This window comes from Sus scrofa, chromosome 14 (genome assembly GCF_054392235.1).
Source record: "Sus scrofa isolate SSC_HxYL_T2T_F1_AM1 chromosome 14, Sscrofa_HxYL_maternal_Yorkshire_Landrace_v2.0, whole genome shotgun sequence".
NCBI classification, from domain to species: domain Eukaryota; kingdom Metazoa; phylum Chordata; class Mammalia; order Artiodactyla; family Suidae; genus Sus; species Sus scrofa.
The window spans coordinates 49799441-50044119 of record NC_139396.1 but is presented as its reverse complement, the minus strand read 5'-3'; the positions used below and the strand labels follow the sequence as shown (position 1 = coordinate 50044119).

The 244679-nt window shown below is 55.4% G+C and overlaps 2 protein-coding genes and 2 long non-coding RNA genes across 54 annotated transcripts; 2 read left to right on the top strand and 2 right to left on the bottom strand.

The window, feature by feature from the left end:
• Positions 1–1683: 1683 nt before the first annotated feature.
• NCOR2 (nuclear receptor corepressor 2) lies at positions 1684–178403 on the bottom strand. Of its 50 annotated transcripts, NM_001044576.1 has the most exon segments (48): positions 1687–2855; positions 3382–3561; positions 4794–4880; positions 7942–7995; positions 8741–8889; positions 9738–9887; positions 11012–11205; positions 11662–11807; positions 12037–12186; positions 13434–13861; positions 14999–15206; positions 15296–15439; positions 15547–15696; positions 16113–16364; positions 16920–17141; positions 18572–18917; positions 20673–20971; positions 21667–21753; positions 22143–22283; positions 25413–25563; positions 29216–29319; positions 29619–29723; positions 29924–30026; positions 30900–31039; positions 32260–32424; positions 36981–37152; positions 38134–38254; positions 45663–46293; positions 50680–50827; positions 58135–58277; positions 71066–71128; positions 73630–73802; positions 75492–75640; positions 92153–92251; positions 94848–94902; positions 98587–98765; positions 101695–101788; positions 102636–102808; positions 109045–109111; positions 120808–120860; positions 128963–129019; positions 138584–138697; positions 142496–142675; positions 149631–149808; positions 151458–151585; positions 157560–157777; positions 174119–174124; positions 178392–178403. In NM_001044576.1, coding segments are annotated over 46 exon segments (7419 nt in total). In that variant the 5' UTR covers positions 157665–157777; positions 174119–174124; positions 178392–178403; the 3' UTR covers positions 1687–2673.
• LOC146396537 (uncharacterized) lies at positions 60078–69616 on the top strand. 2 transcript variants are annotated; one of them, XR_014827377.1, is made up of 2 exons: positions 60078–60244; positions 66896–69616. It is a non-coding gene; the product is annotated as an uncharacterized LOC146396537 (long non-coding RNA). The 2 variants fall into 2 exon arrangements; XR_014827376.1 differs by lacking the exon at positions 66896–69616 and adding an exon at positions 63437–64772 and having other exon boundaries at positions 60151–60244.
• On the top strand, positions 76876–80635 carry LOC146396536 (uncharacterized). Its single transcript, XR_014827370.1, has 2 exons — positions 76876–77052; positions 78875–80635. It is a non-coding gene; the product is annotated as an uncharacterized LOC146396536 (long non-coding RNA).
• LOC146396535 (uncharacterized) lies at positions 157639–230348 on the bottom strand. The gene is made up of 3 exons (XM_084996333.1): positions 229709–230348; positions 196481–196526; positions 157639–157777 (listed from the first exon to the last, which is right to left on the bottom strand). Coding segments are annotated over exons 1-3 (651 nt in total). The 5' UTR covers positions 230313–230348; the 3' UTR covers positions 157639–157776.
• Between the last annotated feature and the right edge of the window lie 14331 nt (positions 230349–244679).

Sequence of the window (244679 nt, the reverse complement as noted above, 5' to 3'; positions counted from 1 at the left end):
GGGTTCAAATGACTTGGCCAGGGTCACGTGGCCATTAAGTGGCAGCTGGCTCCACAGTGACCCCTCACTCGCACGTCATAGGGCCCCTCACCTGCCCCATAAGTGGTCTGGCCTCGACCCCATCCCAGGGGCAAGGGGGCTCTGTCTTGGCCTTCTCTACTGTGCCAGCTCCCCATACTGGCCCCGCACTGGTCTCCTAGCCTGTTTCTCCCTCAATCCATCCAGCGATCTTGCAAGCCAACAAGCCCCCAACTTCATAAAACCAGCAAATTACCTTACTGGGCGTTATTTGTTCCCTCTCAGAAATCCTGTCCTCCCGCCCCCCCCCCCCCCCCGCCGGTGTCCTCCTCCAACCTCTGCCCATACAGGTTTCTTCCACTCGGTCCATCCTTTCTTTAAGAACCACCACCTCCAAGAAGCCACCCTGATTACTCCAGTTCAGTTGTCACAGTGTCTGTGTCACCTGGTCCCAGAAGCCAACCCTAGTGTCTTGGGGACCTGCTGGCCAGATGCAAGTGAAGTGGCCAGGGTCTAGCTCCAACCTGGGGCATCACCCCCACCACCATAGTGAGCGCTGCAAGTCACTGGCATCACAAGCACCTGGGCTGCTAGATGAAAACCGATTCCCAGGCCCCGCCCTGGACCTACCAAATCATGCATATCCTCTAGGCAGAGCCCAGGAATCTGCATTTTGACCAACTTCACACCATCCTAAGCCAACAGCTGTTGTGCACTTCACAAATCACGTTCTAATTTCCTACTGAATCTGATTCTCATGGTGTCAGTTCAGCTCAACGTGGTGGCCAGAGGGTTCAGTCAACAACAGGGTTGGGAAGAGGAAGACAAGAGCTTTGCTCTTGAGAAGTTCTGTCCAGTAGTTTGTGGTGTGTCAGTAAATACCCAGAGAAGAGAGGAGCTGAGAAGGGATGAACCCTTTGGGGGCTGAGAGGTCTCCTTACACCCTGCGAACATCCTTGTATGGGGGCTGTGCCGCTAACCCTCAGCAAAGACAGAAGTGCCAAGTGGTACCAATTCTGAGGCCATGGAGACAGGGGGCTGGCAGAAATGACCATGTGGGCCGACACTTGTACCCCACCCCCACATCACTCTGGCCTCACTACAGCTGACCACCCTTGGTGGCTGTTGTGGCCAGCACACCCGACCCATCCTGGATTCTAGGTGGGGGCTGGCCTGCACCCTGGATGGAGGGAGGCCCCACCCAGGATAAAACCCTTTGCTGGCCCAACACTGCCACCTGCCTGCCAGCATCAGTAGTGCAGCCCAGGGGCCAGGCTGAGCCTCCTGGGCCTCCAAAGCCTGCTGATTGTTTTTGCCTCATGGCACAGGCTCACAGGGTAAACTGAGAGCTAGGGAGGCTGGGCAGAGTCCCTGAGGATGCAGACCCCCCACCCTCACCCCTCAGGCTCACAGCCTGGGGTGTGAACATCTGATACTTTCCTCATGGGTGTGAAAATCATTACTCTTACCGTGGGTTGTAATTATTCACTGTTGGCACGGTGACATCCTCACCGTGGGTGTGAACATTTGCCTGCAAAGGGGACCAGCCCGGCAAGTCAGGGGATGTGCCTGTGTCCCCTGCAGGGTTACATTCCCACCGGTCCCCACCGCCCCAGTCCCCTGCCCCCCTGGGTTGTCTGGTCCAAGGTAGAGAAGGAGCCTCTGTAACACGAGTATAATTCGTTTTTTAATGAGAACAACGTGTGTAAATGACAGGACGCCACCGCCGTGCGCAGATGGCGGTCACAGAACACCCATCAAATTCATTCTGCCCAAGGAAGGGAGGGAGGGAGGACGCAGGGGGGCTCGTGAGCTGGCAGCCCCCGCCCCCTCGGTCCTGCAGAAGATGGGGTCACCGGCTGTCGGCCTGCACACACCTCTTGAACGGGAAGCAGAGATCGAAAGCACAGCAGCAATAATACTGGGTAAGTCCTTCCTCGCGTAAAACATCTGAATTAATTCATTGAAGGTATCAAAAATATACCCTGTAAACCAGTACATCATTTACACCTGCCTTTCCTTCCCACCGCTGCGGCAACGATGTGTGAAAAAAAAACAGTCCAGTTCCTCGGAGCATCCGCTCGCCCCAGGCGGCACCCGCCCTTTCGCCCGCCCGTGCCTGCCTTGGTTCCCAGCAGTCTCGTTGGCTGGGGCAGCCCGTGGGGACCGGGACAAGAGCGCTGGGGCCTGGACAGGCCTGTGTCCGTCTGTCCAGAGTGCTAAGCGGGATGGAGGCAGAGGGAGGGTGCGGGGGCTTCTAGCTCGGTTTAGACTTTGGTTCCAAATGCGTTAAGGGGGGAGGCAGTGGCATGGGAGGTGCATGGGTCGTCCTGCTTTGGGTCCCTGGCCGCCCCGGCTGCATGCTTGTGGCCACCACACGCCGCCAGCGCCCCCTCCCCGGCCCCTCCCCTCCCGAGCACCAGGTAAACATCCCCTGAGTAAGGTCACTGCACAGGGCCAGCCAGGGCGGGAGTCGTAGTTAAGGCTTTAGACGGGCAAGGATGCCGGCTGTGGACGGATGGACGGACAGACGGGCGCACAGGCAGACTCAGGGGCTCCTTCCTCGGCGGGGGGAGTCGGCAGCCGCCCTGCTCCTCGGTCCGCTGCTCCGGCCGCTCGCTGGGCCCTGGTGCGGCCCCCACCCCGCTCTGACCATCACTCGCTGTCAGAGAGCGTCTCATACTGCGAGCAGAGCAGCGGCTTGGGCTCCTCATCCCAGGCGTGATGGGGGCCGGCCAGGGGCCCGCTGCCCGTGGGGAGGCCAGGCGGGGGCGGGGAGGCCATGACCCCCGCCTGCAACCGCATGATCAGGGGGTTGTAGGGGAAAGGTGTGGAACCTGCCGGAGAGATGGCGAGAGACGCCCAGGAGGCCCTGTGAGCCAGGCGGCCCCAGGGGCTCACCCACCTACCTTTCCTCGGCCATACCAGGCGCCTTCTGACTCTGCCGCCAGTCCCTGCCTCCACTCCCACTGGTACGCCCCCTGCCGCCTGCTGCCTGGACCAGCAGGTGCTCCTTCGCTGTTCCCGCCCTTGCCCTCTGGGCCTCTTCTGAGCCAAAGGATCTCTCGAACCTGGGGTAGACCCCACACCTAACCCCGCTTAAAACTCTAGGGACCTCCTCGCGCTCACAGAGAAAATGGGGGGCTCCCCAGGGATCCCCTGAGCCTGAGATGCGCTTCTGTTCATGACCCTCTCTTGTCACCTCCCAAGTCCTTCATCCTCCTCTCATCACGCCCTCCCCCTACCTGCCATCTGCGAGCTGCCCAGGGCCCTGGGGTTTTCTCAGGATAAGCCTGATCAGCGCTCTGCACCCAGTAGGTGCCCAGGCAGCTGGCAGGCCCCTTGCCCACCCCGGGTGCCCACCTGCGGATGAGGGCCGGTCCTCCCACACGCGGTTGGTGAGCGGCGTCCGGCGGTTGCAGTCTCCCTCTGAGTGCACGGAGGAGACGGAGGGCGGCCGGTCCCCAGACGCCAGGCCTGGGGCCGGAGACTTGGCTTTTCGGCTGCTGGGTCTGCCAGAGACTTTGGCCTTCCCGCCGCCACCTGCTGGGGGACACAGGGAAGGGGCCACGTTGGACAATGAGGACAGTGCTGGTGCTATTGGGGCAGGGGTGGGTGGGTGGGGGCCCCGGCCACCTGCTTCCCGGGCACCTCACGGAGGGCTCAACCCCATAGAAGCTAAGGAGGTCGACCAAATGGCCAGACCCAGCCATGAGCCTGGATTTGGAAGAGGGTTTCTACTAGGGGAGTGGATAGAACGATTTGCAAAGCCTCCTCAGGCTGCCCTGAGGCCCACCTACCCACCAGGGGCTGAAACCCCAAGCACAAAGCCTCAAAGCCGCTGGCCTGACCTTGACCCTTGCCCTAAGACTGTATCGGGGCTGGGCAGGCTGCAGGCCCTCTGCAGATAAGCCAGGACCCTGCAGGCCAGGCCTGGGTCCCCCTTAAGTCCAGAAACTTCCTGGGGCCACAGTGTCCAGGTCAGAAAAATGGGCTCAAGATCTCTTAGCCTGGCCCTCGCTCTGATGTGCAGAGTACTGATTAAGGAGCCAGGGCGGAGGGCAAGCTGGCCCGCCTGGTTACCCTGTGACTCGTCTGAGTTTGCGTCTGACACACAGACATCGGTCTCCTCCTCATCAGCCCAAGGGCCAGCCGTGGACACGCACGATGGCCCCAGTAGGCTCTGGGCCCACCGGCGTGGCTGCGTGAGCCCAGGGGTCCCTCTGATCCACACGGAGAAGGAGGGGCCTCACTCCGGCCTGATTTCCCCCCAAGGGGACACAAGATGGGCCAGGACGCGGGCGTCCCAGGACCTGTGTCCAGCAGGGGAGGGGGGCGGGCAGGGCTCAGGCAGCAGTGGGTGTGTTTTTAGAAAAGCAGCAGCTCCTTCGGGCCCAGTGGGCGGAGGGCGGACTTGAGGGGGAGACGCGGACACTTGGGGGTGCCCACCCTGCTTGGGATCAGCCAACTCCAGGACCACGTCAAACACGCACAAAAAATAAAGTCACAAGCTCCAAAGCTGGAGGGCAGGGGAGGGGGGTTGGTCAGAGGAACGCGGAGGCGGGAGGATTAATGACACCGGGGTGGGGACAGACGGGGCTGGTGGGGCTGGAGGGCCGAGGCGGAGGAGGCCTGCAGACCTGGCGAGGTGAGAGCGTGTTCACTCCGTCCGTCAGCAGCGGTTATGGGCATAGCAGCGGGCAGGCTGGCACTGGCATTCAGAGGGTTAAAAGCATTGGCGCTGAGCGGGTGCTCCTCCCACTGATCATATTTACCCATGAGCGCCTTTCTAATAATGGCCTCCAGCCCCATGTTGGTGCTGGCATGCTCCTGCACCGCCTGGCTTCGGCAGGTCATGAGGCCTGGGAGAGAGACACACACACAAAGGGGCCAGGAGGGCCAGAGGGCCGAGGGGGGAGGGGAGAAGCAGAGAGGAGAGAGGAGGAGAGAGAATACACAGTGAGCACATTTCGGCAAAGCAACGTTTCTCGATTTCCCTGTCTGCCCCCCTGACGTTTCCTGCGGGGCGATGGGGGCGGGAGGGCGCCCTCTGACCTGGGCCCTGGAAGCTCTTTTGGGAATTCCCAGGGGTCGGGGGAGGGGCTGGGGAGATTAGAGGACCACCATCCCCCCAGCTTCATTCCTACACTGTCCTCCGGGAAATCAGAGGCCCCTTTTGGTCCCCAGATCCCAGGTGGGGCTGCTGCTGCTGCTGCCTTTTTTTTAGCGCTGCACCCACGGCATACGGAAGTTCCTGGGCTGGGGTTGAATCAGAGCTACAGCTGCCAGCCTATACCACAGCCACAGCAAGGCAGGATCTGAGCCGTGTCTGCAACCTACAGCGCAGCTCACGGGCAACTCAGGATCCCCGACCCACTGAGAGAGACAAGGAATCGAACCCTCATCCTCATGGATACTAAGTGGGTTCAAAACCCTCTGAGCCACAACGGGAACTCCCGTTTCTTTTTTAAAATTCCAAGTGGCCTTAAAAAGAGGGAGCAGAAGTGGGGAGGGGAATCAGAGGGTTGCCTTATTGGGAGGAAGGGCTGCTGGGAAACTAAGTCAAGCCAGAGCTCAGTACTGGGCCCGGGGGGGTCTACCCTGGTTCCTGGGGGGTGGGGGGGATGCTGCTGGGAGGATGGGAGGGAAGAAAGGAGACCAGGCAGTCCTCCGGCCACCCCCACCTGCGAGGCCTGGGTCCATCAGGCCCCCTGCCTGCCCCCCAAGCTGGGCCTGACTCTCCTCCCACCCCCTCTCCGTGCCTGGAGCCGTGAGGAGAAAGAGGTGAAGAGACGGACGGTGCGGTGGGGTCGCAGCCATGCAGTTACGGTGCGTGCGGGGGACAGGGCAGAGCTGGAGACAATCGCACGGCCGCCCCTGGCCCAGCCACCCTGGCACAAAGTGGTCCCATCAACAACCGTCCCCGAGATCCTTCTAGACACCCACTGTGAAGTCACACCAGTTCAGTCTCTTTTGCTGCTGACCAGGTTTTCTGTCCCTCTCTCGTTTTCTCGTGAACCATTCTGGGGACTTTTGCAAACTCTGGGGAATATGCCTCTTATGGGCATTTTTTCTTGTCTTTTCAGGGCCGCACCCATGGCATAAGGAAATTCCCAGGCTAGGGGTTGAACTGGAGCTGCATCTGCGACCTACGCCACAGCCAGGGCAACGTGGGATCCTTAACCCACTGAGTTAGGCCAGGGATCCAACCTGCATCCTCATGGATAGAATATGGGGTTCCTAAGCACTTAAATTAGCACTTAAAAAAACAAACAAAAAAGGGATATCCATCAAGAAAAAGCAAAATTTCCAGCTGGGGTTGAGTGCTAGGGGCAAAGAAAAAAAAGAAAAAGAAACAGCACTTGTGATCCTACAAACAAAACCACTGGGAAGTGGCAAAAAAAGATGCGAGAAATGGGAGTTCCTGCTGCAGTGCAACAGGATAGATGGCATCTCTGGAGCGCTGGGGATACAGGTTCGATCCCTGGCCCAGCACAGTGGGCTGGGGATCTGGCTTGTTGGAGCTGCAGCATGGGTCACAACTGTGACTCAGATCTGATGCCTGGCCTGGGAACTCCAAATGCTGTGGAGCAGCCAAAAAAAGGGGAAAAAAAATAGTTGTGAGGGATACAGGTCACGATGGTTCCTTGGTAGGTGAGCATTCCAGTGATCACAGACGTTACTGAGCCTTCCACCCAAGGTCATGGGGTCCACAGCCCGCTGGGGTTAGACAGGAAGCTGACCATCTCCACTCATAAAGCAGAGCTAAAGCAGCAGAGATGGGCATCTGGGGAAATATCTTGTGTGGACTAAACTGCTTTGAAACAAAGAGTCCAATCTAATTTACGTACACGTGTACAAGTTGGCTTGCACACATCTTCACATGTAGGCCCCTGTGTGTCTGCTGCTTTGGTGACGGTTTGGAACATTCTGAAAACATTCATTTCTAAAGATCTTGCTGTTTCCACCAAGTGGTTTCTCCCCCATTGCGGGAGGCTCAGCAAAGCCCCCAGTTTGTCTAGTCTCTGGGTGGAGGGTCACTCTCCAGGTGGGACCGTGCCCTCCCCCGAAGGCCCTGGTGGCCCCCTGATAAAATCCAATGGCTGTCTTCCACTCACCACCTTCCCCGAGCTCAAGGCCTGTGTTGGTCCCCAGGGAAGCTCAGCACTGCCCCCCACCCGCCCACCCGCCCCCGCAGACGGCACTGGCTCCTCCGGCCCAGACTCACCAAGGTACTTCTGACAAGCCCCACCCCAGTGCTTCTAAGGAGGCAACAGAAACACACCACGTGGTCCCTACCAGAGGCTAGGGGTCCAACCCCAAGGGCCTCAAAACATCATGGAAGGCTCAAGTTTTAGCTTAACAATGTATGTGAATGTTATACCCATCTCTGTGACACATCTGCACTGTTCCCTGGCTGGAACTGTCGAGTCAAACTGAAAATTTATGCTCTCTCTATACAAAATGGCCACAGGGACCCTGAGTACAGCCTGGACACTGAAGGCCCCCTCCCCCGTCCACACACCCGAGTCCCCATCGGAGACCCCAACAGACAAGCCGGGTAAGTTTCTAGGCAGTTACGTGTGGTCTTAGTATTGTACTAAACGTACCCGGAGGCCTTGAAATTAACCTCCAAATAAGGGGTTCCTTGTGGAAACTCAGCAGCCTTCACATGGGTCTCTGTTCCTACTACAGGGTTTGTAGAGACCACAGAAGGGGACACACTTGAACTAAGAAAGACCACTTGTCACCACGGCTACGGCTGGTGTGAGGCCCAGGGACCTCTGAGCCCCCCCCACCCCTTGCCCGCCGAAGCTCCTTTCCAGTCCTGAGCCCAGCCTGACCTCCCCAGGGCGCACAGTGACAGGGGAGGGGAGGCTGGGAATGGGGCTGGTGGCCGTGCAGCTCAGGGTGAAGGGTTACCTGCTCCGGTGATGGCAGGCATGTTGAAGATCTCTGTCCCCGGCTGGCCGATATCTGGGTGGGGGAGGGGGAGACGATGAGATGGGGGAGGCCTACGGGCCCACAGGTCCTGGATATCACCCGTCCCGACCTGTCCCCTGGCTGGTCTAAGCAAGGCAGCCCACCCGGGAGCTTGGGCAATGCAGAGGGACTCAGCAGGGCCGGGGGCAGGACCTGAGATTCTGCACTTTGAACCAGCTGACTGCTGGCTCGGGCACGGCACTTAGCAAGGCTCTGGACTGACCAGCCTGGGCCAGTGGCTACCTGCAAGGTTGTGATCCAGCCTCAGAAGGAGAAAAATAACCCCCACCCCAGCTCCCCTGGCTAATGAGCTTTTGGGGGCTGGGGATCTGATGATGCTTCATTCTTTCATTCACTCACTCAGGTATTCTCTGGAGGGTGTGCTAAGGGTGGGGGAGCCAAGCTAGGGTTTATGTCCAGTAACCACATAAACGGGGGAACAGATCACACGTGTGACGAGCACTGTCAATGGGTACACGCGGGGTTTGTGTATGGGCGGGACCTCAGCCCTTGGCCCCCGGTATGGGGCTTAGCACAGGCCTGTTCATGCACATACTCCCTGAGCGCCCCCTGTGTGCCAGGCACCATTCGAGGTGCCACATTTGTGCCAGCAAGCAGCTCCAGCCAAAAGGGAGACCGACTGCCTCCTTGGAGAGCCAGCAGGCCCATCTGGCTGCGGGTTTCCGCTGCTGTGCTGGCCTCCAGCCCCCCAGCTCCCAGGGACAGGCAGGCCCCTTACTGTATTCTGGCTCGTTCCGGTTGTGGGTGTTCAGCTTCTTGTTGATCTCCTGTTTCTTAGATTTGACCATGGCCGAGTTGCTCTCGGTCAGCTTGCTGAAGAAGGCTGGCGGCTGACTGGTGTTGCCTGGAGATTTGGAGCCCATCCTGCTGAGAGGAACAGACACCCGGGTCAGTTCACCTGGTGCTGGGCTTGCACACCCCTGATGATGGGGCACTGACCACCTGAACTGCCTTAGAAATTCTGAATGAAGCTTTTCCCACCCTGTGCCAGCATCCCCCAGCTCTTAGGGACCATGCCTCCGGAAATCTCCTGTGTCATTCACCTATTCTTGGGCTCAGGGCATCTCTGGAGAACCCCAGCTGCCCTGGTGGGTCACACCTGTCCACCTGCAACAGAGGATCCTCTGAAAAAGGCCTAGGGAATCAGAGTGGCTCAGGTGACATCTTTCCCTGAGGCCAGGGCCTGGCTTTTTTCTCGGCCTCCATCCCACCCCTGGGTCCCCATTGGTCCAGCATATTTATTTTATTACTTTTATTTTTTATTTATTTTTTTGTTTTGCTTTTTAGGGCAACACCTGAGGCAGTTCCCAGGCAAAGGGTTGAATTGGAGCTGCAGCTACCAGCCTGCGCCAGAGTCACAGCAACGAAGGATTTGAGCCGCATCTGTGACCTGCACCAGAGCTCATAGCAAGGATGGATCCTTAATCCACTGAGTGAGACCAGGGATTGAACCCGCATCCTCATGGATACAGTGTTGGGTTTGTAATCTGCTGAGCCACAATGGGAACTCCTGGTCCAGCACATTCCGCTCTTTACTTCTCAGATTCCCAAGTGCAGGCCTGAGCTGAGAGACCTCAAGTTTTGACAGACCCCTCAGTTGTACCCGGAAGCCCTTGCCAATCCCCCAACTGCGCAGAGGTGGACCAGGGCCTCGAGGGGACAAAAACCTGAGTCCTGAATATCCCAGGAAGGGGAGGGGACTGCCATGAAGGTACCTGGGCTCTGCCTGCTCCCCGTCCCGGTACAACAGTGGGTACATGGCGCTCCGGGGGTGCCCGGGCTCTGCCATGCCCTCTGGTGGGGACACTGGCTCGATACCATCTTCACCGCTGACCAGGGCCGACGTCTTGCTTGGCTCTGGAGACCTGGGCAGAGAGAGGGTCCCAGCAGGGGTCAGACCTCGGGGTACTTGCTCCCAAAGGGGACGCATCCCTCACTCCACTCCCCTGGCGAGCCCTGCCTCAATCAAACCAGGGCTTAGCTTTTACTCAAGGGCCGGATAGTAACTATTGTAGGCGTTTGTATACTTTGTTGTTGTTTTCGGGGGTGGGGTTACACCTGTGGCATATGGAGGTTCCCAGGCTAGGGGAAGAATTGGAACTACAGCTGCAGCCAACACCACAGCCACAGCAACACCCGATCTGAGCCGCATCTGCGACCTACACCACAGCTCACGGCAACGCTGGTTCCTTAACCCACTGAACGAGGCCAGGGATTGAACCTGTGTCCTCATGGATGCTAGTTGGGTTCGTTACCTCTGAGCCACAACATGAATTCTCTCTTGCTCTTATATACATACATATATATATTTAAAATAACGCATTGAGAATGTAAAAGGATTTCAGCTCCTGGACTGTGTAAGAAGAAGAGGTCGTTTTGCAGGAGGCACTTTGTGGAACCCATGCTGCACCTCCACGCCAGTGACCCCACTGTTCCGCCAAAGACATCCTGCTGTCTCCCACCTCTGTGCCCTGCCCGGAATGGCCCCTTCATCCTAGCGTGGAGCCCTCCCCACCCCTCTCCTCGCTGACCCTGGGGCCCCCAGGGGTAACCAGGAGCACCAGTGCCTGTGTGCCTGTTGGGAAGCTGCTCTCAAATCACACAGCTCTGGTTCAAATCCCAGCTCCGCCACTTACTGGCTGTGTCCCTGTGGGCAAGTGAATTCACTTCTCCATGCCTCAGTTTCTTCATCTGTGAAGTGGGGATAACACTGCCTATACTTCCTGGGGTTGTGGTGAGAATCCTGGTTAACAGGTATGAAGTATTTAGCTCAGAGCCTGGACCCCCCAGAGTGTAGTGTGCGTATCAGCTATTGTGCGGCAGCACCATGACCTTGAGCAAAAATGCTCTGGTCTCCCCGAGCCTCAGTTTCTCATCTGTGCAATGGCTCCAGGCGGCCTCGCACTTTGCTGAGCTCAACCCTCCCGCAGCAGACATCTTAAAGGCCGGTGTCTGGCCGGTGGCGACCCCCGACTCCCTCCCTGCTTACCTCTTGCCCCCTTCGCTGTGGGGTGAGCCACGGGCCGGGGCGCCATGGTCCGGGGGTGGGAGGTAGAGGTCACTGGGTGGGCGGCGAAGGTCCAGGACAGGGCAGCTGGCTCCGGGGAAGGAGTAGAGGGGGGCAGGGAGGGGTGCGCTGAGCTGCTGTGGGTGGTGCCGGGTGTAGTCCTGTGTGATCACCTCCTGCAGGCCGTGGGTCAGGGGACAGGTGTGGGGTGAGGTGCCAGAATCCAGCCAGAACCTCCAAGGTGGGGGTGAAGGCTGGATTGAGCTTTGAGGGCAGAACCCTGGGGCTTAGTTCTTAGCTCCCCTGGGTGCGACTGTCCACAGCAGCCTCAATGCCCCCAAGTGCCTGGGATGGGGGGGTTAGCCTGGGTTCTCAAACTGGGCCCCCCAGATGGGTCAGATCCCACTGGCCATTGTATGTAAGATGCGACCCCTGGGCTTGTGCACCTGAGGCTCCATCAGCTGAGTTCGAGGCCCTGGGACCCCTGGCATGGCTTGTTCACCAACCCCCAGATTCCTGGCCCACCTGACCAGGACTCACGTTACCCACCAGACTGTGTGTGGACCCCTCCCCTCCCTTCCTCGAGGCCTGGTCCCCCCCCAGGTGCAAGGACAATGAGGAGGGGTAGTTACACTGATGTGCTGCGCCAGGGTGACCACCCGCTGGTGACCTTTGACCCCTGGGGTGGTCTGGAGCAGCGGGCTGGACGAGGGCTGGCTCTCGGGCAGCGGCCGCAGGTGTGGGAGGTGTGCAGGCTCGCCGCTGAGCTTTCCCGGGCCTGCAGGCAGAGCAGAGCTGGTCAGGGTGTGGCTGGGGCGGGGGGCAAGGTATGTGCCTGGCGGGGCTGCCGTCCTCAAATCCCAGCTCTGCCCTTTGAACTGTGGGACAGGACCAATTCCTCCACCTCTGGGTGCCTTGATTTCCCCATCTGTGTGATGGGGTAACAACTATCCCTGTCTCACAGGGCAGTGGCGTGTTGGGGCATGGGGGTGGGGCCGGGCCCTAACCTGGCTGCTTGTGCCGCAGGTCCCCCTCCAGGTGGCTCTTGTCGAGCTCCTCCAGGTGCTTGGGGAGCCCCTTGTCGTGGGTCAGGCTGGGTGAGCTCACGGGGCTGACAGGCTCCACCCCATCAGGGCTGTAGCTGCCGCCGTGGTAACCTGCAGCAAGGCGAGGCCCTGAGTCAGCCATCATGGGGACTTAGGGCCAAGGCTGCCCCTCCCAGCCCGCCTCCCATGCTGGCTTGGTCCCCCAGGCCAGGGTGGGGCAGGGGGTGTGATTTGGGAGGATGGAAAGAGGGAGCGAGCCAGAGTTGGGGGGGCGGTTCTGACCAGGCAGGGCTGGGGGCATACCCAGGAAGGCCGGAGGGGGCTGGAGGTAAAGAGGGTCAGATGGAGAAAAACCGAAGAGAATGGGACTCAAGGGCAAACAGACAGGCTGAGGGAGATGGAGAGAGACCCAGGGGGAAAGAGCGGGCCAGCCACACAGGTAGGAAAAGGACAGACAGACCCAGGTGGTGGGGGCAGGGGGGAGAGTAGGATGGGGGAGGGAGTCTCTCGGAAGGGGGCGATGGGGTGGTGAGGGAGTGAGGTCAGTGGGGGGTGTGGCGGGAGTGACGCTCAGGTCCCACTGTCCGTGGGTCTGCAGCCCCCCACAGTCCCCGCTCCAGCACAGAGGAACCCTGGGCTGGGGCCCAGGGCGGGAGGCAGGCACAGAAGAGTCCCCTGTTCCCTGGGGCCGCTGGCTGGCAGGTCAGCAAGGGGGACACGGGGCCAGAGCATCCCCAAGACTCCCTCACCACCTGGACAGAACGCAGAGGTCAGGTCCCCAGCTCCTCCTGGAAAGTGGGGGTGCCCCCTCCCCATCTTCTCCCCACCGTATGCCTCGGGGGAGGGGGAGACGTCCTCCGAATCACGCGCGCACGCGCAGCAGGCAAAGGCACCAGCCTGAGCCCCTCCGCAGCCCCGCTCCCCAAACAAAGGCGCAAAGGGGGAGATGGGAGGCGCGGCTGAAGTCAAAATCACAGATCCATTCATTAAAGGAAAAAAGCGAAAATCCAAAAAAAAAAAAAAAAAAAATCATGATAAAACGATGTGCAAATGATGAGGTGCCCCCCGTCAGAGGGGGTGGGCGCAGCTTGAGGAATCATCAGAGCGTGCAATCGACGAAGACGAGTTTAAACCAAAATACCAAAACCAACAAAAAATGGGGGGAAAAAAATAAAAAGCAGAGATCTGAAAATATCTGTAGGCCACAAGACGGGGTGGGTGGGCGGCGGGGCCGGAAGTCTTACCATCGCGAGGGGAGTCGTTGGCCAGCGAACCTCCTTCTCGCGGCCCTTTATCGTGAGCAATTTGACGCATGATTATCGCGTCTATGAAGGTGGCCGCTGTCAGGGTGGTCTTACCCAGAGAACGGAGTTCCAATTCCTGGATGGAAAAGGGTTTACTTTGAGTCTTTTCCCGGTGTAGGTCCGCGGCTGAGGCGGGCGGTGCCGGCTGGTCCGGGCTGGCGTGGTGGGGCGCGAGGCTCTTCGCTGGGGTGCGGGCGATGGCCGCATGGCCGGAGCCGGGGGGCGCCAGGGGCCGGGGCTCGGAGCCCTTGCCGGGGGAGGAGGCGGGCTCCAGCCCTGCACGGGCCGGGGGCTTGGCGAGGAAGGTGTGGCCGGCGTCTGCTCGGGACCGCTCGGGCCGGGCGACCCGCGAGGCCTCCTTAGGCAGCAACACAGGCTCCACGAGGGTGGGATAGACCCCGTCGAGGGGGCCGCCCAGTGGGCAGTGGGTGGCGGGTGGGAATGTGGCAGCGGGGCGGACAGGCGAGGAGGTGGATGTGGACCTGTGGGAGCAGAGAGGGAGGGTCAGTGGTCACTCCCTCCCTTTGACACCCCGAGGAGTCCCCACTGCCCAGAACAGCTTCTACGATGCCCACTGCTCTCAGAACCAACCCTTCTGACCGTGGTCTGGGGGACCTGGGCAGCATGGCCTTATCTGGGTCATCCATCTGTCCTTCTGTCCATACATCCATCCAGCCACCATCCATCCCATCAGCTCATCAGTTCCAAACTTTTACCGAGCACCCACCCTACATCACGCACTGTTCTAGACACCGCGGATATAGCAGAAGACACAATAGACAAAAGTGCCTCCCGTTCCAGGTGAGGAGACAGACTCCACATGTGCTAACAGATCAATTAAACCAAGAGCCTGGCAACTGCTCGAAGGCAAGGCAAGGGGACTCTCTGGCAGGGGGTCAGGGAGTCCCTCGGATGGGCTGGCACGTGAGTTGGGACCATTCAGGACACAGGAGGATATGAGCAAGCTGTGTGAAGAGCCGGAACACCAGGGCAGAGGCGGCCCCGAGGGTGGGCCAGGGCGGTGGTTAGAGACTGGCCGGAGCCACGTGAACTGGGCGTTAGAGAGGGCAGCTCTTCCGCCTCAGCTACCAGGGGCCACACAGGGCTCCTAACGTCCCCTCTGCCTGGAGTGTTCTGCTCACCCCTGCAGGGCCGGCTCTGGCTACTCCATCCACCCACCCACTGTCACCTATCCATCTACCCACCCACCTAGCCGCTCATCTAGCTCAGCCACCCATCGACCTACCTACGCACCTGTCATCTGTCTGCTTACCCACTGGCAATCTATGCCATCTATTAACTACCCATCCACCCATTCATCTATCCACCTACCCATCCATCTAATCCAGTCACCCATCTGTTTACCTACTCACTCATCCATCCACCCTCTCATCTACCCACCAGCTTCCTATCTGTCTCTCCACCTACCTATCCATCACCTAATCATCATCTGTCCACCTGCCCCCCCATCTTTTACCCACCCATCACCTGGCCTGCCCACCCATCACCCACCCTCCTGTTTACCTCCCAAGCCATCGGTACATTTGTGCACCTGGCACCTGCATGGAGAGACCAGCCCCACGCCCGCCTGTCCCCTCCCCTGTGCCAACCTGGCCCACCTCAGGACCGTGGGCGTGCTGGGCTCCACGGAGGTGACGATGCCCTTCATGCCGGTGTTGTGCAGCACGCTGGGCCTCTGCTGGATGGCGTCCTGGGTCCGGGGTGAGATGGGCGAGTGCTGGTGGGAGTGGGAGTGGGAGGCGGGGCGGCTGCTACTGCCGCCCCCACCCCCGCCGCCGCCGCTTCCGCCGCTGCCCTGCTCCGTACCTGGGGGAGACAGGCTGTGGGATCAGAGGGGCAGGCCTTACGCAGCCGCCCGAACCCCTGGGGCGCGGGAAGGGCCTCTGATGTCCTACCGGGTCTCCAGATGGGCGCATGCTCCACCGTGGTGGTGGAGGTGAGGATGGACTTCTCCCGCTCCCGTTCACGCTCCCGATCGCGCTCCCGCTCCCGCTCGGAAGAGGACGTGGCCGTGGGTTTTGTCAAGTGAGTGGGGCCTCCTGGAAACCCAAAGGCCCAAGGTTCAGTCCCGGGGATAGGAAGGGCCCCAGACTTGTTTTCCAGGGTGGGCTAGAGAAGGCACCCAGAAGAGGGGTGGGGGCATCACCTGGGGAGAGCGGGGAGCTGCTGAGCCGGCTGCTGAAGTGCTGGGGTGCAGTGGGGAGGTAGGTGAGGCGGTCCATGGTGGTGGCCGGCGTGCCGGGTGTCGGGGGCACCAGCACAGGCAGGTGTGGCACTTGGGACAGGTCAATGATGCCTGCAAGAGGAGGCAGGGCCGGGGGCTGAAGCGTCACCAGCAGGAGAGGGGCCAAGCTGCCTGCGGGCTGGATACCCCACCCTCGGAACCCAAGTTCAAAGAGCTTCACGTTTCCATCTTTTTTTTTTTTGAACTCCAAGGACACCACGTGCCAAGAGGACACACAGGCACACGCACACCCCCACACAGCTTTAAACCACCCGCCAGGTCTGGGCGTGCTCTCACCACAGTGACCCCCCCCCCCCCCCCCGCTTCTAACGTGACCACACTCTAGCCGCCTGGGTGAGGACGTGCGTGTGCAAACACCTGTGCATGATCTGCGCTCTCAAGGAGCCCAGGCAGACCCGGAATAAGGCCAATCCTGGATGAAGGAGGTCTGCCTATCTACTTGCCTGGCAACACCCAGCCCCACCCACCTCGAGGGCCGGCGGCGTAGTTGAGAGCCAGCGAGGACTCTCGGGGCGACAGGCCCCTCAGCATGTCGGCTCGCTGGGCCATGGCGGTGGCCGCGTTGTGGTGCATCTGCTGTGAGGTGATGTAGTCGTTGATGATTGTCTGGCGGTTCTCCAGCGCCGCTGTGTCGGGGTAGCCACGGATGAGGTAAGGCGGGTACAGGTGTGGATAGGTGGGGTTGGGGGCCAGGTGCCGGGGAAGGTAATAGGCAGCGGCTGCTAGGAGAAGGGGAGCAAGGTCAGGCCGGCCCACACCTTGGACAGGAATGCCCCTGCCTGTCTTAATTCCTCCACGGCTTATCCCCAACGCCGTCCCCAACAAAGAAATTTAGAGCCTAGAAGTAAAAAAACTCATGCTCCCCAAAATGCATGCAGGTGCCTCTTACTGATAACATCCTTTGGACCGAAGTTCTCCTAAACACAGGGCATCCAAAATGTGGACCACTCAAATACCTAAGAGCTGCATCTTTCAGACAGACTTTAAGATCATGTCCATTTGGGGAACGCTCACTCTTGAGCCCTCTTTTGAATTTTGCAATTTTAAAGGCACTGATAAGTCCCTCAGGAAAAGAAAACCACTGAAAAAATGTTTAACCCAGCATGTCCCCCAGACTCCTAAGAGCAATTCTAACCTAAACTGTTGACATGATTGCACTGTTGGGTCTCCCCACCTCTAGGCCCCACCTTCCCCAACTAGTGGGAGCCTGGATGCTGCAGGAGACCCTGGGCTGACACTGATGCTGCAGGGTTCTATGGGTCCAGGACAAGCACCTGCATCCAGAGGGATTCCGCGGGGTATGGAGGTGGGGTCAAAGGCCAGCGGGATGTGGCTGCGGTACAGGTCCACCCCACTCACGCCCCGGAGCAGGTGTTCGTAGGGTGAGATGGGGTGGGGGTGGTGCTCGGGCACGGTGCTGTGCGGGGACTTGGCAATCTCGCGGGGTGTCGACGTCAGCTTTCGATCCTGGGATGCCTTGCTGGATGAGAGGCTGCCTGTAGGGACAGGCCCAGTGGGGATGGTATCGGACCTCTGTGCCACAGGTGTCCAGCCCCCAACACGAGGGCTGCCAAGGCTAATGCTTATGGGAAGTCATTTCAGGGTAGGGTAGGTCTCTGGGATCCCAGACCTCTTCAGACAATTCATTTGACTCTAGTACATTTTTTCGTTTATTTACTCATTCACTCATTTGCTTCTGTTTTTCAGTTCTCTTAAAAAGTTCATTCATTCATTCTCTCTGTTTCTTTCTTTCTCTCATTTGTTCTCTTTTTTGTTCAGTCATTCAATCAACCAAAAATATCTATCAAGCCTCTATTACATGCCAAGTACTTTCTAAGAGCTAGGGCTCCCCTGATGAACAAAATAGAAAAAATTCTGGCCCCCATGAAGCTGACATTTAATGCAGGAGACAGATGATCAACTAGTCATCAATAAAAATTCCAGAGTAATAAATGCTCTGAAGAAAAATTTAAAATGTGACCAGAATCATGAAGGGGAGGAAGATGGTCATAAAAATCCCTGAAAATGTGACATGTGAACAGAATCCTGAAGGGTGGAAAGAAACCAGTTAGGTCAAGAGCTGAAAGGCAAGGAGGCATTTCAGGCAGAGGGACCAAATGGCACCGTGCAAAGGTCCTGAGCAAAGAATGAGCTGAACCTGGTCAAGGCACAGATTGGAGGAGGAGACCCCAGGCAGGTAAGGGAAGCTGGCAGTGAGATGGAGAGGTGGGCGGGGCCAGATCCTGCAGGCTCATCAAGGCCATTGTTTAAAAAAGGGTGATGTTTTTTCCCTAAGCGCAGGGAAGTCACTAGGAAGATTTAAGTGGAAGAGTGGCATAACTGGATATAAATATTTCAAAAAGGTATTCTGGCTGCTGTTTGGGGAGCAGATTATAGCAGTGTAAGAGAGAAGTTGGGTAAATTAGGTGGGAAATCGTGGTGGTCTGGAGGTGGCAGGGACATGAAGAGACGTCTGAGGACAATTTGGAGGCAGAATCCACAAGTCTGGCAGGTGGAATGGATGTGGTGGCCCCAAGGATGGCCCTGCTTTTTTTTTTTTTTTTTTTTTTTTTGTCTTTTTGCTATTTCTTTGGGCCGCTCCCGTGGCATATGGAGGTTCCCAGGCTAGGGGTCGAATCGGAGCTGTAGCCACTGGCCTACACCAGAGCCACAGCAACGCAGGATCCGATCCGTGTCTGCAACCTACACCACAGCTCACGGCAACGCAGGATCCTTAACCCACTGAGCAAGGGCAGGGACCGAACCCGCAACCTCATGGTTCCTAGTCGGATTCGTTAACCACTGCGCCAGAACGGGAACTCCGGCCCTGCTTTCTGACTTAAGCGTGGATGGTGAGGCAGCGTCAGAGACAGGAACTCGGAGGCCACGCCCACCCGTGACACGCCCCCTTGTCCAACCTACGCACCCTCCTGCAGGCGCGGCGTGGGCTCCCGCGTGGTCACTGGTGAACCTCGGGGTAGGTGGCCGGCAAAGGGCGCCGCATGGTCCTCGTAGGTCAGGGGGCTCTGCCGCGGCTTGCCCAGCTCAGGCACGATGACCGGGGCCCCTCGGGTGATGGAGCCCCCCGAGCTGCTGACTGTGCCCGGCCGGCTCTTCAAGCTCTCTTCGTAGCAGGCGCGCTCCAGCGCCCGGGTGTCGTCCAGCAGGTGCACCGGCGGGAACGTCCGGCCAGGGCTGCCGATGATGGAGCGCACGTCATGCTTTTTGGAGCCGGTGGAGGACGTGCTGGTGTCGTACTTGAGCGGGGTGCCCTGGGAGGAAAGCGGGGCGTGGGCACCAGCTGCACAAACCTGTCTGAGCCTCAGTTTCTCAACTATGAAACGGGAGCAACGTCTTACGCTTCAAGGAGCGAGGAGGAGCGAGGCCGAAGGGCTTTGCTGACCCCAAGATGGGCACAGTTGTCCTTGCCCTGTGCTCCCCTCTTCTGGATCCTGGCCCCCCAGAACTTCCTGGGGGCTGCAGAAGGGGGCACAAAGTTCAGAGGTCAGCCCTTTCTGGAGCAAGTGGGGGGACCCTCTGTTGGCCCTTGGAGTTTGATGGAAAGAGACTTAACACCCCCAGGAGGGCAAAGGCCTTCTTCCCGTCAGTCCTGGGACCCTCTGTGACAAGCCAGAAAATCCAGCCACAAAATCCAGTTCCACTGCCCTGAGGCTCACCTCTCACGGGGTCAGGGCTGAAGTTTATGTTTGCTCTCTGGCCAGAAAGGGCAGCTGAAAAAACAGCACAACGAGGCTGCAACTTGGCCACCTGGGAGAAGACCCCACCCTGTCTAAGGCCTGGAAAACCCAGGATACACTGGGCTCTTTGCAAAAAAGAGAACTCTGCTTTTATTCAGGAATACTTTAATTACTTTCTTAAAAAGGGGAAATGAACAAATTTTATTTGTTTTTATTTATTTTTTTTAGGGCCGTACCTGTGGCATATGGAAGTCCCCGGGCTAGGGGTCAAATCAGAGCTGCAACTGCGGGCCTACACCACAGCCACAGCAAGGTCAGAGATCGAACCCATGTCCTCATGGATACTAGGAGGGTTCGTTTCTGCTGAGCCACAATGGGAACTCCAGGAAATGTCCAAGTTTTAAAAAGAATACTCTGGATCAGACTGGCCTCTCTGTTGGATCCATGGTGGACACTTGCCAGTGGCTAAACAACTGCCCAGAGGCTGAGAGCTGAGCGGGTCCCCTGGCCTTTGATGATCTTCCCACTGCTCCTACCCTCTCCCTGGACACCCTCCCTGATCTGTGCCACCTCACAGCCATGCAGCCCCCGGGATGGATCCCACGATCCTTCCCCATTCACATCAGGCCACCTCTGACCATGCGAAGGCACAGTGGTCCTTAAGTGGTTTCCAGTGACCAGCTCCTTACACGATCAGAGCTGATCTTCCCCTACCAGGCTGGGGCCTCTGTGAAAGCCAGAGCCACAGGGCTGGGGGGTGTGGGGGTGGCGAGACGATGAGGTGCAGCCCGCTGGTGGGAGAAGTGAATGCCGAGAAGCAAAGAGGTTGCAGATTTAGGGCCATCTGGATTTGAGATTCACAACTGCCATTTATTTGCTACGTGACCCTGAACAAGTCGCCTACCCTCCCTGAACCTGTTTACTCACCGGTAAAATGGGGACAGTAAGAGAACGACCTCAGAGCGCTCTTGTGGCCCATAAATAAGTCCTGGCCCACGTTAAGGGATCAATTAAGGGCAGGCATTTATTATTACATCTAAGCTCTGGAGCCTTGGCAAGCGTCTCTGGGCCTCAGTTTCTCCATCTGGAAACTGGGGAGAATGGCTATGACTCTCCTAGGACTGTAAATACAATTGCATGAGATCACAGGTCTAACCTAAAGCCCTCAGCACAGAATCTGGAACACAAAGATGAAAGCTCAGTAATGGGCAGCTGTGTGATCTTGGGTGAGGTGCTCACAAGTCTGGGCCTCAGTTTCCCCATCTGTAGAGGCCACAGCAGTGCCCGGCAGCACCCCTACCCCATCCTGGCCCAGCCGCTCCGGCCTACCTGTGTGATGGAGCCCTCCTTGAGCGGCCTCGGGGCCAGGGGCAGCTCAGGCGTGGGCCGCATCTCCTCCCGCGGAATCTCGTGAATAGAGCGGCCGGCCTCCTTTACCGTTGCCACCAGGCCCTCATGGGCCGGCTTCAGCTTCAGGGTGCCCAGGGCCTCCAAGGGTCGGGACTTGTAGGCCTCAGCCAGGTCCCGTGGGGGCGGGGGTGGTGGTGGCGGCGTGCCTTCACGCTTCAGAAGCTTGGCCTCCCGACGCTGGTAGTCTTCCTGGGCCTCCACGTAGGACCTTGGGATCCCTGCCAGGGAGGAGACAGGGCGCTAACCCTGACACCTGCAGCCCACATCACCCATCCTAACCTGGGGCCTCCACATTGGCCAATGCTGGAGCCAGACTACCAGGGTTTGAATCCTCACTTGCTGTGTGACCTTGAGTGCATCACTTGACCTCTCTGAGCCTCAATTTCTTCCTATATAGAATGGGAGGATTAACTGAAACCCCTCACCAAGTCATGACCATTTGATGAGAGAATACCGATACAGAGCGTAAGACAGGGCTCTCGGTCGCTGTCTAGACACTGACCAGCTGGGATAACCTGGGCAAGTTATCTGACCTCTGTGAGCCTTCCACCAATTCCATCTTCCTCTCAGAGGCTGTTCCATGAGGTAATATACAAGTAGCACTTGAGGTAGCACCAAGCCCAGAGTAGATGTTCAATAAATGTTATCTACAAAGTTGAGGGTGATGGGGAAAGTTTTGCTTTCTTGTTTTCAAACCTACTAGCAACGCCTTGCTCTGCCTTTCAGCCTGCACACAGACCTGCCACTTACACATGCATTACACACCTTTCCACGTACCTGTTCTTAGGGCACCCATGGCACTCTGGTGTGTCCTCCCCATACCCCCACCCATCTTGACTATAATCCCGAGGGCTTGCTGTGGCTGTCACGAGGGCACGGTGGCTAGGCGCATGGGGAACAGCGGGCAGGGTACCTTGCGTGATGGAGCCTCGGATGTGGTGCTGCTCTTTGAGATGGTGGGGACTGTGGCGCTCAGGCGGGATGGCACGACCCATAAGACCTGGGAGGGAGGGGCAAGAGCATCACCACAGGGCTGCCTGGGCCAGCCGTTGGCAGTGACTGGCCAAGGGCTCCAGCCACCCCTCCCAGCAGTGGATCCCTCTAGCCACTTGGTGGCTGTCCCCATGATGATGGTGGCGGCATAGGTCCCAGCAAGCCAGTGGCCCGTTTCCTGGGCCCTGTGCTACCTCCAGATGGAGCCTCAGAATAACCCAGCCTCAGTTTTCTTCATCTGTAAAGTAGGGCTAAACTTCCTACCCCTTCTCTCCAGGGGCTGCTGACAGAGCAGTTCTCCTGGTTCATTGTCGTAACCCAGGACGTGGGGAGGCCCCTGGGGCAGGACCCTTGCTTTTCTGGCCCCTTGGAGTAGGGAGCTAGCAAGGCACCCACCTTCAATGCCGGCTGAGGAGATGGCCCTGCTGACGCGGCCCTCCATCATGTCGTAGGTGCGCTTGGGGGCAGCTGCCTCGTGGGTGGAGCCTGAGCTGCTCCTGCCATCCTCCTTGGAGCACTGGGACACGGACATGCCACCTGGAAACCAGACCGAGCTCACAGTGTGGGGCAGCCCCGGGGTGATTACACAATCACAGGGCCTAAGACCAGCAAACTGGCTGGGGCCAGAAGGCAGGAGTCAGCGGCGGCTCAAACACCCTCTCCACCCGACACAAGGCCCCCACCAATCACGTGGCTTAAGGTGGACCCAGCAGAGCCCTTTCCAGGGAGTCTACAGGCCGTGGTCCAGCCCAGGGCCTGTTATGTTGGTAGGCAGGTGCGTGCTCAGACCACGCATGGGCACGGGAGTCTGGGCACAAACACATCCGCTCATGGGAGCGGATGTGTGACAGAACCACGTGCATGCAATCCAAAAATGCACCAGCCAAGTACAAACATGCAGGGCTGGCACAACCATTCATGTACGTCACTGTGGGTCTGTGTATGTGCGTGCGCCTGGCCACTGAGAACAAAGTGAGGCCATGTGCAAAAACCTTTGTGCTCCTGTGTCCATGTGGAGAGAGTGTGCCTCTGAGGGAACAAGGGAGGGGACGAGAAGTGTTCACAAGACAGAGGTGGCCTTGCCGAGCCAGGCTGAGCCCAGAAGGCAGGCACCTCAGGCTGGGTACATGGGCCACTGGCAGGCCAAGGGTCCGAGCAGCCCGGAGGTGGGCCCTGAGGTGGTCATGGCTGGAGCTCACCCATCAGCTATCAGGCTGGGGGCTCCTCAAGGGCATCTCTCCTTCCAGGTGTGGTCTAGTCCAGGGGTATCAGAAACAAGCTCCTGAGAGCCCCAGGCCTGCCCCTGTGGATCAAGGGTGTGCCTGCTCTCCCAGGATTTCCTGTCATCACTCCCACGGGGGCCTCAAAGCTATGGCAGGGCTTGCAAACTGGTGGCCAGTGGAGCGACTGTGTGGCTGCTCCAAATTTTTTTTCAGAATTAAGTGCTGATGTTTAAACATCGAGAGATGTCAGATAAAAACAGAGAGATGAGAAGTCTGGCCAGAAAGCTTGCATGCATTACAGGGCGACAGTCAGCTCTTGGGGAACAGAGGCAGGTGCCCTTGTAGACACAACAACCACACCGGGGTTGCCCAGCCCACCCCACCGCTGCTGCCATCACTTGTTGCTTGGCCCCAGGAAGCATTTGAGAAATTAAATGCCTTGATTTACAGCTTTTTTTTTTTTTTTTTTTTTTGTCTTTTTGCCTTTTCTAGGGCCGCTTCCCGCGGCATATGGAGGTTCCCAGGCTAGGAGTCCAATCGGAGCTGTAGCCACTGGCCTACGACAGAGCCACAGCAACGCCAGATCCGAGCCATGTCTGCAACCTACACTACAGCTCACGGCAATGCCGGTTCCTTAACCCACTGAGCAAGACCAGGGATCGAACCCGCAACCTCATAGCTCCTAGTCAGATTCGTTAACCACTGAACCATGATGGGAATTCCTTCTTTTTCTTTTTAAGGCTGCACCTGCCGCATATGGAAGTTCCCAGGTTAGAGGTTAATCAGAGCTGCAGCTAATGGTCTACACCACAGTCACAGCAACGCTGGATCCAAGAGGCATCTGTAACCTATATCACAGCTCGAGGCAATGGTGGATCCTTAACCCACTGAGGCCAGGGATCGAACCTGCATCCTCACGGACACTATGTCGGGCTCTTTATCTGCTAAGCCACAATGGGAACGCCTATACTCGTTTTGCAGATGATAAGGCCTGTAGGGGCTCAAGAACTGATTTGGGGGTGTGAGCGGATTCCATCCAGGACTCTGCTCACAACATCTCACCACTGGCTCCTCTGTCAGCCCTTCCCAGGGCCCCCAGCCATTCCCCAGGGCACTCAGCCCAGTACTGAGGTTGGCGCTGAAGATGCAGCTGACAGCCTGTCCTCAAGACTGTCTACCTACCACCTGGCACAGAGAGAGGCACGTGCCTAGGTCCCAGGGTACCACCTCCACTTCCTCGGATCTGGGGGCAGGGATGGGGCGGGGGCGGGGAGAGGCAGTCAGGTCTTGAAGGGAAAAAGCACCCGCCCCATCGCTGGCCAGGAGAGAAGCAATTTACGGCCCTACAGCTGCCAGCTAAGAGGGACGCCCATTAGCAGCTTTTATCTCTGCACCCCTGGGTGCCCAAGGCTGCCAGGAAATTCACACCCCAGCTCTTTACTCCCTTAACTCCTTCTATGCTGGGCTCTCTGGTCGGGGAACCAGAACACAGAGAGAGGAGAGTGAGGAGCAGTGAAGTGGGGGGTCCAGGGGGCAAGGGGGTAGTGCATCACTCTGGTCATCACCCCTCTGTGCCACCCACGTGGTGTCAGTTAGAGGACATGGCGTTTGCCAGAGAAGCACTGGGTTGGAGGCCTGGGTTCAGGAGCCTGTGCTTCTGCTCTGTGGGCTTGTTCCCTTACTACGCTGCTAGCAGGACTAGCCACGTGTATGCTTCCTAAACTGTAAAGATCTGGGCAGGGGTGGCCAAGGCCAATCCTGACCTGCTGACGTGCATACCTGCAGGGACGGGGGTGGGGGTGGGGGGGCACCACCTCTCTGGTGGTGCTTCCTGGTACCATGAGAGCCCTACCTCCCTGTGAACCCAGCTCAATGGGCCAAACACCCCCCCGCCTCCTCTTCCCTCGAGGGGTCAGGAGGATGGGCGCACAGAAGGACCCCTGGACCTCACTGTACCTCATCTGTAAAGTGGGAAAACAATCCTTCATCCTGGCTTTCAAGTCAGCTAAGCTGACAGGAGGGCCATGGACTCCATCAGACTTGTTTTCTGAAGACATCTGGCTGCCCTTTATTTAACCCCAACCATGTCTTCTGGACCCTTCTCTCTTGACCAACTCCAGAAATACCCAAGTCTGGGGTTTGGAGGACAAGCCATGCTGGATGGGGGTGGGTTTCCAGGACTCAAGATTGACAGGGTGACTTCCCACTTGCATCTCAGGTGGGTGTCCTGAGAGCTCTCTGAGGAGACTCCATCCCTCCAGGCATAAGGTTGGCCGCCCCCAGTAAATACCAAGTGACCGGTGTCCAGCCCCTTCTCAGGTGCCCAGTGGTCCTCGCCCCTCCAGAGCCCTTCCTGGGCTTCCAAGACCCCTGAGTCCAGGAGGGCCCGACCAGCCCTGCCCACCCCTGCCTGCCCGCCTGCCAGCTCCTTGCAGGAACTCACCCTCATAGGACAGCACATGGCCTTTCTTGCCCTCGTAGATGACATGGCCCTTGGGCAGGCCGTCCTCCCGGCCGCGGTCCAGGCGGCTCGGGCTGTCCTCGCCGATGATCCTGGTGATGGTGCCCTTGTACAGGACGTCAGCCGGAGTGCCCTGGGGGGAGGGGGGAGTGGCCACAGGCTCTGGCCGGGGACGCATCCCACTCACCAGATTCAACCCAGCACGGTTACGGCAACGCACATGTGCTCATACACGTGCTGCTTCGAAAGGGGAGGCAGAGCCCACCACCGGAACACAAGCACACGGAACAAAACGTGTCTCATCAAGTTCTGAATGCTACATGCATCCGTTCGTTTCGCCCTGGAAATAATCCCAAGTCAGGCATGACCACGCCACTTTCAGATGGGAACAAGAGGCACCCAGAGGCTAGGTGGCTTCGCCCAGCATCACCTGGCTAATGGGGGGCAGAGCTGGGATTGGAACCCAGGCAGTCTGGCCCCGGAGTCTGTGTTCCAACCTGTGCCACATGAGTTCTACTCTCTCAGAGGGTGGTGCCTGGGCTGTCAGCCCTGTGTTGTGCCTATGATCACGTGTCATTCCCCAAACCAGGAAGGGGATGCCAGTCAGGGCAGGACACCAGAAATCTTAGCTCTAGCCCAGGGTTTCTCAACTTTGGCACCAAGACATGTAGGCCCAGATGGTTCTCTGTGGTGGGGGCCATCTTGGGCATTGTAGGGTTTTTAACAGCAGCCTTGGGCTCTACCCACTAGCTGCCAGGAGTACACAGGACCCCCTATCCAGTGCCCCTGCAGATGTGTCAAAAATGTCCGTAGACATTGCCTAGTGGCCCCTGGGACGCAAAACTGCCCCCGATGAAGAACTACTGTCTTAGAGGGAGTAAGCTCCCAATTGGGGGGTATATTCAAGCAGAGAGAAGACAGCCATGTGGAGCGGCATCCTGTCTTGGGTGACTTCTGAGAACATGAGTGTGGGGGTCAGAGTCAGGCTGCTGGATGGAAACAGCAGTTTTACCAACAAGTTGCTGTGTGACCTTTTTCAAGTCACTGCACCTCTCTGAGCCTCAGTCTATATCTACATAATGGAGACTATCTCTGTGTCTACAATTCTCAAAGGCAAGCGGCACAGACAAATCAAGAGGTCTTTCATCTCTTTCTATACTTGTAAGAGCCGATTCAACGATGTGGGTCCGACTGTGTGCCAAGCCCTGGCCTGGTGAACTCTGAGTCTCTCCATGGGATCGTCTCTGCCAAGAAACATCCTTCTGTGGGCTAAGGGCAGCAACTGGCACCCCCAGGCTTTTATCCTAGATCCTGGTCTGCCAGGAGGGGAAAAGCAAGATGCCCTGAATCCAGACGGGTCTCCCCAGACTTCTCAAAGCAGACGCCCTAGATAGGATCTCTCTGCCGCCACACTTTAAAAGGCTTGCGCACAGATAGTGGAGGATAAAAGGGCTTTAGTTTGGGTGATGATTTAGGAGCATGCAGTCACCTCTCTCATCAGGACATCCCATCAAAAAAGGCTCCTCTGGGGCAGCTGACAGAAGCACAGCCCTTATTTGTCTCTCGGTTAAACTGGGTTTCCCCAGGGGCTTTGGGGGCTCACTAAATGGCACAAGAGATGACAAAAAGGAGTGTCCTGGGGGAATGGAAGGCTGCACTATTTTAGTGGCCCCGTCCTCTCTGCCATGCACAGAGGGCAGAAACCCAGCAAGGCTGGCGGCCCCTGCTCTTCAGGATGATACTCTGGACAGACTCCTGGAAACATGGAGATGGCATTTGCCTGAGGCTGGCTTCAAGGAACACAGCCGGCAGCCTCTTGGTGTTGGCTCCAGTGAACTTCACTCTCAAAGCGGGTGAGAACAGGAAGGACAAGAGCTGGCGCTTTGGCAAGCCTCCAGTGGGACACTGTGGTCCCTGCCCACCAGCATCCGCCGGGTTAATGAATGCCCGTGTGAGTCTGTGTGTCTCTGTATCCATCTATGGCTGTGCATCTGTGTATCTGAGTCTCAGTCTCTGGGGGTGTGCATTTGCATGTGTGTGTATGAGCCTATGTGTGTGTTCTGTGCACAGATTTCATCACCACCTGGTAGTCAGGCCACAGGAAAGTCTGACCCTCACATCTTTGGCAGCTGCCATCTTCTGCCAAAACAATCGCCGGGGTGTGGGTGTCCAATACAGCTTGGATCACAGCCACCTGGAAACCGGAGGCAGATGGATGCCCAGGAATTTCAGATGTCCACCTTTAATCCCAAACAACTCTGAGAATGACTCAGCGAGGGACATTTTGACCCAAGGGGAAACTGAGTCAGGGAGAGTTGGTCCCCTGTCCGAGGGAGCATGTGGCGGTGCTGGAACCTGAGTGCTCTTTGCACTCAGCACAGCTGCCTGGAAAAGTTTAGGATTTCAAAACCCACAGATTAAAACACAAAGCATGAGAGGCCCTCCTCTGTGGTGTGAGGTGTCTTTGCCACTGGGGTCAAAGACCCTGCACTATGTGAGCTGCAGCCTGAAGCTCCACTGTTAACACGTGTGAGCATGCAAGTGTGTGTGTCTGTGTGTACATCTGGGATTGTTGAGGCTCCACTTTCTCTGGCAGGGTGGTCTAGAGCCAGACACAGCTGGGCACAGAATGCTGAGTCCACTACTTACTGGCTACAGGACCTTAGGTTTAATTGCTGAGCTTTGGTCTTCTCATCTGTTCAATGGGCTGACATGGACTAATGTTAACTGTTTCATCTGTTGCAGGTGGAAGGGAAGGAAAGGAAAGCCCAGGGAGCTCAGGATGCCAGAAGGTGGTGGGGCCGCCCTCTGTGCTCCACCAGCCAGGGAGGGGGGAGAGGCTTAAACAGGCCTTGGACGCACCAGGGGTCCTGACCTTAGTTCTGAACCCCTGGCCCTGACACGGTAGGGGCAGAGTGGTCCCTCTGCAAACCTTTGGAAGGGCAGGTGTCACCAGCCGGTCCCACACTCCCTCTGCTGTGGAGCTGAATGCGGCCAGAACGCCGACCCCAGCCCTCAGGATGTCAAACCACGAGGTCAAGGTTGGCACAAAAGGAAACCTCTGTTATCTGGGACTAAAGTCACAAAAGGAGGAGGGTTAAGACAGCACATGAGGAGACACGGCGGGGTGGGCAGGCTCAGATGAAATGCAGGAGCATCTGGTCCACTCACCCCTTGAAGGTGGGGGTGTGTGTGTGCAAACTCCCTCACTGGTCCCCACAATTTCACCGACCTGCCTGCCTCCTGCTCCCTGCTCCAGGGACCAAGGACCCCTTGCTGGTCCTGGAATACACCACAGACCCTCCCACCTTTTGGCTTTGCACAGGCTGTTCCCTGGGCCCAGAATGCTGTTCCCTGAGATTCCTGCTGGGCTCACACCCCTGAGAGGCCTCCTGGCTCAGCTGTTTATGCAGCCCCAGGTGTTCTCAGTCACAGTATTTCACTCAACTCAAAATGCTGTCTACTCTGAATCCCCCACTCAGGTTTCACCTGTCTGAGTACTCAGGTCTGCTTCCTTCCGCTATCCTGAAAGCTCCCGGGAGCCATGAGCTTTTCGCTTTGTGCAGCACCTAAAGTGCCTGGCTCCCTGGAGAAGATGAATGCTCACAGGAAGAGTGGGCACCCCCGGGAGGCCACCCCATCCACTGAGGCAGGTGCGGCGCATAAATACCAGAGGGAATGGGTGGGCTGCCCACTGTGCTATCCACATCCAGGGCCATGTCCGAGGTGCCGCCCGCTAGTGCCCCAGCTCCCATCCCTCAGGCCATGCCCCCCAAGACACCTACGTGGGTGATGGAGCCGCGGTATGTGATGGGGCTCTCGGAGGGCACCCGAGTGCTGGGGAGGCCCTTGGTGATGCTTCCTCCTGGCACGGAGCCCAGAGACGTCCCTGGAAGACATGAGACATAGGGCTGAGGGTGTCTGGAGCCCCTCCCCAGAGCCACCCCAACCGTGCTCCTGGTGACCCTCCAGTTCCTCCCACCATTCCTCAAAGCAGAGGGTACCCTGCCCCTAAATGCGAGGTAGGCAATCGGGAAGGGGGGGGCTGCTGGACCCTCTGGGAGCTGATGCTTCTCAGCAGGTTTTGGATGAAGGGCCCTATTCCTGCCTCCCCTCAGACCTAGGGATGGAAGGGCGCCAGGGACAAGGGCAGCCTCCCAGCCTCACACCCAGCTCCCACACCCTCACCTCTCAGCACAGATGTCTCCTGGGCTGTGGGTACCCCCAGGCTCTCTGGTGGCCCAGCCTGGCCCCGTGGGGAGAGCTGCTCCTGCTTCACTCCGCTGAAGGGCGCTGGGGACAGGTGAGCACATTGAGCTGAACCACTGGGCAGTGCCTCCGAAGGGTGGTCCCCTCCCCAGGGGTGGAGGCCCTGCCACCGTGCTCTGGCCAGAGTCCCGCAGGCCAGGCTGCCTTCACTTACACTGCCACCCCCAACGTGAACAGCAGGAGCCAGGCCTGGGCCACTGAGGTTGGGGGCTCCAGATCCTTACCCAGCTTCTTGGGGTCCATGGCGAGAGGCAGCCCCATGGTGATGGGGCCCACAGGGGCCTTGGCGTGCTCTGAGTACGGAACATGGAGCTGCACCGACATTCCCTGTGGGGCAGAGGTCGTGGGGTCACAGAGATTTCCACCAGGGCATTCCGTCACCCGCACTCATGAGGGTCCAAGGAGAGGGACACCTCAGAATCTCACAGGGGCCTGGGCTCAAGTCCCAGCCCTGCTGCCCCGAGCAATTGTGGACAAGTCTCTTCTGAGCCTCGGAGCCCTCACCTATGAGGTGGCTGCAGTGACCTGGTTTAAAGGAAATAGTGCCTGGAAGAGTCTGGCCAAGTGGATGCCTCCCACCCCACCCTGTGCCTGTGCCACAGGGGGCAGGTCAGAGAGGCGAAAGGGCACACTGAGGCTCACCATGAGCCGTGCTGGGTGTCTAGTGCATTCAATCTTCCCTTTTGTTTTTCTTTTTTTTTTTTTTGGCTTTTTAGGGCTGCACTTGTGACATACGGAAGTTCCCAGGCTAGTGGTCCAACTAGCTCACAGCTGCCAGTGTGCACCACAACCACAGCAATACGGGATCCTTAACCCACTGAGGGGAGCTAGGAATCGAACTCGCATCCTAATAGACATCAGTTGGGTTCCTTTCCGCTGAACCACAATGGGAACTCCTCAATCTTGTGTTTCACAGACGGGAAACCAAGGCACAAAGAGGTTCAGTAACTTGCCAAAGGCCACCCAGTCCAGCTGCAGAGCCTAGGTTCTCAACTGCCCCACAGAGTGACCTCGCAGGGTCCTGATGCCTGGGGCAGCCTGTAGCTGGCTTGGACCCAGCCCCTTGGGTGCCCCGCCCCCATCCACACACCAGTGGTTGCAGTGGCTCCCCCACTTTACAGGTGGAACGACCAAACCCCTGAAAGAGAAAGGAGCTGCTCTCTGGGCACTGGGTCTGGGGGGCTGCCCCTCCCGCCTCACCTGGGAGATGGCACCCATTTGCCTCTCGAGGACGCTGGGGTGCTTGGCGGATGAGATGAGGGGTGGTGGGTTGGAGATGGTGGGTGGGCGAGGCAGGACGGGCCGAGCGCTGTCATGGAGGCCCAGGGGCAGTGGGTGACCTGCAGGGCACACGTCTGTCCATCACAGGGCCCCAGCAGCAGTCAGAGACAGAGCCCCTGGCCACTCCCCACCTCCTCTCTGTTCTGCTCAGGCGGTGCCCAGCCACAGGGGCCCACCACAGCTCCTCCCGTCTCTCCCCTCAAGAGCCATCCGCAGTCTTGCTTCAGACACCACTAAACCCGGGAAACCTCCCTGACCCACACCACCTCCCAGGATCACCCCACCTCCCTGGCCCTAGCCCAAGCCCCTAAACTCTCCCCCAGACTCCTCAACTGGTTTTCCCATTCCCCCCTTTCCCTCCCAAAGTCCATTCCACCCACAGGAACCAAAGGGATTTTTTTTCTTGCACCCCTAGCACGTGGAAGTTCCTGGGCCAGGTACTGAACCCTCACCACAGCAACGACCCAAGCTGCTGCAGTGACAATGCCAGATCCTTAATCTGCTGTGCCACCAGGGAACTGCCAAAGAGATCTTTCTGTGAAGTCTAGCTGTTCATGCGCTCCCCTGCCGTGAACTTCATTGGCTCCCCACTGCCTCTAGGATAAAGTCTTGGCCTCTGACACAGCCTTCAGGCTCACTTGACCTGTTGCCAGTGGTCTCCACAGGCTCACTGGGCGCTAAGCTTCCACCATGGCAGCCTGATTTAGTTTAGCCTGCTCTTTCCTGCCTCCGGACCTTTGCACATGCTGTTCCTGCCGCAGGCATGCCTTTCCCTGTTCTTCTCCTGGCTCTTTCAGCCCATTCATCCTTCAGGAGCAGCTCTGCTTAGGATGGCCTTTGCTGACATCACAGACTCTAATCGGCCCCTGGCTCTGACCCCCGGATTGCTAATGGTACCTGGCGGAACTGGAGAACCAGAAAAGATCTCAAATCCAGCTTGACTGTGTTTGTAAATCAAAGCAGCCTCCTTCCTCCTCAAATTTTTCTCCACCTGCCCATTCTCCAGCTCAAGAAGGCAGAGCTCCACTCCAAGGCTGCCCCTCACCTGCTCAAGCACCTCTGATGGCTCCCTAGCACCAGATGCTTAGACCACAATCCCACAGATTTCTCAGATCTCCACGTTCCCCTTTCCCTTCACTGACCGGACCATCCCTCCTGCCAGGTCCCATGAGACCCTAAGATCCTTTGCATGCAGTTCCACCCAGTGCAAACAGTTGGTGCCCAATGATAGCACACTGGCTGACTCAGCGAGGAGGCCAGGCTTGGGTGAACTACTCACCAGGCGGGGCGTAGGAGAAGGCCAAGGGGTCAGGGGCATGCGGGGAGGCCTTGATCACCTCGCGAGGGGGCACGGGGAAGGGCAGGCCTGATGTCCAGCATGAGGGATCCGTGGGCAGCTTCTGGCCCTCCGCCACAAAGGCCGGGAAGAACACGGGCTTCTCTGCTGAGGGGTGAAGGAGGGCAGTCAGCCACACTGGGCCAGCCCTCAGACCCCCGCCCCAGCTATGCTGCTCAAACGAGACCTGCCCTGTGCCTGCAGCGCCAGCCTTGGCTGGGGGAGGGTCCCGGCCAACAGCGACAGGGGGCCTGTGATGGAACCCCCAGGTCTGCAGGCCAGGCACTGTGATGACTCCCATGATGTCCTGCCAAGCACATGTGCCCCGGGGGTTCTCAGCAGCCCGATGCCAGCCCTGGAAATCCCACAGGCACTTCCCAGGTACCGGGGGAGCAGGGGCTTGGACGAGCCTCCAAACCAGGGGGTGGCAGATGGCGGCACAGGGCCCGCCCCCCCCCCCCCGATCTCGTCTGCACACTTGTACTGGAATGCGGTCACGTCCACCCGTTTATTTATTATCTACAGCAGAGCTGAGTCGTTGCGACAGAGACCGTCTGGCCTGCAAAGCCTGAAATATTTACTATCTAGCCCTTTCCGGAAGAGGCTTGCTGACCTCTCCCTTGATGAAGGCGGTCAGAACGGCTTGCCGAGATCCTCGGACGTGTGCTCTGTCAGGCGTGGCTAAGGGCCCAGACGCCCGGGGTGACAGCATGCATACATCAGCCTGTTTGCTGAGCGCGTACCACGTCCAGGCGCTGGGCTGAGCCCTACAAAAGCATGAACTCAAGAAGCCTCCTCACAGGCTCAGAAGGAAGAGGGTGCCCAGGCCCAGCACGTGGAGAGCAAGCTGCATACAGACACATCAATAGACAAATCTACAGTCCCCAGCAGATAGTTGGCCCAGTCAGGATGTGACCCCTTAGCCTCCCCGCCACTGCAGCTGCAGATAACATGACAGCAGCGGAGGCTGACGCTCCCTGGGGGTGTCCTTGGGAGGCTCCAACGAAGTGCTCTGCGTGAACTGACTCGTTCATCCTCGCGACACCCTACAGGGAATGGACGATTATTATCCCCATTTTGCTGACGGGAACACAGAGGCTCAGAGAGGCCAAGTCACCAGGTCAGAGGCCCACAGCCAACAAGAGGGAACTCTGAATGCAGGGAGCTGGGCCACAGGCAGTGACCTTACCCTTCACCACGCACGCTGACCACAGGAAGAGGAGCAACCATAGGCCCTGGATTCTCAGGCCTGGGGACAGCTCCCAGACACGACCAAAGGCCACACCGCCTTCACAGCGTTCTCCCGCTGGCCTCTCTCTGCTGAAATCCATCCTAAGCGCTGAACTTCTAGCTTGAGAACTGGTGTTGGGCTGGAGGACCAACCCCGGGGGACTAACTGGCTGATGATGACTTGGCAACATCAGGCCTGGGATGGGAATGGCAGGCAAGGGTCCTCCCTCGGGCCACCTCCAGATGACAGAAGGAGGCTCTGAAGGCCCGTCAAGGGGAGGCGAGAGTGTCAGCATCGGTGAGTGGAGCCCACTGTGCCGGCAGGTGGGGCAGAGGCACATCCTCTGTTTCTCTCCTGGGCAGAGGGGAGACTGAACTTCCCCCTGAGTCTGTGCCTGGTGAAGGAGGTGGCCCAAGGAAAGGGTCACAGCTGCGGGGAGCAGTGGGGTGGGGATTCTCATGCTCAGCCAGCCCCTAAAGGAGGCACCCGGAAATTCCACAAATGCCCTGGACCTCCCCTGTCCAGCTACCCGACCCTGTGCGAGCCTGGGCCGCTGGCTCCAGCTCGGCTCCGGCTGCAGTGGGCGGGGACAGAAGCCAGGGTGAACCGGGGTGGGGGGGGGCCCTCCGGTGTTGGAAGGGAACCTTGGGGTCGGGCCAGGCTGGGCAGGAGGCCCAGAGCCTGGAGAGACAACCTGTTCCTCCAGCTGGGCCCAGGGAGCCCCAGGGATGGGCTGGGCGGAGCTGCTCCACGTGGGAGCCAGGAGGCGGGGAGGCTCTGGAGAGACCAGAGAGGTAGTGCTGGGTGTCAGGTTCACGCATGTGCCTAAGGTGCTGAACTGTGAGCCAGGCTACGGTGCCCGGTGCCAGGTGTACCGTCTCCTGAGCAGAGGGCAATTCCAGGAAAACAGCGTGGCCCTCCGCTGTGCCAACGGGCCAGGGGCCAGACTCAGAAACCACAGCAGTGGCTCACTTTCTCCCAGGACAGGGCCTGTGACCTGTCCCAGCAGGCCCTGCCTGGCCCCATGTGGTGCCCTGCCACCCAAGTGTGGCCCAGCCCAGCTTGGATCTGGCGCCCGCCAAAGCTGTTTGGGCCCCTGACATTGCTAGGCAGCTACCGCCCTGGGCTGGCGCCCCGGCCCTGGAATGTCCTTCCAGAGCCAGACCCCATGTCTCACACAACAGTCTTGCCCAGAGAACCCGCCCCAACTGTGGGGAGTCCCCATCCCAGCGTGGGTGGCCGGCAGGGTCCCAGGAGAAGGAAGACATCCTGCTTTCAACCCCACACTTGGGTTCATCGGCAGGTCCTTTTGCTCCTGAAACAGAACCTCTGTGCCCTCCTTCCATCCAGTGTGGCTGTGACCAGCGCTGGCCTCCTCCGTCTGCCCCCACTCCCCGTGGCCCCAGTCCTCAACAATGGCCAGAGAGCTTTCTAAATTATAAATCAGACTGCCTGATACTCCCAACACACACACACACACACACAGACACACACAGACACACACACACACACACACACACACACACACACACACACACACACACACACACACACACACACACACACACACACACCCTTAAAATCCCTTTGGCAAAGGCTCATTCTGCACCTGAGACAAAATCCCCACAGTGCCACCACCTCCCACCAGCCCTGCAAACACAACAAACTTATTCCCACCCTAGGGCTTTGCATGTGCTGTTCCTGTGCCTGGAATGCCCTTCCCCCAGACTGTCCCACAACTACCTTCTTTTTACAGAGACACTTCCCTGAGCCCCTCTTCACTCCCTCTGTCTTGTCGCTTTCTTTTCTTTTTTTAGCTTTTTAGGGCCGCACCCACGGCACATGGAGGTTCCCAGGTTAGGGGTTGAATCAGAGTTACAGCTGCCAGCCACAACCACAGCCACAGCAACACCAGATCTGAGCCGCATCTGTGACCTACACCACAGCTCATGGGAATGCTAGATCCTTAACCCACTGAATGAGATCAGGGATCAAACCCACAACCTCATGGTTCCTAGCAGGATTCATTTTTGCTGTGCCATGAGGGGAACTCCCGTCTTGTCTCTTTCGATGCATGAACTACTCTAAAGTCACCTGGCTTCCTGCCATGCTCCCTGGTCTAAGGGCCTCCTCATTCACAAAAACAGCAGCTCCTCCAAATGGGGACTTGATCCTATTCCCTGCTGACCCCCCCCGCTGCCTGGCACAGTGCTGAGCAATCTAGGTGTTCGAAGAACATCCTGCCCTGTGGCCATAAGCTGGTCCATATGGGTGGCATCCGGATTTCCTGCGGCAGGTGAAGGCGGCCATGGGGAGGCAGTTGAGGTGGGCTGATTAGCTGGGGAGTCACTTGCAGGAAGTGTGGAGCTGTCCTGCTTCAGGGACGGCCCTGCTCTTTGTCCTCAGACAGGCACATGGCCTCACCCTCAGGGAGGCCCATGGCCAAGGGCCAGCGTGGCTTTTTAGAGACAGCAGGACGCTGTTATACCCAAGGCTGGTGGGGGGTGGGGGTGGGGGCGCAGGTGGCCTTAGCCGCCCGAACCTGTCCCTGGGCTGCATTGATCACAGAGGGTCACCTGGGGTCCTGCTGCCCTCAGAGCCCTAGAGCAGCCTGCAGGAGCCTGGGCTAGCCCAGAGTGGGGGACCCTCTGTAGGGTCAGCCCCCAATGCCTGGGACAGGACAGGCTGATCTGGGACGAGTGCCCCTTTGGGACAGAGGCTTGAGATTTCTTGGGTCCAGTGGGGAGCGGGGCAAAGACAGAAGATCCAGAGAATAAGAAACCACGCCCCACCTGTCTCCTGACCTTGAGCTTCACGTGGTGACAATAAAGCACGCCCTGGGCAGTTGCTGCAACGCAGCTGCTGCAACACAGCTGCTTGGGGAATCACCCCACTGGCTCCCTAGTGAACCCAGGGACCTTGGCCTGGAATAAGGTCAGAGTGAAGGCTGGAGGGGGCAGCGCTTCCTGCCCAGATCACAGTTATTGCCAGCTGGCACTGAGCTTCATCTGTGGGTCTAGAAGCTCATGTGTGGACTGAATCACATGGAACCAGAGGCGGAGCCACAGACATGTTTTTGTCTATGCACAACACTTTTGAAAATTTTGAGAAGTTGCCAATGTTGAGAAACTAGATTTCACATGGAAAGATTGATTTCTAGCTTCTCTGAAAGGACAACTGCGGGCCTGTATCACTACGTGGTAACACGGCTGAGGCCAATGTGTGCCTGTGTTTGAAAAAACCAGGAGTTCTCTAATTTGCCACAGTCCCCACCGTCCCCTACTGCCTCACTCCCACATGTTTTACTCATTTACTTGGCCTGCCCCAACACTGTAGGTATGGAGTTTGCAACAGCTGCTCTGCACACACAAATGCCGCTATGCCCACCCATTTGCCCTCACTCACACTCTCTCAGCCACCGACACACACTTACCCTCCTTCTCGGCAGGAGGCACAGGACTCCTGCTTTTGCCTCGAGGGCTGTTGCTGGGCTGCTGGGGGGTGTCACCCTCCGGCTGCAGGTGCTGCGGTGCTGGTGGGGCAGGGGGAGCTGGCTTAGGGGGAGCCGTGTCCTCCCGGGGGGGTTCGTGGACTTTGGTGACCTGCTGAGAGAGGCAGGGAGAAGTGAGCGTCTTGACAGGCCGCCCAGAGGTCACAGAGATCAGGGGAAGCCTTCCAGAACCCCTGTGTGTGACCAGCCTGGAAACTGAGGCCTGGAAGAGGGAGTGACACACCCAGGGGGCACACAGCTCGAGGGCCGGAAGGGCAGGGCTCTACACAAAGGGTATAGGATGTCCCCGCTGATATCAGCTGGCTGGCAGTGGATGCGGGAACCAATGCTAACCTCCCCACCAGCCCCTTCCCCCGTCCCCAAATCTTTCTGGGTCCCAGAGAGATGGAGGCTGACAAATGCGGACCGTGCCCAGCCTCAGGAAGCAGGCAGCACAGCCTGGTATGCCTTGTGCCCCTCACCCCTCTGAGCCCTGCTCAGCTCAGACCCTTTCAGCCCTCAGCCCCCAGCTGCACTTGGGAAGCCCGGGCCCACCTCCCCCAAGGGGGATGGCAATGACTGAGCCATCATGAGAAGGGCACCTCAGAGGGTGCTCCTGCTTGGCCGGGTGAGGCTTCTTTGGGGTCCTCAGAAAGGGTCTCACGTTAACTGGTGGGGGCCCCGTCCTTCTCTCTGAGCTGCTATGACAGTGGGGAGACTTCCTGCCCACGCACAACCCAGGGCCTGATCTGGGGAGCTCTGGAAAACCCTCGGCAGGAGCGGGTGGCTTGGTAACAGTGCCCAAGCTTGCTTCAGGGGCCCCTGAGTGAGGCTGGGAGGCCAGAGGGAGGAGACCTGCAGGCCTGGTCCCCGGGGCCCCGCCCGGCACACCTGCCACTCCCTGAGCCCTTCCGCGTGGTCTCCATGGGGATTTCTCCAGGAAACAGGGAAGAGCGAGGCTGCAGGTGCAGCCTCCCCCCGCCTCCACCCCCTCCACCCCCCGCACTCAGCCTGATTTACTGTCTCCCCAGCAGGAAGTGAAGGTCACAGGCTCGGCGGGAGTCCTGGGGCATGGGAGGCAGATCGGCACACTCACAATTGGGGGGATGGCGGCTGCACGCTGCTTCAGCTGCTTCAGGTCCAGTGGCTTCTGGGGCGAGGCGTTGGTCCTGGCATCGCTGGTCGGGGTCAGGAGGCTGGGCCGCGGCGACAGCAGCCTGAGGGCAAGACCAGCGTCAGGCCCGTGAGCTCAGAGTCTCTCCTGGCTCCAGCCTGGATAGGGCTGATGGGGCCGTCAGCGGGAGGCGGATGTCTTGGATCACCGGGCCGAGGAGATCTCACATTGGGGGCTGGGGGGCTCCTCCCTCCACACTCTGGTCCACGCAGGGCCCACAAGGGGCCAGGATACCTCCTACCCCAGCCTGGAGGCCCAGCCAGGCTCAAACACTCCTGAGACAGCTCAAGGCAAGGAAAGCCCCAACGAAGCTCAGGCTCAGGGCCTAGACCACACTCAGCCCTTTGGAAGCTGCTAGAAAGGCTAAGAATCAACCAGACTAAGGCTTCGTGAGTTTAAGAGATTTAGAGAGATTATTTGTCACCAAATGTGAGAGACTCAGGTGTCAGGGTAGGACCTGGGGAGCCCACCTATTCAGCCAGAATGTTCTGGTAAGTAGAATCTCGCCTGCCCACCATCTACTGAGGAGCTAGAGCGGGTGGGTGCAGGCTTTGAATGGAGAGGCTGATCAGTGTGTACACTGCCTGCCCATCAGCCCTGCCATGGTGCTCAGCTGGAGCTGCAGCTGCCTTGTCCCCTAAAGCAAGGTCATGTCTGTCTGTTGCTGACATGCAATACTGGGAGTGCGCCTGAGCAGGGCACGTGGGAGGGTGCCACGGACAGAGTCCTAGCAGGGTAGAGCTGCCATTTCTGGGGCATCCGGGCAGAGTCTGCCCTGGGGTTTGGCTCAGAGCTGCTCATGAGTGTCACCTCCTTCAGGAAGTCTTCAGGGATTGCCAGGACACCCCAGCACTGGGCACAGTGCCCTGCCACAATCCTTGTCTGGCTCCTCAGCTGGCATGAGGTCTCCAGGGCAGGAGCTGGGTCTGCGCCAGCTTTAGAACTCCCTGCCCACCCACTGGGGCTACCTGGTTCCTACCCAGCTCTCGACTCCCCTACTGTGACCTACACTTGCTGACTACACAGCAGGCCTAGTGCTGTGCTTAGGGTGCATGAAGGAGACCCAGAATCCAGTGTCTGCCTGCAGGGCGCAGAGCCAGCTGAATGATCAAACAGTACGCTTAAAGGCAGGGTGCGCTGTGGGCTGGAATTCAGCTGGAGGGCAAAACAGAGGTCAGATCCCCAAAGCCAGAGGTCCTATCGGCATAACCACTACCTTCCAGGTAAGATCCGTGACAACCAGGATGCGGCTGGCACCACCCAGTGCCAGCTGCCAGACGCCCAGGGAAGAGCAGAGCACGGCTCCTTCCTGCAGACAGAGCAGGAGAGACTCAAGACGTGCAGCCTAGGTGCCCTCTGCTCTCTGCTGCGGTGGCGAGAGCACAGCCTGTGACAAGCCTGTCCTGCAGGCGCTCACCTCCCACCTGCATCTGCCACACGCTCAGCTGAGCAGAGACAGCCACGGCGATGCCCGCTGGGGCGGCCCACGGTGTGCAGGTGGGGCCAAGCGCAGAGGTCGTCCTGGCTTCTCCATGCTCAGCTGGCCTCCACGGTCCTCCCGACCCAGCTCATCCTTCCTCCCACCCTCACCCCCCCTCGACCTCTGCAGAACCTGCTCCAGCTCCGAGGACCACCTGAGGCCTCTCCTGCAGCGGCTGCCCCTCCTTGATCCCCTGGACTCTGGCCCAGCCCCGTTTTGCCTGCCACCCTGCGGCCAAGACACCCTCACCAGGTCCAAGAACTGATGTTATCACCTGTCCTGGCGTTCCCCACCTCTGGTTTCAACGGTCACCAAACCCGGCCTCCGCCCCAATTATCAATGTTCGATATACCGGTGTGCATTTGTAAACCTAAACTTAAAATGAATACACTGCAGCCACTTTGGACAACACTCTGGCAGCTCCTCAAGAGGAGAATCAGAGTCACTGTAGGAGTCGGTAATTCCACTGCTGAAGGCATACCTGAGAGAATGCACACACGAGGCCTCACGGTAACTTGTTCACGAAAGATCACAGCAGCCACGATTCACAAGAGCCAAAAGGTAGAAACAACACAAGTGTCCAAAGCCGGATGAATAGATAAACAAAATGTGGTCTGTCCATACAACGGCACATCATTCAGCCGTAAAAGAATGAAGTGCTGAGCCTCGAAAACATGATGCTAAGTGCAAGAAGCCAGTTGCAAAAGGCCAAGAAATTCCCAGAATAAGCAAATCCACAGACACAGGAGACACAACCGCATTGCCAGGGCCTGAGGATGGAGGGTAAGGAGTGACGGCTACAGGTCCGGGGTTTCTTTCTGGGGGTAATGAGAATGTTCTGGAGTTAAGTATTGGTGATGATTACCCAACTCTGTGAATGTGCTAAAAACCACCGAACTGTGCGCTTTAATGGCTGAACTGTATGGTTTGTGAACGATGTCTCAATAAAGCTCCTGCACGGAAAAGATAAAGAATATACTATTTGCTAGCGGTGAAATCAAGGGTTTGATACATTAACTATATTGTTTCTATGGACAATAAAGTGACAATGTTATATTATTTGCTGTATAAAATACTTTTAAATGTCAATTTTAAAGTTAAAATGTAAACTTTTTTGACTGTGTCAATATAACTTTGTAGGGACACAAAATATGTTTTAATAATACATACAAAAAAGTGTCTGTGTCTCACTCTTTTTTGGGGAGGGGGCCATGCCCATGGCACATGTAAATTTCCGGGCCAGGGACTGAACCTGAGCCACGGCAATGATAACACCAAGCCCTTAACCCACTAGGCCACCAGGGAACTCTGTGTGTCTCACTCTTGACTGTCAACAAACCAGAACCCTCCCCTCAGGGCTGTGTCCTGCCTTGCTCCCTGTGGTGCCTTGTCCAGGTGGTGGGCAGTCAGATCGGAGGAGAGGGAAGCCAGGACTGCCAGGGTCAAACGCTCTCAGCAGACACCAGCTGGGGGACGCACACAGAGGTCCAGACCCCTCTGTCCTGAGTCCCCCCCAGCCCCGGCCAGTGAGGCAGGAGCTGAGTGGGGACCGCAGCCATGGGCACAGCATGTCACAGGTTACAAGCTGACAGCCTGGGCTCTCACTATACAGAATGGACAGGCAAGAAAGAGGGTCTGGGTTGAGATCTTCCACAAGCACAAGGGTCCTGAGCCCCCAAGGAGCGGGCAGATGGCGCTCACATGGCTCCCCCATCTCCCCGAGCACCACGGCGGTGGTGGTGAGCACCACCCCCGGAGCCATCCTCACAGCAGTGCCCTCCATTCTCTTCCCTTTGTTTTCTTGGAAGACAGGGCTTTTATTTTCCTCTCCAGAGGCCCCGGGCAGGGCAGGGGCTCTCGGAGCCTGGCACTGTGCACATGATCTGGGACGGGCAGGGACGCCGGCAACCAGGCTGGGAGCAGCCAGCCCCCACCACCCAGCCCTGTGGTTCAAGGCTCCAGGTTCAAATCCTGCCTTGGGCTGCAGGACTTAAACCACGGTGCTCACCCAGTTTCCTCATCTGTAATCTGGGTACGAGAGCAGTCGCTCCCTCCAAGGACTGTCCCAGGGGTGGGACAAGCAAAGGCATGGGAAGTGCTGAGAACAGCCCCTGTGTGAACAGGTCAGGCATCTTCCCATTACTGTGGTTTTTCTTCCTGCCCTGGAAGACCAGGGCTGGGGAGGGGAGGGGGCGCCAGGGGACTCCGGGTCTGAACAACAGGCCTCCTCTCTGCCAGCTTCCCCATTATCACTGGGGCAGGGACGATCCCTGCTGCCAACAGTCAGGCTGCTTCCCATGCCCCCGGGACAAAAGCCCCCTCCCCAACGGGACCCACGGGGGCCACCGTGGGGGCAGGTTGGGCCAGGTCCCTTCCCACCTCTGTGACCTCCTCTCCTGCCCTCCCCTCTCCCCCTCACTGACTCCACTCTCCGTCCGCCTCAGGCCTCTTTGCTGTCTACGGAATATAAGTTCATGTGGCCCCAGGGCCTTCGGCTGTTCCCTCCACCGGCTTTCTCTCCACATCTCACACTATGTACTCTGATCATCCTTCAGTGTCACCTCCTTGGACAGGCCTCCCTGACCGCCCCGCCCATCCCTGCACCTGCTACCCCCTCCTAATCTCTCCGTCATCCCCTTATCACATGAGAATTCCCTTTCTTCCATTACCGTTCCGGTCCCCTACTAGTCACTCTCACTAAAACGTAAGCTCCCTAGAGCCAGGACCTTATCTGTCCTGATCCCAGCACCCCTTGAGCCCAGAATGGTGCCTGGCACATACTGGTGCCCAGTTAATCATTTATGGAATAAATGAATAAAGTAGAAATTGCTGTTACATTCTTTCCAAGTTCCAGGGGCTCAGCGGAAAAGCCACGTTCCATCCTCCTCTTGGAGTGACCTTTGGGGGAGTCCCTGAAGCCTTCCAAAGGAGGACAGCAAATTCTTTACTGAGCATCTACTGTGGGCCTGGTACCAGGTTGGCAACATGGCTAATAAGTCCATTATCCTCACAAGAAGCTCAGAAGTGGGGCTACCCGCACCCATCTAACACATGGGAAAAAACAAAAAAACAAAAAAACTGAGGCCCAGGGGAAGGGACTTTCTGAAGAGCCAGCCCTTCCAGAAAATGCCCAGGCACCTTCTCTGGGAAGCAGAACAGGCGAGGGGCAGGCAAACTCGAGGTTCTGCAATCAGAGCCTCTATCTCTGGCCACGGGCCAGGAAAACTCCCCAGCGGAGCTGCCTGGCGGAAAGTGATGGAGAGTAAAAGCAGGATATGATTTTCTCTCCCAAAGCCGGCCAGGCACGGGCCAGAACGAGATGCATCTTGTGTCTGTCCAGGGACACCCAGTTCACTGCGCTGGGGCTGCCAGGCAGGAAGGAGGGCTGTGGGCAGGCGGCCAGGACCTGGGGTCGCCCAGGGGGCCCACCCGTCCCGCCGGCCCTTCTGAGAGGCGCTGGCTGCCAGGCTGTGCTCTGACGCATCCCGCCTGCGTCCTCCGGCGCCCGCCTGGCCCTGTGCGGCCGCGGCCGGGGAGGGAGGGGTGGCGGACTGCCAGCCAGGAAGAGGTCAGGAGGCTGGCCTGAGTCCAGCCTCACCCTGGGCGGGGGACTGGCCTCGGTCACATAGGGCGTGACAAACCAGGTGTCCTGACTCCCAGCCCAGGGCTCCTGCTCCCGAGGGAGCAAATGCTGGACATTCAGGCAGGAAGAGTGGACAGAAGCCAGACCCAGCTGGGGGAGGGAAGGACACGTCCCAGGGTGGGGCTGTAGGGGAGTGGGGAGAGGCTGAAAGTAGGCTATGGGGCTTCAGGCCTGGCCCGAGAGGTCCAGGGGGCTAATGGGATACAGCCCAACCCTCCGAGCTGTCCAGCTTGGGCAGGCCAAGTGCACCCCAAACACAGACTCCAGGAGGCCACTCCACTGTGGCTGCCCCATGAGCTCAGCACTCTTCCTGCTAAGAGCAGAAACATGTGTTTCCATGACTCTATCCCCCGAGGCCAGCAGGAGCGGGGTAGGGAGCCGCCCACCCTGACCCCGTTACCCAGGCACAAAGAGTGAGCCCAGTGGCCCACCCTGGCCGCCAGCCCTCCCCAGTGGACAGAGATGCAATGAGCACTGTTTTCCAAGATGTGCCCACTGGGCAGGAAGCTCAGGACCCCTGTGCCCTCAGAATCCCGCTGGCCAGGCCTTCGCCTATCAAAGGGCCACACACCAGACCCGCTGTTTCTCAGACAAGCGGGATGAGGTTCCTGCCAGGGACCCCTGAACTCAGGAGGATAACATGGCCCACTAGCTTTTGTGGAGCACGTGGAGACCCAGAGAGCTCTGACCAAGACTGATTTTTTTTTTTTCACGTCCTCACCCCATGGCATATGGAGGTTCCCAGGCTAGGGGTTGTCAAATCGGAACTGTAGCTGCTGGTCTACACCACAGCCATAGCAACGCCAGATCTGAGCTGCGTCTGTGACCTCTACCACAACTCATGGCAGCGCCAGATCCTTAACCCACTGAGTGAGGCCAGGGATTGAATCCATGCCCTCATGGATACTAGTTGGGTCCTTAACCTGCTGAGCCACAACTGGAAACCCAAGTCTGATTTTTTCATATGAAACATTCTAGAACTTGCCATTTTCTCCTGTCCCAAGGTGAATCATGGGGCAGAGGAAACGGCTCCCAGTGAACGCATCAGATTTGAAAGTCAGATTTTCCTCCCTCTCACCCTGCGAGAACTTTTCCGAGACACGTGAGAAGAGAGAAAACAGACTATACTGTTTTTAGTCAAAATAAAAATGACCCGCCTGCCTCCCTAGCAAACAATTCTCCAAGCTGCCCGGATGGGAGCAGGAGCGGGTCTCCACTGCCCCGCCTTCTGCTGCCCACGTTCAGCCCTAACTTGGGGCTGCCAGCTTTGGTTCTGGCCAGGGGCCTCGGGGACCCTCTGTGGGCGAAGGAGGAGCCGCTAGGCATCCCGGGAATCCGCCCTTTTTCCCTGAGTCCATCGCCATCAGCCTCATATGGACCTTCATCACCATCCGCTGGGACGTGGTCACCACTGCCTCTCAACCTGCATCCCTGGGTCCCCGATCAAACCTCCCACACACGGAGCGGGTTTCCCAGCCTGAGACACCCCCCAACTCTCTCAGGCACAGCTCTCCAGGTCTTCCCGTCACCTTGAGAACAAGGTGCAGCCACCTACCCAGCCCGAGAGGCCCAGTGAGGTGGGCCCCGCACCCTCCCACCGGGCCCCCCCCCACTTGCTCTGCCAGCTCAGTGCCTGAATCACGCAAGCTCGGTCCCACCTCCAGGCTTTTGCACTTGCTGTTCCCACTGTGCTGAGGGTAGAATCGCGTCCCCCAAAATACAATCACAAGTCCAAACAGCCAGGTACCTGTGAACTTCTTTGGAAACAGGCTCTTTTGCAGATGTGATCAAGTTAAGTGAGGTCCTTAGGGTGGACCCTAATCCAATGAATGTTTGTCCTTATAGTAAAGGGAAATCTGGGCACACAGACATAATGGAGAGAATGTCACGTGACTGGAAGTGATGTATCTACAAGCCAACAATTGCTGGCACCACCAGAGCTGGGGGTGGGGCGGGGGGCAGGAAGAAACCTTCAGAGGGAGCAGCCCTGCAGACAACACCTTGACTTCAGGGGCGGTCCCTTGTGACAGCAGCTCTGGATGCTAATCCATGCTGCCCGCACACTCTCTCCCCAGCTCTCCCTGTGGCTCCCTCCATTCCCGCCCAGGTTCGGCTCAGAGTTCACCTCTTAGGGGGACCAGCTCCCCCCCGCCCCGACTCTGTCTTCTCCCAACGCAGAACTTCTGTGACTGGACTATTCAGTGCCAGCCTCCCTCCAAGGGGAGGCCTGGAACCGGCCTTGTGCCCTGCTCTCTCAGTATACAGGTGGTGCCTGATAAGTGTTTATAGAATGAGAGATAAAAGCTGCCCCTTGGCTGGCCCACTCACCTGTTCTTGTCTCCACCCTCGGGCTCATCCACCTCATCGGCGCTGCAGGTGGCGCTGGAGTCGCTGTCCTGGGGGGCGCCCGAGCCCTTGGCCGTGGGGCCTTTGCTCCCAGGGCCACTGCCCTCCTTTTTCTCCACCTTGAGTGCCCCCTCGGGTGCAGCCTCAGCAACGGCCTCCGTGCCCGCCTTGACCTTGTCAGGCCCCTCCTCGGCAGCCTCCTCCTTGCACTCGCTCTTGACGGGCTCCGAGGGGGGTGTGTCGCCGGGCTCCTCTGTCTTGCCCACATCTGCAGCCAGCTCTTGGGCCACAGAGGGCTTCTGCTCCTCCCCTTCCTCAGCCGAGGGGGCAGCTTCGGCCTCTTCTTCCTTCTCCTCCTTGGGGACCACGGGAGGGGGCAGGGAGGGCGATGGGGGTGCCGGTGGGGGCGTGGGTGGGCCGGCAGCTTCCGGAGCAGGGTCGGGCTCTGTGGGGGCCGGGGCATCCTCGGGCGGTGGGGTCGGTGGCTCGGGGGGTGGCGCATCAGCGCCTGGGGCGGGTGGGGGCTTGGGCCCGTTGTTCTGCCCCGTGTCCTTGGCGGCCTCGGTGCGGGGTGACGGGATGCTCTCCGTGTCAGAGCTGTTGTTGACAGCGGCTGTGGGGGAGAGCGAAGATGGGGTGAGCAGTGTCAGGGCTCAGGGTCAAGACAGGCACAGCCATCCCCATGGCTCCCACTTGGGGCAGGAGCTCAGAGCACCGTGGTCCCATCGCTTTACACCGAACTGCCCTGAGGCCCCTACACACCTGGACAGCCCACCTGGCCCCCTCTTGGTGCCCTGTCCTTCTCTGGCTGCCCTCTCCACTTGCTGACCCTGGAGCCTGGCAACCTGCTAACTTCCAACCCTGGGGTGCGCCAGCACCCCACCTGCCCAGGGTCAGGTGAGGGTGGCTGGGCTGCGGGTCTTTGTTCTGGGGTCTCCTTGTTCTCAACCAAGTTGCAGCCCTGGCTCTGCCTTGACTATCGGCCTGGCCAAGGTCACATCTGCAGAGTGGGGACAACAGTTCCCACCTCACAGCGGGTATACGGACAGGGTGAAACCTGGTAACTCTGCTATTGAATCACCACTGTCATCGTAACATGACACCAATGGGGCCAGGGAACTTGGAGGAGCCCAGGGGGAAAGGGCTCACACTGACCGCAACCCCCAGCTGTTTCCCACAGGCCTGGTACACAGCAGGTGCATGATAAGTGTTGATCGAATGACTGAATGTGTGTACAGATGAAGGGAAAGGGGACCTTGGTTTTGGGCCTGGCTCTTTAGCCTTAACAACCACTCCTGTCACTTCTTTGGAGTTTCAATTTCCCCCATTTTCTACATAATGGGGACATCTGAAACCACCTCCCCCACCCTTGTTGTTGGGGAAATCAAACTGGGTAAGAGTCACTGGTGGAAATCAACAAAGCAATCGATCCGTGCATACCGATAGGCAGTAGTGAGCCAGGGAACAGGATGGGGAACAGACACTGCGCTGAGAAGAGGGGACAGAGGTGGCAGCAGCACAAATGGTGGTGGTCACAGGCAGAGGCTTGCTCACAAAGTGGGGCCCGTCGCAGAGGGCAAGTGGCCTCGGGATGCCCCCCACCCAGCCTAGCCCTACCCCTACCCCCCAGGCCAGCTGGCCACATTCGTACCTGGGCCACTGCATTCCCCTCTGGGTACCTCGTTCCCAGAGGCGTGTAAGGCTGGAAGGAAGCAAGAGAAGGGTTAGAAGCGAGCTGGCATGAGCAGCGGGGTGGGGAGGGAGGCGGTTTCATGGCCAGGGAGGCAGGCAGCATGGGGGACCTAGAGCCCAGTCCCGAGAGTCCTCATGCTTGAACTCTCCTGGGTGTCCTTAGACAAGTCATTGGCCTTCTCTGGTTCCCAGCTCCAGGGTCCTGGCTGGCCCCAGGGCTGGGAAGAGGCCTTTGGGACTGCCCACCCCTACCTCACGTCTCAGACACAGAACCAGGCCAGCAGGGGCTGCTGGTGCCCTGCTGGTGCGTCCTTCAGCCTTCACTGTCCCCAAGCCCCTGGCTCTCCTGCTTCTCGCCTCCCTTCAAGGCCCAGAGCAGAGGAAACCCCACCCCTTCCAGAAATAATAATCCCAACAATAGCAACACAGGGCTTGCCCTGTAGGTGCTGGGCTCTGGGCAAAGCTCTGCACGCTCATCTAATTCTCAATAACCTCTAAGCTCAGATGCTGCTGCTCTCCTTTGCAGATGAGGAAACAGGCTGAGTTACTTCCCCAAGGCCACACTGCCCAGGGGCAGGAGAGGGCTGACCCCACTATCCTGTGGCCCTAACCACCTGGTTCCTGCCCCCACCTTCTGCTCCAGCAATGCCACTCCTCCTCTCACATAATCAACCCAGAGGACAAAGGGGGCAGCGCTGAGGTTCAGGGACAGGTACCTTAACCCCAGAGCCCATATGCCCATCTACAAAACGGGCAGCTCATGCCTGGCTCTCTCTCTCCCTGCACCAAGAGGCCTGTCTCCATTGGGAGCTCTCAGGCGTGAGCACGCGCTGAAGCACCAGAGGGCCGTGCATTCAGGTGGCTGGGCCCACCCCCAAAACATCACTCGGTAGGTCCAGGTGGGGCCCGAAACACATTTGAATCCTGGTCCCCAAACAAGCCTACTGGGTACCTGGAATAATCTCTCTGTGCCTCAGTGTCCTCATCTGTAAATGGGGTGATGACAGCAGCTACTCCGCTGGGCCGCTGAGACAATTAGAGGGAATAACTTAAGGCTGTTGCTCTCATTACAACCACAATCGTTACTGGAGACACTACTGGGCCAAAAGGATCACGCCTCTCGCTCCTGGATTCATCTCCAGCCTGGATGCAACAAGGACTTGCTGTCCGCCCCCGGAGGGGTCTGCGGTGCTGGCTGGGTATTCTAGAAGGTTCTACTGGGATGACTTCAGGCCCTAACCCAGAATCTGCATCACCACCTCTCCCCCACTCACAAGAGAACATAAACAGTGAATGCCCGTTAGATGGAAGATCCCAAGTCTACCAGCTACATGACACCCCACATGAATGTTTCTCCTCTCCCTGGGCCTCAGTTTCTGCATCTGTAAGATGGGAACATCACTCAGTACCTTTGGGTAGGATCTTCTAAACTGCTTCCCTTGATCTGCTCAGAGCTACCAGGTGGTTGCAGAAGCCTGGGGACCGGCCAGACCAACTCTCCCCCTCCTGACTACCCAGCAAAGAATGACCCTCCCCCAGGCTTGACAGGGTGTGTTGAACCCTACACATGATGGTGAGCTCATTACCACACAGTTTTCTTACTGGGCAGTGCCTGTCCTGGTTTTAATGCTGAGCCCAAGTCTGGCTTCCTTTAACTTTTGCGCCAAGCCTGCATCCTGCCCACATATAGCTGGGAGAATATTTAGAGAGGGGACTGGGTTTCTGCTCCCTAGGTTCCCTTTTATTGGCCATAGATGCAGGACCCAGAATATGAGGACCAGAGGGATCTGCAGCCTTCCATCAGACACTGGTCAGCCTGCTGGCCAGCTTAGGCTGGAGAGACCCAGGGCTGGTGAGGAGGCCAGACTCAGCATCCAGGTTCGTCCCTAACATAAGACAGCAGTAACCCCATGGCCCAATTCTCCATTTCAATGAGGAAGTAGGATTCAGGACGGTGAATACCCTGCGGGCTGGTACAGGCTGAATTTACTTTCAGGCCTTGCTTACAGAGCTAGGGGGTGATTCATGGCTTCCTCGCACGGTGGCAGACGTTCCGGAGTTTAAAACACTGAGACAGGCAGAGAGAAGCAACAGGAAGAAACCTTGAGCAGGGGCAGGAGAGCAGGTTCCATTCACCGAGAACTTGAGGGCCCCACTAGGCAGCCCTGGCCAGGGAGGCAGCAGAAGGAGAGGCAGGGGCGGTCAGTTAAGCAAGGGGTGGGGTCTTCAGGAGGGTCCTGCCACCGGAGCAGGTGCACACCAGGGAAAAGGGAGTGGCATAGCTTAAAGAGCAACCAGGAGCAGGAGCCTGCCAATGGGCAGCCTGGTGTGAGTCCCAAGTCTACAAACACTGGTTCCTCAGCGGAGCCACGTGTTCGGGGGAGTGGGGGGTGGGCTCTGCATCTCCTGCAGGCAAAACCCTCCTTCTGAGAAGCGGGCAGAACGGCTAGTGCAATTTAGATGATCAATGCTCGCTCTCCCTTTAGCAGCCCTCAGCTGGTGGGAGAACTCATCTAAGATCGGGGCAGACAATGCAATGCTGGGATACCTGCGGGTGATGAGACAGGATGCGGAACTGCCTGCCCAAGTCTCAGCGCCCCAGAGAGAAAACCAGGGGCTGTGCAATTTGTCCTCCAAATTGAGACACTTGGGAGTAAAAGGTAGCAAAGTTATGTAACTTTTGAATACATATCGACCAACGGGATTGGTTCAACTTATATTGGTGGACTTACAAAAAAGAACAGTTGTGGTGAAAAAACTGTTTTCAAAAATAACTTTTTTTTCCCCTAAAATGCGACACTAGATGTGCTGGCAAGAAATAGGTGTCACCAAGGCTGGATGTGTCCTGAACGCGTATGGTCACCAAGCACAAGACTGAACTCACAGGGGGTCAGGAGAATTGCATGGACAAGTGTCCGATGGGCAGAGAAGCCAATTACCATCATTGCTGTTGCCACCATCACCACCATCACCCCCACCCCCCCACTGCCATCATCACCACCACTGCCACCATCACTACCATCAGCACCACCACTGCCACCGTCACCACCACTGCCACCATCACTACCATCAGCACCACCACTGCCACCGTCACCACCATCACCAATGACCATCACTGTCATTACCACCATCACCACTAGCACCACCATCATCACCATCACCAATCACCACCACCATCACCATACCACCGCCATTCACCACCATCGCTATCGCCATCACACTCCCCCACGCTGGGGCAGTCCAAGCCCCTTCTCAGTAGCACCCAGATGTTTCTGGGAGAGGTCAGTTCCCACCAGCCCGCTCTCACCTTCTGCCTCCTCCGCCATCTCCTCCTCGTTTCCGCTCACGCCTGATACTTCCATCTCCTCGTCCTCCACCACGGGTGGGAAGGCGGCCTCCTCACTGGCAGCGGCCGGGGTTTTCTTCTTCTTCCTCCGTGCGTTCCTCTCCTTCTCCTAGGGCACAGAGATAGTGGTGGGTCAGGGCCAGGGCCAGGGCCAGGGGCTGGGCTGTCGGCCCAGGGACTCCCCGTGCCTGAGGCTGGCCATAGCTGCGAGGGACAGAGATCCCAGCCACATGACCCTGAGGGTGGCTTCCCCCACTTGCGCCTCACTGCGTAGCCAGACAAGCCAGTGGTTATTTTTACCCACGGCTTCATTCTTCCCTCATGTCCCAGTACACCCGGGGCACAGCCTGGCCTATTGGCTGCCTGGACATCCTTCCGAACAGGTGAGAAAGGACTGCTTCTGCCTGGAGGCCCCCTGTGATTGCTCCCACCCTGCTGACTGTCCTAACCAGGGCAGTGACCACACCACCTGGAGGACACCCTGCCGGGCGCAGTCAGTACATTAGAGAGAATGAAAGAATGAAGCTTTTCCCTGCAGTCTCATCTGCCCCCAGATGAGGCCAGAGGCCAGGCTGGCTTGGGTAGCTCATCCTCTCACTTTATAGGGCACCAGTCTTTGTAGGGCACCTCTCATGTGCCAAGTACCACACAAGGGGCTGAGAATATGCAGGGAATGAGATACATGGGGTCCCTGCCCCACAGGCCAGCTAGTTGGAGGGACGGGCAACCAACACATCAATTAAAAAGAAGACTCAGAGGTGGGGACACAGCTGCAGAGGGGGACTGACAGGGTGTGGCGAGAGGACATGGGTGGAGCTAGAGAAAGGCCTCTCCCAGGAGGTGACATCTGAGCTGAGGTCTGAGTCGTGAGAAGGAGCTGGCCAGGCAAGGCTCCGGACGAGAGCGGTCCAGGTGGAAGGAACCGCAAGTACAGAGGCCTGGAGGCCTGGCTGGGTGGTTCGAGGAACAGAAAGAAGGCTCCCACTGAGCAGTCTTTCACTTCCCTCCACACCTGGTGACCCTGGCCCCCAAAAGCCCGGCTCCCCACGCTTGGAGCCAGGCACTCACCCCCCAGCTCTAGCACAAACATCACTCCTCCTTGACACCTCCCGGGACTCAGAAGGGTGCCTCTTTACTCCCATGCTTAGCCAGGCAGAGGCTCAGAAAGTGTTTGTTGATTGATTTACTGCGTGACTAAATAGGCAGTGTCTGGGGTTTGAACACACACAGTCGGCAGGGTTGGGGTATGTGTGGAAGCAGTGTGCTAGGGTTCCGAGGTGACCAGGGACTCCCAGGGGAACAGACTGGCGCCTAAGAGGGGATCCGCTCCCATACAGCTGATGTGACAGGAGGGGTCGCAGCTGGAGCCCTTTGAGATCTCCAAGGAAGGAGATGGAACCCACAACAGTCCCAGATACATCAATGGCTCTCAGGGAAGTGCCTTACACTGGGCTGACGGGTGTCCTTCTAGAATTCAGGTCTATGCGAACCTTTGAATGTGATCTTATTTGGAAAAGAGCTCTTTGTAGATATAATTAGGTAAGATGAGGTCCCGTTAGATTAGGGTGGACCCTAAATCCAGTACGACTGGTGTCCTGAAAAGAAGAGGGGAATCTGGACACAGAGGCACCTGGGGAAGTGATGCAACCACAAGGCAAGGAAAGCCAAGGACTAGGGGCCACGGCAGAAGCTGGGAGCAAGGCAGGACCCTCCCCTGGATCCTTCAGAAGAAGCACAGCCCTGCTGACACCTTGACTTCAGACTTTCAGCCTCTAGGGTAGCAAGAGGATACGTTTCGGTTGTGCTAAGTCACCCAGTTTGCGGTACCTTGTTTCAGGAAATGGGAAACTGACGACCCTCCCCTCCACCAATCCCCTCGCCCTGGGAGGAAGCCATCACCGGGAAAATGTACCACAGCCCAGGGCAGATGCCTGTCACCTCGAGGCACGGGCCCGGCCCCTCACCACGCAGGGCTGGGAACAGCCTCAGGGGACCCCCCAAGCCCCAGTCCCTGCCAGGGAGTCGGATCACTTCCTGTCCTGCCTTCTTCCTGAGCCAACGGCTGTCCTGGGAGCACAGCCTCGTGGAATTCGAAGAGGAAGAGGGAAACGTCTGTCTGCCGTTATTCACAGTTTCCACCACCCACACTCAGCCAGGGCCACAGCTCCACCAGGCTGAATGTCCACTGGGCCACCGTGGGAACACCCAGGTCTGCGTTGCCCCAAACCTGAGCTTCTCCTGGGAGCCCCCGGCTGGAGCTCGTGGAGGTGCGAGAAAGTTGTGTGGCGTGTGGGTTCTGTGGGCGCGGCTGAGGGCTCCCCCTTCTTCCCCAATTTATTTTTAGCCGACGGGGACTCACTCCAGTACTCTGGCTGGTGAGGCTGGTGAGGCAGGCAGGCGACTGGTTGCCTGGGGAGTGGGGGTGGGGTGGATGCCCAGAGCTTCACAGGCAACGGGGGCTCCCGTGGGCCCGGCTGCGATGCACATCCTCCTGAGAACCTGAGGTCTCTGACCCAGCAGCCCAGGCCACGGCAGGGTAAGTTCAATGTCAATGACGGAATCCTTTCAATACGGGACCTGAGAGGCTTGGTGAGTGTGTCCCAGGAATCATACCAAATCCTTCCACACGTGGCTCTAAACCATAGAATCGGGAGGTGTGTATGGACCAGGAGATGCTGGCGATACTAGTGTTAGTAATTAGAGCTGGCGTTCACTAAGCACCTACTTATTCGTTCCTTGCATCTGTATGTCTGCTCTGCAAATCAGAGCATGCTGCTCCCATTTCAAACTCGCCAGGAGCTCCCAGACCTATTGATAAAAAAATCCCCAAGTCCTCCCCCGCTCCATACAGCCCAGAGTGATCTAGATCTGGACACCACCCAGCTCTTTAACTTGCCCACCCTCCTGGGTCTGTTACGAACACACTGCCCTTCTTGTGTAAACGCGTGTGCCCCAGCCACAGGGCCTTTGCACTGGTCGTTCCTCTGAATGGACATCCTTCTCCCAGAGACTCATGCCCTTACCTCCATCAGGGCTCTGCTCATATATCACCTCCTCAGAGAGGTCCTCCCTGATTAACTTGTCAAAATCAGCTGATCCTTGCTCCCCATCTATTGCTTTCTCATCTCACCAAACCCCTCATCTTATCATCTTCACATCACTCTCTTGAAATTGTTTGCATCAATTTGTCTCTGGAACTAGAACTAACTTCTCAAGGGCCGACATCTTTGTTTTTAGCCGAACTCCCAGCGCACCTGGAACAGTGCCTGGCACAGAACAGGCACTCCGTAACTACTTCTTTCAATGCATGAACCCGACAGACAAAGACCTTGGCTCAGGGAGGCAGACACTTGCCCAAGATCACACAGCTCGAGGGTCAAGAAGTCCAGACGTCAATGCAAGTCAGGTTCAAGTACTTCCCTGCCTAACCACGTCTCTCTGCAGGCCTGTGCTGCCTCAGATGGAAGAGGCAACAGAGGAAAACAAAGCAAGGTGAGGTCTTGGCTGAGACAGACAGAGACAGAGGAACACGGAAGCTGAGCCCCAGGGCCTAGATTCACAGATGGGAGAAAAGGGTAACTTTGGCCATTAGGAGGGGGAGGGAAAACCTTGGAGAAGTGAGTGGTGCCAAATGTTACATAACTCTGGGACGTGCTCCGCCTGCCCACCCGATCCTGCTTCCTGCTGACGTTGCCCGCGGCCATGCTCAGGTCTGGCCTGGCGCGAGGCAGGAGGGGACCCCCGCTGACCCGCTGCTTCCCCCACTCCTTCCTGCACTGGCCGAGGGTGACATGTCTTCCTGAGCTCCAGACTCCAGACGAGGCCTGGCCAACAGCCAGAGGTGGCTGCTGCTGCTTCAGGAATCACAAGGACCAGTGTCTCTCCAGGGGACTGGAAGGTGTGGGGGAGCATCTTGTGAGGCCTGCTTGCATTCCCCAGTGACGGGGAACTCACCCCTCCACCAAGGCTGGCCATGGGCAGGATGGATGGGCCCAGGCTGAGCCCACCTTTCCGTGACAGGTCCCCGGGCCACTCCCTGCATTTTTTCCACAGCCTTCAACATAAGTCCATTCCTTCACCGTCAGTCACCAGGGAACGAGAACCAATCCCACTCCTCCAAACAGCCCTTTCTCATCAAGTGACCAGCAAGGTTCACCTCGGGTCTGTTAGTCACAGAGCATGGCCTGGTGGCCCCCCACCTTCTAGCCACCTTCTGCTGAGTTCTGTGTGAGCCACGTCCAGTAACACACAGGGCATCCACGAAGGGAAGCCAGGTGCTCCTACAGATATGCGCTCAAACTCCCTCTGAGGTCTCACCAGGCCCCCCTCCCTCCTGACCTCAGCATCTTCGTCCGAGGAATGGGGGCAATGGTGGCGACCCCAGGGGCCTGGGGAGGGGCCAAAGGTGGGCCTCAAGGTCCCCTGCTGTTCAAACCTCCTCCTTGGGTTGTCAGCGATGCTGGCTGCCCACCAGAGCATTCGGGGTCTGGGGACAAGGAGGGCAGCCATCTCTTTTAGCTTTGGCTATGTCTCACCCAGACCAGTACAATCCACCTGGAGCCCAGCCCCCGCTGGGATGCCCTTTAGCTCATAAATCTTCGATGCCTCCCACTATCCATTAAACAAAGACTCAGCTCCTCCTCGGAGCTGGAAACACCCTGGGGCACCTGCTGCAGCTTCCCTGGAGTCTGGTAGGTGTTCATCAAAGGTTTGCCGAGCGTATTATGAGGGTCACGCCCAACGCATATCGAGCGCTGATCCAAGGCTGGGCCTGGTCCTTTACAAATAGGGAGCCTCTGCTGCTCACAGCAACCCTATGAGAAGGCAGTGAGGCTGAGGGCTGAGGCCATGAGCCCATGGGCACCAGTCTGAGGCCGCAGAGCTGGGGTGTCACTGCTAAGCCCAGAGCCTTGCTCTCAACCGTCCTGCGAGGCTGCATCTTTAAATGAGCGAGTGAATGAATGAATCAGTCATTCACTCCGGCAATCCAGGAGCAGACACATGCTCTACCCAATTAACAACCAAGGGAGACATGACACCCCAGCCACCAGACATCTGGTGGCTATGTGCATGTCCCCCATGTGCCACCACTGCCACCACCACCCCTGCCCTCGCTTAGGACCACTTGTGATGTGCCAGGCCTGGCCCTAAGCCCTTCACACCCATTCACTCAAATCATTCCCGTAGCGGCCTTTTGAGGTGGGAGCTATCCCCAAGTCCTAAGTGGGGAAACAATAGCACAGAGAGGACAAGCCACTTGCCCAAGGTCACACAGCTGGTAAGTAGCAGAATCTGGATTTGAACACAGTGTCTTGGGCCCAGAAACCCTATTATGGCTGTTCCTGCACATGTTATTCAAGAAAGTACCTCAAACACCCCTGAGAAGAAAAGGGGGGCAGTGGTTTTAAAATAAACTAATGACGATGTTGATACTATTATGACTAAGAGTAGGGAGAGCAGCTAATCCCCTCGGGGCGCTCCCCCGCTGGCAGGCACCAGTCCCTTCGGGGTAGAAACGCATCCAATCTTCACCTGAGTTCTCAGTGTAAGGGTTATCATTCCCCCATTTTACAGATGAGGAAACTGAGGCTCACAGGGTAAAGTTGCTACCTGAGGCCACACAGATGCCAAGTCACGAGGCCATGGTTTGACTTCACTTTGGCCCCTGAGCCCAAACTGCACCGTCCACCTCGCTGGGGTCTCCAGTTCTCCAACCCACCTTCTCAAGTTTTGGGGTCCCCAGGGGTGCAGCAGGGCCATACCCCAAGGAAACCTGGAAAGTGTGGCTGTGGGACCGGCAGACTGTGAGAGGAGACACTTGTAACCCAATAGCTGGGGTGAGGCTGGCGTGTGGGCACACGCTGGGCTGGACTGGGCTGCGCTGGGTTAGCCAGGAAGGGGAGGGCTGGGAGAAGTAGGGAGGACGGGTTGGAGGGAGGAGGGAAGGGAGAAGGAAGATCCATTGTGCCTGGGGTGATGCTCAGGGCCACACCCCCAGCCCTGTTAATCCGGAGTTGCTGTGTGCAGGCTGACATCCCTCCCTGCTTCCTCCCCTACCCGATGAGCTGCATCCTCTTTGCACTACGGGATTTTAGCAGGTGTTAAAGACAGGTGCTCCTCGGCCTCGGCCCTCACTGAGTCTTCCTCCCTGCAGAAACCAGAGTCCTGGAAAATCTAGAACAAAGCAGAGCTCCTTGTGCACAGGGGAGCCCTGCCTGAAGCTGGAGGAGCACCGGGAACCAGCTGACCCGCAAGCGGGGAAGTTGGCCTAAGCCGCCACGACAGGAAACAAGTTCGAGGGTTGGCCTCAGCCCTAACCACAGGGCCATGGGCCATCGTCCCCTCTGGTCTAGAATGCCTGGGAGGCTAGGAAAGGGGTGTCCTTCAATTCTGCACAGAGCTCAAGAGAGAGTTCAAAGAATGTGATTCTGTCCCTGGTCTGCTGGCCATGCTGTGTGACCTCAGCAGCCAGCTCGCCTCCTCTGGACCAAGGCAGGCTGCATGGAGAAGCCATTTGGCCTCCCTCATATTCAGGCTGCACAGGCTTTAAACCCAGGATAGGCAGCCTGATAGGAGGGAACTGGGGGAGCGGTGAGCTGTGTGTCTCCCCCTTCTGTACCTTCACAACTAGAAGGAAATACACGTCCTGAGGTCACGTAGCTGTGGGTTCAAACCCCAAGTCAGCTGTTTATGAGTCTGGCTGAGCCTTGGGTTTCCCCAGATCTGAAATAGCGACAATGCTTCCATGTCATAAGTGTGCCCAAAGTGGGGGGGACGGGGAAAGAAAGAGAAAAAGAGAGAGCTGGGGGAGGAAGGGAGAGAGAGGGACGGGAAGGGAAGATTAAAGAAAATGGCCGCCCCCAAATGGCCCTCGCTTCCCAGTAACAGCTGTGGAGGAAGCGGCCTCTCCGTGGAGACCATTTACATGCTCGGTGAGGCGAGCCTGCCCCTTCTGTGCTCCTGGGGGAGGGAACGGTCTAGGCTTCGTCTCAAGTCCCCTGGAGGCCAGGGCTGGGCTGGCTGCTCCCTGACCTGTCCATTCTTCCCCAGGGGTGGCCCTAAGCTTGTGAGTTCAAACAGGGAGGGGGAGATGCCGACTTAGGGTTCATCTGCCTCTGGGTCTTCATTCCAAAGCGCTGACAGCCCTAAATCCCTGGTGAGTCAGCGCGGTTTCCTCCCTGCCCCAAGCAGGCACTAGAGGCTCAGAGGTGTCTGCCCCAGGAGTGCTGGGGTGGGAGTGGGGAGGCGGGAGGGTGGGCCTGTCCATGGCGGCACCCCCGCAGGGATGCTTCAGGCACAGATCACCCCCTGTAACCGTTAGGGAGACCCCTTCCTGGCTGGGGCTCTGGAGCTTCAGCCTCCTCCTGGGCCCACAGGTCTGGCTGGGGTGAGCAGGGCAGTGCAGGGGGAACTCACCATCTTCAGCTTATGCTGCTGCAGGATCTCATCCAGGTTCTGCCTCTTCTTGTAGTTGAAGTAGAAGTTCTTACATTGGGACACAGTCTTGGAGCCCACCATCCGGGCGATGGCCGACCAGTTCCGGCCGTGTTCCAGGAGACCTGCAGGGGAGAGGGCGGCAGGTGAGGGGCAGCCAAGGGGGCCTGTGCTCACAGCCTGGAGGGTCAACAGACCCTGGGCAGAAAGCAGCCCTGATCCCAGGCCTCAGGCTCCCTGCAGAGGTCCAAGGCTCCAAAAAGACAAACTGGGGGGAGGGGGGTGGCATCAAGAGGCACCGGAAGAGTGCGGCGGCCTGGCCTCCCCAGGCTGCATGGGAAAGGCCTAGGCTCCTGGAACCCGAGGGGCAGGAGGGTGCAGCCTTGGGTGCACCCCTGCCGAGGCCACTGTCAAGGGTCCCGGGGACTGAGGCCTGAGGTCTGGGGCACAGACCCCGCCCGGGGCCCCACTTCTCCTCCTCCCCTGGCTGTCGTGACCCAGCACTGACACTCACTCACAGCTGCAGACGAGGCCTCGGGAGACGGAACTGTTTTCCGGCCGCACCGGGCCAGGGAAAGGAAGGAACGTGTGAGCAGGGGTGGGAGGGTGGAGTCCAGGCCAGGAGCGGGTGAGCTGGGCCAGGAGATGCTGCCCCCAGGTTAACGGGGCACCCTCAGGGCCCAAAGTTCCCTGCCAAAACCTAAAGGCCCACCCTGGCCTCCAGGCAGATTCAGGGGCTGGGAATGGACTTGCCCCCTCCACCAAACCACAGCCCCTGCCCCCCCATCTCCACAAGCTTCTTTCACAGCCTCGAAGAATCCTTATGTGGAAAGACCCCCCCCACACACCCAGAAATTGGCAGACCCCATCCCAAACCCTCCTAAGTCAGAGAAAGTTCCCTCCATTCCCACAAACTCAAGTCAGAGCTGCACCTCCAACCTCTCTCCCATTTTCAATGCCATAAATCCCAGGCTCAGCACAAAGGCACCCCCCACATGCACCGGAAGCAGCCCAGAGTCAGCCCCTCTGCCCACAAAGCTTATACGCAGACACGCCTTGCACAGGCTGGCGCCTCTACATATTTACACCTTGCATCTCCCGCTGCGTGCCTTTGTGCAGCCAGGTCAGCCTGAGCAGGTAGGGCCTGCCCCTTCCTGACGGCCGCTGGAGGGACGGACAGGAGGCTCACGCCTCCCAGGGGCTGTGGGGCAGGCCTGGGCCCCCAGAGGGCAGCAGGCACGAAGCCTGAGTCACATTGCTGGGAACACAGCGGCCTCTGAGCCCCAGAGCTAGACTTGTAAGGACGACAGAAAGATTTCCCATAACGAAGTTTGAAGCTGTTTGCCTTGAATCAAATCAAGCTGCAAGCAGGGAGGGTTACGACTGATGTTTTGCAGGGGTGCGGGAGCCTGAGGGGCTGACAGTCTGTGTGTTGGTATTTTCTGGTTTCCATTCATTCATCCATCCACCCACCTATCCATCCACCCACCTATCCACCCACCCATCCGTCCATTCAAACGTGCCGACGGCTTGCTATGTACAAGGCTCTAATAGTCATAAAACAGCAGCAAAAACAACATCAACAAACCACCACGTCACATGGCTAAGCAACCTGGAGTTTGCAAAGCCTTTTAAAGATCAGGTTCCCTCTCATCCTTGCTGTCCAGGCCATGGCTGTTTTCCCATCCCTAGGACGGGGGAAACCAAGGCTCAAGGGATCACAGCAACTCTCAAGCTTGTAGGATGGGCCAGGGGCCCAAGTGGACATCAGAACCCAAGTTTTCTGCTCTCCCGCCTCTGGACCCAGCGGGGTGGGGGTGGTGCTGGACTGACAGGCCACCTGCTCCCCCGTGAAGGCCATGGGGCCACGTGGCTCCTCGGCAGCTCCTCAGGGTTCCTCAAGGACAGGCACAGAGGGGAGGGCCGGGGCGTGGGATCAAGTGTAACCCAGCCCCCTGACCTTTCCTTCTGCCCGCGCCAGCAGCAGCTGCCACTTCCACAGAACCTGGCGGAGGACGACGGGGACGCGTTTATTTATATTTCCCCAGCCGGGGCCAAGAGAACCCAGGCAAACACGTCGGCCGGAACCCCGGTAGGGAGAGGGCGGGTCTCCCATCTGGGCCTGCTGGGGGGTGTGGGGTGAGGGGAACGAGGGCCCAGGGGGTGGCAGGACCCCCCCCCACAGGTTGACATTTACAACTCAACACATAAATAAAGAAGCGGCTTAGAGTTGGCTTCGGGCGGGGGGGGGGGGGGTTTAGGGTCCTAATTAACCTCACTCCTGGAGCAGGAGCTTGGCAGGGGGGGGTCACCCAGCTCTCCCCCGAAACTACTGGTGAAGGAACACTGGACTGAGTGGTCCAGAAGCCTTGGCCAGAACTGCTGTGGGGTCTCCACCACCCCCTCTGCTCTGGGGCCTCAGTTTCTTTAACTGCTGTGTGAAGGACTAGGGTGAGTGTCCTAATATTACTGGCCAGGGTCCCTGCGATGGGGGTGGAGAGTTTTCCTTCTGGTTCTGGTTCTGGGAACCCCAGACTGAGGATGCCGGGCTCAGGGTGGTGCTCTATAGGTCCCACCAAGCCTTGGAGACCACCGGGACTAGACGCAGCTGAAAGCCCCCCCCACCCTGTCTACCTGGAGAGAGCACCTCTAAGCATGTGCCAGCCAAGACCCCCAAGACCTGCCTGCCCCAAACACAGACCCAAGCACTTCCCTCCTTCCTGAAAAGACCCAGCCCCACAGCCAGAGGCAGGGGAAGGGGCGCCAAGAGAAAGACGGTGAGATCTCACGGGTTAGAACTCCCAAGTCGCCGGCCCTGGGGGGGGTCCCTGTCACCGTGGCACAAAGCACCCCCCTCATCCCCTCCCCGGAGCCACTCACTCACATCCTCTCATCTGCGTCTCCCCCTCGGCCAAGTTTTCCGGAAACATACGGCTTGGAGGATGCTCCAGGGATCGGAGCTGGGAGCAGCGGGCTGGGAGGCGGGAGGCTGGGCGGCCGTGGTGCCGGCTCCGCAAGGCTTCTGGCTGGCGTCTGCTGGCGGCTCAGCTCTGCCTCACATCCTTCTCGTCCAACGCGCGAGGGAGGGGGGAAGAGGGAGGGGCCGGGCGGTGGGAGGGCGGCAGGCGGAGGCTGGCTCCGGGAAGGGCGGGGAAGCAGCTCCGTGCTGCGCGCCGTGGTGGCCCAGGGCTCCTCCGGCGCTGCCACCCCTGAGCCGTGCCCCCCGCAGCTGCAGGCGTGCGAGGTGCCCTTCGCCGATGGGGGCGGGTGGCGAGAAGCTGTCGGCTGTGTGCTCGGTGCCCTGTGCCAGGCGTCACCAGGAAGCACAGCGTCCTCGCCTCCTTAGGGCACCAATGTGCCCAATACCGGTGCTCAGTCCCCAGACCCCTGACACCTCCCTACTCTGAGGACAGAGTCCAAAGACCCCAGCCTGTCAGGTAGCAGTGCCTGGGCAGCCTCACAGAGAGCCTGGGATCGGCTGATCTTCCTGCTGCCTGACCCAGCGAGGCGCGTCAGGGCTGAATGTGACCTCCAGACGGAGGCTCGCAGGAGCAGGCGGGGCGGGGGAGTGTGGCAGAAGCCCAGGTTCAGAAGGGGCGGGCCAAATTGGCACAGGCTCTCCCCCCCTCCCTCTCTCCCCATCCGTGGCGGTGGCGGCGTCAGCAGCGGTAAGAACAGATGAGGGTTCAGAAAAACAGAGCTTCTCCACCCCAGCAGACAGGAGCAAACAGCTTCTTCCGCTGTCATTCCCCAGTGCTGGTTCCACCTGTGGTCTGCCCCCAACCCGGCCTGATGCTGCCAAGGTGACCAGGCCCTCGAGATGGGGGACTCTATTTGAGGAGCCTCTTCTAAGTGCAAATGAGACCTCCAATCACTGAGGGTGGGAGGAGGGTTTGGAGTTGCTAGAGGGCTGGCTCTCTAGGGCGTCCTCTTTCCTTCCTCACTGAGACACCCGTGACAGCCAGGTCAGCCTGCGTCCCATACAAACACCTGCTATGGACGCCCCAGGCAGCTCCCAGGAGGTTGAAAGTTAACTGGGTTGAACTTTGGATCGAGATCCAGGTCACGACCGATTTCTCCAACTCTGGGGTCATTGACCTGCTTGTCCCTTTGGCCCTCAGCCTTTCCATCCTGCTCACAAAACCCAAGGAACAATAGGCCACAGGTCTCTGAAGCACTCCTGTTCCCGCTCGCCCCCTCCCCGTCGCACATCCTACCCCCAGCCCTCATCCTGGGTTCCGGGCATACCACCAGGGGAGGGCCACACATTCCAACCGTGTGGGGGACCTGGGACGTGCTGCCCACGATCCGTTCTCCTCAAGGGAGGCCAGGTGAGCTTTTAAGGATACCCATCCCATCATGTCACTCCTCTGCTCAGATCTTACAATGATGACCCAAAGCTCTGCAAATAACATCCAAAGACCTCCTCACGGTGCATGAGGGCCAGTCCTGCCCGCTTCGAGCCTGCTCCCTCCTTCTCCTCTTGCTCACTCACTCCAGCCACCAGAACCTCTTCTGCCCAGCCATCGACACTTGGCCTGCCTGGCCGCTTTTTCACAGGTCTTTAGTTCTCAGCTTCAAGTGACTCCCCACAGCAGCCTTCCTTGACCAACCATTCTCTCCAAAGCCATCCTCCCAAGACACCCTGCCGTCAGGGGGTCTTACTGGCAGCTGAAATCAGCTTCTTGTCTCCACTGCTCATTGACAGCTGTGTCTCTGCACCCAAAACTGCTAGGTGTGCAGGAGGCACTTGGCAAATGAACAGAGCTCCAGACACCCTGGGCATCCAGGCCTGGGGGTCCACTGGGCATGTCCCCCAGGCATCTCTGCTGCCCCTCTGCAGCTCCCAAAGAGAGGAGGAGGGTGAGCGTTTATGCCTGCAGGGGGTCCTGGGACACCCCCGCCCCCCGAAAGAAGAGACAGGAGGAGGGCGTGCCCCCTGGCACACCAGGGGCACGCCCATGCACATGCTATGCTGGCGCCCCAGACAGCACATTCTGCTTATACTCCCTGTGGTCCGGATTCCCTGACCCCACTTCTAATTTCTAAGGAAGGAGTTTCGTTCTGAAGTGTCAGGAGGCAGGAACTAGGAAGTGAAATTGACCAAGACAGGAAGTCAAGCCAGGAGGTGTGAGTCATGGACTTGGAGTGTGGAATGAGGCGAAAGAGTGTGTGTGTGTTGGGGGAGGTGGGTGGCCACAGAGGTAGCGGTGAGAGGGCTTCTCTGGGTGGTGGTTTTGGGGGCTCAGCCTGGCCACGCTGACTGCTCTGGTCACCTCGGCAGGGAGCTTCCTGTGCACTGTCTGGAGGTCTGGGACAGACCGTTCTCTCGGATGACTCAGCCCCTCTCAGCTCTAATACACTGGCCCCCAGAAAGGCCTCATCCTTGTCACATCCCTCCGTAAGCTGCTACCACCCTCTCAGGGTCCCTCATGCAGGCAGCTCTCGCACTGGGGTCTGAAAACCTGCCCACATGCACCCCACCATGGTCGAGTGCTGATAACCTGGAGGGAGGAGAAGTCTTTTCAGCACCTGCGGGCACCACAGAGCCATCTATCTGCATCCTCTGGAAACCAGCTGCTCCCTCTAGAAACCAGCATCTGCGCCCCCCTCCAAGAAACACTGGCTCCCCACCACCCCAGCCAGCCCCGTCCAACCCTGAAGTTTTCTGTTCCCTCCATGAATAAGCACAGGCTGCCAGCAGGAGGGGCATTTTCATGCCCCTCCCATCAACTGCCATTTTCCAAGAGAAACTCCAGTTTGCAAAACAAGATTTTCTGCCTAAAACACTATCAAAGGAGAAGGGAGAAAAATCCAGCAGACTCAATCCTGAGTCATACCACTTCCTTATTTTGGAAACTCCAAGCCCTGGGCTGGTCTGACATGAACTCAGCCCCTGGCTGGCAACCCTGCCAGGATCCACTGTGTACCTGAGCTTCCCAAGGTCCTGCCAGTTCCCGAGGGGATGCGGCTAGACAAATTCACAGCTGAACTTGGACTTACCTGCCTTTGCTTTCCGTCTACTCTTTGCAAAAGAAGCCTCAGTGCCTAGACTAGCCTCAGCTTCAGCTTTTCTATCTGCAAATTGTAGGAACGATGAGATCTCCCAGTACACGATCAAATACACACCCATTAAGATGGGAAAAAAATCACCTGTGTGTGACCTGACACCCTACCACTTTGGGAAAATATAGCGTTATGCGTTCCATGCAAGTTTTCCCAGAGAGCATAGCCAACTGGTTTGTTCCTTGGGCCAATTGGCTCTGCATTATTTGCTGTGCAAGCCCCAGCTCTCCACTCAGCCCCCTGGGTCTCTGTTTTCTCATCTGCAAAGCAGAAGGTGTGTGTGTGTTTGCAAATTCGGAGGACTCGCCTCAAGGGTCCCTTGGGAGGATTAGGTAAGATCATTCATGCAAAATGCTGGAACCAGCAAGCACTCGCCACGTAACAACAAGGCATCATCAGGACTGTGTAACCTGCCATGTGTCTCTTTCCCTAAGGAAGCACCAATGTGAACGCCCATGTGTGCATTTTTTTTTTTTTTTTTTTTTTTGGCTGCACTCAAGGCATGTGGAAGTTCCCAGGCCAAGAATCGAACACGAGCCACAGCGGCAGCCCAAGCCACGGCAGTGACCATGCTGGGTCCTTAACCCTCTGCACCACCAGGGCACTCCTGGTAAGCATTTTGCTCCTGGGAGTGCAAATGGTCGGGAGATGCCTGACTTTATCTTCAAGGGTGCTGACAAAGAACAGAGGGCTCTGGTGCTGGCTGTCCCTCGAGTTCATGCAAAAACCCTCTCTTCCTTCTAAACCATCACAGCTGCCTGTTTCTCACATGCCAGAGCATCCAGGTCAGAGGGCTGCGCACCCAAGCGGTCTCTGCAGCCCGAGGCGGCGACAGCTCCCCACTGCTGCCAGCCCTGGGATGCAGCAGGGTCCCTTCTAACAACCGTTAGTGCCACCTTGCCCCTGTACATCAACTGTCCTCAGTTCCCCACACCAAGAGCTGGCCTCGTCTCCTGCTGACCCTCACTGACACCCATGCCCAGAAGTAGCCCAGCAGCCCAAACCCAGATGCGTTAGCTGCCAACCCTGTGCACCAACCATGGCACCACACTGCTCGTTATGAGCTCCAGTGTGTGTCCAGTTGCTCTTCTGTGGTCCCTGCAGTGAGGGCGGCAGGAGGCTTGGGTGATGGACATGTGGATGGGGAGGCCCTCGTTTCCAAACTCCGTGGCTGGGGACTCACATCTCCCCTCCCCGAGCCTTAGGCTCTTCATCCGTAAAAACTAATTAAACCAGCCAGTGTGAAAACAAGGTCTTCGGAGGTGCAAAGCAATCAATGGTTTCTCCCTTACTCCCCATGAAAGGAGGCAGGTCGTGCAGGCAGAGCTGGCCTGAAGTTACAAGGGGACAGCTCCCAGGTTCACCTGGGCTCCATTTGACCTGAGGGACTGTGCTTGGGGCCACCAGGGCCTGGCTCTGGCAGCGCTCTCTCGCCAGGGCTGCTCACTTGCCCCCTCCCTCCTCACCAGGCAGGCAGCTCAAGGCCACAGAGGGGCTGGCAGCATGGAGCTGGGCTAGTGCCTATTTCTGGTCTGGAATGGTGTGCTGGGGGCTTCTCCCCCAATCACAATGGCTGGTGCCCTGTCTACCAGAGAAGTGGGCTGGGAACCTGGAGGAGCAGCCAGCAGAGTCCTGGGCTTCCCATACGGCTCGGTCAAGACCACAAGCCAGACCAGGCTGACCTTTCCCAGGGAACCAGAGCCTCACCTCCCAGTCCAGTGCGGGGTCTGCCCCTCTTGCCCAGCATGGTGCAGGGCCCGTGGGTGGGCTGGCAGCCAGCTCCCTGGGGCTGCCCTGCACTGCTCAGTCCCCACTTGGTGTGAGCCCCAGGGCAGGCAGCTATGCACACGAGAAGGGTGGGTACCCACCTGCCTACCTGGAACTCTGCAGCTAACCTGTCCTCTGCAGCAATGGCCTTCTCCATGCTCTTAGAGTAATGGCCAAACTCTATCCCACAGCTGGTAAGGGCAGGAGCTTGCCTTCCCAATGGCCTCTCCATCCCTTGCCTCTCTTCCTCTTGCTCTCCGGGTTTTAACAGCTTACTTGACCACGTTGCCCCTGCCACAGGGCCTTTGCACATGCCACACCTTTATTGGGATGCCCTTCCCTCCCTCATTATCTGATTAATAGTAACCAGGCCCAATAACTCCCTCATTCAAACCTCACCCCAGCCCCATTCCCACTCTGTAACTAGAGTGCCTAGGTTCAAATCCCAGCTCCAACCCCTAACAGCTGTGTAACCTCTCTGAGTCTCAGTTTCGCCCTTTGGATAAAGAAACTAGTAATAGCATCTGCTTCATAAACTTGGTAGGGATGAAGTGGCTTAACACACACAACGCCTTTAGCACTAGCTGGCACCTGCAAGTACTAACAAGTACTTTGATGGTATTATTTTTTGTTTTCTTTTTTGCTTTTTAGGGCCACGCCTGCGGCATTTGGAGGTTCCCAGGCTAGGGTTGGATAGGAGCTGCAGCTGCCAGCCTATACCACAGCCACAGCAAGGTCAGATCTGAGCCACGTCAGATCCTACGCCACAGCTTGCGGCAACACTGGATCCTTAACCCACTGAGCGAGGCCAGGGATTGAACCTGCATCCTCATGGATACTAGTCAGGTTTATAACCTGCTAAGCCACAGCGGGAACTTCTGATGGTATTACTTAATATTTTGTGTTTCAGACGTCAGCCCAGGGGCCTTTCCCCCAGCTCTGTGAAACCTCCTCCCAATGTCACTTGATAGCTGCAAGCAAGCCACTCACCTCCAGCCCACCTCCCTTCTGTGCAGGTGAGGGGCCAAGGTGTGGGCACTTGCCCAGCGTCACATACCCCTGAGGGGCACAGCCAGCTCTCAAACCCAGGAAGAAAGGCTCCAGAGTCTGTGTGCTAAACTGCAGGCCTGCCACATCTGTGCACCTACTGTTACGCCAGGGAAGGCACCAATGTGGCTGGTGCCCCGCTTTGGACATCCTGCAGCGAGGCACCCTAGCTTCGTTTTGGAGGACAAGGGGAGACAGGCCAAGAAAGCGATGGGCCAGGCCAAGGTCACGAGGCTAAGGAGCTGGTTACCACTACAAACAGTGGCAGCGATCGCCGTGTGTCTTAGACCCTCCTAATAAGCACATCTGTTTTCTTTCACCAAAATCCCCCAAAGGTGGTTGTAAGGGATTAAAGAGTGTTCCCCCATCACCACCCAGATTTCACGTCCATCCACCTGTAACCTGCAAATGTGACCTTATTTGGAAAAAGTCTTTATAGATGTGATCAAGTTAAGATGAGGTCATACCGGATTAGGGTGGGTCCTTATAAGAAGAGGAAAATTTGGACAGAGCCACACAGAGGGAAGACAGCCATGTGGAGAAGAAGGCAGAGGTTGGAATGTCTAGGAGCCCAGGAACGCTGACGACTGCCAGCAACACCAGAGGCTGGGGGGGAGGGGGGCAGGCAGGAGCCTCCCCTGGAGACTTTTCGGAAGGAGCAGAGCCCTGCTGACACCTTGATTTCAGACACATGGACTCCAGAACAGGGAGCATACATTTCTGTTGTTCTTTTTTCTTTTTCTTTCTTTTTTCTTTTGCTTTTTAGGGCAGCATATGCAGCATATGGAAGTTCCCAGGCTAGGGGTCAAATCAGAGCAGCAGCTAGAGCCTGCGCCACAGCCACAGCAACACCAGATCCAAGCCACGACTGTGACCTACACCACAGCTCTCGGCAACGCCAGATCCTTAACCCACTGAGCGACGCCAGGGATCGAACCACATCCTCATGGATATTAGCCGGGTTTGTTACCGCTAGGCCGCAATGGGAAACTCCTATTTCTGTTGTTCTTAAGCCAACCAAGTTTGCACTTGGTTACAGCAGCCCCAGGAAACTAATATTGTGGGCGATACTCTAGTTCTCATTGTGCAGATGAGGAAATTGAAGCACAGAGAGGTTGACTGGCTTGCCTGGGGTCACAGAGCTAAAAGGTCCAGAGGCTGAGGTCCAGCTTCTCTCTGGGGATGGGAGACCCTCTGCAGCTCATCCTTTAGGGCATGCTATTGGAAGTCCTTCAGGATGCCTGGGGCAGGCTCAGAGGTCCCAAGGCCCTGGGGATACCCGGCCGCTCCCGTCAGGGGCTCCATGAGAGAGGGACCAGGGCCTGCACATCTCTGGGTACCCCTGCCCTGTACATGGTGAGGCACTGCATCAAGGACAATGAAAACTGAGAGGATGGCTGGATGCCATCCGCCTCGGGCACAGCTGGTTCTTGGGTACTTTCTGAGTTTCCAAGGGCTGGGGGCACTGGAACATTCCTAGCCTTCCCACCCCTGCCCGCTGTGGAGATGGGAGTCTCTGGGAGCTGCCAGCACCTGCCTCCCCGCCCCGACCTCCTCCCGCCGCCTGGAACGCACAGCCATTAGCAGCCACCCTGAGCGGTAATTGTCCAGATTGCTGTAATTCACGGCGGACGAGCACGCTGGCGCTCATCACATTATCACAAATGTCACTGAGCAGGGCCTTGGTGCTCACCATCCCCAGGGGCCTCATGCACTGCCGTCTCCGTGGGCAGGACTCAGGATGAGCTCACTACTGCTGCTGAGGACCCAACCTTGAGACGGTGGGGTGCGCTCCCGTCGCACCGGTGACTCATCCTCCCAGCCCCTGGGTCTGCCCTTCCCAAAGGGAGAGAGAGGGCAGCCTGTGACTCAGCCAGCTCCCGGTTCCCAGGCAACAGGGAAGGAGCTGGTGACGGGGCTGCCATGACGACAGGGGACGCAGCACAGGCTGGCAGTCCCGGGGCAGGCGTGTGGAGCCCCTCACTCCGCCGGTGGGTGGGTCCCTGGGCAATAACACTGCCCATGGCTGAGATCCCAGAGTCTCACATGTGGTTAAAAAAAAAACCCAAAAAACACGCAATTCTACACAGATGTTTGCAGCAGCATCATTCACAACAGCTGAGAGGTGGAAACAACCTCAGTGCCCATTAACCACTGGATAAACAGAGTGTGGTACGATCACATAGTGGAATATGACTTAGTCATAAAAAGGAATGGAGCACTGACACAGGCTACAGCAGGGAGGCACCTGGACAGAATGATGCTGAGAGCAGCCAGACACCCAAGGGCAGACGCATGATCTAATTCACACAAAAGTCCCAAAACGGCAGAACCATAGAGACGGAAAGCAGACTGGTGGGTGCCAGAGGTTGGCAGGGCTTGGGGAAATGAGAGTGACTGCTAATGGGTATGGGGTTTCCGTTCGGGGTGGTGAAAAGCTCTGGGACTAGACAGTGGTGATGGTTGTACAACACTGCGAACGCACTTAATGCCACTGAATTGTACACTTGAAAATGGTTAAAATGGTAGATTTCGTGTTTTGTGTGTTTGGTAATCACCAAAATTAAAGAGAGGAAAAAAACAATCACACAATTTCAATAAAGCCTCTTTTGCATCCCCGGGCGAAATCTGTACCAGAAACCACAAAGTGGACACAGAAAACAGAAGAAAGGACGACAGGGCCCCTTAGGGGGCTAACAGCAGCCCCTGTACCCACAGGCCCCATCAACGCCCCTCTGACCGCTGAGAACAGGCCCTCAGCTGCCAGAAGCAAGCAGCTCCTCCCCTTGTGGAGGATGCTAAGGGTCCAGCAGGGTCCTTCCTCCAGGCCCACCTCGCCCAATGGCTGGGAGCTTGGAGGAAGGAGGTTGGGAGATTCCGAGGGGCAGGGTGTCCAGACAGGAGCCCCGAGGGAAGGGCCAGGTCTCAGGTGGGGGCCCTGATCCAGTCTGCGGCTGCTCCTGCTCAGACACTCAGGCCCCTCCTGGGGTGGAGGGTGGGGGCAGGGCAGGCAGCCCCTGGTCCAGGGTCTCAGCCTCCAGGCCCCACTGTCCCCATGCACCTGGGTCCTTCATTAAAAAGGCCTTTTGTTCTCTCCGAGTTACGACCTGGAGCTCTGGACACAAAGAAGCTGCACGTCAGCAGTGGGGCCTCAGCAGGACCTTGGGGACAAGAGCCAGGAGGCCACCAGCTCTAGGACTTGGGCCACCCTCAGCCTCTGCTCCTCCCTGTCTTGTCCACGAGACGGCCAGAAGCAAGCCACCTCTCAGGGCTGGGGTCCAGATCAATGAAAGCCATCAGGCCAAATGGGCTCGGATGCCAGCCACTCCATCCCAAGCCTGTCGGTGCTGAGCTGGCCTGACGGCCCCTGCGCTGGGCATAGGCGAGGGAGGGGCGGCTGGAGCATCTCCCAGAGATGGAAGTGGGGGACAAACACAGACACAGCCCCAATGGTGCCAGGCCCATCCTCAGCACCCCAGTGCCTGTTATCTCTGGTTCCTCTCGGCCAGCTTGCACACCCCTCCCATTTCACAGATGGGGAAACCGAAGCCCAGAGACAGGTCACTGAGTAGGGCGGTCAAGGGCCCAGCCCTTCTGGCTCCAATGAACAACAAATGTGCCAGAGGCATCTACGGAGAATGTGGGGTCATCACCACAGCACAGGGCCACCGGCCACCAGCCACCAGCCACCCCCGGGTAGATGGTGCAGCTGAGGGGGGACAAGGGGATACCGTGAACCCACCAGCAGGCTCTGCACCTTCCCACAAAGCACCCAAGTGTGCCACGGCCACTTCGTCTACGGGGCTACCATGTGCTGACCCCAGAGGTCACGGAAGCTGTCCACTGACAACACTGCCACACAGACCCGTTTTCTGGAGGACAAAACTGAGGTTCCAAGGAGACTCGGCAAATGCGCAGAGCCCACCCCCGCAGACACACCACAGCCCCCGTTCAAGGACACGCGTGTCAACCTTCTCCCCCTACACGAGCGGCAGGACCCAGAGGGCGATCAGAACGGCCAGAAACCCCTCACCTTTCTTGGCTGTTTCCATCTCTTCCTCGGTCCAGCGAGAACTCTCGTTCATCTCCATGGAGGCTGAAAAGAGAGACAGGGACGTGTTGGCGGCAGCCCGGAGTGACGCGTTTTCTCTGCCTCCGGGGACACCTGCTGGGCTGGGGGTGTGCAGTTGCCCCATTTTACAGATGGGGAAACCAAGGCAGCCCAGGGCCTGGACTGTCAGCTGCCTCTGCAGGCACTTGGCTGGGACGGGGGTGGCCCCCTGGGAGCGTGGTGACCACATGAGGGCAGAAGAAAACGACAAGCAACGTGAGCTTTGGCAGAACCTCATCTGAATGTGGACTCACTGGGACCAGATGCTCCTTTGTCACAGGGACAGTCCCAGGCATTGCAGCCTTCTTGGCCTCTGCCCACCAGGTGCCAGGAGGCACCCCCACTCCATCTGGGACAATGACAAATGTTCCCAGACATGGCCACCTGCCCCTTGCTCTATAGTGAATACCATACTCTGGCCCCCACCCCATTCAGTGCAGGTGTGAGGCTGCTCATGCTCTGGAGAAGGGGCACTGCTGCCTTGGAGTCAGGGGGAGTTAGCTACGTGTCTGCTGTGGCTGTTTTGTTGTTGTCGTTTTAATTTTTTACTTTTTGCTTTTCAGGGCCACATCTGTGGCATACGGAGGTTCCCAGGCTAGGGGTCAAATTGGAACTACAGCTGCCAGCCTACACCACAGCCACAGCCACAGCAACACCATATCTGAGCCTCATCTTCAACCTACACCACAGCTCACGGCAACACTGGATCCCCAACCCACTGAGCGAGGCCAGGGATGGAACCCACATCCTCACGGATACTAGTCGGGTTCATTACTGTTGAGCCACAATGGGAACTCCATTTTTTTTACAATTTTTAAAAGTTTTACTGAAGCATAGTTGATTTACATGACTGTTGCTGTGGCTGCTTTTGAGCTTCTTCTCTGAGTTTCCCTACGTGTGAGCCCAGGAGAGCCAAGTCATATAAGATGTTGTGTGGTGGGGGGGCACGGTGAGCATGAGAGATGGCAGCTTCAGGGACTCAGTCCCTGGAACAGTGCCAGGCACAGAGCATGCGCTTGGTAAAGGCCACTGACCATGGGAGGAGAGCTCTGGCAGGCAGGAGGGAGTGTGAGGAGCAGCTCAGGAGGGGGAGAAGGCCCCCATCCTCACTTTCCCTCCCTCTCACAGGAGCCGCAGAGGAAAGCTATGGAAGTCTGAGCCAAGGAGGCGGGGCGGGGGGCGGGGGGAGAATGCCCATCAGAGGGTCCGGGGTTGTGTTTTTCACCCCACTATCCAACCCCAATATTGGCATGGGGTCCAGAAGAACTTTCCCAGAAGTCAAGTGCACCAGCGTACTTCTGAAAGGAACCCTCCTGCCCTGCGCCTCCAGGCACGCTGGCACCAAGGGGCAACCAGCAAAAGCCTACAGGAGCCACACCAGGGTTTGTGGCCAACCGGCTGGGTTTGAATCCCAACTAGCTCCGGGACTGTAGGGAGGCTAAGTCCCTTCTCAAAGTCTCAAACAGCCCAACTGTGAAATGAATACAATGCTCTCCCACAGCAAGAAGAGCCAGGTACCCACAACAAAGCTGGGTGTGGGGGAGGGGCACGAAACGTCACCTCCATCAATTCCCACCCAGGGAAGGCATCCAGGTGGCTGGGGCCTCAGCAGGAGCACCCAGGACCCGGGTGGGGGTTCCTGTGGACACAGGAGGGCAGGCCCCAAACAGCCAAAATAGTAGACGACACACACACCGGCTGCCCCCCTGTGGCCGAACTTGGGAAATGCTACTCAATTCTTGTCTTCTTTTCCCCTTGGAGGCAGGACTTGAGGCTCAGAGTACCTGGGGGTGGGCACCTGCCGGGCAGAGGGAGAAAGAGAGGCCCACAGAAGTGAAGGTACAAACCAGGCGCCTACCAGGGCTGAGGGGGCAAGCCAGGAAAAGCAAGTGTTGGCCCAGGCCCTTTGGAAAGCGGGTGGGGGCTACTCAGCTCCAACAACTACTACCTGGCACAAATGTCGGCCAAGCGTGGCCAGATCTTCTGATTTAAAAACAAAACCAAAATGATCATCTAATTTTTTTTTTAATGGCCACTCCCACGGCATATAGAAGTTCCCAGGTCAAGGATTGAATCTGAGCCCCAGCTGCAACCGACAACGCAGCTGTAGCAATGCTCGATTCTTCACCCACTGGGTCAGGCCAGGGATCAAACCCACTGCTACAGTCGGATTCTCAACCCACTGAGCCACAGTGGGAACTCTGGTGATCTGGATTCTTACGTGAACTCTGTGGTTCCAGGATAATCACAACCGACAGCTGAAGAGCCTTTGCCATGACTCAGGTTCTAGGCTCTTCCCACACACAAAGTCACTGAGAGACGCACCCCATGGTTACAGGCACTGCAGGCAACCACGGTGCAGATGATGACACTGAGGCACAGGCAGGTTAAGGAACTCGCCCCAGGCCACACAGCAAGTTTGCAGCTAAAGCTGGGGTCCTGAGCCTGCTATGCCTGTGGCACCCTTTCCCTGGCCAAAGACTCACCCAGCTCGGCACTCTGCTGTGGGGTGACGGTCTCCTCGCTGTTGGCCTCGTTGGCCATGGAACGGGTGATGCGGCCTTTGCGTCTCCCCTGGCTGTTGGCAGTTTTGCGGCCTTTGGAGGCCACTGCCTCCTTCTCATCATTGTCTTCCCCAGAGGTGTCGTCTGCCTTCTCCCTAAAGGCCAGAGAGAAGAGATAGGGATGGTTTCACCTGAGCCAGGAACCTGGATGGCAGTTTCAAGAGACCCTTTTTCTGGGCAAGATGAGGGCTGGCTGCCAGCACTTTTGTACTCATCAGTAGAAAAGTGGGGGGTGGGGTGGGATTTTTTAAATGGAGTTCTCTCCCGTTGTGACCCAGTGTTAATGAACTCGACTAGTATCCACGAGGATGCGGGTTTGATCCCTGGCCTCCCTCAGTGGGTTAAGGATCTGGTGTTGCTGTGAGCTGTGGCGTAAGTTGCAGATGTGGCTTGGATCTGGCATTGCTGTGGCTGTGGTATAGGCTGGCAGCTATAGCTCTGATTCGATCCCTAGCCTGAACTGCCATATGCCGCGGGTGCAGCCCTAAAAAGACAATAATAATAATAATAATAATAATAATAATAATAATAATAATAATAATGAAGAAGGGGAAAAGCTCAGGGCGAGGGCCGGCTGGTAGCAATCTGCAAACCTTCTTTACTCACCAGATGCGGGAGTACTGCAGGAAGGCATCTACAGTGCCATCTTATTTAACAAAAGGGAGGTGTGAGCGGGTATTTAAAGTCTACTTTATTCTTCTAACAGGGATGTGGGCTGCTGGCTATCTGCAAGACCATTTCATCCACTAAACAGATGCTCTCCACTGTGACTACTGGAGTAACTGCACGAGGGTGCAGGCTGGCACAGTCCTCAGGCACTTTACTTACTCCCTCAGAGAGGAGCTGTCCCCGACGGGGCCCTAGAAACAACTCAGTCTTGGCTTTCAGCATCATCACTGGCCACTGCGTCCTGCAGAAAGCGCAAGATGAGAGTTCCCTGCCAGTGGAAGCGGCTGAGCCCGGTTGTGTGGGGAGGCATGTGACCGCGGTAACTGGGGCTGGGACCTTCTCAGAAGCCGCCTCGGGAGAGTTTACTGTGGGGCCGCTCAGATTTATCACCTCCGCCGCCCATTCATCTTCCTGAAGGCCCTCGCAGGAGCGTCTGGGAGACGGGGTAACGAAGCCAGATGTTCTCTGAAACCACATTCCTGAGCCCACTCCAGGTACCTGGCGCTGAGCGATGCCCGCCGCCACCCCCGCCCCCCTTTCTGGGAGTGACTCTCCAGCTGGTGGTGCTCCCGCTGCCCCTGGCAGGCACGGGAGGCTGGCGGGGCCCCCGAGGCGAGGCTGTGCCTTGATCTGCAAGAACTCACACTGACAGCGATAATTCTAAAGGCCAGGGCTGCCGCCCACCTGCTTACCTAGTTCTTCCCTGAGCAGGGAGCTCCTCTGATTCCCCCTCCCCTCCCCCACCCCCAGCATCTCCGGGGAGACTCGGCCAAGGAGGGGGAGGAGAAGAGGAGGCAAAGAGTTCCAAAGCATTGCCTGGATTTATTAGCTCAGGAGTAGAGCTCAAATGAGCTATCAGTCTCTACGGTCTCCAGAGGCTTTGAGAAAGAAAGGGCGGGCGGGAGGAGAGAGAGGAGGGAGCGGAGCGGGCTTCCGGAAGGGGGGCTGTCAGGGACTAGGCAGAGCAGAAAATGCCTCCCTTCCCGGCAGGCAGGCAATGGGCAGACGGCAAAGCGCCAGGTCCTCACACACCTCCATAGAGGGCCGCCCGCAGGCCGTGCAGGCTGAGTACAGACCAGAGGCTGCCACCGGGGAGTCGCAGCCAGGCCCCTTACTTGATCAGCTCCTCCTTGTCATTCTCCACGTCCGGCTTCTCCTCCTCCTTCTCGGCCTCCTTCTCTTTCTCCTTCTCATCTTTCTCCTCCTGGTTGCTGCGAGGCATCTGCTGCTGCTGTTGCTGCTGCTGCTGCTGCTGTTGCTGCTGCTGCCAGGCCCCGGGGCAGGGCGGGGGGAAGAGAGGAAAACAGGGAGTCAAGTGAGGCTCCACACCTGGGCTAAGCAAGCTGGGGGCCGGGGGTGGGGGGTGGGGTGGCGCACATTGGGGTCGGCCCACAAGAGGCCAAAGGCAAAGGACCCAAGGCCCCCCTGATGTGAGCAGCACAGAAACCACCTCAGTCTGGGGTACTGGGGAGGCAGGAGTCACAGAGTGAGATATAGAAAGTGCTAGAATCAGATGTACAGCCTCCTCCGCTGTGTGACCCTGGATGAGGTTCTTAACCTCTCTGTGCTGATTCTTCCTCCTTGAAAGCGTGCCTACCCCTCAGCCAGGGGTGAGGAGGCTGAAATAAGTGAGCCTGTACAGAGCTGGCATCTGGTGCAGGTATTTACCTGGGGCAGAAGCCACCAACACAGGAGGGAGGGGCCCGGGTCAGCTTCAGGCGAGAACAGAATGCACACCAGGACACCCAGGTCACACCCTGAAGCTCAGCCTGCCCGGCCCCTGACAAAGCTCAGGCCACCTCGCTAAGCCCCAGGCTCCATGTCTGTTAAATGGGCAGATGGAAGACTTGTCCCCAGGTTCCCTGGGCCCGTCTAAGGGTAGGTGTTTGGTGCCAGGATGAGGGCCCGCTCGTGCTGTGGCAGGCTTGGCCTTCCTCACCCCTCAGCCCTGGGAGCTGACTCCCAGTCAGCCCTGGGAGCAAGAAGAGAGCAGGGCCGTCTGACAGGAGAGATCAAAGGGGCTCCAGCAAAACCAGCCTCCTCCCGCAGGCTTGCTCCTTTCATCTCCTCCCCAGCTGGGGAGGTGAGCTGGGAAGGCGGGAGCTGGCCAGCAGGGCCTCACCAAGACGGGTTGGGGAGTGCCAGCTCCTTCCAGCCCTGCCGCCCGACTTCCTTTCTGTCCTGCCTGATTTCTTTCAAAGCACACACTGATTCTCTTGGCCACCCCCAAAGTCCTCTCTGTGGGCAGTTGCCAAACCAGACCAACCTTCCATCCCACTGAGCCAAGTGAAATGAAAACAGACGCGCTGCAAGCCCTTTCAGTGTGTACCGAGGGGCACGGCCGATGTTCAACACAAGGAATGAGAAACCGAAGAAGAGGGAGAAGGTGAGGGTGGCCAGTGGGGTTCAAGGGTTCCCTCCCTCCCCATCCTTCCTCCACGGCAGTCACACAGACCCATCCCTGCAGAGGCTGCCTTTGCCTGTGACAGCCCCGTAACTTTTTTTTTTTTTTTTTGCTTTTTGGGTCCACGCCCCTGGCATATGGAAGCCCCCAGGCTAGGGGTGGAATCGGAGCTGTAGCTGCTGGCCTACATCACAGCAACACCAGACCTGAGCCACATCTTCGACCTACACCACAGCTCACGGCAAAGCTGGATCCTTAACCCGCTGAGTGAGGCCAGGGATCAAACCTGCATCCTTGTGGATACTAATCGGGTTCTTAACCCGCTGAGCTACGACGAGAACTCCTTTCTCTGCAACTTTAATTTTTGATGGGGCTGAGCACAGGGGTCAGCTATAGCTACTCCATGGATGCTGGGGCACAGAGCAGGGGTCTTCATATTCACAGGGAATCGTGGGCTCTGTGACGCTGCAGCAGTGTCTACCCTGGAACCCCCTGGCTCACGTCTGGCCCTCCTTCCTCAAAAACCTGCCTCTGTTCTATAAGAGGAGGGGCAAGGGGGCGGATCAGCTGGACTTTGAGCAGCCCCCCCTCAGCTCCCTGCTATGTTGCTGTCAATTCCCCATCAGTGGTTCAGTGTCCTTGAATTAGCCTGTCCCTTGTCACTACCCCAAAACGTGAAACACTAAAGCACAGCCTTTTAACAACCAGAGAGCCATGGCCACCTCTGGTTCCTGACAGGTGAAGTCTCCTCTGGACCTGTCCCTGCAGATGGGAGCCAGGGCAGAGAAGATGAGTGGGGACTAGGGACCAGGACGAGACAGGAGGTGTGGGGGTGCATGATGGCACGGCCAACTGCGGACAGGTTCCCCTGCCTATGGGTTGCTTGGCATGGCTGCCATCTCCACCAGTGAGGCTTCTGCACTCCCAGGACCAAGAAGGGCAGGGCTGGGGCTTTCCAACCACAGGAAGCTGACACCTCCCCAGACCCACCCTTTGCTATGTCTGTGCCAAGAAACCCAACTGGGTTGCAGCTTCACCCTGAAGCTTTATCCCTGTCCCTCCAGCAGCCAACTCCAGGCTACACTCTGGCATGCCCATCACTGGTCTAGGCTCGTGGGGTCTCCAGGCCCTCTGGAATCTCATCCTGGGCCACTGTCAGCCCCCGGCATGGCCAGCAGATACGGCTCCCCACCGGCTGACCCAGACAGAGGCCGACTGCAGCCCCCAGCCCTGCACTGATGCAGCATAACTGACCAGGACTGGTGCCCAGGGAGTCAGCACCTGCATCCCCCTGCCCAGGGCCTCCTCTGAATCCTCAAAAGGCCCCAGTGAGGAATATGCCAGCATTTCCTGAGACCTTATTACACACCCCACATTGCGCTGTGCACAGTCTACTGACCAGCTCCCTGGCCCTCTGAGGTCCTGAGGATAAAGACAAAGGAAAAAAACAGCAGTAGCAGCACCCTGGGCTTCTTCCACAGGGGCCACTCCTTCCCCCACCACGCCGAGCACCTTGTAAATACTATCTCATTTAGTGCCCGTAGCCAACCTCAGACGGAAGCAGCACCCTGGGCTTCTTCCACAGGGGCCACTCCTTCCCCCACCACGCCGAGCACCTTGTAAATACTATCTCATTTAGTGCCCGTAGCCAACCTCAGACGGAAAAGGGCAGCGATCACTGCTTCCATTCTGTAGAGGAGGAAACTGAGGTTCAGACAGGCAAAGCCCCCAGGTCACAGAGAAAGGAAAAAGGAGGTCTCAGAGGGGACAGCAGGCATGACTTGTCGTACCCCAAGCCCCGCTGAGAGTCTCTGCTGACTCCCCACCTGAGTCAGAAGCTTGGTGCCTCAGGTGTCGCAGGGCCGGGGGTGGGGTGTTTATGGGCAACCCCATTCCTTTCTGCCTAGCCCACCCTGTCCGCCTTCCAAGATTCCTCAAGACCCCATCTGGGCCTGGGTCAGACCCTAACATCTACATCACGGCAATAATAACAACAACCGCTCTGGAGTTCCTGTTGTGGCTCAGAGGGTTAAGACCCCAACTAGTCTCTGTGAGAATGCAGGTTCGATCCCTGGCCTCACTCATTGGATTGAGGGTGTAGTTTTGCCACAATCTGTGGCATAGATCAAAGATGTGGCTAGATCCGGTGTTGCTATGGCTATGGTATAGGCCGGCAGCTGCAGCTCTGATTCAACCCCTAGCCTGGGAACTTCCATGTGCCACAGGTGCAGCCATAAAAAGAAAAGGAAAAAAATACGTAAAATAACAATAGCTCCAAGTGCCCTGTGCCAGGCTGTCTGCTAGGTATTTCCTCATCTCCTTTACCAACTCCCATCATTCTCCCATTCTATGGAAGAGGAAACTGAGGCACAGTGAGGGTGACGGACAATGCTGGGCAACAGCAATGCCAGGATTCCAACCCAGAGCCCAACTGGACCCCGGTTACACCTGGCCCCCTCTCCTGCCATCTCCACCCACCCCCGGCTGCCCCTTACCCCTTGCCCAGCCCCCATGGGTGTCTCTTGGGGGGAGGCTCAGAAGTCCCAGTCAGCTCTGGAACCTGGTCCTGACTCCTATCGCTTCCCACCTGGAGGGCAATTCCAGTGCCGGACCCCTCGGTCTCCTCCCTGACATGCTATCAAGCCTCCCAGGGCAGAGCCGGTGACTCCCCCACCCTCTGAGAGAAGTGGGTACGGAGACTTTGGGGCCACTCTGGAGCTGTGGCACAGAGCTCCACAGACAGGCCCCTGGTTTCCAGGGGCCTGAATTCCATGCCCTGTGGAGCAGCATCCCTGTACCGTGACCTGAGTGATGGAGGGGATGAAAGGGAGAAACCCCAGGTCAGTCCTGGCCTTACACGTGGTTTCCACTGGGAGGGACGGTCAGGCACCATGACGGCCATCTGCCTGGCCTCCTGGTACAGGAGTCCTAACACGGGGACACCTGACTCTGGGGGATTTATGGAGGGAGTGGGAGGCCCCAACTCCTCAGATGTTTTAGGACAGCAAACAGGGCTAACTCACAGATGATTCACAGCTACGAGGGCTCCGCCTCTGAGGTCAGGCCCATCCTAGGATCGCAGAACTGCACTTGCTGGGCAGTTTAGAGCTACTGCTCTCACGGTGGCACACACGGATCACCTGGGGAGCTCCGGGAAGTCCTGACGCCAAGGCTGGTTCCAAGACAATCACCTCAGAGTCTCAGGGAGAGAGTCCAGCCTCAGGGCATTTAAACTCCCAGGTTATGTCAATGGTCGGACAACCTGCTTTAGAGCCAAATGTTTTCTTTCTTTTATTATTATTATTAATATTTTTGGCCACACCCCTGGCATGTGGAAGTTCCCGCAGCCAGGGATCGAACTCATGCCACTGCAGTGACCTGAGCCGCTGCAGAGACAATGCTAGATCCTTAACCCTCTGTGCCACCAGCAAACTTTCTGTGAGAGCCAGATGGTAAACCCTTTAGGGCTTGGTCCATCAGTCTTTTTGGAACTATTGATGCTGATGCTGCTCATTGTGAACAAATGAGGGTGGCTACGTGTCAATAAAACTTTATTTACAAAAGCAGATGGTGGGCCAGCTTTGGCCTTCGGCCCATTGCTTGCCAGCCCCTGCTCCAGACCAGTGCTGCTCAAACTGGAACATGTATACAAACCACAGGGGGGATGTTGAGAAAATGCAGACTCCATTTCATTGGGCCTGGGGCAGGCCTAACACTCTACATTTCTAGGCAGCTCCCAGGGATGACAGATGCTGGTGGTTCCCAGACCACACTGAGGAGCAAGGCCTTCGGGAGATCTTTGTTGCAGAAAAGGGACCCTGCCCAGGACCCTTACCACTGGCAGCAGGTGATGCCCATGGACCCAGGGGAAGAACCAGGAGCCAGACTCCACCATCTCAAGTGATCCTGGAGTTCACGATAGGGTCCCACCTTTGCTTTCCAGACAGGCCATCCATCAGGCTGACAATGGGCTTCATGCCCAGTGCTTGCTTGTGAAAGCCCCTCCCAAACCACAGCACAGCTCAGCGGAAAACCTGACCGGATCTTTGGTTAGCCAGAGCCATCAGTTCAAATCCCTGAGGGACCCCCGCTTCCGGAGCGCTGAGTGCTGGACAAGCAACCTGTCACCGAGCCTGCGCTATGCTGAAGCCCCAGACCGGGAGTTGCTGCAAAACAACAGGAATAAAAACTGATGACTGAGCTGACTGAGCACAGCGAACACGTGATAAGGCCTTCTCCTCCTCATTTCATCCCCATTAGTTAATTAAACCCTCTCAAGAATGTTGGCATTATCTCTGTTTTAGAAAAGAGCATACAAAGACACAGAGAGGTTAAGTAACTCACCAAAGGTCACACAGCATTTCCCAGCAAGATCCTACAGGCAGATGCTCTGTCTCTCACTTGGGGCTGGGGGTCATAGGCTCTTCCTCGCCTCCCTTTAAGCCGAAATGTGCTACCCCTTGTGCATTCCCTCCACGAGCACACACTGAGTCCCCAAGGGGGACACCAAATCACAGAAATAGCTCTTCAGTTGATGAAGATGAGGAACTACAACAGGACAGATGGAGGCTGCAGTGATGAGAAAACTTTAAAAGGGAGAGCAGGACTTCCCATTGTGGCTCAGCAGATTAAGAACCTGACATAGTATCCATAAGGATGCAGGTTTGATCCCTGGCCTTGCTTAGTGGGTTAAGGATCCAGCGTTGCTGTGGCTGTAGCTTAGGCAGCAACTGCAGCTCCGATTTGACCCCTGCCTGGGAACCTCCATGTGCCGCAGGTGTAGCCCCAGAACGAAAAAGGCAGCGCGCACTGCAGACGAGACGGTGATTTATCCTGACCAGTGGGAGAAGGGAGGAGGCCTGATCTGAGACTCCAAAGGCTTCTGGTAGAGAAGGGTAAGAGGGGATGTTTCAGGGGGGGACCTGCTTGGGCAAAACATGCCGATGCGAGATCACCCTGTGTCCTTGCTGAATGACATACTGGATGTGGTTGGAGAGCTTGGCCAGCTTTAATGGCCAGGCTCAGAAATACAGGTAGCACCACTGGGGGCTTTTTCAGAAGGTGGAGGATGGGCAGGGAATGCCACGTTCCACCCCACGATTCAGAGCCACGTGGTAGCTGGTTGAGGGGGGATGGCCATCAGTTCCAGGAATGAGAGGAGAGTCCAGTGGTACCAACCAACCAAGTAGGAGCTGGTGAGACTGAGTTCTCGGATGACAGGTCCTGATGAGACCTTCCCAACACCCAGCAATGCCCACTTCTGCACAATCTCACTCATTCATTCAACAAACATTCTACTGAGCATGTGCTATGTGCCAAGTGCCTCCATCGAGCAAATCCCAAGAGGGGTCTGCCCTCATGACACCCTCCATCTCTTGCAGGTGGGGAAAAGGGGGCCCCGGGAGCCCAAGGTTGGTGGGAGAAGTGGAGTCAGAAATCAAGGGTCAGGACCAAGATGAAACAGTTTTCTGTTGCTGGAAGCCCCCTCCCTAATACTGGGCCCTTGCCCCTCTGATCCAACCCATTTGTCTACCTGGACAAAGCCCACATGGGGAATGCTAACTTGGCCCACAAGGGGCATCCCTTATAAGACACACAGATAGAGGTATGCTGGGCTGGCTGGTGCCAGCTCAAGTGTAGAGACTTGTAGTTTCCAGAAATTTTGCAGGTTGGTAGTTAAAAACAGTCATTATCAAAAATAGAAATGCATAACCTTCCAATTAAAGAAATTATAATAAAAACAAATAAGTACTCAAAAAGCATCCCTTCCCAAGAACTTGGCTATATTCGCCTGTTATCTGTGCTCTTGTATGCAACCGAATCCACTCGGTGGGGAGGGTATGGTCACCTCCCTTCCCAATTCCACATTCACGCAGGTAGCTTGGAATTGGCACGGCAGGAGTATTTACACCCTGGCAGTCGGCACGTGCTACAAAGCACACCCTTGCCAGCACGGATGTGTCCTCAGAACCTGAGCAACGTCTAACGCCCACACCCGTCACGTCTGTTCTGCTTGCAAGGAAACGGGTGCTTGAGGCAGCCAAGGCTGTTTTAATCATCAGTTAATCCTGTCCAGCCATCTGGAAAAACATCAGTGGTGCACACCATGAGGCATCTGCCCCTCGCTCCTGTCCGCCTCACCCACCTCCCTCAGGGCGGCCTCCTCCCCACCTCCTGGAAGATGCCACACTTGTTCCTGCCTCGGGGCCTTTGCACTTGCTGTGCCCTCTGCCTGGGAGACTCTCCCTCCAACTCTGCCTGACCGGTTCCTCCTTATCACTCAGGTCTGAGTGCAAATGTTCCCTCCCTAAAAGCTGCCCTCTCTTAAGTCAGCTGCCTCCTGACACCAGCCAACCTTCCGTGGCCCTAACCACCCCCTGAAATAGCCATGGTAATTTACCTGTGCCCTGTCCATCTCCTACATGGGCGTGACAGCTCTGGGGACCTCATTTGTCCTGTTTGGTGTGGCATCACCTAGAGTGGTGAGATTCTGAAGGGCAAAGTGGACTGGAACCTGGCTACCGTCTGCACCCCATCGGGGCCCTCCTGCCACAGGCCCACACAAGCACGGCTCTTCTGGTACTCTTGGCAGCCCAAGAAATGCCCGGATGTGAGGTCTGTCAGCCTCTCACACCTCTCACCCCCTGGGGTCCGATTGATCCACGCTCACACTTTCCGTGTCCTTCTAGCCCTTTAGTGTGGTTGGCCTGGGACAGTGCTGACGGGGAGCTGGGTCTCCCCTACCACCTCACAGTTGCCCCCCGTGGGAAGGCCACGTTCATCTTCTCCCCAAGCGACAGCCCAGCCTGCTAGATCCCTGAGGCATGGCCTCTCCTGCTGCCTTCTTGAGAACAGTGTCCCCGAGGAAGTGTCCAAGAGACGCTGGGCCTGGACAAGTCCACTTTCTTTTTGTCTTTTTAGAGCCATAACTGCGGCATGGAAGTCCCAGGCTAAGGGGTGAATCAGACCTGCAGCTGCCAGCCTACACCACAGCCATGGCAATGCCAGATCTGAGCCGCATCTGCAACCTACACCACAGCTCACGGCAACGCTGGATCCGTGACCCACTGAGTGAAGCCAGGGATCGAAACTGCAACCTCATGGATACAAGTTGGGTTCTTAACCTGCTGAGCCACAATGGGAACTCCCTGGACAAGCCCACTTAGCACAAAACTGGGCAGAGAATCAGGGACATCTGCTTGCTGGAGCCCTAAATCTGGACGCAGTCCCACCCAGCCCGGCTCGCCCCCAGCAGAGCGGAAATAGCCGCCTCCCGCAGGCTGGGGCGGCCCAGGCGAGTCAGACAGACCCTGAAGCTGGAGGCCCATCCGGCCGGGGTGTCACGCTGTTTTAGGACAAGCATGTAGGCGCTCATGCAGGCAGGGAGAAGCATAGCCCAACCTGGAGGCAATGTGGCCGTGACTGGCCTGCCACTCGTTCCCAGCAGACTGCATAGGCTGAGGCCATCACTGATGTCGTCCACACAGGGGGGCAGTCAGGGTCTGGGAACCAGCACCAACTGCACCACGGCCACTGCCTCCCCGGGGACTGTGTTTGGCTGGCCTTGCCCTGGAATGCCTTCCAGTCAGGCTGTCCCCTGTGTAAGCTGCCCGAGGCGCGGGAGACACTGAAGTGCAGAGCAACTGGGAACAAGGTCACCTGTCCCTTGGCAGGAAGCTGGGAGAGGAGGTGGGGGGAGGGGAGGGAAGATGAAGGAAAGTGAGAGACAGAGGAGAAGGTGTGGGTATGACGGGGAGAGAGACAGGGAGGAGAGACGGAGGTGGGGGTGGGCCCATAGGCCAGAAAGAGCAAGGAGGAAGCGGGCCCCACCTCCCTGGACTTCCTCCCCCGGCCCCCGAGGTGCCGGAGGCTGGGCGCCCTGTCCCCATGCCCAGCTCCGCGGGAAGATAGACCACGTGGCCTGGAGGAGTAGAGACCCCGACCAGCCCGGCTCCCCACCCCCTGCGGCCACATCACCCTGGGGGATGGAAGAGGGGTACTCACTCACCCTTGGGGACAGGCCCCCTCCGCAGCACGGCCCCCCCATGGCCAGGAGGGCCCTGTGGCCACCTCTGGTCACTGCCGCAGAGCGATGTGGCCCTGGCGCCTGGCTCACGCTGGCCTCACATCCTCGGCTCCCTGGCAGTTTGCATAGTTAAGCCAACCTCTGGCCACGGCATTCCTGGGCTCCAGCACTGCAATTATCCAGGATAATGTGGCTCCTCCATCCACGAATCATGAACTATAAACCACTGCACCGTCACCAGTGCTCTGAGCTGGCCCCAGCCTCAGCCGGTGATTCACAGCGAGGAGAGGACACGGGGGCGTGGCCCACAAGTTCACAGGCCATTCATGGCTGAAGCTGGGGGCGAGGGGCCCAGAGCTGGGGACTTGGCCCTCTCCTGCTCAAAGTCAGGTGTGTGGGGTTGGCAGGGGTTGGAATTCCCGAGTCTCCCTCAGTCTGAAGCTTCTGGAAAGTGGACGGCACCCTCTCTTCGATAAGAAGGTCATCCCGACACTCCAAAGGGCCAGCACGTGTCCATGGCTCCAGCCCCTATAGGCCCAGGCCACAGCACAGGGGACGCCAGGGCAGCCCTGCCCTCTTGGGGCAGCGCTGGTCATTGAGGGTCTGAGCCCAGAGGCATCCAACAGCAACAGCTTTTCATCTGGAGATTTTATATTCCCTTTTATAACCATCCATGCTTTCAAAAGGCAACCACCGCAGTGATGAATAAGGGGCTTGGCCAGCACAGGATGTGGCAAGGGCATGACACAGCAGGTGTCACCTGAACACACATGGTGACATTTTGCTGCACACGCTGTAGTTAAGTGTTGGGGCAGGTCAGGACCACTGTGGATTGTAATTTCCAAATATGCAAATACATGGGAATTCATCCCCAGGATGGACTGGCCAGGTCCTCTTCTAGAAAGGGACCTGCTGTCCCAGCTGCAGCCTAGCCCCAGGGCAAAGACTGGCCCTCTCTCTCTCCACCTGGGGACATCTGGGAAGGGCCATTTGAGCTCCAGAGTGCATTCCAGGGTCAGTCAAGATGGCCAGTGAGCCTGTGCCTGGCCTTGATTTCCCCTTCTGCTACCCTGCTCCCTTGGCAGGCAGGGGCTCGCCAGTAAGCATCCTGAGACCGAGGCCCTGAGAGGGTCCCAGAACAGCAGCATCAGTATTGCTGGAGGACTTCTTAGAAATGCAGAGTCTCTGGCCCCAACAATCTGTGATTTCACAAGCCCTCCCGGTGAAAGTTCAAGAATTTCAGCAGGACGCCATCTCCATCTCAGGGTCCGTGACTCAGCCTGGGACACATCCCTTCCTGGACCCAGTGAGGGCACAGCCCGAGGACACTGGCTGTGGCCAGTCTTGGGTGGACGGTGGTGTTAGGAGAAAGAAGGAGGCCAACAATCTGGGGGAAATAATTTCCCACTGTCGGTGCTGTGGGTTCCGCTTCTCCCCAGACGTGGTGATCTGAGCCTGGGGCCAGGGGTGGCCTCCCCTTGTCACCCCAGGGCAGGAATGACAAGGGTGGGGCACTGGTGTCAGGTGTGCCTCTGTCTCTGGCCCTGAGCCATGACCAGCCACCTTGGGAGATGCACCTTCTACGAGGTAGCAGCCTGGAAAAGGGCTGGATTTCTTTTTTTTTTTTTTTTTTTTTTTTTTGGCTTTTTAGGGCCGCACCCATGGCATATGGAAGTTCCCAGGCCAGGGGTCGAAATGAAGCTATAGCCGCTGGCCTATACCACAGCCACAGCAATGCCAGATCTGAGCCACATCTGCAACCTATACCACAGCTCACGGCAACGCCAGATGCTTAACCTGTTGAGAACGGCCAGGGATTGAAGCCGTGTCCTCATGGATACTAGTTCAGTTCGTTACCACTGAGCCACAATGGGAACTCCCAGGGCTGGCTTTCTGACACCTCAGAAGTCCCACTTTGTGTCTGTCTCAGCGATTCTTAATCAGGAGAGGCTGTGAGATGCTGAAGACAGCTGAGCTAGGGGGCTGCCCTCTCTCTAGCTTCCTGAAGGATCATGGTCTCATATGGCTCTGAAGGTAAAGCCCTATAGCCCTGGCATGCAGTAGGCACTCAATAATTGCTCCCCTGGATGACCACACCATATTGTGCATCTCTGTGGAGGTGGGTGGGTGAGGACCTTGGAGAAATGAGGGCCCATCTGAGGGGCATCTGTCAGCTGACAAACTGGGTAGCCCCTCATGGCCATTCTTAGCTACAGCGTGGCCCTGAGCCACAGGAACCCCACCCCGAACAAAGCCTCTGCAGCCACCAGCCACCCAGAAGAGGAAGAGACATGCATGGGGTTGGGGGTGCTGAAAGAGACTGTCATAGAGAGAGGGAGGGGGAATCAGGGAGAGACAGACCAGAGTGAAAATAGCCCTCAGCATCTCCCACAGACTACATGGTACAGGGAGCAAAGCAAAGCTAAAAGTGGCAGAGTCTTTCCAGCCGCTGGCCTCCTGGGAGCTGGGGGCAGGCAGGGGGCCAGGAGTTGGGAGAGTCCCCATGAGTGGAGACAGAAACACAGACGGGGCCGGGGGCAGAGACCCAGCCAGGAGCTTAGTCGGGCACATTCTATCCTCAGCGAGACCATCTGCCACCCTGATCCAGCAGAGCCTGGCACAGACGGAGAAATCCACATCCTCCGAGGTGGGTTAGGGCCAGCTTCCAAAAGACTGCCCGTGCAGCCAAAACACTGCAAAAGGGACCACTGGGGGCCCCCGCTTCAGCTCCAATGGCTGACGGTGCCATGTTTGAATCCTGAATCTGCCACACAGGGCCGATTCCTCAGGAAGCAACTTCACCTCCCTGTGCCTCTACTTCCTCCCCTATGAAAAGGGCACAATGACTGTACCTCACCCGGAAAGCTGCTTTGAGTTAAAACGCATCAATCCCTTAGCCCAGCACCGGGCACACAGTTATAGCTGGTCTTGAGCAAACATCGCCCTTCTGTTTTTATTGTTGCTTTCATGGCTTCCACATGGCAGTCAGCGGCATTGCTGTCCCATTCACACCCTGAGAATTCTGACAGGGCTCTGATGTCCCATTGGACTTCCAGCGTCCCGTCCCACCCCCAGCCATGAGGGGACCAGAGATGACCTAAGTCTTCTTCTAAAACTAGGAGGACCCAGGAAGATAGGTGAGTATGACAGGCTCCCCTTCAAGAAATAAATACCCCATGGGAGTTCCCGTTGTGGTGCAGTGGAAACGAATTCAACTAGTATCCATGAGGATGCAGGTTTGATCCCTGGCATTGCTCAGTGTGTCAGGGATCCAGTGTCACTGTGGCTGTGTCTGTGGTGTAGGCCAGCAGCCATAGCTCTGATTTGACCCCTAGCCTGGGACCTTCCATGTGTCTTGGGTGCAGCCCTTTAAAAAAAAAGGGCCAAGAAATAAATATCCCACGGTTGGTTCAGCTTCCATCTGCCTGAGAAGACATGGCGGGGGTGGGAGGGGGGTCCTCCTGGCCCTGATGCCACATCCCTGAGGTGTCCACAGTTCACTTGCTGGGAACAGCCCCGTTAGCCATCTTCCTGTGATTGCTGAGGAGACAAGGGCGCTGTGGCCAGGGATGGAGGGAAAGGGCTGAGTGGTTTACCCAGGAGCCCATGTGGCAAGAAGGGTCGGGAGAGATAAATTGGGGCGAATGATAAATGACTCAGGGGGTGGGGAGTGTGCTATGGCCTGGGATTCCCGCCTGATGCCAAGGTCCTGAGCTGCTGGGGTGGGTGAGACACAAGGATGGGACAGCAGAATTATCCCCTGGGCACCTGCTGTGCCTCCAGCAGAGAATGACTGTTCCCTAGCCCTCGGCGCCTCACCCTCCAGGCTCTTTCCCACCTGGCACTTCTGGTTGCCCCCACCCCCACCCCCCACATCTGTCCACAGTGTCAGCCCACTGGGGACCACTGCCGCCTGCACCACCCATCCATCCATGTATAGGCGCCCAAGCAGATTCACCCACACCCACACCACACTAGCCAGGCTGGGGAACCCCCGCCCGTCTCACTAAGAGATTTATCAGAAGGATCCCAGGTTTTATAAAACCAGGGAGAGAGAAAGAAGCTCAGGCTCGCTCCAGTAATTGCATCTTGAATTAATAAGAGGGGCTGCAGGGCTCGTGTCTGCCGTTTATTTCGCTGTCACAGGGCAGAGAGAAGAGTTACAGCCACAAAATCAACACTGGGGTTGACCCATTTATTCCATATTTATGAACAGGGCTGGTGGGCAGGGGTGAAGGCAGTGGATCTGCCTGGCACAGAAGCCCTTCCAGGGTTTGTCCATAAATCTCCGTCCCTGCCAGGGCCCAGGCCACAGTGCCCCTCTTTGCAGTTCCAGCTGATCAGAGGGAGGGAAGAGCCCCAAAGGCAGGTCCTGTCACCCAGGGAGATGGTGCCTCCTGCCCTGCTTTCTTCTCTCTTTCTGCAAGAGGCCGGGCACAGAGGCAATCCTGCTCTACCCTGGGAGCCCCAGCCTGAAACACCAGCTTGGGCAGAGGGTAAAACCTCCCCAAAGAAACCCCATGTTTCTCAGCACTGCAGACACCACGGCTAGTCCAGCAAAACGCTGACAAAAAGAGGAAACAAATAGTTCTCCTCTGCTATAAAACATTCCAGGCCCTCCCAGTGCCCTGGCCTTGCCTGGCCTCTGTCCCAAGTCACATAATCCTCTCTTTACCTCTTCCCCCAGCCTTTCCATACTCCATGCCAGAGGTCTTATACTGAGGGCTGAGGACAGATTTCAAGAGCAGATATGAACTGTCTGGCCTATAAAGTGTTTCGCTGTTACTGTTTCTTATGTGACCTACGATTTAAAAATCAGGACATTTCACATAATTTCGGACCTCCAGCTCATCATTGAAAATCAGATCTGGCAATACAGGACTACTTAGCCAAGAGCGAGCTGGAGCTGATATGAGGCACAAGCTCGCTAGTTAGCCACAGGCCTCACCACCCCCTATTGCTTGCCATGGATTGCTTCCGATGGATTCATTCAAGACCTGGAAGGTTTTGAGACCTCTGTTCCTAAGACTATAAAGATAATAGGCACTCTCTGTGGTGCCTGGTGCTTTTGTACCTGCTCTTCCCTCTGCCTAGGACATCCTCACCTTGTCCACCGGAAAGGTGCTCCTCTCATCATTGGAGCCCCTTACTCAATGGAGCCTCTCTGGCAGACCACCAGCATGCCAACTTAGAACTGCCTGTGTACACCTGGTCTAGACAACCAGCATGGAGTCCCCTGTGTGCAGCACACAACTGTCCAAGGGGCAGGTGAGTCCGCAAGCAAGGGCTTCACACTGCCAAGGAAAGGCATGGCAGCCAGGACCAGAGCCATGGGGCACTGACACTCCCTCCAGCCCCCCCCCGGGACTCATTCCCTCCCTAAATGACATCAACACACAGTCTTTGTCTCCCTCCATGCAAACGTGGCTCTCGGCACAGGGTGAGCAGGAGATGGGCTCCATCTCTCCCCATCTGACTGGGAACCCTTTCCTCTCCAGGGTCCCTAGTCCAGCCACCAGGAAGGGCCTCATAAGGCCACCCACAGGGCCCCCGCAAAGGCTGGGGGCACTGGGGAGACTAGAAAGAGAATTGGCACATAGGAGATGCTCAACAAACAGCTAACAATGTTTATAAAGTCAATCTAGAGGCCTTATCATCCCCATTATTTTGCCACAGTCCCCACCATTCCCTACTGTCTCTTGTACCAGCATATTTATATAAGCTCCCTGCCTGGCATTTCTTTGAGTTTTTGCCTCTCAGACTAGAAAAAATCCTAAGCTCACGTCAATTTCTAATACGCCACAGTTAGATCTTTAGAACTAAATGACTCCAAGCCAGTAGGCCTCGGTTTTACACGTCTGTTAGATGGACGAGAAGGCTGGCCAATGGTGGTTACACCAAACTAGGGGAAAATCTTATCCTCAAATCAAACACAGCCATCCTTCAATGGTCTGGGCCAATGGCAACCAATGCTCAGGCGTGGTCATTTTGGCCTGATGTGCAAAATCAGTGAGGGGTTGTCAACACATCTGCTTCCCTAATTCCACAGGGGCTTAGCCAGCAGGAAAGTGGATCTATACTCCTGAAGCACGGTTCCCAGAAAGCAAGAAAGGAGACATGGCATGGACCTAGAAAGCTGTGTGGACCAATGCACTGCAGGATGTGGGACTCAATCCCCAAGTGGCTGTTTTAGAGTGGACACTGGGACCCCATTGGTGATGGCTGGACTCAAGCCCTGCCCTCACCAGCCTGGGAAAGGGAAGACGGTGGCCCAGTGGGGGAGGTGGAAGACCCTGTTATCAAGGAGCTCCCACCTCAGAGAACCTCGGCATCCTGTCCTCCCCGCTTATGCTACTCCTGGCCTTCGTCACTCTCCCCTGTCCCCCCAGGGCCAGGCCAGAGGCCTCAGGGAAGGGCCTGCCTCACCCAGCCCCAGTCCGGCATCCAACAGCAGCATCCAGCGCTTTCTGCAGCGCCCAGCCCAAGTCCCTCCTCCTGCAGCACAAACTCACCTCCCTGCCCCACCCCCAGGTACTCCTCGTGTCTGCGCTGAGCTGACTCTCAACAGCCTGGCAGTGAAACAAACCCATTCCTCTCCCTCCATCTCCCAAACCCCAAGCACTCGTGAGCCTCCCTTCAACTGTGTGCTACTGACCCTCATCGCCCTTAACATTATTTACTGAATTTTTTTTTAAACAAACTCCCTTTTCCTCTAACTCAGAGATCAGCAGACTTTCTCCACAAAGGACCAGAGAGTGAGGATGTCAGGCTTTGCTATTGCTGTCATGCCTACTCATCTCTGCCGTTGTAACAGAAAAACTGCCACAGGAATATGTCAACAAATGGGCGGGGCCGTGTGCCAATAAAACTTTATTCACAAGAACAGGTGGCAGGCCTGACTTACCCGAGGACCATAGTTTGCCAAGTCCTGCTCTAATTTAAACAACCCTTCAGTCGTATCCAAAGCAGTGATGTCCAAGAAAATGCAGGTTGAAGTACTGGCTATACTTTTCTTTCCAATATGCATAAACACCAAAAACTATGAAAAATGTTTAAATGTGAAGCTTGTGGGCCAGCCCGCGTCATCTAGCCCCTGCTCTGGAAATGTCACCACAGGGACAACGGGTCACCAAACCAGGCATTCTAGAATTTTCCAGGCTGAGAATGGAAGCAGCCATTTCTCCCAGCTCTCCTCTGCTGCTGGAGTAGGCCAAACACCCCCAGAGGGGGTCTCTCAGCCACCACTGAGGGCGTCCAAACTGCTGAGCATTAGTGCAGACACCGCCGCAAGCGGCCCCGGAGCATGTTGGGAGCCGTCCCCAAGCCCGCCCCACCCCCACTCTCACCTGGCTCTTGCCACGGCGCCGGTAGCTCCGCCTCACCAGGCTCTTGTAGTTCTCATTCTTCTTGGTCAGGTAGTAGTAGAGGACACACTCAGCCACCGTCTGCAGGGCGGAGAGAGAAAACAGCTCTGCAGAGGGTGCACTGTGGGTGGTCAGGGCAGGCGGCTGGGAGCCAGAAGGCCTGGGTTCAATTCCTGCCTCTTCCACCTACTAGCTGGGTGACCCTGGCCAGCTTACCTAACCTCTCTGGGCCTCAGTTTTCTCGCCTGTGTAATGGGCGTACTCAGAGCACATACTTCACAGGGTTGTCCTGAAGACCAAGTAAATTAACACACATACACATAAAGGACGTGGGACTGCACCCAGCACAGGGCACGCACAGCTGCTACTGGTAACCATGACAACAAAGCCGTCATGTGCCATCCTGGCAAAGTGAACAAAGGCTCCCAGCTCCTCAACTTGGGTCTGAGGTCTCCTTTCTCTCACCCCAGTTTCTTCTTCCATAATATATGGGGCCCTGCGTAACCTCTTCCAAGCTCCCTGCGTCTGCCCGATTAAGGTCCCCAAGCAACTCTTCATCTCTTGGAATGTTTCTAACTTTTCTCTTCTTGGTCTTTTCCACAATTTTCATTTTCTGGGTCTGAATCCTGGTGCTGCGTCTTGCTGAGTAAGTGACTGGCCCTCTCTGAAGCCCACCACCTCCTCGTCCACAAGGACCAGTAAGAGCGACAGTGTCCTCAGAGCAACTGGAGGACACAAGATAAGGATGCTGCCATCTGCAGCCGCGGGGCTGGTCTAGGTGCTCACTAAAGCCGGCAGCCATCACTGACACGATGTAAAGTGTTGGTATGATGCTCGGAGCTGGTGCCACGCCAGGACCTGGCCTCTGAGGGGCATCCCATGAGGGCTGCTGGGTGCAGAGGCGGGCTGGGCCTCAAAGCCCTGTGTCCTTATCCACTTCCTGGATTGTGCTATGAACAGGGGCTGCTCCCAGGCTAAATTTGGCCACCAGCATGGCCTGCCAAATAGTGAAGAAAAACATTTTACAATCAGATGCCAGCATTTGCAAACTGGGTGATGTGGGCGTCCAACTTCTCCTTGAACAAATTCTGGAGAATACCTTCCTGTGCTGGGCGACCACGAGCTGGCCCTAAAGCATCAGGTGGCCCTCCACAAGGGCAGGGGTTGGCCAGTCCACCCAGCTCCCACCCTACTATTCGCCTCTCTCATGCCAGTCCTCAAAGGCATCGCTGGAACCTCCAGCTTCAGACTCTTCTGGAAACTCTATTGAAGTCTCAGCTTGGGCTGCCTCTTAGCCAAAGAACAGATAAAGTTTTTCCAGCACAGGGACCTCTGATCCCCTCATTCCCAAACGGTGCTGGTCAATTACCAATTTCAGAAACCCCTGTTTCCATCTCTGGGAGCCCCAACCTAAAACCTCCTGTGTGGTCCACACCCCTAGGAAGAAGCTGTCACTCCCTCGGAGGAGAGGCTATTTATAGGGATTGCTTCTCCACACTGGTTTTTCAGGCAGGGAGAGATTTCATTTCCCCACACTGCCCCATCTCCCTCCTTCTATGGTTATCAGCTCATTAAGGGCAGATGCTGGGAACAACTGTTACCCTTTAAAATAACCGCCCGGATCCTGCTCCGACCGCCCTCCCACAGCAAGGAAGTGTGAGGCCTCCAGCAGCTGGGTATTTGCAAAGCTGGGGGTGGGCGGGCACCCCACCTCTGAGAAACAAGATTTAGGGAAACGTTGCTTAGAACACCCAGCATGGCAACTCCAGAAAGTAAATCTTTTCAGGAAGCTTGTCTGGCTCCGCCCTGATGATGTGGAGTTCAATGGCCAACTGTGACCTAGGGCCACATCCAGCCCCCAGACCAGCTCCTTCCTACCTGTGGCTGATCCAGCCACTGCCTAGGCCAGCCTCGTGGGTGCATAAAAGGGGGCTTTCCCATTCTCTGGGATGCTTTGTATCCACCTGCTAATGGGAGCCAGAGCAGAGAGAGGCGCTGCCCCAGGCTGTGTTTGGGGCCAAGGTGGGGTGCAAATGTCTGTGTGTGTGGGGGGGTGGTTGGCCTAACCCCGGCCTGTGGAAGTTCCCAGGCCAACAATCAAACCTGTGCCATTACAGTGACAACACCAGATCCTTAACCCACTGCACCACCAGAGAACTCCTCGAGTGTCAATTCTATGTAAAGGTCTACTCAGTGGGGATGAGGACTTGCCAGCCACACGCCAGGGTTGGCATCAGGGTTATCAACATAGAGTGACCATCAGAGGGACTAGAAGGGTCACTTCGTCCAGGACCCCAGAGGACAACCACTCTTGCCCATCCAGCCTTAACTAGGAGGCCAGGCATGGCATATGGCTTCTGGAACCTGAGCCCAATCTGTCAGGATGCTGGCTGCCCTGTCTAAGGAGCGGTCTTTGGAGAAGCCTGCAGTGCACACAGCTCTCCTGGGGTTTCCCGGCCTTAGCTCCACCCCCAGGGCCGGGGCGGGGCCTGTGGCTGCTTCTCCCAGGAGGGAGGAAGGAGGGAAGTGCTCGCAGACACAGTAAGGAAAGCAAGGAGCAAGCAGGCAGAGGCCTCGTGGGCGGGGTGGGAGGGTCCTTCTCCCCGGCCCGGGAGGCCGCGGCAGGAGTGGACGCCAAAAGGGACGGATGGCGCAGGGCTAGCAGGCAGGCACTTACCTTCCTCTCCAGGAATGATGCGATCAGGCCGAAGTTCTTGGGGTGCTGCATGAACCTGTAGGGAGAGAAGGGCGGCCCTGAGACCAGGACGAGAGGAGCTTCCCGGCTGGGCAGCCGCCGAGCTCCCGGGCGCCTGCCATCTCCGCTGGCCCGGCTGGACGGGCGCCGCCCCACTCGGAGCAATTAAGCCCAGGGGGGTGTGGGAAGGGCTGCGGGCGGGACCGAGGGGTAAGAGAGGGCGTTCCTTGGAGTGAGTCACTGGTTTTAGCGCCTTTGAAAATACATTTGTTTGTCCTGCTGGAGGCGGGTTCCAGGAAAAATGAGGACATTACATGCAGCCCTTTGCTGGGGTTCCCCCCCTTTTAAAATCTGCTTTTGTTTCTATCTCCGGCTGGACCTGGGAAGCTGGGCCTTGCCCGGCCCACTCAGGGGCCCCCACTGGCGAGGTCACAGGGCAGGACTGGTGAGGCCGCCGGGCCTCCCCGGGAGAGGTGGGAGCAGAGGCTCTGGGCGCCCGCAGGGAGGCAGGCAGAAGGCAAGCCAGCCCAGGAGGAGGCAAGAAGGGACTGAAGCTGGAGGGGTGGCGGGGAGCTGGCGCCCCACCAGCTGGCTTCCTGAGCTGCCAGGAGAATTACTGGGAAAGAGCTCGGCCTGGCTGAAATGTCAGGGCCACAGGAGCAGGCGGACAGCGGGGGTGGAGATGTGGGTCAAGGCTGCTCTGGGGCCCTGGGGAGGCTGGGCGGAGCCTCGGCCTGCCCGTCCCCAAGAAGCACCACCGGCCCTGAGGTCTCCCCCAGGGAGAGAAGAGGCTGCTGGCAAGGCAGGGGCCCTGGGACCCCGGGAGGGAGCCTGGGCCAGCGCCTGGCGATCGTCCTGCCCAGCCCTCCAGATGGCTGGGCAGGCAGCCAGGGGGCCCCTCCCCTGCTTCCCAACCAGACACTGGAGAATCCGGAACGGCCTCTTCTCTCTTCCCAGAGGAAGCCGCGAGTCCGAGTCCCAGGCAGGCTTCCCAGCCTAGGAACCTGCCTCAGGCAGTTTGCAAAGCTGGAAACACCCCAACGCCTTTCTTTTCCAGACAGAAAAAATCTTCCCTTCCCCTCCTCTCCCTGCCCAAGTGACACTTCCTTCCCCCCGAATCCTTTCCTCGAGGTTTCCCCAAGCAGAGGGAGAGTCCCCAGGAGACCAGGAATCAAACTTGAGAATCTCTTAGGGCACCTGTTTCACCCCCCTCCAACCTATACCCTCCGCCGACGTTTACTGATTGTTATGCACTGAGCACCTAGAGACGCTGAATAAGGAGACACTGTGACTACATCCATTTTACAGATGTGGAAACTGAGGCTCAGGCAAGGGAAATAGAAGCTCCAAGTCACAAAGCCAGTAACTGGTGGAGTTCTACGCCACTGGTACACAACTGTCAAAGGCCCCAAGTGCTATTAATTCTGCTGAAAACAAGAGGTCTCCGAGAACCTTAAAAGGTGCAAGCTGTCATAGGGGGGCCCCAGCAGATACCTGCCCAGCCTGGGTCCCCCCTTCTTCAGCTACTGGATTAACAGAGTGTGAAATCGTTAGAATAGCGACATGAAAGCTCCAGAAAGGCCAAACACAGAAAGCACCCCCAGAAACTTTTTTTTTTAAAGAAAGCATAAATAAATAGAAATATCAAATACATGAGGGGAAATTTAAACACCAAGCCAACAGTAACTCTTAGCATCCATGACTGTTCTGTAGTCACTTCATATAAGGAGAACAATCAGGTCTGCGACCGTGAGAACCTAGAAATGAGCCGCTAAGGACCTGGGTTTTCTGTCTCTGAGCAGTAAACCCCAAACACATCACGGGAATTGCTCCCCAAAGTACGATTTCCTGTGGAAGACTGCTGAATCTGTGTGAGGCGCTAACACTGCAGAAATCTGTGTTAGAGGGTGTGTTCTACCATCCGGCTCCTTTTATGTCTGTTTTAGAATTTCCATAATCAAAAGCCATTCCAAAAAAACCCAAAGAACAAAACCCACGACTTTCCATGCAAGACCCTCTTTCATCGCTCCTCTTGCATTTCCAAGTCCTGCTCTCTGTGCCAGCTGCTACACCCAGCCTTGCCCATGACCTGGAATCGTCCCTGTCCCTGAAGCCCCATCTGGCACTTGGGAGCCACCCCACTCTGCCAAGGGCACAAAGACCCCCAGGCCCTGCGGCCTGGCCCCACAGCAGATGGCTGCAGAGCGCTGGTCATCTCTTTTGCAGAAACTCTCCTGGAGGTGAGGTCTTCTCTGGAGGTGGAGGGGGACATGGACGTGGAGGTCGAGTGGCCAGGCCCAACACGCCCACCTGCCTAAACACTGAGGCTCTATGTGTGCCTGCGTTTCCTACCCTCTCGCCTCACGGGGGGGCCAGAGTCCTGAGGAGGCGCTTTGTGCCCTGGATGTGCTTCCCTGGGTCACAACTTTCGAGTTTGGTGGGAGAAAGGAGGGCTTTCTCCATCTGACTCCTTACTCATCTCCCCAAAACAGCCATTCTCCTCTGTCATTTTTAGAAGTCCCAAGCTTCACCCCTTAGCATCCAGTTCCTGCCTCTGCTTTCCAAAGCAACCCTCAGTTCCCGCTCCTTGGCTCTACATCCCCCTTTCTCCAACAAGCCTTTCCATAGCAGCTGAGCCCTTGCCCCGAAGCTGGGGGAATCTGAATCCTGCTGCCGCCATTTGCAAGCTGTGTGACCTTTGTTAAGTGTCTTAACCTCTCTGAGCCTCTACTTCCTCATCTGTGTAATAGGGATGGCCTGGTAATGCTGCTATGAGGGATAAGAGGCACAAATGCACAAAACCCAGAAAACATCTGTCCTGGGTCTGCGAGGAAGGACATGCCCCACAAATAGCCACTTGGCCAGTAAAATGAAAACCCCCAAGCCACTGGCCAGACCTATATCCCTGCCCAAGGCTCCAGTACAGCTTCAAAGGTCCTCTTGCCTCGTTCTGATGCATGCTGCCCCATTTCACAGAAAGCTGCCCTGACACTTTGTACTGGTTTGAATAGTGTCCCCCAAATATCACGTTCACCCAGAACCTCTGAACGTGACCTTATTTGGAAATGAGTTCTCGGAGGATATAATTAGTGAAGATGAGGTCATACTGGAGTAGGGTGGGTCCTGAATCCAATAGGACTGGTGAATTTATCTGAAAAGAAGACACAGAGAGGGAGTTGCCGTTGTGGCTCAGTGGTAATGAACCCGACTTGTATCCATGAGGATGTGGGTTCGATCCCTGGCCTCGCTGAGTGGGTTAAGGATTCAGCGTTGCCGTGAGCTGTGGTGTAGGTCGCAGACGCGACTCAGATCCCACGTTGCTATGTCTGTAGCATAGGCCAGGAGCTGCAGCTCCGATTCGACCCCTATTCTGGGAACCTCACCCGTGAAGACAGGCTGAGAGAGCCATCGATGAGCCGAGGAGTGACAGAGATCACCAGGCACCACCAGGTGCCAGGCCGCGAAAGGGCGGCCTGGAAAATTCTCCTTCAGAGCCACCAGCAGGAATCAACCCCTCCCACACCTTGACCTTGGACTTCGAGCCTCCAGAACTGTGCGAGGACAGAATCCTGCTATTGTAAGCCACACAGGTGATGGTCATTTCCCCTGGCAGTCCCCGGAAGCCAGGACAAACTTTGACCAGACAGATTTCTCAGGACAGGGCCGCCCAAGGGGTCAGCAGTGGCCGGGCCGGGCCCCCACTGCAGCCTTGGAGACTTACTTCTCCCGGAAAGTCTCCTTCTCCTGCTCGCTCCACATGTTCATGACCTGGCGGTCTTTGTACACCTTCATGGGGTCATCCATGAGCCCGTTCATGTTGATGAACTTGATTCGCTGCTGGTCGGCGTCGTACAACATTGGCGGGATCACGGCCAGCTGGCGCATCTGCTTCTCCAGGTTCTGGAGGGAAACAGGAGACGGCAGAGGGCCTGGGTTGGAAAGCGCCAAACGGCAAATGGCGGGGCCAGGACTGGGTGAGGGCAGCGGGAGAGGGCGGGGGGTAGTGTTCCCGCCAGCCAGCACAGGGGACCCAGGTGAGGAGCAGAGGGTAGGGATGTTCCAAGCAACAACTAGAAAAAGGCAAAACCAGACAGAAAGCAATTGATGAGTTAAAAAATAATAACAGCTTGTGCAAGGGGAAGAGAGAATTGAAAGGCAGTCCCAGACAGGTTTATGGTGGGCAGGGCTGTAAATTAAACACAGAGAGCAGCAGTCACCTTATCTGCAGTAAGGAGGGAGCAATGAATCTTCCATTTGGAAATGCAAGAGCCGTAAAACAGTGCTGGAAAGATGGGCAGCCAGCTGGGCCAAACGAGCTCAGGAGACGGGGCCTGGCCCTCCAGGTTCACAGGGCACGGGGTGTGGGCGAGGGGCTGCCTCACTCTGAGAGAGGCCAGGGAAGCTGCAGAACCATTTCCTCCCCAGCCACCCGCCCCTGGCCCTGGATCCAGCTCCTTCAAGCGTGCCCACTTGGGACCAAGCCTGCCCAGTCCCGTGCACAGCAGGAGCCAGGCAGGCTCGCTTATAATGCACTGGGGTGGCTATTAAGAGGCTCTGAGCCGCCACTCAGCTGGACTCATTTCCCCAAATCTCTGCAGCCAGCCCATTACTGGCGATTAATTACCCATCTCCGGAGGCAGGCGAGGGCCCGGCCCAGCCAAGGTCAGCCAGTTCAAAGGATCCGCTGCCCAGCCTCCCACATCCAAGCTCTCCATTCATTGCTGGGGATTCCCAGCAGGAGCAGGGAGCAAAGCAGGGGCACAGCCCTGACCCTTGGCTAAGAGAAAGGCCCCCACGGAGCGCCCCCAGCACTCAGAGCAGACTCCAATGCCATCATCGTCGTCCTCCGCTGCCCAGGATGCACAGTGATGGCAGACCAGGGACAGAGGTTTCTCCCACAAGGAGCCCCACCGCCCCCGCCCCCTGCTCAGCCCTCCTGCTGAGGTGGGCTGCCTTCCTGTCTCTTCCACAATAGTAGTAGCTTTGGCTACTGAAAGCTCCTCTCAAAGAGTGAATCCCCCCACACACACACCCAGTCCCCTCCCAGGGAACCTCAGGTTGGCCTGGGCTGGTTAAGATGACGTTTCTACCCTGAATTCCATTTCCAACCATCACGCCCAAAACGCCGTTTCCTCAACATCCCTGAGGACACTGGCAGCTGCATTCCTGTGTGGCCAGGACCTGAAGACATGCTCTTCTGGGATGGGGGTGGTGGGGACAGTGAATCAGCTGAGATGCCACACCTCCTGCGTCAGGCAGAGAACGTACAGGAAAGGGCCACCCTCCTCTTGCTTCCAAGGCAAACGAAACTCACGTCCACACCACTGTGGGGACGTGTATGTGGCCACAGTGTTGGCGGGATGGGGGCTTGAGCAAACCCACAGGTGTGAGCCAAGGCTGAGTTCTGCTTTCTGCAGCCCAAAGCGGGATTGATATTTGAAACAGGGACACATCATGGGACGTTTTAAGACGAAAGCTCTTTTTTAAAAGCCAGATAGTCTGAATTGTCTTTGTCAGAAACACATGGGCAGCCTGGTAAAAAGGCGGATTCCTGAGCCCTGCCCCAGACTGGCTAAATCAGAACCTCTGGGTCTGGACCCTAAGAAACCACAATTCTAGCCAGACACCCCATCCCCTGGACTCTGTCCCATGTGAGACCCAGTGCCTAGGGCAGCACTGCCCAATTCTCTTTTTTTTTTTTTTCTGTTTAGGGCCGCACCTGCAGCACATGGAAGTTCCCAGGCCAGAGGTTGAATCAGAGCTACAACTGGAGGTCTATGCCATAGCCACGGCAACACCAAACTGTGACCTACACAGCAGCTTGCAGCAACACCGGATTCTTAACCCAGTGAGCAAGGCCAGGGAACGAACTTGAATCTCCTCACAGACACTGTTTTGGGTTCTTAACCCACGGAGCCACCATAGGAACTCCAGCACTGCCCAATAGAATTTTATGCGATAATGCGGTGTTTGCTGTTCTGTCCAGTGTTGGGCCACTAACCACATGTGGCTTCTGAACACTTGAAGAGTGGCTGATGCAGCTGAGGAAGTGCATTTTTAAATTTCCTCTCATTTTCACTAATTTCCATTTAATACCTCCCATCCGGACAAAAGCTCTCTCTGGACGCAAGGCCCACTCGGGACCAAGCCTGTCCAGGAAGAATATGCCCCCTTCCTTTTTCGAGGCTCCTTCCTGTCTATTATGGAATTGGGAATTTGGGGGCCAGGAGACTGGTCGGTCCATAGATGCTTGACCTACAAGACTTAGGAAGGGATGGGCCAGCACCAGACCTGCCCCAGGAGCAAACACGCCCCCTCTCTGCTTCCTGGTCATCCCTGGCTCCAGGGACCACAGCCAGGGTCACCCAGGCTGAACTCCGGCTTGATGGACAGCTGGTGAGCTGGGAATCCCCCCCTCTGCCCCCGATTCTGGGCGCTGGGAGGCTGACCTAGAAACCACAGCTCCCTGGCATTTTGGCTTCGGGAGGGTGGGGGGCTCAGCCAATGGGAAGTCCTGAAATTAGGTGAGAGGGTGGGAGAAGTGAGAGGCCAGAGCACTTATCCCCAGTTTCCTCGCGGGTGTGGCATCAGAGATGGGGCCCTTCCTGGCCATGTCCTAGGAGGTGGCCCCTCCTCCATGGCCCCAGGAGCGCCCCTCTCTCCACTTGTCCTTCAGGCTTGGGGACAGGCAATGGCTACTCCCCTGGTGCTTCAACATCCATGTGGGTTCTGCCCAAACGTCAGTAACAGGCCCCTGGGTTTCAACCCAGCAGGTAAATGACCCGCACCATGAGCAGAGCCGAGGTCAGGGTCAAGGCTGTGGACTCACCTCCTGCTCCGAGAGGCCGTCGATGATTTCAGACACCTCGTGCTCACTGCGGGCGGCCGACATGGAGAGCCCGCTGCCCCGCTGGCCCACCCTGCTGGAGACCAAAGAGACACACTCAGGACCGGCCCCTCGGCAGCCAGGGAACGTGCGGTGGCTGGCACAGTGGCATAGACCTGAGCCCACAACTTCCCCAGAGGCGGCGTGTGGGCAGCGGGGAGGAGCCAGGCCTTCCACACCCACGTGGACAGCCCCAAGCCCTGATCCAGAAATGCCAGAGTGCTTTTGCTCTCCTAAGATGCCCCCAAAGACCAGCCATGCAGACCCATGTGCAAATCCCAGCTCTGCTTCTGGGCCCAGGGCCTCAGCACCCTCTCTTGAGATGTGGGGAGAAGGGGGCCCCCCGTCTCCCAGGACCAGGGGGAGGCACTGGAGGAGATGTGGACTGTGAGTGTCCACTAAAGAGAGAGCACTCCATCACCACTGCTCACGCCCCATCACCCTGTCTGCGCCACAAAAGAAACCACGCGTCCCTGAGCATCTGCTCTGCGCCGGGCTCTCCTGCACTGGCTCTCACCCAATCCCCGCGGCCGCCGCGGGAGACCCACAACCTTCCCCTTTGGTCCACACCAGGGATCTCAACCTCAGCTCCTTCTGGGGCCGTGTGGGCCACCACATACAAGAAGGAAGCTGGGAGGTACCAGCCCGAGGCACACAGGAAGGAAAGCACCATTAAAAGCTCCTTTCAAATAAGAGTTAAAGCCAGGCAGGCCCCGAGGGACACATCCAAGGGCCTGAGGCAGCCCCCAGGGCTGCCAGTTGGACACCCTGCTGTGCTTTGGTGGCATGGTGGCCATGCGTCCTCTGCTGGCAGTGCCTCAAGCCGCCCCGGGTACTGGGAGGTGGGGAAGGAGGTCAGGGGAGGGGGCCAGCCCCACGCTCACCTCTGCATGCGCTCCTGCAGCTCCCGCTGCTTGCGGATCTCGGGGAACTGCTTCTCGTAGTACTCGCGCACCTTGCTCTCCTTGGCCCGCCGCCGGGGGTTGTTCTCGATGCGTTCCACCTTCTTCTCCCAGGCCTCCATGAGCTGGTCATAGCGCTGGCAGAACTTCTGCTCCTGGGGGGGCACAGGGGAGCCCTGTGGCAGCGGTTCCTGCTGCATCCGACCCCCAGCACCCCCAACCTCTGGCTCCCCACTCGGCAATTCGCACAGGCAGACAGGTGACCACGCACGGGCACACAGGGAGACCCAGGAGGACCCTGAGATCTGCCCTAAGGGCCGGGCCTCCTCTAGCCCTGGGAAATGGGCCACCCTCCTGGCCTCCCTCTAGAAAGGCCTCGTCCAATACAGAAAGTTTCCAGCCACATGTGGCTGTTAAGTTTAAGTCATGTAACATTAAAATTCAGGTCCCCGGTCCCCCAGCCACATGTCTCTGTGGGCCAGGGCTACTGTCCGCAGTGGGCAGTGCACACAGGCACCATTTCCATCATCCCAAGAAGGTGTGTGGGGTGTGTGGGATGGTGCAGCTCGGGGGTGTCCGTCAGGCCGGGGTGGGGGTGGGGGGCGGCCCCATGGAAAGCAGTCACTTTCTGAATAGTTCCTCACCCCCTGGCCTCAGGTCCAGCCATGCTTCCCAGGCCCAAAAACCAGGTGTGAAGCCTCAAGCTGCTGTCTGCCCAAGACAAGGAAGTCCTTCTCTGGGTCTAACCATAGTGCTTCCTGCTGTCTCTTCTTCCTTAAAGAAAAGACACCCCCGTCCCACGCCCCATCTCCTGGCCCAGAATATAGCTACCTGGCATCCAAGTCTCCAAGGTGACCCTGACCTGGAGCACCTGGAGCAGACAGGGAGCATCCGGCCGCCCATGAGACCCCCGTCTCCCTGTCTCTAACAGCTGCCATGGACAGATGGCGTGGTCTGGGAGTCTCGCCTGAATGCCTTCTTGATGCTTCAGCATAATCAGAAAACCCGTCTCTGGTCCTCATGCCCAACACCCCCCACCCCACCCCGTTTTTCAGCTTCTGACCAAGGCCACCTGTGACTTTGTTCCTCAACAAACCCAGCAGCGTGATGACCCCAAAGGGCTGTCAGGCCCACATTGAGGAGGAGCAGAACTTGACCCCCAGCTCCTGGGGGCCCCACACGGATGTGTGCTGCTCCAAGAACCGCACTTGGGAGATCAAGTTCAAGTAGCAAACAACAGCCACACGGATTCATGGCCGTGTGCTGAGGCCAGCACCCCCGGGGTGGGAATCAGCATGAAAGACACACAGTCCAGCCCACCACCAGAGCAGGGGACCCTCTCCACTCTCTCAGCCTGGACAGAGAGGCCCCGGTCTGAGAGCAGAGAGCAATACGTCAGACGAGGAAAAGGTGAGAAGATGTCCACCAAAATGGGCCAGAGAAAACAATGCAGTTTCTGGTGAAGACGAGTAAGAAACCCCCAGGGCCACTAAGCAGCTCCACCAGTGGAGGGCAGGTAAGGTGGCCGACAAGACGATCCAGCCCTGCCTGGGCCCTCATGGAGCAAAGGGACACAGCAGGAACGGCCATGAGGGGATGACATCCAGCCACACTGCCCAGCCCCAAGCACCACCTGTAAGGACGAGAGCAGCTCCGGAGGACCTCTCAGGATGAGGAAGTCCCCCTCCATGTCTAACCACAGTGCCACCTGCTGTGGCCTGTGTGCTGATGTGCTCTCTGTCCACTGAAGGTGGAGGGTACTGGGCTCCTCGGGACAGTGCACAGCAGTGGCTTTGGCCCTTCCTGGGGCAGCACTGACCCTGATCAGGGGGGTTCCACACGGGCAGCCCCGCTGGACAGGAGAGGAAGCAGACTGCACAATCAGACACACGCACGTGCACTTACACATACACACATACATACAGACACATCCTCACACATACACATGTGCACATACACACGTACCCCCTTACGCATACACACTCACACTGACACACAAACACACAGGCGCATGGGTGGCCCCATTGACCAGGGGAGGTAGCAGATCACACACTCACATACACGCATGCACTTATACACATACACACATAAACATGTGTACACGTTCACACATACTCCCTTACACACACATGCACTCACATGCCAAATACACACACTAATATTGTCAGATTCACAATACACACTCATAAACTCACACACGTACATTCTCACACTCACACTTCAGAGGCTGAAATACCACCAAGCAAGTCTGTGGGATGCTGGGAGCAAGAACCTGAGAGGAAAAGGAGCATGGGCCCCTAAGACCACAGTCTGTGTGTGTTGTGACGACAAGTCACCCTCAGCCTCTTGCTCACTCTCAGTGGGTTTTTTTTTTTTTTTTTTTTTTGCTTTTTAGGGCTGCACTCGCAGCATATGGAAGCTCCCAGGCCAGGGGTCAAATGGGAGCTACCGCTGCTGGCCTACACCACAGCCATAGCAACGCCAGATCCTTAACCCACTGAGCGAGGCCAGGGATCGAACCCGCAACCTCATGGTTCCTAGTTGGATTCGTTTCCGCTGCGCCATGCCGGGAACTCCTCGGTGGGAATTCTTCACCATATCATCCTCACCATCCCACCATCATCACTCTCCTCATCTTCTTCTTCATCATCGCTGTCATCACCACCATCATCAAAGCATCGTCCCGTTCTTCTTCACCATCACCACCATCATACCACGGCTGACGCTGGCTAAGCACGACCACGTCACATGCCTGGCAGAAAACCGATTCCTTCCAGCGGACTCACTGTCCCAAACCCCAAAAAGCTATGACTACCATCCCCTTTGTACAGGCGGGAGCTCAGAGCTTAGGGCCAACAGCCTGTCGCCTGAGGTCATGCAGTCAGCGACAAGGAGGTCAAGATCCTGATGGTTATTCTCATAAAGTCTAGGGTGTCTACTTTTTCTCCTGCTGCTCATGCTTTTGGTGTCACACCCAAGATCCACTGCCAAATCCAAGGTCCTAAAGATTCACCTGTATGGGTTTTTTTTCTAGGAACTGTATGGCTTTAGCTCTTGCTTTGGGGCCTTTGATTTATTTTGAGTTATTATTTGTTCTAATTCTGGAAGCTGGGGTACAACTCTACTCTGTGTGTGAGGACGAAAAATAAGAAGCTCAGAGGTGTGGGGGATATGAGAGGAGTGAGCAAACCCTTAGCTGTCTCTAAAAAAGAAATTGATAAAAAGGACAGAGGGGACAGGAGAAAGAAAAAAAGCAGATTATGCTGAAAACACGCCAATATCCACTCTAGTGGGTTCGATCGTGACCCTCCCCTCAAAAGATGTCTCCACATCCTAACCCCAAGAATCTATAAATGTGACCTTTTTTGAACAAAAGGTGTTTTCAGTGCAATAAAGTTAAGCGTCTTGAGATGAGGTCATCCTGGATTAGGGTGACCTCTAGATCCAATGACAGACGTCCATGTGAGGGAAGAGAGGGGAGAGGCCAGGTGGTGATGGAGGCAGAGAAGGGAGTCATGAGGCCTTAGCTAAGAACCGCCTGGAGCCGCCAGGAGCTCGAAGAGAGAGGCAGGAAGCCTCTGGAGAGAGCGCAGCCCCGCCCACATCTTGATCATGAACTTCTGGCCTCCAGAATAGTGAGAGAGGATGAGTTTCTGATGTTTGAAGGCACCGAGTTTGTGGTCATTTGTTGCAGCAGTTTCAGGAAATGAATACATCCACCGTCCACGCTGAGCTCAGCCCCTGACTGATCCATCCTGCAAGGCCACCATCAATCACACAGGCTCCCTGTGCCAGGCACTGCACTCACCCTTCCTGCAGCCTCGCCATGACCCCATTTCACAGATGAGGATAATCGAGGCTTGGGGTAAGACAGCTCTCCCAAGATGACACACAGCGGGTATGATGGGTGGGGTTTGAACTTGTTCATCTGTGACTCAGCCTAGTACCCCCACCCTCACCAACACACACACACACACAATCTGGCTTCCAGGAGTAGGGGGCAGGGAGTGAGCTCAGTTTCTCAGGGAAAGACAGGCAGCACTGGCAGAGGTTGAGCACCCCTCTGGGGGAAGAGCCTCAGCTCTGTGGGCAGAGCAGGCGTGCGGGGAGAGCGTGGGCAGCTTACTCAAGGTCCTAGGAACCTCGAAGGAGTGAGCCAAGCAGACTCACGGTGGGGGCAGGGGGCATGCTGAGCTAAGGGGGCCGTCTTGATCAAGCCCCCACCCGGTCCTGGCTGACACGATGCATGGGGCTTCAGGCTTATTATATAAGAACAAGGACAACATCATTCCAGATACCTCCTGTCTCAGCTTCTGCGGTTTCCAAACTCATTTTCACAAGGGCCTCTCTTAAGGTAGGCTCAAGTTGGCCACAAAGCCACCCAGAATTTCTTAGAAGACTCCAGTTCCTCTATCTTTACGTAAGCCCATTCCCCCTCCACCCCCTCGAGGGACCCCCAAGGGGCAGTGGGAGACTTCTTAAGAACTCGCCTACCCAACTCCACCAGCCCACCAGCTGCCAGGACCCTTGTAAAATGTAAATCCCTTGTAAAATGTAAATTGCATGGCCTTCCTCCCACCCCAGAGGAGCCCCAGGCCCAGGCAGAACCTCTGTGGAAAGACTGGAATTTGGGGTGTGATAATGAGAGAAGTTCCTTGCTCCAGGAGAGACAGGGAAGCAGTGGGGTGAAGGTCTGGGTGTCTGCACCTCCTTTCTAACGGTTCAACACAAAAACATTCACACACCCATGCGTACACACACACACACACACACACACACACAGCTAATATAAAGAAATGTCAACCATGATGGATTCTAGATCATGGCACATATACACATTCATTGTATTCTGCTGTCCAATTTCCTGACTGACTGTCAAATTTTCTGGATAACTAAGAATTCTTCTATTAAAGACTTTGTATTCCTCATTGAGAATACATTTATAAGAATAAATTAAGTGTCCCATTGTATTTAGAATAAAATCTAGGAGTTCCATCCTAGCTGAGAGCAAACGTTTCTAAGTGACCTGGCTCCCAGGATTTTCAAGCACAATCCCTTCACTCCTGCCCTGACTTCAGATGTGCCTGCCATATTCTGTCCCGTGTTACTCCAGGCTGGTTCCTGCCTCAGGGCCTTTGCACATGCACTGCCCTCTCCTTGATATTCAGACCTCCAGATGGTCCTTTCTGGTCACTCCCATCCAGCTGTTCCGACCCCAACCCCAACCCTCTGCACAGCACTTATCACAGCTGAACACAGCTCAGCACTGCACCAGGCCCACAGCAGGGGCTCAGTAAATATTTCTTAATTCGATGAATAAGATGGGATGTCCCGTTTCAGGAACTCTGTCTACCCAGCCAGATGCCTCTGAGCACCATCCAGTCAATCTGGGAGTCTGAGGAAGTTGAGAAAGACAAGGTTGGGAAGCCCACCACTTTTCACCCCATGGGGCCCTGGGGTCCAGAGTGCCACCCACCTAGCTTCCCATTTGCCCAGCATCTGGGTCAAACTGGTTTCCAAAAAGAAACCAGTTTTTGAATGTACTAATATGCAGAACTGAAAAAAAAAATGCATAGAATTGAGAGTACAACCTGATCAAACCACTCCTGAACTCCACTCGGACTCTATCAGTTATATAAATTCCTTTACTGTTTAAGCCCATCTGAGCCAGCTCTTCTTCCTCTCCCAGCTGAAAGAATACTAATGAGTATTTCCCCTTCTACCAATGGGCCCTAACCTCCCCCAGAGAGTCAGTGATGCAAACAGCCACCCTAAACCACAACTAAAGGTGTTCCTTCGTTTGCACCCTCTCTGCCTTGGGCCAGCTTCTCAGCTGAGACACTAGAGTGTATAGCAGGATACAGGAGTCCATACCATTTCTAAGCAAGGGGGTCCAGCTTTTCCTGAGCCTGGAATGGGCACAGTGGGCTGGGAAAAGCTCATTTCTAAGGGAGCTTCCTGCAATCACTGCCATGAGGCGCTCCCACCACCCCAATCCTCCACCTCCTCCAGCAAACCTCTTTCTTTCCGCCTACAATGTCCACAACAGGTCCTCTGATGAGGAACCAGTTTTCCCAGCCAGGATTTTGTTTCCTCCCCTTTCAGGCTGGAAAAGGAGGGGCAGAATTCCGAGCCCCGGCCCATACCCAGCCTCAGCCCCAAGCCCCCAGCATCACTGCAGCTGCTATCTTTTCCCGTTTCTCCCACTGCCCTTGGCTTTTCTTCATACTCTGGACACTCAGTAATGAGACAGCTGCAGAACCAAAGGGTCTGGTGGGGTGGGTGTGGCCTGAGCGGCCTGGCCTGTCTCTGCTCTCAAGGAAGCCTGGTCCCTGGAGGAGTGGGGGCAGCAGAAGAGATTCCGGGGTTGGGGGCCGCTGTGATGACTTACCCATTGTTTCCGGGCGTGATTCCTCCTCTTGAAGTATAAGATTAACTTTTTCCGCATCGCCTGGTTTCTAAGCAGGAAGGAGATGAGACAGGTCAGAAATGCAGGGTTCCAGGTATTTCAGCCCTCGCTCAAGTTAGCCCCCTTACTGGTTCCCGGTGAACTAAGCGATACCTGTAGCCCCCAGAGCGAGCCACGAACTGCCAATGGGCATCCATCCTCTGTCCCACACCAGGTGCCCCAACCACACTTAGATTGAGTGTGGGCTGCAGAAAAGAGGGCTCCAAAGTGGGGGCGAAGTCTTGCGGCCTCCTGCCTGGCCCAGAAACTGCCACTACCCCTACAGGCACCCAGAGTCCCTCTCCAGTCAGCCACCTCTGCCACAGGAAACTGGCCTCAGAGAAACAGACAAAGCCTTAGACCAGGAACACAAGCCAGAGAGACCCAGCCCCCTGTGGCCTGAAGCCACACAGAGGTGGGATCTCGGGGTCTGGCCGTGGTGTCCCCCAGGTCAGCTCTAATTAAGCCCCTGCTTTGTTCCCTGATGGTGGGGGAGATGTGGGCAGGCCATTGTCCCACGAAGCACCTGAGGGATCTCATGGCTCAGACTGGGGAATCCAGATTCCCACTTGCCCTCAGGACCCTCAACCAAGGGGGCGGCACACAGCATTGCCAGCTCAGAGGGCTATGGGTGCTTCCCAGGGAAGATGTGGGCAGTTCAGAGAGAAAGAGAGACAGGGATGCCAAGACCAGAAATGAGGGAGAGGGAATGAGAGCAGAAGGAGAGACACAGAAGAGTTCCCTGGTTGGCTTAGTGGTTAAGGACTTGGTGTTGTCACTGCTGTGGCTCTGTGGCTTGGGTTCAATCCCTGACCTGGTGACTTTTGTGTGCCATGGGCACAGGCCAAAAAAGAGAAAAAACAGACAGACAGAGCCTTAGAGAGAGAGGCAGGGAGACAGAGGAAGAAAGAGACACAGAGAGAGATAGGTGCAATGAGCCCCAGAGGGAGAGGAGCCCAGTAGAGAGGAAGAGAGACAGGGCGACAGGCTGGAAGGCAGAGAAAGCCAGGATCAGAAGAAAGGGGGACAGAGCCCAGAGGGCAACGCAGAGATGCCAACTGATACAGAAAAGGCTGGAAGACACACCCTAGGTGCCCCTTTCCCTCGGCCCTCTCCCCACAACCTCCAACACACAGCAGAGCATGGCAGCTGGCAGCCTGGGGCCCGTGGGGTCAGAGAGGCCCCAGGAGCCCATCAGGCCCATGAATTTGCTGGCCCCCATCCAGGTATGTGGCAGGATCAACTTTTCTGGGGAGAGGTCCCCCAACTTGCCCTCAGGACCCTCAACCAAGGGGGTCCCCCAACTTGCTCATATTCTGAGCTGTGTCCAATTCCCTTACAAAAAGCTCCCACCAAAAACTGGGAGCCACATCCTGTCCAGGCTCCAGGAGACCTGGTGCCCGTGGGCCACCCAGGACCCCAACCTCGGGAAAAGGTGGGAGACTGGGGTGGTGGGGGGAGCACTCCAGGTCCTGGCAGCTGAGGGAAGCACCTCCTGGGGGCTGAAAGGCCTGGAATCAACCCACCCCAGGGACCCCATGGGGAGTCACTCTCTGCCCCCATGTCCCCTACCACCGCCTCAGAGGCCACCACCAGGCCCAGCGTGCTCAGATCTGCCACCACACCTCAGCCCCGGGCTGACAAGAGGCTCCAGGCCCTACTGTGATTTCCAGCAGAAGTCGGCACCCTCACTACCTCATCTCAAGTCTGAACCACTGATAAGCCTGCCCACTCCCTCTTCATTTATGGACCCGAGCTGGGCCCAGAGCCCTGCCCCTGACAAGGAAAGGCCACGCCCACTTCCAGGAGGGTCCGTGGGGGCGACCTCTAACTCCCCAGGTCATTCTGGTCTCACCTCCCATGGGCCAGGTCTCTCACCTGGAGGTCTCACGACTTACATCAGCATCAGCATCCCCTGTCCCAGGCAGGGTGAGTGCTGGGGGTTCTCAGTCACACAGGCTGAGACCACAACCCCTCATCCCGAGGCCGGGCGTCTCTGAGCAAATCTCAGAAGGTCTCTCAGCCTCAGTTTCCTCATCTGAATAATGGGTGCAGTACCATCACACTTTCATCTCCTCCATCATTCAGCAAATGTTGACTAGCACCTACTATGTGCCAGGCACTGCTCTGGGCCCTGAGGACACAGAGATGAGCAAGACGGGCAAAGTCCCAGGCCCTCATGGAGGTGACACTTTAGAGGGGCCACACCAACAATAAGCAAGATAATCAAGATAATCCTGGATTGGGGAACTTAATAGGGAGAGTGGGGTAGCGACTGGGGGTGGGGAGGGTATAGCTATTTTAGATTCAGGGAACAGAAAAGTCTCTCGGAGGTGGCCATGCACCAATATCTTGATCACGAGAAGGACCCAGCTGTGGAAAGATCCAGAGGGAGATGTGCTCCCGGCAGAGGGCACTGAGCACAAAGGCTCTGAAGTGGGGACAAACGCAGAAAACAGAGAGAAGACGCATGTGGCTGGAGGTGGGGCAGGGACAGGGGAGGGGAGGAGTGAGACCGGCAGAGCCAGCTGTACACGGTCTTGTGGGCTGGGGCACAGGAGAGGATCTGGACTTCAAAAAAAAAAAAAAAGAAGTGATGTCAGCCCAAGAGCAATGAGCCCACTGGCACCAAGATCTTGGTCTCTAACACCATCCTCCAATAAAAAGAGCCGTATTTCTCCCGGAAGAATGGCTGAGTCCAGAGCTAGGGCAGGAAGTACACAAGATGAGCCCAGGACATCTTTAAGTAACAAATGCTAAAAATGAAAAACAAGATCAGAAGGACACAGGCAGGACCTAACCTGAAAAGATGGCCAAAGCTGGAACAATTTAAGAGGCAAGCTAAATAACACTAGATTATAACCGGAAGAATAAAATAAATATCCATGTGTCCACATGGATATAAATAAGTGATTGAATAAATAAATGAATGAGGGAGAAAGGACAAATGTTCCTTACAGAACTGCAATTTTATTTGCTTTCTAGGGACACACCTAAAAAGAAGTTCCCAGGCTAGGGGGTCGAATCAGAGCTGCAGGTGCCGGCCTACACCACAGCCACAGCAACGCTGGATCCTTAACTCACTGAGGGAGGCCAGGGATTGAACTCACATCCTCATGGATACTGAGTCAGATTCTTAACCTGCTGAGCCACAACGGGAACTCCCCGAATTCCAATTAATAAACATCAAAGGACTGAAGGAAGCAGAAGATCACTGTTAGATACCACAGTGGTAATTGCTTCAGGCAAGACCCTTGCATGAATCTTAAACTGGCAAAACTTGGAGGAGAGACAGGAAATGTGCACAGCCTCAAAGCATTTCCCCCAAATAAATACCAATCATTGTGACAGTTTTAACTTGCGTCCACAAATTCTTTGATATCCGCCCCTCAAACATATCCAGGAGGTGCAGCTGGACTCCCCTCCCCTCCCCTCGAGAGTGGGCTGGATGGTAACTTGCTATTAAGGCACAGAGTAGGGACAGGAAAGACAGCAACACGAGAGACATGTCTGACACCTCCTGGTGGGGGTGGGGGTAGGGGGGGTCAAGGTCAACACCACCTGTAGTAACACGAACACCTCCAGTTGGGGGTGGCAGGTGCCCCCCCTGTGTCATGATGGGGAGGGCACCTCACCTCTGCGGGACTTTTCCCCCAAATCCACAAGCCCAGCCCCTCCAGAAACAATATCAGACACACCCAAATTGTGGGACATTCTGCAAAACCCCTGACCAGTGTTCTTCAAAAATGTCAGGGTCAGGGGAGTTCCCACTACGGCTCAGTGGGCTAAGAACCCGACCAATATCCATGAAGATGCAGGTTCGATCCCTGACCTCGCTCAGTGGGTTAAAGGATCCGGTGTTGCTACAAGCTGCGGTATAGGTCACAGACACAGCTTGGATCCCATGTTGCTGTGGCTGTGGGGTAGGGCAGCAGCTGCAGCTCCGCTTTGACCCCTAGCCTGGGAACCGCCATATGCCACCAGGAAGCCATAAAAAGAATAAAAAGGGAGTGGTGGGGGAGGGGGAAGAGGGACAAAATCTGCTGAAATGCCACAGTGAGATCAAACAATTTACTTTAGAGTTTGCAGAGGACTTGATGTATATCATGAATTTAAATGCATCGCCCCAAAAAGATGTTGGGGTCCTAACCCCCCAGTACCTTAGAATGTGGCTTTATCTGGAAATCAGGTCTTGAAGGTCATGAAGCATGAGGTCTTTGCAGGGTGTGGGGGGGCAGGTGCTAATTCCATGTGACTGCTGTCTTTATAAAAAGGAGAAATTCAGACATGGAGACGGACACACACGGAGGGAAGGTGGCGTGAAAAGACGCAGCGAGAAGGCCCCGTGAAGATGGAGGGTTGAGGCATCTACAGGCCAAGGAAGGCCAAGGATGCCGGCAAACACCAGAAGCTGGAGGACGCACGATGCAAGAGATCACAGCTCTGCCTACACCTTGACTCCGGACTTGCAGCCTCCAGAGAACGAACTGCTGGAGTTTTCAGCCACTCAGTTTGTGGTGATGGGTTCCAGCAGCCCGAGGAAACTGACACAGCCTGTAACAGTCTTCAGCAAGCAGTGCTGCTGTGGCTTCAAGCTGAAGAGGCCCCAGTGCGAACAAAGGCTCGTGGGGGCAGAGGTGACACACGCAGCCGCCTCTGTTCCCTGAAGCTACTGGAGGGCATGAATTCTCCCAGGCTGATCCGGGTTTCCTTCCAAAACAAGCACCATGCCTGGCACCTAGGAGCATCTGCTTACTGCCAAAGAGGACAAATGTCAAGTCCACAGGTTGCAAACGGGCACAGTCCACCAAGTGGGAGCCAGCTCGTGAGCCTGTTGTGTTTGGACTGTGGTGCTTTCTAAAAAATCTGAATTCGTTGCCAGTATTGAAAACCAGAAGCTCCTGCAGGAAGGGCTGAACTTAAAGCTTCTCCTAAAGAAAAATCAGGCAGCCTGGCCATACTCCCTCATGGCCACAGGCTGGGAACTGAGGCCTGCTGGCCCCTTTAGAAGTGACGAGCTCACCACTAGTCCCCACCACTCCCTACTGCCTCCCACCAGCCCTTCCCACTCTCATTTTGTCCCCGCCCTGGAGGCAAGCATCTGGGTTTGTGCGCCCCTGGACATCTGGCTTGGGATGTTTGCTTGTGCAACCTTCTTCTGGCACATTTTTTGAGTGTTTGTTTTGTCCCAAGCAGTGTTTAAGCATAGCAGCTGCAAACAGCTTACTGCAGACAAATCCTTTCTGCTGAGATTTTGTCTGGCAAAAATAAAGAACAGAGTCTCTCTCAGAGAGCTCTGGAGGGCCAACGGACCAGCAACACGATGAGTTCACCAGTAGAGACATTTATGGGGTGCAAAGGCTATCTACAGTCTCCCGGAGAAGTCAGGATTTAAAAAGCACAACCGATAAAGAGATACAGACCTCGTCGGCTGATACTGGACTAGGCAGGGGAATGGGAACTAGGAAGGAGCAGAAAGGAGATAGGAAGTCTCTGGACATTCAAGGAAGAGTCTGGCCACGCTGTGGGTGGGACTGGCCCTGGAGCCTAAGGGGAAGTCCTGCCAAAAGACAGCCTGGTCAGTCAGGGGAGACTTCCTGGAGGAGGAGAGATCTGAGCTGAGACTTGGGAGAAGCAGAGGAATCGAGGGAGCAGAAGGAAGTGAGGAGAGCACTGGATTCCAGGGCACTAAGGGTGACAGTGAACTGGAGGGGGGAAAGTGGGGCATTCGGGGAAAGCTAGACCCGCCCCCTGCAACCATGGAAGGCAGCCCGGGCAGGGCCCTGAATGCCTTGGGGGAGATCCTGTCAGACCGGGGTGACTGATGTCTGAGCCATGCTTACTGGGGGCCAAGCACTTTTCCCATGTTAAAATGACTCTCCAAGGAGACCAACTTACTGACAAAGTGAGGTGACTTGCCCGAGGTGACAGGGCTAACAGGGGGCAGTGGCCGGACTGCAGTCCTGGGAAAGAAAAGCACGCTGCGTGTGCAGATCGGGCAGGTCTAGGCTGTGTGGCCCTGGGGAAGTTCCTTAAAATCTCTGAACCTCCAGAGCAAGACCAGGAGGTCCTGTTACCAGCAACCTGAGTCCTGAGAGCCCTTTCTACCTGCCCGGTCCCCGGGCACCAGCCAAACCCTGAAGGTGGCAGGTCTGCAAGAGGAGGAAATCGGGAAGGAAGAGACACAAGGAGCCAGCAGGCTCCCAGGCCCCGAGGAGAGGAAAGAAGGGTCTAACATGACAGGGTGGCCACAGCAGAACACACAAGAGCCGCAACAGTCACCATTGCATCAATTCCCCGCCCTTTCACCGAATCGCTTTTGGGCTCCCTGGCTCAGTGAGTCAGCCCAGAGCTCTCCCTGTAGGGCCTGTCTGCAGAGGGCAGGGCAGCCCTTCCACAGAGCACCCAGTGATGCTCTGGGGTTGTCCTCAGGCCCTTCCGCTGCTTCTCAAAGCCTGAGAAGTCTGAGGAGTCACTCCCAAGGTCTGGGACTAAGAACCCCCCCCCCCCAAGCAAGTATCCCGCACCTGCCCTCCCCCACCCCGGGAGCACGGGCAGCCACCCCCACATCTCCCAAAGAGGCCAGTGGCAGAGGACAGCCGTCGAGGTGGGTACAGGTGACTTCAACACATCCGAAATTGCCGGTGCAGCAGGAAGTCAAGCGTGAAATTAACTTTAACTCAGCGGCCGAGGCGTGCAGACACAGAGAAATTAAAGTGACAGGGCAAGGTCCTCCGGGAGGGGATGACCTTCCACCTGGTGGCAATTACAGCAGCAGGAGAAGGGAGGTGGGGGGAGGCCAGCCAGGGAGAGCTGGGGAGGCTCGGCAACCTGAGAAGTGGGGCGCTCCATCCCAGCCCCAGCCTGATCTGCCTTATCATCCTCATCAAGCTGTTATTAGATCACAGACGTATTTATTTATTATCTGTCTGCACCACCAGAATGTCAGCCCCATCTGCTGCAGTCTCCCCGGGGCCCAGAACAGTGCCTGGCACAGGGCAGGTGCTCACAAATATTCACTGAATGAAGGAAGGAAGGATAACTCTTTTTTTTTTTTTTTTCTTTTTAGGGCCACACCTGCAGCATTTGGAAGTTCCCAGGCTAGGGGTCAAATCAGAGCCGCCGCTGCCAGCCTACGCCACAGCCACAGCCACGCCAGATCCACACCACAGCCACAGCCACGCCAGATCCGAGCCACGTCTGCAACCTACACCACAGCTCACGGCCAACGCCGGATCCTTAACCCACTGAGCAAGGCCAGGGATGGAACCCGCATCCGCATGGATATGAGTCGGGTTCAACCTGCTGAGTCACAACGGGAATTCCCAGGATAATTCCTGTGGTCTCTGTTGATAAAGCAAGAACAAAAATCACAGAACACTTCCTATACTCCTGACACGGAGCACAACACTTCAGGGATAGCATGTCATTCAATCTTCAGCAACCCCAGAAGACAGCAGCGATTATGATTCCCATTTCACAGATGGGGCCACTGAAGCATCGAGAGTGACTAGTCACAGGGACCAGACGCTGGTGGCCTTCAACCTGCCCCTGGGTCGTTGGCTCCCAAAAGTCCACTCACATCACTTCCCAGTTACACCTCAGTACTGGCCTCCTTATGCAGGTAACAAAACCCAAACTCCTCACTAGGCGTTCCTGTTGTGGCTCAGCACCTTCCTCTCCCTGACCTACCCCCTCGGGATATGCCGGCCTTCTCTGTGATCCCATCAGCTGGGTCCAGCTCCAGGACCTTGCACCACCTGTTCTACCTGCCCGGGAAGTCTACAAGCCAGCGGCTGCTCTGTCGTCCAATGTTCTCTCCACTGTCAGGTCCTGCCCTGACCCCCCTGGCTAAAGTCACCCCTTAACTTTCTCTCTCATCACCGTGTTTACCATCAGCATAGTATTTTTTGAGGGCTGCACCTGGGGCATATGGAAGTTCCCGGGCTATGGGTCAAATCAGAGCTGCAGCCACCCACCTACACCACAGCCATGGCAACGCCAGATCCAAGCTGGATCTTCAACCTACACCAGAGCTTGCAGCAATGCCAGATCCTTAACCCAGTGATGGAGGCCAGGGATCAAACCCCCAACCCCATGGATACTAGCAGCGTTCTTGATCCACTGAGCCATAACAGGAACGCCTTCAAAGTATTTTCTAACGTAAATAATTGCACTGATTTAATGAAGACCACACTGAAATGAAAAATACAGAAGTGATTATGGCAAATTATGGGAAAAAATTAAAATTCTGAGAATAAACGTATCAATAACTTGCTTACAGAGACGTTTTTCTACCATAAGACTGAGAAATGAAAAATACAGAAGTGATTAGTGGCAAATTACGGGAAAAAATTAAAATTCTAAGAATAAACATATCAATAACTTGCTTACAGATATGTTGTTCTAACATAAGACTGGCCACTTACTACAGAAGAAATCTTAAAAATTATTCATCTCTATGTTTTAAACTTAAATATATTCATCTGTGATTTCTAATTGGAACAAATTTAACTTGGTTGTTAGCCAAAATGTACTTTAAGACCAGAGCCGTCCTCTGATGAAGATTACAGGATATAAAAATATGGCTTTGGGAGTTCCCATCATGGCACAGAGGAAAAGAATCCAACTAGGAACCATGAGGTTGCGGGTTCAATCCCTGGCCTTGCTCAGTGGGTTAAGGATCTGGCCTTGCCATGAGCTGTGGTGTCGGTCGCAGAAGCAGCTCGGATCTGGCGTCTCTGTGGCACAGGCTGGCAGCTGTGTTTCCAATTTGACCCCTAGGCTGGGAACCTCCATATGCTGCAAGTGCAGCCCTAAAATGCAAAAAACCAAAAAACCAAAAAAAAAAAGGCTTTGGTTTCAATAAGCTTATGGTTCTGTTCTACTCAGATATGTAGCAGTATTATTTTTACAGATAAATTTTTCCTTTGCTCTTTGAGTCTACAGCCATTTTTTGGTTGTTGGGTTTTTTTTTTTGTCTTTTTAGGGCCGCACTGGTGGTTAGACTCCCAGGTTAGGGGTCGAATCAGAGCTGCAGCTGCCAGCCTACACCACAGCCACAGCAATGTGGGATCGAAAGCCGCATTAGTGACCTATACCACAGCTCACAGCAATGCCAGATCCCAACCCACTGAGAGAGGCCAAGGATCAAACCCACATCCTCATGGATACAAGTCAGGTTCGCTACCACTGAGCCATGATGGGAACTCCTCTATAGCTGTTTTTATAATCTGAAATCATCCACATTATTCAGCTTAAAACATTACTCATTTTTAGTGAAAAAAAAAAAACATGTAAAATTTTCAGGGAGTTCCTGCTGTGGCACAGTGGGTTAAGAATCTAATTACAGCAGATCCGGCGGCTGTGAAGGCAAGGGTTTGATCTCCGGCCCAGCACAGTGGGTTAAAGGATCTGGCATTGCCACAGGTGCAGTGTAGGTCACAGCTGCAGCTCAGATTCAATCCTTAGCCTAGGAACTTCCATATGCCATGGGTGTGGCCATTAAAAAAAAACCAAAAAACAACAAAACAAAACAAAACAAAAAACTCAGTGTAAGAATATTGCTATCAAGTTCCCATTGTGGCTCAGTGGGTTAAGGACTCGATATAGTCTCCATGAGGATATGGACTCAATCCCTGGCCTTGTCAGTAAGTTAAGGATCCGATGTTGCCACAACCTGCAGTGTAGGTTGAAGAGGTGGCTCTGACTCAACCCTTAGCCTGGGAACTTTCATATGCCACAGGTGCGGCAGCCATAAAAAGAAAAAAAAAAATTGCTATCAAAAATTCTTGTGTTGAAAGGAAAAATACACCTAGAAATACCAAACCATAAAGAGCTTAAGAAAGCTATGTGACCACAGCACTTTCTATTAACTGATATTTCCTCGTTTACTTAACTCACTCATTTTCTATCTCTACTGTTAGATAAAACTTGATAAAAGTATGGGTCTTTGTTTGGCACACAGCTAAGTCCCCAGGTCCTATACCAGGCCCTGGCACATAGTAAGTGTTCAGTAGATGTGTATTTGCCCCATTTATTGACAGTGAGCCAATGTTCCCAGCAGGTCTGCCCAGACGAGGATACCCCCCATTCCCTAAACCTGCTGTGACAGCCCCTAAAAGCCCTCTTGTCCTCTCCCAACCTCCATCTGGGGCTCCTCCACCCCCAGCAGTAGCCCCCAGGTGAGGCAGGTCCCAGGAAGCTTATAAAGGATGAAGGTGGCCGGGCTGGAAAATAAACTGTGTGGAGTCAAGAGAGATTTGGGACCTGAACACATTCTTGGGACCAGACAAAAGCATGGGCCACATGGGACACAGAAACCCCAGCGCTACACCAGTGCCCCCAGCGCAGGGGCACCAGCAGCCCCTGCCCGCCACAGGATGAGTGATAGCTGGTAGTGCCGGTGAGGCACCCTTGGCAGGTGCTCCTAAGCCCAAACTGGACCTGGCTGGCTCTGAGAGATTTTCCAGGTTGTTGCATCGGTCACAGGGCACTGCAAGGGGGCAGCCATGTTGGTCACCAGAGCCTGGACCAGTTACTACAAGAACTACAATAAAAGAGACTTCTCCAATGAGTCCAGCACCAGCAGATACTTGAAAAACAGCGGGAGATTTGCATGCCTCCAGGGATGGGGAGCTCACTGTTTCACTGACACTCTACAATACAGCCCAAGGAAGCCCACACAATCAGACCAAACCACATTGCTCACTGGACCAGCTAAGCACTGCCCTTCTGAGGTCACACAAAAAAACGCCTGCACCCTCTCACAAAGACGGACCTCCAGTAGTTCAAAGGGTGTGATCCCAAAGTGTCTGCCTCTAACTTAACACCCCCAGAGTGCCCAGAGCCACACGTTCCACCAGGGAGCAAGACCCTTTTTGCCTTCTGGGCTCCTGGATAACAACATGAAGTACTAGCACTTCCTCAGCCGAGGAGGCTATGCTCCTTTTAATGCATCCCAAGAAAAAGCCAGCCCCCTTCCGGCTGCCACACCTCCAAAGCCTGGCTCCCAGCTTGAACACAAAAAGTCACTGGCCTCCAGCACAGTCCCAGCGCCCATTCTACGCCAGCTCGGCCAATGTCAACTAAGTGCGCACTCCCCTGGTGTTTTTTCTCTTCTAGCATCCATCTGGGAAACCTCCCCCCCATCACTGGGATACATCATTTGAGACACCTCGAATCCTCCAGGGCTGGGTTAATGCTCCCAGCTGCTCTGCGCGGGGCTGTGCCACAGATGGATCCTTGTGCAGACCACAGGACAGTCCCGAGTATGTTTACATCAGAGCCCAAACCATGGGGGCCCTGCTTGCTCCGCGGCTGCCCCCGTCATCTCGAGCCCACTCCCTTCCTCCCGGCTTCCTCCTGCTCACACAGGAGCCATTCACCCCCATCCCTCCAGAGCCGTGCATGCGGCTTCCTTGCCCACCCTCCCCGACCCTAGGTCTGCTTCCCAAAGCTTGCTGGGGCTCCTGCCTCTGCCCCTCCCACCCCTGTGCTGACTCCAGCCCAGACCCTTCCTGGCCCAGAACTCTGGCCCAAACTGTCCTCTTCGGCTCCCTCCTCCGGCACCTGACCCTGGCTGGGAGCCCCAAGGGGACTGAGAACACACATCCCACCCCAGGCCTCAGAGCCTGGTCGTTCTCTCCTCCCCTCCCGTGTCCCCCACTGCCACCAAGCGCCTACAAGCTACGGGCGAGTACTCACATTTTGATGTTCTCATGATACTGCCTGGTGTCAGACGGCTGGTTATACAATGGCTGCAGGAAAAGAGAGAGGGAAGCGCGTGAGAGCTGGGCCTGAGCTGTGGGCAGCTGGTGTGGGTGGGCTAGCCCCTACCCCCTGAAGAGTCCTGCGGCCTGGGCTCCAGCCCAGGGTCACCTGAGCTGTGGCGACCAAGGCCCTGGCACCAGGGAGCTGTTTCCTGTGTGAGGACCAGCCGCCGGCAGGCATGAAAAGGAACACGGGGACCCAGCCCACAGCCCCTGCCAGGAACAGGCTGTAACCCTCTGGGCACAGCTGTGGGTACCGTGACCCCCCACTATGGCTGTCGTGGCTGCTCTGCAGGACACGAGGCAGTGCTGGCTCGAGCAGGATAAGCACACAGATCCCGGGGGAGCTGAGAGGTGCAATGGTCTCAAAGAGGGGAAGCTGCTAAACCACAGGGAGATGCCTCATTACCACAACGGACCAGCAGAAGGCAGAACAGCCAAATAAGACAAAACAGCCAAATGTCGGTGAAGATGTGGGGCGGCAGGAACCTTGCACAAAGCCGATGTGTGCAAGTGCACCCGTCCCAGAGGTGAAGGAATCGCGATGTGGGAGTTCCTGTCATGGCTCAGTGGTAATGAACCTGACTGGTACCCATGAGGACATGGTTCGACCCCTTGCCATGCTCAGTGGATTAAGGATCTGGCATTGCCATGAGCTGTGGTGTAGGTTGCAGACGAGGCTCGGATTTGGCATTTCGGTGGCTGTGGCGTAGGCCGGCAGCGGCGGCTCCAATTCAACCCCTAGCTTGGGAACCTCCATATGCTGCGGCTATGGCCCTAAAAAAAAAAAAAAAAAAGGAGGAGATGTATGTGCCCTACCAGTCCTGCAGATGCCCTAGAAATGTCTGGGCCCTGTGTTCCGACACCTGGTCAGCACTGCTCATACTAGCTACGCATTAGAAGCAAGTTCAGTGTCCACTGTCAGAAAGAGGAACAAGGAAGCATTCCTTCCTCCTCATTCTACACACCTCGAAGACTACACAGCAGTGAGAAATGAACGAACTGGGCCAACGTACAGCAACGAATGTGCACAATTAAAGGAGAAAGTTGTTGCAGAGTCTTTGACGGGGCAAGGGCTGGGCTAGAGCCATGAACTTCCCATCTGCACAGCAGTGCTGCAGCCAGGGGCCAACCGACCCGGTTCACATCCCCATTCTGCCACTTTCTCTCTCTCTCTCTATTTTTTTGACAGTGCCCGTGGCAGGTAGAAGTTCCTGGGCCAGGGACAGAACCTACGCCATAGCAGTGACCGGAGCCGCAGCAGTGACAACTCCAGACCCTTCACCACTAGGCCACCAAGGAATTCCTGCCACTTTCTAGCTGTGTGTCTCTGGGGGAGGTACTTAAGCCATCTGTGCCCCAGGTTTTTATCCATCAATGAAGTTAAACTCAAAGAGTTGTTGTGATGATCAAACGAGGTAATGTATGCCAAGCTCTCAGCCCAGCGCCTGGCAGACTGAAAGGCCCAAGAGGTATCAGAGTCATTATCACCATCAGGGCGCACTGACTGTACTTACGGAAGCAATTTCTCCTGCCTCCCGTATCCACCCACGCTCTTGCTTTGGCCAATGGGACAGATGCAGTGAAAGCAGAGGCTTGAAAACTTAAATGAAGGCAGAGGAAACCTTTCTACTCTTTCGTCCCCTCTTGTTTACCCACCGCTGTCAAGAGCCCAAGTGCAGCCTGGCCTGCTGGAGGCACAGAGTCGGCGTGGAGGACAGCAGCACCATCCCAGCCAAGACCTAGAGCCACCAGCTGACTTCCCGGCCAACCGTGAACGTGAGTGAGCCAAACCCAGGTCTAGAGAAATTACTCAGCTGACTTCTACATGGGCAGAAAATTACAAACCACTGTTTTCTCAAACCACTAAATTTGGGGCTGGTTTGTTACACAGCACTCACTGGTGGATACAATCACCACCCCATTTTACAGAGGAGAAAATCTAGTCCCTGAGAGGTTAAGACACTCGCCTCTGGCTGGTAAGAGATGAGGCAGCACTAGTATCCTGCCACACAGCTCCAGCCCTGGAGGGAGGGGCTGGCCCTCTCCCAGCCTTCGCCCTCTCTCTGCCCCTGCCCTCTCTCTGCATATCTCCCTCTGTGTGTTTCTGTGTGTCTCTCTGTGTTGCCCTCCCTTCCTCTCCCCTCCCTCCTGCCCTCCCTTTTTCTCACACGCCCACAAAAGCATCAGGAGCCTCCTGGGGCAGCCAAGGATGACCGTGGGACACGAACCAGGAACAGGATGTGACAGGTCAGGCAGGACAGATGAAGACGGAGACGTGGTGTCCGGAACCCTCAGGACAGGGCCCCAGGGGTGAGGGACGAGGGCACATCAGGCTCCGCCCTAGAACTGCTCCTGGAGGATGGTGAGGAACACACCTCCTGACACCTGAAAATGGCCCATCATCTCAGCCACTGGGGACCACCCGCAAGCAGCCACAGTGCCAATCTGTTGTGTCCCCAGGGACAGGTCTCCTGCCCTCCGTGGACACAGCGGGGTCCTCAAGGAGGGCCTCTGCTGGCCTGGGCATCTCAGGCAGCTGTGGCTGACAATGGTGGCACCTCTTTCCCAGTGTCCCCCAGATTCCCTCTGCGACAATTCACCATCACTCGGGCAATTCCAGGCCCCAAGTAAGGGGGATGGAGCTCTCACCCGTGGCTGGCACAGGCCGCCTCTGCCCACACTGGGTCAGCTGCCCTTCCAAAGTGCTTGGCTCAAAACAGGGAGGTTTCCACCCCGACTCTCAGAGTCTGAACAGGAGAGCCTATAGTCAGACTCACTGCAGGACTTCCCAGGCAGAGAGGGTAAGATGTGACTGCACACGGTTGACAGCCCACATCTCAGTACAGCAAGGAGGCCTGTGCCCAATTCCGGGGCACTAAACACCGATGTTTAACCCTGGTGCCTCTGTGCCAGGTCCCTTACGTTCCCCATGAGCCAAAAAAGCACAGGCTGGACAGGAGTGGGCATGGCTGAAAGGTTCGGTTTCCAGGACTAGATGGGCTTCAATTTCAGACATACTGTCCCCTTCCTGCTAGCTGCGTTGCCTCAGTCATGTGCATTCAACACCCAGGCCTCAGTTTTCTCATCTAGGAAATGGGCATGGAGCAAATAGGACCTCCTTTGCAGGGCTTTTGACTAGCCCAGCAAATGTCAGATTTGGTGATTGAATTGTCTTCTCTTAAAGATGGCAAACGTCTCCACAGTCTAAGGAGGCCAAGAGGGGCGGAAGGACCACACAGAGAGACCCTGGGTGCCAGCGAAGGGCCAGGGGGTGGGTAGCCTGTTTCTACAAGATAAGAGATGGGCTAGAAAATGGGAGACTAACTTCTGGGAGGACAGCTGGGTCCCAGTGAACCTCTCACCCGCCAAAGCCACTGGGGGAGGGGACCCCTTTCCCTCTGTGGCCACCGGCCCTGCAGGATAAAAGGACATAGCGCCCTGGCCCTCCAGGTGGCCTTCAGCACAAGGCCAGAGAGACTCAGAGAACACTGTGGGCTGTGCTGCCTCTAACCAGAGGAGCCGTCCCCCAAGGAGGCACTCGCTGGACATCCTTTGAAGTAAACTGAGACCTGGGGGATGGGAAGACCCCTGGCCCAGAGCGGCCTCAGGAGGCTGTTGGTTGCCATGGCGACGGGTCCCTGGGAGCAAGGCTTGTGGGTGGGTCGGGGGTGAGGAAGGACCATGACACATCCTGGACGGGTGCTGAGGGGAGGGCAGGGCCAGAGGAGGTCCCCCCAACACCGCCCTCACCACCTGCAGAGGGGGCCGCACAAGGCCTTCTTCTGTCCCACAGAGTGGCTGTGAGGCCACCTTGGCCCTCACAGGCCACAGCAGCTTTCTCTGCTCCCTCCCTGGATTCAACAACCTGCAGGGGGACAAAGGACCTGCCACAGACCCCAGAGGAGCTCAGACCCCAGAGGAGCGAGGCGGGGGAACTGGGGTTCAAGCAGGAAGGCCCGCCCCCTCCACGCCTCTACTTCCTCTTCTAGAAATGGGGGCACAGCTGAGTAATCAGAGGGCAGAAAGGGAGCACAAAGGGGAGGATGTGCCAGACTGTCACGTCCCGGACAGAAACGACTAAGAAAGAGGAGCTGGGTCTCAGGGAGAAGGAAGGGGGGGGCTTCCCTCCAGGCCTGACTGTAGGCAGCCAGCCAGCGGGGGGCCAAGAAGGGCCAGCAGCCCTGGGTGGACGGGATGGCCAAGAAACGAGGTGTCACCTCTGGCCCTCAACCCTCTGGTGACATCGTGTTCTTAAAATAACACCTCTGAACAGGAAGGAAACGAGTGACTCAAAGCAGCGGTAGGGAGAGGAGGTAGGGGCTGCGGCTGCCCACCCCCTTGCCCTGCTGGCTGCTCCTCCGGGCCAGACCTGGTCCCAAGGGTGCAGGGATGGAGGGCCGAGAGCAGAGCCTGTGCTGTTCATTGTCTTTCTTTCCGACACAAATTTCTCCAGGGCCTGTGCCTGCCTCCTGGGAGGTGACAGAGTGCCCATCACTGTGGGAGAGGCAGCAGCATCTTCCTAGGCTGAAAGCTCCCTGAATGCAGGTATGAGACTCCAGGGAGGATTCCCAGTGACCGGAGACCCAAGGTCAGCAGCAGCAGGCCCCGCTCCTGGCCTGAGCTCAGGCCCTCAGGGGACATGAAGCAGCCCCTGCTGAGGGAGCACCTCGGGGCCGCCTCTGCTTGGAGAACACCTCTGGCCACTCAGACCTCAGTGTGACCAAGGCAGATGGCAGAACTATGCAGAAGTGGCCGGCTGCCCCGGGGGCCCAGCACACCTCCACCCCCTCATCTCTTGCTGTGTGACCCTGTGCAAGGCACTGTCATCTCTGATCCTCACTGAAAAAAATGGACATATAAGGCCTGACACACAGTAGGTGCCCGGTCCATAGCAGTCCCCTCTCCAGTCCCATAGAAGGCCACCGAGCCAGGAGCCTACTGACTTCAAGAAGACTCCGGTGACAGCCAGGCAGCCCCACCAGACACTCCAGACCTTGGCCTCCTGTGCCACCAGGCTGGAGGGTGCTTCCACTCTGAGACCCCCAGGCAGAGGATGACCTCCTCACCCACGATGACCCAGGAGAGTCACTGAGGCTGTGAGCCCAGCGGATGCCCTTCTCCCTCACTGGCACACCTCCTGCCTCCAGACCCAGGCATCTCCCTTCACGCTCCATCCCCTCTTCAGGAGCCCCTGGGACTGATGAGGTCGGGAAAGATCAGAGGGACAGCCTCCAGGTCTGGAAAGGGCTGGGTGCCACCTCTAGCCATGCAATCCCCACCCCAAGAAGAGGAGACGGGCAAGCAGCAGCTTCCCGGTGGGAACAGGCAACAGTGCAACGACTCGGGAAAACTGTCTGGCAATGAATTCCTCAAAGATGCTAAACACAGAATGAACATGATCCAGCAGGTCCAGACCTGGGGATCTGCCCAAGAGAAAGGAAAACACACATCCACACAGAAACTTGTACATGTAACGTTCACAGCCACTTGATTGATAACAGCCAAGAGCAAAGCCACCTACTGCCTATCTTCAGATAAACTACATGGGGTTTGTGGAGCTCCCACTGTGGTGCAATGGGATTAGCGGCATCTTGGGAGCACTGGGATGCAGGTTGGATCCCCAGCCCCCGCACAGTGGGTTAAGGATCTGGTGCTGCCGTGGCTGCAGCTTAGGTCGTAACTGTGGCTCAGATCTGATCCCTAGCCCAGGAGCTCCATATGCGGGTGGGGTGACCAAAAAAAAAAAAAAAAAAAAAAGGAAAAAGGAAAAAAGAAAAAAGAAAAAAGAAAAAAAAAAAAAAAAAAAAACGAAAAACGGAATGAGGTCCATCCATTCCACAGAATACAATTCAACCAGAAAAAGGGATGAAGCACCAAGACGGGCTGCCACGTGGATGCACCTTAAGAACAGGATGCTGAGTGAGAGAAGCCAGACACAAAAGGCCACAGACACAAAACGCCCAGAAGAGTCAAATCCATAGAGACAGAAAGCAGATCTGTCGTTGGCTGGGAGGGGAGGGGAAAGGGATGGGAAGTAGAGGGAGGGGAGATAAGGAGGTGACAGATCGGAGAACAGAGTTCTTTTTGAGATGCTGAAATGTTCTAGAATTGATCGTGGAGATGGTTACACACATCTGTGAATATACTGAAAACCACTGAACTGTACTCCTTAAATGGGTGAATTGTTGGCACATGGATTACATCCCAATAAAGCTAAAAAAAAGGCTGCTAGAGACATCCCAGAAATCACGCCCGATGGGAAGAAAGACTGTAGCCTGGGAGCCTGTTCTCATCCCAGGAGGGGCACTGGGCCTGGCCCCTGAACCATAGGAGGCCCCCCCAAAGCCCCTGTCTGGCTCTGCCCCCTGAGAGGACTGGGGCAGGAGGGGCACAAGGCGGGGGGCAGAAAGAGGCCAGCTGCTCACAGTCCCTCAGTGGCCTAAGTAACAGACAGACCCCAGGCTGGGGAGCAGCTGTCAAGGCAGAAAAAACTCCAGGGCCAATGGCTCCACCCTCCTAAGTGTCCAGGACGGCTAAGTGCTTACCAGAGGACACGGGCTGTGCTAAGTGAGCCTTTTCCGTGCACCATTTCATTGGTCCTTCATCAAGATCCTTGGCTTTCCCATTTCACAGATGAGAAAACCGAGTCCCTTTCCCAAGGCCACTCAGCAAAGACACGGCAGAGCCAAGCTTAAAATTAGGCTCTGGGAGTTCCTGTCGTGACTCAGTGGTTAATGAATCCAACTAGGAACCATGAGATTGTGGGTTCGATCCCTGGCCTTGCTCAGTGGGTTAAGGATCCGGCATTGCCGTGAGCTGTGGTGTAGGTTGCAAATGTGGCTCGGATCCTGCGTTGCTGTGGCTCTGGCATAGGCTGGTGGCTACAGCTCCGATTTGACCCCTAGCCTGGGAACCCCCATATGCCGTGGGAAAGGCAAAAAAGACCAAAAAAAAAAAAGGCTCTGAACACACAAGGCTTTATTTGCGCCCCACAGCACAGACCTGCCATGTGCACAGGGACCCTCACACACTGGGGCCAGGCACTGTGTGTGTGCAGATAAGCAGTGTACCCACGTGCTGCCCTTGCAATTCTGTGCTCACCTGCTCAGTGGGACAGTGACTAGTTCCAGACAGGCAGGCAGGCAGGCAGGCATTCTGGCTATTTCTCCCAGGCTACCGGCCCACAGTTTCCATGCTCCCTTGCTTCCTATCTCTGGTGACACATAAGGGGACGGATGCCTGAGAGAGAAGAGGCCGGGTCTGCTTCCCAGCTCTGCTGCTGACATGACCTCTTCCCGTCAGTAAAATGACGCTGACTACATGACTAATAATAATAACAACTAACGCTCAGCACTTACTGTCCATCAGGCACTGTGTTCAGTGCTTTACAAAAATAAATACAGTTAATTGTCACTATGACCCAATGAGATATGTGTTACTATGAGTCCTAGTTTACTGATGAGGAAACTGAGGCACAGAGAGGTTAAGATGCCCGCTCAGGGTCACACAGCTTTTTTTTTTTTTTTTTTTTTGTCTTTTTAGGGCTGCTTCCACGGTATATGGAAGTTCCTCGGCTAGGGGTTGAATCAGAGCTGTAGCTGCTGGCCTACACCACAGCCACAGCAACACCAGGTCCTTAACCCACTGAATGATGTCAGGGATCAAACCCGTATCCTCATGGATACTAGTTGGGTTTGTTATCGCTGACCCATAGTTCCTCACATATCTGTTCCTCTATTAAGGAACAGATCTCAGAGTTGAACTCAGATCATCTGGCCCAGAGTATGGGCTTCCTACACTAAGCCAAACCAAATGGGTTGGACTCCAACGTGTCAATCTTGCAGCCTGACTGGCCAGAGTTGGGAGTATAGCTGGAGTGTCTTTGCTCCACTACCTCCCCCCAGCACGGCCTGGCCCACCTACCGGCCGCTATCTGCCAGTCCCTCTCATCAGGAGGGTGGATTTCCTGCCTCCTCCAGAAGACAGGGCAGCGCCTGGCAACAGCCAGACTTCCTCCTTCCCTCCGCACCCACCTGCCGCCCCTGCCCACCTCTCCAGCCAACCCCCCACCCCGTCCCCCAGCTCACCAGCTCCACCTGGGGCCCCAGGCCTTCCAGAATCCGATGCGCAGCCTCGGCCTTCTTCTGCAGGGTGATGGAGAAGAGGAGGAATTAAAAACAGAAAAAAATCCTAACACACACACACACACACACACACACACACACACACACAGAGGGAACAGATTATAAATAGAGGCCTCTCGGAACAGCAGGCAGCTGCCCAAGCCAGCACGACTGTCCAGGCCTGGGGGGTGGGAGGGGACAGGGTCCCCCTGCAAGCCCTCCCCAGGCTGGTGACAAACACAGAGGGCCTGAACATCCCCGCAGAGGCCCTGGCAAGCCCGCCAAGTTTCGATGCCAACAAACGCACCCTGTTCTCTGGCGCCTGCCCCCCAAAGCCCCCAGCCCAACGCCCTCCTCGTGGCCCGAGGCGGGCACAGCTCCTTGCCAGCTGCCGACACTGCCAGGCCCGAGAGGCCTTCCTCCGCCTTGGAAACTGGCTGGGTGTCTACAATTACCTCAGAGCTGGTGCCGCCAGCTCGGGGGAGGGGGGAGGGCAAGATAGAGGCGCTGGGAGATACCCTTTCTAGGATTCTTGTATTTCACAATCATGTGACTCTTTCTGAGCTGCCCTGGGGCCTCCCCGCCTCCCTCCCCACTCACAACCGGGACTTATTAGGAAAACAGGAACATATGGCAGAAAGGGCTGGGTGGCTGCGAATTCAACAGGCTGGACCTCGGGGCCTCTGGCCGTGAAGGCGGACATTGTATCTTGGCCAGGCCCCCAGCCTGGGACCAGGAGGGCCTGGCCAGCCATGCTGGCCAGGAGACAGGGTGGACAGAGAGCTGCAGAAGGTGGCTGCAGGGAGTCTCTGTTGGCTGGAAAATGGGGTGCCCACGGCACACATGTGGGAGACCCAAGTCCTGCCCGACACCCAGGAAAGGCTGGGTGCCCCCACCTCAGCCAAACACGGAGACCATCCAGGACCAGTGCAGGCTGGCAGGCTGGGCCATGCAGGACACGGTCATCAGAGTGAAACTGCTCCCCAGGGAACCCCAAATCCAGACTCACTAAGTGGGGGGGTGACCCAGAGCCTTAGGAACGTGGCTGACAACAGAATCCGAGGTACAGGCTTCAGGTGTTGCAGCAGGGAGGAGGGGCAGCCTCCCCGTCCCCAGCCCCCACAACACAGAGTAGGTATGTAGGTGGGCTCAAGCTGGCACCTAGAACTAGCTCCGCCTAGAGCCCTGGGCCCAGCCCACCCAAGAACAAGCCATGATCTCGGCCCCCTTTGTGCTGAGCCAAAACCCGGAGAGCAGCAGCCTCAGGGTGTGGCTGGAGGCCAGAAAATCAGGGGGCAAATTATTATTGGAAGGACTGCCATTTTTTTAAGCACCTACTATGAGCCAAACATCAAGCACAAGGCATGTTATTAATACCTGAAGCACACACAACATGAAGTGAGGCAGATATATGAAGTATCCCCATTTGGGAGATCCCGTCGTACCTCAGTGGAAATGAATCGGGCTAGGATCCATGAGGACGCAGGTTCAACACCTGGCCTCGCTCAGTGGATTAAGGATCCGGCGTTGCTGTGGCTGTGGTGCAGGCCAGTGGCTACAGCTCTGATTCAACCCCCCAGCCGGGGAACCTCCGTATGCCACAAATGGGGCCCTAAAAAGCAAAAAAAAAGAAGAAGTATTCCCATTTAACAGATAATGAAACTGAAGCACAGAAAGATGAGGTCAGGAAAAGTCATCCTTCTGATCTCCAGGCTCTAAGAAGGACAACAAGGGCTGGCCCCGTCCAGGGACCCCACTGGGTTGTGTCTTGCATCTTCTATGAGGTGGGGAAGGTACCAGCCTGAAAGTCAGCACAGATCACTCAGCCCTGGCCATACCTTGAAGCCAGAAAGTGTCAGCATGGGGTATGGAAGCTGAAAGAATTCCTTAGTTGGGCCAACTGAAAGACTGGGTATAGGGTGGGGAGGGCACAGGGTAGCCCCCAAACATTTGATCACCCACTCTGTATTAAGCACTGGGGCATGAAACAAAATGAATGCTCTCTGGCCTCTGCCCACAATAAACCAGTCTAGTGGGCAGTTGGTCAAAAGCCGTGATAGCAGGTATTCAGGCAGAAAAAGGTACACATGTGTACAAAAGAGGCATTAAGCATGGCAGGAGTCACTCTCTCCAGAAAGGTAACAGGAAGGATACATGAGTTGGGTTTTGAGGGATGAATAGGGGTTTGTGCGCAACATGAGGCTCTGTGGGGATCAGAAGCAACTGCCCATCTAGATAAAGGCGTGATGCCAAGGAGTTCCTGTTGTGGCTCAGTGGTTAACGAATCCGCCTAGGAACCATGAGGTTGCAGGTTCGATCCCTGGCCTTGCTCAGGGGGTTAAGGATCTGGCGTTGACATGAGCTGTGGTGTAGGTCGAAGACATGCCCTGGATCCCAAGTTGCTGTGGCTGTGGCGTAGGTCGGCGGCTACAGCTCTGATTAGACCCCTAGCCTGGGAACCCCCATAAGCCGAGGGAGCAGCCCTAGAAAAGACAAAAAAAAGAAAAAAAGGGGTGATGCCAAAAACAGGAAGGGCAGAGCTGGAGCAACTATGTCCTATGAACCAGAGTGGATTCCAACTTCACTTTTTCACTGTCTCAGAAACACAGGCACCCGGGGAGGGGGCTTCTGGCAGCCCCTGAAGAAGATAGCAGGGAGGAGCCCCTTCCTGACCCACCAAAGCCCAGGTGACCCGGTGCACCCCCAGTATCCAGCTCCCCTTCACACACAAGGTATGAAAGCTCCTTCGCTCCCTAGCAGGCCTTCCCCCAGCTCCACTCCAAGGCCCTGGGCAGTCCTCAGGTCTTTTAAGCCGCAATTCCATTTCCAAAAGGTGGCAGGCACGCCTACCATTCACCCAAAAGAAACCCATCATGGAACAGTCCTAAAGATTCTGCAGCACTGGAAAACACGAGAGTGAGGCGGACAGGAACAAGGCTACAAGGCCAGCCAGCCTGGCTCAAACCCACTTGCCTACTGTGTGGTCTTGGGCAAGTCCCTTCACCAACCTTGAACCTCAGCTTCCTCACCTATGAAATGGGGATAAGAGCACCATCCCAAGTGGCTATTAGAATTAAATCAGGACCTGGCACATGAAAGGTGCTAGGGAAGGGCTGGCTGTTCTTTTTTTTTTTTTTTTTTCTTTTTTTGTCTTTTTGCCTTTTCTAGGGCTGCTCCCATGGCATTTGGAGGTTCCCAGGCTAGAGGTCTAATTGGAGCTGTAGCCACCGGCCTACACCAGAGCCACAGCAATGCGGGATCTGAGCTGCGTCTGCGACCTACACCACAGTTCACGGCAACGTCGGATCCTTTAACCCACTGAGGGAGGCCAGGGATCGAACCCACAACCTCATGGTTCCTAGTCAGATTCGTTAACCACTGCGCCACAATGGGAACTCCAGGGCTGGCTATTCTTATCATTGCTTGAATAATGACAAAGCCATGGCTCACATCAGGTGGCCCCCTACAGGTGCCAGGCCTGGATCCTCTACAAGACCCATGGGTTTGGGTTCCTATAGGAACCCTCTACGGAAGCTTCTAGCATCAGCCCCATTTACATACACAAAAAGGCCGAGACAGGCAGGTCCTGAAGTGGCTCGCCCACCTCCTCACATCTTCCTGGGGACACCTCTCCACCTCACTCCACCACACCCCCTGGCTCCCAGCTTCTCTGGAATAGCCTAAGGGAATCTGCTGCTCAGTTCTGGGAGCGGGGTCGGGGCGGCGCTTTCTCTCTACATCTGCCCATCAGGGGCCCACGTCTGCAAGTCCCCTCTGCTCTAAACTTCAGCAAGTTACTTCACTCGTCTGGGCCTGGGCCAGCTCTCCCTGCGGGCAGGGGGACCAAAGCCTCACCTGGACCAGCCCCCTGACCTGCCTCCCGCCCCTTAGAGCCATTCTAGCTCCTCTGCTACCTATTCCAGCCCGAGCTCCGGACCTCACCCTCCTCAACTGCAGAGTGAGGGCAGCAGCACCGACCTACCCAGCCAGGAAGCCCAGGACCCCAGCATCTCTCTCTAGGCCACACCGCCCTCCTCTCCACACCACGTCCATCTGGCAAGTGCTGCCACGTTACTATTACAGGGCAGCAGTCACCCCCTGAGGTGTGGCTTCTATACCAGTCTGGACCCGCAGCCTAAAGACCCCATCCAGAGCCCTCCCAAGTGTATGGTAGAGAGGACTAAGTGAGGGAAGCAGAATTCGTGGGTTCATTAGGACATCACTCCCTGCACACGGTGGAATCTGGAGGAAGCCCTGGGCTCCAGAGCAGTTAAGATGGCCAAATGTGAAGGCAGAGGTAAGGGCCTGGCTGGGGACTGGGCCCAAGCCGCTGCTCCAAAAGCCCTGAATCACGATTCGGGTGGGACAGGTAGTCTGAAGCTGGGCATCAGGGTGCCTGGACCCCCAAAATGCACTATCAAATGCTTCACATTATTGGTTATGACTGATAGAATTATTCATCTTTGTCTTGCTTAGTCCTAATCACACTGTATACACTTTGCTAGTAAGATGCTTAAGACCTAAGACCAAACAGCACTCGGGTCTTTCTCGATTTCCTCATCACCCAGCAATCAGAAGCCCCTGCCATCATGAATTCCGCCTCCTCACCATCTCTGGAATGGGCCAGAGTCCTCTCTGTCGAAACTACCCTTTTACCTTTTCCCAGCAGTGCTCATTTGTGTGGACCTTGCTCATCTCCCCTAGGAAGTCTGCCTGGATTGCTGGCCGCCTTGGTTTCCTACAGTATCAGCACCATGCAAATTGCCCCTTATTCACTCAGCCTTCTAGTGCAGACTAGTGCTGCTTATGTGTTTGTTTTATTCAAGCTCCAAGCCTGAGCATCCTCCCAGACCCACCAGACCTCCACCTCCCACCCCAGACACACTCCCTTTGAAGATCAAAGGAGACCTTGTCCCCTCTGTGAGCCTCCGCCTGTGCTGTGACCCCCACCAAACGCCCCTCCTGGAGCAACAGCCTACCCACAGTTCCCAAGAAGCCTTTCCCAATTCTGGTCTCGCTCCAGCCCGTTCCTGCACCTTAGGGGTGTGGCAACCCTCCTCCTGCTCCACCATCTGCGAGCACCGGCTTGGCCCCACCCACGCAGGCAGCCCCCCCCCCCCCCGGCCCCGTTCCCCTCTCCACCCCCATGCCTGCTGGCACCTTGACCATGTGCCCCGAATGGATAATGAGCCAGAGTCCAGTCTGCAGAAGAGCTGGGCAGGATCTGCCCAGCGGGAAGCTGCGTTTTCCAGCCAGCCAGGCATTTAGAGACAGACCCTTGTGTCTGCCTCTCAGAGGAACCAGCAGGGAAGGAAGGAGGATTAAAATTTAATCCGATTGATCCCCCAGGGGGTGGTTGGTTCTGGCTGCTCCTGCCCAAGACATGAGGGGCCTCCCGCCCGCCAGGCCTTCAGTCCCCTAGGCTCAGCCCAGGCAGGGGGATGCCCCCGCTGACCTCCGCTAGGGCCAGAGGCCAGGCCCCACAACCCCAAAGCCAGAGGACTCTTCCAGGGGGATGGGTCTCCCTCCCCTCTGCCATGCAATCATTTGTTCAGCAAATATTTAATAAGCACCTACTGTGTGCCAGGCGCTGTTCTAGGTGCTGAAGATCTAGCTGAGCAAGAAAGAGCTCGCTGCCTGCACAGAGACTCCATTCACAATAAACAAATTATATCCAGTGGGGAGCAGGGCAAAAGGCAAAATTAAAGCCAGGGAGAGGAGATGTTGATAGGTTTCCAGGATTAAACAGAAGGTCAAACAGGCCTCGCTGAAAAGGGAACACTTGAGCAAACAACTGAAGGAGTGAGAGAGCGAGCCCAATGGGCAAAGGGAGCTCTAGGCAGACGGTGCAGCCAGTGCAAAGGCCCTGGCGTTCCAGGAAGTACAAGTGTCCCTGGAGCTGGGGCAAGGCGAGGTGGCAGATGAGAGGAAAGAAAGGGAGATTGGGACACTGAGGGGCAAAATTCCTCAGATCTACAGCGTGCCTGTGTGTGGTGGCTCCCCCATCAGAAAGCCACCTACCCGGCCCTGAGCTGCCCAAGTGGGCTGGGGCCGAGGTCACCACTGTGCCCCCAGTGCCTGGAACAGGGGCAGGCCCAGAGCAAATGTTCAGTTACACAGACGAATGAATAAATGAATGGGTGGTTGTGCGAGATGCACTGAACTTACCAGGCAGAATCCCAGGAACAAGGGTTTGAATCCTAGCCAGCTACTCACTACCTGTGAGTGCCCGCAAGAAATCACTCACAGCTTCTGTTTCCTCATTTGAAAATACGGCGTTGGGGGCCAGGGGAAGGCCAGTGACTCATATAGACTCTCAAGCCCCCATCAGGATGAAATCAGTATAAACGGGCATAAAGCCCCCAGCCTGTTCTCTGCTGGCCCCAACTTGGTAATCACCAGCCCAGGGTGGGGGTGGGGGGCGCACAGGCTGCATACGCCTCGCCAGCCTCCACTCCCTGCCTCTGACCTCTCCTTGGGAGAAGCCCCCTCCTCTATCTAGTCCCTGGGACAGGGTGAGGGTGGGACTGACTCCACCCCCAGACCCCAGTGGTGGGCCTAAGACCCAGCTCTGACCAATCAGTGCAGTCAAACCCCTGGCCTCATTATTGGCTGAGAAGTGAGTGTGTGTCTCCAGCCAGCCAATCAGAGCCAACCCTGAGATCTTTGCTGGGAGGAATTTCTGAGAGGGATAAGTGGGCCTAGAGTTGCTGGCAGACATTCCTAGATGTCCTGGGAAACCATGCCTGGAAATGACACTGGCACAGAAAGAGTAGAGGTGGGGCCAGAGCCTTCCAAAACATCTTCATGGGAGCACCTGGATCCACATATACCTGAAGTAAACTAATACCAACTTTTAATACAAGATGCAATAACCCCCTCTTTAGCCTCAATCAGACTGAGCTGAATTTTTGTCTCTTGTATCCAAGAGTCTTAACTTACTAGATCCTTCCTGGTACAGCACTTCACAGTTTACAAAGCCCTTGCAGCCACCATCTCAGCCACATCAACTCTGTGACCTTAAGAATGAGCCCAGGACCCAGGGCAACCAAAGATCCGGAACTGAAATAAACCACCCACCCCATCAGGGCACAGGCTGGACTGGAATCCAGACCTCCTCCTCCTCTACTTCCACACCGCCCCCCAACAAAAGCTACAGAAAATCGGAGCAGGAGGAGGTTGTAATTCTGGCAGCAAGATCGCCCTGGGTGAGACCCAAGAAGGTGTGTCTTAACTGCTGTTGCGGGAAGGGGAGTGCTGAGTCCAAGGAGCTGAAGAACAACGAGATCTGCAGCCACAGCTCTTTGGGGAGAAAGTGGTGAGACCTGGAGGGGATCCCCAAATTACCGCTTAGGCAAACTCTCAGGGAAATGGGTGAGTGGCCAGGATGGGTGGTGGAGCAAGCTTCCCACAGAGGCTACCAAAGGCTTGTGCCTTGGAGTCTGCCTGGCTAAGGAGAGCTGAGGGCTCCAGCCGGTTAGAATCTGACCACCCCCACAGGCTGGGTCCCCAGAAAGGGCCCAGGGCACTATGGTGACATCCTGGGCAAAGCCATCAATTTGCCTCCACAGCTGCTGAAGAAAACCATGCCTGCTCTCCCATCCAAGGATCGGGGAAGGTGGGCGAGGGGCTGCCTGGGGTGACATATTCAGTATCTCTGCATTTGTCCCCTCCGCCACAAGTTCCTAAAGCCAACTCAACTCTGGCTCCAATCCCCAGCCTCAAAGCCAACTTGCTATGCAGTCTCAGGTGGGTCACTTTCTCTCTCTGAGCCTTGACTTCTTTATGAATAAAATGGAGAGAATAATAGTACCTGTCTTATACATGCTTAGAGAGGATTAAATGAAGTCATGCAAAACATAAACAATAACAAGAAGAAAAGAATAATGATGACTACAACAATGACAAAAATTAGCAGTACCAGCTAGCACCTACATGGTGCCAGGTACTGTTCTAAAGGTGCTACATATGAAATCATTTAATCTCCACACCACAGTATAAGGTAGGTGCTATAATTATCATCATTTTGCTGGTGAGGAACGTAAGTCAAAGCAATGCTTAAGTAATTTGTGCAAGGTCACAGAGCCAGGAAGTGGTAGAAATGGGATTTGAACCTGGACAACTGGCTAAAGTACATGCGGCCCCTTAGTTCTCTTGTCATTATGATTGTTATTCATGTTACTTGGGGTAGAAGGGTCACCAGCCCTGCAAGGCCCAGCTCCCAGCTCCCAAGCCCCAGCAAATTCAGTCTCAGCCTGCATCCACTGCAGCTTCAAAAGGCAGAGGCATAGCTAAATTAGGTGATCCAGTAGTCCCTGCCTGGAGCATAAGGCACAGGTACCAACTGCATGTTCCCATCCAGGCTGGCCCTGGGACACCAGGCACTCCCCAGCTCCCACCTGGACTCTGAGCACTGATCCAGCAGCCAGGGTCAGACCCCACATCAGGGATAGCGGGGAAATATGACCAGGAGCCCAGAGCAGGAGAGGACCAAAGGGGCCAAGGCAGGGAGGAGAGGTCCTCCTTCTGTCACACTTCACTGTGTGACCTCACACAAGGAACAATCCTTCTCTGGGCCTCAGTTTCCTCATCTATGAAATAAGGGAGAATACGCAGGCCATGAATACAGGCCTTGAGCATATTTGGAAAGAGTCAACTGTCAATCACTGAAGGTGAGTCCTTAGTGGCTTTATGGGAAGATGGGTAACTCACCATCTCACAGGACACCAGATTCCACTTTAGAGCAGCTCAAGCCTTATTAGTTTAACCCCTGGGAGACACTCTGCTCTTGGTACCCTAAGCCCCTCCCCTAAGACCAAGCCTCCTCCAGACACCACGCAGCTGGCCTCCACAGATCCCTAGAAGCCCCGGTAGTCTGCTACAGAACCTGTGTTCTACCACCCCAAAGGCCCCTTCCAGGGCTAAATGTAAGCAGAGGCCGGTGTTGATGAATCAGGCCCTGGGACTGATGGCCTACAGGTTCAAATCCCAGGTCCGCCACTTCTCAGCTGTGTGACTTCAGACAAGTCACTTTATCTCTCTGGGCCTCAGTTTCTCCCTGTGTTCAATGGAAACAATCACTGTGCCTACCCTCTGAGGACTGCTACGTAAAAAACCTGGCCCATCACCTGAAAAGGAGAAGCTATTCAACTAATGTTTGCTGTTATGATGAATAATATTACTATTGTCTACTGCATTACAGGAATTCTTCTACATGAGTCCCTAAGCTATTGCCATCCTTCCACAGATCAACTGGCCCCTAAAGCTCTCCTATGACCTAATGCCTGCATTTCTATTTGTATCTCACAGGCAACATCCACACCAGCCTGTGTGTCTCAGCAGAACGGAACACAGCCACACCAAGATGGGTCTCCACTAGCCGCCCCTCCTCCTCCCACTCACAAACCCAAGTCTGATGAGGGGTTGGAGATTGTTCGCAGAGGTCCCCATTTCACAGATGGAAACACTGAGGCTGGGGGTGGAGAGAACCAGACGCTTCACAGGGACACCTGCATCCCGCCTGGCAGCCAGCACACAGCAAGCAGAAGGTGGGGTGGGGGCTCCAGGGGGCGGAGTGGGGCATACCCGGTTCTCGTCGTAGATGATCTGTACCAGGCTGCGATGCTTTGACTCAATGGGCGGCGGTGACACAGGCTTCTCGGGCTCGGGTGGCTTGGCGGCCTCCTCCTCCAGCTGTTGCTGTGGGAAGCGGGGAGAGCATAGCGGTGAGCACGCCGGCGGGCGGAAGAGAGGCAGCACCCCCATGGCGGAGGGACGGCCCCCATGCAGCCGGGCTGGTGGCCCCGCACAGGAAGTCAGGCTGCTAACCATTTCCTCTGAGTCACCCGCAGGGACTCCGAGCCCTGGAGGGCCTCTCTTAGCTCCCACGGGGAAGGGCCTGACCAGGGTCAACTCCAGACTCACAACCAGCCTTCCTGGGTTCAAGCCCAGCTTTGGTGAGCATAAGTAAACAGCTTAAGCCCACTGTGCCTCAGCTTCCTCATCTGTAAAGTGGGCTCATTAACCCTGATGAGTTAATGCATGCACAGTGCAGACTGGGGACGCGCTAAAGACCAGCCACTAGCCATCATTACCACCACAAGTGCCGTCATCCTCAGGAGAGGCTGGAAACTCTGGGGCCAAACTGTCCAGACTGGAACCCTATTTCCCTATTTCTACTACTTACTTGCTATGTAACCCTGAGAAGCTGCTAAATTCCTAAACTTCACTTTTCTCATTTGGAAAATGGGGATAATTAAAGTTTCTATCCTAGAGTTGATATGAGGATGAAATGAGCAGATGCATGCAAAGCACTAAACACCTAACAACCAGCTTCTCATCATCGTCATTATCATCGTCATCTGCCTGTGGTCCTCACGCTGGACCCTCCTCCTCCAAACACCATTAAGGACCTCCCTTCGTGCTACTGTCTGCTTTCTAGCAAAAAGAGAAAGCAAAGACCAGAGAGCGTAAGACACTGGCCCAAGGTCACACAGGAGGCCAAGGCCCAGGGGTACAATCTGACAGGGCGTTTTGGGTGAGATGAGAACACTGTTCTTTGCACAGAAGGCTCACACATTGCGCCCATGACAATTATGGAGCAAAAAGATAAAATAAAACCATTTTTTTAAATGACCATTATAAACTCAAAAAAAGGTGGCCACGAGGAGGGAAACACAGAAAGAGCCAGAAAATCCAGTTTTGGCTGCTGCGGGCACAAAGGCCTGTCTGGTTGAGCTGAGCTGCCTCAATGCCACAGTGACCCCTGATGGTGGCTTTTAGAAGGGCAGTTCTCACGGGGCAAAACAACTAAATCCCTCCAAAAAGGGCAAAACAAATTAAGCAAAGAAATGGAAGGAGTACCCAGCCAGAAAGGGAGGACAGAAAGGAGATTCCAACCAGTGGGTGAAGGTGGCCCTCCCTGAGGCACTAAAAGTGCAACACAAGTTACCACAGGACCCAGCAATTCCATTCCTCCTACAGACCCAAAGGATTGAGAACAGATGCTCAGACAAAAGCACACAGCAGCACTACTCCCGACTGTCAAAAGAAGGAGACACACCAGACGTTCACCAACTGATGAATGGATAAACAAATGTGGTCGATCCATCCATATAGTGGAATATTATTCGGCAATAAACAGACTGAAGCCGATAGAGGCTGCAACGGGGGTGAACGCCGATGCTGAGTGAAAGCTGCTGGACACAGCAGACCATGTGTTTTATGATCCCATTTATAGGAAATGTCCAGACAAATCCATAGAGACAGTAAGCAGGTTGGAGTTGGGGGGTTACTGCTGATGTGTATGGGGTCTCCTTTTTTGGTTGATGGAAATGTCCTAGAACTAGATAGAAGGGGGTAGCTGCACCATGCCATGAATGTACTAAATGCCGCTGCATTACTCATCCTACAATGAGTCATTTTATGTTTTGTGAATTTACCTTTAAAAAAAAAAAACGCCAAAGGAGAATTTCTTTAAAATCTGACTATCGAGGGCTGCTCTGGGCCCCCTGGGCTTCCGGTCGCAGTCAAAAGTGTACACACGACTCAGCCTCATCCCAAAGCCAGGTCTAGGGGGACTAAAGATCCCCAAACGCCACAGGCCTTGGCGATGCCTGCCAGACTCAACCAGGGCCTGCCTACCCACACACTGAGTCGGCCTCCTGGAGACCCACAGACTGCCCCCCCGGGTCTGAGACAGCTGAATGAGTCTCCATGACCAACCCAGCTGCTGGACCATCCTCAGCTCCCCCACCCCCCCACCCCCATCCCAGCAAGCAACAGCCCCAAGGCCTCTTGGAATCAACAACCCCCTACCCCTGTACATCTTCCAAAAATCCAGGAAGCATCTCTCACCAGCTTTCCTTCTACTGCCCATAGTGGGCAGGGTGGGCCCATGAACCTATGCAGAGCCCACGCATCCTTACCTGGAGGGGATCAGGGCTGACCCTGCCTCCCCCAGGGTAACCCAGATGCTCCCCAGAGTCAAGACACTGTCACATTGACTCAGTCAAGTTTTTCTCTCTCTTTTTAGGGCCGTGCCTGCGGCATATGGAAGTTCCCAGGCTAGGGGTCAAATTAGATCTGCAGCTGCTGGCCTAGCCCACAGCCACAGCAATACAGAATCCAAGACGCATGTGTGACCTACACTATAGCTCACGGCAATGCTAGCTCCTTAACCTGCTGAGCCAGGGATGGAACCGGCATCCTCGTGGACACTAGCTGGTTCTTAACCCACTGAGCCACAGCAGGAACTCCTCGGTCAATAGTTTTTGAGGAGCAGCCACTACATGCCCGCACTGCTAGGGGCCCAGCAGGGAACAGGAGACAAGAACCCTGTTTTCACACTGCAGTTGTGAAAAGATCACTATGTCACAAAGTGAAATACTCATTAATTCAAATGGTGATGCCATCAAGTGGGGTGACAGGACAGAGCAGGGAGGGCAAACTTTCCTTGTAAAGACCCAGAAAGTAACTATCTTGGGCTTTGCTGGCCACATTGTCTCCGTTGTGACCACTCAACTCTGTAGTTGAATGACAAAAGCAGCCACAGACGACGCGCAAACAAATGGATGTGGCTAAGTGCCAATAAAACTTTATTTACAAAAACAGCATCAACCCAGATCTGGATGGATTTGCTGACCCCTCAGGTAGAGGATGGCTGGGGAGGGGGAAGGGACATCTGAGCAGACACGTGAAGATGCCCAGGAGGGAAGTAGGAGAAGAGCCAGGAAAATGCAGATCATCAATTAACTGCCTATCAGTTCATAGTAAAATGTAAAATTTTTAAGTATAATTAATCTTTATATTATACTTAGAAAGTATATAAGTATACTTTATATTATACTTTATATTATATTAAGATCCCCTCCTTACAACCCTATGAGATGACGTCCTGTCTGTGCCCATTTTACAGATAAGTAAACCGAGTCTCAGGGAGGTGAATGTTCCTAGGCAGAGCTAAGAGGCCCAGCTCACTCAGATTTCAGAGCCAGGGCCAGAGTCACGTGATATTTTCCTCCACATTATGGATGAGGAAAGTGAGGCACAGAGAAGCAACTGCCCCCCCAACATCACTGGACAGCCTGGCTGTAAATGCTGACCTCCCACCCATCATTCCTCTGCCATCCAGTATGGTAGCCACTTGTGGTTATTCAAGTGTCAATTTCATTTAATTCCAATTAAACTAAATTAAAAACTCAGGTCCTCAGCTGCACTAGGCACAGTTCAGGTGTTCAACGGTCATACATGGGTAGTGGCTATCATTCCGGGCAGTGCAGATCCAAGACATTTCCGTCACCACAGAAAAAGCTCCACTGGACAGCACCACACAAAACAGCTCTCTTGTCCAACAAGAGTAAAGGGCATAAAAATGAGCCAGCACATGGCAATGCTCAGGGCACACTCACCACTACTCTTACTCCTAGTGTTATCTTCTCAGTGGCTGCTGCTGCTAGACCAGGAAATCAGATCTGCCATTTCCCCACCCAAACGCACCTGCTTCTTCTTCAGCTTGGAGATCTGCTGCTCCACCATGGTGATCTCACGGTCCACCCGGTCCATGTTCTGGATCAGCTCCTCCTTAGACAGCCTTGGAGGCACCAGCTCCAGCTCAGGGTCAACGTGCGGGGGGCTGGGAGGAGACACAGGCTCCAGCTTGCCTGTGAGGCTGCGGTCCTATGGTGGCGAGGAAACAGGTGTGGCATCAGACTAGGGGACACCCCCCCAGCCAGCGATGCCCCCCAACACATGGCAAGTTTCTAGCCATGATTTAGGAGCCAGCACACCAGGCATCTGCATGCTGGGCCCCACGTCCCAGGCATGGGGCTGCTCACTGATCCCACCTCCTTGCCTTTGCCCTGGCGGGTGTTTCCTTCCCAGCTTTCTGCACAGTCCAGATCCTTTCTCTCCTCCTCCTTCTGAGTTTTCTCAACCTCCCCAAGTCGTGAAGCCCTCCCTCTTCCCTTTTCCCTTAAGACTCCTCTCTTACTCCACTTACGCTGACTATGTCCTTCCACTGGACTAAACTCCTTTTTTTTTTTTTTTTTTTGTCTTTTTGCCTTTTCTAGGGCTGCTCCTGCAGCACATGGAGGTTCCCAGGCTAGGGGTCTAGTTGGAGCTACAGCTGCCAGCCTACACCGCAGCCACAGCAACAGGGGATGTGAGCCGTGTCTGGGACCTACACCACAGCTCATGGCAACGCCAGATCCTTAACCCACTGAGCAAGGCCAGGGATCGAATCCGCAACCTCATGGTTCCTAGTCAGATTCACTAACCACAGCCACGACGGGAACTCCTAGACTAAACTCCTAGAGAGCAGGCACCAAGACCCAGAACCCCCAAACCCCTGAGGCCTGGCCTCAGATGACCCTCCATGAGCACTTATTCAAGATACTTAGCAAGTTACAGAATATCATACACAGAGCAAACCCTGTTTTGTAGAAAATATACACGGACACACAGGAAAACTAGGAGAACAGGATACATACATGCAAAAAGTAGTTGCTGGGACAGCAGGAGAGAAGGGGGTATTTTCACTTCCTTCTTTCTATTTACCCCTGTTTTTCTGCTTTTCCTTCACTGAGCGTGACTCTTTATGTAATGAAGCTGTTTTTAAAAACGTGTTACACAAACAAGGGAATCCTTCATTGGGGTATTCGGTGACTTCTTCATTCCACCAAGGAAAGCTGTGCTGGGAGCATGCTGGGGAGGAGGTAAACAAGCAAACCAACACGGTCCTCGCCCCAGGAGCTCTCACCTGTGCGGCCCTGGGTTCAAATCCCCACCTACTCTGCCGCCTCCTAGCATCGTGACCACAAGCAGATCATGCACGGGCTCCCAGCCCTGTTTCCTCATCTGTACAATGGGACAATTCCTGCCTCCAGCTGTGCTGAGGCTCCAATGCGTGAATGTGTGCAAAGTGCTCTGCTCAGAGCCTGGCAGTCTGGAAGTGCTCCACAGACGCTGGCTGGGACCGTCCTGCCCCCCACCCCCCACCCCCACCCCGTGCCATCCCCAAGGCCAAGCCGGCAGCTGCTGGCAGAGGAGGCCCCAGGAGGAGCTCCAGGCTGCTGCCTCCCTACCCCCACAGCAGCTGCAGCCCGAGGACAGAGGACACATTATTCCCTGGGACAACTGCAGCCCTGAGGCTGCCAAGCACCGCCCCCCCATCCCAAGACAAGCAGAGGCTGTGCCATTGCAAGTCCACCCTTGCCCCTCGCCTCGCCGTCTCGGTCCTAAATCCACACACAGAGGCCCCACCTCAGTCCAAGGGGCCAAAGGGCCTTGAGATCACACTGGGTTGGCCTCCTGGCCTCATCATTTCCACCGGAGACATGGAGAGAGCTGGTGTCGAGCCTCCCAGGCTCTTCACTCACCCGGAACCCTTGGGGCAAAGGCAGGAAAGTCTTCAAGTCCTTCACCAACCCTGATGCGACCCTGACATGGCTCTGATGCACCCTCGGTGCTCCTTAGGGACACCCAGGAAACTGAACCAGGCACTATTTCAATCCTCAGCACACCCGGCCCCCTGAACCCTGCTGCATTCTCCTAGGGGACGGCCACTTCCTCCCCATGGCACACTCGATGAGGCTTGTGGGCACAGGCCTGGTACGGCGCTATGCCAGCAGTTGGCACACTCTCTGTAAAGGGCCAAATGGAAAAAGCGTCCAGTCTTTCCCCACCAGATGGTCTCTGTCCCAAGTACTCACCCACCATTGAAGTGGGAAAGCAGCCACAGACAGGACACAACAGAGCAGGCATGGCTGGGTGTCAATAAAACTTTATTTACAAACCCAAGCCGAGGGCCAGGTTTGGAGCTTGCTGAGTTTGCCACCTGGTACACTTAACTCACATTATTGTCACAGCCCACCCAGGTAGTGGATATTCGGTTTTCCTCCTTTTCCAGATGAGGACACTAAAGCCCAGTGAGGTTCAATAATGTGCCTGAGGTCACCAGCCACAAAGCGGTGGAGCCTTGACTTAGAGGGCATAGGACAGGAGAAACCAGGCCTCAGTCAGAACTCTCCAGAAGCAGGCAGAGTGTGCAACTAGGTTGCAGGGGCTCCCAGAGCAGAAATGAGGTCTCCACCTTACATTTATCTAACAGAGCCATGGGGCTGGGCAGAAAAGCAAGAACAAGATCCTTTCCAGGGTCCAAGACCCCCTGAAATCAGAGGCAAAACTCTGTGGAAGAAAAATCCCCTAGAAAAATACTCTGGGGTAGGGGGTGTGTGGTATAGTGTGAGGCCCGAATTGCTCCCCAGTAGGAAGGCCGAGCCGGTGAACATAGGGGCTGGAAGCCTGACCCCACATATGCCAAACTAGAGGCAGCCTGCACACTCTGGTACCTCTAGGCCTCTGCAACAGCCGTGCCCTCTGGCTTCACCTGCGTGCCCACTGGAATCAGAGCCTTGCTCCACACCCTGTTCCCCAGCCCTTCATTGAGATCCGCCATTTCCCCCGGCCCCATGGTGCTTAGCTAGTCTCCTTGGACAGCCTCAATCATTTCTCAGGATTCTTTATTTTTTTTTGCTTTTCAGGGTCACACCTGTGGCATATAGAGGTTCCCAGGCTAGGGGTCAAATCGGAGCTACAGCTGCTGGCCTACCCCACAGCCACAGCAACGTCAGATCTGAGCTGTGTCTGCGACCTACACCATAGCTCACAGCAACGCTGGATCCTTAACCCACTGAGCAAGGCCAGGGATCGAACTCGCATTCTCATGGATATTAGTCAGCTTTGTTTCTGCTGAGCCACAACGGGAACTCTCATTTCTCAGGGTTCTTGAGACAAAAGGTTTTGGCAACACAGTTTCCAGGGCCCAGTCTTATTATTTGCTGTAGGAAATACCTCTCCAGCCCCCCTTGGATCTTGCACTGGGACCGGGAAGGGAGAAAAGCAAAGCAAGAGTGAGGACTGTGGACAGAAGGCTTTTGGGGCCAGGACACCCTAAAGCAGCTCATCCAACTCAGGAATCATTCTCAAAATGACATGAGCCAAAGGAGGTTTCTGTCTCCAAAGCTGACGGGGGAAGCGCGAGAATGAGATGGAGTGGCTAGCAACTGCTAGGAACTGTTGGAAAAGTTGCTGGAAACCTTTTCTTAAATTCTCTCTCTTTTTAGGGCCGCACTCACAGCATATAGAAGTTCCCAGGCTAGGGGTCCAATCAGAGCTGAAGCTGCCAGCCTTCACCACAGCCACAGCAACGTCAGATCTGAGCTGTGTCTGCGACCTACACCACAGCTCACGGCAATGCCAGATCCTTAACCCACTGAGCGAGGCCAGCGATCAAACCCACATTCTCATGGATACAAGTTAGATTCTTAACCCGCTGAGCCACAATAGGAACTCCCTTTTCTTAGTGGGTAAAAGCTGTCTTCTTCAATGGCTCCTTCCTTCAGGTTCAGGCTTAGCTTTTATGCTCAGCAAAACTGCACAGGTGGATCCTTCAACTGACAAACAAATAAAGTGCGGTCTCTCCGTGCAACGGAACAGGATTCAGCCATGAAAAGGAGTGATGGACCGACACGTGGTACCACAGGAATGAACCTTAAGAACATTGGGCAGAGTGAGAGAAAGTGTCCAGAAAAGGCAAATCCATAGGGAGAAAGCAGAGTGGTGGTTGCCAGGGGCTGGGAGGAGGCCAGGGAAGAAGTCTCTGCCGATGGGTAATAGGGTTTCTTGCGGGGGGAGTGATAAAAATGTTCTGGGACTAGACAGAGGGGGTACATAACACCATGAATGCAGGAAATGCCATAGCATTATTCCCTTCAATGTGGTTAATTTCACGTTGTGTGAATTTCACTTCAATCTGAACAGAGGAAGCACACCCAGAGAGCAAAGAGTGCTTCCTGCAGTGCCGGGTTTTCCAGGAATGGGACCCAGGGAGCCTGGCTACTGGCTTCAGATGATTCTCCAGATGATTCTCCCAATGGCCGCTGGCCTTCCTTTCAATCCAAACCCGCAGGAGAAAAACAATAATCCAATCCCCTTACCAGTCTCTAGGTAGCAGTTGGCATCATTTTCCCCATTGGATACTCTTGGTGTAAAAATTCAGGCCAACATGAGACAGAAAAATTCATTATGTAAAATTACAGACCAGAGGGAGTGAAAGCCTTGGGGGCTGAAGAGGACCCCTGGATCTCCTGGTCTCAGCCCCAGGAAAGGGCAGGGCCGGCCCCAGGCACGCACAGTCCACACCCTTCATCGCAATGATGGGTTCCAGGACGGGCATGGCCCTAACTAATGGCAGGGAGATAAACAGCTTTGGTCTGGAAATGTGGAGACATAGCTTTCTCTCTTTTTGTCAGCCTTGAATGTGGGCAGAGGAAGGTCTGGAGTCTCAAACTGCCTTCTTGTTAACCCACCAAAACCACGTGCAGGACAGCAGAGCCAAGAAATGAACAGAGACCAGGAGCTGGTGACATCATGTCACCTGGATCAAGCTGTGCCTGAAGCCAACTACCCCCTAGATTCCAGTTATAAGCCAAGACTCCTGCCTAAGCCAGTTTGACATGGGTTTTCTGTCCTTTTCAGCCAACAGGGCCCCAACAGACAAAGAAACTTTCAGAAATGTTGCCGTTTGTGATGATTCTAAAGTCCCCAGAACAAAGTGTGGTGAATTGCAAAGGAAGCCTCTGATGCCACAGGACTCCAGAGGCTCAAGGGTAGGGAAGCATTATAAAACAGAACATTTTTATACGAAAAAGGAGCACAGCAGGGGCCAAGGGAAGGGAGGGGGTGTTGTTTAAAAAAAAAAAAAAAAATCCCATCAAATTCCTGTCTCATGTATCCAGTTGAATTCCACAGAGCAGACGCAAAAAACATCTGAGCTCCTTCAGACTTGTATTTCTCCCCTGGCTTCTTCCCTTGCCCAAAATGCGCTCAAACTTTCCACATGCTCTGAACAGCCTGGAGCAATTACAGTAGTTGGTCCAACCAGGCCCCAACCCTGGGACCATCCCTCCCCTGCACCCATGGGGTCCAGGAGGAGAACAGGGAGACAGACAGACAAAGAGACAGAGATAGAGAGAAATAGAGACAGACAGATACACACACACACACACACACACAGGCAGAGAGAGACAGAGACACAGGGTCAGAGATATACAGTGACAGCTACAGAAACTGAGACCCACAGAGGGAGAGGAAGCACCCCAGGGAAGCCCAAGAAGGAGATGGCCAAGCAGAAGGACTCACAGAGCCACTGTCAGGCATAGAGACTCTCAGGAGCCTCATTCTGGAAAGCTTCACGGCAGGAAGCAGAGGCCAGAAAGGGCTGGCCAGAGACACCCAGCAGTCAGCTCTCTGGGCAGAAGTGAACATGAGCACAGGGACATGGCCCTCTCGAGGCGCTAGTCCCTTGTGAGGACATCAAGCCTCCCTGGTGGCCCTATGCCCCCCTACACACACCCCTCGCCTACCGCCCAAGACCCACTTCAGAGCAGCTTTTCGCATGGCAACACCCCTCCTAGGAGGCTGGGAGGTCAAAGAAACTGCGAGAAGGATGCCAACGAGAGGGCGACAGGCACTGGGCAGAGGGAGGAGGGCGGCTCACACAGGAAGCCCGCAGCAGGACAGCCTGGTGGGCAGGGCTGGGCTGCAGACCCGGGCACCCCCCCATGATTATGGGCGAGTGGCTCTTCCCACCGGGGGCCCCCTCTATAAAGGTGGTCGCAGATCAGGCTGGGAAGGCTCAGTGGAATGACACCCACTTGGCAAAGTACCGGGCACACAGTCAGGGGCTCAGTGTTAGCTTGTGATCATTATCCCGACCACTCCAGGATCCCCCTGTCCTGCCAGCCCCCGATAAAGGACCTGCCTCAACCTGAAATCCCACCCAGTGTCAGTCAGAGGCAGAGAAGAGGATCCAGCAGGCCTAAGTGGGCCACTTCCCTCCCCTGGCCTGGCTCCCAGTCCCCACCCTCCCCCACTGGTGCTGCAGTAAGATGAGCACTGACCTCACCCAGCAGCTGGGAGGCCGTTAATGAGCTAATGTGTGTCCTCCTGGTCACAAAGGAGCATGATGGCACTGCTCAGCTCGTGCAAAATGGATATCCATCATGCAGCCTGCCAAGGACGAGTGTGTCACCTGGCCATAGATCCTGCCCCACCCTAGCCAGTCACAGTGAAATAACCCTCTGGAGGCGGCTGGGGGACCCTAGAGGACAGAAACACCTGGGCCACTGGCTGCAATTCCTCCACTTACACAGAGACCAAACAAGTTTCTATTCTAGCCTCTGCAGTCCTGAGGTTCACTGAAATAGCAGAAAAACCTCTGGCAACAGCAAACCACAGGAGCTTAATCTATGCACACTCTCTCTCCCACTATCTCAGCTCAGCTTTCTATTTAAAGAAGAGTGAAATCAAAGAGCCCTCGAGGGCGCTGTGGGCATGGGGCCCCCATGGGCTGGACACATGGGGTGGGGGTGGGTCGCTGTCCCTCCCCAGGCAAGAAATGGCCCACAGAGCCGACCTGGTCCCTGGACTCTCCTCTCACTGCCCAGCCTCTGCACACCCTGTGCCTGGTCCCTCCCCCAAGCCCAGCATACCACCCTTTCCCTTACTCCCCACCAGATCGCAGCAGAGCCCAAACCTTCAGAGGAGCTGCTGGCCAGTGGGCAGGTCTTACCTTGGACAGGTCCTCAGAGCCCCCAGGCTGGCCAGCAGCCAGCAGGGGTGAGGGCCGCAGCAGAGGGTCGGACAGTAGCTCCAGGCGAGGACGCTTGCTCTCAAGGAACTCCATCTCTGACTTGCCCAGCTCAGGCAGGTACGCGTGGGACTCCGGTCGCAGGTGAAGCTCCTGGGACCTGCAGGAGGCAAGGGCACAGGGCCATCACATCTGCTGCTCTTCCCGCTGATAGCTACCCATGAGCCATGCCCCCTTCTGTCTGCGAGAGGAATGCCCATCCATTCTAGGGGGCGCAGCAAGGCAGGACTCAAACAGAGGTTTGTCTTTCTTCAAGTCAACATTCACCAACTAAGTTCATAGCAAGAGAATGTACTGGCGGCTCCCCACTCCCTCACCACTGTGTGTGGCCCTCAGGGCTGGCTAAAAACGCAGAATCTTGGAGTTCCCGTTGTGGCTCAGTGGGTTAAGAACCTGACATAGTGTCCATGAGGATGCAGGTTCGATCCCTGGCCTCACTCGGTGGATTAAGGATCCAGCATTACTACAAGCTGCTGCGTAGGTTGAAGACACGGCTCGGATCCCATGTTGCTATGGCTGTGGTGAAGGCTGGCAGCTGCACCTCCAATTCAACCCCTAGCCCAGGATCTTCCATATGCTGCAGGTGCGGCCGTAAAAAGAAAAAAAAATGCAGAATCTTGAGTCCCAGCTCAGACCTACTGGGTCTGACTCTGCACTGAAACAGGATCTTGTTTGCCTTGCCCACTGCATCCCTGCCTCAGGGCCTTTGCACCTGCCAGGCTGGAACATTCACATACCAGCTCCTTCCATGCTGACTCTTCTCCATCCTGTCTCAGTGCACAAGGTGTTGCCTCCTAACAGCAGTCTCCCTGCCAACCAGTCCTACCTCATCACATCACCTATTTTCTTTTATTTTCTTGCCTTTTTAGGGCTGCACCTGCGGCATAAGGAAGCTCCCAAGTAGGGGTCTAATCAAAGCTGTAGCTTCCAGCCTTGCCACAGCCACAGCAACACCAGATCTTTAACCCACTGAGTGAGCCTGGGGATAGAACCTGCATCCTCATGGATACTAGTCAGGCTCGTAACCCACTGAGCCACAAGGGGAACTCAGCCACCTGTTTTCTTTATCTTCACAGCCCTCACCATTTGCTTGTTGGTTTGTGTGCGTTTGCTGGCTGCCTCCCCTGCCCCAGAATGTCCATCCAACAAGGGCAGGGATATGCATCTATCTAGTTCACTGCTGGATCCCAGGGCCTGGCAACAGGTGCTCAATCTGTACACATGAGGTGAGTGGATGTCATGGCAACATGGGCGGGGCTGTGCTGTAATGCTTTCCTTTCCTTCCATTTCTCTCACCAAAGCCAGGTCACAAGATGCCCCTTCTGCCCAGCTCAGAGCCATCAGCTTCACAATCACTAGAGGCCTGGCAGGAGCACGTGGCTTCTTCATTTAAATATGCAAAAGGCACCATAGTAGGTTTGAGTCCCTCCACATTCGTGTTAACTCAGTACGTCAGAATGTGACCTTATTTGGAGGTGGGGTCTTTGCAGATGTAATTAGCTGAGATGATATCATACTGGATTAAGTCAGGCCCTAAACTCCTGTCTGGGCCACACACCTGGAGACCACTGCAGACCCGAGGGCCGTGTGGCTCTTCCCTGCCCTTCCCCATCCTCGCCCCAATCCTGGCTGCACAAGGACCAGGGCACAGCCTGCCACCCCCTTGTTTAACACCAACCCTGCAAGCTCCCTGTGGGCACAGGACTCCACGTCCCCGTCTGAGAAGTGGATGCGTGGGCCCCATCTCACCTTTCATTCCCGGGCTGAAATTCAGACAGCAGGGAGGGCCTCCTCCGCTGGGGCTGAATGATGGAGCCGGGTGACAGGTGTGAAGTGTAGTCACGGCTGTGGTGCTGGTACTCGAGCAGCCCGACATCCTGCAGCAGAGCACAGGGAGGCCAGTGAGCATCCACACCCCTGCAGGCTGGCCGCACAGCCAGGAGGTGCCAGAGCCCCCTGCCCAGCACTGCTCCTGCACCCCGGGGACCCTCCAGCATCCTTACCGGGCCCTCAGGCTGGGTCTGGCCAGAGGACATTCCTGGGACTACTCAACAAGGAGAAGGGTCACCTTCAGCTAAGGGGCACCCAGTCCTGCCACAGCCTCCACGTTCTAGCCTCTTTGCAGATGAGATGACTGAGCCTGCATGTTAGCAGAGACAACCGGGAAAAGGTACGACCTGTACGTCTGCTACAGGCGCAAGTGACACAGCAAGACATGGGGAACCATGCCAGGGGACTGTGGACAAGGCGACACGAGGCTCAAAGACCAGGTTCCAAAACAAAATGCCACTGTGGGAGTCCCCCGTCTTGCAGGAGGAGAACCCACACACTGGTGTCACATACACAGATCAAAGTCAGAAGGATAACCTTAGGCAAAACTCCCCTTTTCAGTAAAATGCTATCCAATATCCATTATCATCTGCAGACAAATTAAACACTAACGAATTAGATGTATCCTGATTTAGCAACTACATTCTGATTTGAGACACATAAAAAAAAAAAAAAAAAAAAAAACACCCTTTCAAAGGAGAAAACAGGACAGGCTTCCCCTGTGTACCAGTCCAAATCGATTAGTCCTGTCTGCCAAGAACACTCAGTTATACTGCAGGGTGGCAATCAATTAGTGATGTCTGACAAGAGTAAGGCTTGGGAGAGCGTGGGATTGTAGGTGATTATTTTCTTCTTGGCGTCTTTCTTAATTCTCCCAATTTTCCATAAAAATCCAGTCATCTTTTTGCTGTCTGGCTTTTTTTTTTTTTTAAGCAGTTATTTCTGCAAAGAGAATTAGACGAGACCACGTAGGTGTGTTAGAATGTATGTTTCAGACCCTCCAAAACCAAAGCTTGTAAGAGGCTGGGAAGCAGGAGGATGAGTAAGCAGAATCAACAGGGATCCTGTCAAAGCCCAGAGGCTGGAAATGTCAAGGGAAGGGCCTTCCCGGGCAGCCCTGATGTGGAAGCAAGAAGATGCAAGGCCTTAGGCTAGAGGTATCTGTCCATCAGTCAAATCCCCAAGCCTCGGTTTCCCCATCATTGAAATGTATGCCCCACCTAGGCCTCTGTGCCCCTGACCACAAATCCCTCTTAACTCTCCAAAGGTGGCCCCCAAGGCGGAGGGCAGCTTCCAGAAGGCAGAGAAGGGCTCAGCTTGCGCCCTCTCCCACACCCCATGATGTCTAACACAAGGCACCCAGAGCTCACGAAGGAAGGAGGAAGGGCTGGAGAGAGGTTGCCAGGCACAGCTCTGGTGTGTGCATGCACGCACGCATGCAGGGGTGTGAGAAGGAAGCGGGCAGCTCTGCAGTCTGCAGGGAGCAAGACTCTCTCTCACACAAAAGCAAAGTGAACAAAGCGGCAGAGAAGCAGACAGCCCCATCCCTGGGGAGAGGACCTCGGGAGGACGGCACCCACCATGGCCAGTCGAAACGGGAAAAGGCACACGGCCCCCAGGAGCCCCAAGGCAGAGGTCTGAACCCTCTGGCCGTGGTTTCCCAGTGTGGGAGCCAGGCAAGATGAGCTCATGGTACAGCCCCTCCAAGGAGCATCTTAGGGGCCATTTCTGCAGCACCCACACTGACCTCTACCCCAGGGACCCCCTGGAGGGTCACAGGAAGCCAAGAACTGGGGAGACCCCAAAGGAGAAACAGACCCAGAGTGGGGTTCACTGTGGTCACAGCCTAAAGACTCCGGGCGCTCCGGCCGGAAGCATGAGAACCCTCCTAGAGTTAACAAAGCACTTCAACCCCGTCTGCTCCCTCTACATGGGCACTTGTCCCCCTGTGGTCCAGGCAGCCTCCTGGGTCTGTGACGCTTGGTCTGGGGGAGCGGGAAGTCGAGAGAATTCAGTCTACTTGAGAGCGTGTTGACAAGACCGCAGCATCCCAGTGCATGGCCAGCGTGCGTCCCCACACCCGAGAACAGGGTCACGTGCAGAAGTATCCGTTTGTGACAAAGTGGAAATGAAACAGACTGGTCCTTCCCACAGAGTCTGATAAACACTGATCTAGGGCAGGAGTCAGCAAACGAGGCCCGAGGCCAAAGCCAGGCTCAGCCCATTGCGTCAAGTGTCACTGGCACACAGCCACGGCCATTCCTGTCCGCGTTGGCTGAGCTGCTTTCGCGCTAGGACGGTGGCAGCACCGAGGAGTTGTGACAGAGACTGCGTGGTCCGGAAAGCCTGAAATATCTCCAGGGGAGATTTGCCAATCCCTCTTCTAGAGGAAAAGCCCACAGTGCACCCTGGGGGCCATTTGGAAAAGGACCTTAACAGGCAGGTTGTCATCATGCCAGCATCATCAGAATCATCATCACTGCGCTGTAACGTGCATGCGGAAGCCTCCGCACAATCAACTAGATCCTCACAGTCTTCTAACCACCCTCTCTCAACCGATGGGAAACTGAGGCACGGGGCGCTAAGGCCACTTGTTTCACAGCTAAGACATCACCGAGGCAGGATGTGAAGGAGCAATCTGGCTCCAGAGCCTGCGCTCTTAAACACCCTTCTAACACAAAGGCACAGAGAGGTTAAGTAACTTGCCGAAGGCCACACAGCAGGAAGGAACCGTGCTGGGATTCAGACCCTACATCTTTTGACCTTAACACATTCATTCAGCGTGAGGCTTGCAGGAACTCAAGGGCGCTTTGGGGGTACCAGGGAACTTGGGGGAGAAGGCAGAATTGAGCTGGGCTGTGGAGAGCTGGAAAGGACCTTAACAGGCAGGAAAGGAGACAAGGAGGGGAAGGTGTGTTGGGACCCTCAATCCTGGGAGATCTTCAGTGCCAGGGGTCTGCCAGGACCCTCAGGGAAAGATGTGGGGTCCTGATACTGTGGGGGAGGGAAGAGGAGACCATAGAGATGGAGGGAACAGGGCACAGAGAGGTTCTGCAAGTGGAGCAGGTGAGACTGAGCGAGCCTTGCATGGAGACTGGCTTGGAGTGTGCCTGAGGCCAGGGCAGGGGAAGCAGGGGCTTTCCAGGGTCTGCAAGCACAGCCGGAATTCACTCTCCATCTGCACTGGCATAAGACACCAGGCGGCCCAGAGATGACGCAGGCCAAAGCACAGGCCTGTCTCTGAGTCCAGACCCTCCTCAGTCTCCTGCCACCCACCAGGAGAAAGGAGATGACTGCCACATGCAGACACCACCCCCCAGGCACCTTGTGGACATTCGCCAGTGATGCTCAGGCCCACAAGGCTCCTAGTGCCAATGGCTGCACCCAGGGATTAAGTGAGCAGCCCAAGGCCATTCAGCAAAATGGGAGGAACAGGGGTTTAAAGCCATATCTGGAGGTCTTTCCGGCTCCTGGGAGGCCTTGCTATCAAAGCAGCTCCATGCCCAGGATGCCTGGGAAGATGCCTCCAGGGCCAGGAGGTGCCACCCTGGATAGAAGCCTATCTGGAGCGTGTGTGGGAGGGAGCTGAGTCCTGGGAAGGTCACGGATAACTGGGTCCAGGCCCCACCCCGTGATCCCAGCAGACCTCCCTCAATTATTGTTCAAGGAGCTGGGACCCTCGGATGCCCCCTGGACCATGGATGGGGCACTTGTCTTTCTGTGCCTCAACTTCCCTTTTCCTTCACCCTCTGTCTTCCAAAGACTCAGAAAAGGGGGGGAGGGGTACCTCATAAACCCTGCCCATATGGGTTGGAGGCACAGGGCTGGAATGAGAGTTGGGGAGCCTCCAGATTAGGCTGAAACACTCATCCCCCACCAGCCAAGGAACAGCGGCTCCTCTAGGTAAGCAAGTTTCCCCAAGATGTCCAGATTCTTGCCCCAATAACAAATGGGGGAATGGGGGACGGGGGAGTGCTGGGCCACCCCAGCACAAGGCAGCATGGTCAGGAAACAGGGCTCCACTGCTGTCCCCACACAGGATAAGGACGCCCCCCTACAACCTCAGAGCTGCCCAGGGCCCCCGAGTACCCCTGGCCTCAGCCTCCTACCTGGAGAAAGTGGTGACCACTTGGTCTTGCCCAGCCACGTTCTGCGTCACTGAGGACCCAGTGGGAAAAGAGTGGGAGGTGTCTGCGATCAGCCAGTGACCCCAAATGACTGGGAGAGGGCCCAGCTGGGGCAAAGGACAGGGGAGACGGCAGGACAGCAGGGTAAAATAAAGGGACTTGAGGACTAACAGGCCCGGCCTGTGGGGAAGGTATGTATGGGAGAGGGGGAGGGACTGGGCAGGAGGGGATGAGAAAGAAGAGAAACCAGAGGCATCCTCCAGAAGCCCCTGGGGGCGGCAGCCCCTCCAGGCAGCTATAGTAAGGGTGACGGTTTTGCAATTGGACACATCTGGCTGAGTTTGCCAAGCACTGTCGTAAGGACTTTCCACAGATCATCACATTTAATCCCCAGGAGAATCCAGGAGACAGATGCACTCGTCACCCCCATTTTATGGATGAAAAACTGAGGCTCAGAATCGTTAAGCCACCTGTCCTGCTCCCCCACCTGCAAAATGTTCCCTCCCCATCTATCAAATGCAAGGCGGTAAGAGCACCCTTGCTTCAGTGATTGGAGGAGCGAGTGTACATATAAAGGGCATAAACACGAGTGCCGTAAGCACTCAGTGGATGAGAATGCTTACTTTTGGTATTGCGACCATGAAGGTGCTGACAGTACATAGTAATAAATGACCCCAGGAGCATATTCCTTGGCCCCAGACACACGGCAGGTGACCAGTAAGCAGAAGCATCTGTTTCACGGGGGCCCGGGGTCCTGCGGCTGAAGCCGACCACCTTCTCACAGTGATTTCACCTGAGGCCTGTTATCTAACCACCTATCCTCAGTCTCCTCATCTGTAAAATAGGATGATAAAACTTGAGGCGCTCTTGCTGGGTGTTTGGGAGACTCTGATGACGCTCTCCAGAGGAACGTTCTCAGGTGGGGTCTCCAGATGTGCCCGTTTATCAGAGCTAGCTCTGAAAAGCATCTGGGGGCCCCAACTCTTCAAGAGGCCACTGTGTCTGGGACAACCCCCAGGCTGGGCCAGTGGGTTCATATGCAAAACCATCTAGCTCACGGAGGGAGAAGCCCTCCCACGCCATTTCCTCTTGTTGTCTCAGGAGGAGGGACCACACCAGCTGAGCAGGACAGACCCAGGCGCAGACACACAGGGGCCAGCACAGCCAGCCTTAACCCCAGCCACGACTGCAAACCCTCATGCTCCACCCCCCCAAGCAGCCAGAAGGTCAAACAGGGGAGGCCCGGGACCTGTGAGCCCTCTGACAAGTCCCCAAGGACCCAGTATACAGTAGGTGCTCAATAAATGCTAACAGAGTGGAAGCAAGCCCATCTTCACAGCCACATGCAGCTGGAGGTGAAGTTAGGAAACGCAGTCCCCGCTAGGAGGCGATGGGAGGGTCCCCTGTGAACAGAACCCTTACTAGGACCCCCATACCAGGGATTCAGAGAATGACACGTGATGGGCCTTGTCATCTCAGAGCCCTGAGCATCACTGCAGGGAACAGACTCCAGGCCCTGAGGGTAAGGGAGGGGAGGGACCACAAGCCATGGCCCCCGGGAAGCCACCCCAATCCTAAAGTAGGGGAGCCCTGGTGAGGCTGGGCTGAAAGCATATATAGCAGGAGCTCCACATTTGCAGGCAAATCCCACAGCCAACTCAGAGGCAGAGATCCCGTCTTCACAGCTTAAGACAGGACCAGAGAGATTTTACTACATGTCTCAGGGTATGGCGAGGTGGTCTCCGCCATGGCACCCCCTCCCCTCGGGGACAGTGGGCCCAGGCTGGACACCAGAGCCACACCAGCCCTGATTCCAAGGGGAAAAAAGGACAGGATGGGGACTCAGGGTAGAAGGCGCCAAAGGTGACCCTGGACACACATTCGTGCTCCTCACCGTGTGTGGTCGGGCGATCTGCACGGGGTAGGAAATGCCGTGGGGCGGGTAGCGGGGCTCGGTGGCCCTCCATGTCTGTGCCACGGGCTGTGTGGATCCCGACATGGTGCTGGGCGTCCAGGGGGGCTCCTGGGCCCCTGTAAGCTCCCTCTCAATGGTCTCCAAAGATTAAAAGCCAGTCTTCATCATCTGCTTGCCGGCCACCCAGTCACAGGCGTCTGTGAGGAGATGAGAAAAGAAAAGCAACATTAGCCATGGGGTGGCTGCCCCTTGAGAGACTTGGGTGGGAGCCTAAATCCTTCCTGTGGCCTTTTTGAGTAAGGGGGAGCACCCAGGGGGCCTCCGGGACCCTTTTCCATGCTGCTGGCACACTACAGCAGATGGAGATGCGATGTGGTGTCTGAGGCCCCTCGGAGCCACACAACAGGCCAGCAGCTGTTGCACAAGCCACATCAGTGAGCGCCATGCCCTCCCCCCATGCAAGGCCCTGGCTCAGCAGGCACTGGAACCCCCAGTCTGTGGGTCTGCCCCTACTACCCCCTGATGGCTCCCAAGACCCCCCTCAGCCCACTTGACCTCACCCCATGGAACCCCAACTCTGCAGACACTGCCCCCATCACCCCCGATGGCTTCCAAGATCCCCCTCGGCCCACCCAACCACACCCCATGGAATCCCAACTCTGTAGACACTTGCCCCCATCACCCCCTGATGGCTCCCAAGACCCCCCTCAGCCCACCCAACCACACCCCATGGAACCCCAGCTCTGCAGACACTGCCCCCATCACCCCCAATGGCTCCCAAGCACCCTCTCAGCCTACCCAACCACACCTCAAGTCCTCTGCCAGTTTTGAGTCACGAGGGCAAAGTTCCCCGAAAGCACCTGGCAGCTTAGGCAGGCAGGCAGCTGCTGGGCCTGTTCCAAGAGGGAAAAAGTCCTGGGTGGTGGCGGTGAACGGGGTCAGCTCAGGCAGAACACAGACCAAGGAGCAACGCCGGGCAAGGCCAGGCCTGCCTTGGCCTCCCAGTGACCCTCTGAGGAAGACAGGCCTGAGGTTGGTCCGGATGTGAGCTGAGAGCAAGGGGATTGGGAACCCAAGGACCACACTGGGGAAATAGCCCAGGACACCGATGAGAGCCCACTGGGCCCCAAATGGCTCCCAGGGGCAAGCAAAGGGTGCCATGCACGATGGGGGTGCGGGGGGGGAGCACTTTCATGTCCACTGGCTTTATAGGTGGGGAAACCGAGACCCAGAACGAAAGACTCAAGAGAGCAAGAGAGCAAGAAAGCCACTGGTCAGAAGGGGCCTTTTTGCCCAGACATCTCCAGGGGCCCCCACTCTCCCCAGAACCCTTCTCTCCCTTCTCTTCCATGCAACCAGACACTGGCCTCACTCAGTGGGTTAAGGATCCAGCATCGCTGTGGTTGCAGACGTGCTCAGGATAGGGCTTGGATCCCGTGTTGCTGTGGCTGTGGTGTAGGCTGGCAGCCACAGCTCTGATTTAACCTCTAGCCTGGGAACTTCCATATGCTTCAGGTGCGGCCTTAAAAAAAAAGCAGAAAAGAAAAAAGAAAAGAAAAGGGCACTTTCCCCTGGGGCTCTAGGCCAGGAGGATGAAAGCCTGGAACTCTCAGGGCCATCCGCATGGTAAGAACCTACCCAAGGAGGATGCCAACTGGCAGGAGGGCAGAGATGAAGGGTAGAGAGAGCACCTGATGACAGCCATGCCTGAAAGCAGATTAAAGCCTGCTTCTTCATTTAGGGAAGCTAAGGTACTCCTGGGTGTTTTGCCTTTGCCAGCCCAACCTGGGTTTCTGCCACTTGCCATCAAAAGTTCTGATTCACCCAGGGAAGGAAGGGGTCACAGAGGAGGCATTCCTTCCATCGGGTGCTGTCAATCCATCCAACCCTGCTAAGTCAAAGAATTCCAGAGCCCAAACTACCACACCTATGGCTATCTCAGAAAGAAAGCCCACATGGACTTTCCCCAGCCACCAAGACAAGATGTACCATGTAATTCTTACGAACAGTGGGAACAGATCTTGCTCAGCAAATGGGAGCTGCTGCTGTTACTACTACCAGTACCATCACTGCAGTAGCTGCAGCCCGTTCACAGAGATGCTCTGACGTGGAAGGGAGGCAGAGTTGTTCTACCAGCTCCCACCAAGACTGAGACAATGAACTGGCCCTGGGAGAGGGGTCAGTTGTGGCCACCAGCTGGACCCTGTTCCAGAATTCCTCTTGTTCCAGCTTGTCTTGAAGCCCAGCAGATCCTGGTGGTCTGATGCAGCAAAGCCAATTCTATTCTAGCTTCTCTTTCTGGGTTTGAAATGGCTGCCGGCTCTCAGACAGGATGAGGCAGGAAGAGGCTCACAATGCTTGCCTGGCCTCTGAGAGCACCGCGGGCAACTCCCAAATTTGCTATGCGACTTTGCATTGCAGGAGGCAATGAGAAGTCTTATTTACCCACAGCTTTTCTAACCTCCTTTGCCCAATGAAACGCCGACTGCGGATCACAGCTGCGGCCAGGTGCTCATGGCATGTACTGCACATGGGCTCCAGAAGCCAGGGAGGCAATACATCTTTCCAAACCAGCCCTGGAGAGTCTTCAGCCTCATCCTCCTCAAGCCAAGACCTGGCCTGGCTGGCTTCCCACTCCCTCCAGACACACAGTGTCCACTGCCAAGCTGACATCCCTGCCACCCACCTGTCCCCAAAGTCAGGGGACTCTGGGGAATCTCAGAGCTCCTGCATTCCCCACAGGAGTTTATTTTAAGAAGTTCCATCTCCATTCCCCCCAGCCTCAGCCACATGTGTTGCCAACTCAAAAAAGAAAAAAAAATTTTTTTAGAAAAATAGTTTGGCAGTTCCTCAAAATGTTAAACGTAGAGTTACCATATGACCCAGCAATTCCACTCCTAGGCATATACCCAAAAGAACTGAAAACAGGGACTCAAATCGATGTTCGTGCACGTATTCACGGCAGCATTATTCACTACAGCCAAAGGTGGAAAGAACCCAAGGGCCCGTCAACGACTGAGGGGATAAATAAACATAACGTGGTCCATCCCCACGAAGGAATATGATTCAGCTCTAAAAAGGAATGAGGCCCCACACCTGCCACAATGTGGATGAGTCCTGAAAATGTGATGCTGTGTGGAAGAGCCAGACACAAGAGGACAAATACTGTGTGATTCCACTTGTATTCTGGCAATGTCCAGAAGAGGTAAATCCATAGAGACGGAAAGCAGGTTGGCGGGTGCCCAGGGCTGGAGGTGGGGTGGAAGGATGAGGAGCGACTGCGGATGGGTGTGGGAATTTAACCACGTGATGATGGAAATGTCTGCAAAGTCAATAAAGGCGGTGTTTGCATAACGTGGTGAACAGAGAGAAAAATTAAGCTTTGACATCATCAGCAACGTTTGGAGATGCATGCCAAGAAAAAAACATGACGTTACTTCATCAAAGTCAGGGGTAAGAGAGGATGAGGGTGACCCATGGGCAACGGAGGCCTCCTGGATCTGGTCTTGGGGAAAAAGTTTGTTTGTTTGTTTGTCTTTTTAGGGCCGCATCTGAGGCATATGGAAGTTCCCAGGCTAGGGTTCCAATTGGAGCTACAGCTGCCAGCTTACACCACAACCACTGTAATGCGGAATCCTTAACCCACTGAGCAAGGCCAGGGATCGAACCCGCAACCTCATAGTTCCTAGTTGGATTCGTTTCCACTGCGCCACGATGGGAACTCCACTAGAAAACGGTTTCTGAGAATAGGATCTAGGTTAGAATAGGAATGGGACACCGTGACCCTAGCATCAAAGCCTGGGGGCTTTGCAGTCAGGAGAGGGTGGTAGGCATCCATTGATTTACAAACACTGTGGCGTCCCTGCCATGAGCAGAGCCCCAAGCTAGGGCATGAGGCAGGGTCCAGGCCGCAGAGGGTCTCAATGCCCACGGTGGGCAGGGAGCAGAGAAGCGGCAAAGAGTGGCCTCTGAGAGCAGGACGGGGTCCCCGGAAACCTTGGGGAGGGCAAGGGAGCTCTCAGGGAGAACTTCCTGGAGGGTGAACATGAACCAGCCAGGGGGCGGGGGGGTGTGTGCTCCAGGCAGAGGCCACCACCGAAGCAAGAACCTAGAGATGAGACCAGGCACCACCTGCTTGAGAAATTCATCAAGAGTCATTCAAGGCCCACAGACCATAGAAAGGATGGTTTTTGCTTGAAGGGTAACGGAGAGCCATGGGAGGTGGTTGGGGAAGAGAGAAAAGGGTCAGGGAGTTGGACAAGCAGACACTGTGAAGAGCAACTATGGAACCGGGAGGCCGGGGTCGAGGGGGGCTGTCACAAGCAACCATGCATGAGATGTCGCTGGTGGGATCAGGACAGCGATGACACTGAGGCAGCAGCAGGCTGAGCAGGTCTTTTGTTAGCAATAGTGCAAAACCTTAGACAGTGACGGTATAGGGCCTTGGTTAGGGATTATGCAGGAACCTGAGGACAGTGCAGGGTTTTAGTTAGGGACAGTCCAGGGCCTTAGGGACAGTGCAGAACCATAGTTAGGGACAAGGCGGGGCCTTAGTTAGCAATAGTGCAGGGCCTTAGGGATAGCACAGGGCCTTAGTTAAGACAATGTAGGTCTTTAGTCAGCAATAGCGCCAAAACCAAAACTGTAGCGAGTGAGGGACAATACAGGGCGTAGAGTCTGGAAGGAGACCACCAGCTTCAGAAACACCTTGCAGTAGGAGTGAAGGAGGCCAAACAGCCCCTCAGAGATGGGCGCCCATCACTTCCCTCCTTGAGCAAGACGCCTCGCAGCTCCGAGCCTCAGTTTCCTCATCTGCAGACAGGGAACATGTGTTTCTGCTCCACGGGCCCAGGAGGACATCGTGCTTGTGAAGTGACACCTGGTAAACAGCAGGTGCTCCATAAAGCAAACTCAGCCAGGTCAGGGCTCCAAGGGGAAGAGCTCTGGAGAGGTTAAGGACATGCTCCGCCAGATGGCGTGGGACACTCCTGAGCCCCAGAGCCTGGGACAGGGACACCTCAAGCCCCAGGGGGCCCTACACATCCAAACCACAAACCACGGCCCAGGGCACCCGCCTTGCAGCCCCCCAGAGCCAGCCAGAGGAGGGCTGCAAACCAGAGTCCTGGTCCATGTCTGGGGGCTCCTGTGAAAACGACCTGGAGGAGACACAAGGCCGGGGACATGCAGCTGCCCAGGAAGAGCCCTGCTGGCTGGAGGTCGGATCTAGCAGCACCCCCATGATCATGCCAATCTCACATTCCTAATACACCGAGAAATCACTGCCTCTGATTCTGTGTCTGCCTCGCTCCCTGTGGCATCCCCAGAGCCAAGCACAGCGCCAGGCACACAGCAGGTTCTCAGTGAATGAACCTGTCTGGTGAAGGCCAGCCCCAGGAACACAAGGTGAAGCCACAGTCTACCACACCTGCATCCCCACCCCGACCCTGCTGGGCCTCTTTCCTGCGGGGAGGGGGCCTGGAAGTTTCCACCCTGCTCTGACATTCCTCTCTGGCCCCAGGCAAGTCGGCCTAGGAGGCCACACCAAGACACATTCCATAGATTTTTCGTGTCCTGAGCAGCCAGATTCAGATGTGGGAGGGTGGACTGACAGCCATGGGGCTGGGATGTCTCTCAGAGGGCGGGGAGGCGGGGTGTGGGGAGCAGCAGCAGGGGTGGGGATGGGGGCACAGGGTGCTGGTTAAGGGGCCAGAACTGCTGAAATGTGCCTGGGAGCCTTCAGACCTGAGCCTGGGAAGATGAAAGGCGAGCTGTCTGCACCACACGTGCCTGAAATTTTCTTGGAACTAATGGGCACCAACGCTGGAGCTTGTGGCAGGTGGGGAAGCCTCAGAATTTAAAATCAGCTGCCAGGCAGGAGAGAAGACCCCAGCACCTGCATACATATGCTCAGAACCCTCCACAGTGCTCAGACCAGTCCCACCGGGGACACGGTCTATTGCAGCCCCACCCTCACTCCCACCCCCACCCCGACTGTCTCAGGCCAGAGACACCCAGATGCTCTGGGAGCATGTGAGCAAGGAAAACGTCCCTGAAAGTATTCAGCATCCAGGATGGCATCTGACCTACAGTAGTGGCTCCATCACTGTTTGTTGTAATTGACTGCTGAATCCCCCACAAGGGGCAGAGGGAACAGCATGCGCAAAGGCCCTGAGGTGGGAAAGGAACAGCAGGGAAACCCGATGATGAGAGTGGAGGTCACATAGGCCTTCCACTCCCAGTGGGATGGGAAGGATGTCGCCCCTCTAGGCAGAGGTAACATGAGGGTCTCCTATATCAATCCCACCCCTGATGTCTCCTTTGCTCAAGGAAATTTCAGCTGTGTCCCTGGTCAAGGAGCCATGAGTACAGGCTTCTGCGTGTTGGGTGAAGGTACCAGGGCTGGTCCACCTGAAATCCTAACATTATTTAAGCCACCATCCAAGAATTCCCTCTGTGGCACAATGGGATTGGAGGTGTCTCTGCAGCACCAGGACACAGGTTCAATCCCTAGCCCAGCACAGTGGATTAAAGGATCCGGTGTTACCATAGTTATGGTATGGGTCACAACTGCAGCTCAGATATCCCTGGCCCAAGAACTCCACATGCTGCAGGGCAGCCAAAAAAGAAAAAAAAAAAGAGCCGCCATCCAAAGTCCTTCAGAAACAGGTCCCTGCCTATCCTTACTGGCAGCCCCAGCAGGAGAAAGACCAGCTCCCTTGCCTCTCACCTAGTAGGGAGATCACTGGGCTCCCTAAAGAGGAGGAACGACCCCAATCACAGCCTGTCCTTAGCTCTGCCTGAGGAGCGGTGGCCCAAAGTGGCCGAGGGTCACCATACTCAGTGCCAACTCAGGATGCTGCCCACAGGGGTGACCCCGGCCCCCTTGCTGGGACAAGATAACCCATCCCAATGGAGTCTCCACACATTCTGGTCAATCAGGAAATTATTTCGGTGCCTACAATGTGCAGACACTGTTACAAACACTGGAGCTACAGCAGTGACCCAGTCTAGACAAGGAGCCCTGCCAATCAGCGCTGACCAGTGCCAGGAGGCCTGTCAGAACAGAGAAAGCTCCCAACCAGGTACTCAACAGGAGATGGATGGATGGAGGAGGAAGGAGAAATGATGGATGGATGGATGGATGGACAGACGGACAGATGAAGAATGGATGCTGAGATGCCTGAGGGAGAATGGACGAAGGATAGATAAAGGAGAGAGAAAGGGAAGAAAGAAGGATGCTGGCAGGTTGGACGAAGGTGATGAATGAGATGGGAATGGAATCGATGAAGGGCTTGGCTGGATAAAGGAGAGAGGGAAGGAGGGGAAAAGGAGGGAGGATGGATGGATGGATGGATGGACGGACGGACGGACGGATGGACAGACTAATCAGTCAATGGATATCAATTTAATTGTTCCATTTTCCATGGTTTTTCTGGTCTTACTTTTTTAATCGAGCCCAGAGCCAAGCATGTCTTTATTCCACTAACATCCCCACACGTCAGGCTCCCTGCCAGTCACCACAGGGGACAGAGATGAGCATCATCACTCCCATGAAGACCCCCCAAATCCATATAAATGCTCCCCAAGCCCCAGGCTTCCGGGCACAGAAACCCCCGGGGGAAACTACCTCTGGCCCCAAACTCCAAAATCGGAATAGAAGGTACTCAAGGCCCACCCTCCCCTGGCACCACTTCTCCTTCTCCGGCCACAGCCAGCGCCCCTTCCTCCTGGGAAGGAGAAAGGAAAGGTCAGCCAATTCCAGCCTCAGAAACATCTTCCCTGTGGCCAGCGGGATTTACAGCTCCATATATCGCGAGCCATCACGCCACGCGCGTGCGTCTGGCAACAGCCAGAAAAAAACAGTTTCCCAGGGACCTAGAATGTCACACAGACTTCAGGTCGGATCCCGCTGGGCAGTTTCATGCAGACCTGAAGCTTCCCCTTCCCTATCCAGCTTGGCCAAGCCCCAGAGACCAGCTCAGCACAAGGCATTATAAAGAGGGATTTCCCAGGGGGGAAAAAAAAAAAAACCCACCAATTTCTGACTTCTCTTAAAAGTAGAAACTCACTCATATTGCCAGTGGGGATGCAAAATGGTACAGCCTCTGCAGAAAAATATCTGGCAGCTACTCACTAAGTTAAACACAGAGATACCATATGACCCGGCAATTCCATTCCTAGGCATATAGCCCAAGAAATGAAAACAGGTGATGAAAGGAAACAAATATGAATGCTCAGAGCAGCACTATTCACAACAGCCAAAAAAGGAGAAACCACCCAAATATCCATCCATATCCTTGAGGAGTGGATAAGGAGTATGCAATGTGTCCATTCACTGGAATATTATTTAGCCATAAAAAGGAATGTGGAGGCGCAGTGGGTTAAGAAGCCAATTGCAGCAGCTAGGGTCACTGTGGAGGAAGACGTTTGATCCACGGCTGGGAAACTTCCGTATGCCCTGGGTGCAGCCATTTAAAAAGAGAGGGGGATGTATAAACCATAACAATATGGAGGTTCCCAGGCTGGGTTGAACCGAAGCTGTCACCACTGGCCTCCTCCACAGCCATGTCAGATCTGAACCGTGTCTTTGACCCACACCACAGCTCATGGCGACACCAGATCGTTAACCCACTGAACAAGGCCAGGGATCACACCCACAACCTCATGGTTCCTAGGCAGATTCGTTTCCGCTGCGCCACAAACAGGAACTCCTGAAATGTTTTTATTTCAGTGAGATGAAGCCGCATATGGAATGATCCCACTTCTGTGAAATGTCCAGAAAAGGCAAATCCATCCAGTCAGATGCAGGCTGCTGGCTGCCAGGGACTGGGGAGGGGGCAGTGGAGAGCAACATTAGTGGGAACTAGGTTTCCTTGGGGGTGATGAAAATGTTTTAGGACAAAATGGTGGTGATAATGGTACAACACTGAATCTACTAAAGCCCACTAAGTGTGCACTGTAACATGGCTCCAATAGCAAATCTTAGGTGTATTTTACCATAACAAAATCATTGAGGGGGGAGAACCCCATGACTCCAAAGGGGCATGGCTGGCTGGATGCAGGCAGGGGCTGCCCATGTGGGTTGTGCACACCCTCTCCTGTCCACACACCCCCTCCCAGGCAGCGACCTTCATTTACAAGCCCAGCCTGGCCAATGGGACTCAATGGCCCAGGGCTCAGTTCCCTTCTCTGAGGGGCCAGACCGGATTGAAGGGCTCTCACCTCTGCCATCACTTCCCGGAACCCTCCCCCTACCCCAACTCACCAACCTGGCTTGCCAAGATCCTCTCTCTTCCTGCCACTCCCGCGGGCCCAGCCCCATGCACCACCACCATCTGTTTACCTGCTGTCTCCCCCTCCGGACTGGCTGGCAGTTTGAGCCTCATCTGCGATCATGTGCACAGCAGGGCCCTGGAGGCTGTGGGCTGAGTCACAGCCTCCCACCCCAGCCTCTGTCCCTGAGGAAAGGTGGTGCTCTCTCCAGCAGGCCTCCCTGATCCTAGAGACTCACTCTCTCAACCAGGCCATCTCCTGCCTATGCACTGCCATCCCAAAAGTCTCCCATGAGCGGAAAGGGGCCACGTGTTCCAATCCAACTCCATCACTACATAGCTGTGTGACCTTGGACACCGTACTGACCTCTCTGGGCTTTACATCTGTAAAAGTCTCTTCTTAGGGTCACCGGAAAGATGATTCATTGGGAAAAAAGCTACGAAAAGCTCAACACCCAGAGATGAGCCCCCCCAAAGGAAAGCTGTGTTTCTTCCTCCCCCGTGCTGCTCCAAATACTGGGGGAGGAAGAGGGGCGAAATAACAGCAAGGATGGTGATGCTAGTTCTGGCCGAGGTAGTTACCAGGACCATCCCCACCTTGCAGACAACAAACTGAGGCTGTGTGAGTAAGCTGACCAGATGGCAGAGTGAGTCCCTAACGAGGAAGTTGGACAGGCCCAGGGAGACCCACATCTGAGCAGAGAAAGCAGAGGGTGCTCCCCAGGGATGAGCCGGCCCCCACACAGTCTGGAGAAAAGGAGAAGAAGGCTGCCCTTCCTGGGCCTGAGACCTCAGCTGCAGGACCCCTCACTCAACACCTTCTTATTACAGACAGGCCAAAAGAGGGTCAGCAGGGGTTCCCATCGTGGCTCAGTGAGGTAAGAACCCAACTAGTATCTATGAGGATGTGGGTTCCATCCCTGGCCTCACTCAGTCGGTTAAGGATCTAGTGTTGCCACAAGCTGTGGTGTAGGTCACAGATGCGGCTCTTATCCCTCGCTGCTTTGGCTGTGGCATCGGCTGGCAGCTGCCGCTCCAATTGGACCCCCAGCCTGGGAACTTCCATATGCCGTGAGTGCAGCCCTAAAAAGACAAAAAAACAAAACAAAACAAAAAACAGAGAAGGTCAGCAGGCTGGTGCTGCGTGCCCGAACTCCGCCCTCTTCAGCTGGATCGCTCAGCCCATGTGGTCCCGGCGTCTGGAGAGGTGGGCACAGTGGCCATGCAGAGAAGGGTTCCAGCTCCACCAGAATGATCAGGTCCCGGAACAGAAATGCCTCTGCAGCCTGGCTGGGGGGTCATGGATGAGAGACCACCAAACACCACATCCTGCATCAAACCCTCCAGAGAAAAACACGCTCGCTGCACCTGCACCACCTATGAACCTCCCTAAAAGGATTCCCAGAGGACCACCACTCCCCTACCCCCCACTGATTCTGCTTCAAGAGCACCAACCACCCCCAGGGTCACCAGACCCACTCCCTCACTAGCTGGCAGGTTCTACTTCATCCAGTCAACATTTATCAAGGGAAGAGTCCGATTTCCCTCCCCAGACATGCTTGTCCCCACTCCACAGACCAGGAAACTGAGGCTCAGAGAGGTGGGCTGACTTGCCCAAGGTCAAAAAGCCAGAAAGCAGCCAGGCTTCATTCTGATCCCCCCCCCCCCCGAAACCGCCAGCACAGGCGCCCCCTCCCAGAGCAAGCGGAAGGGATGCAGCACTGGTTGGTCGGAGCCGCCACGGAGGCCCGTTTCTGTTTCCAATTTAATTGGTACATGTGTGTCCACTGGGCTGTGGCCAGCTCAGCCGCCCAACCCTGCTCCCCTGCCAGGGCGAGATCTGCTCAAAATCACTTCCTCCTCGACTCTTTGTTTTTTTTTTCCCCTTTTTAATTTTAAAGGGAAGAGAGAGAGAGAGAGAGAAACCAGTCCTGACAACCGCTCCTGGTACGCCAGGTCACAGGGTTCCGCATGAGAACCCTGGCCATGCAATGCGCCCTCCCTCTTGGGTATTTCACAAACACAACGCCGGATTTTTCCTGGCTCTTCCTCATTAAGTCCTGGGCGCCCCGGGAGGGACGTGGTTTCCATTAGACCCAGCTCCTCCATCTGGCCTTCCAAACGGCAATTTTCTCTGCGGAGGGAAGGCGGGGTGGGGGGGACCTGGAGAAAAAGCTGGTGGCTGGGAGGCAGGGGGTGGGGCACTAGCACCAGCTGTGTGACCTGGGCAAACCGATTAACCCCCTGCCTGGGGCTGGGATAGGCGGGCACTATGCAGTGGGCCACAGGGACACAGACACAGAGGCGGGGCCAGGTGCAGGGCGTGAGGAGCTCAGCATCCTGCCCCTTGGAAAAGGCACAGTAACCCGATTGCTAACCCAAGGGAATGCTGGGATTCTAAAGGATGAGGGGCTCAGAGTCCACTTTGCTGCCTGTGTGGGAATGAACCAACCCCAGAAGAAAGAGCAGGCCACAGGATGCAGCTTGACATTCCGCTCAGTGAAACAAGCCAGACACAACAGGACAAACACCATCGATTCCATCCATACGGGGTGCCCCAAGCGATCAGAGTCACAGAGAATAGAAGGGGGGGTGGCCGGTGCTGGAGGAGGGAGAGTTAGTGTTAAATGGGCACAGAGTTTGTTTTTCAAGATGAAAAAGCTCTGGAGATGGTGGTGATGCTTGCAGGACAATGTGAATACACTAAACACTGCTGAGCTGTACAATTCAAATGGGGTGAGATGGTCAGCTTTTTGTTATGTGTACTGTAGCACAGTTTAAAAAAATTTTTTTTAGTTTTTTTTTTTTTCTGCGTTTTAGGGCTGCACCTGCAGCATATGGAAGTTCCCAGACTAAGGGGTTGAATCAGAGCTGCAGCTGCCAGCCTACGTCACAACAATGCAGGATCCAAGCTGCGTCTATGATGTACACTGCAGCTCACAGCAATGCTGGATCCTTAAGTTGCTGATCAAGGCCAGGAATCAAACCTGCATCCTCATGAATACTAGTTGGGTTTGTAACCCACTGAGCTACAACAGGAATTCCAAAAGCTTTTTTTTTTTTAATACACATACACACACACACACACACACACACACACACACACACACACACACACACCTGCACGTGCACGCACCTCCTCCAGGGAGACCACCCTGATTGCTAGATAACAGCACCCAGCTGCTCTATGGTGGTTCCCACTCTCCCACCATGAAAAGAGATAATGTTGCCAAGGGTGCTGCCAGGGGTCCTAGTATGCAGTAGCCCCTCACAGCCCAGGGCTGAGTGGGACCACAATCAAGGGCTGGTCTCGGCCTATCTCCCTTTAGGACCCAATGGCCCTGGGGCATGCATGGACCTGCAGACCAGCGCCTCATAGCTCTGCTCCCTCAGAAGTGCCTCATGATCTCCCCACTGACCAAGCGCCTCCAATCAGATAGCCTGGGTGCAGGAGGGGCTGACTAGCAACTCTCCGACCCTTCGATTAGGTCCCCGGACCCTGAAACCTGAGGCCAGGCCCAAAGCTGTTCTCTCCGCAGTCTCTACCCCATGGCCCATGGCCACTGCAGAGACCCCAAGAGTGAAGGGGCGGCCCCTGGATTCCCACCGACTTCCCTGCACCAACATCTGGCAAATGTGTCCCCAGCTGTGCAGCTGCCGGAAACGCCTCCCCCACCCCCGGCCTCCTCCGCGCACACAGGCCCTCGAGGAAGGCTTTCAGAGGAATTTATGGGGTCATCCCTCATATTTCAGGGCAGCTCTCTGGGGAACGGCCTCTGCCACATGTGAACAAGGACAAATGTTTCTGCTGCTAAGAATAGCTCCTCGGGGCCAGTAGCCCACCCACTCAGCAACCGCCCTCCCATGCGGCCCCCCTCCTCTCCGACCCCCAGCAAACCACCAGCCTGGACCCGGCGGGCCCACCTCCCATAGGCCTGGCTGGGAGACCCCCACTGCCACCCAGACGCCCAGGCAGAGGGGGAAGAATGCACTCTGATCAGCTCTGTCCAACTCTCAAAAGGGGACACAGACAGGCCACTGATTTTGCCTGAGGGCGTCCGCTGAGTGTCTGATGATGGAAAGGTGACCAGGAATCCAAAAGCTCCTCCAGCCCTGCAGCCAGGAGTTCCAGGCCACAAGCTGCTTCATTGCCCAGGGGCTGCAAGAGGGCCCAGGGAATCTGATTATGGGATTTGATTATCAGTTCCTGGAGGGGGAGGATCCACAGGGGCTCCAGGAGAGGATCCCAGCCCAGACGTAGGGAGGGGAAGAGAAAAGAGGGCTTGTGGTGGGCACCTTCAGGCCAGACTGGAACTGGGAGGAGGAGGGGCAGGTGATGCTGTGTGTGTGTCAAAGGGCCCAGGAAGGTGGCCCAGGGAATCACAGCTTCCAATCCCTTCAGGAGAAGAAAGTCTGATTTTAAGACATCCCTCAATTTGCAATTTTCGTTTTAAAAACACTGACTATAAACCCAACACAATAAATCAGTCTGACATCCAAAGACAGCCCAGGGGCTGCCAGGATGTGACCTGTGGCTTCTGACATGTGGTCACCAGGAAGCCGCAAGAGAGAGCCCAGAAAAGCCTTGGGGAGCTTGAAGGAGGTGGGGGCGGACGGCAAGTTACGGGCAGGAATGTACTCCGTCGTGGGACGTGGGCAAAGCATGGAGGGGAGACCAAGGAGGTCCCTAAATGCAACAAAGAATGTGAGGGGCTGGGCCCACTTACCCACAGGTGACACTCCCACCCCAACAGCACACTGGTTGGCGGTATAGGTGGGGTTGGCTCATCTCCAACACATGCAGGAGCTGTCTAATGGCAAACAGCAGGTGTACCTTCCACTGGCGCTGCTGAGCTGGGACTATGAGTCTGCACTACCAGGAACTGCACACGGGAAGTACCTCATCACCTGAGCCCCTGGATCCAACCATGTCTGAAGCTTACCCTGAGCTTTTTGTGCTAAAATACAGGAGGAGCAGGGAGTCTGCCAACTGCAACCAGAAGACCTACAACAGCAACGGCCCCTAAAACCCAACTTCTAAGCCCCATGAACTCTCCCTGAAATCAGATCTCCTCTACCCATTGGTCCCTTCACCTGTACAGGTAGGGGAGAGGTCTAAAGCCAGCCAGAGGAGGCGAGAGAACTGAGATGGAATCAGGGACAGATTCAACCTAGGAGGAAGGGGCCAGGCAGGAGCCTGGGACACACCTGCCCTGTCTCTCACCCATCTCCCAGCCCAGTCCTGAGCTGTCAGTGGCTCTAATGAGGGATAGACCAGAGGGTGGCTTTGCAGATCAAGGGGCCCCTCCTAGCTGACTCAGATCTGGGTCACTCCTCAGCCACGGGCACATCCCACCCATGCGGCCCTGGGGCAGTAAATGCAGCCTCCAGCCTTGGCTTCCTTTCTCTGAACATCTGCTACCCTGAACTAAATGCACTGATAAACAGAGGCTGGCTTGAGCAGGTCCCAGCAGTCCCAGCCAGGCCAGAAGGCAGGCATTGTCTGCAGCCAGGAGGCCAAGTTGGCTGCACCCACCCACGGGTGTGTCATGGGTCCCCTTCCCACTGGGGCCTCAGTCTCCTGGGCTGTAAAACGGATGGCTGCTCCCCACCTGGAAGGTGGCCAAGACTTGACCCAGGAGCAGGTGGAGATCCTGACCCCAGCCCCCTCAACCTCGTAAGTAAGAACTTCTCCCACCTCCCCCTTTTCCTCCCAACCTCCATGTGGCCACTGGCTTGTACCAGCATCCATTTAACAGATGGAGAGACTGAGGGTCTGGGGGAGACCAGACCAATATCCCACCGGTAGGAACGGGGCCAAGGAAAGATGAACAAATAACTACTTCTAACTCCCAGGTTCTAAGCAGTCACTATAAGAGATCCAAGGTGAGCGCCTTTCACTTGTGACTACAACCAATCCCTAACACACGGCTCAGTGGCATCAGTTATTACTTATTTATTTAATGGCCACACCCAAGGCACATGGAAGTTCCCAGGCTACAGGTCAAATTGGAACTGCAGCTGCGGGCCTATACCACAGCCACAGCAACATCGGATCGGAGCTGTGTCTGCGACCTACGCCACAGCTTGTGGCAACACCAGATCCTTAACCCACTGATCGAGCCCAAGGATTAAACCCACATCCTCATGGATACTAGTCACGTTTATATAACACACCAAGCCACGACAAGAACTCTGGCATTAGTTCATTTAATCATCACAGCATCCCTGGGAGGCACAACTGAGGCACAGAAAGGCTAAATAACTTGCTTGAGGTCACACAGCGAGCAAGTGGCATAGGCTGGATGCAAACCCAGGCAAGTCCCTTCCAGCTTCCACCTCTCATCCACTGTGTCCCGGGAGCCCGTCAACAGTGTACTCACATCCCCCACCAGGCTCCAAGTGTCATACCCAACATCACTGCTCATGGGTCCAGGCCAAGTCTGGCCAGCTGGAGGCGACCAAATCAGGTGAGCTACCAGGCATGTGGGGAGGGGATGTCCTGGGCTTGGCAGGGGGGGGAGGGGGGGGTCCAGCGCAAAATCAGGAGGCTTCCTGCTTCCCGGCCACATCTTCTTTAACAGTGACACCAGAGGCAGGAAAGGAGGCTGTAGGCAATGGGCGGGTTCAGGAATTTGGGCATTTGGTTTCCGAGCGAGGGAAGTAGGTTCTGGACTCCTTGGATGGAGTTCCCGGCACCATCGGTCACCCTCACTACCTCACTGGGACCTAGGCCCTCAGGCTTGGGTGGGGAAGAGCACCATGCAATGCTCCCATGCTCCCCAAACTGCAACGGCTGGGGGTCACCGGCTGTATTAGTTTCCCTGGGTCTGCTGTAAACAATCACAATCTGTGTGGCTTAAACAATAGAAATTTATTCTCTCACTGCTCTGGAGGCCAAAAGTCCAAGATCAAGGTGTCTTCAGAGCCACACGCCCTCCGAAGGCTCTAGGGGAGGGTCCTTCCTGCCTCTTCCAGCTTCCGGTGGCCCCCAGCATTCCTTGGCTTGTGGCTGCATCTCTCTGAGCTCTGCCCGTCTTCACACAGCCATCCCCTCTGTGTGTCTTCTTCCACTTTTTTTTTTTTTTTTTTTAAGGGTCGTAGGTGCAGAATATGGAAGTTCCCAGGATAAGGGTCAAATCAGAGCTGCAGCTGCTGGCCTATACCACAAGCACAGCAATATGGGATCTGAGCCACATCTGCAACCTACTCCGCAACTTGCAGCAACACCGGATCCTTAATCCACAGAGAGGCCAAGGATCGAACCTGAAACTTCACAGACACTATGTCGGGTATTTAACCCACCAAGTTCCACAATGGGAACTTCCCTTCTTCCTCTTCTGTCTCTCATAAAGACGCTGGTCACTGAATTTAGGATTCATCCAGGTAACCCAGGATTGCCTCATCTCAAAACACATATGCAAAGACCCCTTTTCCAAAGCAGGTCACATTTAGACCAGTCAGGTATTAATGCCCACATGTATGTTTTTGGGGGGGCACCATTCACCCCACTACATTGGCCTCAGCTTTTTTCTGATTGCCCACCTACTGAGAGCTCACTCCCTACTCAGCTCCATAGCCAAGCTCCAGCAAGATCCATTAAGCAGATGAGAAAACTGAGGCACAGAGAGTTAAGCCACATGCCCTGGATTTGAACCCTCTTTCTCTGAACAGACCAGCCACGGGAGCTGCTAGGCACCAGGGCCTCCTATTTAGAGGAAGCAAAAGACTCTCACACCCACACCCCCTCCAGGAGAGGCCCACGGCCATGACTCACTCACTCGCATTGCACAGGCCAAGAAGTGGTTTGGCCCAGTGGGGGATGGGGGGAAACTCAGCAAAACTCAGTCTCAGTTGGTTCCTGGGTCAAATGCGAGCAAAGCCCACCTCCTGAAAGATGAAAGCCTGGAAGGAGAAAGCCTCAGCCCCTGATATGACTGTCACCACCCCTCTATTTATTCCCGGCCCCAGCCCAACCCACACAGCTGCCCAGCCAGCCTCCCCTCCCAGCGCAGAAAGGGCCCATTATGACATCAGGGGCCTGGAATTAGGCTCTTAGCCTGGGAAGGAGGCAGGACCCAGGGACAAAGGGCTCACTGTCATGCAAATCCACGACTCCGGGGGAGGGGGCAGGGCCCTCCCCACCTTAGCCTTCCAGATTCAGAGCAGCTCGGAGAAACCAGTTCTCAGCCTTCCCAGAAGAGTGTGGGCAGCTCCAGGCGTGCAGATCTGGACACAACGAGGTTCTCAGACGTGGGCCCTTTTCCAGGTCAGAGCCAGATGCCCAGAAAATAGCACTTGCTCGAAGGAACCTCCCCACAGAACCTGAGTTCCAATTCTGCCCTCTCCGCAACTGCGCTCTGAGACAGGGCCAGCCCAAGGGCCTTCGGAGAATGAGATAAAATAATCCGCTTAAAAAGCTGAGCAGCACCCTGGGCACGGAAAGAACTGCATGGGAAATAAATGCCACTACTGACCAAGTACGCCTGAGAGTCCTGTGCGCCTGCAGCAATGTGTCTTTGGGCAAGCTGCTTACCCTCTCTGTGCCTCATCTGCCATCACAGGGTTGCTGGGAGGACTCAGTACCCTAAGGTGTGCAGAACACCCCACCCGTCAGACCTCAACACACATAGCAGATGCTGTCAGCACCCCTCCCCCGCACCCTGTGCCCCTCAGGACCCCCACTTTGAGCCCCACCTCTCTGACTTTACCTAGGAGGTGTAGACCTTCTCGGGGTGCTCGGTGGGTTCCTACAGGCATTCCTGAGCAAACACACCACTACTTTTCTAAGGACTCACACACAGTCTCAACTCCTAGGAGCAGAACTGGGGTGATGGGAGGTGAGCTCACTGAGAGTTGCAGCTCCAGGGGCCCTAGCAGGTAAGTGTGCTCCTGTCCCCACCCACCTTGAGCGGACAGACCCAGGTCCACAGCTCATGAGGGACATGGAATCAGGCACCATCTAGTGCTAAGCACCTACTGTGTGCCCAGTGCTGGGGACACAGGGGTGCCCAAGATGAACAAAATCCCACATGGAGGGTAGGGGGACAAGGCTGACGGACCTACAGTAAATCCCTGGTGATGACAGTGGCAAGGTGAGAGGAGTGATGATGGGGAGGTGAGGGCCTCTTTTAGGAGGGGACATTTGAGCTGAGCGTTTGAGAAGATCCCAGAGACGGCGTTCCAGAGTACAGCATGACAATGTCCCAAGGCAGGACTGTGATTGGTGCTTCCAAGAACCAACAGAGAGGCTGGAATGCCCTCCCCCCACCAATTCCCTGCCCCTCCAGGTCCTTCCCTGCCCAGCAAAGCCAGAACCTGAGACCCTCAGCTACAACCGATGCCACCACCCCCAGACCCAAGCCTCCATCTCTCTGTCATGATAGGGGAACCCAACTCTGCAGCTCAGACGCCCCCCCACCCAGGCTCTGCCAGGACCCACATGACCCCAGACTGGGATGCTCTGAAACCCTCCAAAATCCTGAGGCACAAAACACACGCTGGGAGTTCCTGTTGTGGCTCAGCAGGTTACAAGCCCAACTAGTATCCGTAAGGATGTGGGTTCGGTTCCTGGCCTCACCCAGTGGGTTAAGGATCCAGCGTTGCCACAAGCTGTGGTGTAGGTTGCAGATATGGCTCAGATCTAGTGTTACTCTGGCTGTGGTGTAGGCCTGTAGCTACAGCTCCAATTCGATCCCTAGCCCAGGAACTTCCACATGCCGCAGGTGCAGCCCTAAAAATAAAACAAAACAAAACAAAACCACCCTGCCTGGACCTCCTGGGATACCCAAGGGCCCAAGCTCAATTTCCAGCCAGGTGTAAGGGGCATGACCATCCACACTGACCCTCTCCCAGGAGCCCTGGAAATGCATCTACCCTTGGTTTCACTTTGGCTGCAGAGACAAGCTCCTCTGACCCTAACTGCCAGCAGAGCTAACCCAGCTCACTCTAGGGTGAGCTACTTACACCCCAAAGGCCTTCTCACCACTGCTGGTGGGATGGAGTCCGAGGGAAACCAGTACCCACAGCAAGGAACATCAGGGAACAGCAGGAGCTTCTGGCTGCACCCAGAGGACAGAGCAAGGAGGTAAAAGTGTTTAGAGAAGAGAGGAGTTCAACCATCCACGGACAGAACAGAGCCCAGGTCCCACCTCAGCGCTGCAAACAGAGGCCTCAGAGGAGGTGGCTAAGGGGCGCAGGCTCTGGGTGGGCCCAAGAGGTGAGTGAAGGGGCCTGGAGGCAAGGTTTTCTGGCTTTCACAGGTCATGAGCCCAGCTGACAGGTGAGGAGAGAAGGAGGAGAAGACAGGCTCAGAGAGGGCAAGTAACCTCTCCAGGGTCACCCAGCTAAAGAACCTCCACCCACAGGCTCTGGCTTGGGGCCTGAGTCCCAGTCCCGGCCCTTCCAAACTGTGTGCTGCTCAGGTGGGTCACCTGACACAAGCCTCAGTTTCCTCAACTGAGAAGTGGGGATCCTACAGCACTCTCCCTTCCTGTGGCTGATTCAGGTATGAAATGAGATCGTGCCAGGCAAACCACAGCAATCACATCAAGGGTGATAATACCAGGGACAGCACCCCCGACACGTGGCACCTTCCTAAGCACTTAGCATGAATCAGCTCAGCTCATCTTCAAGCGAGCCCTACCAGGCATCAATCACTACCCTGCTTCCACAGATGAGGAGACTGAGGCTCAGCAGGGTTAAGCCACCTGCTGTAACTCACACTGGGACTCAAAGCTAGAACAGCCAGGCCCCTGAGCTTGTACATTCTTTTTAGATCACTGTAGATTCCCATGCAGCTGTAAGAAGTAATATAGCTGGATTCTGAGTACCCTTTAGCCAGCTCCCCCCAATGGTATCATCCTTGAAACTGACAGTGATACAGTTGGCCTTATTTAGATCTCAGAGTTTATGTGCACTTGAGTGTGTGTGTGTGTGAGAGTAGATCTATGTACTTTTATCTCATACATGTACTTGAGTGTGTGTGTATGTGTGTGTGTGTGTAAATCTACCCACTTTTATCGCATATATGTACTTATGTGTGTGTGTGTGTGGATCTACGTGCTTTTATCTCAGTGCACATTCCTGTGGCCACTGCCACTGATGCAGGACAGTTCCACCACAAGGGTCTCTTAGGTGACCTCTGGTCCAAGCCATCACACAGGACTGTCTTTCTCAATGGTTGAGGAACCCAGTCCCCAAGACCCTCAGGGCAGGGCAGAGGGGGGTCACAACACAGCTCTGTAGCTGACCCAGCTGGGCACCAAGGGCTTAGGGGCAACAAGAGGACATTCATGGTGTCCCCTGCTATACAGGCCTTTCCCAAGGTCCCCAGGAGAGGTCTGAGGACAAGTGGACAGCAGGCAGCTGGCACGGGCAGCCTGGACACCCTGGGCATTCCCCTCTGGCTCCTCCTGGCCCGAGAGGGAGGCCCCGAGCCAGCCACCGGCCCAGCATCCGGTGTCACTTACAAACACACAGGACCGCTGCCACCCTCGGCAGGGGAGCCAGCCCTGCACACCCTGCCCGCAGGCCACACCAGGCACCGGCAGGGTGCCTGGCCCAGGGTCAGTGGGAAACGAGGCGGAACAGGCATGCAGTGGGGGTGCACCGGGCACTCCAGTCCAGGTCCAAATTCAGACTGAGCCTGGGGCTGGGGAGGGACACTCCTGATCCCACACTATCCCTAGATGTGGGGTTCCCATCTATGAAATGGGAGGGCTTTCTCCAGGGAAGAAAAGAAAACTCGACAGAGACCAAGATATAACTAACTTAAATGCAAGCTTATGGTCTACACTGATGTACACCAGCCCACTCGAGGCCCCTGCAGGGTGGTTTCTGTTTTCCCCAAGGCACATCTGTGGCAGCTCTCCCCTAATGGACAAGAGAAGGGAAGTTCCATGGGATTCCATGACCCACCCCAGGTCACCTGCTCATGAGAGGTGGGGCAGGGACCATTATTAGCCCCCTTCAGTCAGTCAACAACTCAGAGGTGGAGGCATAGGGAGCATCCATTTGCCAGATGGGAAAACTGAGGCTCGGAGATGTGACGTGACTTGTCCAAGGTCATGCAGTCCAGGATGTGAACCCCGGAGGCCGCATCCCTCCCTCGCCCTGTCCTCACGCCTCCACGGCTGCTCTGTTTGACAGACAAGGAAACTGAGGCTTGAACAGGTGAGACCCAGCATAAAAAGGAACGGAACCGGGATTCAAACCAGGATCCATGGCAACCGAGCCATGCCGTTTGGGAACCAGCGCTCCAGCGCTCCCCGGCCTGGGCGCCCCATGAGACGTCTCCCAGACGCCCCGGCGCACCCAGACCTCAGGACAAATCGCTCCCTCATCCCCTCCGCTCACAACTGAAGGCTCCTTGTGAGCTTGAGAAGCCCTTCCAACTTTCCAGTGTTTATCCCGGCTCCTTGCTGCCAGGTCCCTGGGCAAGCCCAGGCCGGTGGCGCTGATTTCAAACCAGACATGGGCACCCAGCCAAACGCCACCACGGTGGGAGCCGGGCGCCAGGGCAGCCGCTGCAATGCCTGCACCTGGCCCCCTCCCCTGCTCCATGGCCACCAAGGCGGCCGCCCCCCAAAGTCCCAGCCTTTCAGTCCTGGGGCCAACACTGATGAACAGACACAGGAGCACCGGATCTCTGATGCTGCCCACTCTTCCACAGGGACTGGGCACAGGGACTCTGAGAAAACAGCATTGTTTCCTCCCACCCGCCCCCCGACACCCCCGGGACCACAGTTGAGAAGCACTATCCCTTCAGGGCCACCCACCCACCCAGCACTCTTTCCGGGGCTTCAGCAACTCTGATAAGGCATCGGGTCACTGTCCCCTGGTGATCGCCCGGCGGCCAGGGCAGAACAGGCGGCTCCAGAACATGAATTCATCAGCCCCCAAATGGGGTCCCCAGCACAGGTCCCAGCCTTCCTGCAATCCATGGCCCCGATCGCCCTCCCTTGGCCAGGCAGCCGGGCCACGCCGCACCCCCCTGCCCACCGCCAAGCCCGGAAACTTCTCTTACCCGAGCACATGACCAGCCTCTCGCTCACGTCAGCTCCAAACACAACTTGAAGTAACTCTCCCACAAAAACAAAAACAAAAAAAAAAAGAAAAGAAAAAGAAAAGTAGAAGGTGCCAGCGAGTGGGTCAGCAGAGTCCACACACAGAGATTGTTCTGCTGGCTTCTAGAGGCCCCACCGTGTCCAACCTCAAACCCATCCTTCCTCCAGGGCTGACCCGGGAGAGGGGCGGCCCCACCGAGCAGCTGCGCCGCCTTCCCGCGAGACTGCGGGCTCCCACCCCGGCTGGGGGGGGGGCCCTGCAGCCGGCCCGGCCCCCCAGGCTCCCAGCCCAATCGATGGCCCCCCTAGACGGGGCTGGGCCGAGGCCCCCCCAAGGGACACCCCACCGGGCCACCCGACCCACGGTGGGGTGAAAACGCAGTGTCAGGCCTCGAGGATCCCTGCTCACCTCCTGCCACCCGGGCCTATAAACACAGGGAATTACATAAGTCCACTCCTCTTGTTGGGAAGCCAAAAGTACGAGCTTTTTCTCCCAGCCTTGGCAGTAAGTAATAATTCCTCATCGCCATGGTAACCCTGGCGGGCTTCCAGCCGACACTCAGGAGCTGAAACACGGGAAGGCCTTTTTATAGCTCAGTAGAAAAACCTCCTCGCTGTTCACCGCTCGCAGGCGAAAGCGAGCTCCTGAACCCATCTCCTCCCAGCCGGACTGTCCACCCAGAGGGTGGCGTGGGCGTCCTGGCCGGGACCTGGCACGAACCGAGGTTACTGCCCCCGTCCCTCCCGGTCCTCCGGTCTCCAGGGTGACACTGCCGCTGGGCAGGCTCTGCCTTTAAAATATTTCTGTCCTTGTAATCTCAGGAAAAGCAAACATGACCCCCTGCGCATTGGTATTCTGAACCAGGGTCATCACAGTGACGGGCCCAGAGGATGAAAAAAGACATAGTCTGTCTGTCTATCTGTCTGTCTCTCTCTCACACACACACACAGAGACTCATGCACACAAGCCAAAATGGATGGTTTGGTGGTCAGCCCAGGGGTCTGAACCTTGGCTGCAACTTGCTGTGTAACTCAGAAACAAGTCTAAGCTTCTCTGGGTGTCGACTTGTCATCTACAGCAGGGGCAGGCTCCTCTCTGCTTCCCCAGGGCTCAGAGCAGTAGCGATGAAGTGTCAGGGGAAGCTGAAGAGGGATCTCCGGATGCACCTGCCCCCAGCTCCCAGGAGCTGGGTGCAGTGCTGTTTGCCTGGGACTGCATCCTGAGTGATGACAGAGGCCAGGAAGACCACCACCGCAGTGCAAAGGTCTGGAGGAGGGTCAAATTAGGTGTGTTGCCAAAGCAGAGAGAAAGCCAGAGCGGCCAAGTGCAGTAGTGATGCGGCGAGTCAGAAGATGAGGTCAGGTAGTAATGGCAGGGGGTGGGGCTAAGAAGTCTGGGCCAGTCTCCTTGGACTGGAGACACTCCCAAGAGTAATAATGACAACAACAATAGTAGAATGTACTGTGTGTCCAGGACTGGGTAAGCACTTCACTTGTTAAGCCATCTGTCCTCAGGATGGCACAACCAAAGCCCCTGCAACTGACATACAAAGAAGGAAACAGGCCCAGAGAAGTTAAGAGGCTCGCCCAAGGTCACACAACTAGAGAGTGGTTGAGCTGAGGTTTGAACAGGGCAAGCCCAGCTTGCATTTACCCTGCCCCAGGATCTAGTCAGCCAGAAGCCACAGAGGGTTTGGGGCAGATCAGATCTGCATGTGACAAAGGTCTGCAGCCCTGAACTGGCCAGGGACTGGAATGGCCACCAGGAGACCCGTGAAAAGGCCCATGTGGGGGCCACATGGGTGCCAACTTTATCAGCTCACCTTCTGGCCTCTCCCAAGAAAACCCTCCAGAGTATTTGGGAAAATCTCTACTCATCTGCCTTCTTTCAAGGGAGGGGAGGAGTTCCCATTGTGACTCAGCAGGTTAAGAACACCACACAGTGTCCACGAGAATACAGGTTCGATCCCTGGCCCTGCTCAGCGGGTTAAGGATCCAGCGTTGCTGTGAGCTGTGGTGTAGGTCGCAGATGTAGCTTGGATCCTGCGTTGCTGTGGCTGTAGTGTAGGCCGGCAACTGCAGCTCTGATTCGACCCCTAGCCTGGGAACCTCCATATGCCTCAGGTGCAGCCATAAAACAAAACAAACAAACAAAAAAGGAGGGGAAACCAAGACACAGAAAGACAGGACAAACCAAAAACTGTATTTTTAGACCAAAGATCCAGGTGCCGTCTTCCTGCCCCGACCATCGGGAGACCACAAAACTCAGGACTGGGCCAAACCAGCCCCACCAAGCCACAGGCAGTCGGCAGGACACAAGGCTGCAGAGTCAGAACGTACGGGTTCCTTTTGTTCTTTTCTGTTTATTTTGGACACAGACCTGCACCCAGACTTTCTCAGAGGCTGGCTCTGGAGTCAGGAGTAACACAGCCCAACCCCCATCAGAGTTATTTATATGCGGGCAGGTTGGACGCCTGGCCTTGTCATTCTGCGGCCACTTCCTGGGTCTCCCCCCACCCCTTAGAAGCCAGGCAGCGAATGATTTGCTGAGTGACTCTATGAAGACGGCAAATCATCACAAACCAGAAAGAGCCCGGGCAGTACCCTCCAGACAGAGCCAGCCCCTGACCCCAAGCTTATGTTCAGAATGAGTATGTGGTCATCTGCTTAGCAAAAGTCCTTGTTCCCCAAGCCTCTGAGGGTGAGGGAAAACCAAGATTCACCTGGTCATTCCAGGTACTTCCACCAACCCATCTGCGGGCAAAGCTTTGAACAGTAGGCAGATCACTGGCATGGGGGCCACAGAGGCATGGGGTCCCCCCAAAGAGGCAGGAGGGGTCCCCAGGCCAAGTGGCCCTGGGCAAGACCCCCACCCTCTGCAGCCATCAGTCTGCTCCGCTGTGTGTCCGGGTCAACAGGACTACACCTGCGGGGGTCCGGGTCACAGCTCCCATGGAGTAGCCAGGCCCCATGTGGAAGGGATCCCTGCTCACTGCGCCCCCCACAACTGCTTCTTCCTGACCAGGCCAGACTCCGAGATAATGCTGGGAGCAGAGCAGGGGCTGGGGGAAGAGAAAACATAAGCTAGAAACATCTGGCTACTGTTACCTCTTCCTCTCCTTTCCTGAACCCTGATGCTGCCAGACTGGGGCGGGTGATCACTCTCTCTCCTGGACAGTCTTGGTTTCCTCATCTGAAAAGCCACTTCCAAGATGACTTGGGTTTGTTTTTTTTTTTTCTCCTTTTTTTGGCCACACCACGGCATATAGAGTTCCCAGGCCAGGGATCAGATCCAAGCCGCAGTTTCAACCTAAGCAACGGTTGTGACTATGCTGGATCTTTAGCCCACTGTGCCCGCCTGGGGATCGAACCCGTGTTCCAGTGCTCCCAAGACACCGCCGATCCTGCTGCGCCACAGTGGGAACTCCAGAGATGATTTTGTTGGTATGCATCCATACACTGAGATAGTCTTTGGCCATAAAAAGGAATAGGCGCTGATTCACGCTATCACATGGGCGAACCTCAAAAACATCATGCCAAGGGCCAGACACAAACAGCCACATGCTGCGTGATCCCATTTACATGAAATGTCCAGACCAGGCAAATCCAAAGAGATGGAAAGCCGACCGGTTGTTGCCAGGGGCTGTGAGGAGGCGGGATGGGCAGTGGTTGCCAATGGATCCAGAGTCTCCTTTTGGGGTGATGAAGATATTTTAGAATTAGACGGAGGTGTTAGTTGTACAACCCTGTTTACATAGTAAAAACTAATTGCGTGCTTCCAAATGGTTACTTTTTTTTTTTTTTTTTTTTTTTTTTTTGGTCTTTTGAGGGCTAAACCCACAGCACATGGAAGTTCCCAGGCTAAGGGTCACATCAGAGCTATAGCTGCTGGCCTATACCATAGCCATAGCAACCCCAGATATGAGCCTCATCTGAGACCTACACCACAGCTTGTTGCAAGGCGGGACTCTTAACCCACTGAGGCCAGTGATCGAACCTGCATCCTCACGGACACTACGTCAGGTTCTTAACCTGCTGAGCCACAACGGGAACTCCATCAAATGGTTCATTTTATATGATGTGAATTTCACCTTGATTCAAAATAAATAATACAAAAGTGGTTCTGTTGAGTGGACTCCACTCCAGTCCAGCTTACTGACCTTCTGAAAGCCGCATCCACCTCTCAGCTGACTAAGGGTCCCTGACCCCAGGCCTAGAGCCATCAGACATTCAACAAACATTGCTGGAGGCCCCAGCAATGGGCCCTGGGCACAAACAATCATGCAGCAACATGATAGAGATTTCTGCCCTCGTGGAGGTAACTTGGGAAGAGGAGGGAAAGTCAACAGATAAAGATGTGGCGACATTCAAGGAAGGACTGCAGCTATGGATGTGTGGTTTCTGCGGCGGGGACAGTTCAACAGTGGCCTGGATGGAGTGAGAGAGAGAGATGTGGAAATTCTCATGGAACAAGGTTCCAGGCTGAGGAAACAGAGAGGGCAAAGGCCCTGAGGCCACCCCGCCCTTGGTGAGTCTCAGGAACAGCCAGGCGTCAGCGCGGGCTAGCGGAGAAGGTCGGCCGATAGGGCCTCGTGTTCCACAAACAGATCCTCAAGTATTAAGTGTTATTAAAATAAAGTTCATGGTGTTTCTGGTGTGGCTCAGCAGAGTAAGAACTTGACATAGCGTCTGAGGATGGGGGTTCGCACTGGCCTTGCTCAGTGTGTTAAGGATCCAGCATTGTGGTGTAGGTTGCAGATGCAGCTCAGATCCAGTGTTGCTGTGGCTGCGGTGTAGGCCAGCAGCTACAGCTTTGATTCGACCCCTAGCCTGGGCACTTCCATATGCCATGGATGTGGCCATAAAAAAAATTAATTAGGAGTTCCCGTCGTGGCGCAGTGGTTAACGAATCCGACTAGGAACCAAGAGGTTGCGGGTTCGGTCCCTGCCCTTGCTCAGTGGGTTAACGATCCGGCGTTGCCGTGAGCTGTGGTGTAGGTTGCAGACGCGGCTCGGATCCCGCGTTGCTGTGGCTCTGGCGTAGGCCGGTGGCTACAGCCCCGATTCGACCCCTAGCCTGGGAACCTCCATATGCCGCAGGAGCGGCGCAAGAAATAGCAACAATAACAACAACAACAACAACAACAAAAGACCAAAAAAAAAAAAAAATTTAATTAATTAATTAAAATAAAATAAAATGAAATTCACTGTAGCATTTGTTTTCTATGGTTGCTGAAACAAAAGACTACAGACTGGGCTTTGAAGCAAGAGCAGCATGTCCCCTTCAGAGTGCAGGAGGCCAGCTGTCCCAGATCAAGGTGTCACCAGTGCTGTGTTCCCTTCTAAGGCTCCTGGAAAGAATCCCTCCTTTCATCTTCTAGCCTCTGGTGGCTCCAGGTGGCTTGTGGCCACATCACTCTCTTCTCTGGCCTCACGGTCACATGGTCTCCTCCCCTGAGCATCTTCTCTTACAAGGACTTTTGTCATCAGATTTAGGGCCCGCTCGAATCGAGGATCATCTCTTGAGACCCTTAGCTCAATCACATCTGCAAAGACCCCTTGTCCAAACAAGGTCACACTCACAGGTTCCAAATGGACATTTCTTTGGGGGACCACAACTCAAACTACTCCCACGGTCCAGACTCACAACTCGGCAGCATCAAACGCCCTAACCGTCCATCCCTCATCTCCCCTCTCCTGGCCATTCTGATTCCAAGGAACCATACCGCAAGCTGCAGGTGCAGATGTTTGAGCATCTTGAGGAAATGACTCCCTCCCCCAGCTAAGAACAGATGCCAAGGAACCCAGAGCCCTTTCCCTGAAAGAGGTATCCATGAGCCACTCCTGGGGAGCTGGCAGGCAAGTGGCCTCCTTGACCGGGAGACCCTCCCCGGATCAAATGCACGCCACTTCATCTCTTCTTCCAGGCACAAAAGCGTCACAGTTAAACCCTTGGCCGTGCTGGCTACAGGCAGGGAACTGTCCCCTAGGGCGGGTTTCCTGTTTGCTGTTTTTATTTTTAAAAGGGGCCGCCCCCACCCACAGCAGCTGTGACCCAGCAGCAGGCAGGCCTAATTGCTCCTGTCGACGTGCAGTGCCATCCTGGGGCCAAGGGCACAGAGCAACTGGCAGGGATGGCCTGGAGGAGGGGGGCCCACGCCCAGGCAAGAGAGGAAGGAGGAGGTGGCCAGGAAAGCTTCCGGCCACCACCAGCCAGATGCCAGGACCCAACCCAGGAAGGAAAATAACATGAGTTCAGGGAAACACACACTCGCACACGCACATGCACACACGCACACGCACATGCACACACACACTCCCAATGTGCCAGGCACTGGTGGCGACAGGCATCACACATGCTCCTTGATGCCTCACAACAATTATACGGGAGTTTTACAGATATGGAAACCAAGGATCAGAAAAGTGAGATGGGGAGTTCCTGTTGTGGCGCAGTGGTTAACGAATCCGACTAGGAACCATGAGGTTGAGGGTTCGATCCCTGGCCTTGCTCGGTGGGTTAGCGATTCGGTGTTGCCGTGAGCTGTGGTGTAGGTTGCAGACACAGCTCGGATCCTGTGCTGCTGTGGCTGTGGCTGTGGCCGGCAGCTACAGCTCCGATTGGACCCCTAGCCTGGGATCCTCCACATGCCGTGGGAGCGGCCCAAGAAATGGCAAAAAAAAAAAAAGAAAAAGAAAAGTGAGGTGACTTGCCCCAGGGCGCACAGCTAGAAGTGCCAAAGCCAAAAGCTGAACCCAGGGAGTGTGGCGCCCAAGCCTCTGTCACTAACCACTAGGCTTTCCTGTCTCTCAAGACACACTGAGCTCCTCTGGGGGGTTCTGGGAGAAATTCTGTGGCCTCAGGCCTCCACTTCCGTAAATGGCATCTCCAGAGGCATTCAACGTGACTTCCCAAGGCTTGGGACCTTCTGTGACATTCCATGGACCGGTCTGCCCAGATCACGAAGGGCAAAATATTTTGAGATGAAAGTCACAGAACAGAGGCCACAAAATGATGACAGCCAGCTGCGGCCAACCGGGAAGCTCCTTCTGGCACACACAATGTGGTTTTGTGTTTTTTTTTTTAATTAGGACATTGCTTATAAAATCCAGATTTCTAGCTTCTCTTGGAAAAAAAAAAAAATCAGAATATCCAGCATGCCAGTTAGCCACAATTCCCACTCCTCTCTTTCTCCTCATTCTTTCCCTGACTGCGTCTGAATTTGGGACACTCCTTTCCTTCCATCTTGGCCACCTCCTCCCAATGTGGAAAATAGCTAAGCAAGTGTTGAAGGCCTCACTCTGCAGGGAAATGGCAAAGAAAAGAGTGCCTCTCTTGCGTCTTCAGTCAACTCTCCCTCCTCCTGGCTTGCTGTGCTGATGGCATGAACCTGCTTGAGAACAAGGCCCATAGAGAAGGAAGCAGAGCTGAGATAGAGCCCCTGGATCCAGCCATGCCTGAACTTGTCCTAACCTGGACTCTGCCATGATGAGCACCCACCAATTCCTCCTTGTGGCCTAAACCAGTCTGAATGTGTCTCCACCACGACTCAGGAGTCCTAACTAATCACCCTCGGGCCTTGCCATTTCAATTGACATTTGACCAAAGAAACCTGTCTTGACCACAGGCAAATTTGAAACCTGTTACACTCCAGCGATGGTCTGAACTCTGTCTACATGACCCTCACTGTTTAACTGACCTTCTTCCTCTGGGCACCAAACTTCTCAAAGGCACGAACAAGGCCTGATTTTTCCATCATTCTGATCCCAGTGGCCTATGAATGTCCAGAACATTCCGTGTGCCCAATAAAAGTAAATTAACCAACTGGCAGAAAACAAAAGGGAGGAGTTCCTGCTATGGTGCAGTGGGTTGAGAGTCTTACTGCAGAGGCAGCAGCTTCAGTCCCAGGCCCAGTGAAGTGGGTTAAAGGATCCAGCATTGCCACCTGGCTCAGATTTGATCCCTGCCATACGCCATGGGTGTGGCCATTTTAAAAAGGGGAAGAGGGAGCAAAAGCCATTAAACTTAACTTCTGCCTTAAATGTGATAAAGGGCCTCATCCCTGAGGTCTACAGAACAGCCTCAGATCCACAGGGCTACACCTGGTGCCCCTGGATCTGTTCCGGCCAGGTAAGTAAGCCTTCTCAGCATTCCTGCAACACCATGACCCCAGGGCCTTTGCACAAGCTGTTCCCCCTACCTAGCCAGCTCGGCCCTCTGCCTTGCATACGTCTGGTTCTTTCTCATGGTCCAGGTCCTAGTTCAAGTGCCACCTCCTCAGAGACTACCCTAGATTCCTCTACCTCAAACAAGCCCCTCTAAAAACCAGAGTTGCCCCACCCTGTTATTCCACAGCCAGCATTTCCATGCCTTGCAATACCATGTTTGTTTTTGGCACCGCCCATCTCCACATCAGCCCCAGGGAGATGAGGTCCTGGTGTCTAGTTCATTGTGTATCACACCCCACCCCCACCCCCAGGAGGCCATGGACACAACATGCTGGCTGCAAGGAGGCAAGAAGCAGACCCCTCTTGTCCTGACCAGTCCTGCCCAGCCCAGAGCAGCTGCTGCATGCCTGAGGGCCCTACGTTACACATGGAGCCTGGCCCACTGCCGGTGCAGCTCTGCCAAGAGCTTCAGTCTGGCTCCAGGCTCAGGGAGGGCTGCAGGTGGTGCCTGCACAGTCCCCATAATTAAAAGCAGGTGTCCCAGAGTCAAGCTTCCTGGGTTCAAATCCCAGTTCTGCCAGCTGCCAGCTGTGTGACCTTGGGCAAGTCACTTAACTTCTCTGTGCCTGCAGCTTCTTTCCATATAAAATGGGGCTGATCATATCAGTATCTAATTCATGGGTCGTCCTGGGGACTCCATGAGTGAATGCCTATGACAGGCTTAGAACACAGCCTGGCATAAAGAAAATGTTCAGGAATCATTAGAAATTACAGTGTTAATAATGATGATAATGGTAAACTTTCACAGAGCACTAAGGCAAACAAAAGGTCAGGAAATGTTAGCTTGGGTAATAAATGCAGCATTTGCTCTGTGCCACGTCCTGTTTGAAGTACCTGACAGATGAATTCCTACCAGGTAGGTTTGTTGTTATTCATTCAACGTGCTTGTTCCACCTCTAACAGGCAGCCTCCCCAGATTGCCTCAATCCCCTGGGACACAGACAATTCCTCATGTGAGTCTGTCCTCAACTCCCCTCTCCATCCCAGGCTATGGGGAGAGGCAGGAGAGCCCCCAAAGCCCGCAGGACTGAAGTCAGCACAAGGGCACACATGCCCCACACCATGGCCCCGGCTGGGCACCCAGAAATCAGGCCCCACTTGGCACTCCAGAAAGTGTTCCCTCCCTGCAATTCCTGGTGAAGGCCTGGGCACCATGGGCTCTGGCCCCATGGCCCCGGACAGGGTCAGATGTTCAAGCACACCGTGAACAGATGGTGATGCTGGCTGGGGGTCTGCAGTCTGGGTGGCCAGCAAGTGACAACAACAAAGCCCCCCAGCCACCCCCATCCTTTCTGTCTCCAAAATGAGATGGGCACAGCTGGTCTCCTGGCCACCCAGCACAGCAAAGACCCTGATGAAGCCAGCCTTCGGTGTGTGTGGCCCCTTCACTGCTCAAACAGGAGAGGCAGCCCCCTCCACCTGAAGTGGCCCCAAACCAGGTGGTAAGAGTTGGTTAGAATGGTAGCTGCAGCACACTACCAGGTGTGTGACCTCACTTGAGTCCCTCCACTCGACAGCCAGCTTCAGTTTCCTCATCTGGAAAATGGATCTAATGAGCCCTCTTACAGTACCATCAGCAGGAGAAGTGCTCAAACAACCAGCAAATCAAAGCCACAAAAAGAGAAAGAGAACAAGAAAGACGTTGTTTTAATTTCCACAAATGGACCGCTTCATCCTTAAGTGAAACAATCTTATTTCATTGTTCACGGCTTCTGTGTGGATTTACTGCTGCAGTTGTGGAAGGGATGACTTGATCTTTTCAGCCTTCAAAACTACCCCCGCCCCATCATCAGCATCTCCCTCAAAGGGCACACACACTGCAGGTGCCCCACACAAGACGACCTGGAGGCTAAGGCAGGAGAACCAGAAGGATGCAGGCTCTGGGGCAGACAGCTGGGTTCGAATCTCACTGGCTGTGTGACCTCAGGCGAGTCATTTAACCTCTCTGTTCTTGCTTTTCTGTTAAAGCGAAGATGACAACAATCCCTCCTTCACAGAGGGTTTGGGATGATTAAATAAATTGTAACAGGTAAAGTGCAACACAATTACCATTATAAACCCTGTTGTTGTTTTTGCTGTCGCTTGCAATTTCAAAAGTTTAGAAACCCTGACTTCAGGATAAAGACCAGTCCACCTGGATCCCTGGGGTCTTGGGGGGCCACCACCCCCCAGGCCCACTGGGAGCCCTGAAAGGCAGTGCCTCTCTCCTCCCTCCTCCCTCCAGCTGGGGGCAGGGATTCCTATCAGATGGAAGGAGACATATGTCAGAGCTGAAGATTAAAAACAAGTACAATTATCGGGCAGGCATCCATCCATAATTATGAATTTGATGTAATTAGGCACCCCACTAACTTCATTACTTATTTATTTACGGGATTGCTTATTTAATTTACGGGCCTCCTTCCCTGAAAAGTCATCTTAGCTAACACCCCTGGGGTGGGTGGGGGGGAGGGGATGTGCGCCCCTGAACCCACCCCCACACCTGGGCTTCCAAATGCCATGCTCCTGCCTAGCCCCAAAATAGCTCCCCAGAAGGCTTCTGTGACTGTCGTGCAAGGCCTGACATTCATTCAACAGTGCTTGGTGCCCATGGATAGCGCTTGATCCAGAAGGCAGAAGGCAAGAGAACCTCCTTTTACACACTCATCTCCCCAGCAGAAGAAACCCAGGGGAAGAAGGGTGATTCTAGAGACTCCTGCCCAGCCACCAATTCCTGATGTGACCCTCTGGACCCGCAAGCACATCAGTGCAACCAGTGGGGCTGGTACTCCCCAGCCTGGAGGAGAAAGAGCACTCGACTCTCACCAAATGACTTTTGATAAGTCACCTGACCTCTCAGAGCCTCAGTTTCTTCATCTGTCAAATGGGAGTGTTAAGAACAATGCCCACAGCTGGCTAACCCTGAAGCCCCCAATTGCTGCTACTCAGTGCCACCCCAGGTCTCAGCCAATGCAATAAGGCAAGAAAAAGCAAAGTGGCTTAAAGACTTTCTAGCTTCATTCATAACAGCCAAGAACTAGAAACGATCCAAACATTCATCAACTCGCGAATGAATTAAAAAAAAAAAAAACTGATACAGTCTTGTTTTGCTGGTTCGTTTGTTTTTATTTTTGTTTTTTAAGGAGTATGGAAGTTCCTGGGCTAGAGGTCAAGTCAGAGCTGCAGCTGCCAGCCTATGCCATAGCCAGGGCAACAGTGGATCCAAGCCACATCTGCTTCGTATGCTGCAGCATGTGTCAACTCCAGATCCTTAACCCACTGAGCGAGGCCAGGGATCCAAACGTGCATCTTCTTGGAGACTATGTTGGGTTCTTAACCCACTGAGCCACAGTGGGAACTCCCTGATGCACTCTTATAATGGAATATTGTATGCTTACAATGCCAAATGAATCCCAAAAGCATCACACAGAGTAAAAGAAGCCAAACACTCCAAATTACATACTTTGTGATAATTTTATAGTGAAAACAGAAGATTCTATAACTTCTATGATAACAGATCAATGGGTGCTTCTGTTAGGGGTGAGCATGGAGACTCTTTTGGGGGTGATGGAAACACTACATCCTGATGGTGGTTACATGAATGTTTACATTTGTCAAAACTCTTAGAGCCGAACCCTAAAAATGGATATATCTTATTATAGGTTAATGACATCTCAATAAGGCTATTTTTTTCTAGACTGTAACAGAAAAATATATACACACATTAGTACTACTAACTCCAATCCCCGTGCCAGGGACTACTTCCCCATTTCCAGGTCAAGTCTACTGGCTCCTTCACCACCCCTTAAATTCCCCTAAAGCCCCTGATTTATGAGCCCTAGACAAGGCAGGTCAGGGTTGAATCCCAGATTTATCCCTTCCTGCCTGGGTCATTTAGGGCAAATCACTTTGCTTCTCGGCCTGTCAGGTTCCCCATCTACAAAAGCAGATTATAAATAGTACAATCCTTGGAGAGTTATTGTAGAGTAAAATGAACCAAGGTTAAAGTACCTGCTGCAAGCCCCGGCATACAGCAGGGGCCTCATTACTGCTGCTGCAAAATGATGAGCAGGCAAGCCCCGGGCCCGGTGTGGAAAGAGCTGGCCAGAATTCTTGTCCCCACTACACACACAAGCTCCCACTGGATAAGACTCCAGGCTCAGGTAGTTGTCCCCATCACTGAAGGCTCCAGGATGCCAGGACTCCTGCATTTAACTGAAGCCTGTTGTCCAGGACAGGACAAGTCTCCTTGGTTCCACCCAACTCGCCCCTCTCAGGAGGGCAGACACAAAAGGATGAGGGCCGTGTGGGAAGGAGCTGGCCCTGAGAGGTCATTTGCAGACAGGATCTGGCCAGCAGAGAGGCCATCCTGAGGGCGTGCTGGCGGTTTGGCTATCACGTATGCACTAACTGGGGCAGGACAGGGTCACCCCAGAGCTCCCCATTGATGTAAGAGAAAAGATAATACATGTGCCTGTCTGAGGGTGGTTCCTGCTGCCCTGTGAGTGATGGGGCTGGCGGCAGCACCCGGGAGCCATGGCGGGAGGGGCGTCCCCCAGGCCCGATTAGAGGGCCAGCCGCAGGCAGACACACTCAACTGTCATCCTCGTCCTCCCAGGCCACCATCAGAGGCACCATTAATTGCTGTCATTTGAGGGTGGCCTGTGGGGAAAAGGAGGGGGGCTGTGGGAAGGGGAAGAAAAGGAAAAGGGAGGAGGATGAGGGGGATGGAGGGGGAAGGAGGAGGATGGTGGGAGGAGGGGTAGGAGAGCAAAGGAGGGCTAAGCATCCTGAGGTGCATGGAGAGAAGCACCCATACATTCTCCTCCACCACCTAACGAGGGGACCAGTGCCCCTTGCAACTAAAGACACAGTCAGTCGACCCATTGCCCGGGTGGGGCAAATAGAGTCCAGAGAGGTGCCCGTCCCAGCCCATATCCTTCCCCCAAGCCCCCACACCCACCTGACCACCTGTTTGCCTGCAGGTTGGTTGGTTGGTTGGTCCTGATTTTCCTCCCCAGAGATCCAAAAAGCCTGGCCACACCAGTCCCCCATCTGCCTTCAGCCCCCAACACACCCAGGCTCTCACCCCTCACCTCTATACCACCAGCCGCCACCCTGGGAGAGGTTCAAGGCTGGGGTGAACCCCACTTTCCCACCAGTGCCCCGCACTCACGTGGCTCCCCCTACCAAGGATACCCAGAGGCCCCCTCCCCCACCACAGGGTCAACCACAGGAACCGACACCACCTGTGAAAGAGCTGCTGGACCTGGGGTCCCTCTGCCACCTACACACTGGGGATGTCACATCACCCCCCCTGTGTGTCCCAGTTTCCTCATCTGTAGAATGAGGGCAAGGACAGTGGGGGGGCTCCATGAGTGCTAAAGTATCTGCTGCTGCTCAACCCATACACGTCTCCCTTCTACCTCTCATCATGGTTCTTTCTCAGAAATCTCTGCCCCCGCCTCCAGCCCCACCAGACACCCCGGACCCCCCAGGTAAGGAGGGTCTCAGGAGGCCCCCGAACTGCCAACAGGGAGACTCTGGGCATGGGGTTCACATCAGTCTCTGTTTTCTGGGAGCAGAGCCCAGAGGAGCCACCCAGCCTCCAGGGGAACCCGCTCTCAGCCACTCCCCCTCAACCCCCCCAACCCCCATCCCCAAACAGGCCTTGTCACTGGGCTGAGAAGCCACTTGGATCCTGCCGGGGCCTCCTGGGAGCACTGGCTCCATAGGCAGGGGGAAGGACCCCCCCTCCCTCTCCCCCCTCTGCCTGCCTCCCGCCCCCCTCAGCCGTGATGGACCGCCCCAGAGGAGGGAGCTAAGTGCTTGCAGACAAAAAGCCCTTTTATCGTCCTCGGGTGGGCCACGGGCCTGACAAGCAGATAACTCAGCCACAGGAGGAAGGCTCTCCATTAGGCCTGCGATGCAGATTGATGGAGCACCAGAGAGGAGCAGAAGGCGAAGAAAACGCCCCAGGCAAGGCCGCCTTCCTGCCCACTTCAAAGGCACCAAGAAGGCCAGGGAGAAAACCTGGCTGGGCAGATCGCCTTGGGGGAGGGGAACCGCCACCAGTGTCACCAGTGCTCCCCACCTCCAGGGTGAAGCCCACCACTGAGAGGCCCAGGGCCTGGCTTGGCAAGCAGGCAGCCTTCAAGGCTCTCCTTCCCTCCTGCTGACCCAGGGGCCCCAAAGGCTCAGGAACAAAGGAGCCAGGCCTGTCCCAAGAAAACCCTGCTCAGGCAGACTGCTGCAAACCAAGAGGCCCTTTCCACACAGCCTCAGGGCCCTTGCATGGGCTGTTCCCTCTGCCTGACACACCCTTCCCCCAGAGACCTGCATGCTCCCTCCTCCGCCACGTCTTTGCTCAAATGCCACCCTCTCAGGGAGGTCCACCATGACCCTCCCATTTGAAACTGCAACCCCCTCTCTGCTGGTTTTCACCCCAGCACTCCCCACCAAAGCATACACTACGTCTCTGACTTGGGAACTGCTGGTCTCACTCAGGGCAGAAAGGATGCTTGCCCAGCTTATTCTCAGGGCCTGGCACACAGTAGGTGCTTTAGAAAGAATCATTCGATACAAAAATACCAAAATCTTAGCAACAACCTACTCATCACCAGCTCGGGGTGGGGGTGGGGTGGGGTTGATTCCATCCCCATTTTACAGACGGGGAACCTGAGGCACAGGGTGGCTCAGGGCCTTGTCCAGGGTCACGCAGATAATAAGCAGCAGAGGGAGATATGCACTCCAACAGCAGGATACTAGCATCCCTGCTTGGTACCATTTGCCTCTCTTGGTTAAAAAGGAATATGAGGAGTTCCCACTGTGGCACAAGGGGAGGGGCAGCGTCTCTGCAGGGCCAGGACTCAGGTTTGATCCCAGGCCCAGCAAAGTGGGTTCAAAGGATCCAGCCTCTGCAGCAGCTTTGGCGTAGGTCATGACTAAAGCTCGGATCTGATCCCTGGCCTGGAAACTCCATATGCCATGGGGCTCAAAAAAGAAAAGAAAAAAAGAATATTAAGATAAAGGAATTTCCTGGTGGCCTGGTGGTTAAGGATCTAGCATTGTCCCTGCTGTGGTATGGGTTCAATCCCTGGCCTGAGAACTTCTACATGCCATGGCACAGCCAAAAAAAACACAAAAGAATAAGATAAAAGATGCCTCCCTCTCCCTACCAGCCAGGCCAGTACCTGAATTCCCACCCCCAAGCCTGTGTCCAGCCCACTGACCCACACCTGGACTACCAGATGTGCCCTTCACACCCCAACCCCTTCCAGTGCCCCTAGGACCACTATCCAGTGCCCCTGGTATAGGAGCTCTCTGGGGAGACCCCTGCTGTCAGATGTACCAGGATGGTGGGGGTAGAGGGCACAGACCTGCCCAATATGGGCCTCAGTCTGCCCAGCTGTGAAATGGGTGTGTTGGGAAGGAACCCACTGGGAGGTCCAGTGGCTTAGAGTCCGAGCTCTTGGCTTCCGGCTGAGACTTGGGACAGTGGTCCATCTGTGCCTCAGTTTCTCCATTTGTGAAACGAGGATAACAGCCCATTTAGGAGCATGGCTATGAGGATCACAAAACGGGCTGACATGAAAAGCACTAAGTGAGGCCATGGGCTCATTGCACACTACTCTGTGACAGCTGCTGTCTCAAACCACAGCAAACTGGTTTGAAAGCGGCAATACCCGGGCTGGGACCCAGGCCGCCTTCTCTCCCATGGGGCACGGTGATCAAGGTGGCGCACAGGTGTCTAGCCTCCTCCAACATCCAACACTCCCACTCATGGGCCTGTGCACAGGCCTGCCTGGCCCGAGGTCAGCCTGCAACCACCATCAGAACACAGAAGCAGGAGGTTCCCGCTGTGCCGCAGACGAAACAAATCTGACTAGGAACCATAAGGTTACAGGTTCGATCCCTGGCCTCTTGCTGTGGCATAGGCTGGCAGCAACGGCTCCAATTTGACCCCTAGCCTGGGAACCTCCAAATGCCACAGGCACGGCCCTAAAACGACAAAAAGACAAAAAAAAGAACACAGAAGCGATGTGCCCGTGAACCCCAAGGACAGAGGAAACCCACCATCCCACAGCTGTACTGCTGGGGACAAGCCCTTTTCCCAGGTGTTATCTGAATATCGCTACCCTCGGCCAGAGCATAGCCCATCGCAGGGGACCCCACAACTTCCATCCTGGGTGACACTGTTGCCCAGACTCCACCCCCTCAAGGCCACGCCAAGCCCCCCCACCACATCCACCAGGCCGATTCTGGCACCCCAACAACTTCCAACCCCCTGCCCACGAAAAGGTCCCAGCAATGTGAACCCAGGAAGAGATGGAAATGAGGATAGACATGAACCTACCAGAAACAGCCACCGGCAACACGTGTCCTCCACGACTCTGGGGCACCTGCAGGGGAAGATACAGGTCTGGTTAGTAAGGACTGCAACCTCCACGCGTGATGGAGATGGCAAAGCCCGCTGGCCTGGGCCTGAGGCACCATCTACATCAGGCCAAGTACTTCTGCATGACAACCGCATGAGGCAGTACTGCCACCCCATTGGACAGAGAGGAAAACTGAGGTTCAGAGAAGCAAAGTCTTATGCCCCAGGTCCCACAGCTAGGAAATGACAGAGCTGGGATTCCAGTCTGAATTGTGCGGTTATAAAGGCAGCCCCCCCCACCCCCCACCCCCCCCCCGCAAGGCCCCCAGGGGGCCTGGAGCCATATCACAGTGCCACCGTGAAACTCCTATAATTAACTTCCCAGGGGACTTAGGAAAAGTCAGGAAGTGACACCTGAAGGAGGGGTAGGCCTACTACTCTCATTCAAGAATTTCTGAGTCACCATTCAAAGTCAAAACCAGTACAATAAAAATTAGTGCCCAGGAGTTCCCGTAGTGGTTAACAAATCTGACTGGGAACCGTGAGATTGCGGGTTCGATCCCTGGCCTTGCTCAGTGGGTTAAGGATCTGGCGTTGCCGTGAGCTGTGGTGTAGGTCGCAGACACGGCTAGGATCCTGCGTTGTTGTGGCTGTGGCATAGGATGGCGGCTATAGCTCCAATTAGATCCATAGCCTCAGAACCTCCATGCCATGGGAGCGGCCCTAGAAAAGGCAAAAAGACAAAAAGAAAAAAATTGCCCAGAATAGAGGAGTTCCCTGGTGGCTCAGTGGGTTAAGAATTCAGCATTGTCGGGAGTTCCCGTTGCGGTGCAGTGGTTAATGAATCCGACTAGCAACCATGAGGTTGCGGGTTCAATCCCTGCCCTTGCTCAGTGGGTTAACAATCCGGCGTTGCCGTGAGCTGTGGTGTAGGTTGCAGACTCGGCTCGGATCCTGCGTTGCTGTGGCTCTGGTGTAGGCCGGCGGCTACAGCTCCAATTAGACCCCTAGCCTAGGAACCTCCATATGCTGCAGGAGCGGCCCAAGAAATAGCAAAAAAAAGACCAAAAAAAAAAAAAAAAAAGAATTCAGCATTGTCACTGCTGTGGCATGGGTTCAATCACTGGCCCGGGAACTTCTACATGCTGAGTACAACCAAAAAATAAATAAAATAAAATAAAAAAAGAGGACACTCAAAGATAAATCAGAACCAGTCGACCCAATAGAAAAATTGGCAAGGGAGTTTCCGTTGTGCCTCAATGGGTAAGAACCCGACACAGTATCCATGAGGATGTGGGTTCAATCCCTGGTCTCACTCAGTGGGTTAAGGATCTGGCGTTGCTGTGAGCTGCAGCATAGGTCAAAGATGTGCTCTTATGGGATCTGGCATTGCTGTGGCTGTGGTGTAGGCCAGCAGCTGCAGCTCGGATTCAACCCCTACCCTGCTAGCTTCCATTAAAAGGGGGAGTGGGCAAAAAGACCTGATAACACTTTGCAAAAGCAGATACAGAAATGGCCAATACACACATGAAAAAATGCTCAATTACAGTCAGGAAAGTGGAATTGAAAACAAGAGACCTCTACACACCCACCTGGATGGCTTAAATAAAAGATAGACAATGCCAAGAATTGGCAAAAATGCAGAGGAACTGGAACTCTCAGACATTGCTTGTGTGATGCAAAATAGTGCAACTACTTGGAAAACAGTTTGGCAGTTTCTTACAAAGTTAAACATAATTCAGGTGACCGCATGACCCAGCAATTCTGCTGCTGGGTATTTACTTGAGAAAAAGGAAATCATACGTTCACACAAAGACTCATACATGAATGTCTGTAACAGCTTTTTTCATAATCATGAAAACTGAAAACAATCTACCCATCCACAGGCGAAGGGATAAACAGTGGTACGTCCATACCACGGGACACTACACCCACCCCCCAAAAAATGGGACAAACTAGGAGTTCCCATTGTGGTTCAGTGTGTTAAGAACCTGACTAGTACCCATGAGGATGCAGGTTGGATCCCTGGCCCCACTCAGTAGGTTAAAGCTCCTTCTGCAGTCCCCAGATATGGTTCACCTGATGCCATGGGGTCAAGATCAACACAGACCAGCCCCAGCAACACAAGGCCCACAGGGAGATACAGGGCATCTCCCGGCAATGCCCGCAACATTCAGGTCCAAAGAGCGGTTCCCAACCTAAAGAACTTGGGAGCTTCCCAGGAGATGTGACAGCGGGCTGGACCCTGTGGAGGAGGAAGATGCAGCTGGCCAGAACAGATGCAAGAGGATGGGGGATGAGAGCAGAGGACAAATGACCACCACGCAGAGCTCAGAAGGAAGCAGAGCGGAGTGTGTGTGTGAACATGGGGGAGGCAGGGCAGTAAGACCCCAGGAGGGTTTCACATGCAGAGAAGAGACAGGGCCTGCTGGAATCTGGAGTGTGCATTCGGGTTGTGGAGAGGAGGATGGGCGCAGTGCCAGGGAGCCAGTCCAGGTCAGTGGAGGTGGTACACAGGACAAATGGACGTTTTGCAAATAGAATCCACAGGGTAGTGGGGGAGATGGGAAAAGAGCCATGCTGAACTCCCAGTTTGGACAGCTGGGTAGGGGAGGGAAGGGGAACCACTTCCTGTGGCCTTTCTGGGTTCCAGCTGGTGGCCTGTTACCTCCTGTAATCCTCCCACCCATCCCGGGAGCAAGGGAGGTGTGTGGGCCTGTTTCCAGCCCAGGAAGCTGAGGCTGAGTCGCCCAGCTAGGAAGAGAAGGAGCCAGGATTCGAATCCAGGTCTAAGCTCTTGAGGCCATGGGAGCCCAGGCACTGGGGCCAGGAGGGCCCTCCTGGGTGTAAACAGGGAGAGAAGGAGGTGGCCGCTCCAGTCCCAGGCTGACCACCCCCGGCTGCCAGGGATGTGGGGCAACAGCCCCCTGGGCAGAGCTGCTCCCAGGGGGACCTCCCTGGGCCCAGCAAGTTCCCCCCATCCTTGTGCCTCCTAGGAAGGAAGCAGCACTGACCCTGTGCAAGGAGGTCAAACCAGAGAGCAGACCCTTCCCCCTCATTCCCGGTCTCACTCGTACCCGTGCTCACACACTCCTCACACTTACACTCACTCAAGGCTGCAATCACGTACCCACTGGTTTTGTTCATACTCACTGGTTTAGACTCATGCACACCCTCAGTCACACACACACATACTCAACAGCCTCATTCACTCACTGTTCACACTCATCCACACATACGTTGCTCCCACACTCTCACTCCTACACAGGAAGACTGGGTGGCGGGCCTGGGAACCCAGTCCAGGCACCCCGTTTCCACTCCCCTGTGCTTGCACGTCCAGCCTTGGTCCTGTCCCGGCTCTGCCCACCAAGAGTTGAACCCCAGCCCCATCCTCCTCTCTCCTCCTCTCCCGCATCCTCCCCGCCCCTCGGAGGGGCTGCCCAGACTTGTTTCCCAACAAAGCAGGAAACAGAATGATTTCCAACGGCTTCCCTCCCCCATCCCCAGCCCTTGGTAACCCTCCCTCAAGCACTTCAAGGGCTCCCCAGGGCCCTCAGGCTGAGACCTGCCGCCACATGTCACCAAGCCCTCACCAGCCCCCAAACAAGCCCCATGGGGCCCACCTCCAGGCTTGGCCCTTCAAGTCTCACCCTCACCCTCTTCTGCCCTCCTCATACCAGTATAAGCAATGTCTTTTTCTTCCTCCAGGAAGCCTGCCCAGATTACCCCAGACACAGACGCTCTCCCCAAGTGTCCATCCACCCCACTCAGAGACAGGAAGCCACCAGTTCAAGGCTACACAGCTGTAGGAGTGCAGAGCCAGTTGGGATTCAAACCCAGAGAGAGCCGTCCAACTAGGACACGCCATCACCCTTTAGCCAGTGAAGGGTGAAGAGTGAGCCCCTGCACGGGGGATGGGGCCATGGGACACAGTCACACCACCTACATCCAAACACCACCCAGGTACATCAAGTAAAGAGCAAGAGGAGGTCCCTTGTGGCTCAGAGGGTTAAGGATTTGGCCTTGTCACTGCGGCAGCTCAGGCTGCTGCTGTGGCGTGGGTTCAGTCCCCAGCCAGGAACGTCTACCTGCCATGGGTAGAAGCCAAAAAAAAAAAAAAAAGAAAAGAGCAAGTGAGTTCAGAGGGCAGTGACTACAGTAACAACCATAAACCAGGGCATGATGGGGGGCGAGGGGGAGGGTGGGAAGACAGGGAGGGTCTCCCAGGAAGTGACACTGGAGTCCAGGGCTAAAGAGCTAAAGAGGCAGGCACAGCAAATGCTGGTGCCTGGAGGTGGGAACCAGCTAACCTGGATGCAGTGAGGGATGGGGCAGGAGGGGCGGCGGTGCAGGGGCAGCCTGGCCTGGGTTTTATTTCCAGGATGAGGCCACAGGAGGGGAGTGGCATGTTCTGATCTAACACACAACCAAGTAGAACAGTGGGAGGCAGGGCCAGCTAGGACACCTCCAGGTCAATCCCTGAGGGCTCCATGGAGGCAGTGTCCTCTTCCCCGGACCCCAGCAGCCTCGGCCTCTTCCTGCACTGGAGTCTCTCCTAAGGGCAGAACCTAAGAGCTCCAGCCTCAATGCCAGGCGAGTGCTTGGAGGTTGAACCTCAGCATCTCCAGGCATTTCCCACCAGGCCCTGTCACAGCCCCCCCAAGGGCAAGGCCGCCACCCTGCTGGCCCCTTGAGATCCTGGCAATGCCAGGCCTTTGCCTCCACCTGCTCCCTGGGCAGGTTGCTAAAAGTGATTGCACAAGCCAGGGCTCAGAACAAATCCTCCCTCCCAGCCTGGTCTCCTCCTGGCCTCCAGCCACTCGGCCGCACCCTCGGCAGGGCCCCAGGAGGCACACTTTCCAGGTGTGGGAAGGAGAAGGGGTGTTGATGGAGGACCTGCAGGGCCAGCAGACGATGGGCCAGGTGGCGATGGAGGCAGCTGGGCTTCCATTCCTGACTCAGCCTCTTCTGCCCCTGGCACCCAAGTCATTTCATTTCCCTGTGCCTACTTCCCCATCTGTAAACTGAGGAGTGGCAGCAGAGTCAATACAGCACATCCCCTAAAAAAAGTGTGTGGCACAGCGTAGATCTCAACGAGCTCATTAATCGCAGTAAGCGCTTTCCACATCTCCCCATCTCAGGATCCTCACACAATGCTCCAAGGGAAATGGGGAAATGGAGAAGCTGAAGCAAGAAATAGTCAGCCGTCCTGAGTCTCTCAGCTGGAAGCAACAACAACAACAAAAGAGCCAGAACATGAACTCTTTCTTGACCCTCCCAGGGACCCCAGCAAATTCCTCCCCAATGTGCTCATGTCACAGCCAAGCAGAAGGAGGCCCATATCAGACAGGTTTGTGTCCACAACTTGCCCTGCTATAGACGACAGTTAAATTGTCTCCCCCCCCCAAGAACTCCTACACATTCCTCAAAGCCCAACTCCACAATGCCCTCTCCCTTTTCCTCAATGAATAAACCTTTCCAGTTACCCCAGTCATATTCTGGCCCTCAGTGCCACCTCACCCAAAAGCTCTGCCTGGCCAACCCCAGTAGACCCTAAGCCTCCCCAGGAAAGGGTCTGCCTCATTCCTCACTGAGGCCACAAGGTATGACCCAAACGCAATTGCACAGCGGGACCAGCAGGGTGAGGCTCAGTAAAAAAAAAGGTTGCATATGGAGGAGGGCCAAGTAAAGTAGGGCCAACACTTGAGGTGCAGCTGATGGCAGGGCTGAGAGGGCCTGGCACACAGTAGGCCCAGTCAACTCACTACAGATCCAACATGGTGCCCAGTGCACAGTGGGGCCAGGATCTCAGCAGGCAGCTGGGGACACCTGGACCTGCCTGCCATCCTTCACCCAATCCCTGACCCCACCTCGAAAAGCCCCCCATACAACTCTTACACCCACCTGTGTCCCACCCACAAGCCCAAAGACCCCCTTCCTCCATGCAGCCCTCATCCTTTCACACTCAGCAGCATCCAATCTGGCTGCAGTCACAAAACCAACAACAATGGCAATAATAATAGTGGTCATAACTAACATTTAGCTACTCCATGAGGGCCCCAAGCCAAGCCTTTGCTTATTCATTTAACTCCCAACAAACTTTTTTTAATTATCCCCATTGTACAGATGAGGAAACTGAGGCTCAGGGAGGTTGAGCCACTTGCCCCAGGGTCATATGGCCCAGGAGAGGAGAAGTCAGAGTGGGTGCCCTGGTAGCCTTAACCCCACACATGGGACTCCGAGCGAGGGATGAGACTATGGGTGGAATCCTCTCCTGTGTTCTCAGCCAGGCAGTAGTGACCCCATCTGATCTTCCCTGCAGCCTCCTGAGCTGCTGCAGCCCATCTCCAAGATGGACAGACTGAGGATCCAAGAAGGGGCTACACTTCCAGGCTGCCACACACCTCAGTGGTCCCCTAATGGGCAGGGTTCTCCGCCATTCTGTCCCCGGTCAGTGCAGAGGCCAGAAGCTGAGACCTATAAGGAGCAGGAGCCACAACTAGCTCACAATAGCCCTGTCCAGTCATCACCTACCCTCGGGGCAGGGTCCCCGCCAGGCTCTGCTGCGCTGGCCCTCAGAGAGGAGGTGCTCCTCCGGCGGCCCCCACCATCCCATCTCAACCATGGGCACGGTTACCTTACACAAAATCACCCAGGACCCAGGGCGGGCCTCTGCAATGCCTGCCAATTTGAGGAACGGGAAGTGATGCCCACATGAGCGTCCACGTGGCAATGTGAACCAGGCTACGCCAACATGAGCAAGCCGCACATGAAACACGCTCTACAGAAGCGCTAAACATGCTCTAAACCAGATGCCGTGGGCCCTCTAAAGACTCAGGCACCAGCCCCCAAGGGGCAGGCATAACTTCCGGAAGCCATTCCTGAAGGCTGGATTCAAGGGTTTCAGGTATGGTGCGACCCAGGCGCTCAGAGCCCTGAGGCAATGGGAAGTGGCCAGGGAGGAGTGGGGTACCTAGCACCCTTCCTGGAGCTTCCTGGGCACACCAGATGAACTAGGAAGTCTCCCCCGTCCCCTGGGGCTGGGTGTCGCCCATGTCTGCCCATCACTGTGGTAGTGAGCAACCCAGACAGCCAGAGAGAGGGAGGCAGTTCTTTCCTTTAGAAGCCACCAGGATATTTGATTTTCCTTCTCAAGTGATAGCTGAGTCTGGCTCTCCTTGAAGCTGCAGAGAGCAATCACCAAGAGTTCACCCAGGTCTCTGATTCCCTACCAGACTACGGCAGCCAGCGTCTGCTAGAGGGCAGGGCTGTCCGATCAAGGCCACAGGCCAGCATGGATGTGAGTGAGTGGACAGGACCTGGGGTAGGACAAAGTAGGGGGCTGTGGCCCAAAAGAAGGGGACACGTGGCCCCACTCCAGGGGGCTCCAGGCCCATCCAAGGCGGAGCACAGAGTCAGGGGAGAATGAGGAGATCCCCAGCCCCCAAGACCATCTGTCCGAGCTCCCAAGAGAGAAGAGACCTGCCACTGGTTGCAGGCATAACAATCGCAACGGTCACCACCGCAGTAATAACAACCCCCTCCCGCATACGCGCTGACAGTGTGCCAGGCCCTGCCCATCTACCCTGACCCCATTTCACAGATGGGGAAAATGAGGCCCAAAGAGGTTCAGCAGGCCGCCTGAGATGGCACCGCCGGCGAGGGACAGGGAGATGGGAACCCTGGCGTCTGCCCTTGGCCATCCCATCCCCCACCCCCTCCACCCGAAAAGCTTCTCAGAAACCTCCCTCCCACCTCCTCGCTACAGGGTGTGGGGCCATCTGTGGAGACAGCAGCCGACAGGAGCAATTAGACGCCAGGAAGGAGCCGGGTATCGACCGCTTCTGGAAGGAAAGAGGGGGGCGGGCGGGGACTCAGGCCACCCCGTGTCGGCAGCCTGGCTCCCAGCCAAGCACCGGCCAAGGCGGGCCAAGCAGCACAGACAAGGCTGGGACGGCCAGGGCTTCACTCCGAGGCCTGCGGAGGCCCAAGACAGAGAAGCCGTCTGTCTGTCCCACCGGTCTGTCCACCATGGGCACCCCCAGCCGCAGACATCTGAGGCCCCCTCGGAGGCTTTCAGGGCCTGGGCACCGTGCTAGGCCCTTTAGCTTACCAACAGGCTTAATTCTTACAACCACTGCACGCACGAGTTACTATGATTCTCCCCATTTTACAGATGGGAGCAACGAGGCAGCGAGGCAAGAAAGTGTACCCAGGGTTCCCACAGCTGAGATTTGCATCCTGACATCCACTTTCACCGCACACCACCTCCGCCTGGGAGTCCCCTGGGGCGTGGGAAGACAAGAGAGGGAGCTTTCTTGGAATGGGGCCCTGACAACTGCATGGGGTGGAAACTTCCAGAAGCCTCTGGAAGCCCCTCAAAGGCCCCATCACAGGCTCTCTGTAAAGATGATTCAGTTTCCACCCTGTCAGAGCACAGGGCAAGTGCCCTAAAACGTTAGCTGCCGGGATCCCCCTGAGTAAGAGGCCACCTGGCCCCGCACCCTGATGGTGGGACCGCCAGAAATACCTTCCCTGCCTCCTGCCCCCCCTGCCCAGGATAGGGTCTGGGCCACTGGTGGCTGCAGGGCGGGGTGGGGGGCGGCTGCCTGGGAGCGCAGGGGTGTCAGGGCACCATCGATCGATCACCAGAAGCAATTAATTGTCTGGGTCAAGAGACGGTGAAAGAGATTTGTCACCCGGGGCCCAGGGGATATTCCAGTGAGCCTGGCAACTCAAGTGGGAGGGGAGGTTCCCGCTGACCTGGTCCCCGATGGGAGATCAGGATCTCTGCACACTTCCGCAGCTCCCCATTCCTCCCCCAGCCCCCAGGCCTCCCTCTGCAGGCTCCCCCTCTCGCAAAAGCTCAACCCTCCACAAATCCCCTGCCCCCGCAACACCAGCCCCCTGAGACCTGTGTGCCAGGGGAACCAGCCCAGCCTGCATAGACAGGGACAGTGAGGCCCAGCAGATGCCGATAGCCCAGCACCCAATCCCAGCTGCACCAGGTTCCAGCTGGGCAACCCCATGCTTGTTGCTTAACTTCTCTGAAGCTGTTTCCTCTGCTTTTATAAAATAGAGATGATAAGCGGTGTTGGGGGGCAAAATCAGACCGGCTCAGGCACAGATGCCAGCTCTACCATTCTATAAAGCCCTGGGACTGTCACCGTGCTTCTCTGAGCCTCAGTTTCCCATCTATCAAGTGGGGGTGATTCCAGGGGCTACTTTGTGGAGAAATACATAGCCTGGCACACAGCAAGCGCTTAGTTCCAGCTAGCCATCAGGATTCACCAGCCCAGACCCCGGGCACCGAGGACACCCAGGCTCAGGCCCCGAGCCAGGTCACATAGATCCCCACCCCAGCCTCTGCAGCGGGAAGATGCAGGCTACAGTGGCCACCATTCCCTGACCAGGCTCGGCGGCTGCCCACATGGAGAACAGAATGCCCAGGACACACATGGACAGAGCTGGACGGGGTACAGGGCACAGGCCGCCACCCCCTGGTGTCTCCCCAGTGTATCTCCCAGCTTTCGGCCTCTCATGTCTGCACCAAATCCCTCTGCACAGCCTGGACACGTGGGGTCCCCGGGCTCCACCATGTGATGCCAGTAAAGACCCATAAACACCTCCCTCGCTGCCCCCACCACATAGATGAGAAAACTGAGGCCCATCAAGGGGCAGCCTCCAAGCCGGTTCTTTCTGACGTCCCACAGGAGCTCAGCAGGTGCTCTGAAGCCCAGGCTGCCAGGCCACGGGCAGCACTGAGTCAGAGTGAGAAACTCAGCAGAAACTGAAAACAGCCCCGGAGGCCCCACGTACTCCCCAGAGTGAGCCGCGCTGATTCACAGCCGGCCCCTGTGTTGGAAAGTTCCTGCTTCTGTGGGGGAGGTGGGGGTGGGGGACGAGGGGCACAGAACAGCCACTGTGTGAGAGTCAAACTGGCCCCAGAGCCTCTGGATCACACCCAGACTCGCCCACCACCCAGCACCCCTCAAAGGCCCACTGGCGCCCACAGGGATGTCCACGGCTGGAGGGCAGGCAGGAGAGCCCCCCGACTCTGGCACAGGCTTCTACCTCTCTATGGCTGGGCTCAGCCTGCAGGGAGGCCACAGAGCACAGCTGTGGAGAGACCTCAGGATTTGGCCCAAGACCCGGCTTCAAGTCCTGGTTCCACCACTTTCTAGCTGTGTAACCTCGGTATGTTGCTTAACATCTCTGAACCAGTTCCCCACCTACGAAATGGAAACTCTCATCTCACGGGGCTTAGAGACTCAGTGAGAGTATACACATAGACTGCCTAGCCTGTCGTAAGAGCTCAATAGAAATCTTTTTCAGTTCCCAAATTATTTTTTTATTGAGGTGAAATTCACAGAACATAAAACTAAGCATTATAAAATAAATTCAGTGGCATTGATTACTGTCACAATGCCGTGCGACCACCAACTCTATCTAGTTCCAAAACATTTCCGTAACCCCAAAGGAAAAGAAACCCCCTACCCAATGAGCAGTCTCTCCCCATGCCTGGGGCCCCAGCCCCTGACCACCACTAATCTGCTTTCTGTCTCTATGGATTTGCCTCTTTTGAATGTTTTGTTTCAGTGGAACCACACAACATGTGGCCTTTTGTGACTGGCTTCTTTCACTCATCCAGCCTCAGGTTTTTGAGGTTCGTCCACACTGTAACATGGATCAGCACTTCTTTCCTTTTTATGGCTGAAGAGTATTCCCTTGTGGGGATAAACCGATTCTATATTTTTTAAATCAAAAAAAGAAATGTGTTCTCAGTAATACAGAAAGGCAACCTGACAGCCTATGTAAATACACATGCACATGAAATGGTTTAAGACTTGTAAAACTATTAAATAAATAACCATAATGACTGTGGCCATGGGCAGGGGGCGGAGGTCTGGCCAGTGGATGGAGCCAATTGGTAGGACAGAGGGGACCCCGGGAGCCCTAGAGCTGAGAGCCCTCCCTCTGAGCCCTCCCTGCTCAAACATCTGACTTCCCCTGTCCAGGCTGTGCTGTGCTGTGTGACCCTGGGCCAACTCCTTGCCCTCTCTAGACCTCTCGCCTCCCCATGTGAAAGCAAAGGCACTGGAGGGGATGCTGGTGACAGGGGGAGGTGAATTTCCACTTTAACCCCTCCAATTGTCCCTCAGCCCTAGGGAAAGATGAGTGAGATGGTGGCAGCCCGACTGTGGGAAGCCAACAGGCATGGGATATGTTACCAAGGGAGGCTGATGGGCTGTCCTGTGCTGGTGACAACAAAGAAACAGCTCTAGGATGCCTAGAGACTGGAAGAGGGGGGAGGAGGGCTTGCTCTGGGCCACAAAAATGTAGACACAGCAGGAAAAGGGAACCTGGCCATGCCTGCCCTTCTCTGCCCAGGACAAACCCAAGATGTGAGTCCCTAAAGCCTGAGGCCAGGTCCTCGCACTAAAGACCTTGAACCTGATCCATCTTCATTGTGTGGCTGCTCTGTGCATCCTGACCTCAACCCACTATACCTGTGGCACCTCTTGCAGGTGGGGACAAATGAAACATCTTCAGACAGTTGCCAAATGAAGCCTGGGGACAAGGTCACCTCAATGACCCCATCCCCACCCTGGTCCTCTCGGGGCCATCTTCCTGGATGGAAACAGCAGTCAGCAACAGTCAGCCTCCTCCCTAGCCCAGCTGGTTCCAGGAAGAGTGGAACCTACTTGAGGGACAAGGACCCTGTGTCCAGCACCTGTCCTCCCCCTGCCCCAGGGCAGGCCAGGCCCCGTCTCGCTGCCAATGAACCCATCAGCCAGCAATATGAACTGACCAAGCCACGTCATGTCCTGACATGGTGCCAGGCACTGTGGGCCCAGCAGTGGGCAAATCGGAAGGAGCTTCTGCTGCCTCGGAAGTGACTGTCTGATGTGGGAAGGCCGACAATGCACGTGGGGAAGCAATCAACTGAGAAACTTCACAGATAAACAGATACAGAGCCGTGGCTCAGCAGTTACCGAACCTGACTAGCATCCACGAGGATATGGGTTCAATCCCTGGCCTTGCTCAGTGGGTTGAGGATCTGGCGTTGCCATGAGCTGTGGTGTAAGTCGCAGATGCGGCTTGGATCCCGAGTTGCTGTGGCTGTAGGCCAGTGGCCACAGCTCCGATTAGATCTCTAGCCTGGGAACCTCCATATGCCACGGGTGTGGCCCTAAAAAACAAAACAACAAAAAAAAATACAGACAGAAGTGGGGGAGGGGGGCTGGGAGCGTGGTGGGGGTGGTGCCTGACTGGGCGGCCAGGAAGACCTCCTGAGGGTGACATCTGAGCTGAGACCTGTGGCCAGGGGGGAACAGCGATTGCAGGGGCTGAGTACAAAGGCCCAGGGATGGGGAGGGATGTGGCTGGAGCAAAAGCCAGGAGATGGGTCAGTTGGGGCCTCTGGGTTTATCCTCAGAGGAGGAGGAAGGGAAGGGAGAGTGTGAGACCAGGAGTTAAAGGTTCCTCCTTCGGACAGGATCCCGCTGCCTGCAGCATGTGGGATAAGAGTGGTTGGATTCGGGGGGCCAGGAGGAGGCGGGAGCCGGACAGCCGGCGGGGTGGGGGGAGGGGCACCACAGTGCCTGGTCAGCCCTTGTGAACATGCAAGGGGTCTTCACCAGAAAGATCCTGCCCCCAATAACAGCTTATTGGTTTTGGACTGTTAGGGCCATGGGGGTCTCCAAGGCAGGGTCCCCACCCTGGAACATCCCAGAAATGGGCAGTGATATTTCGGGCTGTCCTGTGATTGGCCCTCGGCCAGCGGGACAGTCCCACACCACTAAAGTCACTTTCCCCACACAATTTTCAAATAACCTGGCCATTAAACAAAACCTCCCAGAACCGATCCGAATACAAGCTTTAAAAAAAAAAAAAAAAAAAAAAAAAAAAAAAAAAAACCACTTTCATGCATCTCCAGAACCGAAACGCTTCTGATCTCACTTGCCTCAAATTGACACTGACTCATTCTGAGTGGGAGCCAACAGTAGCTTCCTCCCGTTTCCCTTTACACTACAATGGGGCAGCACACTGATTGTTGTTGTTGTTGATGTTGTTAATTCTGTGCAAAGTAAGACTGTTCAGGAGGAATTTCAGTGCCAAGGAGTAAAGGGGATTTTCCAAGGATACACCATAAACATTGCCAGGGGTTGTCCAGAGGCTGTGCCACTCTGGGTAAGTGAGCTGACCTTTCTGAGCCTTAGCTGTGTGTGCCTATAACCCAGGGAAAGTGATGATGTGATCGTTGCTCCCTCACGAGACGAAATTGAGAGGATCAAACGAATTAACGCGCTGAGGGCCTGCCTCTCTTAGATATGGAAAAGGACACAGCCCTTGGTCCGTCACATGCAGCTGAAGAGAGTGGAGGCAGGTGGGGCAAAAGCCCCCACCACAGCACCCCGCCAACCCCGGCAGCTGGCCAGGGGGTGGAGGAGAAAATCCAGCACTCCCTGCCTGGGCCAGGTGGCTCGTCGCCAGCCAGGCTTTCATCTCCAGCAGATAAGCCGTCTGCTCAAGTTCACGTTCAGGATCAAATGAACCCACTTAATCGCCTTAGGGATCTCCACTGAGCCGGCTCCTTAGGGACTTGGGGAGAAGGGCAGCTGAGTCCCCTCCAGCCAAGACCCCCACCCGCATGGCTAGGCCTAGAGAGGATGCTGCTGGCACCCTGCCCACCTCACTGTCTCCCTACACTGCCGGCTACAGCGACTCCCAAGGGCAGATGTATGCACACACCATACACACACACATCTGCACTGCCCGCTGCAGTACCCCCCAAGGGCAGAGGTGTGCACACTGACCTTCAGAGTGTGCACACGCACACAGGCATGCATGTGTGCACACACACGCACATCTTCATCCACTCACCATCACAAAGCACCTACTGTGCACCCCGTGCCCCATCCCCACAGCAGCCCAGAAGGTAAGCGCTGCCATGAACGCCACTCTCCACGAGGCCGGGAAAGGAAAGAGCCAGCCCACAAAGGTGACAGAGCTCCTGGCGGGAGGACCAGCCACCCACAGGACAATGCTTTCCCCATTCCACGGAGGGAGAGATGGAGGCAGGAACAGGCCTTAAGTCACCACCACACCCCGAGGCCATGCCAGGGGCAGGTGGGCAGGCTGGTAGAGCACAGGACTATGCCTGGGGGAGGGGCGGGCCAAAAGGCACAGGCCTGTGTGTCCTCAGCTGTACCCTAGCACCTGGGACAGCTCCTGGCACACAGTAGGTACTCCGTGAACACATCTGAAGGAACAAAACCTACACACTGGACACAGACCCCAAGGAAATGTCCATCACAAGGCTTCTCTGCCCTCCTATCGGCCCATGGGTATCACAGGCATCCTGGGGGTGTCTGTACCCCCCAGGGGGCCCTGGGCAACATCTGCAGTCATTTCTGGTTGTCACAAAGGGTGGCACCTAGGGGGTAGAGGCCAGGGATGCTGGGGGTTTTTTTCTTTTTTTTTGCAGTTTTTTGCTTTTTTAGGGCCACACCCTGGGCATATGGAAATTCTCAGACTAGGGGTCGAATCGGAGCTGTAGCCTCTGGCCTATGCCACAGACACAGCAATGCCAGATCCGAGCCACATCTGCAATCTACACCACAGCTTATGGCAACGCCGGATCCTTAACCCACTGAGCAAGGCCAGGGATCAAACCCAAGTTTTCATGGACCCTAGTCAGGTTCATTACCGCTGAGCCACAACAGGAACTCCCCAGGGATGCTGTTAAACACCCAGGACAGCTCCCCAAACAGAAGACACCCTGCTGTACTTCATTCACTCCAGCACTAACTGAGCACCTACGGTGTGCAGGGCTGCACAGAAACCCTGCAAGCAGATGAAATCATAGGGCTCTGAAGGACGAGGTTTTGTGCCAGGTGTCACACAGCTACCTCTGAGCAGAGATGGGTCCTGGGTCCCACTGACTCAAAGCACCACCACAGGGCCACCAAACACCTGCTCCATTCCTGAGGATTCTCAACTACTAGGTCTAGAGTGGTGCCTGCAGGATCCAGATGATTCCCCGATCCCTCTCCCCACAGTCCCTTTCAGGAAGCAAAGGTCAGAGCTGGTCCTTGTCATCAAATCCTATGCACATCAAGATGGTGACAGCCTCTCTCCGGGGTGGGGGATGAGGGTGGGGGGGACCTGGTTGTATTTTTTTTTTTTTTCTTTTTAGGGTCGCGCGGAATATGGACGTTCCCAGGCTAGGGGTCAAATAAGAACTGCAGCTGCCGGACCTACACCACAGCCACAGCAACGCGGGATCCTTAACCCACTAACAGAGGCCAGGGATCGAACCAGTGTCCTCACGAACACAAGTCAGGTTCTTAACCCGTCGCACCACAACAGGAACTCCCGTGGTTGTATTTCTTTAAGTGCAAGCTTTTCTGTTTCTTAATTTTCTAGTTTATAGAGGACACGATTGTTCTGCATCTGAAAACTAAGAATGTCTTTTTCATAAGGCAGCTATCAAACCACATGCCCCACCCCAGGCCTTGGTAATGCGTGATCCCCACGCAGAGGGCCAGCCAGGGCGGCCCCTCGCAGAGCCTGTCCACTCTGGAAGAGCCGCAAGCAACGATCTCACTCCCGGGAACATACAGAGAACAATACGCGAGCCCTGGAGGCACTCGAAGAAGGTCCAAACACTGCAATCAACCCAAGCGGCACCTAAGGAATAAACCGATCACATGGCATGGATCCCCATGACAAGATACTATCTCTGCAGAAGTTAAAATTCATCAGCTAGGAGTTCCCGAGTGGTGCATCGAGTTAAAGATCCAGAGTTGTCACCGTAGCAGCTCGGGTCGCTGCCCAGGATCCCTGGCCCAGGAACTTCCACATGCTATGGACCAAAAAATACAAATAATAATTCATCAACTAGATGTAACAGTACTAACACACTGCTAAATGCTATTTTTAAAAATAATAACAATAGGGGAGCTCCCTGGTGGCCTAGTGTTAAGGATCTGGCATCGTCACCACCAGGGATTAAACCTGCACCCTCATGGACACTATGTGGGGTTCTTAACCTGCTGAGCCACGACGGGAACTCCCTGTTTTTTTTTCTCTGTATTATGCTTCTTCTTTTTTTTAGTCTTTTTAGAGTTGCACCGGCGGCATATGGAGGTTCCCAGGCTAGGGGTCAGATCGGAGCTCTAGCTGCCGGCCTACACCACAGCTCACAGCAAGGCAGGATCTGAGCTACATCTGTGACCTACACCACAGCTCATGGCCACGCAGAATCCTTAACCCACTGAGCAAGGCCAGGGATCAAATCTGTGTCTTCAAGGGTGAGAATTGGGTTTGTTGACTGCTGAGCCACAACGAGAACTCCCTGTTTTTGTTTTTGTTTTTTTTTCTCTGTATTACACTTCTCATCCTCAAAACAATCGTAGAAAATAGGTACTGTTTCAGTCTCTATTTATAGGGAAACTGAGGCACCGAGCGACATGCCATGGGGGATGGGAACCCACGCCATCAAAATCCCTGCTGGTAACCACTTGGGTCCGCTTGCCTGTCTCAACATGGAGAGGAAATTACTAGGTTGAGTTATATAAAAAGCTGTCAATATTCGACAACTTTTGACCTACAAAACCGGCAGAGGCCTAGGGCTCATTCTAATAGCAAACTGCAGCACCGCACACACAGGAAGACACATCCACGTGCATTTGTGCATTTTTCCAGCCTAGAGATGAGTCGGGGCCCCAGGCTGTGCAGGAAACCACGCACAGGCCCGCGCAAATATGACAACATTTTCAGAAAAGCACATGTCCGAGGGAGAAGTGGCAGGGAGGGGACTCAAGCGACCAGAAGGTCACCTGTCATCTTTTTCTTTTTAAATAAAAGGCAGCCTCCTCCCTGGTGGCCTGTGGTCCACCTCCTAGTTGGAGGCTGGTTGGAATCTTCCTCCCCTCTCTCCATGGTAGCCTTCTGCCCCCCCACCCCTGACCCCACACAGCTCATCCATGAGCAGCGGGTCCCCAGGGCCTGGTCTCCAGAGCCTCTCCACTCAGGCGGGAGAAGCTCTCCCCACCTAGGATCCAGTTTCATTTAATTGCAGGCTTCAGGTTTCTGGACGCAGGCCCAGAGGCCTTCGGGGCCGAAGGCGTGGGCCATTTTCTTCCTCTTTTCAATAAAGCCGGGAAGCAAGCAGCATGTGGCATCAGGGGTCTGTTCCCAGAGCGCGGGGCACCTGCTCCTTAGGGACGCAGCTGTGGCATGGGAGACCCCACCAAGGAGAATCATCTGTGGCTCATCATGGGTGGGGGGACAGCCTAGGGGCACATTTTTTTTCTCTGGCCCTTCACTGGAACCAGGTACCCCGCTGGATTTGAAGGAATTAAGAAAAAAAAGAGAGAAGTTCCCACTGTGGCTCATCAGGTTATGTACCCCCCCAGAGTGTCCGTGAGGATGCAGGTTCAATCCCTGGCCTCGCTCAGTGGGTTAAGGATCCAATGCTACCCTGAGCTGTGGTGTAGGTCGCAGATGCAGCTCGGATCTGGCATTGCTGTGGCTGTGGTGTAGGCCAGCGGCTACAGCTCTGATTCAACCCCTAGCCTAGGAACCTCTATGTACCATAAGTGTGGCGAGAGAAAGAAAGAAAGAGGAGAAAAAACACACAAACACATATCCCTACTTCACACCACTCTTTCCCTGCTTCAAAACTTCCAAATGATTATCTCTCTGCTTCTAGATTTTTTTTTTACTTCATTTAAAAAAAAAAAAATTTTGGGAGTTCCCGTCGTGGCGCAGTGGTTAACGAATCTGACTAGGAACCATGAGGTTGCAGGTTCGGTCCCTGCCCTTGCTCAGTGGGTTAACGATCCGGCGTTGCCGTGAGCTGTGGTGTAGGTTGCAGACGCGGCTCGGATCTCGCGTTGCTGTGGCTCTGGCGTAGGCCGGTGGCTACAGCTCCGATTCAACCCCTAGCCTGGGAACCTCCATATGCCGCGGGAGCGGCCCAAGAAATAGCAACAACAACAACAACAACAAGACAAAAGACAAAAAAGACAAAAAAAAAAAAAAAAAATTTTGGAGTTCCCGTCGTGGCGCAGTGGTTAACGAATCCAACTAGGAGCCATGAGGTTGCGGGTTCGATCCCTGGCCTTGTTCAGTGGGTTAAGGATCCGGCGCTGCCGTGAGCTGTGGTGTAGGTTGCAGACGCAGCTCAGATCCCACGTTGCTGTGGCTCTGCATAGGCTGGTGGCTACAGCTCCAATTAGCCCCCTAGCCTGGGAACCTCCATATGCCGTGGGAGCAGCCCAAGAAATGGCAAAAAGACAAAAAAAAAAAAAAAAAAAAAAAATTTTGGCCCTACCCATGGCATTCATAAGTTCTCAGGCCAGGGAATCAAACCTGCACCATAGCAGCAACCCAAGCCGCTGCAGTGACAACACAGGATCATTAACCGGCTACGCCACAAGGAAACTCCACATCTCATTTTCTTCTCCGGCATAGACAGCCCTTTACAGTTTGCAGGCCCTCTCTTCACTCTGTGTCTCTCACCCACAGCCCCAGGTCAAGGCCAAGACACTGCAAAGTCACTTGATTCCATAGTCACTGGCGGCAGGGACACACAGGTTCTCAATGACTAGGTTGCACCTGGCTGCTGGGGGTTCTCGGGGCAAGTGCCGGCTGTTTCTTCTCGATGCTGTAACAAATGATCCCAAACATGGTGGTCTAAAGCAGTGCAAGTATATTTATCATCTCGTAGTTCTGGAAGTCAGAAGTCCGAAGTGGATCGTACACAGCTAAAATCAGGGTGTCAGCAGGGCTGTGTTCCTGCTGCCAGCTCTTGGGAAAAATGAATTCCTTGTTTTTTTCCAGCCTCTAGAGGCTGCCTGCACTCCTGGGCTCCTTGCCCCTTCCTCCATCCTCAAAGCTGGCAGCACAACATCTTCAAACCTCTGGGACTAACCTCCGGCTTCCTCGGAATAAGGACACTTGCGATGACTCTGAGCCCACCTGGATTATCCAGGTAACATCCCCATCTCAAGGTCAAATGACTGGCATCCTTAATTCCATTTGCAATCTTAATTCCCCTTTGCCATAGAACATAAAAACACCCCAGGCTCTGGGGTTTAGGGACACGCACGCCTCTGGAGGAAACCATTATCCTCTTTGCCACAGGCTCCAAAAACCTCTGGACCTTGAGGGAACTGCTCCCTCTGACGGCCCACCCCACAAACACTGACCTCAGGCAGGCAACTGTCCACGGGGCTCAGTCTCTCCACTCTCATAAAGCAAGGGCAGGCACATCCCATTCTGTCACCTACATAGTGGATACATACCCCAGAGGTGCCCAGGGTAGCTTCTGATGAAAATGAGAATCTGGCAGAGCCCTGTGGCATATCACTAGAGACCTCCCTAAGATGACAACAAAGAGCTCATCCGTCAATTTTCTCAGGCACCTTTTTTTTTCTTGGACCAGCGACAAATCACCCTATTGTTTATCCCCTACTCCAGCAAGACCCTTAACAGGGAAGACGCCCTGTTGAAACCTCCTTCACGTTCCTGCATTCTAGGTCAAGGATGCTGCTGGCACCAAGAAAGCACATAACCTCTGGGGGAAAGAAAAGGTACAACTGAAAGGTACAAGTGACCTGCAGCACGACCCTCATGCTTGGAAAACTGCCCAAGGACCAAGCCCTTACTACACAGCTGACGTTGGCCAGAAACAGGGGCAGGCGGTTAGCAGGGACGGGGAAGCAGAGGTCACCCAGTGCACCAAACAGCACAGCCACTCAGGGCATCCTCGGTGTGGGTCAGCACCCCCCAACCCATGGCTGCTGATGACCACACCTCACTGACCCCTGCCCAGGAGCCGGTCCCCAGGGACAGGCAAGTCCTGACCCGTGACTCCATAATGACGTTAACAATATTAACCATCGCAATATGACATTTGATATAAATACTCTCCTTGCTTCAAAAACCCCGTGCGTCTCTTTGCTGCCGGGAAATCTGGGAGGAGGATGCCAAGGCCCAGAGAGGTTGTACAAAAATTACACAGCAACACAGCAGTCAGGATGGGTCGCACATACCTGGTGCCCACCCCATGGCCTGCCTCCCGGTCCTGATCCTCCCAGCAGCTCCACCTAATCCTCCCCCCACCTCCTTTCCACCCAGTATCTAGAAAAGGCCCCTTTCTCCTGCCCTGGCTCCCTTGATGCCCCCTCCCCCACCCCTCTACCTTTCTCCAAGGGAAACCTCCCCCCCAACCCTCACCGGTGTCCAACGGAGCCCTCCACACCTCCTTGGCTGCCATCCAAACATCCTAGAGATGTTCTTTACAGCACAAGGAGCTCAGAGGCATCCCGGACACATGGCCAGGGGCCCAAAGGGCACAAAGAGAGCAGCAAGGGCCAGAAGGTCACAAAGCAAACCTGCAGAGTGACGCCTGGGGTGCACGCAAGCTTCCGCCTCGGCATTCCCACAGGGAGAAGCTCAGTTCCAAGAGGCTCTGCGACAAGGGGCAGCAGCCAGCCAGAGCCCAGGTGCCACGAGATGCAGCTTCCTGCCCGCAGCTCTGGCTGCTATTTATAGTCTAGACAGTGGGGTCAGCTTCCTGAGAGGCAGAGCCCAGGAGCCTGTGAGGAGCCCGAGAGGGTGACCCTGAGGGGGATGGACCAGGCCGGGGCAGAGAGGTGGGCACGTGATGGACCCAGGCCACCCCCCACCCCCACTCCAACCCTGGTCCAGAGTCCAAGGAAAAGGGAGACATGAGGAAAGGTCAAGCCCTGCCTGTGACAGCGGCCCACCAAGAGAAGGCGCTTACAAGCTGGGTGCCCTGAGCCAATGACATCTGTGCCTTGATGTCCCTACCATTCAACGGGGAAATGAACGGTTCTGGCCTCAACTGTTATTGTGGTCATTGCGATGCTCGGGTTACTGTGCAGCTTTAAGGAGCTAACATAAAGCAACGCGTAGTGAGCTCGCCCGTAAAACCTCTGCCAGCTCAGGGACCCACCCCACCCCCAGCTGCGCCCAGAGACCAGACAAAGAGGTGGAGAGGGGGCTGGCCTGCACACAACCCGTCCACGACAGGTCACCATCACAGAGGCCACCCCACGTGCCCTAACCCACCACAGGCCCCGAGGAAGCAAGAAAGACATTCACCCCCATTTTTTTTTTTTTTTTTTTTTTTTTTTTTTGGTCTGAGCCGTTGGCACATGGAAGTTCCCCGGCCAGGGATTGAACTCACACCATAGCAGGGACAACACTGGATCCCTAACCACTAGGCCACCAGGGAATTTCCATTTATCCCCATTTTACAGAGGTAGACCCTGAGGGGCAGAGTGCAAGAAGAACCCAGCCCAGAGTTCCCGTTACAGCTCAGCAGTAACGAACCTGACTGGTATCCATGAGGACATGGTCTCTGGTATTGCTCATCAGGTTAAGGACCTGGCATTGCCATGAGTTGCGGTGTAGGTTGCAGACCCAGCTCGGATCTGGGGTTGCTGTGGCTGTAGCGTAGGCTGGTAGATGCAGCTCTGATTCGACCCCTAGCATGGGAACGTCCATATGTCACAGGTGCAGCCTAAAAAGCAAAAAAATAAAAATTAAATAAATAAATAAGAGGACCAGAGAAGGACCCACAGAGCATCTGAGCAAAGATGACATCTGAGCAAAGATGGCAAAGAAATGACACAAGCAGCATGGACACCTGTAGGAAGAGTGTTGCAGGCAGAGCAAGTGCAAAGGCCCTGAGGCAGGAGCATGTCAGTGCATTTCAGCAAAGAGGCCAGCAGGGCTGGTTCAGAGTGAGCAACAGGAGGGGAGCCAGAATGGGAATGGAGTGCTGGGCCTTGGGCCTTGTCAGCAAGATAAGGAGTTGGCTTTGTTTACTTTTATTTTTTTTGGTTTTTTGGGGACACACCTGCAGCATATGTAAGTTCCCAGGCTAAGGGTCAAATCAGAGCTGCAGCTGCTGGCCTGCATCACAGCCACAGAAACGCAGGATCCGAGCTGCATCTGCCATCTACACTACAGCTCACGGCAATACTGGATCCTTAACCTACTGAGCGAGGCCAGGGATCAAACCCACGTGCTTAGGGACACTAGTCGGCTTCATTACCACTGAGCCGAAACAGGAACTCCAAGGAGCTGGCTTTTATGCTGACTGAGAGGGAGGGCTCTGAGCCAGGAGAGACAGGTCTGAAAGAAAGCCTTTTGTTTGTTTGTCTGTTTTCTTTTTCGGCTGCCCCTCAGCATATAGAGTTCCCAGGCCAGGGAAGAGATCTGAGCCACAGTTGTGACCAATGCCAATGCAGGTCCCTTAACCCACTATGCCAGGCCAGGGATTAAACCTGTGTCCTGGCATTACAGAAACACCACCAACCCCAATCCCATTGTGCCACAACAGGAACTCTGCAAGAAAACCCTCTGGCTGCTATGTAGGCAACCCATAGTCAGGTAAGGAGGCTACTGCACCAGTCCTAGCAAATGATGATGGGAGCTGTACTCATATCCTGGAGCTGCAATCACAAATTACCACAAACTAGGTGGCTTCAAACAATACTAATTTATTCTTTCATGGTTCTGGTGGGTGGGTGGGTTCCTTTCTGAAGCTCTCTGAGAGTCTGTTCCATGGACCAAGCCAACCATCCTCGGAGTTCCTATGCATCACTTCAATCTCTGCCTCTGCCTGCACATGGCCTCCATCTTCTTCAAAGGGCACCAGTACCATTGGATTGAAGGCTGAGCTACTCCAGCATGATCTCATCTTAACTAATTACATCTGCAAGGACCCTATTTCCAAATAAGGTCTCCTCCTGAGATTCTGGGAAGAGTGTGAATAGGGGTTGAGGGGAGAAACACTATTCCACCCAGTACAGTGGCTGAGATGGAGTGTGGGCAGCAGAGGTGGGCAAAGGTGAAAATGGTTAAAAACACCTAGGAGGGAACTCCATCCAATCACGTGTGATATAACATGATGGAAGATAGTATGAGAAAAAGTATGTATGTATATGTATGACTGGGGCACTTGGCTGTACAGCAGAAATTGACAGAATATTGGAAATCGACTATAATTTTTTTTTAATTTTTTAAATTTAAAAGGAGTTCCCACTGTGGTGCAACGGGATTGGTGGCATCTTGGGAGCACTGCGACGCAGGTTCAATCCCCAGCCCAGCACAGTGGGTTAAGGATCCGGCGTTGCCGCAGCTGCAGCTTAGGTCTAGACTGTAGCTTAGATCTGATCCCTGGCCCGGGAACTCCATATGCCACGGGCCAGCCAAATCGAAAAAAAAAAATTTTTTTGATTAAAAAAAAATACCTAAAAGGGTGGGAGATGGCACTGGTGGGGGTAGACGGGCAGGAAAAGCAGGCCACCCTCCAATCTCTCCCCCTACTTTTGTCCTCTCTGGTTTCACTGGTCATAGGGGTTACCCAGGAGACACCACTACACATAAACCCCACCAGAATCCCACCCTGCAAACCTAGCCTGAGCCCCCAGGACATGGGGGATACCTGACTTCGGTTGGGCTCTGCAGTATCCCTGCCAGCACCACCCCCCTACTCTACTCCTGGTCCGGAGGCCTGGCAGACAAGCCCAGCTGAGCCCTGGGGCAGCTCATCCCTGGCCCCCCACCTCGGCCCAGCAGGCTTCCCTCGTTAGCCTAACGAGCAGGGCCCCGGTGCCAGGCGGTTGCCATGGCCACGGAAGCAGCACCACAGCGCTGGGTGATGCTCCCAGAGGGTCTGTGGCAGGCATGGGAGTTCAACCTGAGGACAAGCAGCGACCCCCGAGGCACTGCCTCACCACAGGGCCCACTCCGTGCACCTTTGGGCCTGGCCTCGGGGACTTTTGACTGCCAGCATCTCCCACAGAGGCCCCCAGGGCCACAAAGAAAAATCCACTCCCCGCCCCCCCATAGCACAGTTATTGCAGGGGCAGCCGGCCAACAGGAGGTCAGAGGTCAGCAGGCACCTGGGCAGACAGGCCTCCAAGACATCAAGAAGGGTCTGGATTTCATGCAACAAGTGCTGGGAAGCCCTGAGGGATCAAGGGGCTCTGAGTGAGGTCGGGTCACTTACCCATGGTGGCCCCACCTGGCAGCTGCTGGCACAGACAGGATTATGGGAACAGGATGCTAGGAGGCCAGGGAGAAGATGGGGAAGGCAGCTGGGGTGACCCCCAGGCCACTGGCCCAGCCACATACTCAAGAAGGAAGCCCAGGCTGGGATTCTGGGGTGTGGGGGAAACCATGGGTCCACTTAGGGACAGATCAGGTCTAGAGCCCCTTTGGGACATCTGGGAAGGAGGCTGTTGGCCCCACCTGCCTGGCACAAGGGTGGGTTTCGTGGGTTTATGAGCCATGCACGGGAAGGACAGGGGTTAGAACCTGGCCTGCAGGATTGACTCATGCCTCAAATGGTCCCCCAGCTCCCTCTGAGGTCATGCATCATTCATCACCCCATTTCCCTGGTGGGTAAACCGAGGAGCTCTGCACCAAGGCTCTGTTTACTTGTCCTAGGGTGCAGCGCATAGCCAGCGAGAGGCAGACATGGGACTCCGCTCCGTGCCTCATCCAAGCTCCATTCACAAGCCCTGAAACACAAACACAGCACGAAAAACCAAGCCAACCCCAGGAGACAGGAGGCAGAAATCTGAGCACCCCCTCCCCCCAGGGCCGGGAAGACACACCCACACGTGCGCTCCAGCGGGTAGCAGGCTGTCACTCTCATCTGATTCCACATGGGGGTTACTTTTTCCCCCACTTCCTTTCCAGCTCAGAGAAATATCCCAGGGTCAGCAGAAGAAAGCAGAAACATCTGAAAGCATCAGCAGAGCACCAAGGCTGGAATGTGAGCCCAGAGGCCCCTCAGCGTGGACATAATTGCAGCACTGCCACCACAGACTAGTCCAGGCTGGGCCCCGGGTGCAGAACAGACAGAGGTGACACTCCACCCAGGAGTGGTAAGCTTGTCACCTACCCCACTCCAGGGCCCTCCCTCAGGCCAAGTGGTTCACAAGGGCCCCAGGGCCTCCAATAGGCATCTTTTCCTTCCAAGTCACTTACTGCCATCTTCCCAAGTCCCACCCAAAACCCCCAAAGACCCTGGTTCTTGCCCAGGGTCTGCCCTTGTATAAGACACTCCACTGGGCCAGGCCTTGGTTCCCTCCAGGAATCACGTACCCACCACCCCACATGCATTCAGGGGGAACAAACACGGAAATATCTTGCAAGACTTTTCACTTTCTCTACTCCTGTCTGCTCCAGCCTCCCCTCAAGAACTGAGATGACTTTCAGGAATGCACACCATAAAATAAAATCAGAGGGGAGCAAGGTCAAGACAAAAAGAAAAATCAGGGACAAACCAATCTGAAATTAGGATGAAATAGGTAAAACCAAAACATAGATCAGATCAGTCTTGCTGAAGAGAGGCTTCAAATTTGGCTGAGCTTCCTAACAGCCAAAGCAAAGAGGGAAACAAGATGGGTTCTAAGGGACTTTGCAGAAATTGTGAAAACTACGTAGCCCCTCACAGAAGGTGCTACAGCAACTCTGCAGCCTTGTACGAAGGGCTATAGGCTCCAAGCATCAAAAAAGAGGTCAAAAAATCATGCCAAAAGTCAGCCCAACTGCCTGCAGCCTTAACCATCCCAACTTTCCTACTGCATTCTACAACAGCATCAGGGTAACTCAGCAAGAACAGGGAGCTAGGCAAAGGGGGGGGGCGGTGGTTAAGGCCCACCTTGGTGTGACCCTCAAACTTATAAGCCTTTCTGGGCCCGTTTCTTGACCCTGGAAGGTTATGCCAAAGTTAAAAAGAAAGAGGCTCTTCTGGCCTCTGTCACAATTCCTCAACTTCACAGCTGTAGCCTGCAACAGTCACAGACAATACCTGAATGTGGGGGCCTAGCTGTAGTCCAATAAAACTTTACTTACAGACAGTGCGACTTGATTTCACATAATTTACCCTGTCACAAAATGTTTGTCTTTTTATTTTTTCCAACCACCAACAAAAAGAAAAAAATCATTCTTTTTTTTTCCTTCTTCTTAGAGCCTCACCTATAGCATATAGAAGTTCCCAGGCTAGGGGTCGAATTGGAGCTGCAGCTGACGGCCTACACCACAGCCACAGCAACCCAGATTCAAGCCACGTCTGCAACCTACGCTACAGTTCATAGCAACACCGACTGGATCCTTAACCTACTGAGTGGGGCCAGGGATTGAACCCTCATCCTCATGGATACCAGTTGGGTTCTTAACCCACTGAGCCACAACAGGAACTCCAGAAAAACCCCTCTTAAATGGCACACCCTAGAACAGGAGATTTGGCCCGTGGGCTGCAGTTTGCTAACCCCTGCTCTATATATTCCAGAAAAAACTCCGAAGATAGTTTAAAGGAGGGATGTAAAATGTAAACATAAAGTGACACTATGTGTGCACTTGTTTTCAAAAGGAACACACACATCCACGTCCACCTGAGGCGGGCACAGGACCAGAGTAGCTCCGAGAGGAAAGCTGACCTATGTGCCTCTGCCTCAGGGGACAGAAACACGAGGACAGGAGGGGGAAGGAGACTTCCCTCGACACCTTTGGGCTCTGCTTTAATTTTTCACAGGCCCATGCTTTTTCATTCATTAAAATAAGTTTTTATAAGGCCAGAAGCAAGTGGCAGGGTTTGAGTGCATGCCTTTTGGGGTTTCTGTGTTTTTCAGATGCAAAATAAAAGGGATGTTATCCCCCCCCCAAAAGTTAATCTAGTTGTTATCTACGGAAAGATGTCCATAATGTTAATGTATAGCCTTAAAAAATACAAACACACACACACACACATACATAATATATATGGACCACGATGGCCCTTATGGGCAGCAGGCCTTCGGGATGTATCTGTGCAGAAACAGACAAGAGGAGGCTGAATCATCTCAACGGACCTGGGATTCCTCTGAGCTCGAGTTCAAGGCCCATGGACCTGAGCTCAGACCCAGGGGGAGCTCCCCATGGGGCTGCTACCAGTGCTGGAGAAATGACAGCCAGGGAAGGAAATGGGGGAACTGAGCCAGCTCCCCAGGACAGTGGCCTGATAGGACCAAAAAGGAGGAGGACAGTCAGCCAGTGGCCTGAAGTCTGGTGTTTGGCCCTGAGTCAACAGAGAAGGCACGGCTCCAAGGCCAGGCTGGTCCTACTAGCCGCCTGGGGCTATTTAAATGTATGAAAATGAAGTAGCACATAACATTCCCCCCCAGATCACACTAGCTCACTTCAAGAGCTCAATGCCACAGGTGGAGAGTGGCTAAGCGGGTGGGCAGTCAGGGCAGGTCTGGAATGTTCGCACCATCAAAGAAAAGGTCTCCTGGACAGAGGCTGCCCAGGAAGCTGGTGGGTCAGGAAGGGGTGGGAAGATTAGGAAGGTGGCCGCTGGAAAGTGGACAGAGGGCGGAGGAGCCTGGACCAGCCCTGGGGAGAGCCTCAGGCTTTGCTCAGAAACAAGACCACAGGGGAGGGGTGGGAGGAAGGGTCCCTCCAAGATGACAGGGCTACGCTGGCACCAAGCAGAGAAAAAACACATGAAAGGAGGAGGAAAAAAATCGGACGCTAAGAGCCAGGCCCTGCCTGCTCCTGTACCCAGACTCTTGTTTCATCACCCACCCCTGGGCCTTCTGTTAGGGCAGCCATCAGGCACAGCCACGTGTGACTCTTTAAATGTGAGTTAGTTAAAATGAAATAAAATAACCAGTTCGGTCGTGCTAGCCACATTTCAAGTGCCACACGCACCTAGTAGCTACAGGATGGCAAAGATCTAGGACATTTTCCACCATCACAGGGAGTGACTGGACAGTGCAACAAAGGCAGGTCCTGGGGGCGGGGAGGACTATCCACCCCCACCCAACCCCCACTTAAGGATAAGGAAACTGGGGTGGGAAGGTGGGAGATGTCACTCAAGTTTTTAAGGGAGGGAAGCAGCATTTGAACCAGGTCTGATTTCAAAGGAGCCCTTTCTAGAACCATCCCCACCCCATCCCTGCCACCAGGTGAAGGGGGACCTCGGCCCTCCCCCAGGAGACCCTCTGCATCCTCCCTACCAGCCATGCCCCCACTTGCCAGGCTGCCCAAGTCCTCCAAGCTCAGGTCCTGGCAGCATCGGGAAATTAAAGGCAGAGCGGAAAATCTCAGCCTTCCAGGGCCCAGAGCTTGGGTACATTTGTGAATCACCAACCAGCCCAACAGGAGAGAACCCTGCCGACTCCTGAGAGCAACAAGCCCAGGCCTGGGGCTCCAGTGAAGAGACTATTCCTTCCATTAAAGCATCCCTCCCAGCAGCCCTTCATCCCGTCAGTGAGGACCTGGGTTGGACAGTAAATTCTACAGAGGTGGGGAGCGGGGCCAAAATAGAACAGCTCCTGTGAGCTACCGAGACATCCAGTGGGTCCTCACAGCAATAAAATATGAAGTATCCTCAGTGTCCCCATCTTAGAGATGGGCAAACCGAGGCTCAGAGAAGTTAAATAACCAGTCCAGAGTCACACAGCTTGAAGCTGCAGAGCTGAACATCAAACCCAACGTTCTCGCTTTCTGCCCCCTAATCCTCTCCACTACCCTACCAGCCTGCCCTGCCTGTTGGGGGCAACATGCCCACTGTACAGACCAAGGCACCAGAACTCTGAGAGGGGCAGGGACCAGCCCCTGGGCACTCTGCATGCAAGTGGCCAGGCCAGGATTTCAACTCGCCAGAACTCACAATGACCAGCGGTGCGGATCTTGGACAAAACCCTCCTAGACTGTCCTCCGCTGTTGGTTTAAGAGGATTCTCTATGGATTTATGAACCAAAAAATTTCTTCCCCCAGAGCTTAGCCTGAGCCCAGATGGGCGTGGCGTGGCATTGCCCAGGTAAAAAAGCCTCACTTAGGTCTAAAAGAAATAGTAATAATAGCCTTTCTAACCTATGAAATGACCTAAGTGAGACCTAAGCCTCACTTAGGTCTAAGAGAAATAATATCACAAAAGCAAAAAAAGCAAAAGTCACACCGCCCTTGCGACCTTGGGCCAGCCTGGCACCTCTGACCTGTGCCCTCATCTGTAAAAAATGGGAAAAAACTGTCATCTGCCCCAGGACCTCCCAAGGTCTCCAGCTACAAAGTACCCCAGGGCTGGCCGCCAGCGTGCCAGCACTCATCTGATGGAGCTTTCTGAAGTCCCTGTTATTCGCTGTGCTAAATAATTCAAAACCATGTTTTCATTTCAAAATAAACACAGCACTGTCGCCAGAGCGAATGCCAAATTTGCATGAATGCTTAAGATTAAATGAGACTTCAAAGAAACTTCAGGCATGCCGCTGGCACTGACACCCCCCCCCCAACTCCCGCCCTGCAAATCCTGGGAAGGACAAATTCTCAGTCTCCTGCCCCCTGGAACAAAGATCTGTAGGTGCTGCTCAAATAAGAAACATAATTTCTTTATTCCCATCCTCCAGGGCAGCTCCACAAGCAGGCCTACTCTAGGTTCATTCTCGCTGCTGCACCAACGTGATGGTGAATAACACCAGGTCCTAATTCTTAAGTTCCATACCCAAACTGTGGGACCTTGGGCAAGTCGTTTAGCCTCTCTATGCTTCAATTTCTCCAGTGATAAAATGGGATGATAAGAGTCTTGACTTCACAGGGGGGTAAAGAAGAGTAAACTGGAAGATTCCTTTTTTTTTTTTTAATCTTACTTTTATTTTATTTTATAGACGCACCTGTGGCATTACGGCTGCACCTGTGGCATATGGAAGTTTCCGAGCTAGAGGTCAAACCTGAGCTGCAGCTACAGCTGCGGCCTAGGCCACAGCCACTGCAACACCAGATTCCAGCTGCATCTGCAGCTTGGGGCAACGCTGGATCCTTAACCCATTGAGGGAGGCCAGGGATTGAACTCGCACTCTCATGGACACTATGTCAGGTTCTTAACCTGCTGAGCCACAATGGGAACTCCAAGATTCCTATGGAGGGGAGACCTTGGCACTGAGTAGGTGCTTTATAGGTACTGGCTGTTATTGTCATTGCATTATATACGGTATAATGCAAAAGACCAAAAGCTCACTTGACAGGTTGTAAAGTCCCTTCCCCACCTCCAAGGATCCTTAAAAGATACCAGATGACCTTTCCAAAGCATCACTTCCCCACAGGAAACAAAACCCTTTAAGATGACACCCCTGGCCTGACTCTGGGCAGCATGGCCTTTCCCAGGCAGCAGCCCCAGGCTCAGGCCCCCTCCTGCCCCCCTTCCCTGGGCGCCTGACGCAGGAATTACCAGTCCCTTTGCAGGGAGCCCAGCCTCAGAGATGTCACCTGGGGAGGCTGCTGTTGGCACCACAGAGATGAAGAGGAAACGGAGGAGGAGGGAAAAACACACAAAAATAAAAGCTCTCAACCCCCTATTGTCAGCGGCCGTATTTGATGTGGGGGATTTGCTGTACAGAGAGCTGCTGGAAGGAAGAAGCAGAGCCCAGCTCTCCAGCAGGGTGCACCTCTGTTTCTTCCAGAGGGGAGCCCCCTGAGGTTGGGTTAGGCATCGGTATGGACCCCCTCCCCCCCGCCAAAATAAAATCTCCCCGTGAACGCACTTCTCCACCCACAGACCTCAGGTAGGGGCAAGAATACAGTCCTGGTACACCCCCACCTCGCAGTCAGGGGCGGGATCCAGGCCAGGCAGCCTCCGCATCCAGCCTGAATGGCAAGACGCTGGGGGCCGGGGCTCCTGCGGCCTCTTTCCAAGGCGAGCCAGCGGAAGAGTGTCAGAGCGGCCACCCACCCCCCCACCCCCAAGCTGGGAGAACAATCAACCCTTCCCAGGTCGGGCCTTTCAAGCAGCTAAATTCGTGTTTGCAGAAGCCCTCAGAAATCTTAAGGAGGTGGTATGAGTATTATTAATTGGGGAACAAGAACGGATTATGCCAAATAAATCCTTCCCACGGAAGGCAAACCCTTGCCAAGGGAGGGAGGGGGTGCGCGCAGCCCCGCGAGGGGTCTCCATCCCTCACCGGGGCCTGACAGCCACATTACCATTTACATGGATTTATCAATAGTATTGATTCCCCAGCCAGCGTAAATAGCTCGGTGGGAAGAGGCCGGGTCTGGGGCTGCTTCCCGCCCCCACGTCTGGGCACCGCAGACTCCCCGGGCACCCGGCGGAGGCGGCGGTAAATTTCCAAGCAGGGACCAGGCAGCCACCGCGGGGAAGCCAGACAGCGCCCGGGATGTCCTCTCGGCCGCCGCACTACCGCTGCCGATTCACCGCTCACCCCCCGCTCTGGGCCCTCAGCGTGAACCCCACGATCGGACTCGATCTGTGCATCTGTCAAATAGGCTTCAAGGCATCACCTGGCCTTCTCCGTCCTCATCCCAAAAAGCAAAGGTGGGGGGAGGGGGTGGAAAGAAGGTCCCCTCCCTTCACCAGATGCCCAGGCAAAAGGCAAGGCAGCTTCCTTCTCACAAGATTTCCAAGCCACTGTTTTAGGACCCAGGAATAATAATAATAACAACGGTTACAGTGGTTATAGTAACACATATACAAATACCTTCTATGTATTATCCTTGTCAGTTCTCACAACAACCCTCTGAACTCGGAACTATTATAATCCCATTTTGCAGATGAGAAGTCTGAGGCACAGAGAGGTTAAGTAATTTGTCCAGGATCACACTGCAGTTAATGTGGCAAAAGTATGATTCCAGCCCAAGGACTTGAGTTGCAGAGTTGGCTATGAATGGCTCAGCTATCCCAGCTCACATCCCTTCCTTTTCTCTGATGGCTGTCCCCCCACCCCATCAAAAAAGAGAAAAAAAAAAAAAAAAAGGCCACCCACGACGATGTACACAACAAACAATGACCTGAGACGCCCTCCCAGCTAACTCCCGGCCCGGAGAGCCCCATCTATCAAAGCAGCCGCGGGGACCCAGATCTGGTTTAAAAAGGGCAAAGTCAAGGCCACCGATAACAACTCAACAGAACTCCCCCATACAGCCCACAGGGATCCTCTCCCCTTCCCTCCTCCCTGCCTCCCTCACACATCCTTCCTCCAAATCTGCAAAAGGGAAAAAAAATAATCATAATAAAACCAGTTCTCACCAACGGGGGGGGGAGGGGGGGAGGAAGGGAGGAGGCTGAGCCGACAGAACAGATCCGCCTCCGCTGCCTGCACCAGACCCTCAGAGCGCCAGAGCGCGCGACAGGCGGCGGGAGGGCACTCGCTTCCAAAAAAATAAACCTACAATGTAAAAATAACGCCGGGCGCCCCACGCTAATTGGGCCCGGGCGACAGCAGCTCGCAGGTACAGCGTGTCTCTCCCTCCCGCCCCGCCTGGCCCTCCCTCCCTCCCTCGAGCTTTTCCCTGCAAGCGTCCAGGGTGGGGAAGGCGAGTCCAACTGGCCCCCCAACTCCTCGCAAGTCTCTGGGGCTGCTCCCCCAGCATTAGGCCGTGGGGCCTCCGGTTCCAACCCAAGTGGGATCATCTCTGAATTCCAACTTCCCAAACTAGTGGCATCCCAAGTATCCGCACAGCCCGGGGGAGGGACCAGAAGGCGGCCCAATGAGGCGTCACCAGCCGCGGGAGGCAGGCCCAGACACCAGGAACACTGGCCCACGGGGGAGGGGGAAGCAAGGGGCGCCTGTCCCCGGGGACCCCCATCCAGAGCCCTCAGGTTCCTCGCCCAGGAGCGATCACCGCCAGAAACCAGCCCCCCTCGGCTGGCGGGAACCCCACCCCCGTGTGCCTTCCACAGCAGCCAGGCCAGGGAGCTGAGGGTGCCATCTCCGGGGGCTCCGCAAACCTGCGCTGCCCTCTGGAAAATAAGGCGCAGTGTCACCCTCCAAGTGAGAAGCTGCTAGGGTAGGAAGGAAGCGCATGGCGGCATTGCCCCCAGGGCTGTAGCACACGTTGGGGGGCTGCCCTGCGCAGTTCCAGGGCGCCCCCCGCCCGCCTACCCACCCCCACGCCACTTCCCTCCTTCCCGCCCCCTCGCTAGGGAGCTGGAGTTCCCCTAAGTTCCCCGGCACCCCCACGCACGCGGGCCGCAGTGTCGATGGGGCGCCTCGCTCCCCAGCAGGCCACCCCCAGAGAGCGCCAACTCGGGAGCGCAGGGGCCCCGCCAACTCCGCCGCGTGCGCCGCCAGATCTTCCCCGATTCCCCCGGAAGCGCGCCCTGCACCTCACCTCGGCCCTCCGCGGGGACCCCGGGCCCCAACTCACCTCGCAGAGGTGGCGGCAGCAGCACCCGGCCTCGAGGTGCGCTCGGGCCGCCCGGGCGCTCAGGCAAGTGGCGGTGCCGAACGGGCTGGGGGCTCACAGCAGGCCCAGCCTCCAGCCGGGACGCGATCCTCCCGCCGCCGCCTCCTAGGGCGCCAGCCCCCGGTCCCCGGTCCGCAACTTGGCGCGCATCGCGGGGCGCAGGGCGCGGGCGCACGGACTCTGGCGGGGCGCGGGCGGACGCGGGGTTCCGGTGCGGCCGGCCTGCCCGCGGCTCCGCTCCGCGGCGGCGGCGGCGGCGGCGGCGGCGGCGGCGGCGGCGGCGGCGGCGGCGGCGGCGGCGGTGGCAGGGGGAGGAGGGGGCGGGGCGGGAGCCCGGGAGGCGGTGGCTCGGCCTCCCCGCTCCTGGCTCCCCGCCCGCACCGACGCGCCCCGGCCCGGCCCCCTCGGGCTCCTTAAAGGGCCCGCGTCGCCTCCCCCTGGGCCTGCGCGCACCCACTCGCGCGTGCACACGCTGCCACACAGACACACACACACTTGGGCGCCACGCCGAGTTTCTTTTTAGCAGCTCCCCGAAGGAGGAAGGAGGGAGAAAGCGCCTCCCCATCCCGCCCCCTCCTCCTGCGGGCGTGCGCCCTCCTCCTCTCCAGCCCCGGATACTTAACTGGAATCGCGTTTCAGCTATTAAATTATAACTCAGGAGTGGCCTGTGGACGGGGAGGGGGCGTGAGGGGAGGGCCACACACCAGGCCTTTAAGGGACGCACACAGATGCGCAGGGACACACAGACGGAGGAGAGTTCACTCGGAGGCTGTGGCACACAGTAGGGTGCAGAGCTCTCACGAGTGGACGTGCACACACTGGGCCTCTGCAGAGAGGAGGTCTAACCCAGGTGAACACGCTGGGAAACTCGCAACGCTCCGCAGACGTGCGCGTGGCCTGGGGCATAGACTCAGAAGACATAAGGTCACTCACAGATAAACAAACTCCAGGCAGGAATTCGCACACGGAGGCAGTCACACACACTGTAATGTCCGTTTCCAGAGGGCCCGGGTTTCTGCCTATTTGTGCTCTACCCTTTCACAGTAGGGACTCAGTGTGAACTCCCATTTGGGGACTTTCTGGGACACAAATGCACAGACTTGATGCTGCAAGCCTGTGGTCCGGCTCGCAGTGCACAAGCAGGCAGGGTCAGAGACAAGCACACATGTGGACAGTCCCCTGGCACACAGCAGGCTCTCCCAGCTCCAGCAGAAACCCCACTGGTGGCCCTGACAACTGTGTGTCCTCATTTACCCCCTCCTACCCCTCCTAGGTTGCCCTTTCAAACCCAGGGGAGATCTATTTAAACAGTAGAGGGCACTGGCAGCCCCGACCGACCCTCCCTCCTCCTCTGCTTTCCCCTAAGTAGGAGAGTTTGAATTTTTTTTTTTTTTTCAGTTCAACTTTCCTTTTTTGGAGCGACGTCTCAGCAGATTCAGTTCTGCCATCTGCCAACATCTGAGAACCCCCAGGGGGAGTGGGGAATGGCTGTGGTGGGGAGGCCGCCGTGCGGTTTCCAGGGCCCGGGGTGTGCCTCCCGCCGCCTGCCAGCATGCAGGGATTGCCTGCCTCCCTTGTCGCGAAGTGTCCCTCTTGGCCCCCACAAGGCTGCTTGTGTTCTTTTTTCTAGAGAGCATGGGGGGAAACACCTGAGACTGATGAAACCTGGAAAAAAGGGAAGTGTCTGCGGAGGGGCAAGGAGCCATTTGCAGTTTGGAACAGAAGGGAATTGATGTCCCCTCCCTTCACGTTCTGGCCCCACCAGCTCCAGGCTGCCCATGGGAATCCACAGGCAAAAAGCCAGACCTCCAGAAGGAAGGACTAGCCCTTCAGAGGGGCCTGGGGGTTGAGGAGGGAGGGTGGGAACTGGGGAGCGCTCCTCAGCCAGTCTCACCCCACCAGGCCATCTCCTCAGCCCCCGCCCCCACCCTCACCCCTTGTCACCTGAGAACACACCCCTGCACTTGCATCTCAATGAGATTTCTGCTCTGGGATTAAGCACGGGGTGGGGGGGGGGGTGTAGAGTCTTAAATTCTGGGCTTCCTTTTCCCAGCTTCTGCCTCCCAAGGCTTGCCCTGGAGCTTTGACTGAGGCTGAGGGCATTGGAGGGGGGTCAGGCAGGCAGAGGGACCATCAGCATTGTAATGTCCCAGGGGTCACCTAGAACTGCCTCAGAGACTCAACGGTTCTGCTTAAGGACAGAAGCACCCAGGCCAGGAGAAGGGGCGGCATTTTTCCCAGGAGGACTTGGCCTCTTTTTTGTCTCTTCGGTTATTAATCCCATCCTCATGAGCTACAGGGAGCAACACAAGTGTATGGCCTTGGAGCTCATAAATGCCCCCCAAAAAATCCACATCACAAGTGGAGAAACGGAGGCCCTTGGAGATTAAGAACCTGACTTGCTGGTCTCACTCTGCTAGCAATTCCAAATGGGTGACATGAACCCTGGCTCTGGAGGGATGAGCTGAGCCCTGTCACCTAGCTGGGCACAGATTGCCCTCCAAACCCCATTGCTACTCTGTGCTCTGCATTATTAGCTACCAGGCTCTGAGCAGCAGCCCCAGGGATCCACATGTAACTAACAGAAACGGCATCTTTGAAAAATTGCTGAAGAATACTCTGCCCCCAAAACAGCCTCTCTGGAGGGTCCCTACACTCCCCTGGAAACGTGGTTCAGTTAAGAGCATCCCAAAAAGCTCACGAAGCTTTCATGAGGAAAAGACATTCCCAAATACCCAGTTCATAGGTGGAGGGACTGAGTTAGGGAAGTCACCCAAGGACGTCAGGAAGCATAAATTAAGTGGCCCTGGCCATATTAGAACAGGTGAAGGCTCTGAGGAGCCAAATTCTTCCTTGGGCTGGGGTCCCACTGTCCGTCTTCCACTCATTCAACCTTTCCCTCCTAAATACCTGGCAAACTATTAAGCTCATCCCTGCCTCAGGACCTTTGCACTTGCTGTTCCCTCTGCCTGAGATAGCAATCTTCTAACTTCAAGTCCCAGCTCAATATCACATCCAGAGATGCCCTCTCTGACCTTCTGTCTAAATCCCCAAGGCACTCACTAACCCATCCTCCTGTTCGTTCTCTTCACCGTTTTTTACCACCTAAAATTATCTTGGGGAGTTCCCATCATGGCTCAGCCGAAACGAACCCAACTAGTATCCACAAGGATGCAGGTTCGATCCTTGGCCTCGCTCAGTGGGTTAAGGAACTGGCGTTGCCATGAGCTGTGGTGTAGGTCTCAGATGTGACTTGGATCTGGCATTGCTGTGCCTGTGTCGTAGGCTGGCAGCTGCAGCTCCAATTCAACCCCTAGCCTGAGAACTTCCATATGCAGTAGGTTGAGGCCCTGAAAGACAAAGATAAAATAAAAGATAATAATCTTGGGCCCATGGCTTAAATATTGTCTTTTGTCATCAGAATGTCAGCTCCATACGAGCGCAGACCTCATCTGTCTAGCTCACATCTGTATCCCCAGCACACAGTAGGCACTCAACTGAAATGTACAGAGAATGACGGAACAGGAAGTTCACTGGTGGCGTAGTGGTTTCCCCCATCTGGGAACTTAGATCCCACACCAAGCTGCTGCCCCGCCAAAAAAAAAGAGGATAGAGGAACAAATGAATAAATGAAGACAACACAGGGAGAAAAGGAGGTGGAGGTTAGGCTTGGCCCTGGAGAATACAGAAATAACTGGGGATGGCTGGCCTGTTTTTCTAGAGCTCACTCTTCCGGGATATTTCAAAGCTGAACCTTTGCTTCCTTCCAACTCTCTCAACTGGGAGATACTCATTCAGGGTCCCTGAGTCCTTATGGGCAGTCATGGCATCAGATCAAACTTCCAGCCACTCCAGTGGGCTTGCCTCAAAATGGTGCCCCCTGGGCAGGCCTGGAGCAGCCAGGCATCTAGACAGTCAGAACTCAGGCTACAGGGGCATGGTGACCTGAGTCTCCTGGACCCTAGTCGCCTCAAGAGCTCCCCAGGCTCCCCAGGCCATCAGAGCACCCACAAAGGAAACGCCTCCCTCTTAGGATCTCTGCCAGTGACAACTCAAAAGATGTCCCTGACAACATCCATCACCAGGGGCAAGACTCATGTGCACATCAGAACAGTGCACACCCAGGAGATCTTACGTACACTTTTCATATTTTGTCATGCTTTGAAGTGAGGATGGCAGAGTTCCCGTTGTGGCTTAGCGGATTAAGAACGCAGCTAGTATCCATGAGGATGCAGGTTTGATCCCTGGCCTCATTCAGTGGGTTAAGGATCTGGAGTTGCTGCAAGCTGCGGAGTAAGTTGCAGATGCGGCTTGGATCTGGCGTTGCTATGGCTGTAATGTAGGCCAGCAGCTATGGCTCCCATTCACCCCTAGCCTGGGAACTTTCATATGCTGTGAGTGTGACCCTAAAAAAACCAATAAAGGGGAGGGGAAGAGGGGATGGCAAACTCAAAAGCCCGCAGGGCCTGGCAGGAATAGCAGGCCTGTGACTGGAGGAGAGGTGAGTAATAGAGATGGGTGGGGCCTGCGGCACACCCCCACGCCTGTCCCCAGGCACTCACAGTCACCCTCTGTTTAAAACACAAGCACAGCCAAGCCAAATACCAAATGCCTGGGTGGGCCACAGTCAGCCAGGGCCAGCTTGTCTGTGACCCCTGCAAAGCCTTAGCTCCCGGGCCAGTTTTCTACTCAGTGACCCAAAGTGTAGGGGTCGGGTGGCGGGGAGCGGGGGGTGGGTAGAAACTTCCTAAGTGGACAAGGCATCCTCTTCCAGAAGTGTGGGCAGGAGGAGGGAATGCCTGGTTCCCATGAATGCATCCCAGCTTTGGTCATTCACTCTGCATTTCAGCAAGCGCCTACTGTATGCTGGGTCCTGTGAGATGGAACAGCCCAGGAGATCAAGCCCAGCCCTCAGGAACAGGCATCCAGTGAGGAGCTGACACTCAAAACATGAAGTTATGGCAACGCCTGGGTACTAAAAGCCTTTGAAAGGGAAAGGAAAAAAATACCCTTGTGTTCAAAGAAAAGTGAAATTTCAGGACATAAAAGATTCTGGAAGGGACAGGATCTGCCCACATCCTGCTCCTTTCCCTGCACAGGAGAAGCCAGAGTCCCTCCAATCTCATAGTCCTTCAGTCCTTCATATCACTGAGAATGTCACCCAGAGCCCCACCCCCACCCCACCCCACCCCCCTTTGCTGCAAAAAACTGCCTTGTCACCCCTGGCTTCCTCTGATGTCTGTGCCTATATTTATGACACCCTGTGTATTTCAGAAAGAAGGAAGCAGAGAAGGAGATCAAGCCCTGGTCTGATAGGCCTGATTATCTCTGAAGATAAACAACTCGCTTTCTCCCAGGGCTACACTTGGGGGCGGGGGGCGGGGGGGGGGTTGCCTGCCAGTGGACATCTGTTCTCAGAGCAGAGGCTTTGCTCTCAGGGGCCAGTGAGACTTGAAAAGAGAAGTGTTGAGGCGAGATAACCTGGGTGGACGAGGGTCCCCGCAGCCCGGCTCACCGAGGCCAGAGGGCTGCCAGAGTGGACGTCAGTGGCGCTGGCTGTGTGGAGCCTGGGCATTCCTCCAATGGAACAGTCGGCAGCCGTGGCCAAGCACAGAACAGGCTGTGCGTTCTGATAGGGGCAGAGCTCCAAGATACATTGTTTAGCACAAAAGCAGGTGCAGACCTGGGTGTGCAGTGGGGTACCTTTTGTGCAAAAAGAGTGAGGGGGAGTAAAACTCAGCTACTTCCAGAAGAGTATGTATTTAGCAATTCAGGAGTGCCTACAGGGTGCCAGGCCCCATGCTAGGCTCAGGGAATTCAGCAGTGATCTGGGAGATAGGGGATGTTCCTGCCCTCACGGAGCAGAGGATCTGAAGGCAGAAATGCACAAGGAAAACTAAATAAATGTATCATACACTGTGTTAGAAAGTGGTTTGTGCCCTGAGAAAAAGTAAGTCAGGAAAGGAAGACATAACAGAGGTGAGGGAGTGAACCATGCAGTTTCTGGACAAAAGCAGAGCATGCAGAGGACACAGCCAGTGCAAGGGCCCTGGGGTGGGCACACGCCTGGTGTATTCAAGGAACGAGAGTAAGAGATTGACACTAGAGGTTGCCTGGGGTGGGGAGGAGGGTGTCTGGGAGTTGGGGTTTGAGTGAAATGCTCAATTTGCCTTGACCACATCCCATAGGGACTGCTTAAAGAACCATATGAAAGTTCTTTCTATTTTTTTCCTTGCTTTTTAAGGCCACACCCTCGGCATCTGGAGGTTTCCAGGCTAGGAGTCATATCAGAGCTGCAGCTACCAGCCTACACCACAGCCACAGCACCGCAGGATCAGAGCTGCCTCTGTGACCTACACCACTGCTCATGGGAATGCTGCATCCTCAACCCACTGAGCAAGTCCAGGGATCAAACCCACATCCTCGTGGATACTAATCAGGTTCATTTTTGCTGCACCACAAGGGGAACTCCCCCCTCCTTTTTTTTTTTAAGCTTGGACATCTGGTATTGGACGTCCTGCATGCACTTCCGGACTTTTTGAGATTCAAGGAGGTCTCCTTTCCGGCATCTTTGCACCACATTTGCTGTTTTTCAGCCTCCTAGAGAATGTTAGGAATTAGTCCCTGGGTGGCCTGACCTCCCAGTCGGGCCTGGGAAGCCAACAAAAGCCCCAGGCTTCCCAGGGTGGCGACTGCTCACGGATGTCTGATCAGTATAAGAATCCACATGGCAGTGGTTACCATGTGTGACTCTCCAAGCAGCCCTGACCTGAAGCGCCCTGCCTATGGGCCCAGGGCACAGGCCCCTGGACAAGGCGAAATCAGAGCCCAGAGGCCTGTCCACGGCCAGCAAAGTCCTGTGGTCTTGGAGCCCAGTGTGTGTGTTCCTTCTGGGTCCCCTCTGGCTTTTACCTAACAGAGCCAATAATAATTCTCATTTTAAGAATGTCAGAGTTCCCTTGTGGTGCAGTGGGTTAAGACTCTGGGACTGTCACCTGTAAGCTCAGGTGACACTGTTGTGGTTCAGGTTTGATCTCTGGCCCTGGAACTTCCACATGCCGCCGGCAAGGCCAGCAGAAAAAAAAGAAAAGAAAAGAAAAATATCAATGCGGTGGGTTCATCTGATCCAGAAGGGTCCTCCAGGCCTCTCAGCGCCCTCAGGAATAACAAAAACCCAGCACTGCGTATGCAAAGTATGCAAGGCTCTCAGGTCCCAGAGGACAGTCCGTCTAGCAAGCACAAGCAAGTTGAACTGGAAAGGAGCCACGGTTGTGAATCAGACAGATCTGTGTTCAACTCCCAACCCTGACACCTCATTCAGTCACTCTTCAAACATGTATTAGGCTGGCCCCAGGGCCCGGCAGTGAACAGGACTCCCATGGAGCTAGCTTCCTTGCAAGGGCAGTGTCCATTCCTCTCTCCTCCCGGCTTGCCTTCCTGCACAGCAGAAGCCAACAAGTTTCCCAGACTCCCTTGCAGCCAGAGTTCCATGTGGATTCTGGTTCCATCCATCCGTAGTTAACACTAGAGTTTGCAACGGGATCCAGGGGTAGAGTGAAAGTCCAGCTGTTGGGCTGGGTGCACCACAGCAGTGGGGCAGGTCTGAAAGTGGCATCAGGGGGCAGCACCTCATTCAGAGGGCAGCTTCCTCCCCAGGGCGGGGGCAGCAGTTCCCCTGGCAGCCCAGCTCTGCAGCTTTGCCTCAAGTGCAGAAGCCACCTCACACCCTTCAACCACCTCTAGTCTGGGAACTTCTACATGCTGCTGGTGTGGCCAAAAAAAAAGTATTCTTTAAGAACTTTTTTTTTTTTTAGGGCTGCACCTGCAGCATGTGGAGGTTCCCAGGCTAGGGGTTGAACTGAAGCTGCAGCTGCCAGCCTACACCACAGCCACAGCAAAGCCAGATCTGAGCCATGTCTGTGACCTATGTCATTGCTCATGGCAATGCTAGATCCTTAACCCACTGAGCGAGGCGAGGGATCGAAACTGCCTTCTCATGGATGCTAGTCAGAATCGTTTCTGCTGAGCCCCAGTGGGAACTCCCCTGCTCTTTCTAAAACAAGCCCCTCTCCAAAGCTCCCAATTCTCCTTTCCTGATTAACCTTCCTTCTAACACTTATCACTGAGAGACCCAGGGTAAAACTCCGTGACCTCATAGGGACCATCTTCCACTGAGAGGCATCAAACAAACCAGTCAACACGTAATGGCGTGTTGTGATGTCAGCTAGTGTTGAACGAAGAAGAGTAAAGCAGAGGGTGACAGAGGGTGGTCAGGGAAGACCTCTTTGAGTGCAAGGACAGAGCCAGCTATGAGGATATCCATGGAAAAGGCATGTCAGGGGAGTTCCCTGGTGGCCTCACAGTTAAGGATCCAGCATAGTCACTGCTATGGCAAAGGTTTGACCCTTGCCCCCGGGAACTTCTGCATGCCTTAGGCACAGCTAAGAAAGAAAAAGAGAGAGAGAGAGAGAGAGAGAGAGGGAGAAAGGGAGAAAGAGAGAAAGGAAGGGAGAAAGAAAAGAGAAAAAGAGAAAAGGCATTTCAGACAGGGGATACAGTAAGTCAAAGGCCCTGAGATAGAACAGAGGAACCTGACAAATATGAGCATCCTTGTATGCCACACAGGGAGTCCAGACTTTCCCTGCCAGCACTGGGGAGACCCTGAGGGCTTTTCAGTAGGACTGTGGTCAGGTCTGGGTCGTGTTTCAGAACAGTTGTCCCTTTGAGCAGCCCAAGGTGGGCGGCCTCGCAGTGAGAAATGATGTGTCACGGCGGGGCAGGGACGTGGGGAAGAGGAAGCCGATGCCGGAGGGGCTGGCCATGAACCAGACCCATCCCCGCAGCACCCAGGCACAGAGGGGAGACCTGCAGGGCTGGGTATGGAGACAAGTCTGGGCCAGACAAAGGGAGGGGAGCCCGCTTGTACCTGTCAGTTTGCTTTGGCAGCTACATGGGGAAAAAATGTCAATTTCTGCTCCTCTGTGATTCCTTTGAAGCTCTTTATGGAGAGGCTTACACAGAGACTGCAAGGCCCATCTATTCGCAAGGCCATCCGAGTCTAAGCCATCCAGGAAAGGGTGCCTCACGTGGGTGGATCAGGCCTCCTCTCACCCCATTTCATTATCTTTCTTAACCTGCTTATGCCTCAGTTTCCTCCTCTGTGAAATGGGTAGCATGCAAGCCATTGCTTCTTGGGGTGGGCCTGGAAAATAGATACTGATGGAAAGCCCTAAGCACTGTATTGGGGCCACATAAATGTCAACCAGACTCCTTTCGTTAGTGGTTACCAGGAAGGGGAGAGGTGGGTACTGGCCGGAGGAATCAAGGATGACTTCCTGGCAGAGGCGCGACTTGTGCTGGGACTGATTAGTAACAGCTAGGCCTAGCTGCGCTCTCACAACATGTCAAATTCATGTCTGAACTCCCTGAATCCCTGTAAGAACAGGAAGGAGGAGGTAAACACTATACTAGCTTCTTGGTATAAATCTCTGGTCACTGCTAGGACAAATGATCATAACCGTAGTGGCTTAAAACAACGTAAACTTATTACTTTAGAGTTCTGGACATCAGAGGTCCCCAGTGAGTCTTACAGGGCTAGACTCAAGGTGTCTGCAAGGCTGTGTTCTTTTCAGAGGCTTTGAGAAAAATCCATCTCCCTGCCTTTTCCAGCTTTGAGAAATCAGTGGCCCTGCATAGCTCCAACTTCTGCTGCATCATCACATCTGTTTCTCTGACTCTGACCCTCCTGCCTCCCTCTTATGTGGACCCTCGTGATAACATTGCCCCCCTTCCCCCAAATATCCAGGAGACTGAGCCAATCTCGAGATCCTTCACTGCATCACATCGGTAAAGTCCTTTGGTCATGTAAGGTTAAGGTCACACATTCTCAGGTTCTCAGAATTAGGGTGTGGACCTCTTTGAGGAGGTCACTATTCTATCAGATCCCTTTTATGCACAAGAAAACCAAAGCAAGAGAGGCTCAAGGTCACCCGACTTTGAGAAGTAGAGCCCTAACCTTGAACCAGGTCTGATGGTGACCACAGAGTCTACAGTCACCATCATTTCAGGATTCCAGCTTTTGCCATGCTTGTTCTTTGAACCTAAACATGGGTGCTCCAGCCAGTCTGTTTCTCCAATTCTTTTAAGAATTTTTATTTTTGACTTCACTAGCGGCATGAGAAGTTCCTGAGCCAGGGATTGTACTTGTGCCACTGCAGTAATCAGAGCCACAGCAGTGACAATGCCAGATCCTTAACCTGCTGAGCCACAAGGGAATTCCCATTTAACAAATATTAATTGAGCACCTGTTATGTTCCACATAATAAAGATACAGTGGCAACCACAAAAGGAGAGCATCCGTGTCTGCATGAAGCTGACAGCCATTCAGTTATATTCATCATAATCCAAGTAACAGAAACCCCAGCACAAATCAGCTTGAACAATGAGATTATTTGTTATTTCATAGAGCAAGAAATCAGTGGCAGGTGGTTGTTCTGAGTTTGGTTAATCAAGTACCATGGTCATGGACCCTCAGTTTCCTTCCATCTTTCTTGTTTCTTATCCTCAACTTTGTTCTCACCCCAAATTCCTTTATGACCACAAAAAGGCTGCCATTGCTCTAGCTAATACATCCAGACACAACAGCCAGTGCGTGGAGAACAAGAAATCTTTCCCTAAAACCCACTGAACGGAGTTCCCTTCGTGGCGCAGTAGTTAACAAACCCAACTGGGAACCATGAGGTTGCAGTGCGATCCCTGCCCTTGCTCAGTGGATTAAGGATCCAGCATTGCCGTGAGCTGTGGTGTAGGTCACAGATGTGGCTCGGATTCCGCATTGCTGTGGCTCTGGCGTAGGCCGGCGGCTACGGCTCTGATTAGACCCCTAGCCTGGGAATCTCCATATGCCGCGGGAGCGGCCCAAGAAATGGCAAAAAGACAAAAAAATTTAAAAAATAAAAATAATAAAATAAAACCCACTGAACGCCTTGGCTCATGTATCATTGGCTAGACCTGGGTCCCAGGCCCATTCTCTGGCAAAGGAAAGGAGATCCGATAAATCGTCTGAGACCAATCGGGATTCTGCCCAGAGCTGGGGATGTGTTACAAACACTTTCCTGTGGCACATGCAGAGGCATGTGTCTTTAAATAAAGTCATGGCTCCCATAGCAAGGGAGAAGGGGATAACTACTCAGGCATCCAATGGCCTGGGTTCAAATCCAGGCTCTGCCATGTTCCCTCTGAGTAACTCTCTCGGCCTCAGTTTCCTCATCTGTAAAACAGGTTTAAGTGATGGGACCTAGTTCACAGGATTGTTTTGAGAATAAAGGGAGTCAATGCATGCAAAGTCCAGCTCTCAACACACCTCAGCTACTATTATCTTTACTTCAGCCTATTCCTCAGGGTGGGGCCCAGAACATGAATACTTATTCCATTGCCCTTAACTGTCGAAGACATTTTTTTTCTAGTTTCTCCCCAAATTAAAATGGAAAATTGGTCAAGATGACTGCATTTCAAGACCCCATCCTATGGAGTTCCACTTGTGACACAGTGGAAACGAATCTGACTAGTATCCATGAGGATGTGGGTCTGATCCCTGGCCTCACTCAGTGGGTTAAGGATCCAGCATTGCTGTGGCTGTGGTGTAGGCCAGCAGGTGTAGCTCTGATTCGATGCTTAGCCTGGGAACTTCCATATGCCATGAGTGAAAGGAAGGAAAGAAAAAAAAAAAAAAAAAAAACCCCATCCTAGAAGCTGGTGGATAAAGGACTCTTCCCAGAACAAATAATAGTTTGAGAGGTACTAATACCAGGGTGCTGGGTAAATGTTTGGTACCCAGGACCACCTCTCTCAACTCTACCTTTATCAGTTGCCACTGACAGGCAAGACACCAAGGTCCAGAGAAACAGAGCAACTTGGCTCAGGTTATCAAGAGCCGATGCAGGAAGCTGAATCTGAACCCAGGTCTAACTGAGCCCTGAGGGTTTCACCTGCAGACATGTCATTGTGCCCTACGCAATGTTTTGGACATCTTATTGGCCAGGATTGGGTCACATGCCCATTCTTTAACCATCCCAGGCAAAGCGGATTGGCTCACTCTCATACCAATCAGAGCCTTCCCTGGAGCTGGGGCGGGGCTCAGCTGTCCCTTAGGTTAACAGTTGGTGGAGAAGCACCATAAAATCAGGGTCCCTCCTGTTGGGTGAGAACTAGCAATACTGCCTCCACCAGTCTTTCCAGAAGTGTGACATCTGCACTGCTTGATGGCACGTGTGATGATTGTAGGTGAAGAAATTTTTAACAGATTTTAGATGAACCATTTAAATAGTTATTAGTTTTATACGAGCTATTATAACCTTTTATTTGTGGCGATACTGATTTTTCTTTTGTGATAGCTATACAGTTGCCTTTTATTTATTTATTTATTTATTTATTTATTTATTTGGCTGCATCAGTGGAATGCGGAAGTTTCCAGGCCAAGGATGGACTGAATCACAGCACGGTGACAACACTGGATCCTTGACCCATTAGGCCACCAGGGAACTCCTACACTTGCCTTTTAAAAACTTTAGATCCCACCATTGAGAGTCCTGGGCCAGGGATCAGATCTGAGCCACAGTTGCAAACTATACAGCAGCTACGGCAACGCTGGATCCTTTAAGCCACTGTGCCGGACCACGGATTGAACCTGCATCCCAGGGTTTCAGAGAGGCCACCAATCCCGTTGGGCCACAGGGAGAACTCCACTTTGGAAAACTCTATTATGTCTAAACATATGCCTGCCCATATGACTCCAGCGTGAAAAGAAACACACGCACAAGGTTGTCCACATGAGATTTATTCATGACATCCCAGGATAAAAACTCCCTCAATGTCCATCAACTTAGAATGGATAAATAAATTGTGGTATATTTATGCCGTGGGAGACTGCACCCCAGTTACACATAATAATATGGATGAAACCAGACACAGACAAGTCCAAACTCTAGTAGTCTACTGATTAAAAGTTCCAAGTCAGGCGAAACTAATATGTAGTTAGAAGTCAGGATAGTGGTCACCCTCGGGGGTTAGTGGCTGAAAAGAAGTCTGGACAAAGGGAGTCATGTGGGGGATCGGAACGCGGTTTTTCTTTCTTTCTTTCTTTTTTTTTTTTTTTCTTTTGCTTTTTAGCACCACACCCGTGGCATATGGAAGTTCCCAGGCTAGGGGTCGAATCAGAGCTACAGCTGCCGGCCTACACCACAGCCACAGCAATGTGGGATCCGAGCCGCGTCTGCGACCTACACCACATCTCAAGGCAGTGCCAGATCCGAGCAGCATTTGCGACCTACACCACAGCTCAGGGCAACACCAGATCCTTAACCCACTGAGCGAGGCCAGGGATGGAACCCACATCCTCATGGATACTAGTCGGATTGGTTTCCACTGAGCCATGATGGGAACTCCGCAGACTGTGGTTTTTCTTGAAGTGAGTGTGACCACACCAGTGTGTCCGTTTTATGAAAATTATTTAAGTTGTACACTTAAGACCTGTGGCTTTTCTGTATGTCTAATATACTTCAACAGAAAGTTCTAGAAAGTAAAACACTTTAAAGAAAAATATTAGCTAGACAATAGAAGCAGTGGTACACTGGCTTGTGAATATGTGAAGGTTTTCAGGAATAACTGAGGTCTGAGAAGCTGTCTTATACTATCATGACTATCATGCCTATTTTTGGTGGCTGGAGTCGTATGAACAGTGAACACCTGTTGTTGATAATGCAGACTAAGAAAAGAGGCTTAGGAGAACAGACGGTGCATAGAGAGTGCTATTTGCTTAGAGATTATTTCATTTAGCATTCAATGGAAATAAATCTGTCTTCTGTGGCTGGGATGGGATGGCCTCTTGACATCCTCTGCTTTGGAAGGCCCTGCCCAGTCCCAGCAAATATGAGGTGTGCCTGCTATCCCTTCACAGTCCACTCCCAGGACAGGCATTGCTAATCGATCCTCGCACTCTTGTCCATTGATTCCAGATAAAGCCTTTAAATCTTGGCAACCCAGCGTCAAAGGGAGTTGCTGCAAACAATTGCAGCTGGTGCTTGGATGGCATTTACTTGACATTCCAGATTTAAATCTCTCTCCTGTCCTAATCAGGAAGATACTAAGCCATGTGTTCCACCTCTGCCCAAGGTACACCCAGGAGACTCACCATACCGGGCAGACAATGCAAAAGAGGACCGGGTGACAGCTTCTGCCTGAGGCTTCAGCTCACACTGTGTGTTTCCAGGATGCCATCTCTCAATTCTTGGCCCTACCTGCCCCATCTGTGTCTGCCTTTTTGCAGCCCCACCTCTTCCTCTCTTCTACAGATTTCACTTCTAAACAGAAGGGCCTTGCATGTGTCCACCTGTATGACTCACATACAACAGATCACACAGAATCACCATCTAGTTTTTATGAGCCAGAGAACTATCAATTAGTTAACTCCTGCTTTCAGTATTAATGGAGGAATGGAGCACAGGGAGATAATCGCAGATTCATTTTGACCTTGAGATGCCATTTAGGACTGACTCTCTGCCATGTACAGTATTTGCATAATTAATAATAATTTGATTAGGCTGTGTTTTTGCTTGACAAGTATCCATTCCTTCTTTCCCCAATAACAGCATCTCAATTTTCCTTTAGGGAAACTTTCCTCTGCCACTGCTAAATGAAATAATCTCCATTGTGATTTGAATAAAGGATATGGCCCAACTTGGGCAGAATCATGGTGATTGTTTCAGGAATGGGTATAAAACACGGGTGGGCCAATCAGGGCTGGCCCAGTAACTGGAGTTTTCAGGCAAGATATGCCCCCTTTCTGCTCAGGTTGCCAAGCAGATAAGAGGTAACCTAACAGCTATTGGCACCATCTTTCTTCCACTTGAAAAAATTAAACCTTAATTTGTTTTTT

What these genes read in the sequence shown, in the direction of transcription:
- NCOR2 (XM_084993226.1), bottom strand. Translation starts at nt 157,664, where the DNA reads ATGTCGGGATCCACACAGCCCGTGGCACAGACATGGAGGGCCACCGAG. An exon ending in GGAGACATCTGTGCTGAGAG is followed by an intron (nt 29,320 to 29,618) that starts GTGAGGGTGTGG and finishes CATGTCTTCCAG; the next exon opens with GGACGTCTCTGGGCTCCGTG. An exon ending in GCCTGCCATCACCGGAGCAG is followed by an intron (nt 4,881 to 7,941) that starts GTAACCCTTCAC and finishes TCTCTCTCCCAG; the next exon opens with GCCTCATGACCTGCCGAAGC.
- LOC146396535 (XM_084996333.1), bottom strand. Translation starts at nt 230,312, where the DNA reads ATGGGGAGGCGCTTTCTCCCTCCTTCCTCCTTCGGGGAGCTGCTAAAA. An exon ending in GCTGCCGCCACCTCTGCGAG is followed by an intron (nt 196,527 to 229,708) that starts GTGAGTTGGGGC and finishes CTTCCCCTGCAG; the next exon opens with GTGCCCCAGAGTCGTGGAGG.